General features: G+C 34.9%; 51 protein-coding genes, 2 long non-coding RNA genes, 4 other non-coding genes and 2 pseudogenes across 82 annotated transcripts in view; 26 read left to right on the top strand and 33 right to left on the bottom strand.

Annotated features, from left to right (window-relative positions):
• The first annotated feature begins 2403 nt into the window (after positions 1-2403).
• LOC108827344 (uncharacterized) lies at positions 2404-7786 on the top strand. Of its 4 annotated transcripts, none has more exons than XR_008938894.1 (4): positions 2404-3849; positions 3947-4431; positions 4517-4628; positions 7079-7786. XR_008938894.1 is itself a non-coding variant. In XM_056995138.1 (4 exons), exons 2-4 carry the CDS (start codon positions 3239-3241, stop codon positions 4576-4578), a joined length of 1158 nt encoding a protein of 385 aa, XP_056851118.1. In that variant the 5' UTR covers positions 2849-2980; positions 3078-3238; the 3' UTR covers positions 4579-4822. The 4 variants fall into 4 exon arrangements, 3 of the variants coding, with proteins under 3 accessions (XP_018456222.1, XP_018456224.1, XP_056851118.1); XM_056995138.1 differs by lacking the exon at positions 7079-7786 and having other exon boundaries at positions 2849-2980; positions 3078-3849; positions 4517-4822; XM_018600720.2 differs by lacking the exon at positions 7079-7786 and having other exon boundaries at positions 4517-4822.
• A 154-nt stretch (positions 7787-7940) lies between these two features.
• Positions 7941-9910, bottom strand: LOC108824095 (proteasome subunit beta type-4). Its single transcript, XM_018597443.2, has 7 exons — positions 9762-9910; positions 9610-9674; positions 9441-9517; positions 8806-8935; positions 8555-8714; positions 8281-8466; positions 7941-8190 (listed from the first exon to the last, which is right to left on the bottom strand). The coding sequence occupies exons 1-7, from the start codon at positions 9765-9767 to the stop codon at positions 8077-8079; spliced, it is 738 nt and encodes a 245-aa protein (XP_018452945.1). The 5' UTR covers positions 9768-9910; the 3' UTR covers positions 7941-8076.
• A 962-nt stretch (positions 9911-10872) lies between these two features.
• On the bottom strand, positions 10873-12407 carry LOC108824286 (uncharacterized). The gene is made up of 2 exons (XM_018597680.2): positions 12215-12407; positions 10873-11767 (listed from the first exon to the last, which is right to left on the bottom strand). Exons 1-2 carry the CDS (start codon positions 12282-12284, stop codon positions 11025-11027), a joined length of 813 nt encoding a protein of 270 aa, XP_018453182.1. The 5' UTR covers positions 12285-12407; the 3' UTR covers positions 10873-11024.
• Positions 12408-15086: 2679 nt separating this feature from the next.
• LOC108828147 (calreticulin-1) lies at positions 15087-17995 on the top strand. 2 transcript variants are annotated; one of them, XM_018601737.2, is made up of 12 exons: positions 15088-15246; positions 15643-15750; positions 15833-16284; positions 16363-16467; positions 16556-16642; positions 16734-16791; positions 16967-17031; positions 17128-17223; positions 17324-17371; positions 17465-17497; positions 17582-17692; positions 17787-17995. In XM_018601737.2, exons 1-12 carry the CDS (start codon positions 15153-15155, stop codon positions 17796-17798), a joined length of 1269 nt encoding a protein of 422 aa, XP_018457239.1. In that variant the 5' UTR covers positions 15088-15152; the 3' UTR covers positions 17799-17995. The 2 variants fall into 2 exon arrangements, with proteins under 2 accessions (XP_056850482.1, XP_018457239.1); XM_056994502.1 differs by lacking the exon at positions 17465-17497 and having other exon boundaries at positions 15087-15246; positions 17598-17692.
• A 727-nt stretch (positions 17996-18722) lies between these two features.
• LOC108828149 (RNA pseudouridine synthase 1) lies at positions 18723-19968 on the bottom strand. Its single transcript, XM_018601738.2, has 2 exons — positions 19580-19968; positions 18723-19497 (listed from the first exon to the last, which is right to left on the bottom strand). Exons 1-2 carry the CDS (start codon positions 19911-19913, stop codon positions 18851-18853), a joined length of 981 nt encoding a protein of 326 aa, XP_018457240.1. The 5' UTR covers positions 19914-19968; the 3' UTR covers positions 18723-18850.
• Positions 19969-20862: 894 nt separating this feature from the next.
• On the bottom strand, positions 20863-21550 carry LOC108826514 (uncharacterized). Its single transcript, XR_001945468.2, has 3 exons — positions 21326-21550; positions 21185-21240; positions 20863-21064 (listed from the first exon to the last, which is right to left on the bottom strand). It is a non-coding gene; the product is annotated as an uncharacterized LOC108826514 (long non-coding RNA).
• A 375-nt stretch (positions 21551-21925) lies between these two features.
• On the top strand, positions 21926-23117 carry LOC108824232 (GTP-binding protein SAR1B). The gene is made up of 3 exons (XM_018597607.2): positions 21926-22139; positions 22230-22361; positions 22614-23117. Exons 1-3 carry the CDS (start codon positions 22011-22013, stop codon positions 22938-22940), a joined length of 588 nt encoding a protein of 195 aa, XP_018453109.1. The 5' UTR covers positions 21926-22010; the 3' UTR covers positions 22941-23117.
• A 479-nt stretch (positions 23118-23596) lies between these two features.
• Positions 23597-25727, bottom strand: LOC108824322 (serine decarboxylase). The gene is made up of 5 exons (XM_018597733.2): positions 25216-25727; positions 24895-25126; positions 24616-24809; positions 24334-24470; positions 23597-24265 (listed from the first exon to the last, which is right to left on the bottom strand). Exons 1-5 carry the CDS (start codon positions 25526-25528, stop codon positions 23702-23704), a joined length of 1440 nt encoding a protein of 479 aa, XP_018453235.1. The 5' UTR covers positions 25529-25727; the 3' UTR covers positions 23597-23701.
• A 2221-nt stretch (positions 25728-27948) lies between these two features.
• Positions 27949-35951, bottom strand: LOC108827729 (uncharacterized). The gene is made up of 11 exons (XM_018601204.2): positions 35839-35951; positions 30583-30725; positions 29813-30500; positions 29646-29730; positions 29477-29564; positions 29220-29404; positions 29007-29139; positions 28788-28924; positions 28580-28654; positions 28388-28498; positions 27949-28280 (listed from the first exon to the last, which is right to left on the bottom strand). The coding sequence occupies exons 2-11, from the start codon at positions 30701-30703 to the stop codon at positions 28182-28184; spliced, it is 1722 nt and encodes a 573-aa protein (XP_018456706.1). The 5' UTR covers positions 30704-30725; positions 35839-35951; the 3' UTR covers positions 27949-28181.
• A 494-nt stretch (positions 35952-36445) lies between these two features.
• Positions 36446-39716, bottom strand: LOC108827727 (uncharacterized). 2 transcript variants are annotated; one of them, XM_018601200.2, is made up of 8 exons: positions 39569-39716; positions 39052-39140; positions 38702-38956; positions 38415-38618; positions 38175-38336; positions 37625-38079; positions 37177-37534; positions 36446-37088 (listed from the first exon to the last, which is right to left on the bottom strand). In XM_018601200.2, exons 2-8 carry the CDS (start codon positions 39085-39087, stop codon positions 36546-36548), a joined length of 2013 nt encoding a protein of 670 aa, XP_018456702.1. In that variant the 5' UTR covers positions 39088-39140; positions 39569-39716; the 3' UTR covers positions 36446-36545. The 2 variants fall into 2 exon arrangements, with proteins under 2 accessions (XP_018456702.1, XP_056850627.1); XM_056994647.1 differs by having other exon boundaries at positions 39052-39139; positions 39556-39715.
• A 370-nt stretch (positions 39717-40086) lies between these two features.
• LOC130500550 (small nucleolar RNA snoR69Y) lies at positions 40087-40180 on the top strand. Its single transcript, XR_008939171.1, has one exon. It is a non-coding gene; the product is annotated as a small nucleolar RNA snoR69Y (small nucleolar RNA).
• A 59-nt stretch (positions 40181-40239) lies between these two features.
• On the top strand, positions 40240-40338 carry LOC130500551 (small nucleolar RNA snoR69Y). Its single transcript, XR_008939172.1, has one exon. It is a non-coding gene; the product is annotated as a small nucleolar RNA snoR69Y (small nucleolar RNA).
• A 194-nt stretch (positions 40339-40532) lies between these two features.
• Positions 40533-40606, top strand: LOC130500555 (small nucleolar RNA snoR53Y). The gene has a single exon (XR_008939176.1). It is a non-coding gene; the product is annotated as a small nucleolar RNA snoR53Y (small nucleolar RNA).
• Positions 40607-40685: 79 nt separating this feature from the next.
• Positions 40686-40785, top strand: LOC130500552 (small nucleolar RNA snoR69Y). The gene has a single exon (XR_008939173.1). It is a non-coding gene; the product is annotated as a small nucleolar RNA snoR69Y (small nucleolar RNA).
• Positions 40786-47140: 6355 nt separating this feature from the next.
• On the bottom strand, positions 47141-48920 carry LOC108824264 (heavy metal-associated isoprenylated plant protein 35). Its single transcript, XM_018597654.2, has 3 exons — positions 48715-48920; positions 48381-48456; positions 47141-48244 (listed from the first exon to the last, which is right to left on the bottom strand). Exons 1-3 carry the CDS (start codon positions 48814-48816, stop codon positions 47355-47357), a joined length of 1068 nt encoding a protein of 355 aa, XP_018453156.2. The 5' UTR covers positions 48817-48920; the 3' UTR covers positions 47141-47354.
• Positions 48921-51648: 2728 nt separating this feature from the next.
• On the bottom strand, positions 51649-53069 carry LOC108826837 (GDSL esterase/lipase At1g59030-like). 2 transcript variants are annotated; one of them, XM_018600183.1, is made up of 5 exons: positions 52826-53069; positions 52599-52729; positions 52288-52512; positions 51946-52198; positions 51649-51842 (listed from the first exon to the last, which is right to left on the bottom strand). In XM_018600183.1, exons 1-5 carry the CDS (start codon positions 53067-53069, stop codon positions 51649-51651), a joined length of 1047 nt encoding a protein of 348 aa, XP_018455685.1. The 2 variants fall into 2 exon arrangements, with proteins under 2 accessions (XP_018455685.1, XP_018455686.1); XM_018600184.1 differs by having other exon boundaries at positions 51649-51821.
• Positions 53070-54653: 1584 nt separating this feature from the next.
• LOC108827000 (uncharacterized) lies at positions 54654-58292 on the top strand. Of its 3 annotated transcripts, XM_018600340.2 has the most exons (4): positions 54657-54779; positions 55294-55372; positions 55614-56292; positions 56380-58292. In XM_018600340.2, the coding sequence occupies exons 3-4, from the start codon at positions 55639-55641 to the stop codon at positions 58132-58134; spliced, it is 2409 nt and encodes an 802-aa protein (XP_018455842.1). In that variant the 5' UTR covers positions 54657-54779; positions 55294-55372; positions 55614-55638; the 3' UTR covers positions 58135-58292. The 3 variants fall into 3 exon arrangements, with proteins under 3 accessions (XP_018455844.1, XP_018455842.1, XP_018455840.1); XM_018600342.2 differs by lacking the exon at positions 55294-55372 and having other exon boundaries at positions 54654-54779; XM_018600338.2 differs by lacking the exon at positions 54657-54779 and having other exon boundaries at positions 54859-55372.
• Positions 58293-61531: 3239 nt separating this feature from the next.
• On the bottom strand, positions 61532-65245 carry LOC108824134 (uncharacterized). 3 transcript variants are annotated; one of them, XM_018597502.2, is made up of 3 exons: positions 64989-65245; positions 63533-64212; positions 61532-63456 (listed from the first exon to the last, which is right to left on the bottom strand). In XM_018597502.2, the coding sequence occupies exons 2-3, from the start codon at positions 64193-64195 to the stop codon at positions 61714-61716; spliced, it is 2406 nt and encodes an 801-aa protein (XP_018453004.1). In that variant the 5' UTR covers positions 64196-64212; positions 64989-65245; the 3' UTR covers positions 61532-61713. The 3 variants fall into 3 exon arrangements, with proteins under 3 accessions (XP_018453004.1, XP_018453002.1, XP_018453003.1); XM_018597500.2 differs by having other exon boundaries at positions 65027-65244; XM_018597501.2 differs by lacking the exon at positions 64989-65245 and adding an exon at positions 64690-64921.
• Positions 65246-67092: 1847 nt separating this feature from the next.
• Positions 67093-68777, top strand: LOC108825370 (GDSL esterase/lipase At1g58525-like). 2 transcript variants are annotated; one of them, XM_056995086.1, is made up of 5 exons: positions 67093-67336; positions 67437-67567; positions 67885-68109; positions 68204-68459; positions 68570-68777. In XM_056995086.1, exons 1-5 carry the CDS (start codon positions 67093-67095, stop codon positions 68740-68742), a joined length of 1029 nt encoding a protein of 342 aa, XP_056851066.1. In that variant the 3' UTR covers positions 68743-68777. The 2 variants fall into 2 exon arrangements, with proteins under 2 accessions (XP_056851066.1, XP_018454169.1); XM_018598667.2 differs by having other exon boundaries at positions 68549-68777.
• Positions 68778-68820: 43 nt separating this feature from the next.
• On the bottom strand, positions 68821-72221 carry LOC108828724 (uncharacterized). Its single transcript, XM_018602488.2, has 5 exons — positions 71418-72221; positions 71093-71210; positions 70462-70814; positions 70279-70377; positions 68821-70190 (listed from the first exon to the last, which is right to left on the bottom strand). Exons 1-5 carry the CDS (start codon positions 72098-72100, stop codon positions 68915-68917), a joined length of 2529 nt encoding a protein of 842 aa, XP_018457990.1. The 5' UTR covers positions 72101-72221; the 3' UTR covers positions 68821-68914.
• A 2708-nt stretch (positions 72222-74929) lies between these two features.
• LOC108826807 (putative UDP-glucuronate:xylan alpha-glucuronosyltransferase 4) lies at positions 74930-77819 on the bottom strand. The gene is made up of 3 exons (XM_018600157.2): positions 76879-77819; positions 75858-76306; positions 74930-75564 (listed from the first exon to the last, which is right to left on the bottom strand). Exons 1-3 carry the CDS (start codon positions 77675-77677, stop codon positions 75088-75090), a joined length of 1725 nt encoding a protein of 574 aa, XP_018455659.2. The 5' UTR covers positions 77678-77819; the 3' UTR covers positions 74930-75087.
• A 6784-nt stretch (positions 77820-84603) lies between these two features.
• On the top strand, positions 84604-86324 carry LOC108823478 (uncharacterized). The gene is made up of 4 exons (XM_018596695.2): positions 84604-84926; positions 84993-85157; positions 85226-85391; positions 85534-86324. Exons 1-4 carry the CDS (start codon positions 84726-84728, stop codon positions 86106-86108), a joined length of 1107 nt encoding a protein of 368 aa, XP_018452197.1. The 5' UTR covers positions 84604-84725; the 3' UTR covers positions 86109-86324.
• A 154-nt stretch (positions 86325-86478) lies between these two features.
• Positions 86479-90670, bottom strand: LOC108827917 (uncharacterized). The gene is made up of 9 exons (XM_018601429.2): positions 89855-90670; positions 89607-89789; positions 89328-89519; positions 88302-88958; positions 88145-88213; positions 87882-88043; positions 87566-87782; positions 87128-87475; positions 86479-86848 (listed from the first exon to the last, which is right to left on the bottom strand). Exons 1-9 carry the CDS (start codon positions 90494-90496, stop codon positions 86727-86729), a joined length of 2592 nt encoding a protein of 863 aa, XP_018456931.1. The 5' UTR covers positions 90497-90670; the 3' UTR covers positions 86479-86726.
• A 759-nt stretch (positions 90671-91429) lies between these two features.
• On the bottom strand, positions 91430-92683 carry LOC108836515 (uncharacterized). The gene is made up of 2 exons (XM_018609666.2): positions 92410-92683; positions 91430-92266 (listed from the first exon to the last, which is right to left on the bottom strand). The coding sequence occupies exons 1-2, from the start codon at positions 92654-92656 to the stop codon at positions 91464-91466; spliced, it is 1050 nt and encodes a 349-aa protein (XP_018465168.2). The 5' UTR covers positions 92657-92683; the 3' UTR covers positions 91430-91463.
• Positions 92684-97092: 4409 nt separating this feature from the next.
• LOC108825369 (transcription factor bHLH96-like) lies at positions 97093-101023 on the bottom strand. Its single transcript, XM_056994108.1, has 3 exons — positions 100494-101023; positions 99204-99596; positions 97093-97383 (listed from the first exon to the last, which is right to left on the bottom strand). The coding sequence occupies exons 1-3, from the start codon at positions 100923-100925 to the stop codon at positions 97300-97302; spliced, it is 909 nt and encodes a 302-aa protein (XP_056850088.1). The 5' UTR covers positions 100926-101023; the 3' UTR covers positions 97093-97299.
• Positions 101024-103508: 2485 nt separating this feature from the next.
• LOC108826027 (sugar transporter ERD6-like) lies at positions 103509-110443 on the bottom strand. The gene is made up of 18 exons (XM_018599397.2): positions 109482-110443; positions 109217-109279; positions 108768-108857; positions 108363-108422; positions 108210-108275; positions 108044-108109; positions 107886-107961; positions 107727-107791; positions 106352-106444; positions 106182-106262; positions 105347-105431; positions 105175-105218; positions 104940-105002; positions 104776-104835; positions 104241-104294; positions 104080-104139; positions 103849-103963; positions 103509-103682 (listed from the first exon to the last, which is right to left on the bottom strand). The coding sequence occupies exons 1-18, from the start codon at positions 109725-109727 to the stop codon at positions 103558-103560; spliced, it is 1512 nt and encodes a 503-aa protein (XP_018454899.1). The 5' UTR covers positions 109728-110443; the 3' UTR covers positions 103509-103557.
• A 5010-nt stretch (positions 110444-115453) lies between these two features.
• Positions 115454-119740, top strand: LOC108828252 (autophagy-related protein 18h). 4 transcript variants are annotated; one of them, XM_056994381.1, is made up of 9 exons: positions 115454-115914; positions 116022-116459; positions 116804-117241; positions 117373-117612; positions 117699-118409; positions 118522-118685; positions 118766-118818; positions 118894-119313; positions 119416-119740. In XM_056994381.1, the coding sequence occupies exons 1-9, from the start codon at positions 115717-115719 to the stop codon at positions 119418-119420; spliced, it is 2667 nt and encodes an 888-aa protein (XP_056850361.1). In that variant the 5' UTR covers positions 115454-115716; the 3' UTR covers positions 119421-119740. The 4 variants fall into 4 exon arrangements, with proteins under 4 accessions (XP_056850361.1, XP_018457383.1, XP_018457381.1 ...); XM_018601881.2 differs by having other exon boundaries at positions 118891-119313; XM_018601879.2 differs by having other exon boundaries at positions 118888-119313.
• A 393-nt stretch (positions 119741-120133) lies between these two features.
• LOC108825826 (tropinone reductase homolog At1g07440) lies at positions 120134-122180 on the bottom strand. Its single transcript, XM_018599177.2, has 5 exons — positions 121979-122180; positions 121677-121884; positions 121365-121581; positions 120499-120602; positions 120134-120407 (listed from the first exon to the last, which is right to left on the bottom strand). Exons 1-5 carry the CDS (start codon positions 122056-122058, stop codon positions 120219-120221), a joined length of 798 nt encoding a protein of 265 aa, XP_018454679.1. The 5' UTR covers positions 122059-122180; the 3' UTR covers positions 120134-120218.
• A 2035-nt stretch (positions 122181-124215) lies between these two features.
• On the bottom strand, positions 124216-127225 carry LOC108828014 (uncharacterized). 2 transcript variants are annotated; one of them, XM_018601556.2, is made up of 4 exons: positions 127072-127225; positions 125516-126703; positions 125243-125359; positions 124216-125160 (listed from the first exon to the last, which is right to left on the bottom strand). In XM_018601556.2, exons 2-4 carry the CDS (start codon positions 126695-126697, stop codon positions 124411-124413), a joined length of 2049 nt encoding a protein of 682 aa, XP_018457058.1. In that variant the 5' UTR covers positions 126698-126703; positions 127072-127225; the 3' UTR covers positions 124216-124410. The 2 variants fall into 2 exon arrangements, with proteins under 2 accessions (XP_018457058.1, XP_018457059.1); XM_018601557.2 differs by having other exon boundaries at positions 125516-126733; positions 127072-127215.
• Positions 127226-129316: 2091 nt separating this feature from the next.
• Positions 129317-130628, top strand: LOC108823820 (acyl carrier protein 3, chloroplastic). The gene is made up of 4 exons (XM_018597103.1): positions 129317-129537; positions 129894-129986; positions 130105-130227; positions 130308-130628. Exons 1-4 carry the CDS (start codon positions 129484-129486, stop codon positions 130431-130433), a joined length of 396 nt encoding a protein of 131 aa, XP_018452605.1. The 5' UTR covers positions 129317-129483; the 3' UTR covers positions 130434-130628.
• A 1418-nt stretch (positions 130629-132046) lies between these two features.
• On the bottom strand, positions 132047-135202 carry LOC108828195 (probable serine/threonine-protein kinase At1g54610). 2 transcript variants are annotated; one of them, XM_018601800.2, is made up of 8 exons: positions 134971-135202; positions 134512-134894; positions 134152-134436; positions 133755-134072; positions 133452-133679; positions 133255-133355; positions 132740-132857; positions 132047-132557 (listed from the first exon to the last, which is right to left on the bottom strand). In XM_018601800.2, exons 2-8 carry the CDS (start codon positions 134851-134853, stop codon positions 132258-132260), a joined length of 1692 nt encoding a protein of 563 aa, XP_018457302.1. In that variant the 5' UTR covers positions 134854-134894; positions 134971-135202; the 3' UTR covers positions 132047-132257. The 2 variants fall into 2 exon arrangements, with proteins under 2 accessions (XP_018457302.1, XP_018457301.1); XM_018601799.2 differs by having other exon boundaries at positions 134512-134887.
• A 1322-nt stretch (positions 135203-136524) lies between these two features.
• On the bottom strand, positions 136525-137289 carry LOC130500422 (uncharacterized). Its single transcript, XR_008939053.1, has 3 exons — positions 137027-137289; positions 136908-136947; positions 136525-136831 (listed from the first exon to the last, which is right to left on the bottom strand). It is a non-coding gene; the product is annotated as an uncharacterized LOC130500422 (long non-coding RNA).
• A 3770-nt stretch (positions 137290-141059) lies between these two features.
• On the top strand, positions 141060-145005 carry LOC108823331 (phytyl ester synthase 1, chloroplastic). Its single transcript, XM_018596509.2, has 13 exons — positions 141060-141530; positions 141982-142033; positions 142175-142230; positions 142394-142552; positions 142665-142769; positions 142860-142969; positions 143070-143191; positions 143275-143383; positions 143463-143596; positions 143718-144081; positions 144162-144275; positions 144365-144456; positions 144538-145005. The coding sequence occupies exons 1-13, from the start codon at positions 141149-141151 to the stop codon at positions 144836-144838; spliced, it is 2100 nt and encodes a 699-aa protein (XP_018452011.2). The 5' UTR covers positions 141060-141148; the 3' UTR covers positions 144839-145005.
• Positions 145006-146318: 1313 nt separating this feature from the next.
• Positions 146319-154225, top strand: LOC108825562 (myosin-11). Its single transcript, XM_018598874.2, has 36 exons — positions 146319-146458; positions 146543-146688; positions 146778-146934; positions 147017-147075; positions 147156-147315; positions 147445-147594; positions 147674-147810; positions 147893-148039; positions 148124-148225; positions 148314-148371; positions 148453-148554; positions 148627-148664; positions 148756-148882; positions 148972-149139; positions 149237-149368; positions 149459-149568; positions 149646-149706; positions 149796-149973; positions 150100-150305; positions 150479-150598; positions 150671-150769; positions 150852-151073; positions 151154-151293; positions 151382-151493; positions 151570-151617; positions 151709-151963; positions 152060-152215; positions 152337-152531; positions 152721-152864; positions 152948-153018; positions 153101-153200; positions 153286-153342; positions 153429-153485; positions 153564-153644; positions 153738-153820; positions 153902-154225. The coding sequence occupies exons 1-36, from the start codon at positions 146351-146353 to the stop codon at positions 154023-154025; spliced, it is 4410 nt and encodes a 1469-aa protein (XP_018454376.2). The 5' UTR covers positions 146319-146350; the 3' UTR covers positions 154026-154225.
• Positions 154226-155067: 842 nt separating this feature from the next.
• On the top strand, positions 155068-155989 carry LOC108826026 (NDR1/HIN1-like protein 6). The gene has a single exon (XM_018599396.2). The coding sequence runs from the start codon at positions 155153-155155 to the stop codon at positions 155924-155926; it is 774 nt and encodes a 257-aa protein (XP_018454898.1). The 5' UTR covers positions 155068-155152; the 3' UTR covers positions 155927-155989.
• Positions 155990-156438: 449 nt separating this feature from the next.
• On the bottom strand, positions 156439-158626 carry LOC108827615 (uncharacterized; annotated as a pseudogene).
• Positions 158627-160688: 2062 nt separating this feature from the next.
• On the bottom strand, positions 160689-161535 carry LOC108827614 (uncharacterized). Its single transcript, XM_018601055.2, has one exon. It carries the CDS (start codon positions 161425-161427, stop codon positions 160891-160893), a length of 537 nt encoding a protein of 178 aa, XP_018456557.1. The 5' UTR covers positions 161428-161535; the 3' UTR covers positions 160689-160890.
• A 1415-nt stretch (positions 161536-162950) lies between these two features.
• Positions 162951-169307, bottom strand: LOC108827613 (5'-3' exoribonuclease 4). Its single transcript, XM_018601054.2, has 22 exons — positions 168953-169307; positions 168613-168715; positions 168457-168533; positions 168175-168366; positions 167973-168092; positions 167797-167859; positions 167579-167713; positions 167300-167464; positions 167030-167107; positions 166720-166806; positions 166224-166304; positions 166039-166134; positions 165662-165732; positions 165345-165473; positions 165180-165256; positions 165047-165087; positions 164861-164935; positions 164472-164623; positions 164291-164395; positions 164133-164208; positions 163822-163904; positions 162951-163733 (listed from the first exon to the last, which is right to left on the bottom strand). Exons 1-22 carry the CDS (start codon positions 169139-169141, stop codon positions 163130-163132), a joined length of 2799 nt encoding a protein of 932 aa, XP_018456556.1. The 5' UTR covers positions 169142-169307; the 3' UTR covers positions 162951-163129.
• A 577-nt stretch (positions 169308-169884) lies between these two features.
• LOC108824376 (uncharacterized) lies at positions 169885-171867 on the bottom strand. The gene is made up of 7 exons (XM_018597793.2): positions 171415-171867; positions 171040-171094; positions 170868-170942; positions 170678-170769; positions 170513-170594; positions 170354-170437; positions 169885-170264 (listed from the first exon to the last, which is right to left on the bottom strand). Exons 1-7 carry the CDS (start codon positions 171840-171842, stop codon positions 170139-170141), a joined length of 942 nt encoding a protein of 313 aa, XP_018453295.1. The 5' UTR covers positions 171843-171867; the 3' UTR covers positions 169885-170138.
• A 1194-nt stretch (positions 171868-173061) lies between these two features.
• On the top strand, positions 173062-177724 carry LOC108828124 (ubiquitin-like domain-containing protein CIP73). Of its 2 annotated transcripts, none has more exons than XM_018601696.2 (17): positions 173062-173265; positions 173405-173532; positions 173644-173761; positions 174074-174172; positions 174284-174399; positions 174515-174601; positions 174744-174938; positions 175011-175080; positions 175151-175305; positions 175428-175592; positions 175669-175740; positions 175805-175922; positions 176001-176281; positions 176366-176503; positions 176617-177114; positions 177264-177401; positions 177486-177724. In XM_018601696.2, exons 2-17 carry the CDS (start codon positions 173410-173412, stop codon positions 177546-177548), a joined length of 2436 nt encoding a protein of 811 aa, XP_018457198.1. In that variant the 5' UTR covers positions 173062-173265; positions 173405-173409; the 3' UTR covers positions 177549-177724. The 2 variants fall into 2 exon arrangements, with proteins under 2 accessions (XP_018457198.1, XP_056850477.1); XM_056994497.1 differs by having other exon boundaries at positions 173066-173198.
• Positions 177725-178536: 812 nt separating this feature from the next.
• On the bottom strand, positions 178537-181546 carry LOC108826322 (G-type lectin S-receptor-like serine/threonine-protein kinase At5g35370). Its single transcript, XM_018599706.2, has one exon. It carries the CDS (start codon positions 181308-181310, stop codon positions 178677-178679), a length of 2634 nt encoding a protein of 877 aa, XP_018455208.2. The 5' UTR covers positions 181311-181546; the 3' UTR covers positions 178537-178676.
• An 860-nt stretch (positions 181547-182406) lies between these two features.
• Positions 182407-185423, top strand: LOC108823729 (inactive metallocarboxypeptidase ecm14). 3 transcript variants are annotated; one of them, XM_056995467.1, is made up of 12 exons: positions 182407-182736; positions 183108-183165; positions 183254-183367; positions 183501-183647; positions 183733-183802; positions 183873-183928; positions 184015-184140; positions 184220-184359; positions 184455-184527; positions 184606-184680; positions 184787-185137; positions 185208-185423. In XM_056995467.1, the coding sequence occupies exons 1-11, from the start codon at positions 182603-182605 to the stop codon at positions 185090-185092; spliced, it is 1299 nt and encodes a 432-aa protein (XP_056851447.1). In that variant the 5' UTR covers positions 182407-182602; the 3' UTR covers positions 185093-185137; positions 185208-185423. The 3 variants fall into 3 exon arrangements, with proteins under 3 accessions (XP_056851447.1, XP_056851446.1, XP_018452503.2); XM_056995466.1 differs by having other exon boundaries at positions 185201-185423; XM_018597001.2 differs by having other exon boundaries at positions 184787-185423.
• Positions 185424-186271: 848 nt separating this feature from the next.
• Positions 186272-188780, top strand: LOC108828737 (U-box domain-containing protein 15). The gene is made up of 4 exons (XM_018602506.2): positions 186272-186698; positions 186800-186916; positions 186991-187404; positions 187580-188780. Exons 1-4 carry the CDS (start codon positions 186348-186350, stop codon positions 188621-188623), a joined length of 1926 nt encoding a protein of 641 aa, XP_018458008.2. The 5' UTR covers positions 186272-186347; the 3' UTR covers positions 188624-188780.
• A 467-nt stretch (positions 188781-189247) lies between these two features.
• LOC108828735 (F-box/kelch-repeat protein At5g42350) lies at positions 189248-191484 on the bottom strand. 4 transcript variants are annotated; one of them, XM_018602505.2, is made up of 3 exons: positions 191330-191467; positions 191205-191230; positions 189248-191098 (listed from the first exon to the last, which is right to left on the bottom strand). In XM_018602505.2, the coding sequence occupies exon 3, from the start codon at positions 191070-191072 to the stop codon at positions 189396-189398; it is 1677 nt and encodes a 558-aa protein (XP_018458007.1). In that variant the 5' UTR covers positions 191073-191098; positions 191205-191230; positions 191330-191467; the 3' UTR covers positions 189248-189395. The 4 variants fall into 4 exon arrangements, with proteins under 4 accessions (XP_018458007.1, XP_018458005.1, XP_056851110.1 ...); XM_018602503.2 differs by lacking the exon at positions 191205-191230 and having other exon boundaries at positions 191330-191484; XM_056995130.1 differs by lacking the exon at positions 191205-191230 and having other exon boundaries at positions 191326-191470.
• A 1201-nt stretch (positions 191485-192685) lies between these two features.
• Positions 192686-193605, bottom strand: LOC108826455 (germin-like protein subfamily 1 member 11). Its single transcript, XM_018599838.2, has 2 exons — positions 193417-193605; positions 192686-193325 (listed from the first exon to the last, which is right to left on the bottom strand). Exons 1-2 carry the CDS (start codon positions 193544-193546, stop codon positions 192787-192789), a joined length of 669 nt encoding a protein of 222 aa, XP_018455340.1. The 5' UTR covers positions 193547-193605; the 3' UTR covers positions 192686-192786.
• A 2968-nt stretch (positions 193606-196573) lies between these two features.
• On the bottom strand, positions 196574-198933 carry LOC108824124 (uncharacterized). Its single transcript, XM_018597489.2, has 6 exons — positions 198612-198933; positions 198115-198525; positions 197621-197761; positions 197212-197548; positions 196866-197111; positions 196574-196761 (listed from the first exon to the last, which is right to left on the bottom strand). The coding sequence occupies exons 1-6, from the start codon at positions 198759-198761 to the stop codon at positions 196679-196681; spliced, it is 1368 nt and encodes a 455-aa protein (XP_018452991.1). The 5' UTR covers positions 198762-198933; the 3' UTR covers positions 196574-196678.
• A 2354-nt stretch (positions 198934-201287) lies between these two features.
• Positions 201288-202230, bottom strand: LOC108824361 (calcium-binding protein CML37). Its single transcript, XM_018597773.2, is given in 1 exon segment — positions 201288-202230. A coding segment is annotated over 1 exon segment (555 nt). The 5' UTR covers positions 202087-202230; the 3' UTR covers positions 201288-201531.
• A 1597-nt stretch (positions 202231-203827) lies between these two features.
• LOC108827678 (stromal processing peptidase, chloroplastic) lies at positions 203828-211736 on the top strand. The gene is made up of 24 exons (XM_018601137.2): positions 203828-204155; positions 204298-204496; positions 204576-204820; positions 204973-205171; positions 205657-205704; positions 205820-205927; positions 206034-206222; positions 206340-206639; positions 206728-206829; positions 207192-207326; positions 207526-207750; positions 207964-208167; positions 208268-208435; positions 208730-208879; positions 208972-209109; positions 209260-209487; positions 209573-209725; positions 209838-209961; positions 210122-210248; positions 210593-210713; positions 210802-210882; positions 210975-211076; positions 211170-211320; positions 211402-211736. Exons 1-24 carry the CDS (start codon positions 203959-203961, stop codon positions 211491-211493), a joined length of 3786 nt encoding a protein of 1261 aa, XP_018456639.1. The 5' UTR covers positions 203828-203958; the 3' UTR covers positions 211494-211736.
• A 5046-nt stretch (positions 211737-216782) lies between these two features.
• Positions 216783-224017, bottom strand: LOC108827803 (histone-lysine N-methyltransferase ATXR7). 2 transcript variants are annotated; one of them, XM_056993473.1, is made up of 21 exons: positions 223866-224017; positions 223459-223599; positions 222823-223390; positions 222606-222722; positions 222038-222337; positions 221558-221911; positions 221175-221450; positions 220422-221058; positions 220206-220343; positions 219950-220108; positions 219665-219838; positions 219517-219588; positions 219276-219398; positions 218757-219172; positions 218540-218662; positions 218282-218362; positions 218140-218193; positions 217910-218061; positions 217683-217739; positions 217080-217588; positions 216783-216973 (listed from the first exon to the last, which is right to left on the bottom strand). In XM_056993473.1, the coding sequence occupies exons 2-19, from the start codon at positions 223572-223574 to the stop codon at positions 217718-217720; spliced, it is 3882 nt and encodes a 1293-aa protein (XP_056849453.1). In that variant the 5' UTR covers positions 223575-223599; positions 223866-224017; the 3' UTR covers positions 216783-216973; positions 217080-217588; positions 217683-217717. The 2 variants fall into 2 exon arrangements, with proteins under 2 accessions (XP_056849453.1, XP_018456797.1); XM_018601295.2 differs by having other exon boundaries at positions 217080-217585; positions 218140-218189.
• A 4956-nt stretch (positions 224018-228973) lies between these two features.
• On the top strand, positions 228974-229599 carry LOC108826995 (auxin-responsive protein SAUR26). The gene has a single exon (XM_018600335.2). The coding sequence runs from the start codon at positions 229067-229069 to the stop codon at positions 229376-229378; it is 312 nt and encodes a 103-aa protein (XP_018455837.1). The 5' UTR covers positions 228974-229066; the 3' UTR covers positions 229379-229599.
• A 996-nt stretch (positions 229600-230595) lies between these two features.
• LOC108828571 (60S ribosomal protein L3-1-like) lies at positions 230596-232855 on the bottom strand (annotated as a pseudogene). Its single transcript, XR_001945803.2, has 5 exons — positions 232727-232855; positions 232434-232534; positions 231884-231994; positions 231085-231799; positions 230596-230996 (listed from the first exon to the last, which is right to left on the bottom strand). The product of XR_001945803.2 is annotated as a 60S ribosomal protein L3-1-like (transcript).
• A 229-nt stretch (positions 232856-233084) lies between these two features.
• Positions 233085-234806, bottom strand: LOC108828716 (UDP-rhamnose/UDP-galactose transporter 3). The gene is made up of 4 exons (XM_018602477.2): positions 234440-234806; positions 233975-234360; positions 233740-233901; positions 233085-233650 (listed from the first exon to the last, which is right to left on the bottom strand). Exons 1-4 carry the CDS (start codon positions 234576-234578, stop codon positions 233279-233281), a joined length of 1059 nt encoding a protein of 352 aa, XP_018457979.1. The 5' UTR covers positions 234579-234806; the 3' UTR covers positions 233085-233278.
• A 1530-nt stretch (positions 234807-236336) lies between these two features.
• On the top strand, positions 236337-238381 carry LOC108828507 (60S ribosomal protein L3-1). Of its 2 annotated transcripts, none has more exons than XM_018602224.2 (5): positions 236337-236421; positions 236525-236622; positions 236986-237096; positions 237181-237895; positions 237988-238381. In XM_018602224.2, the coding sequence occupies exons 2-5, from the start codon at positions 236538-236540 to the stop codon at positions 238250-238252; spliced, it is 1176 nt and encodes a 391-aa protein (XP_018457726.1). In that variant the 5' UTR covers positions 236337-236421; positions 236525-236537; the 3' UTR covers positions 238253-238381. The 2 variants fall into 2 exon arrangements, with proteins under 2 accessions (XP_018457726.1, XP_018457727.1); XM_018602225.2 differs by having other exon boundaries at positions 236372-236421; positions 236522-236622.
• A 929-nt stretch (positions 238382-239310) lies between these two features.
• Positions 239311-241698, bottom strand: LOC108826065 (GDSL esterase/lipase At5g03610-like). The gene is made up of 5 exons (XM_018599439.2): positions 241568-241698; positions 241251-241454; positions 240352-240632; positions 239800-240118; positions 239311-239668 (listed from the first exon to the last, which is right to left on the bottom strand). Exons 1-5 carry the CDS (start codon positions 241629-241631, stop codon positions 239496-239498), a joined length of 1041 nt encoding a protein of 346 aa, XP_018454941.1. The 5' UTR covers positions 241632-241698; the 3' UTR covers positions 239311-239495.
• A 5215-nt stretch (positions 241699-246913) lies between these two features.
• Positions 246914-248533, top strand: LOC108824153 (AP-2 complex subunit sigma). Its single transcript, XM_018597523.2, has 6 exons — positions 246914-247069; positions 247144-247242; positions 247332-247382; positions 247558-247731; positions 248132-248191; positions 248302-248533. Exons 1-6 carry the CDS (start codon positions 247067-247069, stop codon positions 248341-248343), a joined length of 429 nt encoding a protein of 142 aa, XP_018453025.1. The 5' UTR covers positions 246914-247066; the 3' UTR covers positions 248344-248533.
• A 583-nt stretch (positions 248534-249116) lies between these two features.
• Positions 249117-251006, top strand: LOC108825941 (uncharacterized). Its single transcript, XM_018599308.2, has 4 exons — positions 249117-249516; positions 249703-249780; positions 250356-250452; positions 250553-251006. The coding sequence occupies exons 1-4, from the start codon at positions 249166-249168 to the stop codon at positions 250852-250854; spliced, it is 828 nt and encodes a 275-aa protein (XP_018454810.1). The 5' UTR covers positions 249117-249165; the 3' UTR covers positions 250855-251006.
• A 690-nt stretch (positions 251007-251696) lies between these two features.
• Positions 251697-253478, top strand: LOC108824193 (uncharacterized). The gene is made up of 7 exons (XM_018597566.2): positions 251697-251911; positions 251999-252068; positions 252155-252390; positions 252470-252586; positions 252650-252698; positions 252785-253013; positions 253149-253478. The coding sequence occupies exons 1-7, from the start codon at positions 251819-251821 to the stop codon at positions 253150-253152; spliced, it is 798 nt and encodes a 265-aa protein (XP_018453068.1). The 5' UTR covers positions 251697-251818; the 3' UTR covers positions 253153-253478.
• A 1719-nt stretch (positions 253479-255197) lies between these two features.
• Positions 255198-257320, top strand: LOC108826252 (GDSL esterase/lipase At5g03610-like). Its single transcript, XM_018599641.2, has 5 exons — positions 255198-255282; positions 255429-255632; positions 256017-256303; positions 256576-256882; positions 257010-257320. Exons 1-5 carry the CDS (start codon positions 255219-255221, stop codon positions 257201-257203), a joined length of 1056 nt encoding a protein of 351 aa, XP_018455143.1. The 5' UTR covers positions 255198-255218; the 3' UTR covers positions 257204-257320.
• A 5272-nt stretch (positions 257321-262592) lies between these two features.
• LOC108825366 (GDSL esterase/lipase At5g03610-like) overlaps positions 262593-264013 on the top strand; it is a 2033-nt gene continuing 612 nt past the window's right edge. Inside the window, exons 1-3 of the mRNA XM_018598662.2 lie at positions 262593-262721; positions 263380-263666; positions 263969-264013. The exon at positions 263969-264013 is cut by the window's right edge and continues 256 nt beyond it. Coding sequence (XP_018454164.2) covers positions 263430-263666; positions 263969-264013 — 282 coding nt within the window. The 5' untranslated portion in view covers positions 262593-262721; positions 263380-263429. The remainder of the gene's footprint in view (positions 262722-263379; positions 263667-263968) is intronic.

The following is a 264013-nucleotide window of genomic DNA, read 5'->3' as shown; positions in this document are numbered from 1 at the left end:
TATCACCATAGCCTGATATTCGGCTTCAGCTGATGAACAAGAGACAGCATCATGTATTTGTTTTCTATGGGAGTGGAAAACCTCCAAGTTGTATGAACCAACCTGTTAATGATCGACTTGTGGTCGGACATTCTACACAGTCTGAATCACACCAAGCCATAATAGTCAAATCGTTAGCAGCAGTGAGTAAATATCCTGGCCTGTATTTTGCTTTAAATACCGCACGACACGCAAGCGTAAAGAGTGAGTAATCGGAGTAGTTTTGATCGGACCCATACTCTTTTAATGTCTTTGCAACTTTTCAAACCAATATGGTAGAGATTGTTTAAGACCATAAAGTGATTTATGAAGTCATACATTTACACCAACCATTTTTTCTAATGTGGGATGTTGAGTGGTTTGAATAATTTAGAATCATTTTAAAAAAATGAAAATTTCAAAATTAAAATATTAACTTTTCAATATATGTTCAGTGTAAATATTAAAATATAAGTATGTATTTTTATGTGATGTATAGTTTAATTTAAACGATATGAAATATATATAAATATTAACATAAACACCTATTAAAATTAAACTATTATCCATATGTTTTATAATCATTGTATTTTATTACAGAAAAATTAAAACATTGATCACAAAAGTTTATGTCAGACTTTTAACAGTTTTAGTAATTTATATTTGTTTTGAAATATTCAAAATACAACATATACAAAAAATCTAAATTTTTATTATATGATTAATATAATTGGGTAATTTATTTTAATAATAAATAATGAAACAAAATGATAGAAAGTATACAGATTGTTAACAAATCTTTATTATTTAAAATCATTAATTGTCATATATATATTTTAATCACATTAAGTAATTATGTAGGTTTTTTGAAGAAAAAATAGATAATAAATTTCAATTTGATAAATGAATGGTATATAATGAACATACTATATAATCTAACATTTCCTAGCTATTTTATTTTACACTAACAAAATTCTCAACTGATTTTCAAACCGCCACGTAAATAAACTTAGCATTTTAATTACATGATAATTTAGAAATAAACTTTTGAATTAGTACAAACTACATTTTATAACTTTTTAAATGTTTAATATATTAATATATAGGGTACTAAACAAATAATTAAAAACATTCATCACAAGATTATTAACTAGTAAATGACTCCAGAGATCTGTACCCCTTATTTAAAAACAAAAAAAAACTTGCATGAACTTCTTAGCTGTTCACATGAAAATTCCTGCGATAAATAATTATAGACCCATTTTTTTTTAGCAATGATGATTCAAATCTCAATGACAGCAAATTATAAACTTATACTAGATTTTGACCCGCACGTCCGTGCGAGTGTATTTTTTTAATAAAATGTGTTGTTATTTATTTTTCATGTCAATATTAGAATTGGGCAAAAAACCTGAATCCAAAAAATCGAAACGATCCCGATCAAAAAAAAAGTACGAACCGAAATTGATTAAATATCCAAATTTTTCAAAATTTTGGTATTTAGATTACTCAAACTGAATCTGATCCGAACCGGAGTATTTCGGATACCTGAATGTATTTGAAAAAAATTTATATACTTATTTATATATATATATATATATATATATATATATATTATTTTTTAGATTTAATGTATATAAAAACATCCAGAATATATATGATACTTTTAAGTTGGTTTAAAATAAAACAGTTGGATAAAAACAACATTATAATTTTTTTCATAAATTTGGGTTAAGCTGCGTTTAAAAGAGTAGGTTAAATTGAAAAATTAAGAAAACATTTGGTTAGTTGCGATTTACACGCAAAATCAAACCAAATTATATTGATTTCCTAATTTAATATTCATTCCTTTTTTGTTATATCATATTAAAAAAATATACGTTTTTAAAGATAAGCATTATGTGTGTTTGGAAGTTTTTATTGATTGTGTTAGTTAATTGAAATGGTCGATGTAAGAACTAAGAATACATTATCTCATCTAAAAAAAATTTACGATCAATTGTCTTGTCTGTAGTGGGTTAGGTAATTTTTAAGCCTATTGGTCATAGGTTTCTTTGGTTTTGAATAATATAAATTGTGTTACGATCTGGGCCATCTATGTATAAGCCCAAAAGATATTATATTATTCTTAACCAAATTCGGGAATAATTGGGAAAGCAAACGGTTGGTCTCAATAGCAAAATTATTAGACGCAAAATTATGGGTTAATTATTGCATTAAACGTTGTGTTTTAGTATGAGTGGCATATGGATGTAAATATTGAAGAAAATTCAGGGTTAAATCATATTTGTACTTCAGTTTTAATAGATTAGATATATATACAGTGCCAGCTGACCACACTTCCCCACACATATGTATATTATATATACGTATATAGTGCCAATGAAAAGATAAAAACCAAAAAAAAAATCCCCTTTGATTCAAACCAAACGATCCAACCATGGAGGTGACAGCACTAAAATTACCAACTCACGAACATCCTTTGTACCCTTCAACTCGATTTCTTATTGTTAGTTGCGAAGGTTGTTGTGTAAGAGGTCGGATCTACGGAGGCTACCGTTGCAATGAATCTGATTGTTACAATAAGGGCGACGATGGTGTTTGGTTCCATAAGGAGTGTGGCGAGTCACCATCAGAAATCAACCATCCTTCTCACCCTGAACATCCTCTTACTTTCTCCACGGAGATAGATTTGGAAGACTGTCGTTTGTGTGGAGGTTTAACCACCAGTGGTTATTGCTGTGCGATATGCGACTTTGTCATAGATCTGGCTTGTGTACAAAAACCACTGCCGCCTCTAGCGATTGAGCATCCGATGTTCCATGAGCATTCACTTGTCCGCACAAATAAGTATGCCTTTTGTAAAATATGCAAGAATAATATTGAAGAAGGATATGCCTATGAATGTCTTACTTGCGGACATGTTAATTTTCATTTGGACTGCGTCAATCAGTCAAGAGAGGTAAACCATTCGTCTCATTCTAATCATATTCTTGAGTTCTTCAAATCTAAATCACTCCCAGAAAACGCTGAGAAGACATGTATTCTGTGTGGAATAGAATCGCAACATGTGCTTTATCATTGTTCCAAATGCAACTTTAGCATATGTATTTACTGCAAGAGGAATCCTCCACCACTCACTGTCCAACATACCAAGACCCACAAGCATACGCTCTCCCTCTTGGCAAGACGAGTCTCGTTTACTTGTAATGTCTGTGGGATGCAAGGAGATCGAAGTCCTTATTCATGTATTCAGTGCAGTTTCTTAGTTCATCGCGACTGCATCGACTTGCCTCGCGTCATAAACATTAATCGCCACGATCACCGCATCTCTCTCACTGATCATATTGGGCGCCGGGGGAATCTGAAATGTGGAGTCTGTCACCAAAGTGTTAATCAGTACTGCGGAGGTTATACTTGCTCTATCTGCCCCAATTTTGTTGTTCATTCGTCATGCCCAACAACAAAAAGAGTGTGGGATGGAGTCGAGCTCGAAGGGATCCCCGCAGAAGTTGTTATTCCTCCGTTCGAGGTGGTGGGTGTTAACTTGATAAAACATTTCAGCCACAAAAAGCATATTCTTCGACTAGAGAGTGATGGTACAACTCGTGATGAAAAAACAAGATGTGAAGCATGCGTCTCTCCCGTCTATTCTGATCCGATATACCGCTGTGAGCAGTGTGATTTCATCCTCCACGAGACGTGCGCGAATCTTCCAATGAAAAAACGACTTCCGTTTCACAACATGCAGTTTAAACTATATGCTCCCGACATGGATTCCTACAAAGCTTTTAAGTGTTACGCCTGTAAAACAATGTTTAGCGGTTTCAGGTACGTGGCAGATGAAATCACTATAGATGTACGTTGCGGTACGTTTTCAGAACTGGGATCATATGATTTCCATGACCACCCTGCTGTATATTTTTAGTTCTACAGAACTGTTTCGGAGCTGTGGTGCATGCCAAAGGGGAAGGATGCTACCAACGAAGCTCGCTTGTGGTGATTGTGATGACTTCGCGTTAGATTTCCGATGCTTTAATTTGCCAAGGGTGGTGAAGCATAAAGAGGATGAGCCTCCTCTTTCCTTATGTTATGGCGAAGATCCAAATGGTAAATACTGGTGTGATATTTGTGAGGGTGAAACAAATCCGAAAGACTGGTTCTATACTTGCCCTGATTCTGGGTTCACATTGCATGTCCAGTGTGTTCTTGGAGATTTCTCTTTTCTCATGCCAAGACGCATAACAGAATACCCTAAGTACCGCTGCAAATTTGAAGTGGTTCCTAACAACCACTGTTCTCGACCGTTCTGTGCCGGTTGTCAGTCTCGATGTATAGGCCCTTTCTTTCTGAAGATTTATAATCCGAAAATCATATACATCTGTTCTAAAGGGTGTTTTCGAACTTTTACAGGTCAGATCTACGAATTTGGTTATATTATGCTGTTTTGTTATTATACTAAACCGATCTAATTCCTGACATGATATTCATGTTGCAGAATTTTGGGAAAAAGGGTTGTCTGAGACCGTTTTTAGCGGTGGCAGGACCCTTCACGTGTGAGAGAGCAAAATTCACGTTATGAACACTACGTCTACTATTTATATGATATGGTTTGCTCATTTTAAACTCATATTATTTGCAAATAATTAAGTGGTGATCCTCTTCCTGTCCCTGATTTGTAGGACAGTGTAGTGTAATGCACGTTCTATCTCCATCAGGATAACAGAACATATCTATATATTTTGCGTATAACTATTTCACATATTGTTGCATTTTCAACTCATATCTATATTTGCCTCTATAATTGTGTTTAGAACATCTCTAACTTATTATTGTTTTCACCCTTAGAGCATCTCCAATGTATTACTCCAAATTTTACTCCAAAATATTGCAACTCCAAAATGGAGTGATGGTTTACTCCAATGTATTACTCCATTTTTACTCCAAAAATAGTTAGTAACTGTTAATAATATCTATACTTATAAAAGTTTACTAATTAACCCCAACTATTTTATGTTTGCAAAAATACTTTAAATTATAATTTATTTAAATTAAACATTTATTATTAAAAAGTACAAAAATCATAAAAATAGAATAAAACATAATGTATAAGTTGGTTCAATAATAAGCATTAAAATATTTTCCCATAAACGATCGATTAATGCATTTCGTAATGAAAAATGAGTTTCTTTATCTTTGATATTCCTAAATCGAATAATTTTTTTTTGAAATCGGACATTTAAATCACTTATTTTATGTTATTTTATTTTATATTATTTTTGTTATTTAATTATGTTATACATTTTATGTCAAATTATTAAATAATGGAATAACTTATTTTTCACATTGTTGTATCATTTTAAAATATTATTTAAGTAAGAAATAAGAACATTAAAGATTTAAAGGACCATTTCATAAATAAAAAAAATTTAACTCCAAAATGGAGTAATGTGTAAGATTACTCCATAAATGGAGTAACCCTAGCCATTACTCCATTTTGGAGTTGGAAATGAAGTGGGGTTGGAGAGGATTCTACTCTAAAATGATGTTTGGAGTAGAAAATTGAGTAGGGTTGGAGATGCCCTTATAACAGGAAAAAAAAATCCAATCCAACTAATTTCTTATTTAGATAAAACAGATATTGCTATTTCTTCTCTATTTTTTTTTTTTTTTTTTGAACACAGATTACTTTTCATTACTTCTCAACTTGATCGATTACAATAACTAGAGGGAATTTGCCATCCTCTTTGATTGAAAACATAAACTACAACAATGTAAAATAAAAGAGATAATTCTTCATGAGAAGATGACAGCGGATTCGAGACTAAGCTTGAATGCGTCGATGTAGCTTTTCCGACGGAGTCAGACAGCAGAGAAATAGTCACATATAGTGACGTTGAAAACCAGTCCTCACGAATGAGGAAGCTGAAGCCGAAACTTGATACCAAGTCCGGGAAATCATCTCCTTTCAAAGAAAGGAGGCATGGTGGCGAAATCCATTCCTCGGTTGAGGAAGATGATACAAACATGAATTGAGACAGGGAAGCACTCGGTGAACCCACCAATAAATTCTTCACAAAAGCAAGATATAACAGTAAGCTCGAACTATAGATCCCGGTGAACTCATCGGAAATCTTTAAACTAGCCAAGACCACATGTGATTGTAACAAGAATTTCAGTTCATTGAGCCTTGGAATCTTAGTTGATATGCTACCTTGAGAGAAGGTGTGTGTCGTTGAGGTACTAGTTCCACCGGAGTAGCAGTGGTGGATGGTGAGACAGATCGGAAAAGTGGCCGCGAGATCTGTCGGGGTGGCGACGGTGGGAAAGAGACGATGTGCTCTCGACTTCAACACACTTCGAACTGCCGGATCTGTTCGTCGAGTCATACGTGGAGCCCCACCGACAAGTGACGTAAGAATTCCGGGATCAGAGAGGAAGTGGTACTGCAGTGGAGGGGTACGGAGAAGATGGACCAGATCTGTACGTAGTGCCTTCTTGACGGCATAGCTTGATTTTGAAGAGTACAAGTTCATAGATCTGGGATGCACGGGAGAGGAGATGATGGTACGACGATAACAGCGAGTCAAGTTAAACCGGGACCTGACTTTCCGGGAACCCCCGGAGAAGAGGACTGTTCCGGACGAGAGTGACGACCACGAGTGCACGCAGAACTTCAACGGTGGTGGCGACATCAAGTCCGAAACAGAAGCAACACGAAAGAGAGAGTAACAAAAGTTGAAGAGAGTGATAGAGAGAGACAAATAAAATGAAAAAAAGTGGTGACGCCGGCGAGCTCCTCCACTGCCGGCGTCGGAAATTAGATTCAAATTTAAATTCTCGATAACTGTGCTTGGGAGAGAAAACCAGTTCAAAGTTTTAGTTCGCTATTTCTTCTCTATACAAAAGGAAAATAGCATTTTTTCTATTATAAAGCCATATTTTTATTAATAAAAATGTTTATAAATTTTAAAATTATAGTTATGACTGAAATATAATGTGTTTTAGAGAAAAGAAAGATGGAATTACACTTTTTATTTACATCTTTCTCTTTTGTCAGGTGAAATGTGTTCGTCTTAAAGGCTATGTTTAACGCAGTCACATGATCAGTGGGATCTGCATCACCGGAGTAGGATGGGATACAGAGCTTGTCCATTGAGCTGATGTTAATGTCAATAATCCTCTTCAAAAAGGATATCCTTAGCGTCGCGACAAGGACGCGCCTCATCTGCGGGGCTGAACTCCTCACGTGTTGAATTTTGGAGTTTACGTCTTGCATTAAGAGCTGGAGGTTGGCGATTTGGCAGCTTGGCGTCGAACCGTCGGAGGTGGTGAAAAGTTGTCTCTAAGTTGTTGCTGTACCGAGATCATCACCAGCTGGTGGCGTGAAGACAATCACGGCAAAACGCTTGTTCTGTCGCCTTGCGAGCTTCCTCCCACTGAGCGAGGCGTTCCATGATTATTTGCATCACCTATGTCATGGCCGGGACGGAGTCCTTGTATTGTATTCAATGAAGGGTTCTCCAACAATGCCAATGAAAAATAAAAGCATTTTCGAGTATTTCCGGTGACAGTTGAGAAGTTTGTATGCATATCACCATAAAGATCGTTGGAGCTCTTTCATTCTTGCATTCAGATTTTGATTTTTTTAAGATCATACTCAACTGACAACCCAAATTTTAGGTTCTAGGTGCTCTGCAACATATTTAGAAGCAGAATATTTCAAGAAGTCATTTTACCTATGAAAACGATGTTGTTGGGACTTAAAATAAATATCCGATCGAAATCTGTCGCTTTGATAATAGTAACGATCATTTTTTAATCACTAGTTATGGTTTATTCTGTACTGAATCAAGTCACAGTAATGACAAGGCAACTGATATATAAAGCTTATAGAATACGTAGAATTTAAGAGATGCAACTGTCCAAATATCTTCAGAAAACTTTCATTGAGATATAACCCAACAGGAAATCCACTCCAGTACATAGTATGTTAACAACATCACATGAAATAAAAATAAAGAGGCAGCTTGATCTCAAGATTGATAAATAGGCTTCTTACCAGGAGCCTTGAGCACCAGCAGTTGGGTTGTGGAAAGCCTGGAACTCCCAAAACGTCTTCAACGAGTAGGGCTGAGAGACCGTCACGCCTTCCTCCGTGATCTTTGCAATCTGCGCAAAGATTCAAACACGCATTTTCAAATTATTACGTTTGCAAACGAAGAGCTTTATATCATTCTTCCTCGTAAGAAGTTGACAAACCTGAAGTTTGTTAATAGCAGATCTGTCACGGTAAAGAAGCACGCGCATACATTTCTCAAGGAGCTTGACACCTTCTTCGAAGCTCAGATCCGCACGCCACTCATCACGAAGAATTGGCCTAGCTAGGTGGTTCCCAAATCCAGTGGCAACATGATTGTCCTCGAAACTAACACCAATCATTGACACCTATTCAGAGAGAAAGAGAATCAGACAGATCCAAAATCAATAAGAAAGACTTGGCATAAAGCGAATGTATAGAGTCTTGAGAGGTTACCATGCCGAGGTAGCTTTCACCATTCTTGACGCCTCCAAGGACGAGAGTGTTCCAGAGAGGGTTGAACTTGTTGCGGCGGTTGTACATGACACGAGTCAGATAGTTGTGAACCTCTTTTGGTCCAAACGAGTTACCATCATCCCACATGTTATCATTCAAGCTATATTGTAAAAAGAAAGTAAGAGCTTCGTTAGATATTATGAAAAGTTGACAAAAAAAAAGTAAAGAATATGTTGGGATTCTCTTCTTACACGAGCTCATCAAGATAACGAAGAATCTCCTGAAAGTCGCTGATTTCTCCACTGGCACCGAGAAGAGAATGCTTGCCAATAGCCTTCACTCTCTCAATGTTCTTGTATCTTAAGGTCGATCCATATGAACCTGCCCATTCATAATTCACCATAAAACTATTAAAACTAACAAAGAGAAGAAGCCATTAGAACTGTAGCCAAACAAACACACAAGGAATCTTTTATGCATAATCTTGTTACAACCCAAACTCACTTACTCAAATCGAAAGATGCACAAAACTAACTGGACCATAAATATCCGATCGTGGTGTTCGCAAGGAGACTAGAAAAACACAGTAACAGCTAACAAATATTACAAAGCGTATAGAACAAAAATGCAACTACAGAAAAAGAATTTACAAGAAATCATATGCAAAAAAAGCTACACATCCTGAATCATAATCATGCAAAATAGAATGAACACAAGTTTATTGCGAATTAAAGTTTCTAACTTTCATTCACAATTTAAACTTATCAAGAATACATGATCTCTCGCCGGAAAGAGACACCTTTAAAACTAAATAAAAAGAAACCCAACAGAGAGACAAGAGAAATATTAAATTGCTTATAGCTGAAACTAAGGAAGAGAAACAGACCTCCCATGTCGGAAGCCATTAGAACCCCATCTTTGTACTTGATTGCGACAATCGATGTCCCAGTGACATATGGGTACCTAACAAAACATTCCAAACATAAGACACCTAAAACTGAATCACAATAGATAGAGAAAGACACATAGAGAGACGACAAGAGAGAGGTTTATACAGTGTTCTTTGTGAATCAGCTTCTGCGTTCTTCACGGCATCTCCGTTATCAATCGGAATAGTAAACTGCACCCAAAAAAAAACAACTCCCAGAATCAGAAGCATATACATACAGTGAGGAATATTGAAGATTTTGAGATTGGTCGGACTTACAGTCATCTTTTTCGTAGTAACCGAGAGAGAGAGAGAGAGATTAGATTCTTGTTCAAGATCTGAAGCTTTGATTTTGTTATTTTACCTCACTAAAATAGCTTCCGTGATTTCCTTTCCCTCAAGAAACAAATTGAATCGGATCTGACCCGCTAATTGACCGGTTTAACCTGACTCGTCTTGAACTCAGCCCAATTTAATTGAGGCCCAAGTCCAATTTGTTGTCTTCCATAAAATTTCAAATTGAAGAAGTCTCCAGTCAGTTCTTTGATAACCCTTGGATTTACATGATTAACAGAAACTGGAAGAGAATAATCCTTTTGACTTCAATTTCAGATCCCTAAAGAGTCCCATTTGTGCTATAGCAAACAAATAATTAAGGGTTAGAGAAAATAACAATCTATCTTGTTAAAACAGAAACATTCTGTTGGACCTAACATTTATTTTGTAAGTTTTTAAATTAAATACACCTTTATACTTTATAGTTAAACCTACATTAAATCACTAATGTTCTTTTTTTTATACTACTATCCATGTTTCCAAACAATATACTTATTTCTTTATACTACTATCAATGTTTCCAAACAATATATTTTATATACTACTATCAATGTTTCCAAACAATACAATAATTAATCTTAGTTATTTTATATCCATCATTTTCTCTTTAAAATTTTGTAGAAACGTCGTAATTTCATAAATTACAAAATAATGAACTTTAAAATTTGGATTATAAGATTACAAATTATGAAACTATTACAATTTCAATCAAATTATATTACATATCGGTCATCCATCAGTTCAATCGGTTAGTCTCGGGTTTTAGTGACTTTTTAATATGAATGTTTTAAAAAACTAAATTGAATTGTTAGATCTCCGGATTAACCGGTATAATCACAATCGGGTTGAATTTAAAAACACTGATTTAAATACAAAAATATTTTAAATACACACTCTTTAAAAGTTAACAAAATATTTGTTAAGTTATTAGTGAAATTTTTCATCGTAAAATATTCCGCGCTTCCAAAACGCGGATCAAGATCTAGTTACAGTATAAACTATAAACACAATTAACTTTGAAACCAGTTCCATATAAAATATACTGAACGGAAAATCGAGACAAACAGGAACAAATTGTAACTTTAAATCATTCATACATCAGTAATGTTGAAACTCTTTGAGTCTATACAGCTATGTCAAACGTATCACAAACAAACATTCCAGAATAATCTAGAGCTTTCCAATTCTATTCATCCTCAAAAGCTTCTAGAGCTCGTAATTTGGAGTTTCATATGCAGACTGATCCTCGGAAGTTTCATACGTAGACTGTTCATCAGAAGGCTCATATGTAGACTGTTCATCAGAAGTCTCATATGTAGACTGATCCTCCTGAGAAGTTTCATATGTAGACTCAGCCTCCTCAGTTTTATAAGTAGACTGCTCCTCAAAACTCTCTCCAGATTGATAAGTCTCATAGAAGAAATTCACCCCATTCACAACATCATAAACCATCAGTCCAACCCTCGCACCGATCCAATTCCCCAAGTGACTTCCCACAAGATACCCAAACCTCCCAAACCTCTGCTCTCCCACATACCCTCCCGCATAAGCACCGACCAAAGTCCCTGACCCACGCAAGAACCCTTCCGTCAACGTCCCTCCGAAGTAGAGCGCCTCGAAGAAATCCCACCCGGCTGCCACGATCGGTCCAATGATCCGTTTCGCCTGCCTGGTCGCCACCTTAGCCGCTTTAGCGCCCGCGCTCTGAGCGTCTTTGGCCGCTTCGTTCGCGGCCATGCCTTTTACCAACGCCTCGTGCAAGGCTCTCTCGATGGCCACGTTCCGCGCTTTCTCCACGTGGATGGATCTTATGCTGTAGAAATAGAGTTTCACGCCTTCTTTGACCGCACAGGCTACGGTTCCTGAACTCATGTCAAAGCAGTTCAGGAATGTGAACTGTCCGCTCTTTGATGCGGCTTCTACTCCAACTAGTTCCCGACATTTTTCCGCTGTTTCATATATAAAAAAAATAGATTTGTTCAGGGAAAAAAAAATGAAAAACAAAGATAACACAACAGATATTTCAGACATCACAAGAACTCATATAACTAATTTTAAACCATAGTATATATGAAAAAACTACATGGTTCCCGAGAATTAAGCAGACGGGTGACGATTCAAACAATAATTACACAACACACTGAGCTATCAAGTTCATACGCCAAAACTATTTCTTTTTTTTTCAAATCTAATCTATTAGACTAAGAAATAAACTTCTTTTTTTCTAAAACCCAGATCTTCAAAAAACATCAAACTTCAGTACAAATTTATAGAGCCCAGATCGAGATTTAGCACTTACAGGAACAAATTGATGCAAAAGGCGATACATTTACAGTACAATGACATTGAATATCTAAAAGAATAAACAGAAAGTATGAGGGTGAAGAAGAAAGCACCTGTGATACTGAGAGCGACGATTCCGATGGCGAATAGAAGAAATTGAACCTTTCTACTGCGGAAGTCCATGAAGTGTTCTCGATTCCAGAGTTCTTACCCCTGACGCACAGATTTCCCCAATTTTTTTCTGCTTAAAGAAAAAAAAAACGTTTGTGTGTGGCAGAGGGAAAGACTATTCGAAGCAATGTGGACGTGAGATGACGGTTAGCTAATGAGATCCAATCACGGTTTCATGAAATTGATTTTGTTTATTTCGGTTTAGGGATATTACTGATGGTTAATAAATCAATATTATTAATATAAATTTTTTTTTGGATTTAGCATTGATTTGTTTTAGATAATAAATATTATGCCACTTGACAAAAAAAAATATTATGCCACTACTATTCATTTTCTAAAAGAAACAGATCAGTAACAAATCTAATAGAGTATAATTTTATACAAAATATAGTTTATATTATACTTAACAAAATATTGCAATAAAAACATGAGTTCTACTTTAACAAGAATTCATTTGACAAAATGAGATTAAATTTTTATATATAATTATATTATAATAAATTATATATAAAATCATATTGAAATAAATCTTAACATATTGAAATAAATCATATATTAACTGATATAAATGATTAAGAGATTGTATAAAGAATATTATAAACTTTTAGAAACACTTATTATCTATCTTGAACACTTATAGCTAATGAATTGAAAAGTGGTAACTACGTACTATATAGAAGACTAGCGAGTAGGCGGATTATTCGGAGTTACGAAATGTAGGCTTTTAACATTAATTTATTTTATATAGATTTAATATTTATATAAGATATTTTAGTTTTTAATTTAATTATAAAATTATTGTGATGACTTGTATATTCAAACAAAATCAATAAAACAATTTTGTAGATTTATACTAACATTATTGCTTATTTAAACATATTTAGACTAGTTTAGATCAGTTTAAATAGATTTTGACTTATTTAGAATATCTTAAACCAATTTAAATAGTATAAATCAAATTTTAAAAAAAATCGTTACGGATAGAAGCGAGTTGCCGTCTAAACCGATTTTTAGAACCTATAGATGATTATATCATATTTTATAAGTGATTAACAAGGTTTTATAAATGATTTTATATGCTTTTATAATCTCTTAGAGCATCTCCAAGAACAACCTTAAAACCTCAAATATAAGGTTTTGTGTGTTCCAAGAGAAACCTCAAAACCTCAAATTATATAACCTTGTATTTGAGGTTTCATATTTTTTTAGTCTTTGTACTTATATATCTTTTAAAATAATTTGATAACTTTCTTGTTTATCATTTTAGTCCATACAGTTTTGTATCTTTTATATATTTTTTATATGTTCTTATAAATTTAGTTAATACATATAAATTTAAATATATATACAAATTTTTAAATAAAAAACAAAGCATAATATACAAATGCTTAGAAATGCGCTAATTGACCATATATGGAACAATATGGAAATAATAACAATAATGAATAATAATGTATTTTAAGTATTTTATTTATATGTAATTTGCTGTTAGAATGTAATATTTACTAATAATTATTGTTTATAATATTTTTGTTGTATGATTTTAGTTGTTATAAACGTTTTATGCTTTTTTATTCTTATCTACAATAAGGACTATACTGTAAAAATATAAAACTTTTAAGGTTTTTTTTTAAGTTCACCATTGGAGAAAGTCACCCACAAACTTCAAATATAAGGTTGAGTAAACCTCAAATACAAGGTTATTCTTGGAGATGCTCTTATATATTATTTATGAAAACTTTTAACTAACTTTACAATTTTATAAATAATTTATAAAACATATTTTAGTGATTTTATAAAAACAATTCCAAGTGGTTTAATAAACTTGAAAACATTGATGTAGGCATAAAATTATATACATAAAATATAAATATGCATTTATCTTTATTTTTAAAAAATAATCTTTTTTGATAACACAATATAAAATATTTTTAAATAATAACTACCAAATAAATGATTTTTAAATTTATTACTATTTATACATTTACAAATCTAATAACTATAATCGTTCTACAATAAATTTTATTTTGTATTTCTTTTTCTTTTTTGATTAATCAAGAGACGATCCGGTGATTATGACCAACCGATTAATCTTCTAAGTCCGGACCCAGCATGCATATACATTTACGTCTGCGTCTGTATTTCGAGGATTATTTTGTATTTCTTGTTCTTACACCAAAAATTATTTTAAAAATCTAAGCAATTGGTTTAGTGTATGTTTGACAAATATCACAGTGACACTGTAAAGAATACTCAACTAAATTAATAAAATTTTAATCGATCAAACTTATAAAATAAGACTTATGAATGAAAATTATTTTATATTAATACTATAATTTTACTCATCAAAATTTTACTGTATGTTGTATCTTAATATCTTTTTGGGTAATTATTAATTTATTGTACATCTATTAGTAATCATTTAATTTTGTATGTACATGACAGATAATAAAAATTACAAAAACTACTTTTACGAAAAGATTATGGGGATAAAATTAGGTGGAATCTGACGGTTACAATAGCATCCACCAAAATCCAACGGAATACACTATTATGGAAACCTCCTTTAGATCTAACAGTATTTACTAGATCACGCGAGATGCACCATGCACTTACATTTCTCCACGTGTAAACTCTGTACGATTAATCGACTCCAAATTCGTGGTTTAATCCAATGAGCTGAGGCCACGTCGTATCAATGACAACTAGATATGACGTGTAAATAACTCATTCGTGAACGTGTGCGAAAGTTGCAACGTCAGCAAGCCACGAGAGCGCTACTTCACTCGCAGTTCTCTGGGGTATATAGAGCATCTTCTTATAGGCTTTTGTAGCATCTTACTGTTTTCGAGGAAGGTGCGATCTGAGTTTCTAGCGATGGCGAAACTAAACCCTAACTTCATCTCTCTGATCCTTATCGGCCTCGTCGCGATCGCATCTGCTAGCGTTATCTTCGAGGAGAAATTCGACGGTAGCTACATTTCTCTCTCTGTTATTTTTAAGTTTCGATCAATGTTTTGCGATCGCTACAGTCGTCTATTCGTTTCGATCAGATGATTTTACGTTGATTCAGTTTAGCTCATTATGTGTTGAATCGATCGAACTTTTTCGAAATGTTTGTGGTAGATCTATGAATTTTTGTGGAATCTGGTTTTACTTTGATCCTTTTGATTTCGAGATTGTGATCATTGATCAAGGAAGGCGTGTGGGAAAAGCGTTTTTGATTGCTTACGTTCTTGAAACTATTATGAATGTATTCGTAGTGATCAGCAAATCGTATGTGTGAGAACTTTTGGATTTAGTATCTAGACTGATGATGATTACATGAAGCTCCTCTTTAAATCTTTTGTTATCTCTGATTCTATAGATGGATGGGAGAACAGATGGGTGAAATCTGACTGGAAGAAAGATGACAACACTGCTGGAGAATGGAGCCACACAGCTGGCAACTGGTCTGGTGACGCTAACGACAAAGGTATTATGATCGTGATTCATTGGTTCTCGTCCTCTTCACAACCTCGTGTTAATCGTTGTTTGCAATGATCACTCTCTTGCAGGTATCCAGACTAGCGAGGACTACAGATTCTACGCCATTTCAGCTGAGTTCCCTGAGTTCACCAACAAGGACAAGACCCTTGTGTTCCAGTTCTCTGTCAAGCACGAGCAGAAGCTTGACTGTGGTGGTGGATACATGAAGCTTCTCAGTGGTGATGTTGACCAGAAGAAATTCGGTGGAGACACTCCTTACAGCATCATGTTCGGTCCTGATATCTGTGGCTACGACACTAAGAAAGTGCATGCTATCCTTACCTACAATGGAAAAAACCATCTGATCAAGAAGGAGGTTCCATGTGAGACTGATCAGCTCACGCATGTCTACACGTTTATCCTCCGCCCAGATGCTACTTACAGCATTCTTATCGATAACGTTGAGAAGCAAACTGGTAGCCTCTACTCCGACTGGGATCTACTCCCAGCCAAGAAGATTAAGGATCCAAGCGCCAAGAAGGTAACTAGTATCTTGAGCTTAATATCTCTTCTACGTGTGTGATACAATTTCTCATTAAACTGAGTCTCTGTTTTGCAGCCTGAGGACTGGGATGACAAAGAGTACATTCCTGATCCTGAAGACACAAAGCCAGCTGGATACGATGACATCCCAAAGGAGATCCCAGACGCTGATGCAAAGAAGGTTTGAATCTTTTTCTAGTATTTGAAGTGTATAACTAGTCTAAATCATTTTCTCGTTTTGATTCTGGATCCTTTGTTTGTTTTTTTAGCCCGAGGACTGGGATGATGAAGAAGATGGTGAGTGGACTGCCCCTACCATTCCCAACCCCGAGTACAACGGTGAATGGAAGCCCAAGGTGTGTCGGTTTTGCAATCGAATAGCTAGCGTATATAAGATTGCATATAAACTATGCTTTCTCTTCTCACTGTTGTGATATTGTTCTGTAGAAAATCAAGAACCCTAACTACAAGGGCAAATGGAAGGCTCCAATGATTGACAACCCTGGTAATATTCTCTTGCAACCGTTAATAATCACAATGAAATGCATTTGTAATCCCATGGCTTTGAGATCGTTATTCAGTTCTTTTAATGAATTACAATCTTACATAATTCTGAGTCAATTTTGTATTCAACTGAAGATGCATATATATATAAGTCTAAGCATCTCAATTTCATGCAGACTTCAAGGATGACCCAGAACTCTATGTCTTCAAATTTAAGTATGTTGGAGTAGAGTTGTGGCAGGTAATAGCAAATATCTTATCACGACGAAAACATTTTTTTCTGTTTTCCGTGATCGTATATGTTAGTGACTAAACACATCCTTGATTTTTTTAATAGGTGAAATCTGGATCATTGTTCGACAATGTCTTAGTCTGCGATGACCCTGACTACGCTAAGAAGTTGGCTGAGGAAACCTGGGGAAAGCTCAAGGATGTATGTTAATCCTTAAAACTCTTGTGTTTCTTTCCGTAAAAGGAAAGTTTTGTTTGTGTGGTTGATGATCTCTCAGCGCTAATCCAATATGGTGTTGCAGGCTGAGAAAGCAGCATTCGACGAAGCTGAGAAGAAGAGAGAGGAAGAGGTAAAACTTCTCCACCCAAATTGTCTTCTCTAGTTCCAAATAAGTTTCTCATGAGAGTAATCAACAACTTTTATGTTTATTTGTTTTTACCAGGAATCAAAGGATGCTCCCGCTGCTGATTCTGATGTAAGAACCTCTCTCGGGTTTCTCATTGATATCTCTTTATTATTTTCACATTAAGTGATGATATAAATTCTGTTATTTGTACAGGCTGAGGATGAACAAGATGACGATGACCATGAAGGAGATGAATCCGACACTGAATCAAAAACTGAGGAAACCAAGGAAGAAGCCTCCTCGGACAAGGATGATGCCGCCCATGTATGTGTCCACAACCAAGAATATATATAAATAAGTGTTTATTTAGCTGAAGCTGTGTGACTGACTAACTTTGTGATTATGATTTTACTTACAGGACGAGCTCTAAGCCGAAGAAGGTGGAGATTATGAAGGATTCAACAAGTTTTCAGAGTCGTATTTGTTTTTCTTTCTTTTAAAGAATTATTTCAGCGCTAGTTTGTTGGGGATGTTAGAACTTTTTTAGCTACCAAAAAAAAAGAATATGGTGAAATGATGGGCGTGGCAGCTTCTTTTAGACTTTGATAAATTCCTGACTTTCTGATACTCTCTCATCTGTACGTTCTTTCTATGGACCAACAATAGATCAACTCTTGAGCAACCCATTGAGACTCAATTTATCGGGATTGGTGACTTTCCCAAAACAAAGGGAACCTCCCCAAGTGTGTTCGCAGTTTGCTTGAAAATAATCTCTTGCGAGGTCCAATCTCTGATTATTAGTAGTTGTTCCCAATGGAAGAAGGGAACTTGACTGAGTCACATCTGCCGAGACTCAAAGCTTAAGCTCAGAGTAGTTAACAAAATCCAATTCCAGACCCCTTAAATCTACTACATTTGCATATAACCAATGAAGCACGATCATAATAGGAACTCCACTATACTTAGACTCTATTGGATATAAGGTGGTCAAGTTCATGCTTAGACTCTATTGGATATAAGGTGGTCAAGTTTATTTGATAACTAATGAATCACGATCATAATACCTTTGTCGTTAGCGTCACCAGATCAGTTGCCAGCAGTGTCGTCATCTTTCTTCTAGTCAGATTTTACCCATGGTAGTTTTCTGGGTCTATTTACTTCATGTACTTCCAACATTAAAGCACATTGTTTGGCTCGAAGTGGTAGAATTATTGTTTAATTACGTTTTGTGTAGTTTGGCTCGAAGTGGTAGAATTATCGTTTAGTTACGTTTTGTGTAGTTTGGCTCATCATACCTTTTAATTTAAATTCATGAAGTTGACAGAAAAAATAAGAATAGAAATTATCAAACATAGGAACATAAGTGTACTTCAGGATTTTGGAAGAGGATTATGTGTTCATCATGCTCATGGAGCAATCATTGCCAGAAAAATAAACTATCAAAAAATCTTGGCAGCAACCATTCAAATTTAAACTGTTAGATTAAACATCTCCGGTGTTGGCCCAATTGGGAAGAGCAGCCTGGATAACAAGAGGATCACCTGTAACAGGATGCTCCAAAGACAAACTCTCAGCATGAAGCTCATGACCCTCGTATATTCTCCCTCTCCACTCATACATCCCATGATACTTAACATCTCCTCTGATCGGAATCCCAAGATACTGACAATGTAACCTAATCTGATGCGTCCTACCACTTTGTGGGAACGCCCTTACCACAACAACATCGTCTCCGTCTCCGACACAAGTCAATTCTGGTTCATCTCCCTCGACAACAATTATACTTTCTGATTCAGAAGGTGGTTGTGGGTTTTCGCCGTTTATGGATACAAGTTCAAATGTCGTCTCCATATCTCTAACGAATGATCCTCCCGGTAAGACTCTACCAACGTCCGAGGCAGCGTAAACGCGCCAAGCTCCGTGTTTGGAGCGTCCATGACCTGACTTAACCGTGATCTTGCTCCAGTTTGGTGATGGTCCGATGGAGAGAGCAATGTAGGATTTGCGAATCTTGTGTTCCGTGAAGGCTTTAACGAGCTTAGCAGCGACTTTATGGGATTTAGTTATGAGCATAACGCCGCTAGTGTCACGGTCTAATCTATTTGCGAGATGAAACTCATTCGATGAATCTGAAAAAAATTAAAAATTATGGAAGAATGATTGATTTTAGATACTTTCCCAACACAAGTAATTTGTGATGTAATCACTCACCGAGGATGATCTTAGGAGCGGAGGAAAGAACATATTCGCAGTAGACACCTTTTGGCTTATTTACGGCCATGAGCCATTCGTCTTCGTATAATATATGGTCTCTTGTAAGATTAAAGAGACTCGATTTTGAAGAAGCTTCAATGGCTCTTTTGAGTTCAATGTCTTTCGAGATCGGTGGGGGCGGAGCAGAAACGGGTTTAGGGTAATCCAGATTGCTTATGGGGAGATCGTGTCGAGCTTCCATGGCTTTAATGGAGTTGGCGAAATAGGGTTTTATAAGTATTTTGTCAGCTGAAAGGAGGAGGTTTCGAAGGGAAAGAGGAGACGCAGACATTGAAACGTGTATTATTTAGTTCTATGGGATCTTGGTTTCTTCGGGTATTTTTTTTGCCGTATTCTGTTTCCAATTTTGGTTAAAACTCGGTTTTTTTTTTTTTTTTTTTGGTCAAACCTTTCATTACTTGCATAGAAATTAAAGAGTTTACAACTACATAGGATTAAGGAGAGCAACAAGAGCTGCTTTAGCTAAAGTATCAGCAGCTTCATTATTAAAGCGAGGGATAAAGGAGTAGGAGATAGAGTTCAAGGATCGGTTTTCTTTAGTAAACTTTTTTTTTTATCAACACATTGTTTCCATGTTCCCTAACTCCAAACCATCTCTCCTTCTACATAGACATATATATATTCATGAGTCAGAAAGTTCATGCCAAATCTGAGCTCAGTCCGACCTCATTTTCTCAACCGAACAATACACTTCATCAAACATACTACACTGTTTTACGCTGCTTCAAACAGGTTCGGAAAGACACGAATAACTACTAACCCGACCGTTCATCTCACAATCCCACCGTTGATTATGAACCCTGACAAACAATGAGTATGTATATCAAATTTCAGGTCGATCTGAATTCGTTTACCTTGTCAAATGAACGACCTGAAAATACTGTGACTTTCTGACTTTCAAAGAGCAGCGAGCTGAGTTTGGAGACAAGTTAGAGACTTCTTCAACTGCAGGTTCTTTCCTGTTTGATTATTCTTTTCTTCTGAACATCTTCAAAATTTCAGGTCGATCGGAATTTGTTTACCTTGTCAAACGACCTTCGTTCATTCCATAGTTGTAACTTGTGTCTGGATTTGGGATAAAACCGCAGACAGGACACAAGTGTCTTATTTGGGAGGAATTTTAGAAAATTGTTTTCAAATGCTCTCTATGTGAAATACTTTAATGCTTCCCCTGAAAACAGTTTACCAATTCAATTCAAGTTTGTTGGCAAATATATATATATTTATCGCAAAATTAAGAAATAAAAATTGCTAATGATTCTCCACACAAAAGAAGAGAATGTCGCTGGTAACAACAACTTAGACCTTTATTTCAAGTCATGATAATGCGATTACAAAACATTAGAAAAGGACTTAATGAGTGAGATTAAGCTTTGTGGTTGATCATAGCGAGCTTCTTATTCTTCTTCTTGCTTAGCTATGCTATGGTCAGGCACAAACAAAAAAAAAACATTCCAAACAAATATGAGCAACCAACAGTTCACCATCCGAATAGCTTCTTGATATTATATACACAGACATTCTGAGAGAGGGAGAGAGTACCTTGATGATGGCGACGGAGTCGTGGTGGTAATAGCAAGACTTTCCAGAAACTTTTCCTGTAAATTTGAGAATTAAATCAATAAAGAGGGTATATACTACTATTACTATGTGTAAATATCTATATATATAAAGCAAATTAACCACTGTCAAAGGTTGAGTATTAAAACAGGGCTGCTTCGGAATCGGCATCTTAGGAAAGCGCCTGCGTTTACGGTGAAGTTGACCGGGACGCCGTCTTCTTTTCGTTACTGACTCTCCTCCTCCCATAACACTTTTTGACGCTACTGCTTAAACTCCCGAAGCCCTAGCTTCGTATATATACAAGTAACTTGGGCCTAAAGCAATGTTTTTAATCTTCAACTCCTGATCCGGCTCATTCTGTTATTTTATCAATGAGAGCTAAACTTTGGAACTCTTATTTATTTTTTTCCTTCAAATAAATTATTTGTTCAACATTGTGTTAAAACAACTGCTTGTATGTTGCGCAAAAAATTAATAAATTATTTGTTTATGGCTTTGGAAAAATGTACTTCTTCTTTAGTTTGTTGGGATGATATTTTTGGAAGGGTTATGTATAATTTAATAGATGACAAAAAAAAAATGCTAAGTCCTTGTTAGATCTAATGTACAGGCTGGCTTCTATGATAAAGTGTTCCAATCACAAGAAACCACGTGGACAAGCCACCTCAATCATCGGCCACGTCTGCTTTAATGTTCTGGGGCATACTTTCACATTTGTCTATCGAATCTTAAGACGAAGATCTGACTTTTTTTTGTTTTATCAGTTTCTTCTGTGAGGAAGAAAAAAAGGGAGGAGAATAGAATCATGTTCTTGTTCGATTGGTTCTACGGAATCTTGGCGTCGTTAGGTCTATGGCAGAAAGAAGCGAAGATCTTGTTTCTCGGACTCGACAATGCAGGCAAAACCACGCTACTTCACATGCTCAAAGACGAGGTTTTTGTCCCCTCTTTCTCTCTCCATCCTTCTTTTTTGTTTCTGGTAGATTCATTGAGATATGTTCCCTGTGTGATTTTGTAATGACAGAGATTGGTTCAGCACCAGCCGACACAACATCCAACGTCCGAGGAACTTAGCATTGGCAAAATCAAGTTCAAGGCTTTTGATTTGGGTGGCCATCAGATTGCTCGTCGAGTTTGGAAAGATTACTACGCCAAGGTTAGCATTTAATCTTTTCTTCAGATTCAGAATTGTAGCTAAGCCTAGTAGAAAGAAACCTTAGATGGATATTTATTTTATTTCATTACAATCCAAATAACACAGTTGCCACGAGTTATGTAGACCAAACTAAAAGTATGTTTGCGTGTATTAGCATGTTAGTATTTAAAATTGTTTTTATTGCCTATAAATTGAAACATGGTATTATTATTCTCTTTGCTGATAGAAACTCGTTCTTGTTCTGTCTGAAAGGTTGATGCAGTTGTCTACCTCGTGGATGCTTATGATAAGGAGAGGTTCTCGGAGTCGAAGAAAGAGCTAGACGCTCTTTTGTCGGATGAAGCCCTTGCGACCGTACCGTTTCTGATTCTCGGAAACAAGATTGATATCCCTTACGCGGCCTCGGAGGACGAGCTTAGGTATCACTTGGGTCTCACCAACTTCACCACCGGTAAGGGGAAAGTGACGACGGCTGGTGGAGATTCTGGCGTTCGCCCGCTCGAGGTCTTCATGTGCAGCATCGTCCGGAAAATGGGCTATGGCGAGGGGTTCAAATGGCTCTCTCAGTACATCAACTGAAGACATCATTTTCATCGTCTTTCTGTCTTTTTCTTATAAACCAAACCCATGAACATGTCCGTACAATTTGGTTTTTTTTGAGCTAAAAGCATTTTATGAATTGAACATGTCACACTTCCTTTGGTGGCTTGATGTTCATTGTTTGGGTAAATCTAATATAATGGGACATTTTGAGAAGTTGGTCACTTTTGGGTGTGGTCTTGCTGTCTTATGGACGAAACTGCATATGCTTAGTGTGTGCTTAGTTGATTTTTTATCCGAGAACTAAACTAGAGGTAGCTAAGTTTGTGGTAGAAGTTGGCAATTGGAAGTATATTCTTAACATATACTGGTCTTAGGCTCAAGCAAGAGGTGGAGGGTCTTGTGTCCTTAAGGATACTGCATGAAAAGTTCTTATGCACAGTTGACGAGCATTTAAGGGCAAAGGGGTGGAACTTAATGAAACATTTATCTGAAATTGAATGGTTTTTGCTCAGTGAAATGGGTTTTTCACGTTTGGGGGCTGTTTCAGAAGTCTATATCTTTGACTTGTTGATTCTGTTTTTTTTTTTTTTGAATGAATTTTAAATTTTGTTGATTCTGTTTTTAACCTTATGCTTATGTGTGGTATTGCTTGATGTGAGCATTACAAAAAAAAAAAATATTATTCGTAGGAGAAGCTAACAAAATTTGACTCTGAAATTTGTGACTACAACTGAGATAGAAAATAAAACCAAACAACACAGAAAATGCCAAAATATATGGAGGAAAAAACAGCTCCATCACTTGTGAGCTGGACAGATGCAGTTCTTGATTCCTACGTCCTTAACAAGGCACGGTGGTTTAGATCCATCCTCATACCAAACCGACCGGTGTTCAACCAGGTCTTTCAGAAAATGATCGAGCTTCTCGATCGTAACACTTGGCATAACCACAACATGAGCTATATCGCCTTGGCAAGCGAGCTGCCACCTCCTGACAAACTCTTCATCTTTAGGACGTTCAAAGACAACAGTGCTGCTAAGCTCGTTGAGCATAGAACTGATCCCGTTTTCTCGTAGTCGGTCTTTGAGGTAATGCGCGTTTCTCAGGCATTTCTGAACTTCTTTCTGGAACCCTTTGTACCCTTTCCGGTTTAAGGTGTACCATAGGAACAAAGGAGCGTGCCCGTTTCGGCTCCCCATGATCGTTGCATCCCTTGAGGCGAGGTACTCGACGTTGTTAGAGAGGACTTTGATGTGTTTCATTCTTGTTATCTGTACACCACATGGCATTGGACACCCGACAAACTTGTGGCCCGACACGCTCACACTCCCTATCGGTTTATTGAACGTGACTTTTGGTGCCTGTGAAGAGGCGTATTTGCTTAGAAGACAATAAAGGTGATTTGATTGAAAAAGAACTGTACACTTACACGTTTGACAAAAGGCATCATAAGTCCAAACAAAGCTCCATCGCAGTGAATATAGAACCTGTCATGTGAGAAGCCACACTCTTCAAGAGTTTTGATCACGAGGTCGAGATCATCAACAGCTCCTTTAACAGTTGTTCCTGCAAGAGGAAAAAGTAAACAACCTTCCAATTTTTTTTTTAAATATAGATACTTAAATTATTTTTCAAAAATTATTGAAATCTTTACTAGATCATATACTCTCCCTAAAATCTTGGGACCTGCTTTATAAAGAGAGACACGAACCTATGTTAACATTAAGAATGGCCGGCTTATCTTTGTTGGCCAACAGCTTTTGTCTTAAATCATTACAGTCAATCTCCCCGGTGATAAGCGTATCAACTTTCTCACACTCCATTCGATACAGACGAGCTGCTTTAAACACAGAGTAATGAGATTCACTCGACGCATACAAAATCCCATCAGGAAACACCTCTCGCCTGAAAAAAAAAATATGTTTAAAAACAACATTAAAATACACTGCAATAAAAAAAAGATAGAAACTAAAATAAAAACAAAGCTTACCCAACTAAAATGCCGTGAAGGTTTCCTTCAGTTCCACAGTTAGTGATGTAACCCCAATAGTCATCTCTCTCAATCTCCCAGAGACGAGCAAACCAATCCAAGACGCCAACTTCGAAAGGCCTAGAGTGTACACCATAGTTGCTTTCGATAAATGGATCTCCAAGATTGTTAATGGAGAAATGCTGCAACTGCCCAAGCGCACCGTAGTCGAAATCCAAGTTATATGGATAACCTACGCACGTCATATCATCTTAAAACTTAAAAAAACAAATATGGATAGATATTTGGTTCGTTCCTTGTTGTTGTTGTTGTTGTTGTTACCTAGATGATATTTGGTTCGCTCGACTAATGTTTTCCGGTAACGAGCGAGGACGCTAGCCATGTACGCCTCTTTATCTCCGGTGAATTCGTCGTTAGACTCAGGCTCCGTTACGGCCAGAGACGTCGTGTGGACATTCCTGCCGAGAACCATTTCTCTTTCTCCTCTTCCACCGTTTATCACCTTTTTGTTTTTAAGATTCTCTTCCTCGTGATCTGCTTTGGTCCCGTTTGTTACCGGCCAAGGTAACGGTTCGTTGACCACAGCCGTTGGAACGTAGTCTTCGGACAAGATATCGAGTTTATTTTCAGCCATTGCAAGGATTGGTTTGATCAAGATTCCAAAAAGGAGGAGAATCTCTGGTAAGTGCGGATCTGAGAGGAGAAGGAAGTGATTGGTGGAAATGGTGGGACGGAGACAAGTGTGATCGAGAAAGGCGCGGCTTCGTTAATTTATAAGCAGCAGAAAATGATTCTTGGCTCTTTTTTATTGACCTTTCGGGGGCACTTGTGCTTCTCGTGAGATTCGAATTATGATTATTAACACGACTATCTTTTTATTGACCTTTCGTGGGCACTTGTGCTGCTCGCAAGATTCAAATTATGATTATTAAAATAACTTAAACGTGTAGTTGTTTCTTTTTAGTTAACTTATAGCAATTAAAAGGTTATCTCAACTTGTTAAGATTCATAATGATTTATTTTTGTAACCCAAAAGAAGAAACACACAATTAGGCCTGTGACAAAAACACAATTTGATTTGACTGTATTGAAAGGAAAAACATTTTAAAATTGATGTCGACTTAAATATAGCAATTATCGTTTTTGGTTTGAATAAAATTAAAGCAGGCTAGCAGGAGTATGTTACCAAAAAAATATCTCAAAATTTAAAGAAGTTTTAAAATTTTACAATCTTATTTTACTAAATAGATATCTTGAATACTGAGAATTTTATTCAAATTATATCTTTCAAATAAGATATTTTAGAATATTTTTAATAGAGTTCTTACTATTTGAAATGCATATTTAATAAAATTGTTAGCTTTTATTTTTTATATATGAAATATTTTTGGTGAAATACTTCCAGTAGTCATAAATAGGTCTTACCGTTTTCATAAATAGGTCTTACCGTTTTGATCATATGACTTAACATGTCAAAAGCAAACATAAACTTTTTTACTAAGTATAGTTAGTATAAAATAACTTTTTGATCAAAAGTTAGTCTAAAATATTATTTAACAAAAATATGATTAGTTCAAGTAATAAAACATGTATAATGAGTATCTTTGAAACTAAAAAAAAACACATAATGAATAGAAGAAAATGTATGTAATCATATAATGTTTTTTATAAATATAACTACGTCAGCCGAGAAAATTAATTTGAAGGGTTTCTTTTTAAAAAAAATCTGACTTTACAATTAGAAAACGAGTAAAAATTTCTGACTGTCAAAACTTTGAGACTTTCTAAAAACATTTCTGGCATACGTGTGCTTTATGCCACATAAAAAACATTATATGGAGGGAGGAGACAGCTTTTAAACACGTGTTTAAATTTGGTTAGAAGGTATTGTTAAAAGGAAAAATAAAGAGCATATAGTATTAGAAATTGTAATGTTAGTTTTTGTATAAAGATGAAATTATTCCATCTTCGGGAAAAGGTATCTTAACCAAAATATCATTCTATTATAAGTAGGTGTGTGGAGAAGTAGCTTTTAATTTTTAAACACACGTGTTTAATTTGTTTGGGATAAGGTCGATTAGTAAAGGTTTTGGATGTGACTAGACTACACATGGGTGTATGATTGTGTGCTAATGACTAAATGTATAATTATTCTAAAAATCTATCTTTTTTTTTTTTTTTTTTTTTTTTTTTTTTTTTTTTTTTTGGTAAAATTCTAAAAATCTATCTATCCTACAAATAAGCCCTTGAAAGAAGTAGACTTGCCTATAATTGGTTCATTTCTGAGAATAGTTGAAAGATATTCTAGATTCGGATCAGTTAGTGTGATTCATTTTTGGATTAGTTCATTTTATGACACTAAATATGTTTTTTTCAATAGATCAACTGATAAGGTTTATCAGAAAAAAAGAAAAAGAAAATTAGATAAAATGTTTAAATTTGTTACCTATTTTTTATTTTTGACAAAGTTACAAAAGATGATTCTTAATGTTCCGACCATCCTTGTTCGAAAAAAAAACCTTCTGCCTACAAAAATCTCTCTATGTTCGCCATGAATGTTTCCAAAAGCGTTAAACTTTGGCTAATATATACATTGTTGCTCTTTCTTTCCAACAGACATTCAAGGTCCATTTTTTTTGAAGTCTCAAGATTCTTTTTGTTCACTCAAGAAGTTTAATTTGGTAAACAAAAAAAGAAATTTAATTTCGTTTACATTCTTTTGAGATTGTCGATGCAGTCTATGCGCAGGGATTTTGGTTCAGAGAGTTGCGTTCTGTTTCACCAACAACCTCTTGACACTAGTTGCAAGTTTTTCTCCACATCGGCAGCTCTAACGACGAGAGTGCAATGAGGCGTTCAGCCTAAAACATGGGAGGTGATTACAAGGTGCCTTGTGCTGCTGAGTAAGAACTCCTGCTTGAATGCATTAACACCGAAATCTATCAGAAACGCCCTACGTGATGGCTGCAGCAACTCCTTCAACACGAGGTTCTAACTTCACATCCTTACATTATATCCTTAAACACAGAAACATGAACTTGTACTCTGCTTAGATATGCTCAAAGACTTTATTGGCAAGGCGAGAAAAAGCTCTGTTTATTTTTTTCTTTGGGGATTACTTATCCGTGCAGGCATGTAAATGAAAACAGATTCACCACTCATTTCCAGTTAGGTGAGTGAGGCCATCAAACCTAACTGGCTCCTACTTGAATCATCCAACATTTATATAACCAAATCCTAGATACATAGGAAAAAAAACTAAAGTTAAATTGCCCTCCTTTGTTTTTTCAACTGCTTGATAGCTTGTTAAATGTCGAATCTGATGTTTGGGTTGAATGGCACTTAGGCTTCTTCTTCGACTTCTTGGGGTTATCCATGTGGGAGACCTACACATCATATCCCATTTACAATGCCAACAAACCCCACTCTTTTAAGTTGTCTACAAACTCTTTGTGATTCAGTGCTTAAATTACTATTTGAAGAGAGAACTTACAATGTGAGACTTCCATTGGACTGTTTCTAAAGTAGTGTCATGTGGAGGATGATCGCGAACATGTCGGAAAATGTGAACCAGCACCGCAGCATCCAGAGCAGCATACTCTAGCTGCACCAGTTCACTTTTATTATCAAGATTCAATATTGTTTCAGGACATACAGCCTATGATTATATAATATGATTATGAACCTGATTCTGTGTCAAAGGCCTTTGTTCCCAGTCGCTATTGCGTCTTGTTTTGTTCAAACCCACTCCCAATATTTTCTGATACACACAACAAAGAGATCAAAATGATATCAACAAACGACTTAAAATTTGTAAACTCTATATCTACCTTTCCAAATAAACGTAACATTAAATGATTGTGTGAACTATGTATGATCTAAGAAAAGCTAACCTTGGTTAGTCCTGATAAACCACCACATGGTTCTTTGAAAACGTTTTGAATGTCTAGCAACATGTCATAGCTCTTGAAACACTTGAGATCCCCATATGAGAGCGCCAATTGTTTGATGTCACACTGAAAATTGTAACCTGAGATGATGATGCTCAGACTCAGTCAGAGAGAATCTTTCTAATAAGGCAAGCAAAAGTTTTATAAAAAAAGAGAATATACCGAGCTTTAATGTACTATACGACTGCAAAATCTGACTAAGGCAGGTGTCAAGAATCTCAGAGGCGTCATCGTAGAGCTTTATCAAGTCCAGTATGAAGATTTTGCTATCAGATCCAATTTGCATGATTGAAACCTGAAAGACAAGACATGCAATTAAGTATATATTTACAACATGAATGGGAAGAGACTACTCCAGAGTAGTTAATATTTTACCTTGTTTGGTTTACTGCCTTTCATATAATTGGGTTTCCATTCACAGTCAAGACCCACAACTTTACAACCTTCAAGAAAAGAAGTTGCTTCTCTTAACCCATTTACTTCATCAACCCATACTACTTCTTCCACAGCGAGATCGTTGAGTTGCAGACAGCATTTGTTAACAAAATCAACCTCAGCCTCTGAGCAGCAACATAGAAATATACCACTGTAAGAGTCTTGTCATTTTAAGAGAAGTTCCATACAATTCATACCTAGTGCTTTTGGCAGACCTTCAAGTGAATATCGTTCGCAAAGTTCATCAACTTTCTCATAGTACCCAGCTTCCATTGCCAAGTAAACCTTTAACACATAAAAAACAAAAAAAACTTAAACACTTATGGAACAATGATACAGAACAAACGGACAACTTGAAGTTCTTACCAGATACTCTAGTAGCTGTCTGTCACCTTTTGCCTTTGTTTCAGCAACATCCCAGCATGCTTTTTCAGCTAGATCCTTCAGTGCACTGCGCAATGATTGGATAAAAATGTCATCTTATACTGTTAATTCTGTATATATATAGAAAGAAAGGAGAAAGCAAAAGAGACCTTTCTTTACACTTGTAACACAACTCAGGGAAATCATGCTGGAGATAGTGCTTCTTCATGACATTATAAGCCTGCTTGAGCATATTCCTTGACCCATACTCTTGCACAAGAAGGCACAAACTGGGCCGTCCCAAGAAAGTGGCCCATCTCTCAGCAGCTTGGAAGTCTTTATCCTCAACCATCTGCTGGAGGAAAGTCTCTCCAGGGAAACTGAAAGAGAAATGCTCCAACAGAGACACAGCCGTCATGAAAGACTTTGACTTGATCAACTCAGAGATGTACTCTTCAAGAAAGGAACTAGCAGAAGAAGCAGACCCTTCCTCCTCCCTAGCAGACAAGGCTTCATCGATGCTTGTTAACCCGACATCAAACACTTTGAGAGTACTCACCATAACTTTCTCATCATAAGGCACAGATCCACCAACGATACCGAGGAAGAGCCGAGCAGCTAGCCTTCTCGCGGAACCGGCGTCTTGTTGAGTAGTAGCAGGAGCAGAGGATGACTTGAAGTAGCGGCGGAGAGCTGATATGATCAAGTGGGTAAAGCCTTCACCGTAGACTCCAAAGACGGGAAGCAGGTTCAGACATTGGACGATGAAAGTAGAGGGACCTGGTTGTGGATTGTTAGCAAGAACTCGGTGGACACGGTGCTGCAACGCTTGGAACTTCTTTGTAGCCTTGAGGCTTCCTGAAATTTTACTCAAGTCATAAACACAAACTGGGTGGGGAATTTTGGAAAGGTAAAAGCAGTAAAGGTTGGGACTTTTTACCGTGAAGATAGCATTGTTTGAGAAGGTATAAGAAGACAAGCGGAGAAACATGTGTTAAATCTGAAAATGCATGTAAACACAGAGTTCCTGGTGATTCAGCTTCTTCAGGATCCAAACCCATCCCAAAGATTAAATTTTTAAACCTACAAAAGAAACCATGACAAAGTAAGAGTGGAAGAAAAATCAATCAAAGCAGTTCCATGTTCAATATGTAATATGATAACTACTATGTATATTAGATAAGTCCTAATATTATTGGGATAATGATGTAATTACTTAGACTTCGTAGAAGATTAGGATTATCTCGGATGTATATATACAGGCTATTTGGCCATACTCAATGATAACAGAATACAATTACAAACTATCATATGGTATCAGAGCCTAAGATTCTTTGACCTAGTTTTTTTTTCTTCTTCTCTCTCTATCGTGCTTCTTCATAGAAAGCATGGCAGAAACTACTTCTGCAATAACTTCTACTACTACTCCGGCTGTTACTAGCGTCGACTTATCTCCGTACTACCTCCATCCGTCAGATAATCCTGGCGCTCTCATCACCTCCGTTCTGCTTCGTGGTGATAACTACTCCGAGTGGGCTACAGAGCTGTCCAACTCTATCCAAGCCAAACGGAAGCTCGGGTTTCTTAATGGTTCTTTACCAAAGCCAGAAACAGAACCTGATCTTTCTAGATGGCTTGCTACGAACTCCATGCTTGTGGGTTGGATAAGGACATCTATTGATCCTAAGATACGTTCTACTGTCACCTTTGTACCCGATGCTCATAAGCTTTGGGAAACTCTTCAGCGACGCTTCTCTGTTCGTAATGGTGTTAGGATCCATCAACTACGCGATGCTATTGGATCTTGTCAACAAAACGGACAAAGTGTCATTGATTATTATGGAAGGCTTACAAAACTATGGGAAGAACTTGACAATCTCAAAACTACTCCTTCCTGCACATGTGAAGCTTCGACCGAGATAGAGAAAGAACGAGAGGAGATTCGTGTGCACAAGTTTCTCTTTGGACTAGACGAGTCTCGCTTCCGCACCATACGTTCTCAGATCATTGACGAAGATCCCCTTCCAGACTTGAATAATGTATACTCACGTGTGGTTCGAGAGGAACAACACAACAATACAGCTCGGACTGCAGAGCTTAAAACAGAGGCCGTGGGGTTCTCTGCTCAAGCTGAAACATCTACCCATGAAACGAGTCAGGCTGCTGCAACAATTTCTACACGTTCTCGTGATCCAAATAGATTTTGTACTCATTGTTCTAGAAAAGGACATGACAAATCAGAATGTTTCTTGCTACATGGGTATCCGGAGTGGTGGTATGAGCAACAAAGATCAACCAACTCTTCTGGATCAGGACATCGAGGACGTGGTGGTCGTCTCTCTGCTGGAAGTCGGGGTCGTGGTCGCAGTAATTCTACACGAGCTACTACAAACAATACAACATCCTCGGCGCCTATAAGCAACGACCAGATTGCTCAGATTATTCAACTGCTTCAATCTACTCAACAACAGTCTAACATCTCGACTGAAAAGTTGGCTGGTAAAACTATATTTAATGATGTGATTATTGATACAGGCGCCTCACATCATATGACAGGAAACCTGTCTCTACTAACCAATGTCGTTGACATTCTCCCTTCGTCAATCAAGTTCCCTGATGGACGTTACTCGAAAGCACAGAAAAAGGGCACTATTATTCTTAGTCAAAACTATTACTTGACTGATGTGCTTTATGTCCCTGATTTTAACTGCACTTTGATCTCAGTTTCTTGCCTACTTAAACAAACAGGGTGCATAGCCATCTTTACTGATACTTTGTGTGTGTTGCAGGACCGTTTTACGAAGACCCTGATTGGAACGGGTGAAGAACGAGAGGGGGTTTATTATTTCACGGGAGTCAGAGCTGCTAGTGTTCATCGTGCTGCGTCTAGGAATGCTTCTACCTCAGAACTATGGCATCGGCGACTAGGACATCCCTCCTTTAGAGTTTTATCTTCTTTACCGCTTTTAGATAACCTTAGTTTTGATCCTGAGCAAGCAGCATCTTGTGAGATTTGTTTTCGGGCCAAACAAACCCGTTGTGTTTTTAACAATAGTTCTAATAAAGCTTCTTCACCTTTCTCTTTGATACATTGCGATGTATGGGGTCCTTACCGTACTTCTTCTTCCTGTGGAGCTAAATATTTTCTAACAATTGTTGATGACTACTCTAGAGCCGTATGGATATATTTGATGTTGGAAAAGTCGGAGGTTGCAGAACTCTTGAAACAATTCTTTTCACTCTGTGAACGACAATTTGGTAAAAAGGTGCAAAAGGTACGATCCGATAATGGCACAGAGTTCTTGGTTCTTCGGAAATACTTCAAGGAACATGGCATTGAGCATCAGACTTCCTGCGTGGACACACCACAACAGAATGGACGTGTTGAACGGAAGCATCGTCACATACTTAACATTGCTCGTGCGTGCCTGTTTCAAGCTCGTCTTCCTCCCTCGTTTTGGGGTGAAAGTATACTCACTGCTGCACACTTGATCAATCACACACCGTCTCAACTACTAGATGGCAAATCGCCATATGAGCTTCTCTTCAATAAAAAGCCCGACTATGATCAACTAAGAGTCTTCGGTTGCCTCTGCTATGCGCATCATCGGCCCAGAGATAAAGACAAGTTCAGTGATCGGAGTCGTAAATGCATTTTTGTTGGTTACCCCTACGGCAAGAAAGCTTGGAAACTTTATGATCTCACTACAAAGGAATTTTTCTCTAGCAGGGATGTTGTGTTTTCAGAATCAAAGTTCCCTGGTGTTGACTCAGATGAGTCTGTTCTTCCTCCTACTAACTACTATGATGCTTCTATCGAGGATTGGTTGTTACCGGCTCCTTCATCAAGGGGGAGTTCCTCACTCAACCAACCTGTTTCTTCTACTGATCAGACTGCCTTGCCGTCCTCTGTATCAATACCTACTCCTATTCCACCTCCTTCTGGATCACCTGAGCAGCCTGCTATCTCTCCTATTCCGTCGTCCTTACCTGAAAGTACAGCTCCTACTAGTTCTGAGGAGCCTCCATCTTCTGAACCAACTTCGCCTCCATCTTCGTCTTCTGTACCTTTGGAACTTACTGATCCATCGTCTCCTGTTACTCCGGGTTTACCTGAGATTCTTGGTCGCGGGTTGCGTCATAAGACGCCTTCTGTACTTCTCAAGGACTATGTGACTCACTCTGTTCTCATGAATAATAAATCCTCTCACGATCTCTCCTTACCTGATCATGGTCCTCTACAAACGGTCTCAGGTAACACTCCTTACCCCATCTCCAGTTATGTATCTAACCACGTGTTTTCAGAATCCCACAGAGCATATCTCGCAGCTATCATCAATGATGAGGTTCCTCGATCTTTCAAAGAAGCTGTTAAACTTAAAGTCTGGAATGATGCGATGGGTAAGGAAGTTGATGCTTTTGAAGAAACTAATACATGGGATATCACAACTCTGCCTCCAGGAAGAAAAGCACTCGGGAACATGTGGCTTTACTCCAACAAGTATCTCGCTAATGGCAAAATTGAGCGACGTAAGGCGCGTCTTGTTGTTCTGGGCAATAACCAGAAAGAAGGTGAAGACTTCACCGAAACATTTGCGCCTGTCGCTAAGCTATCTACGGTCCGTATTATTCTCAAACTTGCTGCTGCGAAAGGTTGGCTTGTTCATCAGATGGATGTACAAAATGCATTCTTACACGGAGACCTTGAAGAAGAAATTTATATGAAGCTTCCTCAAGGGTACACTTGCTCCGATCCTACTAAAGTATGTCGCTTAAAGAAGTCCTTGTACGGCTTGCGTCAAGCTCCGCGGTGCTGGTACGCTAAGCTTACTTCTGCTCTCACACAGTTTGGATTCTCTCATGATTATGCCGATCACTCGCTCTTCTCCAAAATCCGAGGCTCCATCTGTCTCCACATCTTAGTCTACGTTGATGACTTCATTATAGCCTGCAATGATGCAACAGTGCTACAGGAGTTTAAGGACTACCTCAGCAGGTGTTTTCGGATGAAGGACCTTGGCAAGTTAAAATATTTTTTGGGAATAGAGGTGGCCAGGAATGACACTGGTTTTTATTTGTCTCAGCGCAAGTATGCTTTGGACATTATTGCTGAAACAGGTTTGTTAGGAGCCAAACCGTGTTATGTTCCGTTGGAACTTAATCATAAACTACTTGAAGCTGATGGACCACCTGCTAATGCACAGCAGTATCGACGGCTTGTGGGACGTCTGATCTACTTGACCACTACACGACCTGATCTTGGATATGTTGTACACATTCTTTCTACTTTCATGCAAGCGCCGCTCCTACCTCATTGGGAGGCTGCTTTACGAGTAGTTCGGTATCTCAAAGGATCACCGGGGCAAGGAATTTTTCTCAAGGCAAATGACTCTCTGCAGATAAGTGCTTATTGTGACTCTGATTGGTCTTCTTGTCCACTCTCTCGACGCTCGCTCAGTGCGTATATAATCTTTATTGGTGACTCTCCGGTCATTTGGCGAGCTAAGAAGCAAGATACTGTGTCTTTGTCGTCTGCTGAGGCTGAGTATCGCGCAATGTCAGTCACACTTAAGGAACTCAAATGGCTGAAGGAGCTCTATGACTCATTTACTCTCTCACATCCTTTGCCCATGCATCTCTACTGTGACAGCAAGTCTGCTATCTATATTGCAACTAATCCTGTCTTCCATGAGCGCACTAAGCATATCGAAAGAGATTGTCATCATGTTCGCGATGCAGTTAAGGCAAAGCTCATCACTCTTGAACATGTTACTTCTACGAATCAGCTTGCGGACATGTTAACTAAGTCACTTCCTCGTCCTCTCTTTGAAGATCTTTTGTCCAAGTTGGGTGTGCGCAACCTTACACTTCCAACTTGAGGGGGAGTAATATGATAACTACTATGTATATTAGATAAGTCCTAATATTATTGGGATAATGATGTAATTACTTAGACTTCGTAGAAGATTAGGATTATCTCGGATGTATATATACAGGCTATTTGGCCATACTCAATGATAACAGAATACAATTACAAACTATCATAATATGTCTGAAGAATAAAAAAAAAACGAAATGATGGTGGTTCCAGTGAGCTAATGAAAATCTAATTTTTTTTTAGCAAACTAACAGCTTGAATAGTAGAATCCAAATATATCCGTATAAACTTTCCGGGAAATTCCAATCGGTTTCTTACCGGAAAGGGTTGATAACCGGAGAGACTAAACCGGTGAGGGAAGGGCGGAGAAGTGTTGTAGAGAAGAAGAAAAGGAAGAGTCAGTCGGAGTTTATAAATAAAAGAGACGTGACTCTTTGCTGTCCCCACCACTTAACAGCAAATCTCCGTGTGTTGACTCCGTCCAGTTCATTTGAGGGTGCTTTGGTCTTTTCCTATTTTCAGCCATGCTTTAAGGAGTCAACTAGATTGATAATTTTTTTTTGAATTTAAATATTTTATTTACTCGAGTTACAAATTTAAATAAATTAAACATATGAGCTTTGACGTATATAATTGAGTGTTATTGAATTTAACATCTTATATTAATTTCTTATCCTCATTTTTCTTCATTTATAAAAATGAGCTCTATATTTTGTTTTCTAATAATTATTGTTTTTTTTATCAATCTAATAATTATTGTTAAATGTGTGTATATCAATGAATATAATGAATAGTAAAATGAAGTTCATTGTACACCATTTGATCACACAGGTCACAAATTATTATGCTAGTAACATGTAATATTCAGAAAAACAATGCAAGTTTAGTTACACGTGCGTAGGATTTCAGGATGATATCAAAGCAATTTGTCTTCAAGAAATTTTTTTTTTGTGCGAAGTCTTTAAGAAATCTTTCTGTTTACAAAAAGAGAATACATATGATGAGTTCCCAAACCATTAGATCGTCTAGTCGAGCTGTTTCGTCCAATCAAAGTGTTCCCATTGGCGTGCAAAGCTCACAACCGCCTTCTTCTGGCTCTCCACCGACTCATACCTTCTCCTTCTATACATGTCTTCTTCCGGCAACTCGAGCATCCCTCTGATCACATTCAGTCCAAGATTGCTGTTGAACTCCTGCTCATCATCAATCACGTGAGCAAACCCTTTTCCCAGACCAAACTCCACGTGGAAGTAAGGGAAGTTCTTGGGTATCGAGTTCCTGAGGCCCTTCACGCTAGTGTCTATGAGCCTCTTCGCGTTGTGCTGACTCCACTCGCTCTCTGCTTCGTCGATCGCCTTCTTGAAGTAGAGAGGTCCTTCTTTCGCTATCTCCTGAGGGATCGGGATGCAGTCGATCATACAGTGGCGTCGCTGCTGAGACAAACCGATCACCGTCTCCAGAAACACAGCGTCTTTGCCTTCTTTCGCAAACATCATAATAAGACACTTCTTGAAATTCCGGATCTCGTCCCAAACATTGTCGTCGACGCTTCTGCTGGCTGCCTCGTGCTGCTCAGTTACAACAAAGAACACACTCATCAATACAAGAAGCAGTTAAAAAGTTCAAATACAGAGTTATCTTTTATATTGTATTTACCTGCATTGGTAAGATACAGCAATGGCCTGGGACAAGGGGCTGTTGTTGCGGTAACATGAGATAGGTGAAGTTTGCGATTGACACAACCAAGTGTTTCGGCCGCTTTGGGTTCTCGAAACAGAAGAGACAGCGTTCTTGCTGTGTCATGATGCGTTTCACACGGTTGTCTTTTTCAGGAACGTTGCTGCTTTCCCGCTTCCGGGACTTTTTGCTTGGAGCGTCTCCGTAGTCATACTCATCATCAGCAGCTTGGTTAGATGTTTTGTACAGTTTGTTATGCATTATGCTTTTGGCTAGATGCATATCCGTGTCATCTTCTTCGTTCTTCCTCTTACCTGACATGTCTTTGATAGGATACCTAACGAGTAAGAAAAAAGAGTCAGAACACACGATATATGATATCAAAAGAAAAACCCTAAACAGCTCAGAGATGAAAGTAAAAACTCACCTCGCTGCTCTGACGTAGTGTTGTTCTTTGGATGAATCGTCTCCAACGGCTTGCTTTGCTTTCAGCCTCTCTGCTTCTTCCGTAAGTTTCTGGGCTTCTTCAAGTTTCCCTTTCAGACGGAGCTGTAAGGCCTTAGCAGCTAGTTGGTTCACACTTAAAGATTCTATATTGGGAATAGTCCCTTCACCACCATCTTTTTTGGTCTCCGAGTCGCTTCTGTGATCTTCACGAGGCTCTACTGGTTCATTCTTCTGCTTAGAAAGCATTTGCTTCATGAAGCTTCCATCATTGGTGAACTTATTCAAGTGAGATGCAGCTTCAGATATCAGCTTCGAGTCTTCATGTCTATGAGTCTGACCCTTTCTTTTCCCCCAGGATAACGAAGGATCAGTTTTAGGGGCTCTCAATGTACGATGACGAATTGAGTCATCCTTCAAGTAGTCCCGACCATTTCCCTTCAAACAAAACACGTCACAGTGTCAGAATATTACTGTCGTTAATGAGAATTCAAAGATTGAACTAAGCTTCCCTTAAACGGTTGTTCAAGTACCTTCTCAGACACTCTTTCTGACTTTTTCTCTTTATCATTGTCTCCATTGTTCTCTCTTCTTCTATTATTAATAGCATTCAAATGGGCACGAGAAGGAGCTGCTCTTTGAGATGCCACAGACTCAACAAGGTTACCAAGTGAACCCCATCGTTCTCCAGCAACCTGCCACAACTCTCAAATAATAAGGAAATAATACTCAAAAAGAAACTATGCTAATGAGTCATCATAACAAGAACTTACCTCCTCAAGTTTTTGTCCTTCTCTCGCAGCCTGTTCCTTTGCACGCTTGAGTGCTTTCATTCTCCAACTCGCACCTCCATCTCCAACAACAGAAGTTGGTAAGAGCTTATCTATACCGCTTCTTTTCTCAGGTTCTTCCTCTGGATAACCGGTCCCATTTCCTTTCAAATAAGGATTCAGTTCTCTTGGGTTTACTTTAATCACCTGGTCCAAACAAGGAAAAGGCATTAACTAACCATCTAATCTGAACCAGTTTAGATAGAAACTCGGAATCAAACTTCTCTCACCTCTTCATGTGTGCTCTCTTCCAGTTTTTCCTCTACATCTAAAGCAGGATCTAGATCATCAGCCTTTCGTGTAGGCTGCAGCATAAAATCTAGACCATTCCTCCTTCTAGCAATATCCCCGTTGTCGTTGTCGTCGTCATCATCTCCACTATTGGCAATCTTCTTGCCATGTCGTTTACTTTCCTTTCTATCAACGTCCTTGCTCTTTCTTCTTCTATCCTTCTTGTCTTCTCTATCCGAAGTATCATCAAGCACCTAGTAGTAGTAGATAGAAACATCATCAAACTCAAGCCAGACTTTTAACTCATTAAAGAAGAAGAAGAAGAGTGAAAGGAAAGGAGTAAGCTTACCTCATCACGAGGTATGATCTTTATGCCAGAAAACATTATAAGGTTGGATAACACGTTTGTTCCTCTGAAAGAATCAAACTTGGGGGTACTACATAAACAAGGAAACATAGGGCATGAATGAAACTGAGAAATAAAACACTAAAGCCAAGCTAGCTTATAACTCTACAAACGGACAGGTATCGTTTTGCTACTTAGAAATTCACTAGAAACTGAGCTAAGCTCACAGGTTGTCGAATATTGAAGTAAGTTTTACAAACTTCGATTTCGCCCAAATAAAAAAAGCTTCTGTATCATTCCATCAACAACACCAAAATCTCAATTACTCGACTTTATCATCGTATTCAATTGTCCTTGCGGTTCAATTTACGGAAAATTAAAAAGAAAAATCTTCAATTGGAGAGTTGAAGAGATTCTAAGCAGAAACAATCTCCTATTTATCAAAAAATATCCCCTTTTTTAATTTTAGTTTATGAAAAAACTGAAGAGCTAATTCAGAAAACATACCGGAAGAGGAAGAGGAAGAGGAAGAGGAAGTCAGATTCGCCGGGAATGATACTGCGGCTCGCTGATTTAGGGCACGACAAGAAAAGCTATGAACGACGGACGAAACGGGACTAATAACCGACAGTTATGACAACCCGAATTTATCAAACTGTAAAACCGGAAAAGAAAAACAACTAATAACCGAAAATGACGAACCGGGACTTAACATGACATTAACAAACACGATTTGTGGGCCAGATAAAGTTCAACGAACGTCTAATTTTTCAAAGCCCAAAATAAAAGGCTTAGGTTTATTTAGGGCTTGTGATAAGAAACCCTAGTTTCTCTTGTGATATAAATATCTTTCCGACAACTCCCAACATCAGCGTCTCACATGTTTTGATCTCTTTGCATCTCGTTCCATTGTATCTTTTTCCGACAACGCATTCGATTTTGATTCATAGTTAGATAGTTACACTCGAATTCTTGTTTCGATTGCGAGCGTTGGTTCTGTCTTAGAGTAATTATGTACTATTATTGTTATTCGTGTTATGATGGCGATGATGATAACATATAATCCCAGCTCTATGAGACCTTTTGTGGTCAAGGAGTACAACTATGTTCATACATATATCTGAGCCCTTTAATTCTTGATATTCTTATTATCTTTTATTTCTTACCGTGTTTTTGATATTGAATTGGGGTTTAAGCGGCGGTGATGATAACACATTATCCCAGCTCATTATGAGACCTTTTGTGGTCAAGGAAAATAACTGTTTTCTAACAATCTTTCTGAGCCCTTAAACCCTGAAAATCCTTTGTTTTTCTTTATTTGAAAATTAATAGATTTCAAAACTCGATTGTCTTCCCTGTGATGATTTAAATTGCTAATGTATACCTGATAAAGTCTTAAATGATTTGTAATTTACTTTCTGAGGGAGCAATCTTGTTTTTCATTAAAAAGTTGTTTTAGAATTAGACAATTTGAGATTCCAATAAATCCCCATGATGGTTTAACCATGCTAATACTGATTTCTAATGACTGAATCAAAGTTTACTTACTGAGGGATTATCTATTGGAAGTTATTTTGTGATTTGTGTCTTTTGAAATTAAAATTCTGTTTCTGTCCTGTTTTGATATTCCTAAGGGTTTAGGCGTCTATGATGATATAACATATTATCCCAGCTCATTATGAGGCCTTTTGTGGTCAAGGAAAATAACTGTTTTCTAACATTCTTCTGAGCCCTTAAACCCTGCAAATCATTTTATTTTAAATATTCACTTATTTGCTTGACACTGAACTTTCAAACACAGCCTATATTTATTAATTATGTTTTTGGGTCAAGTGATGCTTTAGTTAAGTTAACGTAAAAGTAGTGATGATGTCCTTGCGAATGTAAGAACATGTATGATAACAATATTTCATAATGAGAATTTGCAACAATATTTCAGAAAATCAAATTATTCAAACAAATTTAGAACATTTTAACTAACCAAGACATCAGAGCAGGTAATGTGTAAAATAGAAGCAAAAAAGTGACAGATAGAAATTGTAGAAATGCATAAAGAGATTTTCAAAGAATCTAAGTATTCAAACAAATTCAAAACATGTTAATTATTCAAAACATGAACAAGACATCAGAGTAGCAAATGTGTGCAAGAGAAGCAAATGGAGTTGAGAGTTAACTGAAACAACCTCTCTCCTCTGGTTTGTAACGAGTAATTACAAAAAAAGTGTTCAGGTATAAGAAAGTGACTATATCTGATATTAATAAGACAATAAGTGATTCAGTATGTAAAATTTTCATACACCGACAATAAGTGACTCAGTATGTAAAATAAGAGATTGCATACACTGACAAAACCAACCAGACATGCAAGCATAAGGCAATAGAAAGGATACCAAGAAAGACTATTAACAGTCATTATGGACAACAAGCAAGTGGTAAGGATGTCTGGCTGAATGATAGTGTAACTGTTGATCATATTGCTCGAGATGAGAGTTGATTTGTAATCAAACTTTTGGATCAGAATTGGCAACTGTAAATTGTAATCAAAAGGGATGTAAATATTTTTATGTGATGAAAGAATATGAGAAACAAACACAGGAGATGATAATTTTGTTTAGAGCATGCCACTAAATTTGGTGTTGAAGTAAATTAAATTTGATGTTTTGGTGTCAAATTGTTTTTGTCATCTCCAACCATAATACCAAATACTACAACAAAAATAATATTTTATATTATTTAATGTTTTATGTATTAATAATTTTATATTTTATTATTTAAAATTAATAAATAGTTATTTATCACACTTTGATATTATGTTTATGAAATTTTTGTAATTATATGTTTATAAAATTTATTTACATTTATATTTTTTAGTTTAACAATATAATACATGTATTTATTTTATATAGAATATTATATTAAAAAGTACAAAACATTAATTATGAAAAACACGTAATAAATAATATATTTATTTTAATAAAGTTTGTATTAGTTAGTAATACAAAATTAATATATTATAAAAAGTTATTTTAAATTTTGGTGAATTTAATAATATTAAATATAACTTAAACAAAAATTATAATCAATATTGTTAAAAAAATGATTATTATCATTCAGTGATTTCTTATTTCAAAATAAAATAAAACATAAAATTCTATAATATTTTATTTGTTACAACATAAACATGACAATAATAACTTAGTGATTTTTTACTTGAAAATAAATAAAAAATATTTTAACTATGTAAAAATAATCTAAAAATATAAATAATACATTATATTTATATTTAGTTACAAATTTAAACTGATTAACAATAATTGAGACAAATTTGAACTAATTAATAATAATAATAATAATAATTAAATTATACTATTCAAAGAAACATAATAAAATATGTATATATAATATTTGATGTAAAATTATTCACTTTACATCAAATTTGGTGGGATAGTGACATTTTTGGTGTCGTAAGGGCATCTCCAACCCCACTCCATAATTTACTCCAAATTATGAAATAGAGTTGAAAATGGAGTGGAAAATAGAGTGATGACCAAAAAATAAAAGCATTATTCCTAGAGTAATGTTTTTATTTTTTTGGTCATCACTCCATTTTCCACTCCATTTTCAACTCTATTTTCAATTGGGAGTAAATTATGGAGTGGGGTTGGAGATGCTCTTATGGAGATGAAATTACACCAAATTTGGTGTTTGGGTGTTTCATTGTAATTTTCTTTAGCTTTGAGCATAATTACAGAAGTGTACTCCATATCAGGAAGAATAAATGTAGGTTGATGTTTGAAGGATCAAGTAGCATAGTCTCATGAATTCATGAGCCACATGTGAAAAAGACAGCAGAAGCAGCTTTAAAGAACAAGAGATAAACAACTTAAAATGCAATCAGAAGAAGAATAAGACAAATCATACACGATGTTGTTAAAAGGGTGAGGAAGTTTATAATGGTTCAACAAAAATGGATGCAATATCACAGTGACCACGAAGCAAGAAGTTAAGAATGACTTACCAAAGTCATATACGATCTTTGATTTATAAACTATCACAGAAGTATAAACTGAAAAGACACAGCTGGATAGTCAGAGAGACGATCCATTCTCACATATACTTCCGCAACCAGCTATTATTGTTTTCTATCCATCATTCTAGTGTTAGAATTTCAAGTATATGTAAAGTTCTGGAATCATTCCTCCACGTCATAATAGTATTAATACTATTTTTGGCCCAAACAAAGAAAATAGAAGTTTAACTGAAAATTTAGCCCATATAAATAATTCAGGCTTTACACTTTATATTTTGATAAAGAATTAATGGGCTCTAGTACTAAGCCCAAGTTAGGTGAGAAAAAAATAAGAAATTAACCAACTGTATCATCAGATTTGATATCATTATTTGAAGAAATATTTGAAAGAAGAAAACCACCCGCAAGTACAATTTCATTTCTATTTCCAAACTCAGAAGTCAGTTCTCAATTTTGTTTATTTACATATATCAGTTTCTCAAGTTAAATCACATTTTGGGAATTCAAAATTGATATTTTATGCCACAAGCAAACAATATGAGCAAGCCGGTCTTTATGCATGGGTTAGAGGTGTAATTACATAGGGTTCAGTTCCAATATTTTGTTTTGAAAATAAAACTTAGTAGGTAAAAGGGTCCAATTTTTTTTATATAGTTTTCTTAGTCAAAAGAGCCTAAAAATATTTTATACTATGTGATTCTCATGTATTAATGTACGGAAAAACATTTACAAAATAAATAACTTATAATACTTATGAATATTTGTATTTGTTTCTTAATTTAAAGTAATTTTATAATTTGTATATGTATGATATATAAAAACTTATTAAGTACCTAAATGTTCTCATCTTGATTATATATATGATTTCAAATATAACATTTTGTATTAGTTTAAGTATTTATATGCTGAGTTGCATTTATTCTTTTAAATTGACGATTTTTTTATTAGTGTGAAGTTTGCTTATTAGTACATAGCTAAGTTTATCCTCTCATATTTGTAAATATTTTACATAATTGTTCATATTTTGATTGATTTTGTTATTTATATTTGGTATATTGGGTTATAATTCTTCTTGAAATGAATGATAACTTTTGTTATAGTTAAAAATAAAATAAGAAAAATCTTGTTAATTAGATTTTTTAAATTTTCCCTTACGTTGATAATATATTTTGTTTTTTTGTCGACGATATAAATTGACTCAAACTGACTCTACAAACCAAACTGGTAGTTCCGCATCCATGTGGACGATAAAAAATGTTTGCTTCCTTGTATTGTGTGCGAGACTGTGTGCCTTAGAATTTTTAGCTTGTGGTATATGGTTAAGTTCTGAGTTGTGAAAACTTCTTTTCAAGATCTTGATAAATATATTTTGTATAATTTGATATATGTTGTTTTCAATAATACAGAGTATAATTTTTAGCAAAAAATAATAATAATATGGAGTATAAGTCTATATTTTAAAAACTATATTTCTTTCTGTTAATGTTTGTTGGATAAATAAAAAGAATACATATTTTCATTTATATATAATGTATCTTTTTATATTTTATAATTATTTACTTGTATTATTATGTGCTACAGTAAAAACAAATTTAAGTTAAAAGTTAATTAAAGTTAATGGAAATAAAATAATTATCACTAACGGTATTTAGGTGTAATTTTTAGTTCATTAAGATTATCTATGTAATTAATTTTTGTGAAAATATGATATTAGATGATGAGTTTATGTTTTATAGATCATTTTTATTATTCATTTGATAAAATATTATTATTAATAAAAATAGTGTCTAAGTTATTTTACCTTTTCTATTTTTCTATTTTTTTGTGAATTTTTGTTTTATATATATAAGTAAATATATTTCAAAAATTTCTAGATATTTTTATTATGTTTTTGGGCAAAGATAAAAGGTAGTATTAAACTTTAAACTCTTTTGAATATATAAAAATCTATAATTTTATTTTTATAAATATTCATTTTTATTATTTCTATGCTTTTGAAAAAAGGAAATTTAATTAAAATTATTATTTAATTTTTACTAAGAAAAAATGAAATTAAAAGTAGTTTTATTAATGGCTATTTTTAACATTTTTAGTTCATTAAGCTTGTTAATATAATTAAGCATCATAAAAAATAGCGTGAACTCAAAACATAAGAAAATAAATTCTCAAATAATATTATAGAAATACTAAACTTATAATAAAAATATTTTATTTAACGTTTTACCAAAAAAAAGTTTTTTATAAACTCAAACCAGTAACTAGGATCCTATTTTTTCTATATATGGGTTCTATGACTATCTAAAACTAAAACAGACTTAAATACAAAATGGAGCCAGGAGAAGATTGTTATTTGTAAACTAGATTATAACTACAGTGGATCAAGGTATCATTGTATCCAGAGCCGTGCCTATGATATAAGTTTGAGGTATTGTCCTCGGTTCCTCTCATATTTGTAGATTTTTTTTTTTAACTTTTTTATTAACTCGAAAAAACTTATTACAAAGGGAAAACCAAGCAACTAAACTTAGCTCCTATAACGGGGAGAACAAACTAAAGAAAAACAAACCAAAAAAACTCACTAAGCAGCGCTATACATCAAAAACGCCCATCCAAGTAGCCAGAACCGACACTTCTTCTCCTCTCAGACTTTGGGACCTAACTAAAGGGTCCAATCTCAATCTCAGAGTGTTGTTAATCTCAGAAATAATAGCTGGAGGCTGTTTAACTGAAATGCTTCTTAGTCTCAGAGTGTTCTTTGTAGATTTTATGGTCTCTTATTGGCTAGTATTCATAAACAAAAAGCTAGTATAGTTGTCGAAAAACAATGTATTTTTTTAATAATTCAATTTCAAACATTCATCTCTAATTTTTATTTGTCATTGTGGACATTAACCATCTTTTAATGTTGAAAACTTCTTCTGTATAGAATTTATATACATACATATATATAATGTCTGCGTTCAGAAAAAATATATAATGTCTAACGAAACAAATATAACCTTTGCCGTTAAAAGTTTGTATAGTTTTTCTTTCATATAATAATTTTGAAATTCAAAATAACTGAATAGCAATTATTCAATTCTGATTTACCTTTTTCAAGTTATTGTTACACTAGTATTACTATTTATGTTATTTTTACCTTTAAATATTAAAAAGTTATTATTACACTAATATTACTATTTATGTTATTTAAATAGAATAAACTAATTTTTGTTTTATGCCCCTGATACTCTAGGCACGACACTGATTGTATCTTATTTTTTTGCTCTGTGTATTTGTTCCTAGGGAATATTGTAACGGAGGTAGTATGTTTTATGTGATTTGCTCGCTTGTCTTTGTTCATTTTTCTAGTGGAGTTATAGACAAAGTTTAATACTACTAGTTAAAAAAAGAGTTTAGTACTATGTTATGTTTGTGTCAGTCTAGTTAATATAATCGTGAAAGCATGTTTAGTAAGATCAAACAAAAGTGTCGAGTTACTGTTTTCACGGAACTTATTTCTGACATCTTTGATTGTAGACAAATGAGAGATGAATATGTAATTTTGTAGATTACCCTCTCCTAAAACCTTCCTACTTTTTCTCGAGAAGTTCACTATTTCAGCTTTCATTTTTAAAAAAGTATTACATTTATCGAAGCTATGCCTATGATTAACTTATTTGGTATAAAGAAAAGCAAGATACAGCTTTTAATTTGTTTTCTTTTTCTTATCAGCTACTGTATGCACCATTATTATAGGACAATAAATGTTACAATGAAATTTGGATTTGAAAGGTCAAAATCACTTAAAATTGCATGTCCCCATGCACAAGTGATTAATACAACGTCATGGTGAGAACAGAAAACAAAAGAAATTGCCAAAAAGTTGTCCAGTCAGCTTTCTATACTTTACGCATCACAATCTCCCCTTACAACTAAGCATTGCAGTATTGCATATTCACATTTCTTGCTTTCCCTCCATCTTCTCTACAATTCAACAATATAACTGAGTCACAAACTATTCTTTTTAGCTACTTTCGATATTAAAGATCTTGTGAATAACAAAAGGGAAAACAAATGATAAAGCAAAAAGGATCTAAATCATTAAATTAAAACAAAAGCTACAAAAAAAGGGGAGGGCCTTAACTTTATCCAAACATAATCATAGTTTCAAAACCTAACTACGAAGGTTTCACTAGACCATTAACTCACTTTCACGTGTACAACTTTAAAATACGAGAGGCGTATAAGGGTAAGTTCAAGGTCATTATAGTAATTGACATCTTTCCGGATCGAATCACATCACCGAACAACCATTTGGGTTCTCCTCGCTGAATAGCTCAAACGAATCGGACGGTCGAGATGGATACGGGTTTGGGTCGGACGGTAGATAGCCTGGGTGCATATACGCATACGAATGAGGTGGCGCAGGAGAGTAATACGATGCAGCGTCTACGCTCACCGGAGGTTGAGCAACGTTATAGCGCACGCCGTACATAATATGCGGCGCATAGTAATTAGGTGGATAGTGATACATATCCTGACGTGGCGCAAAGTTATTGGTTGGCATTTGATGGCCATCGTGTTGATTAGTTGAACGGTCATGATCTTCTGCTGCAGGAGTAGTAGTAGTAGTGGGCGGAGGTAGTGATCTAGTACGGCCTGGTCCACCGGTAGTATTGTTAACACTGCTCATGCTTTGCCCCTTCTTTTTCTTCTTTTTACCAACACTGCCACTGCTTTCTTCAGCTTTCTTCTCCGTCGTCGGTGCCGGAGATTCTGTCGATGCCGGTGACGGTGACGAAGAATCTGCCGGAGCAGAGTCTTTCTTTTTGAGAATTTTGCATTTATCCTCTTTCACCGGAGCACAAGCTTCACTGCTGTCTCCGGAACTACATTCGCCGGCGCCGTCAGGTTTTTCAGATTCCGGTTTATCAGAACCGGAAGATGTAACTTTTTCGGTTATTTCCGGTTTTTCTTCTTTCTTCTTTTTATTTTTCTTTTTCTGGTCGACTGGTTTGTTCTCTTTAGGGTCGACGGGTTTGTTCTCTACCGGGTCGGGTATCACCGGCAATAGATCGGCGTTTTTGCCTGACTTGTGGAGCTTCTTTAACAGAATCTCTGGTGAGACAATTCCCATCACCGTTACATTGTTCTGCTTCACATCAATGTCCACTCTATAAACGCCTACAACCAAATTACATTTTATATGGCTCAATAATAAATTACCAATCCTGTAATCATAAAATATATATTCCCCACAAGAAGAGATTTATTTTTTCAGTTTAAAACCAACAACAACGTCGAAAGTGATTATGTATACCTTCAATGCTGGTAAGGATTTTTTTCACTTTTCTTTTACAGCCTTCGCAGTGAATGGAAACCTTCAGGTTGCATGTCTGCGAGCCCAAAAAAGTAGATATAAAACAAATAAAGAACAAATTATTGGAAAGAGATATACGAAAGACAAAAAAAAACAGTTAAACTTGTAGACAAAAAAAAACAGTTAAACTTGTATCAATGGGGTTTGTCAAGAAGATTCATCTTGGAATAGTGAAGCTTACAAACATAAAGTTATATGCATGATTCAGTGACAAAAAAAAAAAAGTTATATGCATGATTTAACTTTTGCACCAAAAAAAGTGTAACTAATATACCTTGTATGGAAGTGCCGGAGGTGGAGGAGTAAGATCTTTCACTTGTGGGGATTGCTTCTGCTCTGTTTTCTTAGTTTCCGGTTTCATTTCTTCTGTTGCCATTTCAGAAAACAAAAAGTGGTTAGCTCTTTGAATCGGGAGAGAGAGAGGAGAGAGACGAATGTGTCTTGGGGAAGGCAAAAGATTATGGGGAATACAGTAAGACTCGGATTTAAAGGATGGGGGAATGTGTGCTTTTTAGTCTTTTTTAATATGAAAATTATTCAATCTCTCTTTAAACTATAGCATGTCCAACAAAGATTTTCAAAAGAGTTTAATTGCGTATCTACAAAGAAAAATTTATGATTAAGAGAAAGATGTAAATGCCGGTCAATTTGTCAAGAGAATTCATAATGCCCACGAGACAGTAGAAAACTCTTGCGTAAAAATTAAAATGGGCTTATTGGATTCATTTTTTCTTTATTATTTTCTTATTTTTCTTTATTTTTTTCTAATTGTGCTTGGTATTTGTACGAATTCCATTAATTTTTAAATCTTAGCTTGCTGGATTTAATCATTTGTATAAATATCTAAAATCTACATTTTTATAAATTCTTTAAAATTTTGGCTTATTGGAAATTAGAAATTTTATCAAATAAGTTTTGAAGGGATTGAGATATAATATATAGTTAAATTTAGAGAATAGGACTACCACCTCTAATAATGGTATATAAGTGTTTTAAAGTTTATTTACTATGCTTTAGAGTTTTTTGAGTATTTACCTACTGAGATATGTTTTGAAGCAAGTATATAGTGATTTTAGAGATAAAAATAGAAAAAAATTATTAAGTTATCTATTGGACCATCTGACAGTTGATATAAGAGTCAAATTTCGATCGACAAACATCACTTGTCATCGATCGACAGCGAGCGCGAGAAGCGGACAACATGTCATAATCGACCTATATCCCAAATCTCACACAATTACATAATTATCCATAACAGACTTTAACCTAATATTTATGTGTTCTACCATTGTATTGGGCAACACACGTTTTTTCATAATTTCATATTCTCACAGCAAACATTTTATGGTTTTTAATAGTCTGAAAAGAAGACCCAAAATTCCTTCGAAACTTGGTGTTGGAACTCTAACTACCTTATTCTATTTATGTAGTTTATTCAGATTACTATTATGTCTTACTTGATTATGTTTAAGTAATTCACTTGTTAGATTTAGAGTTTAATTAGGGTTATGAAGGATTAACCAAAACTATAGAATTTCTAAGGTGATAGATATATTTCAAGAAGTTTTTTGTAATGCTTGTGTTCTAGAGTAGCTAACTAGAACCCTGATTTTAGGATTGTGGACAACTACGACGGTAGGTTCTGCACAAAAATAGAGATAGGATTACTAGAAACAAGCGACATATGATTTAGTTAATACTAATGAACCTATCGATCAATTCGCTAGCGCTTTCCTAAGAAAACATCGATCGACGCTAACTCAATAGCATCGATCAACGTTCGATCCATATCAATAAGCGACAGCTGAGATATTGGATTTAGTCAATAGGATTGATTCACAACGGAAGTTGTAATACTTTCTCGTAAGAATTCAAGTTCTAAAATTGACAACCTAATCATTCTATATCACTATAATCCTGATTAACTGAAATCCTAAATTTAACGCTTTTTCATTATTATCTACAATCTCAATCAATCATCTGAACAACTATTTTGTTCGCGCTACTTTATTTACTGCTTTAATATATTTATCTAGCTTAATCACAATTGATTATGATCTATTATGCGTTCTTACTCCTTGTGGATCCGATTCCTAAATACTATAAATGAATTTATTATTTGAGAGAGTAAAAATTACTCCTTATGATAATTTGCGTGATATCATATATTTAGTCAAAATAAATTATGAAAATTACTAACTAGTTTTGAGTTTGGAAAATTATATGACTTTTATTTTTTTATTATTAAACTAATGCATTATTTATTAAAAATGAAAATTTTGGTGAGAATTTTTATTTTTTTCAACATATTATTTAATAATTATTTACAGTTAAAATTGATTTATTATATGTATCTTTAATGAATTATCAAAATTTAAAAATTATCAAATAGCATATTTTGTAAATAACACTTAAGCTAAAGATTAGTTATATACTATTATATTTTATATAATTATTTTAGATAATTTATTGTTGTTAGATCCGAACCGAAATCGAATGGGTACCCCAACGCTCATCCCTAGCAATTTCAATAACCAAACTCATGTGAAACATATCTGAGAATCCATGTATAACACAAAAAATTACATGTCAAACTCCAATGAAATATACCACACAATAAACTTTACCAAAACTCTCTTTACTCCTTTTAGGTATTCAACGTTCGTGTTCGTAACTGTTGGTTTCATTATCCGTATTACAGCCATTCAGGTTCAAGTGTGTGATCTTTAATGTAGCTTTAAGCTATGTTTTCAAAACCTTTGGTGAGTGAAGAGTGTGTTGGATCTCTAGTTGTCTATCTTTCCGAGCAATCGGCTTAGTGTTCTTAGCTTTTTGCTTTAAAATGTTTTCCATGTACCCTTCTTGAAGGTTTCCTTTTAACATCAATTGAGTGAAGCAACTGTGTGATCTTCCCTTATATGCAGTTTTTTTTTAATTCCCCTTTATAAAACAAATGAAGAAAACAACATTGGTATGGAAGATGATGCTTGTGGCGAAGAAGAATATATGCGTGGAGATCTAAAAATTGATCCAAAACACAATGTAATAAACTCATTTCAATTCGTTGTAGTGCATTTTACTACATTCACAAATTTTTGAAACAATTGAAAATTTGAAGAATGAATAACATAAAGAGAGACAAAAATGAGATGGGGAAGAAACACAATCAGACCAAAAGATCAACAAGTTTTAGTTAAATGATTAAACATCAATGGAGTTTGCTTAAATATTTGTCAAGCAAGTTGTCAACAATGACTTGATAAGCTCTTTCAGTTGGGTGGTAGCTATCCCAAAATATATAGGCCGAGGAATTAGAACATGTGAATGGATTCAGTGAGTTACACATGTAAGATATTGCAAGAGAGCCTCTACCGCAACATCCTCTATCAGCTACCTCAAAACCTGAACACATGATGAGATATTCACTTATACTTCAATAGTTTCGTTCAGGTTTTATAATATAAATGAAATATTTTATAAAAATATATTTATAAGATGAGCTTACCGTATTTAGAAGGATGTTGGATCATGTTGAAAAGAGTATCATAAACATCAATTAGGATAACACCATCTAACTCTTTATCTAAAGATTCTAGTGCTGGTGAAAGCCTTGCATTGAATTGTTTAGCCATGTTGTTTAAAGATTCAACACATCCTCTTGTAAACAAACCTCCAAACACTGTTCTTTGAAGTGGTACACATCCAACCGGCACTGCGCTAAACACTCCAATCTTTTTAGCTCCAAGCTTATGTAATTCCTATTGTACCCAATATATACAATTAATGTTTGATATCAGTTTATTGTTTTTTGATTTAGGTTTGTAGATAATCACTTTAAAATACTTACTCTTACGAATTTGACGGCTGAGTCAGCCAAAAAGTTAGCATATGAGGTAGGGTCATATTTATGAGATTGAGCCATGAAAGTGTGAGCAAGGTCGTTGCTACTAGAACACACAACAAAGAAACTATGGTCCAAAATATATCGAGCTCTTTTCTCTCCAAAATGTTGTTTGATCGTGGATATATATTGCTTGAAGTATGTTAGTTGATCCCAGACTGATATCACGGACTGCAAAGAAACAAAATAATAGAAAATGTATCAATTAGTTATAATATGTAATGTAGCTAACGTTGACGACAAATATTATAACATACCATAATCTTAGCTGTTAATGGATCATAACCAGTTCCTCCAGATGCAAATGTTACACCCTTAAGAAGATCTCGGGGTTTCAAATTTGGGTTCATAAATGCTGGTAGTGACTTGGTCAATCCCAACTTTTCAGGTGAAAGAAAATTGGTGAAAAAAATTATCATGAGATAAAAATAGCTATAAGATTTTCTATAAACAAATATAAGTAAAAACAACTTCAAATTGTTACCAATGAGATCAGAGGGAACTCTTCCATCAGAAAATCTTCCGGTGGCCAAGCCGCCGGGAAAGTCCTTGCCATAGGGAGGAAAATTGCACTTCAAAAGAGTTGGGAGTCTATTGTTATTACCAGTATCCATAATCGAATCTCCAAAAACTATTAGTGCAGGGATTGTTGCATTCTTTCCATGCTTTGCTGCATTAGTTTCAGCGGCAATGAATACCAAAGCAAGCCATAACAACTGAAGCTTCATTGTCTTAGTTGATTTGTTTATTTTTCTGCTCCAGATGTGCTTGCCTTCTACAAATTTGAAAACATGCGTGTATCTATATATATTCTTTAAATTTGTTGGAACTTCTAAAAATATCTCTTTTGACAATAGTTGTGCTTTGTTAGTTAGTTATTACATTCCTTATGTAAAGACAATAAAGTTTAATTGTTATTTCTTACCAATAATTTCTTACATGAGTTGGTTGTCCCAACTTAAATATACTATTTTTGGGAATTGGGATTTATTCCAATTACATTAACGAATCGCAAGGCATAAAATGTTAAGCCACACTTGGTTTATAAACTACTATCATATATATATATATAGATAAATAAAATATCTCCTCTCTATATATATATATATGATAATAGGAAACAAACCATTTGCCAAATTCCAAAATTCAAAAGAAAAACATGTACTCATCTCGTTTGAAATTTTATCCCCTTCTCTGGGGGAGAACTAGCTAGTGAGTGATTATGCAACTCTGGAAATTTAAGTTTTTTTTTGCTATGAATTCATCGGCATTTTTTATTTCCATCAAAGAAATATTTTCTTGTGTAACTATTTAAGACATTGGATTATTATAGAGTTCTCCAACCTACAATAGTTACAGTCGAAAGTCGTGTAAAAACATGTATTGAATGTTGTTATATTGACAAAAATATCAAAAATATATTTATTTTATTTGAAATAATATGCATACTTAATAATTAATCTATAGGAATAAGTTTTATTAAATGTTTCTTGCTTCCAAAAATTATATATATTGCATATATACGAGTTAAATCAGTCCATAATTTTGCACAAAAGGTTGATACTATTTATAAATACATTTTGATTATTGAAAATATATTTTTGTTCAAACTATAATTGCATTGCCATCATTTATATTCAAACTTGCATAAGGCATGTTTTTGAATACTGTATTATTGACTAATTTATTAAGTATGCAATTCATTCTCATTCCAAAAGTATATTCTTCCAATGTGAATAAAGAAATTCTATAAATTAATATTCGATAAACTAATAAATATGATAATTTAATAATTTTTTTCTATCTCAAATTGAGTCGATGTAAAATATAACATAATTCAATAAAATTAAAATAATAATATTTAAATAAATTTTACATATATATATGAGCCTATTAAAATTATAAATAAATAATTACTGTATATAAAATTTTATATAAATATACACAAAACATTTTGCTGTTTAGTTTCTTTAAAATAAAATTTCTCTAATTTCAAATTTTGTTTTATTGAACCATTTCTAAAAATGAATTGCATGCTGTAATATTTTTCAACATATATAAAATATATCAAAAATTGAAATTTATAAAATTTAACCAATATATATTATCATGAATGATTTTTTTTTATTTTTTTCAGAATAAAAATATATATTAAAACAAAATTCTAAATAAGAAAATTTGCTTTAAATTAATAAATTATTGTACTCTCAACATTATTATTTATCGTGTATGTAAATGTATACAATTTAATAAATCATTATAAAAAAATATTGCTTGTAAAACTATATCTCTTTTATTTTTATTCTTCTCCAAGTGAAAGTTTTGTGTTCTCTCTCGAAGACTTGTGTTGAAAGAAGAGGCAGAGTGATCTCCATATCTCTGCACAACCAAAGTCGAAGGAGTCTCACTGTAATGCAAAGCTGAAACCATCTCTTCAGGTTACCAAATCTCTATCTCTCTCTTGCTCCTTAATACCGTTTTAGGTAATCCACGTTCGTGTTCGTGCTATAGATTTTGCGGTTTGCCCAAAAAACGTCACTGTTAATGCATAGAGAGATCGAGCAAAAAAAAAAAAAACAAGATCCTTTTTACATGAAAGTGTCCTTCTTTCTCTTCACGTTTTCTGCTAAGGCGTTGTTGAAGATTTCAACTTTATGCTTCAACTTGGTTTCCAATGTGATGTTATCCCCTTACGTGTGGTTTGTTATCGTTCAGAAATTACTTTGTCTTTGTTTGAGATCGATGCCGGTCTCGGGATTGACCCTTTTGTCGTCTTTCTAAGATAAGAAGAAGCATGTTCTTGATTATTCTGGGCTTCCTCTTTTTTCTCACGCACTGCAAAAACAGTCGATTCTATACTTTTTGTCTAAGCGTTGTGGGTTTATTCTATTGTGGGTTTCTTGGATGTGGTTTTGTTTGACTGATCATCTCTCTCTATGATTTTGTTTTCAGTCTGAAACAGTAGATTTATCCTCTCATCTCTGTAACTGTTGGTTTCATTGTTCTTTATCAAAGCCATTCAGATTCAAGTGTAAGTTCTTTTATTGTATCTTTGCTTCTCTGTTCTATTATGTGATTTTATGAGTAGCCTTAAGCTATGTTTGGGGCAATGAGTGAAGAATGCCTAGTGTTCTCATTTTATCTCAGCTGAATCTTTTCTCTTTTAGCCTTTTTGTATGTTCTCTGCTTGTTATAGTTTGCCATCTACACTTGGAGTGTGTTCTTGAAGGTTAAATGAGTGTAACAACTGTGTGATCTTCTCTTGTATGCAGTTTTTTCTTTAAATTCCCATTTAAAATGGATGAAGAAAACAACACTCGTATGGAAGATGCTTATGCTTGTGGGGAAGAAGAAGAATATGCGTGTGGAGATCCAAAAGTTGATGTTCGTGTTGGAGACGAATATCAGGCTGAGATACCTTCTTTGATGATATCTGAATCCCAACGTGCAGCATATCTTTCCAATCCTCTAGCTTCGGGTCTCGAAACTAATGCCATAGCTGTGGGACTACCCGTTGACATCATGTGGATAGACACCACCAAACTTAAAGACGAGGATGATAATGTAGACATGAGCGAGTCTCTCAAATCTCTGAAAACTAAAAGAAACAAGCAAAAGATGATGATGAATCTTGAAGCTGTCCCTGAGAGATCATCATCCAGCGCTTGGGAAGATTTGGAGGTAGATGCCTTTGTTCTTGCTCTATATACATTCGGGAAGAACTTTACTCAGATAAAGCAGTTCCTGGAGAGCCAAGAAACAGGACAACTCCTTTCTTTTTACTACGGAAAGTTCTACAATTCTACTAAGCACAAGATTTGGTCAAACTCCCTTAAGAAACGGAAATGCATTCAAGGGAAGAAGCTCTACTCAGGCTGGAGACTACATCAGTTGCTGTCCCGTTTGCTTCCCAGCATTGCTGATGAATCTCTGAAAACAAAGCTTGCGAATGTGAGTTTCTCTCTTTTGCACACTGAACACATATCCTTGAATGAATGAGTGTTTTTGTATTAACAAAAGGTTTAATCCATTAAACAGTTCTCCAAGTCATTTGCTGAAGGGAATACTACATCTCTGGAGAAATACATCAGCGCTGTGAAGGAGCTAGTGGGTCTCCGGTCTCTTGTAGAGGCTGTAGCCATCGGTACTAAAGAAGATCTGACTGTCCTAACAACAGAACCTGTAAATTCAAAGCAATGGTTCACAGTTTCCTCCTCCTCTGCTGCGGTGGTTCCTGCTGGTTTAGGGGTTTACAGTTCACTCACATCTGCTGAAATCATCGAAAAACTGAGTGGTGGTTCCCGTCTAAGCAAGGCACGTTGCAATGATATCTTCTGGGAAGCTGTGTGGCCACGTTTGCTAGCCAGAGGGTGGCACTCTGAGCAGCCAAAAGACCGTGGTAAAGACAACATTGTCTACCTCATCCCTGGGGTAAAGAAGTTCTCGAGACGAAAACTTGTTAAACAGAATCATTACTTTGATTCTATCAGTGACATCATCAAAAAGGTTGTTTCCGATCCAGAGCTTCTTGAGTTTGATGATGAGGCAGCAGCAGAGATCAGACCTCCTCCCAATGGAGGTGGAATCGTAGAAGAGAATCAATCAAAGCAAGAAAAACGCCGTTACCTAAAGTCTCCAGACTCTTGTTTGAAGTTCACTGTTGTGGACACTACTAGTTTGGCTTCAGGAGGCAAGCTGTGTGCATTTAGAGAGCTGAGGAATCCAGAATCTCAATCAAAGGCTTGTCAAGGAGATAACAAGTCTTCTTGTGTGGGTGTAGAGAAGAAGGATGGTAAAGAATGTAAGTGGGAAAAGAGACGAATGAAGAAACTGGTGGAAGAGCCTGTGAGGTTCATGATTGTGGATACAAGTGTGCAGTCATCAGGGATAATAAGGAGACGGAGACGTTTGCCTGCTAATGAGAATCTCTGCAATCCATCATCATCGGAGAATGTGACTTGGGAGGAGAATGTTCGGTCAAAGAAGAGGTCTGTCCGAAGATCAGAATCTGTTAACAATCATTCTCTTAGTTCATTTCCTTTGCCAAAACGAAGGCGGCTCAGTGCGTGTGTGAGGAAAGATATAGAACGTTTTGGTGAAAGTTGTGTGTCCAACTTACCAGAAGAAATCAAGACTGACAAATCAGAAGAAGCTGGAAACAGGATAGAGATTCTGAGGCTAAAGACTGAACCAAGTGAGTTATGTTCTATACACGAAGTCGGTTCATCAGAAAAGCAACAAGAAGAGGAAGCAAAGCAGTTGTTGTGTTCTTCAAAGGATAAGTTTGAAGAGAAACTGATCCAACTTCCTTCCATGTCAGGCTCAGAAAAGATGAATTCTCCTTCCACTGACCATGGAACTACTCAAGAAACTGCTTCAATAAAACAAGAAGAAGAAGGAGAGGAAAACCAACAGATAAAGTCAGATCCTCCAAGAAGACAGAGCACAAGAAAGAGGCCACTGACCACTCGTGCTCTTGAAGCTCTTGAATCAGGTTGTTATACGGCAAAGACCTTGAAAAGTACTCCCAAACCTATAAAACGTGAAAGGTCTGCAAGGATCAAGCACTCACGTAACAGAGCTCAAGGCGAGTCGGACAATGGTTTTCTTGTACAGGAAACCACATCAAGTAAACCGCTGGACCAAATAGAGTGTTCGGAACCGAGCTTTCTTGCAGATAAAGCAACAGCAGCGAGTAAGCCTGTGGATCAAACAGAGGATTCGAACAATGTGATAACCGAGTTCCCTAAACGTCCTCCCATTCTCTTGAAACTTCCCTTCAAGCGAAGCTGAAGATGGCATTTAACTTTCCCAAGAAATGTGTATAGAAAAAAAAAACTCTTGTTTTTCCTTTTTTTTCTCTTTTAAAATTTTGTTTTTTATAAACTCTTTTTTCTATTTAAAATGTTTGTTGATCTAATAGTTTGCTCTCCTTTTGTTTTGTTCACAAATTTTAAATATCACTCTCTCAGTTTCTTTATGTAAATATCTTAGACTAATTTTGATTTTAAAGGTATTTTTACAAATACCGTGTATATTTTATATCCAATTTCAATATTATTAAACAATATTTCATAATAATTTTGAAATACGTTATTTACTTGGATTAGTAGCATTATACAGCAAATGACTAATACTTACATCTAAAATATCTGAAGATATTTACATAGTATACAACCTACAAAATCACAATCAATACCTATCTAAACCACAACCTAGCAACAGAATAGTAGATCTAATTCATAAAACTCATCATCCTAACAAAAATCTAACATTCAAAACCTAAAACCTAAAACCTAAAACCCAAAAAATCTAATATCATAAAACTAATATAACGTAATTAAGAAAAGAAAAGAAATGACTTACATGATTTTGTGGAAGAGTTTGAGGGGTTTTGTGTGTTGGATCCTCGGATTAGAGAGAGAATTAGAGAAAAATTTTGAGATTTTAGAGAAAGAAAAGAAATGAGGAAGAAGAAGAGACTGATGTTTTTAAATTAAAAAATTCTGATGGAATATATTCATCAGAATTCCGTCGAAATATTTTAGGTTTTGGCGGTCCACGAAAATTTTGGCGGTTTACGAAAATTTTGATGGTTCATTTTTCTGGGAAATGTAAAATTTCGACGACTAAATGAATTTCGTCGGAATTTCGTCAGAATATTTGTTTATTAGGCTTTTCATCGAAATTTTGTCACAATATTCTGACGAATTTCCTACGAAAATAATATATTCTCTGTTTTATATTCGTCAGAAATCCGTCAGAAATTTTCGATGAAATTAGATTTAGGGTTGCAAAACATGAAAAATTTGACATACAATAATGTTTAACATATTTTAGATAATGTAGACAAAGTTATCTACATGTTTTAGTTTATAAGTGTTTATATGAGATGATATTACACATAATTGATATTGTAAGTTAGATTTCCGATATAAGGTTGTTTAATTACATAGTTCTTTTATGCAAAATATTATGTTTCGTTGATATACTCTAAGCGGATTTTATAAGTTGAAAAAATTGAAAAATTGTTAACTCATATCCTATTAGAAACTTAATATATGTTTGTGCAACTCACATCCAATTTTACATTTATATTAATTGTTTCATACGGAAACCAAATATCCGTCGGAATTCTATCAGAAAATTCTGACGAAATTCTGATAAAGAATCCAATTTCTTCGAAATGTCGTCAGAATTTTCCGACGAAATTCTGAGGAATTAAAACCCCAAACTGAAACTTTGGTATAAAAGTAATTTCGTCAGAATAAAAACTATTTTAACATATGACTATAAGCTATCAAGGAGCCACTTTTATGGAGATTAATTTCAAAGTGAATTTGAACTTTTGAATCGATTTTCAAATATCTTGACAAAAATGATAAAGTTATAATTTTTTTCCTTTCAAAATGGATACAATTAAAAAGTTTTCTACAATTAGAAAATCCCAGTTAAAGTAAAAATACATATAACAAATTTTAATTATTCCTGGGAACATAATTCTGGATAAGGTATACAAATTTTTAGAAAGCTAATAACAACATGTTTAGCAAAACATATATTTTTAAAAAAAATTCAATAAGTTTGTTCTATCAATACTATTAAAATTGGATTGTGACCAGCTGCTGGTAAAAAGTTATGTCTAACTTATTTTATAAATTTATCTAAATAATTATCTAAATATATTATGTAATTAACTATTTTTAATTATATACAAATATGATTACAAAAAATATAAATATAATTACAAAAAAATACAAATATAAAATTTATTTTTTTTTGAAAAAAATAAACAAAAAAAATAAACATGAAGGACGGATCAAGAATCTAGTAATCTGTTTAAATTACAACTCTTTTTGTGCAGGCATCAATTAATGCCACAATCACAAACTAAAGTTCCAAGGATAATTAATATGTGCTCGGCTTAGTAGATTTTCATATAATAACAACATATGTAATCCAAAGTTAGCTGTTCTTTGTTCTGGTTTTGGAATTATATGTATAAAATTTACATGCTCTTGTGCTTCTTCCACCTTCTTGAAAAGGCAAACGTACAGAATTGAACAGTCTGTGACTGTGTTCCACACCTTGTTCAAATGCTCAATTTTTTTTGAAAAGGCAAGATTCAGATAATGTTGTTAATTGTCGTTTCTCCAGAGATTTCTCTGCTGATTCTATTGTATTTTTATATTTTATGTGTATACTCACAAGCTTTCCAACTGCAATTGCTGACATTAGAGATAACTGTCAGGCCAAAACTGCTCATGCCACTAACGTCGTTACTCGTTACCCTCCTTGAATTCATCCCGAGCGTGCTCGTTCCTTTAATGCCTAGCAGGTTTAATTACGCTAATGAATCGCAAGATGTGTTCCTCCTCCCACTTTCCCAACCTGAAAATGTAAACCATGACACATAAATATATCAAATCAAAGTAACTTATGGGAGAGGTTTGATCAATTACCTCAAATAGATGGCGTAGTGATGCATTGAGCGCTTTCCACGTTTTAAGTTGGATCTTGGCAAGTAGCTATGTATACATCAAAGACTATGTTGTTGGGGTCAGCGTTAAATCCACTAAAACAGCCACACTCGTTTTCAACACGTTTTCTTCTCTGGTTACTACCTCACAAAAGAATTTATAACTGATTTCCATGTCCCTCGATCTAGTTCAGAGCTTCAGATTTTTGTTTAAGAAGAAATTACCTGACCAATAAATCTAGAATTTTTAAGTCTCAAGAGGGCTCTAAGCTAAAAGGAAATGTTTTTGAATAAAACCAATAACATAAAAAAAGAACTTACCAGAGATTCCGATCACACATTAATGCACAGGGAAACCATACAGTCACTGAGAAGTTGGATGATACAGTGAAGCGGCCGCAATAGGTCAGCTGCCAGTAATCAAACCGGCCTTGTATGGTGAATTAACTACACTCCGTTAGAAGTTATATCTAACATGTATATTCATTCCTATGTGAATCATCCCATCCCACTGGATCTTTACACAAGATATAACCAAAAAAATGAAATCTAAATCTAGTTCTGGTTAATGTACTAAAACCATATCTTTATTTATGTATGTCTTGCAAATTTAGCAAGTGTGAAGTCATTATTAAATCGAGTTAATGATGACTCTTGGGTATAAGCACTTGTATGGCATATCCTCCTGATTCAGATAGTATTTAAGAGAAACGATTTCAAAAGAATAAAATATCAGGCCATGAATATGTCTTAAAGAGTTTTACCAAGCAAAAACAAAAGAAAAAAGGAAAAAGCAGAAAGAGTTTTTTTTTTTGTTTTTCTGTACACATTTCTTCAGAAAGTTGAAAGGTCTAAGATGAGGTATAATCCCAAAAATGATGAATGCCTCTACTTCAGCTTCGCTTGAAGGGAAGCTTCAAGAGAATAGGAGGACGTTTAGGAAACTCTGTTGTCACATTGTCAGAATCCTCTGTTTGATCCACAGGCTTACTCGCTGTTGTTGCTTTATCCGCAAGAAATCTCGGTTCCGTACACTCTGCTCGTTCCAGCGGTTTACTTGATGTACTTTCCTTCACAAGAAAACCATTGTCTGACTCGCCTTGAGCTCTGTTACTCGCATTGGCTGAGTGCTTGATCCTTGCAGACCTTTCACGTTTTATCGGTTTAGGTCTACTTTTCAAGGTCTTTGCTGTATAAAAACCTGATTCAAGAGCTTCCAGAGCACGAGTCGTCAATGGCCTCTTTCTTGTGCTTTGTCTTCTCGGAGGATCTGACTTTATCTGTTGGTTTTGCTCTTCTTCTTCTTCTTCTTGTTTTATTGAAGCAGTTTCTTGAGTCGCTCCATGATCAGTGGAAGGAGATTTCATCTTGTCTGAGCCTGACATGGAAGGAAGTTGAATCCGTTTCTCTTCCAGATCCTTTGAAGAACACAACAACTGCTTTGCTTCCTCTTCTTGTTCTTTTTCTGATGAACCGACTTCGTGTATAGAACATAACTCACTTGGTTCAGTCTTTAGCCTCAGAATCTCTATCCTGTTTCCAGCTTCTTCTGATTTGTCAGTCTTGATTTCTTCTGGTAAGTTGGACACACAACTTTCACCAAAACGTTCTATATCTTTCCTCACACACGCACTGAGCCGCCTTCGTTTTGGCAAGGGAAATGAACTAAGAAGCGAATGATTGTTAACAGATTCTGATTTTCGGACAGACCTCTTCTTTGACCGAACATTCTCCTCCCAAGTCACATTCTCCGATGATGATGGATTGCAGAGACTCTCATTAGCAGGCAAACGTCTTCGTCTCCTTATCCCTGATGAATCCACAATCATGAACCTCACAGGCTCTTCCACCATTTTCTTCATTCGTCTCTTTTCCCACTTACATTCTTTACCATCCTTCTTCTCTACACCCACATAAGAAGACTTGTTATCTCCTTGACAAGCCTTTGATTGAGATTCTGGATTCCTCAACTCTCTAAATGCACATAACTTGCCTCCTGAAGCCAAACTAGTAGTGTCCACAACAGTGAACTTCAAAGAAGACTCTGGAGACCTTAGGTAACGGCGTTTTGATTGATTCTCTTCCATGATTCCACCACCATTGGGAGGAGGTCTGATCTCTGCTGCAGCCTCATCATCAAACTCAAGAAGCTCAGGATCGGAAACAACCTTTTTGATAATGTCACTGATAGAATCAAAGTAATGATTCTGTTTAACAAGTTTTCTTCTAGAAAACTTCTTTACCCCAGGGATGAGGTAGACTATGTTGTTGTCTTTACCACGGTCTTTGGGCTGCTCAGAGTGCCACCCTCTGGCTAGCAAACGTGGCCACACAGCTTCCCAGAAGATATCATTGCAACGTGCCTTGCTTAGACGGGGACCACCACTCAGTTTTTCGATGATTTCAGCAGATGTGAGTGAGCTGTATACTCCTAAACCAGCAGGAACCACCGCAGCAGAGGAGGAAACTGTGAACCATTGCTTTGAATTTACAGGTTCTGTTGTTAGGACAGTCAGATCTTCTTTAGTACCGATGGCTACAGCCTCTACAAGACACCGGAGACCCACTATTTCCTTCACAGCGCTGATGTATTTTTCCAGAGATGTATTATTCCCTTCAGCAAGTGACTTGGAGACCTGTGTTAATGGATCATTAAACATTCATTCATTCAAGGATATGTGTTCGGTGTGCAAAAGAGAGAGAGAGACTCACATTCACAAGCTTTGTTTTCAGAGATTCATCAGCAACGCTGGGAATCAAACGGGACAACAACTGATGTAGTCTCCAACCTGAGTAGAGCTTCTTCCCTTGTATGCATTTCCGCTTCTTAAGGGAGTTTGACCAAATCTTGTGCTTTGTAGATTTGTAGAACTTTCCGTAGTAAAAAGAAAGTAGTGGTCCTGTTCCTTTGCTCTCCAGGAACTGCTTTACCTGAGTAAAGTTCTTCCCGAATGTATACAGACCAAGAACAAAGGCATCTACCTCCAAATCGTCCCAAGAGCTGGATGAAGATCTCTCAGGGACAGCTTCAAGATTCATCATCATCATCTTTTGCTTGTTTCTTTTAGTTTTCAGAGATTTGAGAGACTCACTCATGTCTACATTATCATCCTCGTCTTTAAGTTTGGTGGTGTCTATCCACATGATGTCAACAGGTAGTAGTAGTAGTCCGCCACCAACTATGGCATCATCAGAAGAAGCTAGAGGATTCAAAAGATACGTTGCACGTTCGGATTCAGATAACATATGAGGTATCTCGGCCTGATACTCGTCTCCAACACGAATATCAACTTTTGGATCTCCACACACATATTCTTCTTCTTCTTCCACACAAGCATAAGCATCTTCCACACGAGTGTTGTTTTCTTCATCCATGGGGATTGAAAAAAGAACTGCATATAAGAGAAGATCACACGGTTGCTTCACTCAATTCAGTGTTAAACGGAAACCTTCAAGAACGTACTCGAAGTGTACATGGAAAACTATAACATACGAAAAAAGGCTAAGACAGTGTCCTTACAAAGAGAAAAGATTCAGGTGAGATAAAATGAGAACACACTAGACAAACATAGCTTAAAGCAACTGATAAAATCACATAGAACAGAGAGGCAAAGATGATACACTTGAATCTGAATGGCTTTAATAAAGGACAATGAAACCAACAGTTACAGAGATAAGATATATTAAATCTAAATGTTTCAGATCGAAAACAAAATCACAGAGAGAGAGAGATGATCAGTAAAACAAAACCGCATCCAAAAAACCCACAAGACTTGGACAAAAAAAAAAGATTAGATTTTGCAGAGCGTGAAGAGAAAAAAGGAGGGCAAAACCCAGAATAAATCAAGAACAATGCTTCTTCTTCTTACCTTAGAAAGACGACAAGGGTCAATCCCGAGACCACCTCTTTGGATCACAAACAAAGTCAAGTAATTTCTAAACGATCTTGTTTGTTTGGGGATGACAAAACCCCACGTAAAGCAAAGCAAAACAGCATAAAGTTGAAATCTTTAACGCCTAACACAAAACGTTAAAACACGAATTCTACCCGAAAAAAAAAAAGAAGATGAGAACACTTCGATCTCTCTATGCATTAACATCAACGTTTTTTTTTCTTGGCAAACCGCTAAAAGCTATCGCACGAACCACGAACACGAACGTGGGTTACCTAATACGGAGGAAGGAGCAAGAGAGAGATTTGGAAACCTGAAGAAGAAGAAGAAAAGGTTTTCGTGGTAGTTTCAGCTTTGCATTGCAGTGGGACTCCTCGACTAGGCAACGACGACCGAACACAAGTTTTGGTTTCTTTTGTTTGGGGGTGGGAGAGATAGAGATCACTCTGGCCGCTCTTTCAACGCAAGGTCTCCCAGAGAGAACACCACAACAAGGACGAAAAGTTTCTCTTTGAGACCCAAAAGAAAAAAAAAAAAGAAGAAAGAAAATATATAGCTTACAACCAATATTCTTATAATAATTTTTATCAAACTATATGCATTTTACATATTGTATTTTTTTTTTGTTTATTTATTCACATTGGAAGAATATTTTTTTTTTTGAAATAAAAATGAATCAATAAGACTTATTTAATAAGTTAGCAACTATATACTTATTTACGTATAGTAAAATAAACATATCATCTACTCATAAGAATTGATATATGGTTTGATTTATATATGCAAATAGTAGAGGAAGAACTCTTGAACTGATAAGATATGCAAGCATGGTTCACAACGGACTAACTAATGTTTTAGAAATTCCAATAGCATATATTTGAAAAGTATATGTTTGGTAGATGGCTCTTGAACTTCTACATCAATATTTAGTAGATGTGGATTGATATGGAAAAGAAATAATATATAAGGGATACAGATTATGATTAAGATCTAACATTTTTTAACTGGTTAAAATGGTTTGAAAGCAAACAAAAGTACAATATTTACATAACATGTATCATCTTTAAGTTATGATTTTAAGTTAGATAAAAGCACTGAAAGAGAAAGAAAAGGGTAACAAAAATCTTGACAATCACAACCTCTTCCAAATGAATCGAGAAACACATACTATCGACCAATTTAGACACTATCTTCACCAGTTTAGACATAAATATTGTTCTCCCATAAAAAATCATGTATATCATTGTTTAAATAGGAATTTCTTGTTCTGAATGCAGAGCTATTGGGGGAGAAAATTCGATATATAATTTATAACTCCATGATGTATATCCACATCATCTTAAAGTTGAATATATTTTTTTTATCTTCATGACACAACTATGTAACAGCAATAACCTGAAAATGTTGACATAGGGTAACTTATGGAAGAATGTTTTCCAATTTTTTTTTTGTATGACGCTGCTTCACAAGTTCTAGTCCACAAGTTAAACTATGTTTAGTAAACACAAACACCTTATCACTTAGTGCTTTCAGTATGTATTAAATATCCATTTGAGCTTTGATTGGCGTCGGTGATCTCCAAAATAAGTTTAAGCGGCTCGACTATAGTGAGAACTAGGATGTTTGAGCAACTCTTACATCAAGAATGGCCAAAAAGCAAATTCATACCCAAATTGTAATTGATATACTAAAACATACTTCAAAACTATATTTTGTCTAATTTATACCCATAGTAAGAAAATGGTTTATTTATACTATTAATTGATGTTCTTTATGGTCAAGAAAATGAGGAGCACAAATAAAGGTCTTAAGATTTTTTTAGGAACTTTGCTTGCTATATTAAATTTTTGTGAACAGCAACTAAGACGATTGATGCTTCATTGTTCTAATTATATTTATTTCAAATGTATATATATATATATATTCATTGAGATAATGATGATTATATATAATTTATTATAACATATATATGTGAATATAATTAATAAATGTATTATTAGTTATAAATTGGTAAAAGGAACCGAATAAAATGTGAGTTCTAGTTTAGAATATGGTAATATTTTATAAACCAAATTTGGCTAAACATTTTATGTCTGTGGTTACATTAATTAATTGGTCTAAATCCTAAACATAGTATGTTTAAGTTGTGACAACCAACTCATAAGGAAGTTATTGGTAAGAAATAACAATTAAACTTTGTTATCTTTAAAACCACAAGGAATGTAATAACTAACTAGAGTCAACAAACACAACTACTGTCAAAAGAGATATCTTTAGAAATTTCAACAAATTTAAAGAATATATATATACACGCATGTTTTCAAATTTATAGAAGGCAAGCACATCTGGAGCAGAAAAATAAACAAATCAACTAAGACAATGAAGTTTCAATTGTTATACCTTGCTTTGTTATTCATTGCCGCTGAAACTAATGCAGTTAAGCAAGGAAAGAATGCAACAATCCCTGCACTAATAGTTTTTGGAGATTCGATTATGGATACTGGTAATAACAATAGACTCCCAACTCTTTTGAAGTGCAATTTTCCTCCTTATGGCAAGGACTTTCCTGGTGGCCAAGCCACTGGAAGGTTTTCTGATGGAAGAGTTCCCTCTGATCTCATTGGTAACGATTCCAAATTTTTTTTAATATTTGTTTTACAGAAAATTTTATAGGTATTTATATAAAATCATGATACATTTGGTTTTCACCAATTTTCTTTCAGCCGAAAAGTTGGGAATAGCTAAGTCACTGCCAGCATTTATGAACCCAAATTTGAAACCCCAAGATCTTCTTAAGGGTGTTACATTTGCATCTGGGGGAACTGGTTATGATCCTTTAACGGCTAAGATTATGGTATGTTAATATATTTTGTTATCAACGTTTGTTACATTTTATAATTATTGATATGTTTTCTATTATTTCCTATTACATTTCATAATTAATAGATAGGAAAATTCTAATTTTATCTCAAATGTGATATCATTTTTCAAATTTACTTTTAACTGATAATCATTCTTATAAATATTCTAAGTTTATTATGAAAAAGACAAAATTAATCCTCTTAAATTATTTATAAATATTTAATAATTATTTATAGAAGTTGATAAATATGTTCATGAAAATTAACCCTTCTAAGTTGGTACATTTTCTATTATTATGTTCTTTTGCAGTCCGTAATATCAGTCTGGGATCAATTAACATATTTCAAGCAATATATATCAACGATCAAACAACATTTTGGAGAGAAAAAAGCTCAAGATATCTTGGACCATAGTTTTTTTGTTGTGTGTTCTAGTAGCAACGACCTTGCTCACACTTTCATGGCTCAATCTCATAAATATGACCGTACCTCATATGCCAATTTCTTGGCTGACTCAGCAGTCAAATTCGTAAGAGTAAGTATTTTAAACTGATTTATTCACAAATATAAATCAAACAATAATAAACTTATATCTAATACTAATTATATATCTTGTGTATAATACTTAGGAATTACATAAGCTTGGAGCTAAGAAAATCGGAGTGTTCAGCGCAGTGCCGGTTGGATGTGTACCACTTCAAAGAACAGTGTTCGGAGGATTGTTTACAAGAGGATGTGTTAAACCTTTAAACAACATGGCTAAACAATTCAATGCAAGGCTTGCACCAGCACTAGAATCTTTAGATAAAGAGTTGGATGGGGTTATCCTCTACATTGATGTTTATGATACTCTTTTTGACATGATCCAACATCCTGCAAGATACGGTAAGATCACCTTATAAATTTTCCATTTGTATCATAAAACCTGAACCAAACTACTGAAGTCTAAGTAAAATTATCTCATCATGCTTCAGGTTTTGAGGTAGCTGATAGAGGATGTTGCGGTAGAGGATCTCTGGCAATATCCTACATGTGTAACTCAATGAATCCTTTCACATGTTCTAATTCCTCAGCCTATATATTTTGGGATAGCTACCACCCAACTGAAAGAGCTTATCAAGTCATGGTTGACAACTTGCTTGACAAATATCTAAGCAAACTCGATTGATGTTGTTTAATCCTTATTTATCTCTTGGTGTGATTGTGTTTTCCATCTTATTTTTCTCTCGTGTATTCATTCTTCAAATATTCAATGTATCAAAATTTATGAATGTTATAAAGTTGCACTACAACCAATTGAATACTGGAACAAAAGCAAACCAGTTTATTACATTCTCTTTCTATCTTTCGATAACTCTTCGACTGTTTCTGAAATCAACAGAGTCTGTGTCTTTACCATCACTATTCCCATGGCGGTTTCCTCCTCCTCTTCCTCCTCTGTTAGATCCCCTGAAACTCCCTGCACCGCGTCCTCCTCTACTGCTCTTTCTATCAAACCCATCTTCAAAACCGCCACTTCTGCTTCCCATTCTTCCCCCAAACCCGCCTCTATCTTCTCTGTTACCTCTTGATCTACCTGAACCTCTGTAATCTTCTCCGTCACTATCAAAACCACCACCCCTTCTGCCTCCTCCTGTTCTTCCTCCCCTCCCTCTTGATCTATTATCCGAGAAACCACTTGCGCCATTATAATCACCACGTCCACCACCTCTCATTCTTCCTCTGTTCCCTCTTGATCTATTACCAGAGAAACTTGACCCTCTGTACTCTTCTATATCATCCATGTCATCATCAGATTCTGATTCTGAATAGGATCTTCTTTTCCCCTTAAACCCTCCTCTTGCACCGTTACTTCTTTGGCCACCACCACCCCTTAAACCAGATCTGGGACCATCGTCCTCCATATCAGAGTCGAGCCCAAACTCATCGTCCGACCCAAAAGTCACTTTTCTCGAAGGCGGGCCTCTGTTTGTTGAAGCAACGTGACTTGATTTCCACCTGGGAGTGACTGAAGCTTCATCATCTGAACTGAAACCGAGCTCACTATCCCTAGAGAAACCTCCCCTACTGTTTCCATTCCTGTTTCTACTATTGTGAAACGGTGAGGTTCCTCCTCTGTGCGCATTGTAACCAGCCTTCGACTCTGGAAACTGTTCATCCTCTGAGAACTCTTCAGGAGCGAAAGAAGATACCTCTCTGTTTCCAGTTTCGTCTATCTCATAGCTATCAATGTCATCTTCATCGTCAAAATCATCAAACCCAACACCAGGTCTTCTGCTCTTTCCAGGCTCAGAACTCTCTCGTGCTCCTGGTGGAAGATTACCAAACTCTTCTTCTTCAGGATCTCTCAAACCATCCACTGGAAGGTTTTGATTCTTTCTACTAGAATCCGCGTACTCAAACGCAGCAACTTCTGCACCGTCTGATTCATCGTCATCAAAATCAAAGTTCCAGGCATTGGAAACATCATCTCGCTTCACAACCTTCTCTGTTTGTGCTTCAGTGAAGCGATGATGATGTGTTTCTTGTGTGTTGTTCTCTAAGAAAGCATCTGGTGGACGCTTGCAATCACAGTGAAAACATGCCATGTTTCTCCTATAGTTTAAGAAGTTGCATCTGCCATAACAACAAGCAATATCATCAGTTCCGTGACATGAAGTTTAAACACATTATATTTTTTTCGAAGACTCGAATAGCAACTTACTCAGGGCACTCCCATTCTCCTGGAAGGAGCTGTCTCTTTGGCCTCTTTGCATCACACTGTAAGCAAATGGTGTTCTTTGCAAAGTTCATGAAATCGCACCTAAGAACAAAAATTACCATCTCAGGACAAAAATCAAAAAGTAGAACATAAAATATGTGAGGTGGCTGCTATGGTGTGACTTACTTTGGGCAGAGCCAATCACCTTTCTTCATCTCAACATCATCACGGCCAACACGTCTTTTAGGAGGAGGAGGTGGCTGCTTGACTTTAGGTGGAGCTTTCTTGATAACCGGTGGAGTAAGGTTAGGATCTATCGGTACTCTGCTTAGCTTGACAACCTCATGCAGCAGCTTGCGCACCACAGTCTTAACAGATTTTTTCTTCAGGAGGCTTTTGTTGGCTACCGTATCACTCAAGGGGTCAAAACCATAGGTGAACAAAATCTTCATGAGGTCAAGGGTTCGAGCCTCGTCCTCTTTGTTTGTTAACAGAAACGCCTTCTCGCACGAGTTTCTCAAGCTGCAGGAACTGCAGACCTGATATATATGAATGTATGTTATCATCTGAAGGATCTTTTGATAGTAAACCAATCAGGAAGAAAAGAGCAAGACTAAGAAAGGAGACTTAATGAACCTAAAACCACACAACCAATGAGCTAAAGACTCCAAACCTAAAACCACACAAATCAAATACACCTCACATTCAAAAGTCTATAATTCAAGATTTATGACAAGCAAAAAAAATGGTGGAATTACCGAACCACACAAGTTCATATACAAAAGAAGTAAAGTAAGTAATCAAATGAAGCTCTTACATCTCCTTCATCAAGATGGACACGCTTCCTGAGTAGTTTCCCAGAGAAGACAACTTTTCTATCAGTCGCTGGACACCCATGGCCGACTAGTATTTGAATGTCGTTCCTCGACAATGACCTGAAGCCAAAAAAAAATAAAAATAAAAATCATATAAAAACACATAGCAGTTGATAATGTTCCATTTCGAATCTGAAAACAACAAACTTTTGTTATATACCACAGACTCAGAGTATAAACATTAGGAAATGACTTAGAGGAACAGTTGCAAAACATCATAAAGGTATAAGCTTTGTTTCGATGATTATTCATAAGCTTGAAACAAACCTTAGAATATCGAAACGGTCTTTTCCGAAATTGACACAAGCGTTTTGAACCGCTCTGAAATCTTGAAACAGAGCAGCTCCAACATTTGACGACGACGATGATGATGGTGATGATGGTACATCGATTCCCAAACTCTTCACCATCATCTCGTCTTCTTCTCCGTCGTCGTCGTCACGCTGCCTCCTGTGATCAAAGTAATTCTGCTTCACAAGTACCTCCATAAGCTCCATCCACTCTGGCCACGGATGCACCAACTCCACCACACCATTCTCTTTACTCAAGACTGACTGAGTCAAGTCAGTATCCCCTGCGGATTTGGATTCGGATTCGGATCTTTCTTCTCGGGGATCCGGATCTCGTCGAGGAGGAGCAGTAGGAGGAGGAGGAGGAGGTGGTTGTTTGGATTGGCGCCAGGCGCGGATACGCTCGAGGGTCTCGTCCTGCTCGGAGTGGCGTTTCTCGATGGCGTCGATCTGGTCGAAGACGAAGCTGAGGCGGGAAGATAGAGAGGAGGAAGGTTTCCGGTTTTCTTCAGGGGAAGAGTTAGGGCTAGGGTTGGTCTGGGCGGAGGAAGTGGAGAGTGGTTTTACGAGGAATGGCTGGAAAAGGCGGCGGCTTTTAGGGTTTATGTTGGAGAGGGAGATGCGTTTTATGATGAGGAGGAGAGAGATCGAAGTAGCCATTTGCAGAGAAAATGAGATTTCAAAGGGTAGTTGCCATGGAGGGGGAATAAGGGTTTATGCTTCTTCTTCTGTGTCTGTCTCTCTGGTTAAAGTTAAACCCATCGAGGACTCGCTATGCTTCAGATAAATCTTTTGTTCCGGTTCGTTTCCGGTCTAAAGACATTTTGGTTCGATTCGGTTTATAGACACTCTTTAACTATCAAAATGATGATATAAATACTGGATTTTATCCCGTTTTTTCAAAACATTAACTTACTAGATGATAACCCGCGCCATGCGCGGAATGAGTTTTTTAAAATATGTTGTATTGAAATATTACAATTAGAATGCATCTTGTTATCAAGATTTTTTTTTTACATTTGATTTGGGGTGGACATTCGGATACCATTTGGTTCAGTTTAGTTTGGTTTGGTTCAGTTATATTTCGACTTTTTGTGAGTTCGATCCGGTTCGGATCTGCGGGTTCGGTTTGGATTTGGACTCAGATAACTCATTTTATTTTTTAAAAAAATAAAATTTGTATATACTTTAAATTTCTCAAAATATAAAAATAAAAAAATTATTTATAACATATAAATGTGTATAATGCAAGCTAAAATACTTAAACTTAACATAAAATTTGGTTAGCTTCAATATTCGGATAAGAAATCAATAGATATTTGAAGTATTGGTATTTTGAATATCATTTAACTATTTTAATCATGTATTTTTAACTATTTGTAAATATTTTCAAGTATTTTGGACAACTTAATAACATTTTATATATTTTTAATATTCTTTTAGATATTAAATTCTAAAAAAAAAATATATATTTAAGTATATAAATCTGGTTTCGATATATTCGATATCCGAAATATTTCGTTTCGGATCATGTTCTGTTCTAAAAAATATCATCTTAACAACATCTTACAATTTTTGGTAATTTATAGACGTTTTAAAAAATTTAAAATATAACATATATGAAAAATCTATTTTTTTAAATATGTTTAAGTGATTTTTTTTTAAAATATTAATTAAAATAAAATGTAGAGGATACAAATTTTTTTATCAAATATTTTTGATTTGTAATCATTAATTATCATATATACGTTAATCATATTAGGTAATTTCATAGCTTTTATTTAAGGAAATAAACTTACGTAGCTTTTATTTAAGGAAAGAATTTAAGACTATTAATTAATATGATAATTAGTTTAATAAAAAGTATAATATATATTTATATGGACCAACATATTTTTCTAATGATTTCTGAGAATCATCCTAGTAATGACACGTGGCTACAAAACATGTTGTAATGTTCCAGGATTAATATACAGGGGATGCCCTCTGTCTCGGGTTAAACCCATCAAAATCTCTCAGCTTCACAGAATACTTTCATTTTTGGTTCGATTTGGTTTAAACACATTTTGGTTCGATTCGGTTTACTACTTACTGGATTCGCCTAGTGATCGGCCCAGTAAAGAGGCTAAAGACTCGTGTATATGGTTTCGTGCACTCCATTCTTACAGGCTACAGCACGTTATATGTTTTGTTCGTACGTGCAATTGTAAAAATACATCAGCATATTAAATGTTACAGTCTAATTTTATTCTCACGCCCTTTCGATTTACATACATGTGAACATACGCTCATTTATAAAGGCATCAACGTGACATGTATAACAGGTGCTCTATATAGTTCCAGATCTTGGAAGTAAAGAAGCATCGTTATTCTTATAATCACTTTCGTATACTGATCAGCTTACGGAGAAGGCGATGAAATTGAATCACTTGATGAGAATACATCTCGTTGGTGCACCTTCCGCTCCAACCAATCTCAACGGTAAGCAATGAAGCGAGTACACTCCTACCTCCACATCATCCAGCTTCAGTGCCTCCACAGGGATTATATCCTGATAAATCATGTGTATAATTTATGCCTCGTCTCACTTTTGACAAGGCTACTTAGAAGGTAGTGGGAATCGACGGAAAAGCTTCATCAGCGGCGATGACAGAGGAGAGGAAGAGTGTACTAGCGATGATGAGGAAAGGAAAATTGAAGGAGCGAGTCATTATCTCGGTTCGTAGGTTAACGTGGATTCATGAACCTTAGTTGGTCTTCGTATAATGGCTCTGTTCGTAATCTTTCACATCAGATCAATCGAACTGATATTAACTTCAAACCATAGAAGATGTTCCTTTAATGGATACTAGATGAATGATCTGATGTATACACGTAAACGTGAGTCTTTCTTTTATAAAAAAACTATTGTATCTGCGAGGGAAAATATATATACAAGTATTAGATAATTTTGTAACAAGTGACATGATGATTTATGAACCGAAGTTGAAAAAAAAAAAGAATGTAAATATCGATAATTTCACTAATAAAGAATGAAGCTAGTGCCTATGATTTGATGGAACTGACTTTGTCCTAATTAGTGACCGACCAAAACGTGAAGGACTCTTTTTTCTTTTGTCGAAAGGACTCTGCATTAGACAAAACTCACCAGACAACTAGACAAAGTGCTTGAAGATATTATTGCATATTTGCATGGGTTGGTTATTTTGTCGACTAAATTTCTATTAAAATTGAAATAGAGTTTGAAGATATTCAGGTGCAAATGATAGACTAATTACAACATATGCGATACTATGCATCCAATAATCTGAAAGAAATTGCATTTTGGGAATCGAACTCCAAATTCGTTTGTGTTTTTTAGAAAGACTGGAATCTCTCTCCAACAATATTTGTAGAATACATATATTACAACACGAATGATGATTATATAAGCAAAATTAACAATGTGAAGTTCAGAGTGAGATTCTTCTACGCTTTGTCGTATAAAAATTCTCCGTTATACTTTGAAAATTACAGAAATTAAAATAAAACCCTGTGTGACAGAAAAAAAAAAACAGAAGCGAGAACCCTTTCTCGAATCAGAAGGTTCTTCAGTCTTACTTCACAAGTTTCTGTAAGACTTCAATAAAATCAAAGACAAAACACTCTCACTGAACAAGGTTATTCTTCCTAGGATCTCTCACTTCTATCTCCCAATGCCTATCAGGCAAACTATCTTTCTCAGCGATTTTCCTCCACTTCTCAATCCTATACTTCATTTTCTTATTCAAACCACAATAACCTTTCAACTGCTCTGGCATCTTGTCATAAACTTTCCACCATTTTTCATGCACTGAATCGCTGGCAAACTCGTGCCTTAACTTCATGTCCCAATTGCAATCATAGTCTCTATAACATACCCATGGCTTCAGTCCCAAGTAGTGCAGACCCTCTAGATCATCTGGAAGATCGCGTGTTCCTTTAAAATTTTCGGCGAAGAACTTCATTGTGTTCACGCGTTTCGATAACCTGTGCCACCATACAAAATTCTCATTGAGGAATCCCTGGTCTCCTCCATTGTATGACTCGATCTTGGAGGATTTCTCCATTAGATCTTTAAAAAGACATGCTGATGGCTCGACAATCTGATGCAAAAAAATAATAATAATAATAATACTTTATAACTGATTTATGAATGCCCAAACACACACACAAAATAATAATCTGTTGTCTCACGTTTCTTAACAGGAAACAGAGAAAAAAAGCAATAGATCAGAAACTAAAGTTTAATGTTAAGAAAATAAGTCATCTTCTACTGTGAAAAAAGGAATCAGAAGAAAATAATACAAAATAGATTACGATATCAACATTTATTTTCTCGAACATTTCATCAATTAATTTTGTAAGGATGTATAGTAATTAATTTATTTGGGATTACCATGACTCCGGAGTTGAATAACACTTTGTCGTTGCCTGCAGCTGAGAGTTGCGGATAATAGAAGAGATGATCAAGCTTCTTGACAACGATAATATCTGCATCTATGAACAAAAGTTTATCGTAGTCAGTTACTTGCCACACACGCAATTTGCTGTAGTTCCATTCATTGTAAGAGTCCTTCTCCGCGAAAGGGCTACGGATTCTGTCAATCAGCCGAAGATTCCAACCAGCGGAGCTGAGACCGATAAGGGACCTGTTTGTTATGGACCGATCGTGGAGGAGAATCATGTCCTTGTTCGATCCTGATTGTCTTATGCTTTGTGCTAAAGCTATTGCCCCACAGACATAGGCCTCGGACGAGTGTAGTACCGTCACGTAGGCCACTCGATGCTTACGAATTGCATCGGACGTAAGCTTATCTTTATCTTTTGGTCTCCATGCTTCTTGGCCTGTAAATGATAATAGTTCAAAACTCAAGACTGAGACGAATGGAGAGAGGAAAACCTGGTGAATGAGTTTTGTGGTAAGCATGTTTTACGCTTCATTAAAATAATTAAATTGAGGAAATGTATACTCTGCCGCACGACCGAATCACACCAACTATTAACCTCATATTACTTTATTCTCCACTAAAATAATGATCCACCAATATATAAACCTATTCAACGGAACTTAACTAACAAAACAAAAGTGCAAATGCATGATGAAGTTGTCTCTACCTTTTAACATATTTATATAGATTTCAATACTAATCAATCATATTTGCCTCTTACATATGATGGTTACATTTTTTTTTTGAACTTTACATATGATGGTTACATGATAATAAGTCTACAGAAAAAGGTTAAAATGTAGAAGTTTTTTTGGTAAAATTAAAATGTAGAAGTTACTTAAAGGTTTGTTGTGTATATATATTTTATAAATGATGAGATATAAATGAATAAAAATATTGAATACACATGAAATTAATATATATATATCTACAGAAAATAAATAATAGAGGGAAAGAATCAAAAATTACCAAGTTGAGCAAATGGAGAAGCAACGTGACATGAACCAACAGGCATGAGAAGCTTCTGCTTCAACCTTGGGAGATTAGGCTTATACACCCAATAATCATCCACTCGCCTCACGCGCTCATCGCACTTGAAGATCTCATGCATGGGCCCACATGACCCGACGAACACAACGTACACAACCTTGGTCAACCCACTCTCGACCGCTAGATTCGCCGCAGCCAAATTAACCTGAAGCCTGAAAACATCCCTTAGTCCTTTATTCTCCGACCAACCATCGCACGGGACCTTTGCAACTATGACATCCACGTCAGCATTAGAACCTTCACGCTTAGGGAGAGGGATCTCCGGGCATTGAGACTTTTCCTCGTCGATCCACTCCGGGAAGAGACTATTCCAAGTAAGATTCTCCGGAAGAGGATCGAGCGACACGTGGACGTTCTCCGAGATCGACGGGCCATCAGCCTCGAAGCTCTCGCGCTCTTGCTCTTCGATGTTAAGGAAGCCTATCCGGAGTTTCTTTGCCGGTAGATAGTCACGGACAAGTCGGAGCCATCTTGGGTTTTTGCTGACGACTACGGGGGAAGGAAGATCAATCCGTATATCGTCGGACGATGGAGATGTGATGATTTGGTTTGGAACAGAAAAGGGTTTAAAGGATATTATCAAACCTACAAGTGATAATGAGATTAGTATTAGATAGACCATGAAGATTCTCCCTCTAGAATTTTGTGTTTTTGCCCCCATCTTTAAATCTCTCTGCGTTACGTTTCTGTACCTAGAAATCTTTGAACGCATCTTCATTCTCTAATACGTGAAGCTATATATGTATGTGAGTGTTAGTTCATGCGTGTTGGTAACATGACTGATTTGCATGGACGCACGTTGGTGTGAAAGTCAATTTGTTCCTCTCTCTCTTTATACGATTGTTTCGTTCGTATGATTATGTAAACCCCACGCGTGTAGTGGTCGCGTGTGTCGTACTTATAGTTTTATAGAAATCTTAAATCTTATTATTGGAGGTTATATTTTCTTTTGTCGACATTGGAGGTTATATATATTAGGCGAATAATGGCTCTAACGCGCTTTTGATGATTAATAAAATTCTTGGTTCACTTCACACCAAATCAGAAAAGCCTAGCCAAAAGATAGAAAAAGAAAAATATGTATAGTAATTGGTTTATTGGGACATATATATATATAGAAAAATATCAAACATAAGCTGTTTATGCATGTTTTTATTTTATTTTTAAACATTAGAAGCTGATTGTGTTCCATCTTAAAAATTTACTGATTTGTTCCCGCATTGGTCTGATGTAAATGTTCTCACACAAGTCAAAACCACTGACACAAATTCATATTTTTAACGTTTTAGGATGATCATTAGTCTTTTAATCCCCAAAGATGAAATATTAAGTGGAAATTGAGCGGGAAAGTCGCATAAATATAAACATATATCTAATTAATTGTCTAAAGACTTTGTTTAAATAAAATATCATGTAATGTAAAATACTAAATTTTAGAAGTTAGTAATAAATTAAGTAAATATCAAGAATATAAATTTGAAAATATATGTAGATATTATGTACTAAAACAATATATATATAGATATTACTAACATATTTGAGGATTAAAAGCTAAAACAATATAATATGGATATTACTAACATATTTGAAAATTAAAAGCTAAAACATTATATAGAAATATATAACATAAATTTGGAGCATATAGAAAAGATAAAATCATAATATCTAAGAAATTATACTACATATATTTGCTGATTTTTTTCTTTGGATTAACTGGATCTTTTATCTCCTTATATGATACATCTCAATTTGTAATCTAGGTTCCAAAACTTAACATTTTCTCTTTATTATACCCTCCTCCAAAAACGTATTTTCTTAACTGAATCTCTAATCTCCAAGTGGCCAGGTGCTGGATTCTCTTGCCTCATCAGTTAACTAGGCTGAGAGTGTCACACAACCATCAATTCCTATCTTTTAGTTGTTCTTTTCTTATCATTTTTAGCATTTCATTCCATTCTTTTTGTATTTGTTTCAAGTTTACACTCGGATTCCATTCTTATCGTCCACTTTGAAGATCCAATTTGAGCTTCTTCGACCATCTGATCAAGTTAGCTTCTGTACTCGTAACACTTCATAAACTCATTTTCTGGTTTAAATTGTGGATCAAATTTTTGGTCGATTTCAACTTGTCTGATCTTCACTATTTATCTGATTTCTCAATATATCGTTTTATCTTTAAAAATTGATTCGGTGTTAAGATCAATCGTTTTGGCTAGTCATTTGATGGTTGGTGGCTGAGTCATTTTGGCTTAGAGTTTGATAAGAAATTCTTTGGCTGAGTTATTTTGACACAACATCAGAATGACGTCGTCATCAATGACGGGACGAACAGCTGGCTCAGCATTAGAAAGTATGCACATTTGATGGTGAGGCGTTGGTCAGGCAGGTGTGTTTAGGAGCATTTAGGAGGTGACAGCCGATCAAGTTGGTGTTAGGAGATTTGTGCTTGGCTGGGTTGGTGTTAGACAGTTATAGGTAAGCCGAGTAGGTGTTAAGGAAACCATGACGTGGCGAACCAATTCGACTCGATATTAAAAATTGAAAGTTTTGGACTACTAAGATTAGTGTTAGGTTACCTGACCGACGATTTGGGCCGTTGCTAAATTGACAGAGAGTTTTTCTTTTTAATTTTGTTTTGCTTTTAGTTATATGAAAATCATTTCATATATAACTTTGTCATAGTCATACGAAAGTTGTTTGTATAGTGTTTTTAATTATACTAGATCCGGTCTCCGCGCTACGCGCGGATAAGTTGGTGTATCGTGAATTTTTATAATAAACGGAATAGAAGGTGGTTGAAGTTTGGAATTTTTTTTATTCTGCGTACCTGAGAATTTTTTTTAACAAAAATATGTATTTCATTATAAATGGACCATTTTTAAAAAAAAATATGTATTTCATTATAATAATAACTATATATTATGGCAATAGTAATTTACATCCATATGGAATACGAAATAAGTGCAATAAGACATTTGATTGTTTTAATCAGACTTGTATTCTAATCCAAATATTCGTTCATCAATATTCATTCATCCTTCAGGGACATTCGATAAAATTGTTCTTAAGCTGGGTTACATGAAAATAAATCTTTATTAACAACTGGTTCAAACTTTATTTGTGGTTTTAGAATTTTAGAATTCTTTTAACTAACTTTTATTTATAGAGAATCTTAAATCTATATAAACTTTTATTTATAGAGAATCTTAAATCTATATAAATTGGTGCCACTTATAAGGTTGGTCGATGACTGATGTACGTCAGTCTCATGCCATGAAAATTGGCATCTACAGTTTTTCTTTTTTTCACCAGCTATTTGCGGCAAACTCCCAAACCTAAAATCAAAAGTTATCCAAAACCAAATAACAGGACTGCACATTTCCATAGTATTTCTTCACTTATTTTGAAATGTTTTTGAACATAATATCTCATGATTTTCTTTAAAGATATAACAATACCCATAACACAGTAAATCCTTCAAATATTTACATGAATTTGATATAAAAGATGACAATGTCTCTCTAATAATGTTTCAGCAACCAATGAAGAAAGAAGTTTTTATAATATTTTCACCATGAAACTGCTTAAAGCTTTGATAAACCCGAGCGTATTTTGCATGAAATTCTAGAATTTGAAACCCAAATCACACTAATGCTCCAGAATCTAACACAAACCCGACAGTTTAATAAAACGTAGACAGCAACATGCCAAGAGAAGTTTTGGTCATGTCTTTCTTCATGAATTGTTGCGTTTTCTACAACAGCAGAAAGGCATTGAAGCTTCTGACTCAATTTTCTCCTTCAGCAGCAAGCGATAATAGCACTTTTTCCAGTCTGAGATTGAGGGGAGTTAAACATACTGTCAAAAGACATCCGGACATGGCATCAGGCTACAGTCCAAAGAACCAAGAGATCAGAAAAGCTTACATGAATGAACTCCTTAGCCTCATATCGAGACGCTGTGCCACTCACCACATAAACTCTCCGAGGATGATCTGAGCAATGCTGATGACACACTGGCTGATCTGATTGATGTTGGTTTTAAGTTGGGTTGGCTGAAGATAAAGCTGAATGAGGTTTCTAAGAAGAAGCAGAAGGAAAAGGATAGTGAGGCTCGGCTAAGAAGACATCAGTGCCTTGGCACACTGGCTGACCTGAAAAGGGTAGTATAAGAATGTTTTCATATACCAGTCATTTAATATATATATATATATATATATATATATATATAATGATGATTACAAATCGTAAGCTTTAAGTATGTGTGCCTTGAAGACATCAGTGCCACGCCGAAAACCACCAACATAAATTTGTCCATAGATGGATCCTAGCTAAATATGAAAACTTTATAACCTAAACCAGTATGAGCTCTGTAGCTAAACTACTTTATGACACTTGAATGTTTTTATTTAGGAAGCTTAAAGCTTGAAACTTGATATTGATGTGGAACAAATCATGAAATCATGTTCATATACTGGTCATACAATTCTATTTCTGCAACAAACTAAAACGGGTCATCCCATGCTAAGTGTCTAAGACACACATAAACAGAGGACTCATTGCATAGCACAGTCTCAGCAAATGGAACACCATTTAAATTGAGAAAACTTACATCGAGCTGGTTGATGTAACCAGTGACATCATTATCTCAAGCTGCTTACGGATACTTTTGTGAACTTCCATTTGTAGCCTTAGAACTTGTGTGATCTCAATGGTCCTCGTAAAGAAAGAAAGAAAAACTTAAAACATATTTTAAGTGACCATATAACAATCAAATATCTTAAAATATATGAAGAAAATATTTCAGTTTTGTTATGCGGTCATAAAATAAATATTGCTTACATTTAGATTTCAAGAGATTTGATGTTTAGGATAGATGTCAGTATCTTCTTGAGGTTCTCCTGTGAATAAAAGTAGCACAATTATACAGAGAATGTTGCTGTGCATTAACAGAGAAACATGAACGATTAATGACCCAAAAAAAGACTAATGACACATCCCCTTGTAATCACTTATAATTTGCAACATCTTTTTCATTTTTTAGTCAAATAGGGAATATGAACGACAATTAACAAATAAGATAGAATAGTTGTGTAGTTTTCAAATTAGTTTTTTTTGTAAATCTTAAAAAGGACATCTAAACATATCAAGAAAGCTAGATTAACCCAAAAAAACTCACTTTAATGGTTGGAGCTGGTGCTGACCAGACAGGTTTGGTGCCTTACTTAGTTCATCTGTATTCTCTACTCCGGCAAGACTGATCTAACATGATCAAGATCGTAAAACTTCTGCAGCAGTGCAGTTACATTCGATTTCCTTATCTCTCTTTCTAACCATTAGCCTTGCACCTGCATATAAATTGTCAGTGTAAAAAGAAAGAGGATATAATTTAAAGGAGCTTAAAAAGCTCTCTTTTTCTTACTTCTTGCTCTTTGATTATGTCTTTGCCAAATTCTCTGAAGGCACAACAACACACACACTTCAACCCCAACGAAGAGGAAACAATAAAAAGAGAGAAAGAGAGATGCGGACCTCGAGCCACTCGTCCAGTGATGCGTCCGTAGACCTTGTTCCTACTTCCACTTTTGACACCTTTTTGGTTCTCTGGTAATAGAAGGCGATTGTCAGATAAAATTACACCATATAAGACTGTATACACACAAGTTGAAAATGCTCAAAACAGGACGGAAATACCTTGGAGAGCCGCTGTACTTTGCTGTATGCCCATAGACCGAGAAGGAGGTGGATAGCAATCCCAAGTGTTAAAAGAAAGACATACTCACGGCTGAGAAGACCTCCAGATTCAACTACCTCAACGGTTCTGTTGTAGAAGACTCTTCTCTGGTATGGCTTCCCTTCCACTGTCGTAGATGACATAACCCACCAGATCAAATGCTTCAGGCTGTGCAACATGTAGGAGTATGATCAACTGCTCTGGTATGGCAACACGTTCCATTTTTCTTTTTCTGTATATCACTTTCTCTTGCTGTGAGCCACAAAACATATCACTCAACCTGAAGAACATTAAAAAGCTGAAATTTTAAAACACATCGGAGGATCACTGCTTCTCTACACAGCTAAAGTCATAAACTTTTTTTTTGAATTAAGAAAAGTCAGAAACAAAACCAGCAAAATTTACAATTTAAAACCAAATTTGTATCCTTTAAAAAAAGCTACTAAGTAAACAGAAAAGGATTCAAACTTTCATTGCAAATCCTTTCCATCAACTTCCTTTACAGAAACAGAGATAAAATTAGAATCAAATGACAAATCGTTACCATCATCTTTGCCAGCCTATATAAACCCATCATACTCAAATCACAAGCCTGGAAGAAATAAAAATATATTCATTAGTAGTTGATGAATAAGAACAAAACATCAACTAAGAACAAAAACCCAGATCTAATAAAACAAACAAAACCCAGATTCGATGAGGACTGAGGAGGAGCGGAGAGGAGTGAGGAGGAAGAGAGAGAGAAGACTGTACGGATGATTACCTAACTCACCGCCGAGTAGACATCTGTGTCAACTGACCCACGTCCACCATTAGATACCGAATCTCCTCCTTCTATGCCATCACCGCATCGGTTCTCTGATTCGTCTTCACCCTTAGATTCTTCAACCTGTACCAAAATCAAAGCCACACAAAAGAGAGATGATGAGAAAATACATAATTGTAGAGCTAAAAAGGAGGAGGAGATTCATTACCATTAACAGAGCAGGTAATGGAGACGGAGAAACATGAGCAGAGATCTCGCAAAGGTGGATAGACATGGAGCCATAATATCCTCTTCAGTTTCAGAACTGATTTCAATTGTGCATGGACATTAAGTAAAGGTGAGATATGTTACTGTTTGTGGGAGAAGGTGAATCGATAGAATTTGTTCTTCGAGCAGAGGCGAATAGGGGTTGACCAAAAAAAAAATCAGAGGCGAATAGGAACTCAGTCACGCAATGGGCTTCACGGGCTTACCTAATCTCAGCAACCCGGGCCGATGAATCGAAGCTCACTTCGTCGCTGAAGCATCCGACGTGGCAAAAAAAAAGTACCTGATTGGTCGATTATTTTAAGTGACGTGGCATAGCTTAGAGTTGAGATTATTCTCCTTTTAGTATAGGTATGATGAAGAATATTTCGAATTATATTCTCTTGTTTATACGAAAGATATTTGGTTTTTATTCTGATTAATCATAAGTAAGTCTAACACCGTATATGTGGACTGACGTCTCAAAATGTTAGGTTCGATTCGATGAAGTAGATTCTAACCCCAACAGGTAACAAGTCTTCAATTAAATGGTTTTAGTTTGACTTGAGCACTTTATAATTCTTGGTATATAATATTCCATCCATTTTACTTTATTTGTCTTTTTAAGTTCGTGTACTGAAATAATTAATTTTGTATATTTTTGAAAAAAAAATTTATTATCCATATGTCTAATCATATTTTAATTAATAAAAAATAAATAGAATAATTTTATTAATAAATTTTGCATTAAAATTATAAAACAATATTTTTTTTAAAACATATTTTTTTCTGACGAGTAGTCTCAAACGGAGTATATATATTAATATTTTTGGAAAATAACAAGAAAGAATTGTCACCTCACTTGTCTGTACACTTGAAAAAAAGACGCATATTTTCCACATTATTTTAGTTGAGAGAAGACAGTAAAGTCATTATCTCGCAGACAGAGAGACACTATTGTCTGAAGAAGAAAAAACGACAACGGGCAATTTCCATCCTCCGATCACTTCCTTCGGAAGACATGCCAACTGGCGATTGCTTTCACTGCCACAAGCCAGGTCACTGGGCGAACCGTTGCCCTCTCAAATCCGCAACGAAGATCACCACCATCGACCCCGCAGCTTCTCCTCCGGTCATTCACTGCCACTGCGACCGAGCTTGCCTTGTTTTGACTTCTAAAACTCTGAAAAACCCTAACAGGAGATTCTACAAGTGCTCAGCAGTTAAGTCCCCTTCTCTCTTTCTCTCTCTCTCTTTAACTCTCTACTGATCCCTGCCGACATTTTAGGTCCCAAACTGCGAATTTTTCAAATGGTGCGACGAAGTGAGTATCAATTCGCAACCTGTCTCCCTCAACCCTCCTTGCCCTTGTGGCTCTGGTCCCTGTAGAAGAGTAACAGTCCCCGATGGACCAAACGCTAACCGTTCTTCCTTTGTTTGTTGCATTAAGAAGGTGACAAAACCAATAGTTCCGAATTTGAATTGAAGGGGTCTTATTAATTTTAAGCATGGTCTTGGCAGGGTTTCGGAGCTTGTGGATTCTCTCAATGGGAGGATGATGCTCAAATTCAATCTGAACAAGTAGGACTTGGTGGTCCTCCTTGTACTTCTACATTGTCTGATTTTTCGGAGTTTAAAAATTCACTTCCTAATATTGATTTGAGTTCGGATGCTAGTGTAAACCAAGGTATTATTATTATTTATTTATTTATCTCTGTTTTTGTTTTTATTTACATAACATTTTGCTAGTTTTATTATTCTTTTTGGGTTGATATTTGCTTAGTTGGTTAGGTTTGTTAAACCTTGATTCTTTTGGATTTTGATTACAGAACCTAAAGATGTGGGTAGTTTTGAGACAGAAGAGAAAGTGCTCTCTTCACTTGCACCGGAACATAATGAAAATCAACTAAAGGATTTGTGTTATTATTACACAACAAATAGTGATGATACGGGGTTTCGTGGTAAAGAGAGTTATGCACCTGAGGTAGCTGAAGCAACGAGTCTTTCTGAGAACATCATCAATCAAGTTTCTAATAGACCAACCTGTCAATCTACTACGTCTATTGAAACCGAAGCCTCTTGCTCCTCTTTGATGGACCTCATTGAGCAATATAACTCGGAGAAGCTCTATTTCGAGAGTGTTTCTATGAAACATGTTGATGTGTTGTCCGCTTTTACGGGTTCGTACAAGATATTAGAGTCTCTTCGTGATACAGCGCATAATCTGAGCACACAGCTTACTGAAGTAAAGAAACAAGTGAAGCTTTACGAAGCCAAGACCTCGGAATTTGCAGCGAGTCTTGAAGAAGTCTGCGGTGAAATGACGAAATCGCAGAATAAAATGGTGGAGACGGCAAGGAGAGTACTGAAAGAACTGAGTGGAAGGAAAGTTGCTGCTCTGTAGTAGTAGACTACAAGAAGCTGAAAGGTGCAAGGAAGTGAGGAATGGACCACCTATATATATCTTCCCCTTGAATGTTTATATAATATATACATCTAAATTAGAAAATAAAAGACTGAAGATAAGATGTATAATCCTCTAATGGATGTTCTATAAACTAAGCATTTTAGAACTTGTAAAAGCTGGAATCACTGGAAAACAGAGGAAGGTTCATCTCTCTCTCTCAAAACTTCAAAAGTTAGCGGTGATCATGCTCTATATCAGTCATGGGCTCATTCAAATAGACAGATACAATATCTCGAACTTCTTTTAAATTCAGTAAATTCTTTAATTTTCAAGTTAAAGACCTTGAATACTTACAACAATAACAGAGTAAAGAACAACGAATTGATTATATTAATTTATTGCTTTGTTCGGACAAAACAAATCTTCTGTAAAGCTTAGGAAATGCTCAAGTAATGAAACTACCAAAACCCATTCGATATATGGCATACAATAAAATGACCCAAACCATCTTCAAATATTATAAACAAATAAGTGTATATATATGGACGGATCTATATTTTAGTAGAAAATGGATTTGTATGCCTGGCGAGTAATGAATCGTTGTGTACGTTTTTTCTAAGACCGGGCAAAAAGACTGGGGCTGGCAAGGTCAGGTGAGTCGCGGCTGATCAGATTAGCCCATAGATTAGCAAGAGACACCAAGTAATGCTCTCCGTTCCACTCCACCATCTTAATTCCTGGTTCAAAAATCCGAGTGAAATCTAGTAATTATATATATCTAAAACATAGGCTTGGGTATTTGGGTTTCCCTTGAGTTTTATAAAATTATCCCACACTTCAACCAGATTTTATTTTGGTTTGAAAACTTTGGTATGGTTTGGGATTATTCCAGTTTTGGATAAAACATTTAGAGGAAATTTAATTAGAAAAATTGTTCTTAGTTGTACAAAATTCTGGTTCGGGTCAAAATTAAATTCCGTTCGATTTCTAAATGCAATTGCTAGAATAGCGTGTACCTGGTACTATTTCATTATTTAGGGCAGAAATGCAGCAGGTAGGTGATGTATCTGAGGTGATGCAGGCGTGAAGTGTGAAGGCGTCAACTTCGTCTATACATCTGATTGATTCTAGAAGCTGACCAGCAGAATAGTCACTGTCAAGTCCTTGGAGACGGGTGATATTATTATTCCGAAGAGCTTCTTCTAATCCAGAGCTTAGCCACAACTCCACACACTCGTCCAAAACAGCCAACACAGTAGATGATGTCGGGTGTAATAAAATCCACGGTTTATATAGTCTCGTCGAAGCTCTTAGGATTTTCACTACTCTGTAAATTTCTCCCACTGACTGAACAAAGCTCTTCCCTGTTTAACACATAATTAGAATAAGTCAAGAGGTTGATAAAAATGGGCGTACTACAAATATATTAATAATGTGATAAGAATGGTTGGTACCTTGAGGTTTAGATAGGATTTCTTCTTGAACATCATTTTGAATCGCCTGTTTCCAAATAGATGCAGCATGCCGCAGTTCTTGAGCGCAGGTCCTAGCAATGACTAACCAAGTTGAAGCGTATTTCGACTGCTGCTCATGTGAACCCAAGTTTAGAACCTTCAGGGTCAACGTGGCGTGTTTGAGAAGTTCAATCGTTGATTTCCAGTCCTTCTCTGCCTATGGAAAAAAAAACATGTTTTAATTATTTCTTCCGTGTAAATATTATTTCACTTTAGAATGAAAGGTAAGTACAGAGAAGGTCGAACAGAGCTTAACTAATAACAATCTCTCTGACAGGAGATCTTCTGAATCAACTGTACGAAACTTTGGCTCTTGGAGAACTTTGTAAAGTTCAGTAGTGCCAGATGATCTAACTTGGAGACTCTCTGCGTTGACCTCACCGATCAAAACATCATTTTTCAGCATGTTTTGCAGATCCTAGAAGAGAAAACACCAAGGAATTAGCGACACTTATCTGCAAGGAGTAATAACTACATATAACTTAAACATGCTTTGTAGCATTTCCATGATTCGCCTACCTGTATTTCATCTTCATATTTTTGAGCCTCAGCGACTTCATCAGAATTAGCAGCCAAGTCACGAGCTTCCTTTATTATCCAAAAAGTTCAAATGATGTCACGAAAAAAAAAAACGGGATGTTAAAAGAAAAAGTGTTACCAAAAAAAGTCTGCTAACCTTTAAAGTCTCAAGATGGGTTAGAGCAAGGTAGGATAGTTCAGTCTTCAGCTTATGAAAGACATCTAGGTAATCATTAGGCTCTATGGTGATTACTGTTTCTTCATGAGATTTTCCAAAACCATTTGGAACAGAGAACCCAGTCCCACCTTCAATTTCCACTGAACTCTGTTTAGATTCCCACAAGTCATTATCTCCTTCCCTCGATGTATTATCTTTCACAGGCTGTGTTGGACCTTGAAATTCCCAGGAATCATCGTCAACCTCATCCGCAGCATCAGAGTTTTTCAAGGGCAGAGAAGGACCTTGAAACTCCCAAGTAGTGTCAAAATCATCACCACCTTCTGCTGCGCTCGAATCTGTTATGGTCTTTGTGGGGCCCTGGAACTCCCATGAATCATCCTCGCCATTTACAGTGGCAGACTTTTCCGACAGATTAGCAGCATTCTTCTCCTCCACCTGACTGTATAAACTTGATATAAGGTCATTGATTGACACAGTTTGACTTGGAGCCTTAGTTTTCTCTCTCACGGAGAAATCACAGGCTGAAACAAGATTATCCTCATGAACCAAATCATCAGAAGTTTCCAATGCTTCGTCCTCAAAGAACGACAGTGGCAAGACTCCCTTTGGCTTCTCTGGCTGCACTTCTTTTTCCTGAGTACAAAATAAAGAGTACTTTCATTAAGCTAAACAAATGTAGTGTATGTTTAGGCTTTAAATTTGCATAACATAAAAGCAAAGATATATCAATGAAAGTCAAAAAAAATCTTATTACCGGTTTTGAATGTTCGTATCAATGATTTTGGTAAAGATATAATAAAGAAACCAGCAGCAGGTCAAGCAAAGTTTTACTATGTCAAACAAAGTACATGTAGTAATACTAAATTAACCAAAGCTTAATGTCTACCACCAAAAGTCAGAACTCTTCATTTCAAAGCCAGCAGAAAAAGAAAAGAAACATTTGTGGAACCCATATATTATCGACATTCTGAAACATTGACTGTGGATTGTAAGATACAATACCTCTTTCTCTTTACCAGTATCCAAAGAAGGCTGATTAAAAGCCCAAGAAGATCCTCCGGCACTCACATTCGTACTACTTGGAAATGAAATCGAGCCATTTTCCTCCTTATGCAAAACTTTCTCAAAGTTTGAATCATAAGAAGTGGTTGTTTCATTCTCAGAACCAAACCCGAACCCCCAACCGTTAGATTCCTGTAACCAACCACACAGCAAATAAAGAGTTTGTACCTTTTAGCCAATTGCAAGGACTGTGTTTTATGAAAATGAATTTTGTAGTACCTTGTTTGCTAAATCCTTCTTCGTCTCACTCGTTTCAGCAATCTTAAACTCCCATCCACCATTACCCCAAGGGTCATCATCATCTCTATTTTCTCGTTTACCATTTGTTGGTGAACTCCACATGCTTGAATCAAAATCTGTTGTGCTCTCAACCACCACAACAGATCCATTTCTAGCATTCTCCTGTTAAGCAAAACCGTATTAAAACTAATACAACATTAACGATATATATATATTGCAGAGCTTACCTTAGAGCTTGGATCCAAAACAGACTCGGCCGTTTTAAACTCCCAACCGTCATCGAAATCGTCGTCATCATCATCATTTCTCAAATCCGAACAAGTCGGATCCGAATCCGAAACCACCGTCTTCTTCTTCTCGGATCTCTGTGCATCATCAAGATTCAATGGATTCCAGCTAAAACTCTCGAAACTGACACCTGGATCTTTCTCGTTCACATTGATCTCGTCGTTAGGTTCGTTCTCTCTGTACAGATTTGCGATCACGCCGCTGATCTCCACGGTTGGATTCGTATTCGCAGATCCGTTGCGGTGTTTCTCAGAGAAGGAATCGAATGAGAAGTTAAACGGCGCACCTGATTCATCTTCCTCCTCCTCCTCGGCCTCTCCGAACACAGAAAGTGGCACCGGACCACGAGGGGTAACCCACTGCGTCTGGCTATTCTTCTTATTCTCAGATTCGATCCGAGCTGGCGTCGAATTGGTGGCACCGCCTCGATCTGCGGAGAAGCCATTTGGTTTAGGGGAAGAGTCGACGAAGTCTCCCCAATCATCATCTTCTTCTTCTCCAGCGACGACGGGGGGAGAAGGGGAGGAGGAGAAGAAGAAATCGAGGCCGTTCATTCGATCGGATGGATTTGATGCGAGCATGAAGGTTTCTTTCTTCGCGTTTTTGGTCGGAGCTCGGTAGTGGGATGGATGGGTGGGGGGTGCGCAGGATAGCTTACCCTGCGCACTTGAATCCTTTGTGGGAATTTCGAATTGATTTCAATTCTTCTTGTCCTCTTAAAATATCTCCATTGTTGTTTGTTATAGGTGTCATAATTAACATCACGTACTCCTTTCGAACCAAAATTATGCTAATGCTAATAGATCATTTTTATTACAGGTTTACTTTGAGTAGATACTACTACTAGATAAGAGTACTATTCTTCTTCTTTTTGAGCAAAAGGAGCACTATTCTTTTATTTCAGGTTTTATGTCATACAAATTTGATTTGGACTTATTTTCGAAAGTGGTATAAAATTATCCAATTCTTGTCCTCATAAAATAGTTTTAGACCACTCGAGAAAATATTATCAATACTTCAAAATTGGAATATATATATATATATATATATTTTTGGAATATTATTTTTAGAATACGTTCTAAAATTCCTGAAAAACAATTCTAGTGCATACAAAACCCAGTAGCACAACCAGATTTATTACTCTTCTATTACAATTTTTTTAAAATATTATTCATTTCCAACCAAATGCACAACATCAACGTTCATAGCTAATTCAATATTTGGCCAACCAAAAAATAAACTATGATAAACACCACCGACATGACGCTCCGATTAATCTATCAAATAAAATACTACTCCCTCTGTTTTTAAAAGATGCATATTCTGAAAAAAATATTTGTTTCAAAAAGATGTATTTTTTATGTTTTCTATATAAAAATTGCAAATTTCAATAAAATTAATTGAATTTATTGAAAGATTATTGGTTAAAATACATTGAAATTTGGTAATTTCTAAAAACAATGCATGATTAATGTGTTTTCTTAATATGTGTGAAAATTGTAAAACATACATCTTAAAAAAAAACAGAGGGAGTATTAAACATAATATTTATTTTCTGCAGAAGATTCCAATACCACTGCTCGATCCTCCAGTGCAATCAACAGTGTTTTGATTCAGCGACAAGGGCTCGATCTTGTCGGAACTTCTAGAGCCACGTGAGTAAACACAAGCATTACAACTCGTTTCAAGAAGCGAAGATGTTCTGTATTTATCTTCCCCACCGACGACCGGCATAGCCACCCCTGGCTTCGCAGGATTCTGGAAATCCTCTCTGTATGTTCTTCCCAAAACACCCTCCACGTTCGGGGACAACCTCAAGAATCGGAACTGGACTTCGAGATGGGCAAAACAGTCATTTTCAGGTCTCTCGTATTTATGTATCGTGTCGTCTTCCTTTGTGACCGGAACAACGTTGACCCAAATCTCGGCAATGTCTGGTAACGTGACCAACACGGAGTTCATGTCTGAAGTCCTCTCGATCTTTATATAGCCAGTCCCCGGAGGGCTCCAGATAGCCGAATCCCCTTTTGGTAAAAGAATCTCTTTTCCCTCGAAGGAAAGACGGAGATGGTCCACTTGGTGGTCCCATTTCGCAGCCTTTTGGGCCTCGAGTGTGAAGGTTTTGCTATTGGGGCCGAAGATCAGACCCAAAGATTGGATCCATGTGAAGTCTCTGCTTCGGCCAGAGGGTCTGAGACCAATGAAGCGTGCGTTGACTTGGAGGTCAGTGTCAGAGACGAGTGCGAAATGCTCATCGCGTTTGCCGTGAAAGTAGAATACGACGCCGTCGCCACCTATGAATCGTGGGTCTAAGCATGCTGATCCTCTGCCGTTGCAGTTAGGCTTTCTATCTGTTATAAAGAGAATTGGTAGTGTTTAGTTGAAGTTTTGAGTTTATATCCTTTGTTATTCATAAACCAATTAATTCACAATGACCAAACCGAAATAGACTAAACATCATCCATTAAAAAGCATTGGGATATTTTTTACTTACTTCGGCAAGTGGCTTTGCATATAGGGTTAAAACAATCTACGACGCATGCCTTGGAGCTACCGTAGGGAGGGGAAAACGAAGGGCACTGCTTTGGGCAAGTCTGCTTCATAAGGAAGCATGGGCTCTTCTTTTGGAAACATGTCTTTGTTTCCGACGCTGCTTCGAGTTGTACAATGATAGCACACGCATAGAGCGCTAGTAACAATGTAACGTACAACCCATTGATGCGCTTTAGATGTTCCTTCATTTCTTTGACTTGTCTTGGGAAATTAGTTTGTATATCTATCCTCTCATGTGACCTCTTTTTATAGAAGCATGCTTGCTTGGCAAGTTGGAATAGTTATAAAATAATCATATTTAATGATTCTTGTGTATATACACCGACACAAACACATGTTACTTTCTTGTAAACGAAATCTTAATAGGTTTATGTAAAGTTAAATTTCTAGAAAATATTTTTCTAGTCTTCCCTCTCTCAAAAATTCTCTCTCTTCCTACTGAAATTGCCTTCTCCAATTCGGTGCTATACCAGTATTGGAGGCCATCTTCTTCTGCTTTCCTCTTTTCATTTTTCTTTTCCTTTTTATTCCAAAAACTGATAATCGAGTTATAATCTTAATATACCATTTTTGTTGAGAAAAACAATAAATTAATCTTACAAGTTATAAAATGCACAAAAAGTCATGCACAAGTCTTATTAGTTGCAACATTTCACAATTTTGTAAGGAGAATTTCAATTTTACCACAGATTTGATCACTTTTCAAATTTAGCATTAAATGATAACCATTTTCATAAATACTTTAAATTTGCAATGAAAAATTACTAATTCTTAAATATTTTAGATTAATTTATAAAACATTTATAAAAGTTTATAAACACAACTGTACCCTTTAAATACTAAATCCTAAACAATCATCAATAAATTCTAAACTCAAATGTTATGAAACTTTTTATTGTCACCAACTTATTTCAAACAAATTATCACTTTTTATTCGTTACCATTTTTTAGCAGCTATATTCTTTAAAAAATGTTAATACGTGTTAATGACTCGATGTCAGTGAGGAAGGTACTTCGCCACTATGAACAATTGAACATGTTCGTGTATGTGAACCGTGGATGTCGGGTCAAAGCATACTAGCATAGTGGAATTTCACCTGATAAAGTTTTAACCAAAACCATGTGTCCAGTATGTATGAACGTGTTCTTGTATGTGAACCGTTGATCTCGGATCAGAGCATAGTGGAAATTTGCCTAATAGAGTTTTAACCAAAACCATGTGGCCCGTGATTTGTTCGAGTGTGTAAGAGATTCTCGTGTTATGCCTAGTCTTTTGTTAGAGGTTCTAGAGTATAGAACCGACCGGTTTGGTTATCTATGATAAGTATGAGTTAGTTGGTTAGAGATAAAGCCTATGGTTGTTAAAATAAGGCTTAGTAGATATTGTACGAGTATATATGTGTTGTACATAACTTCTGATAATGATAAGTATTATTCACGTAACTCTCTTGTCTTTCATCTTTTTTTATCAACTGGATATATTATTTAAACTATAAAAGGGGAGTTCAAATAGTCAACTATCAAACGGGCGGAACACCAATGATAAACATGAGTATTCTTAATATTTCTTCGATAAAATATCCTCTCCCTGATTTTTCTCTCGATTGACATGTCCAAAGAAGCATTCAGAGAGCAGAAAGTCCAGTGTTTTATATCAAACAGAAGGTTCCCAAGCTAGATATTCTGTTCCGAGTTGTTTATGATTCTTGTGATCTCACTATTCTCACTTTCAAACCAAACATGGCACCATCCCATCGTCCAACTCTGTTGGAGAACATATAAGAAATCTATCGCTTCTGCTACTAAAAGCAATGTAGTCCTTTAAACCTAACCCATACCTGAAGCAATATAAATGTCATATTAATGATACAAACTTGATTAACAACATAGTTTCTGATAATAAGTTATTCAGTCCATCAAAATTGTTTGTTTAAATGCATGAAATAACATATACGAGCAAAATGTCCGTATCCAAAGAAAGTTGATTCGAAGGCCTTTCGTGAGCATATATAAACACGAATTTAATGCATGCCAACTTCTTGAATTCAAACACAATTTAGAGTTTAAGTTATTTGACATAGTGATTGATATTATAAAATTATGTTCATTGCACTTCTATGTTTTAAGTTGTAGAACACACTTAATCATTTCCATCTTAGATTTATGATCTGCGATTCTGAATTTCTGCGCATTTTCCTAAAGTTTTGACATAGTAATCAAAACTGTTAAAATGTTATTCTAAAATGTTAAAATAACACACGCAAGAGTTTAAGTTATTTGACATAGTGATTGATATTATAAAATTATGTTTATTGTACTTCTATGTTTTAAGTTGTAGGACACACTTAATCATTTCCATCTTAGATTTATGATCTGTAATTCTGAATTCCTGCACATTTTCCTAAAGTTTTGACGTTTTCTCTGTTTGATCTTATTTAGTTGTTTTCTTTCAATAGTTACAACAAAAAATTTATATTTTTATTATAAATTTATAATGATCGATATTATAGTTATATGTTTATTGTAATTTTATGTTTTAAATTGTAGCACACACTTATTTCCATGTTAGATTTATGATTTGTGATTCTAGATTTCTGTGCATTTTCCTAAAGTTTGACGTTTTCTCAGTTTGATCTTATTTAGTTATTTTTGTTTAATAGATAGAGCAAAAATCTCATATTTTTATTTCTATTTTATTTTGATAGAATCTTAATGTTAAATTAGTTTATGGGGGTTGATGCTCAACCGATCTCTATTGATCAATACTATAACACTGATGTGCTGACAATTGACAACAGATTTATGGGATTTAAAACTATGCCATTAAAATCTCCCACAAATGAATTGATTGGCAACAGTATGTGTAGTGTTACAATGATTTTAATACTATCAGTGCTTTCTCCCATTCTCGTTTTCGTATATTTATGAAATTGTAATGATTTTTTTTTTTGAAATTTGTTGCTTTTTGATTATCACACAATAAATTTAACAAATGTGCTTTTGGCGGATTCGTGGCCCATTGAAAAACATAGTTCGATACCTTGTCTTGTTGGTACAAACTATTTTATTGAATATCAAGATGGAATAATTGGTAAACAGATAAGATGGGTCGATGACCGGACGATTTTATTTTATCGGCCTCCAAATAGATATTTTCTTTTAGGGTTTGTTTTCTAAGAATTAAGGGGAAAATCGCCTAAAAACCCTTAAAGTGTCACTTAGTAGCACTTTAAATCTTGAAGTTTTTTCACTAACACTTTTAACCTTCAAAGTGACATTTGTATCATAAAAAATCTCCAAAGAAAAAAGTTGACATGTTCAGTTGGTAATTTTTCAAAAATAATTATTTGATTAATAAAATAAATAAATAAATAAATTCAAATAATAAATAAAAATCGAAAATTTTAATAAAATTCACAAAAATGAAAACATAATAAAATTAAATTAAAATTTTATAAAATTAAATAATTTTCTAAAATTTTATCAAAATAAAAATAACTAAAATTTTAATAATAAATAATATTAAATTTAAATAGAGAGAATTAAAAAAAAGTTCAATTTTTTTAAAAAAATAGAAAATTCGAAATAATTTTTTTAATTATAATATTTTTTCAAAAATATATCATATCATCATGGACAATAATAATTTCAAATATATCACTAGCGACAATGATGGTTTCTGATTTTTATTTAAGTTATGAGTTTTTATTAAATTTTACGATTTTTGTTTAATTTTCTGATTTTTTATTTTAATTATTAAATAATATTTTTAAAAATATTATTTAATTAGTAAAATAATAAAAATTAAATAAAAATCAGAAAATTAAACAAAAATCGTAAAATTTAATAAATCTCATAAATTAAATAAAAATCAGAAAATAGAAAAAAATCAGAAAATTAATTGATATTTAGAAAATTAAAATTCAAAAATAAATGAGATCAAATTATAAACGGAAAATAAAAAAAATCATATATTTCAAAAAATGAAAAATTCAAAGTTTGGAAAAAAATTTCTGTCATTTTCAACGATGATGTTGGAAACTATCATTGGAGATATGGCAATTATCGTCATTATTAATGGTTATGTGAGAAACCATCATCGTCACTAGTGAATTTTGAATTTTCTATTTTCCATTTTTTTAAAAAAATTGTGAACTTTTTATTTAGTTTTTCTCTATTTAAATTTAATCTTATTTATTATTAAATTATTAATTATTTTTATTTTATTAATATTTTAGAAATTATTTAATTTAAAAAAATTTAATTTTCTAAAATTTTAATGTAATTTTTTGATTTTTTCATTTTTGTAACGTTTATTAAAAGTTTCGATTTTTATTTACTTTTGTTTTTTTTATTATTTATTTTGTTTATTTTATTAATTAAATAATTATTTTGAAAATTTACCTACTGAACCGGTCAACTTTTTGCTTTGGAGGTTTTTTATGATACAAATGTCACTTTGAAGGTTAAAAGTGTTAGTGAAAAAACTTCAATGTTTAAAGTAGTAAGTGACACTTTGAGGATTTTTTATGCGATTTTCCCAAGAATTAAGTAATTAACCAAAGCCAACTACCATTAATCGCCAGCTGTTACCATTCACTACCTTTTGTCAAGAGATTAAAGGAAAAAATGGACCGTCCATATCTTTACTAGAAATTTTATTAAGTTCAGTTGACAGCATTTATAAATGTAACAAAATACTACAGTAACTTGACAGGCCAAGCATACATATTCAATTATATAAACTCGTATCAATTGATTCCAAATCGGCTAGTCGTTACTAGCATTTACACTGCAAATAGATCTACTTTAGGGGTAATCTTGAGCATCATCATGAATCGTTATGCATATTGAGCATTTCATACACTGCAGTAGCTATATCAGCGACGGAGGAAAGCTTACAACAATCTTCCATCTGCAATGTTATTTTAGCGATATGAAAATTTTAGATTAAAGCTGATAAAAAATGTTAGATTAAAGCAAATTTAACTATTTATACATTATAACTAGCCCTTTTATGTTTTATGTTACAAAAAGTCATTTAAAAGCAAGGATCATAAACTTTTTGTTCGGTAACTTAAACTTTCAAAAAGAAGAAAAAATGAAGTAAAACTTTTTAAATAAATTTTGGGTCTATAAGTTTATGGTAGTTGTAGTAACAAATATAAAATGGTACTTTTTATAAATAGGCCTACATCTTTATCGAAATGACTAGTAAATAAATTTGGCTACTTGTGTTTGCATACATTACTGATTTTTCTTTCACTTTGATGTGCTATCATATTAATAATACATTTGAATTAATCGTCTTTGGTTAGGTCTTGTAGTAATGATAAATAAGTACATTGTGTTATATACTCTCCGTATCTAAATAAGTGTTATCTTAACATTTTTCACACAGAGTTTAAAAATAGCTGAAATATATGTAAATTGTTATTAATTATACATTTCTAAATAATAGTATATGAGATAAATAAATTTATTTATAAAATTAATTGAGTTTGCAATTAATTTTCAGTTTAAAATAAATATATTTTGCATTAATATTATAAAGTAACAATTTTTGTGTAACAAGAAAAATGTTAAAATAACACTTATTATAAAACAAGTAACTTATAGATGCAAACATAATAATAGGATCAACTGTTTATAAACCCATGGTAACGTCTAACGATAAATAAAAATTCTATATAATTCAATAATGTAATGATATAAATTATATCATGGAAAGGTGTAACAATGCAAACGATTAATCTAAATAATATTTTAATAAAATTATAAGCAATTAAAAGTATTTTTAACTAGATGAGCTAGATTCTGGTTTATTTATATGCACTGTAATTATTATAAACAAACATCAAACATGAGAGCATAATATATATGTGATAATGTGAAATAGTTAGAAACGATAGAGTAACATCCTATAAACATTTTTCAAAAAAAAAAACATCCTATAAACATAAATAAGTTACGGTAGATCATTTATTGGTAAAACAAGAAAGTAGTTTTAATATTTTGTAAGTGAAGACATCACTATTATATTAGGTTTGATTTTGCTACACTTAGAGATTAAATATCAAATTTTATTCGACTACTAGAATTGCATGTGAATGATATGTATCTAAGTGACTACTCTCTTTCTGCCAGCGGGGTCTAGTATTCACAGATTAAGTAGGTTTATAATGAAGTCTATCTCTAAAACCTAATATTATAATAAGTATTCCCTCCATTTTAGATTAATTGTCTTGCAGATTAAAACTTTTATTTTAAAATAAGTATTGTTTTAGAATTTTAATATAAAATTTACTGATAATATTATCTAACTTTTTTTTCTATTAGTTTTTCTGTTATTTTATTTTTCTATTGATTAAAATATGATGTGCGTATTAATGATGTTTTGTTTTGAAAATATACAAAATTAAATATTTTAATGTATATATAAACATAAAACAAAAATAAAAATGAAAGAATAAGTATTAGTGACATTATATTTAACAACTAATAACACGGTAAGCGTTTTACCAAAAGATAAAAAAACGATAGGTCACAAGATCCAAAACAATTAGGTTGCAGCTAGGCCTAGCATTTGATTTACGATTAATTCAGAAAGAGCTCCCTAATTCTTTCCTAATCAATGTTTTTTGTTACAGCTAATATATTTTAGAATGTTTATTTACTGCAACGTTAACAAACAGAGGTAAATAAATAGTGATTTAGGATTAAGCAGAAACATACCTTAGTGGAGAAACAGTAGAGGACAAAGTCAGAAACAGTGGAGATATTCAAGTGTAGAATGATAAAACCTAAGCTCTGTAAGCCAGAGACCAGGTGGAAAAGAACCTTTGGTCTTCTTCTTGACCTTATCTTAAGAGTTGCGTGGCTCTCGACGAGGCTTACTTCGATATCAGCCAATGCGTTAACCTCGACAACCATGTTATCACTGACAGAAGAGGAACCCATTGAGAACTGGGGAAGCTTGAAGGTGTCGGAGAAAGGTGTCGCCGATGACATACAGCTTCCTGATAGAGATATTTCATTTGGATCACAACTGAGGTTTTGAAGGTGAAGACGGTGTTCGAGTTCTCTGATGAAGTTTATTGCACCCCCTACTGTTGATGCTTGGTCACACTGAAATGATAAAAATAAGAAACACTAATTAAACTCATAACTATAAAAGAATTATATGCATGTACGATTTACAATCAGGGTTAATTCACTACGATTACTTCAACCGAGAAAAACACAACACGTAACTTATGTGACGCATACACTAATATAGTAGTTTTACTGTACGAGACCGAGCATGTTGGGATATTCAAAGAGAACACACAATGGTAAATGTAAATAGTTCCAAAAAAAATTAAGCTTGTTTCATTTTTTTCAATTGTTGAGACGCTAATACCCATAATTCCACATTAGAACTAGAAAATTGTTTTAAGAACGTAAAATTTGTTGTAAACTTTTTTTGTAACTTGGCAAAATTTGTTGTATTTTAAGGGGTGATTTTTAGTAGATATGGGGGTGATCATTTGAAAAAAATAAATTCATGTTGGCAATTTCTAAACAAGTACAGTACTGCGTCCTATTGTGTGGGTGTTCTTTTGGGAATAGAATGCTTTTGGATAATAGCATGATATATTTAGAAGTCACAAGCGAATTCAACAATATTTCAACGACAGGTATTTAAATGTAAATGAGACACAATGTTTTTGCAAAAGTTTTTCTTTTTAACATTGGGTATCACATATTACATCATCATATAGTCTCTAACTTATCAAGCTTTGGCAAAAAGTTATAGACCAATTTTGCAAATACAGAAATAAACCATGATCATTTAGTTATATAAATATATTTTAAAAATCGTTTATAAAAACTGTTAACTTCAAATTTTCCAAAGATAAATTTAAAACTGAACGTGGGAAAACATGGTTTTCTCTATTTGGATTTCTGCTAGATAGTCTATATAAAAATGTGTAGATGCTGTATAGAGTTAAAAATGCAGATATAGAAGTTAATAAGGGATACCCTTTGAACATATGACTCAGGCATGAGAGAGCGGAGAACAGAGAGGTACTCATTCATCTGTCTTCTCCTGTTGCGCTCCACTGCAATGTGAGTCATACGTTGATTACTAATTTCTTCTTTGTTTTTCTTGGCCCTTGTTCTGCGTCGCGTTACTTGATTATTCCCCATATCTCCGTGGAAACTGATACCGCAGTTCGCCGTAGGTTTCTGCTCATTAACTACAATTTCATTAGGTGGTTGATGAAGGAATGTAGTAGTATTCCCATAGTAACCTTCTTGGAGAAAAGTAGAGTCGTAGTTATCGGTTTGGTAGTCGAGAAAACAAAGAGCGGCTTGGAGATCAGAAAACGGTGGTTCATTATCTGCGTAAATGTTGGAATAGGCTTCTTTCCCATTATAGCTGTGTTGGGAAATCGCCCCCTCGAGAGCCATTGGCTTTGCTAATTATAAAAATGAAGCCTTTTCAAATAATATATGATACGAATAGATAAACAAGGAAAGTGCTAAAAGTGTAGTATATATGTAAAATATGAGATACCTGGCGGGTCCTTATAAAGGTGGTGAATGGTGATGATGGGAGTATGATCTACAGGTTGTTGCACGTGAAAAGCATAGTTTGGGAGTTTGCTCCAAGGGAGATGTATTATTCTCTTTCAAGGTTGTTGGAATAATAAAAGGGTAAACAGCTAATAATGGGAGACAGTTGGGGAACTTCGTGAACCAAATACAAAATATTGAAACTTATATTACCCTTAGCTCTTGTATCTATCTTATTAAAACAGAAACATTCTGTTGGACCTAACATTTATTTTTGTAAGTTTTTAAATTAAATACACATTTATACTTTATAGTTAAACATACACTAAATCACTAATGTTCCTTTCTTTATACTACTATCCATGTTTCCAAACAATATACTTATTTTTTTATAATACTATTAATATTTCTAAACAATATAATTATTTCTTTATACTACTATCAATGTTTCCAAACAATATATTTTTTATACTACTATCAATGTTTCCAAATAATACAATAATTAATCTTAATTATTTTATATCTATCATTTTCTCTTTAAAATTTTGTAGAAACGTCATAATTTCATAAATTGCAAAATAGTGAACTTTAAAATTTCGATTATAAGATTAAAAATTATGAAACTTTTACAATTTAAATCCAATTAGATTACATATCGGTCATCCATCAGTTCAATCGGTTAGTCTCGGGTTTTAGTGATTTTTTAATTGAATATTTTAAAAACATAAATTGAATTGTTAGATCTCCGGATTAACCGGTATAATCACAATCGGGTTGAATTTAAAAATACTGATTTAAATACAAAAATATTTTAAATACACACTCTTTAAAAATTACCAAAATATTTGTTAAATTATTAGTAAAAATTTTCATCGTTAAATATCCCGCGCTTCAAAAGCGCGGGTCAAAATCTAGTTTTATATTATAAGGTTTGACTTGACCGTCAGCCATCTCGGCCGCAAGACCATCTAATAGCACGTGCAAGTGGTGCGATCGAACATGGTTCAAATATAAAAGTAAAAAAAAATAAGAATTTTTCAACAGTATATACATAAATTATTGTCTGAAACTTTAGAATTTAGAATTTATAAAAAGCATTAGATATATATAAATAGAAATATTAATTGCTAAAATGAATTTATTATATTTTATATATATCGTTAATATTTTTTGAACATGGTCCAAGAAAAATTTGAGACGGCCAGAGCCGGACCTGAGATTTTTGGGGTCCTATTCGAAATAAAGATGAACTTATCATAGTTTTGATAATAAAAAGCAGCATCGAAAATCTATAGAACAAAAAAAAAAATCTGGTTTTCTTATGAACTTGCTTTCTTTTACAGAGTAAAGAGAAGAGGAGAAGTTGAAAAGACTATCTCTCGTAAGTTTTCTCTAGTGGGTTAAAAATGATGTTTTTTACTTATTTAAATTTATTATAATATTTACCATTATTTAAATAAAAATAAAATACAGACAGTCGAATAACTTACCGTAAGTTACTTGCGCTATTGTTAAAAACTTATATATTTTATTTTGTACAGTACAAACCAAAACTTTGTTTTTTAGTTTGACTTTGCACATAAAATTAATATATTAACATTACATATATTTTTTTTTGATAAATGAATAAAAACATTACATATTTACATTGGGAAAAATTGGAAATGGGGGCCCATTAGGTGGGGGCCCTACACTGATGTTTCGTGAAACTCTGCCCAAGTCCGGCTCTGGAGACGGCCCTGCTCGGCCGGTTTAGTGGACGCCGGGTGGCATTTGATGAATATAGCTGAGGAGTCTGGTCTTATTAATGGTATCCAGTTCTATCCATCCGGTCCTGCTATTCACAGATGATATTTATTCATGTTCAAAGCTGAAGCGTGGAGCACTGTGACGTTGTTACAAGTATCTTGGCAAAGTATGGAAGTTTCACAGGTCCAGTTATCAAATTTCAAAATCATATCTATTTTAGTGACATGGTTGATTCTGATGTCAAAGTTTGTCTTCAGAGAAAGCTTGTTATTTTTACGAGGGAGGAGTTTGTAATTACTTGCACATGACCTTGTAGCAGTATATGCCTCCCAATTTCATCAAATATGTTTTATCCTGGCTGTTTCGGTGCATGAGTATTTGATTGTACTCGAAAAATAAAGAATGCATTTATAGAACTCATGAGCTGGTATCTTTTTTTTTTCTGTAAAATCTATGCAAACTTGTCATTTTCATTCTTTTTGTGTACTACTACGATATTTGCAAAATCAATCAATTCCAATATGATTTATAACTTTTTAATGATATTAATAGTTAATTATTTTAACATCAACAATAACATATTGTTTTAGGCACCAAAGAAAAATTCGATATAATCATCCAACACAAGTCAAACTCACATGAACGATAATAAATTTTTAACTCTTTTTCTTATTTATAAATTTATAACTCTTTTCTTTTACTTTCTTTTTTTTACATTTTTTCAAACTATCCTTTTTTTTTACTTTTCTTGCAACAAGAAATAAAACGATACTTTGTATTAATGAACAGAATTCGAAAGCAATTTTTGTATTTCTTCGAGTGACCTTCCTTTCGTCTCAGGCACTATTAAATAGATAAACACGATCGACGCGGCTGAGACGGACGAGAAAATTAAAAATGTTCCTGAAAAAAAGTTGTTCACAAGATAATCAGGAATATGAATATATTGTAGTGTCCCTTGCAAAATAAGTGTTACAAGAACATATAAACAATTTTTCAAAAAAAAAAAAGAACATACAGTATAAACATAGTTGTCAAAAAGACATATATACATCAAATGAGCATTTACCTGATGCATTCCATTGCATTAATAAATTGAAGGTGAAAGTAATAATCCAACCACATGCCCAGTTGGTAACAGTAACTAAAGTTCCAGCTGAAACTTTTACGTTCATAGGAAATATCTGTAAAAATGTAGGAGTTAGGGAAGTTTGATTTCTTATATTTTAAAATTTGAGTTACATAGACATATGTATTATTATTAACACTATATATTGACTTATTGAGCTTTATGTATTACCTCAGACATTATAATCCATGGTAGCCCTCCCATTCCCAAAGCATATGATATAACATAACCCTATGATAGAAATAAAATCGTATTTATCCAACCATCGAAATAGTTAGATACGTTCACAAAATTATACTTAAAGCAAAAAGAGGTAATATAGATGTGTTTACCAGTATGCTGATGAAGGTAAAAAGTGGAGTGAGTTCTGGTAGAATGCCGAATGACTATATAAACATTAGGGAAGGAAATTTAGTAACTAAGAATCGTAAGTTTTCTCAAAGAAAAAAACTAAGAATTGTAAGATTAAATATATATATATATATATGTATTAAATCTACTAATACAGATCGATTAATAAATTTTAACATGTAATATTATAAATTTGTTTCTAAATAGTGTTATAATTTATCACATCTGTGAATAGATTTTACAGTTTGAAATAAATATAACCATCACAAAACACAACTTTTATTAAAAGTAATAATTTATTATATAAACATATAATTTCTCATAGAAATTTTGAATATTTAAATAAAGAATAAATTTTACGCTTAGCGCATATAAAATTCTAGTATAATTTCAAAATTCAGAACTGTAGGTGGTTTTTTTTAATATATATTATATTTAAAAGTATTTGTTGATAAGAAGTAAAGAAAGGTGAAAATACTTTGTCAAAAAGAAAAAAGGGTATATAGAAAAGATCACCTTGAGACTGTAGGAAACACTTAAGAGCAAAGCAAACAGGCCCATTCCAGCACAAGAAGCCTGCACAACAATTAAGTAACAACAAATAATACATTAAATATAGACTAAATCTATTAGATATTGCTTCAGCAAAACAGTGATATTTAATTGCGTAAATATCCAACCATAAGTAGAGTTCTTCTTCCCATTTTATCGACAATGATTGTTCCAATCATCGCTTTTGGTATCTGTAAAGAAATATTTATAGTTTATAACAAAGCATTGTGGAGATCTAATGAGCAAAAGCAAAACATTTCTCTGACCGACTAATTTAGAGTCAGTCTTTAACATGAGAATTTAATTCTCAAAAGAAATCATGAGAATATTTTAGTACAAACTAATTTCATTATTGGTTTTTACCATTATTGTCGCCATTACAGATGTGCCAATAGCGCTAGGGAAACCTGAAATAAAAAATTACCATTAGTTAATTTATCCGCAAATTAAAACAAAGTGGATGACAAAAAAATTTAAAGCAAAGTATAAAGTTCGGAAAATATATTGAAATCTGCTCGATGTATATATTTAATACCTCCTCTTTCATACAGGCTACTAGCATAATAGATAACACCTGCGCTACCGGACAGTTGTTGCAAGAGCATCAAACCAACTCCGATCTGTAGAAGTGAATTTATTAACAAAGTTCAGGAGATATCTCAATGGCAAAAATGGAGAATAATTAGACATATACAAATGGAAGATACATGCCGATAACACAAGTTCAGTGTTTTATTATCTTTTTTGTCTAACTCTTATATGAATCATTAAAATAATTTGTAATATGTTCATTTTTATTTAACATTCCAAATCTTACTCTTTACCTTCATTTACCTCTACATACAAAATAACAAAATATCATTATACATAACATTTAAATCAGTAAAAAAACAAAGAATTTCTAGAATAAAATTCTACATTTACCTCTACATACAAAATAACAAAATATCATTATACATAACATTTAAATCAGTAAAAAAATAAAGAATTTCTAGAATAAAATTCTATTTTTTCTCTAAAATAGACTAATTATATAATAAAGTATATTTTCTCCAATTTTACTGTATTTTAGAATGAAAAATGGAATAATGAACAAAAATATTTCATTTATAGAATATATTTATTTGTACTCCATTATGTAATGGAAAATAGAATAGGATTAAAATATTTTAGCTTTACGGCATCCACGATTCCCAGTAGTAAATCGTCGGTATATCGCGCGTAACAAATCTTATTTAAAGTTTAAACTCTTTTTTACAGCACTATTTTTGTAAAAAGAAAACTCTATTTTTTGTGAAAAATAAAGTGAAATTAGAAATGCTCTAAGTGGAAATACTCAAAATAATTATGTGAGTCCTAAATATACTTACAATTAACGGAAATACATATCTCCTCTGAAACAGTTCCACAAATCCAGTTTCACCGCTTTGTTGTGAAAATTCCATTGTATCCTAAAACAAATAAGAAGTTGCCAAAGCTTAGAAAACCAAGATTATGACGACACTAATTTTCAAATTAACTAATTAAATTGTTATAGTACTATAATTGCGTTAGCTTCTTGTGAGATGTCCACGTCATGGCCTCTTAGGTGTTGTAGAGAAGCTCTGCATTCTTTGTCACGACCAACTTTTGCCTGTCGAAATTTCAATAACATAAAAAAAAAATGAAAATGTCATAACCAATGCAAGGTATACTGTGCTACATATTCCATATTGGTAATTCTCAGCGTTTTCAGTTTATAAGATAATCTATGTGCAATATATTTCAAATTAATATAAGAAAATATCTATATTGTTTTTAAAAAAAATATAATATCTATATTTGTAACTAAAATATAGATTACCACCAGTACTAAATGTGACATAAAAGTGAATAAAAATTCCTTTGAAAACAATTTTTACTGAGAACTTAGTCAAGTTGGTGTAAAAATAATTAACATTATCTTTAGAACTAAATTAAGAGGGAAAATCAATAAATAATTAATTTATAAAAATAAAAATAAAATATATGTAAAATGTTAAATGACACATGATAGTCTCTCAAAAATATGTTTACTACTATAACTTGGAAACATTATGTGTATTTAATTTAGAGTATAAGTGGCATATAAATATATCATCAAATTAAGTTCTTTTTGACATCTCAATTAAACTAGTTAAGCACAAGATGTTAAGACGTCGACATATTTTTTTGGGGGAATTTTCAAAAATACCACTTTGAAGGTACCATTATTCATCTTTACCACCACTAAATACACATTTTCAAAAATACCTTATTTATTAAAATGTTAAAGACCCTTATATCTTTGTTTTTATATGTTTTTCAAAATTTTAATCCAAAATTCTAAATCCTAAACCCCCAATTCTAAACCCTAAACCCTAAATCTTCAACTCTAAACCCTAAACCCTAAACTATATACCCTAAATTCAATATCCTAAACCCTAAACCCTGAAACCTCAACTATAAACCCTAAATCCTCAACTCTAAACCCTAAACTTTATACCCTAAACCCTAAAACATCAAATCTAAACCCTAAAACATAAAATCTAAACCCTAAATCCTAAAAGTTCAAATCTAAACCCTTCATTAAAAGTAGTGGTAAAAGTGGTTAGTATAAACATGAAAAGTGGTACTATGAAAATGGTATTTTTGGCAATTTCTCATTTTTTTGTTTGTTTGACAAAAGGCTAAGACGTCGACATATTTGAACTCAATATTATGTAATATATAATGTTTATAGAGTTAATTTCTTTAGGTGTAAATTATGTAAAAAGTAAAAAAAAGAATTATTTCCCATGCTAATTAACCATTATTTTGGTATTATATTTGAAACACACAATTTTGGCTGGAGGCACCAATTTGCTGGCACATAAATTTCTTAACGATAGTTAAAGCGACCGTTAGAGTTGTCTTACCAGCCATCTTGGAGACTCAGGAATGAAGAATAGACAAACGACGTGTAGAACACATGGAACCATACCTTAAGGACAACAAAAGATTGATTTAATCGGTATTGAACTAATCCAGTAATGTAATTATTAGTCTATTCATGAAAGAAATTTATCGGATCTTACCAATGATTGATAGAAATCTCCAGGAAATAAAATTTCCAATGATGAAAAATAGTGAAAGTCCAAAATTTTGCATTAGCTAAAACAATTCCAACAAAATAAATAAGAATTCTACATTATATTAATTGTAAATAGAATTCATGTTAGTATGAGCTTTGAACCTGATTAGCAAACACGAACGATCCTCGAACATGTTTTGGTGCTATTTCCGCAATATACACGGGAATCTATATAAGAAAAATATATATATATATATATATATATATATATTTATGAATTAGAGACTGCAACATAAATTAGACAAACGAATGAATTACAATATGTTACCACGTAGCTAAAGATGCCAACCCCTATTCCAAGTAGGAATCTTCCGCAGTCCAGCCAAAGTGCATCCTTTAATTATAGACAGAACAGTCATATAACAAGAAATGTACTAAACTAAAGAAAACAGGAACAACACAAAAATAGTAATTAATAAACCTTAGCCAATGCGATACATAGCCAGCCTGTTGCGCAGAAAGCTTCACAGAAAAACATTGCCTGTTTTCCAGTTGTTATGGGATAAACAATTATTGTTAGTATGTATAGATCGATTTCGTATTAGTTAACCGGTCGACCAAATATTTGGATGAGTTTATAACTACTCCACATATTTCATTTTAATCAGTCTAGATGTATGCACACATATTAATAAACATAAGATTTTGTATATTTTTAAAACAAAACACAATTTATTTATATATTTAATCATATTTCAACCAATAAAAATAAATTAAAAAAATTTATTAATAAATTTTCATTGACATTTTAAAACATTTATTTTAAAACAAAAATTTTACTCTACAACAACAATTAAATTGAAATGGATGGAACAAAATTACTTACTCGTTTTCTTCCCAAAACATCAGAGATTTTACCGCTAAATACTGCACCAATGAGTCCTCCTAATGTCAAGATTGACCCGAACACTGAGTACTGTAAAATTATTAGAGTTAATCGCAAAAAAATAGAAAATATATTCTTAGAATGACAATATATAGATGGCTTCCTCATTAGTAAATAGAACTCTAATGAATTAAATATTCCATCATAACATGGTTTTATCTTCTATTTAAGTTTATAGCACAAATGATATTTTCCTTGTCATATATCAAATGGACTTCTAACAAACATAAACCCTAAATATAAGTGATATAGACTTAATTTTTTTGCGCAGTGTAAATATTTACAAATATTTAAGCTACTTTTCAACATAAAATTGTAATAAACTTATAGAATCCAAATAAAAACAATATTTAGTATATATATACATATCCATACTATATTAGACTTACTTCGGCAACTGAGAGAGATAAATCACTGACAATTCCATGTTGGGCAACTGAAGAATAACCGGTCTGCCAAATCGATACATCAACCTCAATTAGAATAAAATCTATATAATTTTGGATCGTAATACTAATAACAGAGAAAGAAGATATGAAGCGTTATCCTTCGGAAATTTCGTGACAGTTAGTCTAACTGTTAATTGTATTTATTGCGTAAACTAATATTATAGAACCAATCTTGAAACAAAACCAAGAGAGTAAAGCAACTCACACCACAACCAACGCAGAAAGAGCCAGTAACGACGATAAAGGTGATAAGACACACAGAGGATGTGACAGAACATTCACCATCTTCGTTTTGATGTTTCTTTGCTTCTTTATGCCGCTTTGATGATAAACCGGTATCAAGATAGCTATCGTCGTTTGGGTGTTTCCTTTCTCTTATGCTGAGACTCTTCCTGAGTAAACCACTTTCCATGCTTTTCTGTCTCTCCATAATACTCTTTTGTCTCTCCATAATTACTCTTTCTTTTTTCTTTCTCTTTTTCCTAGTGAGAAAGTTAAAATGCGAAAGTAAGAGTATCTATCGAAGTTTATTTTCTGGTGAGTACTTCAAGTTCCCTAAACATTTTTATAGGAGTCGAGAACTGGACAACGAACGAATATTTTACACTTTTTTGTTTGTTTATATTACATTGGCTTGAGCATCTCATGGGTAATAACTAATTAAAAGGGGACGGGAATCAAATCAAGTGAGACAAAAACAGTAGGTGGCTTGCTTTTGTCTTACAGAATATATAGTAATTTAGTTCGAACATAGATCGAAAAACGTGGAACTCTGATCAAAGATTAATAGATTAGAATCGGGTAGACGCTAGATGTAGAACGAGAAAAGTCGCATGGACAATACAATTATGTTTATTTTTCTTTTTGTGGTAAACATATAATACAATTATGTTTCTCCAAGTACATGATTGTCACATACTTTATATGAGTTAAAACATATAATATAATCATGTCTCTTTCACTCTGTTTTGTCTACTCTCGTTTGTGTAAAGAAAAGACATGAACAGAAAATGTAAAAGACCAAGGATTCAGTCCTGGCGTTCTAGAGATGAAAGACGATACAACGCTTCAAACAAGAGCACAAGCGACCAACAGGGCAACAAGAAAACTGTTTCTCAAAACAGTGTTTTCTGCACCTTATAGATTCTTAGGTTAAAGACTTAAAGGGATGAAGGAGAGTATTTATACTCAGTCTAGTGTGAAATAAAACCTCTATCGCAATCAGTCTCGTAAACTAATCTTCCATCTCCAAAACGCAGAGCTTTAGTAAGGCATTCAGCAGACTTCAACTGCTTTGGCAAACCACCAACAAACTTGTCTGAAGTGTCATCAGGTTATTCAACCTCCATTCAAACTGAAATTGAATCATCTACCAATAGTACAACAACATATATGATTTTTTTTCTTTGTTCAAACATCTATACTATTAAAGCATGATCCTATTGTGCTTTTTACCTAAACCTATCATTTCTTTAACTAACATTACTTATTTCATTAAGGGCAATTAAGTAATATTAATAACACATTTTTATTGGGTCATTTTTTGGATCCAGCCCACTGCCCACATCATCTCTTTTGGACCATTTGGGCCGATTAAGAAATCAGATCCAATTCTTATTTTTTTTCCAAATTCAAATAATTTATTTTCAACCATTATTAATATTTTGTGTAGTGAACAAAAATTAATAACTTAATTATTATGTTTTTTCTTTTTAATATAATTTAAGCATTCATAAAAATTTTTGAATTTTTTCATTGAAAAGTATAAATCTTTATTAAAAGTATATAATTTTTTATTAAAAAATTAACCACATAATAAAATTAATATATCAGAGTTATACCAACTTAATTCATTAAAAAATAAAGTTTAATTTTCTAAATATAAATACTCATTAGACCTGGAAATTCGGATACCCATTCAGATACGGATCGGTTCTTTCGGATATCGAGTTTTTCGGGTTTTGAAATTAAACCCCATTCGGGTTTTGAAATTAAACCACATTCGGGTATTATAAAATTTCGGGTCGGATTCGAGTCGGGTCTTTCCGGATCCGAGTGGGTTCGGTTCTCATGCATAAGAACCTGCAAAATAACCAAATAACCAAAGTATCTAACGGGTTCGGTTATTTGTACTCAAAATAACCAAAGTATCTGATTCGGTTCAAATTTTTGTATCCAAATTATTCAAAAGTAACCAAAAATATATATTTTATACAGTTTTTTGGGTAAACTTTTATCCAAACTATCATATTTTATCCAAAAATACTCAAAAGTATCGAAAATAACAACTATAGTTAACTTATAATATCAATTTAAAAATTAAAATAATTATAAATATAATTATAACATATATTTTTAGATATATTTCGGATATCTTCGGGTACTCATTTGGTTCTCGGTTCGGGTCAGATTCGAGACCGGTTCTTCGGATATAGCAATTTAGAACTCATTCGGATATTTACCCCGGGTCTGATCGGGTTCGGGATCCTGATTTTTCGGTCGGTTTCGGGTTGGTTCTTCGGGTCCGGATATTGTGCTCTGGCCTATATTCTTTTAAAATAAAACACGATAAAGAAAAATAAAAAAGCTTAAGTCTTTTATAAAAAACAAAAATACAAAATACGATATTTACTAAATATTTGTCAAGTTAAAAAAAAATAAAGGAAAATAAACCCGCGCTTTGAAAGCGCGGATCAAAATCTAGTATATGATTAAATTTGAATTATTGTATAAATGGACACATAATTTCATCTTATTCATTTCAAAAGCCTTCCCAAATATGCATGAGAATCTCCTAAAAAATAATATATTCATTATTTTTCTGTAATATGTTTTATGAAAGAGCAAATCATATCTAAACTGAAAACACAACAAAAAAAACTCGTATAAATTTTGAAAATGTTGATTTAAAAAAAATGTTTTGATATTAATTTATTAGTACATTTAATTAATCATTAGGCTGGTAATGATACACTTGTCGTTATATAATTTAATAAATACTATGTTTGTAATAATTTATTACTAATGCAACTTATTAACAAAGACTATAAAGGAGACTGCTTTAGAGTATTTTTTTATTTTGTTCTTACATTTCCTTTAAATTTATCCAAGTTAGTCATGTTTTTTAAGATATAAAATAATTGGTAAAATTCGATTCAATCCAATGGTTTAATTAAGAATTCATAAAATCTTATATATTGAGATTTGAGTTTTGAATCTAAGCGAATGTGAATTATACAGATTAATAATTTTTTTTTGCGTGAAATCAGTATAGTGCAAGTAAAACCATCAAATATGGATATCTTATATAAGATGGTGAAGTCAAATGTGCATCCTCATATGACATATAAAATTTTATATGTAGAATCATCTAATTTTTTTTTATAGTTTATCATAATATATTTGACTAGCGTTTTAGAAAATAATACAAAATAAACAAAAATAAAATTAATTTCTTGCGCATATAAATAGAGATAGTCTTATTGCTAAATAGATTTTGGTAATAGACATATGGTCAATCTTATCGGATAAATATATAAAGTTATTTTTGGGTTCATTCCTAGAGTGAACTTGTAACCAAAAGGAATCATCTATTTCATAATCGATATATTTTGTAAAAAAAAAGAAAATATTATCAGACTATATTATACTTTTAAAATTAGAAAATAAAAATAAATCTATCTTATTAAAACAGAAACATTCTGTTAGACTTAACATTTATTTTGTAAGTTTTTAAATTAAATACACTTTTATACTTTATAGTTAAACCTACATTAAATTATTAATGTTCCTTTCTTTATATTATTATCCATGTTTTCAAACAATATACTTATTTCTTTATAATACTATCAATGTTTCCAAACAATATATTTTTTATACTACTATCAATGTTTCCAAACAATACAATAATTAATCTTAGTTATTTTATATCTATCATTTTCTCTTTAAAATTTTGTAAAAACGTCATAATTTCATAAATTGCAAAATAATAAAGTTTAAAATTTGGATTATAAGATTACAAATTATGAAACTATTATAATTTAAATCAAATTAGATTACATATCGGTCATCCAACAGTTCAATCGGTTAGTCTCGGATTTTAATGATTTTTTTTAAACATGAATATTTTAAAAACCTAAAATTGAATTGTCAGATCTCCGGATTAACCGGTATAATCACAATCGGGTTGAATTAAAAAACACTGATTTAAATGCAAAAATATTCTAAATGCACTCTTTAAAATTACCAAAATATTTGTTATATTATTAGTGAAATTTTTTATCGTAAAATATTCCGCGCTTCCAAGCGCGGATCAAAATCTAGTTAAGGATTAATTCAAGAACCTAGAGGTTCACATTATATGAACCCAAAAATAAGTCATATATTAATGATAAAAACACATGCAATAATGTCCAGTCGGAAAGTGGTCATCTCTACAATCACAACGAGGATATTCTTTCATGTCAGCTACGCATTTTTTGCTTCCATCAGGACCGCAAACTCCAGCAAACCATCTAACAATCCCACCCTTTTGATCTTCCGCCGCAACTAGTTTATGACAAATGGAAAAAGTAAAAATTCCATTTAACAGTTTCACCTTTTTGAAAAATGGTTAAGAGTAAAAATTTGTCAGCGCAAAAAATTACAATTACTTTTCTTATCTAAGTATAATAGGAACAATCAAATTTTATATCGTTCTAGAAACAAATCTGGATAAAAATATAATTGAATAGTAGCAAAAAGTTGAATAGTACCTTTAGCATGACTTATAAGTTATAACAAAGAGTACACAAGAAACCACAAAGAAAGTAGAAACCCTCATACTTAAAAGTTGTTGAAAGATTGTCAATAGAGCTTGCTTAGACTTTATTTTCTTAATCTCATAGTAGAATATGTTTCTATCAGCTTGCTAATATATATAATCAACAAACATAAATAATATAAATTTATGATGAGTTAAGAAAAATGAAATAAAAGTAAAGTGGGTGTCAAATTTAAAGATAACAAGATAGATATGCAAGAATAGGTGCTCATTTTAAGAAAACATTATTACAACCTGTTTAATATTTGTTTACTATTAGATTTGTTTATTGTCAACAAATCAATATTTGTTGATTTTAAGAATTAAAGACAACAAGTTAGATAGGAAAGCATAGTGCTCATTTAATATATTTTTTTAATTATAAGAAAACAAATCTAATAGTTGTTGATATTAGATTAAAAAAAACAATTCTACTATATACTAATTGAGAAGTCACATAATTGATTTTTGTTTATCTATCGCTCATATATGAAATTTTTAAAAAACTATAATAATTTGATTGCTTAATGACTTTTGTTAATTCTTTATTTAAACAATTAATACAAATTACCAAACAACACAATAAGTATTACATATAATGATTTAAGTTAACAATTTGCAGATTTATAAAAGAATATTTCATCAGTTTGTTTATTTTATAAATAAATGATTTAAGTTATATAAAATACTTTAATATATTTTTATTAGAGTTTCTGAATTATTTATAAGAATTCTATTAAATTATTTATAAAGGATTATATTTCATTTATAGGACTTGTAAAACTTTATAGAATCATTTGTAAATGCTTCTAAATCTACTTATAATTGAATAAATATATACTTAGAATGATTTATAAATCATATAGAATTATTTCATATTTCTTATTATATATTAAAACAGAAATCATTTAATGACTTTTGTTTATTGGCTAGCTTTATAGGTGAAATATTAAAGATTATTATAATTTTGATGGGATTTCAGATTTTATTTATTTTCATAATTGAAAAAAAAACTGTCTTCAACTTTTAGATTGGAGTACCTTAATAAGTTCTGGTGAAAATCTCTTTTCAGTGATGTATTGTGTTATTAAGTAATGTAATCAAAGAATTGTAAATAAGGTGAAACAACAAAATACTAAAAGAAGTTGGATATTATAAATACTCTAATAAAATTGAGTTAATTTGCTCAAAATACTAAAAGATATTGGATACTAAAAATTTGCCAAACACAGTGAAATTTTGAGGCAAATTAGCTCATTATTTGCTTCTTCTTCTTTTTTTTCCTGAAAACCCATTGTTTGCTTTTCTAGCAATTCAACAACACACGCACACTGTAGCCAGTAATTCTTTTTTTCTTAATAAACAAAATCGAAGTGAAAAAAAAAGACCAAAAGCAAAGAACCGTTTCTAACTTTTTCATCTCTCACAAGGTCAACAAGCAAACCCAAATCCAAACTCCACCGCTAATTCAATTAACAACAAAAATGGCCAAGCTTCTCTGTATCACGAATTGAAAAGATCTCCTCCATACTCCCCCCTCGTCGTAACCGCCGACGGCTTATGCTGTTTTCTCAATCGCTTTTTTCGCCCCCTCCGGTGACCGGGAAATCTCTTCCAAAAACAAGTTTGAACCATTACTATGAAGAGCAGCACCACCAAGGTCAACAACAACAACAACAACGGAGTTGTTAATCACCAAACGACGACCAACCGCTTTTTACCTAATTCCCTAAAATTCATCTCCTCCTGCATCAAAACCGCTTCCTCCGGCGTACGCTCAGCTAGCGCCTCCGTCGCCGCCTCTCTCTCGTCCGATTCCCAGGAGCTCAAGGATCAGGTTTTTGATTTTGAAATCTGATCAGTTCTTATGGATTTAGATTTTAGACTATCGGTTTGACTTCGATGAATCAATGGCATTTTTTTGAATGTGATGATGATCAAAAGCAGGTGTTGTGGTCATCCTTCGATAGATTACAAACAAGCGAATCTTCTTTCAAAAACGTCCTTCTTCTCGGTTACGCCAACGGCTTTCAAGTCGTTGATATCGACGACGCGAGCCACGTCAGCGAGCTTGTGTCGAGGCGGGATGATCCCGTTACGTTTCTGCAGATGCAGCCTTTGCCTGCTAGATGCGAAGGAGTCGAAGGGTTTAGATCGTCGCATCCGATGCTTTTAGCTGTTGCTGATGAATCATCATCCAATGGTTCAGCAGCTTCTGTTGTAACTGGCGGCAGAGATGATGGTCCTCTCGCACTCTCTCCCACGGTTGTGCGGTTCTATTCACTTCGATCTCACAACTACGTTCACGTTTTGAGATTCCGTTCTACTGTTTATATGGTTAGATGCAGTCCCCGGATTGTAGCTGTTGGCCTTCGTTCACAGGTCAGCTACAACAGTTAATTACTTTTAGATTTGACTAGTCCGTGAATGTGGTCATAATAGTAACAAAAACATATAGATATATTTAGAGATTTTTGTTACTGTTAACTGCATCGTGGTATTGGTCCTAATAGTAACAAAAACATATATAGATAAAAACATATATAGATATATTGGTATATTTAGAGATTTTTGTTAGTGTTAACTGCATCATGGTATTGGTCCTAATAGTAACAAAAACATATATAGATATATTGGTATATTTAGAGATTTTTGTTATGGTTAACTGTGCGGTGCGGTTTGTTACCACTCGAAGTCTTAATTGATGTTGTGGCATTTGGATGCAGATTTACTGTTTTGATGCGCTAACACTTGAAAACAAATTCAGTGTGCTCTCGTATCCTGTTCCTCAGCTTGGGTCAAACCAAGGGATATCTGAGGTCAATGTAGGATACGGTCCGATGTCTGTCGGACCGAGATGGTTGGCTTATGCTTCCAACGGTCCTTTATCGTCTAGTTTAGGTCGACTGAGCCCTCAGAATGTTACTCCTGGCGTCAGTCCATCTACGTCGCCGAGTGGTGGTAATCTGGTGGCGAGGTACGCCATGGAATCTAGTAAGCATCTGGCGGCGGGTTTACTCAATTTGGGTGATAAGGGTTACAAGACTATATCTAAATACTGTCAAGATCTCAAGCATGACGGTCCTGGTTCTTCTCTTTCCTCCAGTCCTGGTTGGAAAGTTGGTCGGGCTGCATCTTCAGCTGAGTCTGATGTTGCTGGAATGGTTAGTCTCCTAGCGGCAGCATTTTTCTTTGAAAATATGTTTCAACGTTTTGTTCTTTTATTTTGTGCTGCATCTTGATCGACTTGGGTTATATTAAGAATGGAGTATGACATTTTCTTAATGATGACCAGGTTATTGTCAAGGATTTTGAATCTCGAGCGACTATAGCACACTTCAGGGCTCACACTAGTCCAATATCGGCTCTTTGTTTTGACCCAAGTGGCACTCTATTAGTAACGGCCTCAATCCACGGTAACAATATTAACGTTTTCCGGATTATGCCTTCAAAGAATGGATCAGGTGCTCAAAGCTATGATTGGAGCTCCTCACATGTGCCTCTTTATAAATTGCATCGTGGCATGACATCAGCTGTATGTTTACTCATTCCATCTTCTGTTGTAGCAATTTTTTCCATTTCTGTGTACAAACGCTGATGTGCTACTATCCATCCCCACAGGTAATACAAGATATTTGCTTTAGCAGCTACAGTCAATGGATTGCTATTGTGTCATCTAAGGGAACCTGTCATATTTATGTTTTATCCCCTTTCGGTGGAGAAAATGTTCTTGAGGTAAGGAATTCTTATGTCGATGGACCAACGCTTGCTCCAACGTTGTCTCTACCATGGTGGTCGAGTCCATCTTTTATGACCACCCAGTATTCGTTTCCACCGCCAGCATCGGTAACTCTCTCTGTTGTTACCCGAATCAAATGCAACAGTTTCTTCCATGCTGCAAGTTCCGTTGTAGGAAAACCATCTTCCTTCCCTTCCGGTTGTCTCGCTGCTGTTTTCCACCAATCCGTGCAGTCGTCAGCTCATGCATTGGACTATCTACTGGTTTACACTCCGTCCGGTCATGTAGTTCAGTACAAACTTGTTCCATCTCTCGGAGGAGACCAGCCTGAGAGCAATTCTCGAATTGGTTCCGCCGCTGAAGAGGAACTGAGAGTGAAAGTCGAACCTCTTCAGTGTTGGGATGTCTGCCGGAAAACAAATTGGCCAGAGAGAGAGGAGAACATATGTGGACTTACTTTTGACGGACGGAAAGTTGTTGAGACTTCTGATAGTGAAGATCTAGCGAAGCCACTTGAGAAACACCACGTTTATCTTGCCAATGCAGAGGTGCTGATAAACTCGGGAAGAAAACCAATCTGGCAAAACTCAGAGGTTATATATATATATATATATATATATATCTACTTCTCTGTCTCCTTACGATCCTCTGGATGATCTGTTGCTGAGTGACATTCCCTTAAATTATATATACACAATATTGCAGATATCTTTCTATCCGATGTTCAATGATGTGAATTTGAATCATCATGGAGGCGGCGGGGAGATGAAAATCGAGAAAGTATCTGCAAATGAGGTTGATATCAGAAGGAAGGATTTGCTTCCGGTGTTTGATAATTTTCACAGTGTTTATTCCAGTATGCGCAACAGGTACGTTAGAGACTAAACTAACTGCATCACGTCTTTTCAGATTGCATCTGTCAATGAGTTTCCTTTCTTTTACTTTGCAGAGGATTCCCCGTGGAAAGAGATTCTTCTTCTTCTGAGCCTGGAAAAATTAAAGGTAGTCCAATTAACTTCCTATAATCGATGCATTTTCAACGTTTCTCAAAAATCTTTAAACTAAATGTAGCAGCAGGCATGGCTTACACCGAGAATGAGGAGGAAAGAAGTGGAACTGTAACATTCAAACAACCCGTGGTTTCGATTTCTTCTGCTGTCAAAGACAGCGATTATACTATAGACGAGGCTCATATGTTGCTAAAGAACGCCTCCCTGCCCGCTGAAACAACTATTGAAAACAACAGCGGGACAAGTGGAGCTTCTTCAAATGTAAGTTCTAACCGTTCTGATTTGAGCATGAATGCAGGAGCGGAAAGTGAGGAGGGTTGTGCCATTGATGGCTCCCCAGATTTTCAGCAGTTTTTCAAGGAAACTGCTGAAGAAGCAGAGGTAAAGGATGATCCATCTGATCAAAGAAAAGTAAATGATGATGCTGACGAGGATAACGACGACGATGACGACATGCTTGGTGGTGTTTTCGCTTTCTCTGAAGAAGGTAAGAATAATTCTTCCCCATAGGCCGCCTAATATGTTTGGCTATTCTATTTTCTTAGCTGAAATGAATCAACTTTTTTATGATTGATGTATTTGTTTGCAGGTTGAGCTTGCTTTATGTTATGGCCAAGCTCCAGTGGTGGAGTCACTTACCAATCCCGTTTGCTGCGAACTTACTCACTGATGGATCTTAATACCCTGGAAAGCATTCAAAATAATCTATTCACATTTTATCTTCGGTTTCTGTAAATGGTTGTAAATAGATTATTCGTAATCAAACAGTCTTTCTATTTGCATGGACTGCTTTTCTTTGTTTCTTTTGTAATTTTCTTTCACGTGTAACTCTATTCATTCATCGGACAAAAAAAAGGGAAAAAAAAGGAAAAAAATCAGGAAAAATAAAATAAAAGATTTATTTCGTTTGGGTTTTTACTACTTCAGACATCAATCAAGAGACGTGTATTACTTTCTTCATTGTGCTCTCGCTATCTCATGTTTCTCTGCAGGCTAGGAATGCTAATGACTTACAACACATTCACAATTCATTTACGTTTTTTTTTCAACTATTCATCTAGGCTTTTATTGCCGGCTATAGTGTTAACATTTCAGCAAAATAAGCATTTCGAGTCAGTTTAAAGTCATAATGCTCGTGTATTTTGAGGCTTCAAAAAGAAAAAAAAATGGTCTTGGTTATCTAGCAAAACTACCTACGAATTCTTTCCATTTATGATTTATTTTCAAGGGATAGAGAAAAATAGTAAGCACTCTGTCTTAGTTTCTGATTTTATTTTGTACTATGAAAAGTAAAGTAAACCTCGATCTTTTTGAAAAAAATAACCTCCAGTAAAATAGATTATTCATATGAAGTAGAAACTTGAAATTGTGATTTGTTTTGGCAATTTGTTTTTAAGCATGTGGCTGATACGAGAAGCCATTTACAGAAAGACCTCCATCGACACAGATGGTCTGACCCGTTATATAAGAAGCTGCAGGCATACAAAGAAATGCCACAAGCGATGCTACCTCCTCCGGCTTCCCTAAGCGCCCCAAGGGATTTGTTGATTCCACTGCTTTCTTCAATTCATCATCAAACGCCTAAATACATCATCATGAGAAATAAGTCAAAATATCATTTAAATATTAAAGTCGAAATATCATCAAAACAAAGAGGGAACTTTAATCTCACATCAACGAGAGGAGTGGCAATGACTGTAGGAGCTACAGCATTAGCCCTAATGCCGTCGCTAGCCCATTCGCATGCCAAACTCCTTGCTAGCTGATTCATTGCCCCTATATATGTATACACATACTAACATGTGTTATATAATAAGACTTTGCCTTTTGTTTACCTCAGTGGTGATATACATAATATTTAGTGTAATTGGAAATTCACAATATTAAGCTTTTTTGTTTCTTCAGCAGTGAATTTTACATTTTCATAAATGAAATGAGTGATGCACTTTTCAAGAATATTTTATGAAGAAACTTACAATTTTTTGATAATAACAAAACTTTTAATTTGTTTTCTAATGTGAACATATGAACGAAAACAAAGTTTCAAACAATCTAGGTCTAAGTCAGATCTTATGTTCCTAGTGGAGCAAATCTCATAGATTGGCATAGTATTATCCTTATATTGTCTTTTTTTTTAATTATTCTTATATTGTCGCCTGCTTATAAATATAACTGAAAAGATTCACCCAATGAGAACTTGAGAAGTACAGAAAATTCAACAGTAGGATAAGATAACATCATATCGAATGGAATTTTGCTTATATAGATAGCGCATTAGATATATATAGATGAATATGGGTAAAAACACATATATGCATACAAATTATTTTTGGTCGAATATATACATATACCCTTATACCGATCATTTCTAATTTTAATAATTAAGCGAAGTATATAGTTGCAAGGCATACTGCTAATATTTTTTAGCCATAGTAATATTATTGTTGTTTACTACTATACGTCTATACTCTACTATGAACTGTAACAACCAGACTCACAAAGAGGTGGTTTTGGTTTCTTTCTTAAGTGAGTACGTACCTTTTGTTGCACAGTAGATGGAGCTGACGCCAAACGACACGACCCCAGCGACAGAGGATATGAACACGATATTACCACACCCTGAAGACTTGAGCAGAGGATGTGCAAGCTGGCTAAAATGGTACGCAGATTCCAAGTTGGTGGAAATGTGGAACGAGAAATCCTCGGCCGTGTTTTCAATTGTTGGCTTTGACCGGATTGCGCCAACATTGTTGATCTAATCTCAAGAATTTAAGTGTTAATTCTTGGTCTGTCTTTGCACAACACAAAAGAAAATACAATCAAATGATATTTAGGATGGAGATAAATTACGAGGATACTGAGTTTGGCATCAAACAAAGTGGACACAGTCTGCATCAGCTTCTCTCTTTCGGTCCAGGACGATGCGTCACAGACTGAACCAGTGACTTGAAACCCTTTATTTTTCCAGTCACTCAAACACTCGTTGAGATGTGCTTCATCGCGAGCACACGTATGTATTATTGCTCCAAATCCTGCAAGTTCCTCTACTATAGCATGCCTAAATTTTCAAGAAATCAACAATTTATAGATTAAGAAGAGTCTAGTAACTAGTGCTTTTAGGATGTATGGAGGAGAGCAGAGGGTTTACGAACCCAATGCCTTTGGTTCCACCGGTGACAAGTGCGGTTTTGCCTTTAAGGCTCCATCTTCGTCTTTGCTCTTCTCCAGCCATTCCCCTCAGATTGAAGTGGATGGATGCTTATGAGAATATTAAATATATCATATATGGAGGATCCAAGTCCGTGTCTGTGAGGTCTCAATCGAAGGCACCAATATTTAATGTCTTGGATGTGGGAACGAAACTGAGCCAGAAGATAACTAGGACCGGCTTGTTCTTGTCAGTGACTTCAAGAAAGCATACATAACTACAATGAGATGTCTAGCAAATTATTAGAGGAATTAAATGAAATTTAATACGAATAAAAACTTGACCAAAATACATGAACAATGAAATCTCTATGGAGTATGTTCAATATAAAGTTTGAGATGATTTAAAATTTTAACGAGTTTTAGATCATTTTATATAAATTGGAAAGTTTAAAATGAGTTTTGTTAAACCATTCTAGAATATCATGTAAGACTATAAATTTTAGTTTTTATTTTTAACTAAGAAACTCCATCAAAACAATATAAAATTACAAAAAACAATATAAAATTATACGAAAACATTAAAACTTTCAACTTAATTTTTTTCTAAAATAGTGAATTTTAAAGTAGTTTATGAAATGTCAAATTCAATAGCAATAAATTTTTAAAACTCATTTTTGAATAAATTTAATACAAATCAACTCAAACTATATACAGTGAATCTCTATAAATTAATAATGTTGGGAATACACCAAAACTATATTTTTTATTAATTTATAGAGATTATTAATTTATCGAGATACTAATTGAACTAAAACTCAATTTAGGACTATAAAATTATATTAATTTATAGAGATATTAATCTATCGATTATTAATTTAAAGAAGTTATAATGTATGTTAATGTTGGTTTAGGTTTTGTATTTTTAAACATACTTGTGTACACCTTGTAGATCAAGTTATGATTTTTTATAAAACTTAATCGAAATTCTTAGTGATGGTTATTTTTAATGGCATAATATGCGATCAAATAGCAACTACAAGGTTTTTTTGTTTGGAAATGCTTCTTGATGAATAATATTACTCTGAAATTCGATTAAATACAGAAATGTGATTACAGCCTATTTCTTTACAGTTTACACAATAAATAAACAAACCAAAGAGAAGAAATAAAATACAAACATTCCTTTAAAATAAAAGGAATACAAACATATAAAATAGGGTCTTGACTAGTTTTTCTGCCGCCACTTGCAAACACAGTTTTTGCGATTGATAGCGGTTCACAGCATTACTATTAGGGGTGAATATTTTATCCGATATCCGAACCTGTATCCGAATCCGACCGAAAAAACCCGAACCGAAAACCGAACCGAAGTAGCAGAATACCCGAACGAGTATTGAATTAGAAGAGATTGGATATACGAACCCGAACGAGTAATACCCGAACCCGAATGGATATCTGAAGATAACCGAACATATGTATACTTAGTTCTATATTCCTAGTTTACTTCTTTAATTTTATTCAAAATATTTATTTTTATTATGCACATAGTTCAAAATTAGATAATTTACATATAATTGGAAAAAGTGAATTTTTACTCACTTAAAATGCATGTCAAGATTTTTATTTTATGCATTAACAAAAGTTACATCCAAAATTTAAAAATAATAATCAATTTATTATCTTTTATTTGCAAAATGTTATCTTCAAATTTATTAATCATTTGATTATTAGAAAATAAAAAATCAGTTAAGTAAAATTTATATTTTTTAAATACAAAAAAACTTGAGAAATGAAAAATTTAATATTTTTTTCAAAATCTAAATATCCGAAAACCCGACCTGAAATACCCGAACCCGAACTAAAAATATCCGAACCCGACCCGAAGTAAAGAAATACCTGAACGGGTATTACACTCCTATACCGAAATACTCAAAAATCCGAAATACCCAATCCCAACCTGAACGGGTAAACGCCCACCCCTAGTTACTATTACTCGTAAATACAGTTTTTGCGGTTGATAACGGCTCATATCATTTCAAAATAATCATATAAACCACTATAAATCGCTCCAAACCGCTATAAATCAAAAGCTAGTTTTGCAATAAGATCTAAATTTGGCTTATGTAGACAAGTTTTTGTAAAAAAAAAAGAAATAAATGGTAATCTCATAAAGAGAAGAGCAATTCGGTAAGATAGCCTTTTTAAGTTTTTATTATAAAATAGCAAAAGCAATTCAAAATGAAGAGAATATATATAAAACATTTATTTAAGAGAATATAAAAAAAAAAGTCTGCCCGAGGCCAATTGGTACAACGACGAATAAATAAAACCACAGTACAATCCAAGTTCGGGTGGAACCAACGAAAGCATGTCCAAATCCAAACATACATTAAACAGCAAATACATTTCAAAGGAAAGAGCTATAAAGTAGAAATCAGCGGTGAGAATAAGGTAAAGACCCTGAGTACGCATACCGGGACGTTAATGATGAAGGCGGAAACTCAGATTCAGCAATGCTTGGAGGGTATCTGCGAGATGATGACGATGATCGGTAGTACTCAGCCAATGAGTCCGGTGTAACATATCGGGAGTACAAGTCATCGTCTTCTCTTCCTGAAGAAGGCAGGTACGTCCTATGTAGTCTTTCAGGGCTACGGTACTCGACTCTGTGATACGGGTCTCTCCTGTAAGACTCCACAGGTGGCTCTGGCGCCAGGCGCCTAGAGCTTAGGTGATCATACGACGGGTGGTAGCTTCTCTCAGGCAAAAGAACTTCTCTACTACGCTCATGATGCCTCTCAATCTCTGCTTGTCTCAAAAGCCGCTCATGGTCCACCACAGATGGACGGTAAGAGTCCACCAGACGGTAAGAAGACTCAGGTGGCGGAACTGGATAATGCTGAGCTGGCTCTGCTCTTCTCAAGCCGTATGTTCTATACTCGCTTTCAGTGAGATATAGATCACGGGGTGGGTCTTCTCTGCGGGGCGGCTCTTCTCTGCGTCGTGGAGGAGGTGCAGCAGCATTGCGTGAGCTCCTTCCATGAGTTCTGCTGCTGCCGCCAGCAGCATAACGGTCATTGTCAGATCTTTTCCTTTCAGCAGGTCGAGGAACAGGGACTGGCAGAGTGTGAGTCAATTGTGCAGGGAGAGCAGCTGGTCGGAAAAGCTTTGTAAGCTTGAATACCTTCAAGAACACCATAACAGAGAGATGAATGAATATCTTCTTATATATGAACTTGAGAAGAAGAAAACTGATGGTTTTATACCTGTTTACGAGTTAGTTCTGTTTTGAACTTGTTTCTGTTGTTGTAATTCTCCTTGATTGCTTTCTTGAATTCGCTCTCAGGCAATGGTATACAATCACTAACCACCTTGAAGCGCACCTGAGATAAAAAAAATACAGAATATCATAAAAACTTATCCATAAAACAATTAAAATTCCGACAAGAAAAGAGAGGTCATATCATCCGCAAAGACTTAAGTTGTATAAATGAAGTTTCATAGATATAGCAAACATGTGTGAGAAACACAAAAGTTACCTGAGCGGGAAAGGATCCACCAAAAGCATTGCGCTCAAGTTTCATCCCACCCGCAGAGGAAGCTTGAAAAACTCCGTATAGGAGTTTGAGATCATAGTCATAAAGAAAAAGCTTAATCCCTGGCTTGATACTCATCACGTAATCCTTCCTTTTCTCTTGCACCCCCATCACACTGAACCGGAAACAATCGGGCCTAGTTTTGGCGTTGCACATGAAGATCAAACCAGCATGCTTCACATTCCCAGAACCATCCAGTTCCTTTTTCTCAAGGTCATCATCAGGCTTCTTTTTCCCCTCCTCTTCTATACTTTTCTGCTTTGCATCAGCAGCAGAAGCCACTACGACCTCTTCTTTCATTTGTTTCTTGTTTGAGCCTGAGACCTGTTTCCCACCTCTTCTCCTTTTGCGTTTCCTCCCACCAGCCATGCCAGTTTGGTCCTCGTTCTTTTGTTCGCTAGCATTAACATCCAGCGAGTTAGGTTTCTCAACGCCATTGGTTTGCTCGTTCACAGCTAACGAGTTGTTATTCTCTTGGTCATTCTGAGGAGTTCTTTTATCAGCTTCCTGCAATGTAATTGCAGTTTTAAGGGCGGCTCCTTGGACTTTCTTCCCCTTTAGTAATCTCTTCCCAACGCTCTTCAGAGCGCCAGCATCAGCATCTGCAGGAGACTCTGCGAGTTCTTCATCAGTAGATTCTATATCATCTTCTTCTTCTTCTTCTCCAAGAGAAGTTTCAGAATCTGCAACCTTCTTTGTTCCCTCCTCACCAAGAGAAGGATCTACAGTGGCATTCTCCTCACAAGCCACCACAGCAGCAGCAGCAGAAGAAGCAGAAGTGCCTCCTACTTTCAAAACTTTCTTTTTCACAACCTGCTTCACTCTCTTAACAATTTTCTTCTTTCCCGACAACCCCTTTGGATTTTCAACTCCGGAAGGACTTGCGCCTTCAACAGAGGTCTCATCACCCTCTGTTTTCTTCTCCTCCTCCTCAACAGAAGCAAGAACAGAGGCCTCCTCTGGTTTCTCATCATCCATGGAAGCTTCTACAACCTTGTCATCTCCAGCAGAGGTTTCTCCAACATCAGCCTCAGACTCAACCACATCCTTACCGGCCTCAAGGTCTTTCTCATTCACAACAACGACCGAGGCCTCCTCGATGGTTTTCTCATTCTCAGCGTCCATTTATCTCTAGAAAAAACAATTGGAGATTCTCAATCGCTGCAAATAAGCCTCACAGGTTAATTAAAATATGATTTCTAAAGCTTTGAAGAAGCCTCAACGGTAAACCGGAAGCTTCGACATAAGTAGATCGGACACATCCTGAGCTCACCAGACTACAATTACTTAATAAGGGAAACAGATTAACCAATCAATTCAATTCAATTCAATTCAATTCAATTCTTCATATGACATCAAAGATGGAATCGAATTTCGAAAAAAAAAAGAATAAAATCCCAAAAGAGAAGGTAACGATCACGAAAAAACCAAATTCATATCTCACAGCTTCCGATCAGATCTGATATGATCGAATTAATACAAAGATTTGAGAAGAATACCTAAAATCAGAGAGGCGATTTGAGAGCGAAACTCTCAGACTTTGTTCTACTGATTGAGATTCGGGTGCTAGGTTTTTTTTTTTTTACCCTTCTTTCGACGGCAGAGGAAGAAGGGATAATAACTGATTGATAGATATAAGTTATAACAAAGGACAAATCGGTTGTTAAAAAAAAAAATAAAAAAAAACAAAGGACAAATCGAAAAATTTTAAGTCTCTTTTAATGGATTATTGATTATAATGTAAAACAATTCTGGTTTTTTTTGTTTGTGCACCTGTAAAATAATTCCGCTAAATATTAATTTTTTATATTGTAACTATATTTTACTTTTAACAATTTTCAACTAAACTATATATTTAGTAAATATTTTCTGTTTTAGTTAACTTGAAATTGTATAATCTAAAAGTTTAAAATGATATACAATAAAATTAAAAATATTTAAATAAATTAAGTTAATACTTATAACAATTTCGAAATTTAAAATAAAACTAGCTAACGAAAATAATAATCAATTCAATAATGCAAGACTTTCAAATAGTTATAACAGTATATTAACAAAATTTAGTCTATAAGTCACTTAAAATATTAATAACATATATTGTACATAAGTTGAGAATATAAATTATTGAGAATGTCCATATATTATTTTATAGTACAATATATCAAATCATTATTTTATTATTAATTTTAAACTCTGAGCTTTTAAAAAAATATTTATTTTAAAACAAAATGGTAAAAACTATTAATTTAAAATCCATATATTTTAAACTATTAATTTTAAATTTTGAGATTTTAAACAAATGTTTCTTTGTAAGAATGGCACAAAATTAAGTAAAATAAACAAATCTTAAAGAATATAAAATTTTAAATAAAAATAAAATATTAATTTAAAATCCATATAACTCCCAATGTTGAAACTAAATATTATTTAAAATGTTCACATATAATTTCTAATTTACTAAATTTGCATATTAATTTGATATTTTAAGTAATTACAATTTCAAAATTTCGTTTTATCGAAATAAAATAAAATTGAATAGATTAACAAAGAAAAGATTTTTCACTAAAAATTATTAACTTGATATAAAGACTAAATATTTGAAAGTAAAAACAAATAATTTAATTAACCAGAAATATTTTGCTTTTAAAGAAATCATGTTTTTAAAAAGAAACAAAACTTTCAAAAAATCATATAAATGATAATTAACAAGTGTAAAAATAGTCTTGTTATTAACTTGATATTTATATTACCTTATTGAAAACTTAGCATAAGAAGTGTTTAACAAGAAAAGCAAATTTATGTTTTTCATTAATTTTTGTAAAAACAAAATTATGTCCACAGATGTTCTTTACAATAATATATATATATATATATATATATATTGTTATATCCAAAAAGGCAAAAACTGATACCAAACCCGATCCACACCAAGAATCGCATGAGTATCCAAACTTATCAACATATATATATTCATATTTATTATAATATTACTACATAAAATTAAAATTATAAATTTAAATATATTAGTTTGGGTATTTATGGATACAAACGGATACTTTGAATACAAAATGCTCAAATGAAATTGTTTCTATAGTACTTTCAGATAAAATAATCCATTCAAACTATTTTGTGAGTATTTTTTTGTTACTGTTGAATAAGTTTGGTTAAGTTGGTATAAAACACTGAAACTTAGTAAAAGAGTTTGGTTAGTTCGGTTACAAATATCTAAATTTGCATAAAATACAATGAATAATCAGTTATTTTATGTTTTCTATACATCAATACCGAACCAGTCTGGATCCAAAAAAAATGAATCTAACTTTTTTTATATCTAAAAAAACTGATATAAAAAAAAACAACTCGAATATTATTCAAATGAATAATTAAATGTGAAGAATCTTTTTTTTTTTGAACAACTCGATTTTTGGTTTGATTTTGAATCTGTTTTCTCGAGGTTAAAGTTCATAAGATCTAAGTGTCACAACTATATTTAACAATAATAAAAATGTATATTTATATATTTTGTTATTATTATTAAAAGCATAGCATAATTGTTTTGCAGTTGTTCCACATTATCATTCAGACCTATGGTTGGTGAATTATTTTTGATCAGAAAAGTAAAGTCTATGAATTATATTTTTAAAAAAACATTTTTAATTCAATTTGAGGCTTTTTCATATGAGTTTCTTTATTTCTTTTTTTTTTCTCCTCTAATTGACCAAATTGTATTTTTTTTCCTACCTGGATCTGCCAAGAACCTACTCCCCCTGACTTTGTTGGCATTCTCATTGGAATCTCAGAAAGACAGTCCTATAAAAAAGCTCTGTATCATTTCTGCTTCACCCTCTTCACTTTGCCTTCCCCGCCTCCTCCGTCTCACTCCGATATCTCTCTCTCCCTCCTTTGTATTCATGGCTTCCATGGCTACTGCCTCTACTTCCCTGCAGGCTCGTCCTCGCCAAATGGTCTCTCTCTCGCTACTTCACTAGAAAATCTCGAATCTCCACCTTTTTTACATTTAAACTGGTTCTTGTCGCGTGTAGTCAGATCTGATTATTTTCTCACCGATCTCGATCTAGTATTTTTATCCTTTTCAACGGTAGATCTTATTGTTGAAACGTCTCTATGACTCAATCATTTGTTTTTCTCGGATCTTAGGTATTTGATTATTCAGGAGCTTTGAATCTTGGTAGATCTGATTAATTGATTATTTCTCTTACATCATAAGTTATTACATAGACTTAGCTGCTTCTGTATATGTTCTGTGGGGTATTCAAGAAGCTAACCTCTGTTCTGTTTTTTTGTTTGAATATGATGGCAGGCAACTGCGGTTAGATGTTTTAGCCAGGGAAGCAGAAACAATCTTTCTTTTACGCTTCGCCAGCTTCCTACCCGCTTGAGCGTTTCTTGCGCTGTAAGCCTTTTTTTTTTTTTTTGTCTTTTTCCAGACACAAAATATAGTTACCGGATATGTTTATTGTCTTTTGCAAATATTGATCTTCTCCTTTTTTTGGTTAATTGTTGGTTTACAGGCAAAACCTGAGACAGTGGACAAAGTGTGTGAAGTCGTCAAAAAGCAACTCTCACTTAAAGCCGGCGACGAAGTTACGGCTGCCACCAAATTTGCTGCACTTGGTGCTGATTCTCTTGATACGGTACACTCACTATCTTCTGTTACCCAGCTTTTTTGGTTATTATGAAGGGAACAACAATTGGAAACAAGTTGTGTGTTCAGGTGGAGATTGTGATGGGCCTGGAGGAAGCGTTTGATATTGAAATGGCGGAGGATAAAGCACAGAATATTGCGACAGTCGAGGAAGCAGCTGAGCTCATTGAGGAGATCTTGAAGGAAAAAGCTTAAGTCCAATATCATTTATTACAGAACCAACAATGGAAACACTAAGCCCAAAACCACTTATCTTGTTATTGTTTGGTTAGGTAGAGACCACATCTGTCTGTTGAGATTTATGTTCGTTTGGGCAAAAATTATTACAAGGCTTGTATTTGACTTTTTTCATCTTTTTTTTTTTTTTAAACTTGGCTTCTTTTTTTTTCATCTTAAAACCTTTTACTTCCATTCTCCAGAAGTCACCTTACGATTTACGAATCGTTTTAATATATGTTGTTGAAAAGGAAAAGGTTTCATCTTAAAAGTTTTAATCGTGTGGAAATATTTAATACTAAATAAATTTCTCTTTCTAATTAATACATTAAAAATAATAGTAATAAGTTTGACAAAAAAAAAATAATAGGAATAAAATTGAACTTTTATTTAAAAAATTGCACTGAAAATATAAAACAATTTTTTTTATGAAACAAAAACAAAAATTTAAAACGATATTCTTTGGAGTATGAAAAGAAAAAAGTGAAAAAAATTGCACCTCCCTATAAATCCGTGTCCTCTGTTTTTCTCTTCTATTCATTAATTAATCGGTTCTTCGGTTTTTCTTGTTTGTTCACAGTTTGTTATCTTCAGTTAATTATTTCGTGGTATGTGTCTTTTTGATAAACATGCAAATTTTCTAGTGTATTATGTTCTCGACATGGAGGAAGAGTAGCAATTTAAGCATTCGATTTATAACCTTTCTGTTTCTCGTTGTACCCCGAAGGAAACACACTGTAAAAATTGTAGTTCTTAGTTTATTGGACAGGGTCATTAAGAGGGGTAAAATGTAGATCCAAACATACGAGGAGCAGAGTATTCTGGCTTTCTGCCGAAGAGAACTTCATATGGACTCAATTTGTTTGGAAGTGTTGATGATAGGAGTAAGTTACTCAGAAAACTTGCGGTAAAAAATGCATCAACCCCCATTTTTGTGATGTTTTGCTATCAAACAGCATTGACTACCCAAGTTCAGTGATATGTTTGTGCATCCTCCCACCAATCATATTTTTGATGTGCGTGATTGGTAATAAATTGCAATCAACAATCATTACATAATCATTACTGTTGTATTGCTGAGATGCCTGAAGGTGTGGTGGTGAGTTTTGTGATGAGTGCAGAAGCACCAATGGCAGAGTATGGAGAGTTAAGTTATCACATATATTATTGATTTCTCTCAAGTAAAACCACTGTAGTCTTACCTTGTTTTGAAACAGTTTGCAAGCGGCTTTGTAAGTCAAATCTGGAGACTGAGACACGGAACTTACACCGTCTAAAGTGTGAGCTGAATCATTGGATCCTAAGGTTTCAAATCTGTTGTGAAGAGTGACAGCTTTATCTAGCATGTACGGGATGAAGATGTCACTCTTTGTCCTAATACTCTGCTATCCCACTTGGAGTAGCCTTGGCCAAAGTTTCAAGCAAACTCGAACTTCACTCCTTTCTCAAGTGGGTTTTGCTTAACCTGATCACACAATCCCACTTGTTGCTTTGCTCCTTGAGCTTGTAGTGTTGACAGAAAATACATTCAAAACTTTTTCATACTTGAATCTCAAATCTAAATGAATTGTATTTATACAATAGCAACAAAAGGTAAGTCGAACAGATATATTTGAAATAATAGCAACAAAAAGGTAGTGTATATTACATAATATAACGTCATTATAATTATAAACACATTACAAGTCTACGCATATTTGAAAAGAATAAAACACTTTCTTCCCAAAGAATAATAAAGTTAACACTTACATTGTTATAAATTGAAGAAAAGAGCATTTGAAAGCAATTATATTTTTTTCTGGCTCAAGCCATCACTGCTCTCTTTCCTTTGCTGCTTTTGGTACTATCTTTCTTCCTTCTTGAAATGCCTGTGATGGGATGACCCAGAGGACCTGACCAGGTCTGAACTTGCGTTGGCGGTTCATCTTTTGAAAAATTGAAAGAAGTGGAAGTGAAGGACGAAGCCATGTCTGGTGGGACGAATGTCGGGTCTATGTGCTGCGAGGCCCCCAATGGTACCCCCATTGCTCCACCGTCCTGGTGTGGTGGAGGAAACTTCTCGCTCTTGCTTTTTGCGGTTGCGTGTGTGATTAATCTCCTCCTCTGTTTTTTTTTTGCGTGTCAAAGATAATGATAACGATATATTTACACTATTATTCAGCCATATCCTAATTCCGCAAACCCAATTAGTAACAACAACTATATGCATTATTATACCTAGAAGCAAACCTAATTCGAATCGCAGTAGAACAAAAGGAGAAGATATTGAGTTGAGAGGTGCTTACATCGACATTTGACTGAAGTTCTGCATTAGCTTCTGGAGCTGGAAGTGCTCTATTCGAACGCTCTCTGTGCCTATTCTTCCTTGCACCATCTCCTTGGGCTTTACTAGCAGCTCTTTGTCTGCACAGGAGATAAGTGTATGTCTATGCATGCCAACAGATGTAGTATAATATAGCTACAAGTAACAGTGGAATCAATAATCATATCTGAATTTCCAACTTATACCAAAGTCGGAACCTAAACTGAGTGGAACACAAGTGGTTTTCTTTTATGGTTCATTCTTGACAGAAAGAACAAGAAAAGTATACATACTACATTATTTTTTCAGTATGCAGACAACGAGATGAGTGGAGTACACAAATGTATACAAACCACCTCAGCAATCTGTACTCTCAGCATCAAGATTCAAGACTCGTGTCATGATTAATAACAGCTTTCATGAGCCCGTGGGAAGAATTGTAAAGTTATTTCCAGGATCATGAGAAACAATACAAAAAGCAATGATTACAACACTAACCTTCGAGTTTCTTCATCTCGTCGCTTTGCATCCATTTCTTTGCTGGGTGGATACTTTGGGAGATCAGCAGGTTCACAGGCATATGGGTCGCTTGTAAAGAACTGTACAGAAGAGTAAACTAATTCAATCCTGCCAGCAACATCATCAAACCAGTACATGTAAAAAAACAGTAACAGAACCAAAAGTAAGAAACATACTTCACTATGTAAAGCAGCAGTTGCAGTTTGGCGGTTCTCAGGTTCAATAGAAAGAAGGGAGTCAATGAGAGGAAGAGACGAAGGTGGAAAATCTTTAAACGTCTCTCTAATGCATCTTGGGTATGGTTCACGTGGTTTGTATATCGCTCCGTGTGTAAATTTTCCTTTTTTCCAGTAGTCCTCTGATGGTGAACCACATAGCTTGTAAATCTTATGGAGCTGCTCCACCTAATTCCATCAGAAAAAAGCGCCACACTAAGTATGAATATTACAAATGATGATTCGACCAGATAGATAGATTACCTCTGTTCGACCAGGCATAATAGGTCTTCCGGCCAAAAGCTCAGCTAAAATACAGCCGGCGCTCCAAAGATCAATACCAACACCATAGTCAGTGGCCCCAAGAAGAAGCTCGGGAGCTCGGTACCATAGCGTGACCACTCGGCTAGTCATGGCCCGCTTGTGATTAGGATCAAAAATAGTGGCCAGTCCAAAATCAGCAATCTTGAGGACCCCACCGTCGTCAATAAGAAGATTCGATCCTTTGATGTCACGATGAAGCACACCACGGCTATGACAATGCTCCATACCAGATAACAACTGACGCATTAAACATTTCACCTGAGAGAGTAAAAACAGCTCTTAGCAAAGAGACACGAAATGGCATTATATTTTAGTTTATCAAATCTTAAAGACTAACCTCAGGTTGAGAGAAGTTGACAAGAGGGCTAGAAGCAAGACCAGCCAAATCATGATCCATATACTGAAACACAAGGTACAAGCTACAAGACATCCTGGAGGTAACCAAACCTTCCAACTTAACCACATTGGGATGATCAAGCCTGCGCAGTACAAGAATCTCTCTAGCCATAAACTTGACGCTCTCAGGCTCCAAGTTATCAAACCGAACCTTCTTAAGCGCCACGATTTTACCAGTCAGCATATCCTTAGCTTTGTATACATTACTGTACGTTCCTTGTCCAATCTATAAAAATAAAATAAAAAAAGGTATTCAATTTATACCCAAAAAAGAAGCTTTAGTAAAAGCCGAACTAAAAACCTTATCGATCTTCTCGAAAGTGTCGGCCTTTCGAGGAACCCAGCCGTTAAGAGCTTCACCACAAGCATCAGAGAGCCAAGAAGGCCAGCCAGCAGCGACCTGTTCGCCTCGCCAATGCTTAGAGGGATTACTAAGGCGTGGGTTAGGCTTTGTTGACCTTCTCCGATCTCCTTTCGGTTTCTTATCTTCCTTGGGAGGAGAAGCCTCCTCCTCGTCATGCTTCTTCTTCTTCTCTACATCACTCACTTGCACTGTTTCTCCTGTTTTGGAGGTCTTTGTTAGCTTAATTTCAGATGTCGTCGTCGTCGCCGCCGCCTTAGAGGACGAGAAGACACACCCCATTGTTATCAAACGCTATGCTTTCAGCTTCCGAAACCTACGAACTGGAATGTGTGAAGGTATTAAAAAACGAAGTTGATCTGAGATTTAATTAGGTCAAAATCGAGGAGAATCCCTAACCCTAATCAAATGATTCCGACTTCCTCTCCATGGAAGCTCGAGCTTTGCGGTGAGGAGAAGAAAAGAGAAGAACAGTGAGTTGAGGAATCTGACGGAGGAGTTGAGGAGCAGAGATCGAATCTTTGGAGGTTGAAACTGTTGCTTGAGAGAGAGAGAGAGAGAGAGAGAGACTGGCAGCTAGCGGATGAGCGAGAAGTGCGAGTAGTAGGCGAGCGTTTTTTTTTCTTCTTTGGCACAACTTTGTATTTAATTTCCTGATTTTTTTTTTCTTTTCTTGTAAAATCAACTGAAACCTACCCGGATTAATTAACATTTAATAGTTGTTGGTAAAAACTAAAAACAATGTTGGTTACTTTATTTTTTCCTTAAATGTTAGACAGTAAAAAATGGTGCATACAATTTTTTTGAAACAGGAGGCTAGTTCATCTTTGTTTAAGATTTTAACAATTATTTCCTTTTTGATATGACAAAAATGTCTTAGAAATAAAAGAAAATTGAATTATTCTCGTGGATAAAAGTTTTCTGAAGAAAAAGTGACTTTTTGAGTAAATCGAAATTGTTTTAAAAGACAATTGTTTTAAGTTTTAAAATAAAAGATAAATTATCCTTGGGATTTTCCAAAGAGAAAGTGATTTTTAAGTAAACTGAATTTCTTTTAAACAAAATCTTAAAACTTAAAATGAAAATAAATTAGTACAGCTAAGATTTTTTCTCAAGAATGAGTGATTCCGAATAGATAAAAATTCTTTTTAGTTTAGGTATAGATATTATATATTTTTGTAATGTAAATTTAGCAACACTATTCTCATAAGATCTCTTGTTAGTTGTTGGTAGTGGGTAAACCAAAATGGCAAATCTATAAAATTATATCGAATAAGTTTGGGCATTTAGGATATCGTTTGGTTTGGTTATTTCAGAGATGATTTATTTTCAGTTCGATTTGAGTGATTTTGGATTCGGTTCGAGTTATTTTGGACTCGGTTTGATTCAGATAAAATTAGAAACCAAAAAATACTAGGAAAATACAATTTCAAGTTTCTATATTACCGAGTGTGAATTTGGTATTTGAATATTTTTATACTAATTATTTATACTAATCATAAATAATTGGATGCAACTATAAAAAATATGAACAAACAAAAAAACATTACTTTGTTTTTTATCCATTTGGAAACCATTTTTTACCAGGGATATATCATGTGATATCAGAACAATCTCTAGACCGGTAATCACTACAAGAAAACATGTCTGTTGCAAGAGAAAATAGCATCGCAATTCCGTTGCAAATCGCGATTTGCAACGGAATTGCAAGAAAAGTCAGTTCCTCGCAAATCCTTGCTTGCAAATCAAAAACGCTCGCAATTCTCTCGCAAATTTGCAACGGAATGATTTTCCTCGCAAATTTGCAACGGAACTATTTTTCTCGCAAATTTGAAACGGAAAAACATTCCTCGCAAATTTGCAACGGAAAAACATTCCTCGCAAAATTGCAATAGATTTGCAAAAAAAAATTCCCTCGCAAATTTGTCTCAGGATATTAAAAAAAATACAAAATAAAAAATATAAATAAATATATATAACGAAACTGGTATTTATATATACATACAGATACATATTTAAATACATGAATATATTAAAAACCTAAAAAACTTATAACAAACTGGTTTAGTTAATTGAACCGGTTTAACAAAACCTAATTAAGTGTAATCTAACTAAACTTAACCAAACCTAATTCTAAAAAAAAATTTAACCCTACAAAATAAATCAGCCGACTCCTTCCCTCCTCCGCCGCACCACCACCACAGTGACCACCGCTGGTTGTCTCCTTACACATCAAGCTTCTTCTCAATCCTTCACCTCCCTTTACCAAAACAAAAAAAAATCAGATATAAACAGGGGGAGAGACAAAGAGATAGAGAAAGAGAGAGAGGACGAACCATGGCGGGTTCCGTCCTATTTTGCCTTGCTTCCTCCAGCCTGAAAACAAACATATTCAGTTCAAAACAGAGAGACAGAGACAGAGACGGGTGGACAGAGAGAGAGAGAGAGGTCGAACCATGGTGGTGAGGCGTGCGATAAAGTAGATCTGGCGGTGTGTGTGAGAGAGAGAGAGAGGAGAGCTGGCGGCGAGGATAGCTTGAGAGAACTGGATTCGGCGAGGAGAGAGACGAGAAAGTGAGATCCAGCGAGGAGATAGATTTGAGAGTGGGAGAAGACACAAGGTCAGCGAGAAAGAGAATCCGAGAGATGGTGGATAAAAAAATCTCTTGTTTCTTTTTTTTTTCTGACGGCACGAACAAAAGATTGAATTAGGTTTATGTCATTATATACGGTCCCCATTATATACTAACCCTAGTCTGGAAACTCTTTTTTTTTTTTTTTTTTTTTGGGAAAATAGTTTTGCAACGGAATTGCAACGGAGTCCTCGCAAGTTCCTCGCAAATTGCAACGGAAATTAATCCCTTGCAAATTTGCAATAGATTTGCGAGGGAGCCATTGCAATTTCCTTGCAAATTTATAGTTAAAGTGTTTTAGGGTTTTGTTATGTTTTCTATACACTAATATTTTTCTTTATATTTACTTTTTGAAATTTACTATATAGAAGTTAAATAATAAAAAAATATTAGTTTTAAGACTGTAGTTAGAGTTTATGGTATTGGTTAATTTGGAGTATAATATATATAGGGTTTAAGGGTTAAAAGTTTGGGGTATTGATTTAAGATTTTAAGCTAAAGTTTGAAAATAAATTTGAATTTATTTTAAGAATTATAATTACGTTTGAAAAGCTTTTATTTAGAGTTTTGATTTAAAGTTATCTATTTAGAATAGAGGTTGAGTATAAGGTTAAAGGTTTAGAGTATTGAGATTTGAGATTGATTTTTGAAGAAGAAATAATTTTGAGTTTAAATTAAATATTTTAAGTTAAATTTAAGATTTGGTGTTAGAATATTAAAGTTTGAAGTTTGTGTTTGGATTTTAGGGTTTAAAAATCATTTAGGGTTTAGGGATTTAAAAAGACAAACTAAAGATTGAAAACATGGATTTGCAAGGAAATTGCAACGAGTCTCTCGCAAAACCATTGCAAATATGCAAGGGAAATTAGATTCTCTCGCAAATTAGCAAGGGAATTGCGAGGGGATCTTTGCAAATTCCTTGCAAACTCCTTGCAAATCAAATAACTTTAGAGTTTCATTTGGGGGTTTGGTATATTTTTGATGGATTACTATGTATTTGTATTTGTTTAAAAATTAATTAATGTGATTTTTTTTTGGAAATTTACTTGATGTGTATTTATTGTATAAATTATAAAATTTTGATATTTAGTACTTACTAATATTAGTTCAAGTTTCGAATTGTGAGAAAACAAGATAAACATATAAAATTTTTATTTAGAGTTTAGATTTAAAGTTATGAACTTAGAATAGAGGTTGAGTATAAGGTTAAAGATTTAGAGTATTGAGATTTGAGATTGATTTTTGAAAAAGAAATAATTTTTGAATTTATATTTAATATTTTAAGTTAAATTTAAGATTTGGTGTTAGAATATTAAAGTTTGAAGTTTGTGTTTGGATGTTAGGGTTTAAAAAATCATTTAGGGTTTAGGGATTTAAAAAGACAAACTAAAGCTTGAAAACATAGATTTGCAAGGAAATTGCAACGAGTCTCTCGCAAAACCCTTGCAAATTTGCAAGGGAAATTAGATTCTCTCGCAAATTAGCAAGGGAATTGCGAGGGAATCTCTACAAATTCTTTGCCAATTCATTGCAAACTCCTTGCAAATCAAATAACTTTAGGGTTTTATTTGGGGGTTTGGTATATTTTTGGTGGATTACTATGTATTTGTATTTGTTGTTTAAAAAATTAATTAATGTGATTTTTTTTTTTGAAATTTACTTGATGTGTATTTATTGTAAGTTATAAAATTTTGATATTTAGTACTTACTAATATTAGTTCAAGTTTCGAATTGTGAGAAAACAAGATAAACATATAAAGTTCTTGCAAATCCTTTGCAAATTTGCAAGAGAATTTTTTTCCTTGCAAATTTGCAAAGGATTTGCAAAAAAGATGTAACTACCATCGCAAATCTCTTGCAAATTTGTGAGAGAAACGTTTTCCTCGCAAATTTCTTGCAAATTTGCAAGCGAAACGTTTCTCTCGCAAATTTGCAAGAGACTTGCGAGGATTATATATTTTCTTGCAATTTCGTTGCAAATACGTTGCAAATTTGGGAGGAAAATTTTCCCTTGCAAATTTCCATTGCAATAGGCTTGTTTTCTTGTAGTGAATATTTTTTCATCTTCTATTTTTTTCCATCATCATCTTCTTCTTTTCAAGTTGTAAAACAAGTACAGGAAAAAGAGATTGAAAAGAAAAAGTCAATAAAAAAGTATATTGGAAAAAGAGAAAAAAAGAGACAACAACAAAGAAGTTTGTTTCAGTTTCTAAAGTTTTATCATTTTTCCTTTTTATCTCTTGTTTTCTTCTTGGATCATTTGTATTTTGGGTGGTCAATGATTAACATCGTACTGGTCGGATAGTTCTATAAGACCTTTTGAGAATCGCTACGTGAGGTCAATAAGAGAGTTGAGCTTTGAGCGATCAAACACGTGAGAGAAACCCTTTGTGTGCTTTCTCTACTAAATGTTTGATTGTTTTTGCAGGAACAATGTCCGAACTTGATGGTGAGAATATGACTCCAAATAGTACACAACAACCTAATGCAATCATCCTATTGATGAGTGTTTTGATGGCTGAGATGCAGCGCATGATGACTTAGGAGATGGAGGTTGTCCATCAAAGACTTTACCAAGTGCAAGAGGAGTCACAACAAAGTCATTAGTAAAACTCTGGTGTCAAAAACGTAGCAACTTGCCACGTAATCGTTCGTAGCAAATCGTAGCATTTTGAACGGTTGTATGTATCAAAATTATAGCAATTTGCCAGGCTTGATGGCCGGATTACGTTTTTCCAGCGATCGCACGGGCCCTTGCAGGGATTAGAACCAAAGCATGGACACGTCCTCCTTTCGGTGTTGTCAAATGTAATTTTGATGCAGCATTTAATCTTATGAAAACCAAGTAAGGGCGTGCTGGATTATAAATTTATACGTGACCACTTGGGAAGTGTGAAGTATTGGGGTTTGGAAGATTTGGGCCTTAAAAAGTGGGATTTCATTGAATATGCTTTTGCATGCTGGACCAAACTACGTTTTCACTTCCATTTCAATATTCTGTATTCGGCCCAAAAAATGGTTTTGTTTCTCAAACATGAAAGCATGTAAAGGAGAAGTGTGGTACGGTACGTGAGATCAATGTGAATATCTGTGGTCATAGATGTTGAAACGGAGACGGAAGGAAGTGAATACATCCAAATTCTACGCGCGTTGAATCTATGCTTACTTTGTGTCTTCTATATTTACCGTTAAAAACCTTACGGAACCCAATTGAACACGTCTTGCGTGTGAACTAACTCCTCAAAGGACAATACACCAACCTTACATTTTGTTTTTATTGCTATTTTCTTCCAATGTACAAAGAAATGATTACATAATAAAAGGAAGATATTTGAAAAAAAAAAACTGAAAGGAACATAGGAAAACGACGATGAAAAGTACGATTGCTTGTTTTTGTTTCTTGTTACATATTTGCCTAACTGAGTAATCTTGATTAGGACTCTAAGAGAGAATAAAACCTCAAGCAAATTTTACCAAAATATAAAGACTAAGATGAAAACCCTTAAATTTTGAAGATTAGAAGGTTTAATGGAGATGCTCCAAGTTTTTTTTTTTGAATTCCCAATTTAAAATTAATTGACTTGAACCAAGTTTTTTTATATATTAGATAAGTTTATTCATAGTGTGATTTTTTTTCTTTGACATGGAAAACTATGTAAAATATTTAAATTATTTTCTGATTAATTTTGTATAAATTGATTTGGTACTAGGTTATACTTCTGCCCAACCTTGCGTGTTATTAGATCTATCTCAAACCCGAACACTGAAAATAAAATATCTTTATTTATTTGTTGGCTGGCCTGGCACAAACAGTGAAAAAGTTTGTAAAACGTCTGTATCATCATTTCCCTATTTTTTTCTCTTTAAACAAAGCTCTATTTTCTCTTTTGTAAATTTTAAGAGGAATCGCTTCTCATTGCTTGCCAGACTAAAAAAAGGGCAAAATGGCAACAACAAGAACAAGTTCAAGTCTTTTGGCGTTGCCAAGTTTCAGATCGAATTGTAACCAAAGACCCAGTTTAAAGGTAAGAGCTCAGGTTTCGGGTGATAAGGCGGCTTCCGTGGAGCAGCCAGTGAACGGTTATGTCTCTGTGTCTAATGTCCAAAACCCAAAAGGAAGCGAAGTTAATGGGAAATTAAAATTTCAAAGGAAAGACGAAATTGAGCTGTTATGGGATGATGGGTATGGCTCCAAATCTGTCAAGGATTACTTTGCTGCTGCTAGAGAGATTTTGAAGAAGCCTGACGGTGGACCTCCACGGTGGTTTAGTCCCGTCGATTGTGGCCAACCAATCAAAGATGCTCCTACCTTATTCTTCTTACCTGGTAAAAAATTAGACACACATATATATATATATATATATATATATATATCAAAGTTTGGGTTTTTTTCTTTTTGAACTTGATTGCAGAAACTGATTTTGCTTCTTTCTCCACACAAGTAATTGGGTTTTGTGTGTAAAGTCTCTTGTTTCCACCTTCATTTTTGTGTTTTCATAGAGCAAAAGCTTGATTCTTTACTCTGTTTTTAACTGTTTTTATCTCAAAGTTCTAAGCTTTCCCAATAATTAATGACTAGTGGTTAATATTCTTACAAAGTTTTGATGGGAGTTACTAAAGGTGTTATAGAACTTGATTGTTGGGGCTGTTTTTGTTAAAAATGTAAAGACTGAGCCTCTAATGAGTAATGGGTTTCTACTGTTCTTTTATCTGATACGTAGACAATCTAGTCAAAGTTCGAAGCTTTTTCGATAATTTTGACTATCTGGTAATGCAGGGATGGATGGCACTGGGATGGGTATTGTTCCACATCAAATAGCTCTTGGGAAGTATGTTCACTCTCTTTGTTAATTATTATTACCTTCCCTGAAACGACATTTGACTAAGAAATATACAAATGGAGACATATACTTTGACACCCAAAGTTGCAGAAGCAGTAGTATCTAATGCACTAGAACTAATCTTAACAGGGCTTTTCATGTCTGGTGCTTGCATATTCCAGTACATGATCGAACTCCATTCCAAGGTAATCTATGCTGATTGTTATTAGTTATCAAATGGTAACCTAGTACATGATCGAACTCCATTACAATTATATTACAGACACACACATTTGGCTATGCTGATTGTTATTAGTTATCCACTCATATTTCTCTGTGTATTCTCTACTATTGGCTTTACCATAAAAGGGCTGGTGAAAATAGTCGAAGATGTATTGAGGCAAGAGCATGCTACACGTCCAAATAAACCTATATATCTTGTGGGTGATTCCTTTGGAGGATGTATGGCTCTTGCTGTTGCTGCCAGAAACCCTTCATTAGATTTGGTGTTGGTACTAGTCAACCCAGGTCAGTAATTTTTTTTTTTTAATTTTATTGTGTAGCTTCTCTGTATGCATACATTACACATAACACTTTTTTTTTATATGTGTGACCAAATATATTTTTTCCTTTGCTTTAGCTACATCGTTTGAGAGGTCACCGCTACAGCCGATGCTGCCTATACTAGAGATGGTGCCAGAAGAGCTTCATTTTACTATTCCATATGCTCTAAGCTTTATTATGGGTAACATTAATTGTAACAAATAAGATCCTTTTTTTCTTTTTCTTGTTAAAATAATCTTTTACTTAGAGGCTTTCTTGATAAAATAATTAGGTGATCCGATAAAGATGGCTTCAATTGGTATCGACAACCAGCTTCCAGCAGGAGTAAAACTGAATAAGTTGAGAGAGAAGCTTACTAACTCCATGCTTCCTCTTCTCTCTGTGAGTGTCTTTTTTAACACATTTATTTGTGTTCTGTTTCTACACAAAGATGACATCTTCTTCTTCTTCTTCTTGTTCTTTTTTACCATGCGCTTTTTAGGAGCTCGGTGGAATTATTCCTAGAGAAACTTTACTTTGGAAGCTAAAGTTGCTGAGATCTGGTGCTGCTTATGCAAATTCTCGCATCCATGCTGTTCAAGCTGAAGTCTTACTCCTTGCTAGGTTAATATCTTCTTCCTTATTGTATTGCATTTCTTGTTCAGTTAAAGAAATAAATTTTGAATTTTTGTTACGGGCTTTTACAGTGGAAAGGACAGGATGCTTCCTAGCCAAGAAGAATCGAAAAGGCTATATGGGTTACTAAAAAACTGTACCGTTCGATGCTTCAAGGAAAATGGGCATACCCTTTTACTTGTAAGTATTTTCATCAGAGGAATGTTAGTTACTATATTATTCGTTCAATTCACTATAACTACTACTCATATTGTTCCAGGAAGATAGCATCAGTTTGCTCACGGTTATAAAAGGTACATGCAAGTACAGACGCTCACGTAGATATGATTTTGCTTCTGATTTCTTACCTCCCAGTAAGGGAGAACTTGATTTTGCCCTTCAGGAACTACTCAGGTTACTTCTCTAAGCCTTGCTTTGAGACCCAAATGTGTGTTCTCATGTCATAGTAGTAGGGATGTTAATATTTTAGTAGTAGTATCTGTTCTGAATTTTTCTTTTCTTTTGTGACAAGCAGGGTCTTAAGAAATGCTGTTAGTTCTGTGTTTTTGTCAACTATGGAAGATGGTAGGATAGTGAAGGGACTCGCTGGTGTTCCAGACGAAGGTCCGGTGTTACTTGTTGGTTACCACATGCTGATGGGGTTGGAACTCGGTCCAATGTCCGAGGCATTTATCAAAGAGAAAAACATTCTCTTCCGTGGGATGGCGCATCCGATTCTTTACGCAGAAAACGAGTCAGGTAAGGGTTTTGATTACGTGGACTGGATTAAAGTATTTGGTGCCTACCCTGTCACCGCAACCAATCTTTTCAAGCTCTTGTCTTCTAAGTCTCATGTTCTTCTCTATCCCGGCGGTGCCCGAGAGGCTCTCCATAACCGGGTTAGCCCCCCATCTTCATACCCTCTTTGATGGAAACTTCCATATGGCTTTTTGAAGTCTTTTAACTGTTTTGTTTGCAGGGTGAACAATACAAACTGATTTGGCCAGAGCAGCAAGAGTTTGTAAGAATGGCAGCACGGTTTGGCGCAACTATAGTTCCATTTGGAACGGTTGGTGAAGACGACATAGCTGAAGTAAGCAGCTCTCTGCCTTTTTAACGTTTTGCATTTGTGCAGTTCTTGAAAACGAGGCAAATCTTTACTTTACTTTTTGGCCATTGCAGTTGGTTCTTGATTACAATGACCTGATGAAGATTCCGTTTCTCAGTAACTATATCTCGGAAGTAACTCGCGATACCAAAGACTTTAAGTTGAGGTAAATATTGCTTTTTACTTGAAAACAATCAAAGCCTTTTAATGAGTGTTGTGATATTTATATATATATATATATATATAGGGAAGAATCAAGTGGGGAGGTAGCAAACCAGCAACTCTACTTGCCAGGGCTCTTACCGAAAATCCCTGGTCGGTTCTATTACCTGTTTGGGAAACCGATACACACTAAAGGAAGACCAGAACTTGTGAAAGACAAAGAAGCAGCAAAACGGGTTTACTTGGAAGCGAAAGAGGAAGTGGAGAAAAGCATAGCCTACTTGTTGAAGAAACGTGAGGAAGATCCGTACAGAAGTGTTGTGGATAGATTAAGTTACAGTTTGACTCACCTTCCTGAGAATGATGTCCCTTCTTTCGAACCATGATTTGAACATAAGCTGGTAAGCTTTTAGTAAATCTCATTAAACAAAACAAGCTGTCATGTCAATGATTATGTTGTCTTTTATAGAAAAATTCAGTATATATCCCAAATTTTATATAAATGTAACTGTTTAATGCACAGGAGAAGTGTTATTGATGTTCATTGCTCGTAGAACCTCTTTTTGGTTACATGCAGCAAGATAGTAGTATCTACATTAAATATAGGATCATCTTCTTAACTTGATTTCTCAACTCCATTCTTTAGTATCTGTCAGAATTATAATTAGACCAATTCAATTTCCTATTAGTTTTAAATTTTGGGTATAATATATATATATCAAAGAAAAGTGTTATGAATATTATGGTACATTATTGAAAGTCCTATATATATGTAGTTAGCTACAAAATAAGAATGCTGAAGGCAGTGAAACGGAAGAGACGGTAGGAGGAGAGAGAGAGAGTGTGTGTGTGTGTGTGCGCTTGTTTATGTAAGACTCGAATAAGGGCCACGAATTAGCCGAAATCATAGGGCAGAAGAATTAAAATGCACTCTCTGAATCATTCAACATTGACGTTTTCCCTCTTTATCTCCTTCTCTCTTTCCGTTTTTTCCTCTTTCGATCAATCTGATCCCCACTTCATCAGGCCATCTCAAGGATCCCTTTTCATCTTTTTAATTTGTCTCCCTATTCTTGTGAAAATTATGAGGAGTTTGGTTTCTATTTTTGTCACACGGAGTGGTTCTCATTAGTAATTTTGTGGCGGGGAGTGAGTGCTGAAATCTCCATGTGTTGTTTGTCTAGGTATTCACAAATTTCATAGGTTCCTTGTGTCCCAAGTCACCCTCTCGATCTACTACTTACGAGTTACGATACTTTCTCCCCATGGATAAGGGTTTTGTTTACTGAGGAATTAATTAGCTGCTGAGATTTGGATATCAAGCCTCTACAAATGGTATTTTATTAATTTCCTTAATAATCGTTTACTCAATTAATCTGTAAGATAATTAGAAGGAACAATGAGATGAGAAACCAAAACAAGACATGATTTATATACTACATTGTTAGCAATCATCTGATACAAGAGCTTGAAAGATTTTATCATTCCAGCAGATACTAGATTTAGTAGCAATTAAAGCCTATATAGTATACCTTTTTGTCGCTCTTGCTATTCACAATTAGTTTGTGCTATAAGCATTTTTACTATTTAAAGTTTGTGCGATTGTCTTTCAAAAACTGTTTTTTTTCCCCTTCTTGGTAAACTGCAGGGGACTCCAGTTAACATCATTGTAGGCTCTCATGTCTGGGTTGAAGACACAGATGTGGCTTGGATTGATGGGCAAGTTGAAAAAATCAATGGACAAGACGTTGACGTTCAGGCCACAAATGGAAAAAAGGCTAGTAGTACTATATACTCTACCAAACTTAGTCAAAGCATATTCAAGTTTCAACACCAATACTGATTTTTGCTAATATGTATAGATCACTGCAAAGTTGTCAAAGATATACCCAAAAGATATGGAAGCACCTGCAGGTGGTGTCGATGACATGACAAAGCTATCATACTTACATGAGCCTGGTGTTCTTCAGAACTTAAAGATCAGATATGAACTTAATGAGATTTATGTCAGTAACCTAAATTCTATTTTGCTTCTTTTCCTTTTTCAAGACTATTTTTCTTATTAACGGTAAATTTTGTTTTCATGACAGACATATACCGGAAACATCCTTATAGCAATCAATCCATTTCAACGACTGCCACACATATATGATGCACATATGATGCAACAATACAAAGGTGCACCATTTGGAGAACTAAGTCCTCATGTTTTTGCAGTTGCTGATGTTGCATACAGGTGTGCTCTTTAATATTCAACCTTTCTTTTTAGAATCTAAGTTTTCTTTTTTTTATAAATAACACCTGATTTATGTGAATATATATCAGGGCAATGATCAATGAGGGAAGAAGCAATTCTATTCTTGTAAGTGGTGAGAGTGGAGCAGGAAAAACTGAAACCACAAAGATGCTTATGAGATACCTTGCTTACCTGGGAGGTCGTGCTGTTACAGAAGGCCGAACCGTTGAGCAACAAGTTCTTGAAGTATATATATGATCTTCTTATAAATCTTACTTATCGATTGTCGTGATAAAAGATATTCATGTAACTTTTTTTTTCCTTGCAGTCAAATCCTGTCCTTGAGGCCTTTGGTAACGCCAAAACTGTCAGGAATAACAATTCAAGGTGAAGCAAACTTTTAACGTTGCTAGCTTACTGTTAGAACTTGGAGCTGACGCTGGTTAAAATGTTGTACCTTGTCACAGTCGGTTTGGTAAGTTTGTTGAAATCCAATTTGATAAGCAAGGGAGAATATCAGGAGCTGCTGTAAGAACATATCTTCTAGAGAGGTCTCGTGTCTGTCAGATATCTGATCCCGAGCGCAACTACCACTGTTTTTATCTTCTATGTGCTGCACCACAAGAGGTATTTATCTTTTTTTCTTTCTTCATTTCTAATTTTTATCACATTCCAAAAATAATTGTTATTCGGACATTTCAACATTTATATATTTCCATGCAACAACAAGCTTTAACATTAAATATAACTAAACAGGAAATTGAAAAGTACAAGTTGGGTCATCCAAAGACGTTTCATTATCTGAATCAGTCGAAATGTTTCGAACTGGTTGGTATAAGTGATGCTCATGATTATATCGCGACAAGAAGAGCTATGGACATAGTTGGAATAAGCGAAAAGGAACAGGTGTGTATATAGGATTTGCGTATGATGAAAGTAACTCTTATTTGATGCAGTAGTTTCTGACTGTCTCCCACCACAACAGGAAGCAATTTTCAGAGTGGTTGCTGCGATTCTTCACATCGGTAACATCGACTTCGCCAAGGGAAAGGATGTGGATTCATCGGTTCCTAAGGACGATAAGGCGAAATTTCATCTTAACACAGTTGCAGAACTTCTCATGTAAGCGGAGAAAATTTTTACGAGTGTGTGTATCTAGTTTCAGTACAAAGAACTAATTACAGTATATATATATTTTATTTAGGTGTGATGTAAAGGAACTTGAAGATGCACTGTGTAAACGTGTAATGGTCACACCTGAGGAAGTTATCAAGAGAAGTTTAGATCCACAGAGTGCTGCAATCAGCAGAGACGGTCTAGCTAAGACGATTTATCAGCGGCTGTTTGATTGGTTAGTGGCATGCAGGCCTTTCTGTCATTAATTTACAGATTTGATTCTGACATATATTATTTGAATATCTTTTGTTGTTTTCAGGTTGGTACAAAAGATAAACGTCTCAATTGGACAAGATCCCAATTCTAGATCACTCATTGGAGTCCTTGATATTTACGGATTCGAAAGCTTTAAAACAAATAGGTAAAATAAAAATGTCTGCGCCAACATTTTTGTGTGTTTGTGTGTTTATGTGCGTTTTCTCTGCATTTTCGATTCGCTTTTGTCGCAGTTTTGAACAGTTTTGTATTAATTTCACGAATGAGAAGTTGCAGCAACATTTCAATCAGGTACTTTCTTGATTGTAGTGGTGGAAACAATTGTAATTATAGGCCACTCTGGTTAACGAGTTTCTCTTGTTGCTTTTGCAGCACGTTTTCAAGATGGAACAGGAGGAATACACAAAAGAAGCGATAGATTGGAGCTACATCGAATTTGTGGACAATAAAGATGTTCTTGATCTTATTGAAAAGGTTAATAATATCTAATTTTTTTGGACTCCTAATGAGAGTATGCGGTCTAATATGTTTTTATTTCCATCTCAGAAACCTGGTGGAATTGTGGCACTTCTTGATGAAGCTTGGTAATATTATTAACTTTTCAATCAACATGGACATTATGTATGTAATGTAGTTTTTTTTTTAAATGTCTTCTATCTTTTTGGGTTTCTTCAGTATGTTTCCGAAGTCAACCCATGAAACATTTGCGAACAAGCTTTATCAGACCTTTAAGACCAACAAGAGGTTCATCAAGCCAAAACTATCTCGAACAGATTTCACTGTTTCCCATTATGCTGGAGAAGTATGTTACTTGTTAACAAGTGTACAACACAACAAGGCTTGTATCTTCTATATACGTTTCTTATTAGTTGTGGAATTTGCCCTTTTCAGGTCCAGTATCAGTCTGATCAATTTCTAGACAAAAACAAAGATTATGTGATTGCTGAACATCAAGATTTGTTGGGTGCTTCCAAGTGTCCTTTTGTTGTTGGACTCTTTCCTAAGCTCGAAGAAACATCTAAATCTTCAAAGTTTTCTTCCATTGGCTCTCGCGTTAAGGTGAAAAAAAAAACATTAAAATATTCCGTGAAAGTTTTCAAATGTTACCGTTTATTTTCTAAAGAAATAAAAAAATGTGTTTTCCTGATTGATGCAGTTGCAACTCCAGCAACTTATGGAAACATTAAACTCTACTGAGCCTCACTACATCAGATGTGTGAAGCCTAATAACCTTCTGAAGCCTGCTATATTTGAGAATATCAACATTATGCAGCAACTTCGGTGTGGTGTAAGTATATAATATTTTTCCAACTGTGACATGTTGAGTGTTACAAATGTTTCATTTACCAAAGCACACATTTTTCTTTCTTTCTTGTAGGGTGTTTTGGAAGCGATCAGAATCAGTTGCGCAGGGTTTCCCACTCGTAAACCTTTCTTTGAGTTCGTTAACCGTTTTGGACTTCTGTCTCCTGAAGCTCTAGAAGGGAAGTAAGTAAAAAAACATTTAACTGTAACAGTTTAATCTTGGAGTTCAAATTAAGTGTATAATACTTGTCCCTGAACAGCTATGAGGAGAAGGCTGCATCTAAAAAGATTTTGGACAATATTGGACTCAAAGGATACCAGGTACTGATTTTTTCGAGGTTTATTTGCCATATATAATATGGTTCAACTATAGAAGAGTGCAGCTCATATATATATGTTGGATAATACAGATTGGTAAAACAAAGATATTCTTAAGGGCGGGGCAGATGGCTGAACTTGACGCAAGAAGAGCTCTGGTTCTTAGTGATGCTGCAAAAAGGATTCAGAGACGAGTAAGGACTCATCAAGCCCGAAGACGGTTCATTTTACTAAGAGAAGCCACCATATCTCTCCAAGCTTTATGCAGAGGTAAGTAGTAAACCCATCTTAATTAAATCCCTATCTTGCCTGGTTTCTTCTCTTTTTGTTATAATTGTAGAAAAGGAAACAGTTTCCTCATATACTTGATGAATGACGTTTTGCAAAATATTATAGGAAGACTTTCTTCGAAACTGTTCGAAAACTTGAGAAGACAAGCTGCTGCTGTGAAGATTCAGAAGAATGGTCGGAGATATCATTCTAGAAAAGCATATAAAAGTATGCATGTAGCGGCACTTGTTATACAGACTGGTTTAAGAGCAATGGCTGCTCATAAAGAGTTCAGATTCAAGAAGCAAACAAAGGCTGCTACAACTATTCAGGTTTGTAACATTGAGGCTATTTTTATTTTAATACCAGCAGGTTGCCGAAATGTAATATTAGTTTCGTCCTAGCGGTTATTCGAATTATACAACTTCTTCTTCTCTTAAAAGTGTCAAGTTAGCTTTGTGTTTTTTTTTTCTTACAGTGATTGGTGTTTATTATTATATTGCAGGCTCAGTGGCGTTGTCATAGGGCAACATCTTACTACAAGAAGCTTAAGAAAGGAGTGATCCTGTCGCAGTCACGATGGAGAGGCAGGCTTGCAAAGAAAGAACTTCGAAAGCTTAAAATGGTACATGAGTCTACTTTCTTTTGATATCTTTGGCTAATAGATAAAGATGTCTTTTCCATGTTTTGTCTTCAGGCTTCGAGGGAAACAGGCGCACTGAAAGAGGCAAAGGATATACTTGAAAAGAAAGTAGAAGAACTCACATACCGTGTGCAGTTGGAGAAACGTTTAAGAGTAAATATTTTTAGTAGGATTGATATTAAAGAGAAGATATAATGGGAATTTTTCAAAAATTGTTTTTATTTTTATTTTGCAGACCGACCTGGAAGAAGAAAAGACTCAAGAGATAACGAAACTGCAGAGTTCGATGGAGGAAATGAGGAAGAAAGTGGAGGAAACAAATGTGTTGCTTGTTAAAGAACGTGAAGCTGCAAAGAAAGCCATCGAAGAAGCGCCTCCCGTTGTAACAGAAACGCAAGTAGTTGTTGAAGATACACAAAAGATCGAGTCATTGACAGAACAAGTTGAAGGTCTAAAGGTATTTATATACTTGGGATCGGAGTTGCTTGTGCCTCACTTATTTAAAAGATAAATAGTAACCGTTTTGTGTTTCAACAGACTGATCTCGAACAAGAGAAACAAAGGGCCGATGATGCAGCAAGAAAGTTTGATGAAGCTCAAGAATTTAGTGAAGAAAGAAAGAATAAGTTGGAAGAAACAGAGAAAAAAGTTCAGGTTCTACAAGAAAACGTCACAAGGTAAAGACCATATCATTTGTCTTTTTCCCTTACTAATTAAATAGTAAGAACTGAAAGTTGTAATAATAAAATAAATAAATATGATCAGGCTGGAGGAAAAATGCAACAATTTGGAATCAGAGAATAAAGTGTTACGACAACAAGCTGTGTCCATTGCACCAAATAAGCTTCTCTCTGGCCGGTCCAGGTCTATTTTACAGGTAAGACTATTAAACTACATGACTCCATTCTTCTGCTTTATTTTTTGTCTGTCTTAAGTTAGTAATGTCCACACAGAGAGGTTCAGCCAGCGGTCATTTATCAGTTGATGCAAGGCCAAGTTTGGTAAGTAGATTTCTTAAAAAGTAATATATATCTGTTAACTTTGCCTTAGTATTCTTCAATTTCTTTTTGTTGGATTTAACTTTTGAAACAGGATCTGCATAGCCATTCAATAAACCATAGAGATATAGCTGAAGTGGAGGATAAGCCACAGAAATCATTAAACGAGAAGCAACAAGAAAACCAGGAGCTGCTTATCCGCTGCATCGTTCAACACTTGGGTTTCCAAGGGAACCGACCGATCACAGCATGTATCATTTACAAATGCTTATTGCAATGGCGGTCATTTGAAGTTGAAAGAACCAGTGTCTTTGATCGGATTATTCAGACTATAGGACATGCTATTGAGGTTTGTTTCGAACTACCTTACTATTTTTTTATTGCATCAAGTGTCTTGTTGGAATAAGATTGCATTTTTCTTTTTTTTTCTTTAATATATCTTCAGACGCAAGATAACAATGATATATTAGCATATTGGTTGTCCAATGCATCAACGTTGCTTTTACTCCTCCAACGCACGCTTAAAGCTAGCGGTGCAGCAGGGATGGCTCCACAACGCCGTCGATCATCTTCTGCCACTCTCTTTGGGAGGATGACTCAGGTGTGTGTTGTTGCTGCCTACTTAAACATTTTTACTAGTAACATAGACTGCACCACAATTTGACCCCAAAAAAAAAAAAAGACTGCACCACAAGTTTTTCAATGTTTTAATCATTCTGTAGAGCTTCCGTGGCGCACCCCAAGGTGTGAATCTTAGCTTGATTAACGGTGGAGCTGATACCTTAAGGCAAGTCGAGGCTAAATACCCGGCTCTGCTCTTCAAGCAGCAGCTAACAGCTTATGTTGAAAAGATATATGGAATGATTCGTGATAACTTGAAGAAAGAGATTTCTCCTCTCCTTGGACTGTGCATTCAGGTATGTATATAGACATCGACACGGCCGGATCAGGCCTGACCTCCAAAATTTTTGAAGAATTTTTATATAGGGATAAGCTTCTAAATTAAAAAAAAAATGTTTGTAACCCTCAAAATCTTAGATCCGGTCCTACACATCATGTATATACAAGAAAAAAAAACGCATTAGAGCTTTCTTTTTGTTGCTTAGGCACCAAGAACATCAAGAGCAAGTTTAGTGAAAGGAGCATCTCGTTCTGTTGGCAATTCTGAAGCACAACAAGCATTGATCGCGCATTGGCAAGGAATAGTAAAGAGCCTTACAAACTTCCTCAATACTCTCAAATCAAACCATGTAAGTGTCTTAGATATTCTAGTCATGCTGATGAGAGAGATCACAAGACTTTCATTAACTTAATTATTTAATCATACATATAGGTTCCTCCGTTCTTGGTCCGAAAGGTGTTCACGCAGATATTCTCATTCATTAATGTTCAACTGTTTAACAGGTTCTTACCGTATTACTCTTATATTACATTTTGTTCTCAAAAATTTTGTATTAATATTGCATTCTCATATCGATCATGACAGCCTTTTGTTAAGACGGGAATGTTGTTCATTTAGTAATGGGGAGTACGTAAAAGCAGGTTTGGCTGAATTAGAGCACTGGTGTTACAAAGCAACTGATGAGGTAACACAACTGATATCATATGATAGGTTTCACTCTTTAACTTCAAATACTTACACGTAAGACAAAAAAAAAACCGGCATTGCAGTACGCAGGTTCTTCTTGGGATGAGCTTAAGCATATCAGACAGGCCATCGGGTTTCTGGTACATTTCATGATAAATGTCGTAAAACCTGAGACAAGTCAAAACATCACTCACATTGTTTTATAAATTTTTTTAAAAAAATGCAGGTGATACACCAAAAACCTCAAAAAACATTGGATGAGATAAGTCATGATCTGTGCCCGGTACGTGGATTTGAATTTTTTTTATATTAGAAAGTAAAAGTGTTGAACTAGTCTGATCGAATCTGGTTGAAAATGCAGGTACTCAGCATACAGCAGCTATACCGAATAAGTACCATGTACTGGGACGATAAGTACGGAACTCATAGCGTATCGCCAGACGTAAGCATTGGGGGTTTTTGTATAATAATCTACTCTCATGATATATGATTCAGGATAACTAATCTAGTAATTATTTTGTGTGTATAAATATAGGTGATAGCAAATATGAGGGTGCTAATGACAGAAGATTCAAACAATGCTGTTAGCAACTCCTTTTTATTGGATGATGATTCCAGGTTCTCACTCTCTTGAACTCATTGATCCATTTGACTTCATTTCAATTTCTTTTTTCTTATACATATTGTGTTTCTTGGCAGCATTCCATTCTCGGTTGATGATCTGTCAAAATCAATGGAAAGGATTGAGATTGGAGATGTAGAACCACCACCTCTTATCCGAGAGAATTCTGGGTTTAGCTTTCTTTTGCCATGTGCTGGCTAAGTAAGGCTTGATGGTTTACTAGAGAGAGAGAGGGAGATAAAATAAGATGAGACTGTATTCCATTTCCTATTATACCCAAGCCCAACTACAAAGCTAGAATAGTTCAATAAGTTCGCACCACCATTTCTTAATAATTTGTGATATTTCTTCTCTTTTGTTTTGAAACTTTTGAATAGAGGTGTCGATGAGTTAACTTTTGATGATCCGAGGAGCATAATTTTTTTTGAAGCACGTATAATCCAATCTTAAGCTATACCAGTCCGATCAGAAATCAGATTTTAGTAAAAGAGAATTTTTTTGTTACTTTTTCTTATTTTATGTTTCGCAATGACTATATACACTTGCTAAATAGTTGTATCTTTTCTTAATTATTTAGGGATGATTAAAGAAAAAAAATCAGAGTTGAAAAATATTGGGATATACTGCCGAAAGGTATAGTATTTCCAACTCACTTTTATATTTTGCTCTAAACTACTAAGAAAAACTTTTTCAACTAACATCTATATATTATTCTAAAATAGTTTTTTTCTGGTATATTTACAAGAATAGTATTTATTACTATATAACAGAGACAATTTTTTAGTTTTTAAAACAAAATATGAAACAAATAAAAGCAATTAATAATTACATTTGAAACAAAATAAAAATATTGTTTTCTATTTCAAAGTCAACACTTTTATTTGAAAATGATCTTTAAGAAAGTAGAAGTAATAATATTTTTAATTAGCTATAAATTATTTTTTATAGTTTCATATTTTTATAAATATTACTAGATCAATTGATATCTATCATATTTTTATCATATCGAACTAGTAGAAGAATATATTAAAGAAACACACATAATTTAGAGGAAAAGTAAAGAAAGGGGACTGTTTAACTAAACCAATATAGTACACCAAATACTTTGTTTCTATAGAATTACATATTCGGAGATTACCTTAATTGTTGAACAACCTCTACTCTAGTCCTCCTAATTAAGTCAACGTTGTATAGGTGAGGAAGGTAAGATGTTGGTAAAATCATGCACGAAAACAAACTTCACAACCCACAAATAACTGAATATAAAATAGAGAATATACATACTGTTGGTGCACAATAATTTACTAAATAAACCAAGTAGTAGAGCAATGGGAGATCTTCAACAGAGAGTTCATCCAGTTCTTCAAATGGAAGCCAACAACAAGAAAACATCACCAGCACCCGCAAAGACACAACATCTTCCAACACAAAGGCCAGCTCGCGAAAAGACACAACAACAGCAGCTTCCTATACAACGACCACTTCCACCTCCTCCTTTGATGGTGCGTAATAATAAGAAGCGAAATCTTTGCTGCAGAATCTTCTGTTGGGGTTTAAGCCTTCTAATCATTGCCTTAATCGCATTAGCGGTTGCAGTTGCGGTTATATATTTTGTTTTCCATCCTAAACTCCCACAATACGAGGTCAACAGTTTACGAGTTAGCAACCTTGGCATCAACCTAGACCTCTCTCTTTCCGCCTTGTTCGAAGTCGAGATCACAGCTCGTAATCCAAACAAAAAAATTGGGATTTATTACGAGAAAGGAGGGCGTCTCCAAGTGTGGTATACCAAGACGAAGCTCTGTGAAGGCCCTATACCCAAGTTTTACCAAGGGCATAGAAACGTAACTAGACTGGATGTGGATCTAACGGGAAGAGTACAGTTCGGGAACACTGTTCTGTCGGCATTGCAGCAGCAGCAACAGACAGGACGTGTCCCGTTAGATCTCAAAGTGGATGCTCCGGTTTCCGTCAAACTGGGGAAATTGAAGATGAAGAAGGTTCGAATATTGGGGAACTGCAAGATTGTTGTTGATAGTTTATCAAAAAACAATAGAATTAATATCAAAGCCAGTGATTGCAAGTTTAGGCTTAAACTTTAAGTTGTTCCTCTCTTGGGTGTATGTATCTATCATTTTCTATTGCATTGGTTAAGTTTTTCTGAATTTCTTGTTTTTAAGGCTATAAAAACATCTCCACCTAAACGTCGTTTCCATAGGTAAAATGACTTCTTGAAATATTTTGCTTCTAAGTATCTTGTAGCACCTAGAACCTAAAATTAGGATTTTCAGTTGAGAATGATCTTAAAAAAATAAAAATCAGACATCTTATCTCGATAAATCTGGACTGAAACACCTGAATGCAAGTATGAAAGAGCTCTAACGATCTTTATGATGCTATGCATACAAACTTTTTAACTATCACCGGAAATACTCGAAAATGCTTTTATTTTTCTTTGGGATTGTTGGAAAAGGATTGCAATTCTCCATTGAATACAAGTACTCCGTCTGCCACTCGGCTTAGCGGCACGCCCAGATTATTAGGTTAAACCGATTTAAGGTAAAGAGAGAAGAGGGTTTATGTATAAAAGAGAGGCAAAGGATATATATATAAATTCATAGACAAACCAACTGAGTTCTCTTTATTCATCAACCGATTAGATAAAAAACATGGACGCAAAAAGATAGATATGTTCTCTTTTAATCTAATGGAGATAGAACGCGCATTACACTGTCCAACAAATCAGGAACAGGCAGATCACCATATTTATAATTTGCAGATAACATGAGATTAAAATGAGAATACCATAACATGGAGAAATAGAAGCCGTAAGTGTTCATAACGTGGATTTTGCTCTTTCACACGTGAAGGGTCTTGCCACCGCTAAAACCGGTACCTTTTCCAACTAAATTCTGCAACATGAATATCATGTCAGGAATTAGATCGGTTTGGTATAATAACAAAACAGCATAGTATAAACAAATCGTAGATCTGACCTCTAAAGGCACCCTTCAGAACAGATGTATATGATTTTTGGATCAGAAATCTTCAGAAAGAAAGGGCCTTTACATCGAGATTGACAACCGGCACAGAATGGTCGAGAACAGTGGTGGTTACGAACCACTTCGAATTTGCGGCCCCGCACGTACTGCATTATGCGTCCTGGCATGAGAAAAGAGAAATCTCCAAGAACACACTGGACATGCAATGTGGCCCCAGAATCAGAGCTAGTGTAGAACCAATCTTTCGGATTTGTTTCACGCTCACAAATATCACACCAGTATTTACCATTTGGATCTTCTTCGCCATAACATAAGGAAAGAGGAGGCTCATCATCTTTATGCTTCACCACCCTTGGCAAATTAAAGCATCCGAAATCCAACGCAAAGTCACAATCATCATCACAAGAGAGCGGATGTTGTGACAACGCTCTGAGACTTTGTCTTCTTACCATAATATACAGAAGGGTGGTCATGGAAATCATATGATCCCAGTTCTGAAAACGTACCGCAACGTACATCTATAGTGACTCTATTTTCTGTCTCATACCTGAAACCGCTAAACATTGTAAAACAAGCGAAACAATGAAAAGCTTGGTAGTTTGAACTGTGTGTTGCTGAACGGAAGTCGTTTTTTCATTGGAAGATTGGCGCATGTCTGGTGGAGGATGAAATCACATTGCTCACAGCTGTATATCGGATCAGAATAGACGGGAGAGACGCATGCTTCACATCTCGTTTTGCCATCAAGAGTTGTACCATCCCTCTCTAGTCGAAGAATATGATTTTCATGGCTGAAATGTTTTATCAAGTTATCACCCACCACCTCGAACGGTGGAATAACTTCTTCGAGTTCTATTCCATCCCACACTTTTTTGTTTTGTTGCGCATGATGAATGAACAACAAAATCAGGGCAAAAGGAGCAAGTATAACCACCGCAGTACTGATTAACACTTTGGTGACACACTCCACACTTCAGATTCCCACGGCCCCCTATATGATCAGTGAGAGAGATGCGGTGATCGTGGCGGTTGATGTTAATGACGCGAGGCAAGTCGATGCATTCTCTTGATGAACTAAGAAACTGCACTGAATACATGTATAAGGACTTCGATCTCCTTCCATCCCACAAACATTACAAGTAAACGAGACTCGTCTTGCCAAGAGGGAGAGCTTATGCTTGTGGGTCTTAGTATGTTCAACAGTGAGTGGTGGAGGATTCCTCTCACAATAAATACATATGCTGAAGTTGCATTTGGAACAACGACAAAGCACACGTTGTGATTCTTCTCCACACAGAATACATGTCTTCTCAGCGTTTTCTGGAAGTGATTGGGGTGTGAAGTACTCAAGAATATGACTTGATTTCTTTTCGACTGAACGCTCATGGAACGTCGGATGCTGTGGCGGTGGTCTTAGTGCACAATCCATATCTATGAAAACATGGCATGTCGCACAGCAATAACCCTTGATGGTTAAACCCCCGCACAAAGGACAAAGGACAGTATTCGAAACTTATCTCCGGGGTGAAAGTTAGAGGATGTTGAGGGTGAGAAGGATGGTCGATCTCCGGTGGTGACTCGCCACACTCCTTATGGAACCAACCACCGGGGTAATCACTATTGTAACAATCAGATTCATTGCAACGGTAGCCTCCGTAGATCTGACCTCCTACACCACAACCTTCGCAACGAGCATAAAGAAATCGAGCTGAAGGGTACAAAGGATGTTTTTTTTTTTCTTTCGGCTTTCTATGTTTTCATCGGACAACCTCTCGATTACCCTAACTGGTCTCTTGCTCTATTCACTATCGTGTATTTGATGTGGGCTTGGGTCTGGAATTTTCATTGGTGGGCCTTGGAATATTAAGCAACCCTGGTTCAGTACCCATATTTGTTGTTCATGTGCTTTGTATACCAATGATTCTCTCTGTGTATGTGCATCTTCTTTTAAATGTGATACTTTTTTTTTTATCGACATATTTCATGTTTCATGTTCTGGTATTAGTTCACTGGTTTATGTTGAAAGTTAAAACTCTAACTGTAATCAAACCCGCCTTCAAAACCTAGTATTACACTTAGGAGGGTGTATTGAACTAAGTGTTTGAAGAGATTTTGGAGTGTTTTAATTTTGGTAGGATTTTGGTGAGTTTCAAAATTGTTTGAGTGATTTTAATAAAAGTTTAAAAATAAAAATAAAGTTAATAGGTGATTTGGTAAGATAGTGTCTAAAGTTTTTAGAATTGTTTAGGTGATTTAATTGAAATGATAATATTTAACACGATAAACTCTAGGCATTAAGCCCAATGTCTGTGCAAGTTCCACAATACACTTCACCTAAGAAACCATTCGAAATTGAACAGTGTGAATTGAGCAACTAAAACTGGAATAAAAAATACTTGGAGAAGAAAAGTATGTGGCCACCAATATCAGAATCTTGACCAAGCCCCATGTTTTCACCACGTATCAAACCATGAAGAGTATAAGACAATTTCAGAACAGCTACAACTTAAAACTCACACCTACAGAACACCATTACTTCCATTAAAAGTAGCATCATATACGTTATGACAGTCATCTATACTTTTTTGATCGGTGGGATTTGTTGTGTTCGTTTTGGCTCTAGTCTCATAGATTTTGTTTATATACAATTCTGCAGGCTTTTAACAGTCAGGTTTGTGCTATGACTGTTGGCAATGACATGCTTTTTGCTGGTACAAGTGTAAGTATTTTAGTTTCTCTCCCTTTCTACTTGTGCTAGTTATCTACTTTTTTGTTGGCGGTGAAGTCACAGCATACCGACACGGTCACCTCCCTCTCCTATGTTGGGATCAGTATCTCATATAGGTGGATCGCATTGTTAGATGAAACCATCAAAGTCTGGGCTTATTCTGAACATGGCAGCATTGTTATTGAACTGAATATCCCACAATCGACGGCGAGGCTACATTGAGTCCGTGAGAGGATGGAACCAGGCTGGCGACTATCCTCATAGAGGTGCACGAGGGATTGAGTATTAGCGAGGTAGTGATAAGAAAAGCTGAAATCTTCTGATACGGTTCGTCGGTGCAGCGCGTTGAACGGAAGGGATAGAGAGTGGTGGCTCGGTGTGGAGGGGAGAGGAAGAAGTGGGGTTGATGAGGAGAAGAGAGTGCTGGCTAGGTGAGGAGGAGAGAGGAGGAGGTGATGTGGAGGAAAGAGTGGTTGCTGGGTGAGGAAGAACGGCAAAATCAGAGCACATATGAAAGTCAGACTTTTATGTGTTCATACATATTTTCAGAATGTATTGATTTATTTATTTTGAAGTTTCTTCAAATACCATCGATAGAGATGTTATTTTAAAAGAAGGATTTCTAACCAAAAATGAATGTCAACTCTTCTAAAATCTTCATCAAAAGTCTTTTTTACTAAATATTGTTTACAGTTGAATAACATGTGATTTGATATAGTTTTTACAAATGATTAATTGAATAACATGGGATTACAAGTGATTTTAAGTGATTTTGCACAAATCTCATATTGAATAACACTTGAGTTGAAAATAAATTTTAAAATCACTGATTCAATAACAGGAGATTTTAACAAAATCCCAAAATCTTCTAAAATCTTTAATTCAATACATCCCCCTTAATCTCTCTCTAGATATTTCGGAGAATTTGGACATCTTTAACAAGTTCAAAGATATTTTACATAAAAGTCTTTTATGTTTTAATCACAGGAACGGTTAACCACGACTGGTGAACTGTTTTACGACTTAACTAAGAAAATAATGTTTCATATTTTTGAGATGGATCCAATAACATGGGGGGGGGATACAACATAAAACAAAAAAAGAGATACCATGATTGTTTTGAAGACATAAAAAAACCAGCAACACATTCTACTTGAACAATAACCCGTTCCATCTCCAGATTGTAATAATGTGAGAGGACATTACAATGTAATAATCAAACAAACATTAATATCGAATTTAAATTATAAAAAAAAAAACTGAACCAGAAGAAAATCAAGCATAAACAAATTCAAGTTCATGATTATTATAATAATTAATAAAATCAAAAACCCTCTCACATGGCATTTTCCGATTCGTGACGAACAGCATTCATAATCAACCCATCGCTATGCACCACCATTATCACCGGCGTGTTCCCGAACGCCCTCGCCATCGCCGTCAGTATCTCCGAAATCAAATCCCTGAACGTCCCCGGAACCAGATTCTCCCCGAACCTCTCGAGAATCGCCTCGTACACGCTGTCGGTCTCCTCTCCCGACGCCACTTCCGATTCCACCGCCACCACGCGGTTCAGACCTTTCCGGAGCTCCGACGGCGATAGCCTTCCGTCTCCGTCTAGATCCAGGATCTTGAAGTAGCCGTCGGTGATGGATTCGAAGGATTTCGTGTCGGAGATGAGTCCCATGAGAGTCTGGCTCGTGAACACCGTTTCGATCATGATCGGATTTTTCGGAATCTGAGGATTTGTTCTTTCCTTGTTTGCGAGTTTCTTTTTCTTTCCTCTTCTTCGTTTCGTCGGTGGTTGTGGTTGTTTATCGTTGTTCGCCGCACACATACATAGAGATTCAAAAGCGTTATAAATTGCTTGCATGTTTTCTCTTGCTCAAGAGAATATTAAAAGGTATCTCATTTAGCACATTTCGGGTTTTTCTAAAAACTTTTACCTGTAATTTTGTCCCTCTGCTGTTTTATCTAGGGATGGAACGTATTGGGTATCTAGAAAATTTTAAAGTATCCGCATCCGAATCTTTATCCGGTATGTTTATGATTTTACTATTTTTATCTTGATTCAGGGTTTTCGGATATTTGAATATCAAATATATTTTTCTAAAAATTATAATATCTATCGGATATTCAGATTCAGATTAGGATTCTTGAAATAAATATAAATAATATTAATATATATGTCTATATATAAAATAATAACAACAATTAAAAATTTAAAACATATATAATGTTTTTAATTATTTATGTGTATACTATATACATACTATTACAAAAATGAAATAAATAAAATTAGTTTTATATATAAATATTATTATTTTAAAATAATTATCAATAAAAATTACGGATCTGTATATCTAAACAAGAAATTAAGATATTATTATTTTATGTGTAAAACTAATATTTATGAAAATAAATATGAAATATTATAAAATATGATTTTTTGAAATTAAATTGGTAAACAACAAAATATCTAAGAATCATAAAATATAATATTCCCTACGTTCCTAAATATAAGATGTTTAGGTAAAAGCACACATATTAAGACAAAATCACTTTTTGTCTAGAAAATAGAATTAAAACTACAGATTAATGAAAATTAATGGTACTCAACCAGTTATAAAATAGATTGTTAAATATAATTGGTTACACAGTTTTTAATAAAGTAAAAGTTACCTAGAAAAATAAAAACAACTTATATATTGGAACATCAAAATTCTTTAAAACATCCTATATTTAGGAACAGAAGGAATATGTAATTGTAAGGAATAAAATGCAAATAAAAATGTAAAACTTCAAATTTGAAGTTTTTAGCAGTGACAATTCTAAATTTGAAGTTTCATTAATAAAAACTTCAAATTTAAAGTTTTGAAAATTTTTTTGAAGAACAAAAAAAATTTCAAATAAAGTTATAAAGTGTTTTTTGGAGATACTCTTATTTTGTTCACTAAACGCAAAGTCCAATGAGCACTGAGGCAGTTTACTCATCCACTATCTTGTTGATAACATCAATAAGTCCTCTGCAATCATTCTCAAACCGTACTTGACCCATCCTTTGATCCATGTGAGTTGAAGAACGAATAGAAAACCTGCTGCTTCTGCTTGAAAAGCGCTGTGTTATGTGTATATTGGTCACCATGGCTGTACTTGATTCAATATGGTTTTCGTTACTCGTTAGTCTCTGAGAATCCATCCAATCAAAGGTACGGGGAGAGAGTACATGTCAAAGATATTTGAATCAAGAGATAGAAACATAAGGCCTTTCCAACAAAACATGCCAAAAGCCAGAGAATAATTGATTTCATGTTGTGAAGAGTGATTAGAGTGAGCAAACTTTCAGTTCGCCATCCATCAACCTAAATTCTAGGCAATTGACTTTTTCACAAGAAATAACAACATATTTTTTTTTGTAATCCATATGAAAAATGTCGAAATAACACTTAATTTAAAAAAGTATAAGAAAACTCTGTCAAAACGTACATTATACACTTGCCTTCAACAAGAAATATGGGAGAAGATTGCGGCAAAGGAAAGAAACTTGATTATCGACAGACGGAAGAAATCTAATCTCATTCATTTGAGCCTCGATGACTTGGTTGTGTCTTAGGCTGATAAATCACTTTCTTTCCATTCATCTCACCATACCCAACTCCTTCCCTATAGTATCCACCGCCGAGATTCCCACCTTGCGTCGCTGTACCAGTCCATTGTGTTGGCGGTGATGGCAATGGGTTGATATTCGCATTAGCAGCTTCTGTATAGCTTGAATACGATTGCTGTTTGCTTCTGCCGTTGTTATCTTCTGTTGATAAACCAGCTCTGATTCCACCACGGTTCTGTTGTTTGTTGTAGTTCCGGTTATAGTCTGGTGATCCATTTAATGGACCAGGATATCTCGGACCGTTGCTGTACATTCCTTGAGAACTACTGTTATAGTTTCCTTGATAGTAGTAGCTCGAGTCATCGCCATATGATTTCCTGTAAGAAGAGGAACCCGCTGCTCTTGGTCCACCGTACTGATAATTACCAGGTATATTTCGGTTGTATGAGTTTGGGTCAATTAATCCTGAAGCCGAAAAACCAGTGGAAGATTTCATATTAAGGGTGTTTTTGATCAGACGATGAGCAGCTTCTCCCAGTGTATTTCCGGCTATAGCACCAGCCACTTGTGGTCTGCACCATAAGATATTCTTATATGTCTTTTTTTTTAATAATAGCTCACACTATGATTCAAAATAGCAGTCACTAAAACTCCTCTTACCTATCTCGAGCTTGTCGGCGTCGGTTGCTATTGTCTTCGTGCCATAAAGCAGGAAATGGCTTTATATCTAACGGCGTCAAGATCTGCAATTTTTAACTCTACAATGAATATATATCCACTTGTTTCGCAATGAATATTCAGTAGAAAGATAAATAGATTGGTGAGAGTGACGGAAAAAACAAAGACTGTTAAGATAACATTGACATTCGAGATAACAAATCTAACAAAACACTAATCATTATTTCCCATTTTTTTTAAATGCAGTAATGAACTAAACTGTTCATGGACTATACTCCTTAGGTACAACGTACCTTGTCCGGAATGATAGCTCCTCTTGGTGGTTCTGGGATATGAGAGTGTTTGGCAGGATTCAAGTATGTAACATTTCTGAAAAGATTTATAAGAAAAAGAAAAAAGAGTAAATCATAGTTGGTACTTAACCGTAACTTGCCACGTACAAGAAACATACAAGGCTCGGTTCTGCTCAATGCATGGCAAGCCATTGACAGGAGAAACAACTCTAGTTTGGAAACCGTTCCTTTCACTAAACCACAGGAAACCGTTCATCCCTTGGCTGCAATAAACAAAAGACAAATCGAGGATAAGAACACATAGCTTCTCGGTTATCAAATTAGCCAATCGAAGCTAACCTAGCATTCGGGTCTATCATCCATGGAAGACATTCATTTGGTGGCAACTGGTTGTAGAACTGGTAGTACTGCATAACCCGCTGGCCCAGTGGATGATTGGGGTGTACGTATAACAAATCAAGCATCACGCTGTTGCGTTGCCGTTCTTCCACCTACGAGATTGGTTCCCACATTGAATACTTAAATATAAGTAATCATTTTCAATTCTAGTTACCACAAGAGACTGACACTAAAACTGATGGCTAGAGAAATCTTAAGCTGTAAAACTACAATAGCTAACAATAACCATCCTGAAAGTCCAAGAATTTGTCTTTCATAAAAATTATAGTTTCATTGGAGCGTATGTAGAATATGCATATATGTATTTCGAGCGAAGAATCAGTTCGTACCGTTAGCGTTTGTTCAAGCTTCCTTGTAGATGCTAACAATAACTTCTCCTCAATGAAAGGAAGTTTCGCAATACCCTGGATCACAATAAGTGTGAAACGCACAGCATCAAAATCTAAGAACACAATAAACAGCCTCATCATGATAACAGTATCACTGTAATCCAAAGAATACAGACAACCACGGACCTGCCAAGAGAAGCGCTTTCCATTCATGTCAATCTCAAAATCTGTAAATAAAATGATCGCTAATGAGTATCCACTATTGAGCAAAAATATATTGCACAACAACCATGGAAATAGATTCAGTATCAACAAGTACCAGAAGGGTAAAATTTCAGGATCGGAGATGAGGGATCAGTCATCAACTTCCGGTATTCTCCAGGTAGAGCATTTGAGCTGCATAAACCAAGAAACACATTTTACATTCACTGCCGGCGCCAAAAATAATAACAGTTAAGGTTCCGCAAAAAAAAAAGGAAAGAACCTTGCAGCCGGCAGGGTTCCCATTAATTGATCAAAAGGTTTAAAGGGCTCTCCAATGAAAAATGTGATTTCCAAATCAGATAGATTCTTAAGATCTGAAGCAAATGGGGCATAGTGGTATGGGTAAAACCTGAAACAATTAGAAGAAAGGGTCAGACTTGAATTGAAATTTCTAACTTAGTATTAACATCAAGGTCTTTCTTGAGAAGACACCATCAGTCTACAATAAATAGATATTGCAGTATTTGTTAGAATGTATGGCTCTCATGGGAATAACATGGTATTCTCAATCTACACTTATTGTAAAGTTAGACTGACCATTGCCAAGAGCATACACCTTGGTAGTAGTACCGGCAAACCCAGCACAAACCTTCAACATATTTTAGTACCTACAAGGGAAAAGTACGTCAGTAGTCTTGATGACAGTTTCATGTTCGTCTAAAACGTTCACATGAGTCATTTCAAGAAAGCAGTTCAAATCTCGCTATAAACCTCTTTAAAAGATAAAAGAGCTGTGTAGTGCTAAATTTGAGGGTCAAAATTCGTCAGGATGAGAGACTTAATGGGATGTCAAGAGTTCTAAATGCGTACAAAAACACACTTAGCAATGACTGACGAAACCTTTATTCCATTTTAGACATATAATAACAGAACATCAGAAGAGTGACAGAGGAATCGATTGACATAAAACTCACCAAGTCTTGTTTGATTTGCTCAGTTTCCTCTGGATTGGTCGTACTAAATTTCTCAGCATAATACCTCTCCTTGTAACCCGGCTCTCCCAGCTTAATCTACACAGAAGAAAGAGCAATTTGGGGTGTACCTCCTAAATTATTCCACCTCTAAATAGAGAGAAAAAAAATATCTCCAACAATCTTACCTTATCCTCTATCGGTTCCGGTGGTATTTCAGATGGGCCTCTTCTTGATCTTTGTTTCATTTCTTCATTGTTTTCCATTGACTGATAATGACATTAGCACACCATTAGCCAGAACTTATGCAAACTGAACATATCGGAAGAAGACAATACAAACCCATTGATTACAAAGGGAGCTAGTTATTGGCTAATAGAGAGAACCATTCACTCAAAAGCTAGCTTATAGGGGTGACTTCTATCCACTACCCGTACGAGGATTGGATTAGCCATATTATAGAGACCCAATCAAATCGCAACAGAGGATACCACACAGAAACAGCGTAACAATGTATAATGTTGAAACAGCGCAACGTGGCGGTCCGTGCCAAAGGCATATTGGTTCCGACATTGATTAGGCATGTGACCAGTTATCAGGGCCTTCTAGAGGGTATGAGCACCCTAGTTTTCTAAACCTTTCAACGGGTTGCATAACAGGAAATATGGAATTGGTTAAGAATACCTGTTTTATCCGCGTCCTTTTCTGAAATATTTTATCTTCATTTGCCGCGACAGCTTGAATGAAATGCTCTACCCTATCTAATAAAACCTATAAAAGAGAAGACTGTCAATAACGGATTATAAAAAGGACACAGTTTATAGAAATGATGCAGTTCGAGTTTTCATTAGTAATCATCTAGGCAGACAAAGCAATTCAAAATAGTTACACAAAAGATAACCGACCGTTCTCTATAGTTCATACAAAATACGGCATTGGAGAACGAGAAGCGAGAATGATGTGTGGGGAAAGGTAAAGAAACCCAATAGCGTACCTCACCAGAATCAGTTAGATAGCCTCCCATAGCTGTAAATTCATTTCTGTAAACATGCATAAGCAAGTTTATAGCCCCCTGAAGTAACAAAGAAACATAAAGACCAAAAAACATTAAGCTAAAGACTAGTTTGTAAAATGCCTCGACGCATTTAAATGCATGAAACATGATACGATCCTCCGTCCGGCCAATATTACAATCAGAAGAACAATCATGTGATGTATAACAGGCAATGCATCAAGGAATTAAAAGATTCCATAACATGCATACCTCTCGAATTTCTAATGTAGGCATATGAGGCAGGAAATCATTGCCAACAAAGAAGCAAAGGAATACAAAGTCATCTATAATTCTCTCGAAGTTGATGGTGAAAGGAGGATCGGGGATGGCCAATTCATATTGCAGATATTCTCGTAGCACCCAGATGTTCAGGAACTATAAACACATTACAACACACATATATTAGAAAACTCCAAAAGTTAAAAAAAAATGGCGTGATGTTTAAATGCAGTAAGATATTTTGAGCAAAACAAAGCAAACTACTTAAACCTGATATTTTTTCTTGTGGATTGGAATATCAGCTGCTGCGTTTGCGCCACCTGATTTTCCAGGGCAATCTGCAGCAAAATGACCAGTTTGTCCACACACAAAACATTTCTCTTGTTGGCCAGGGTAAGTGATAACCTGGAGTGAGAAAGAGGATCCCTCATTTAATTGACAGAGTATCATTAAAAAAATACAGAGCACAAGGGGTGGAGAACAGCTACCTCTCTAAAGATTGAAAAGTGAACTTCATGTGTGGCTAAAGACAGCATTATCAAATCTGCATCCTGCACAATAACACAGAGCTCTTGGCAATAAGCAATTTGTTGTTGGAAGAAGCACCAATCTCTTACCAAACAAAATGGAAACAAAGACAACTACGCTGTGGGTTGATACTAACCAGACCGTACAGACAATGCCGCGTATTTGGATCGAAACCAGGAAGATTACGTTGAAGACGAATGTATGACATTATCTTGTGTTCTCCTTCCCCCGGAACATTTGAATCAGAGAGAATTACCTACAAATAACAATCCATCAAAACTAACTTGAAAAAAGAAGTGCGATTGCTCAATGGCAAAGTTAGAAGAACGGTACCAGACCTTAACAAATCTCCAACCAGGGCTACGATTTAACCTAGACTGTATGTAATACTGAAGAGCTACCGAGAGTACAGCCATAAACGGGGTCCCAGGAGTAATGACATTTGAATCAGAGGTCTCTGCTTTCGCTTTAGCAGACAAGGTTTGCCCCCCAAGCTCAAAATCTTGTCTCAGCATCTCTTCCTCAGCTTCCTATATCAACACCAGACACAGCATCAAACCCACGCAAAAGCCAGGAGTAAAAAAAAAATGTAAAAAGAGAAAGAGCAAAAGAGACGATACAGCTTCTGCTGCGTCCTTTGCAGCTCTGAATCGTCGAGAACGCTGCTGATTCATCTTTGCTCTTGGCGCAACTCCATCTACAGCCACATCATAGTTAAAATCAGGAACCAGTGAAAGAGAGAGAGAAAGAGGAGAAGAAGGAAAGCAAAGTCTCACCTATAGCCAAATAAAGAAGCTTCCTGGGACGCACTAAAGTAAATAGATGGTCAATGTACTCGAACATTGATTTGAATACATCATCATATGTGGCAGGTGCAGGCTGCATTTAGTTAAAAAAAATGTGATTTAACTAGAAAAATCTTCATGGTAAATGAAATAACAGCATAACTCATATTTGCCTACAGCATCACTGCATCTAATTACCAAACTAATATATATCCAATTCAATTATACTTCACTTTTGGTTGAATACAGTAAAAATAAAATAACTGTGATTTTTCATTTCTCAATACAACAAATCTATGATAAGCTGAAAACCCTAAGACTTTTTTTTTACCTTTCCTTCAGGATGGAAACAAGGATGGATGATACCGTTCATGTCGAGGTACAGATTATCAAATTCGTATCCGTTAGGGTTAGGTCTGGTGATATCTAGGCCACCGAGACCCGGTTCTTCCTCAACGACGTCGCTGATTGACTTGGGGTATCGGTCGGCGAGCCATCTGTAAAACGCTGGAACTCCCATGGCGATGAGATTGAGAGTGAGAGAGAGATCCGAGTGATGCTTGCTTGCTCGCGATCAGCTTATGGAGGAGGCTTAAGGATACTTAACTATGATTTCATTCTACGAACTTTTTTTTTTTTTAACTTTTAGCTACTAAGTTGAATCTGATTTGCAAGAAGAAGTTCGTGGGGGAGACTTCAACAGACAGAGGGCTTATTTAGTTTAACTATTATGATTTGGTTTGGGCTTGTTGGTTGCGGCTAGGGCTTATTTAATTCTTCAACAGGCCGGCTTTAGCCTGAAACGGGTTTAACTGTTCAACTTCTTTTTCTTTTGTATCAAAAATCTATTTATCCTTAGATTCTTTTCTTTTTCTAAGTCTTCTTGTTTTTTTTCCCAAAAATACAAAGTAATCTCAAATCTTCTAACACTAACAGATCAGGTGGTGTTGATTCCAAGTTTGGTGTTCTTTTGTAATCCATCATTGCATATACACAGGCCCGGCTCAAACCTTTTAAAGGCCCGGTGCTAAAAGAAAAAAAATCAGTAATTTATCAATTTTATAAATTTGGACCCTTTTAAAACATTTAGTTTCTGAAATTAGGACCCTAAAATTCTCTGAATTTTTTGAAAAAAATTGTTAGACCCAGTGCTCTTGCTCCATCAGCACTATCCTAGAGCCGGGCCTGATATACATGAAAACTATCATTGCATTAAGAAGATGCAGAATAACATGCTGAAAACCTCATTAAGAATTGTTAAAATGGGATAAAATAAAATTATCTTTCAATTTGTGGATGAATATATAGTTGAATTATGAACTATTAGTTTGTGCTTGAATATGATGTCATTATTTACGTATCATATACATCTGAAGGCATACTCAACCACAAGTCCGACACAACCACCTGAACTTTTGAAGCTACATTAGATGAATCTACAAATGCAATCGAGCCCACTGCTTTCTGTATTTACTGAGATTGGACCGCTTTACACAATTGATTCCTGAGAGAAACTGCTAAGGCTCGTGTGAGGGCTTTGCCAGATACTCACGCCATTCTTCTGGCATTCCCTTACTCGATCTCAGCATCCTTATAGCTGCATTTGTTAATGGTATGGCAACAATGTCGTACTCTTTTGGTTCCTGCGGTTAACAAACAAAAATATTTTGTTTCGAGATTTTGAAGCAAACTGGTTTTTAAGTTAAGCCATTGCACACTGAGAAATAATTACCTTTGGAGACTTGAGTAACTTCATGTGTGCTTCCTCTACTGTCCTGTGACCTTTCTTTGAGTTGCATCTTGAACATGCAGCTACCTATGTTAAATATATATATCGTTTTAATATCATCTTCCAATAATTTTCTGGCAAATTCAAATATCAACCACATACCAGATTTTGCCAAGTCCATTCACCACCTCGGGAAATGGGGATAACATGATCAATGGTCAAGTTTTCACGGGAAGAACAATATCTAATATTATCCCAAATAAACAAAAAGTTGTGTCAATAAAAGAATACACTCTCTGTTTCAGCTCAAAACAGGAAACTACTTACTGACAAGTGTAGTCGTCTCGCAGTAAAATGTTTTTACGACTCAGTGAATTTTTCACTCTTCTTCTTTTAACAACCTGAAGCAGATGTGGAACCTGAAGCAAAACAAAAACAAAAAAGTAAACTTCAGAATGGTCAAAAGAAAAAAAGGAGACTAAACTAGTTAACTCTAAATTCATGTTATATATATTACCCTTAATACAGCAGGTATGTAGAATGAACCAGTAGGAGAATCAACAGTCTGATCATAATACTCCAGAACATCGGCCTAGAGAAGGAAAGTATATAAAAAAAAATCTTAATGAAGGTTTCCAACACAATATTCATATATCAAAATGGGTTTAGTTTACAGCTTTGTGCCTGACCTTATCCATGTATTCCAGACAGATTGCGCGCTTCCAGCAAACAACATTCACCGGCCTATACTACCACCAAATCCAAGACACACAATAAGAGCAGTTATTGCAAAAGGATGACCAAATTAGCCAAATCAAAACCTGAATAATTATTGTTAACACAAACGATGAATTGCCATAAGTTAGTACATCAAACGCAAACCATTGAACAATACTATTCAATGTATCAGCCAATCAAACTAATCATATTAGCCAAAATCACAAAACCTCCCTTTCTATTATTATATACGAAGTTTCTTTAACACAACCTTATGTTCTTTGGAAGATCAGTAAAGAAAAAATAAAGGGGGGGTTAAAATCGAGAAGAATCCAAAGGAGAGAGACCTGTATGAAATATCAAGAACCAAGCCTCTGAAGCAAGATAAATCATCCGTCTCAAACTCACTATCATCATCTCCGTACAAGTTCCAATCATCTGCGGCGTCGTCTTCTCGATTCTTCTCGGCGTTATCATCGAGATCCCCCCTAGTTTTCTTTCTGTTCGAAGAAAACGAGTAAGACGAAGAAACTCTCGCTCGAAACTCGCGGAGCTTTAATCGGCTCCTGCGCACGGGAATCAACGGCGATCCAACCGTCGTCGTGTAGAGACCCTGACGAAATTGGTCTCTCGAATACTCGCCGAACGATAATCCATCGTTGCTACAGACAAGCTTCAATCTCACCGAGGCGTGTGCCATTGCTCTGTGATATCGAAGAAGCAGAGTTGCACAAGTTAGAGCTGATCGAAGTATGATTAAAGAAGTGAAAATCATTTACAATTTGGACCGGAGGAGAGCCGTTAACCACAAACTGATTTCTATAGAAAAATATCCAACTTTCTAAAGGACGATTTCGCCCTCCTATGTCGTATCTCTCTCGATATCCGGGAATTCTCTTTTATCCACCACTTCAAAATCCAATCCCGACTAAACCGGCAGTTAAACCAAATTAAACCATGAACTGCAAACATATCTGGTTTAAATGGATAAAACCAATTTTTTTGTTATCAAAAAATAATTTTTTGATTTATTTTGATCATATAAAATAAATAATTTTTATTTTTATTTTACATTTAAAAAGAAAAATTTCATTACCCCAAAATGATAAATAGTTAATATAAAAATATTAATTTTATATTTAAAGTCAAAATATTAATCTTATGTTCAGTTCATTTAGTTGTCTTTATTATAGTGAAATAAGGTTTCTACAGGTTTTTTACTCTCTTTTTTTAGCTTGGTATAGCAGTTTTTTAGATTTCGATTTTGCAAATCTCTCTTTCATTAACAGTTTTGATGTCGTGGAGTAAGGAAACCTTATGAATAAACTCATCTTTCATGGAATATGTATGTTTTTTTTAAATTATCACCATAAATGTTATAATCCTGTCTTTGTTTGTTTAAATTGTGGAAATTATGTATATGGCGATCATGTGAAAATTTGGGATTTAAACTTGGTTCAGTATTAATAAGGGAATTTATATAGAGTAAGTTTTCTAAGAGATTCTAATTTTTTTTTTTTACTAAAAAAATACACAACGAAGAAAATGATCAAAAAATGTTTTATTAAAAAAGTAAAAGACCATTCTACAATTATTTTATTAAATATAAATAAATAAGTTAATAAATGGTAAAAAAAAATATCTTTTTGTTTTTGAGTTTTCTTTAATTCGATATTTTGATTTTTTTCTTAAAAATTTTGTTTTGAAATCCAAGAAAAAAGTTTTGAAACTATTATTTTAAATTTAAATATTATTTTTAAAAATATAAACCCTACCTCCAAAACGTCACATTTTAAATATAAATCTTAATTTTAGATTCATTAATCCTAAAAATATAAATGTTCCTTTTACCCTATAAATAAATCACTTCTGGTCATTTTAATCTTTGCTATATTTATCAGAATCCTTATAAATAAATGTTAAATACAATTATAGAGGGCCGGCCCAACTTAAAAATTATTAATAGGAAGAGTCCACATTAAGGCCGAAGACTGGCCCCCTATATTCGCGAATGCGCGTCGCCATTTTAGATTTCTAAACATCTCTCTCTAGATTCTTCTCAGACTCTCAAAATCGGCCAAGGATCCTCTTCCGTTTCCAGTTTCCTTCTCCGCAAAAAAATTGTCGTGAGGTTGCTTTAATCGTGTCCTACTTCTTCTTCTTCCTTCCTTGCTCTGACTTGCAGATTTCATTTTAAGGTTCTTCTCTTGACTTGGATTTTAGGTCTTCGTTGTTTTATTTTTTAAGTTCTAGATCTTTCCTTTTTGTGTTGCTTAGCTTCCTTTTCGGGTTTAATTTGATGAAAGTTGGGAACTTTGTGTGTGATTTCGTATTTAGGGTTCATGGCCACTAATCAGTGCTCCAGTAGCAACAATGCGTCGGTGGAGACGCCGGAATCATCCACCCTTGAGCTCAACGTCAAGACGCTAGAGTCACAGACGTATGCTTTCAAAGTTAACAAGAATGTGAGAATCATGTTTTGTTTTTGTTTTTTTTGTTTTTTCAAATTATAATTTCTTAAGAATAGTGTGGTTATTATATCTATCTAATACTGTTTGAGCTTGCGCTTGTTTCAGGAAACAGTTTCTGTTTTTAAAGAGAAAATAGCTGGTGAGACAGGGGTTCCTGTTGCTCAGCAGAGGCTCATTTTCCGGGGTCGTGTTTTAAAAGATGATCACCCTCTCTCCGAGTATCGTATCCTACTTGTTGAATATTTTTTTTTTATTATGAGTTCAGATCCATATTTGCAACATCTGTTACAAGTCTTTGCATACCTGTTCTTTAGCATGCGAAAGAAAGGCGCTTCTTTTATCGATACGTGTTGGAAGTATTACCTAATACATTTTGCACTTGCATTCAGACGGTTGATTTTGTATTGTTAGGGATCATTTCTACGAAGCTGTAACCTGGAAACTGATTTGTACCCCTTTGCTTACCTTAGATTTAGTTTATGTTCGGTCAATCACTTGATTACTTCAGTATAGTTGAACTTGACATCATCTTTAGATTTGGAAAATGGGCATACTTTGCACTTGGTTGTGAGGCAGCCAGCAGGATCAACGCCATCATCTGGTACGCCTTCAGAAGGAGCTACTGCAAATGATGGTAATTATATTCATATCCCCCTTTTTGGTATGTGTGTGTTGAAAGCGCCTGTCAACACAACCTATATTTGGCGCTCTTAAAAGTAATTTCAACTTATTGTTTCATTAACAGGTAATGGTACTAATGGTGGACCATCTCGAGGTCGTGGACACATCTCTCACAGCGTAGTCCTCGGGAGTTTTAATTCTGCAGATCAGACTGAAGGCTTTGTTCCAGATATCAACCGGGTAATCCTTAAGCATTTATAATATTACGTGTCTCTTGTCGATGGTTTTATAAATTTGGGAAAGAAGTGGCTGATCCTTTTTTACTTTTACCCGCTTTTCTTTCTGTGTTACTTAGGTTATTGGAGCAGTTCTAAATTCTTTTGGAGTTGGTGGGCAGAACCCTCCAGTTAACAGTATGAATGTCACGCAGCCGTCTATGGCAGTAAGTTGCTTCCTATTTACTCTACTTAAAATGTAGTTTTAATCAGTGCCTTGTTAATATCCGGTGTTATGTTTCACTGATGTTGTTAATATTGTCATCCACAATTTTATGTTTCTAAACGCAATGTTTCTTTCCCCCCTAGTCCAATTTGCCTGGCAACTCCCCGCCTGGAAATGCATCTGCTGGAACACCTGCCACCGATGGTCAAAGCCAAACGGCGGGACAGGCACTACCTAGGCCAGCGTTTACTAGTGCAACATTTCGAACATCTATGCCTCATGTCGTTCAGATTCCTATTACAGCAGCTACACCAATTCCTATTCCTACATTTCTGACGGTACTTACAGTCATGTAGTAGTTTGATCTCGAGTCTCTTGTTATTTGACGATCCAGCTCTCTAATTATGCAGCCTATCCCGGATTCGCTAGACACTATTTTGGAGTTTATTAATCGGATGGAACAGGCATTATCACGAAACGGTATTGATCTGATTTTTACTGCTATGTTGAATGGAAACACATCAACAAGTTAATTGGATTTTTACTCCAGGCGATCAGCCAGATACTTCCTCTGCTACATCAGAAGGTCGTCCCAGGGAAGAGTTGCCAAGAAATAGACACGGTCCATCAACGCCTGAAGCACTGGCTATTGTCCTGAGGAATTCACAGCGTCTACTAAGTGGTCCAGCCGTCTCTTCGTTATCGGTAAACACCTTCTTTAGACAGCTTATTAATTGGTTCCAGTCTTTCTCCGTAGATTAAATGCCATTGTTCTGGCTTTCGTTATCGGGCATGTAACAATATTATTTGCAACGATATTGTTGTAGCATATTGCAGGACGTCTAGAGCAGGATGGATCCTCTTCAGATCCTGCTCTCAGGTCACAAATCCAGTCAGAAGCAATACATGCAGGTCTTGCTATGCAACATTTAGGGGCCCTCCTACTGGAGCTTGGGCGCACACTTCTGACATTGAGAATGGCACAGTCTCAGGTACGTTTTGGGTCATTTCCTTTCACGACTGTTCCTCTTTTCTCGTCTTTCGGCTCACAAACAGTGTGATCCACAGGAATTATCCTATGTGAACGCTGGCCCTGCTGTATACATATCTCCGTCAGGACCGAATCCTATTATGGTTCAGGTAAGTGTCTTATTTTCTAAACCTGTTTTATACTTTTAAGTACATTTTTTCCTGTTTGTTGCAGCCTTTTCCGAATCAAATCAGCCCACTCTTTACTGGTGCGGCTGGCTCATCAAATCCAGTAACCGGACCAGGTGGTTTAGGAACTCCCCCTAGGCACATTAACATTCACATACATGCTGGTGGGTGAAGTTCGCATTTTTTTTTCCATTGGACCTAGTTCACAATTCTCCTCCAACAACTATCATTCTTAATTACAGGTTCATCAGCTTCACCTACGATGTCGTCAGCTGGAAACCATCAAAGCAGTGGACAGCAAGGAGAACCTAACAGCAATACAAGTTCAGTTAGGGTACTTCCAACGAGAAACATCAGTGCTGCTTCTGCTCCAGCACATTCTACCGGCGAGAATGTGTCTGCTGGGATTCAGTCTGGCGTTTCTAGTGCTATGACTGAGCAGGGTACCAACACTGTGGCTACTTCCGCACCGGAGGAAAGGAGCTCGTTACCTGACTTACCATCTGAGAGGAGTAACTCAATTGTATGTCTTTTCTGCAATCTTATTATTTCATGTTGTTGTTCACTACATCTCTGCCCTATCACTAATCTACAGTTTCTCAACCAGGGTGAACGCGGTAAAGAACATTGTGAAGATTTAGGGCATCCAGAGGTAGATACTACCGGTGATACCAAATTAAATAAGAAGGCTACTCCAGAAGTTGTGACGCCACTTGGATTGGGGCTCGGGGGTCTGGACCGTAAGGTAATGAACGAGTTTTGTTGTCAATGCATCTCGCCTATAGACAAGAAATGTTGGTGGTATTTGGTTCCAAATGCTTAAAGTCGTTCTATGTTTTATTTTTTTTTGGTTAAAAGAAACGAAGCAAGCAGCCTAAGACATCAGGTAAGAATGAAGATGGTGGGACTTCTTCTGCTTCGGTTGAAGGTGTGCAACAGAGCAGTGGGAACAGTAGTCAACAGCTTTTGCAATCTCTCCTTTCTGGTAGTTCACGTGGGCGAGGTTCTGATGACGGTGTAGATGTCTCAAGTGCAATGTCTCAGGTGTTGGAGAGCCCTGTTTTGGATGGTTTGCTATCAGGGGTATCTCAACAAGCTGGTGTTGATTCACCAAACATGCTGAGAAATATGTTGCAGCAGTTTACCCAGAACCCACAGATCATGAACACAGTCCAGCAAATTGCTCAACAGGTGGATGGTCAAGAGATAGAGAATATGATGTCAGGCGGAGCTCATGGCGAAGGAGGAGGTGGCTTTGATCTCTCAAGAATGGTCCAGCAAATGATGCCTCTAGTCTCACGTGCTTTTACCCAAGGAGGACCATCATTTGGACCGCCATTACAACAGGCTGTACAGGTAATACATCTCTATTTAATCCGGTTAACTGTTTGAAGAATGTCAAGTTTCGGTTCAGTTCGGCTTAGCCGGATTGAAAAGTCTAGACAGATTAACCTCGAGAAACAGCAATTATCCCTTCTTAATTGATTTTGTTTTTGTTCACTTAGGCAAATGTTCAACCCATGATGCAAATGATTGAGCACTCTGATCCACCAGAAGATGTATTCCGTGCGATGGTTGAAAATGCTGCGATGAGTCAAGAAGACCTTGCAGACGTGCTCTGCAGTGATGAAGCTCTTGCTCATGTAAGCATATTAAAGAGACTAGTTTACTTGTTATATAAGATTGATCCCCACTTAACTAACTTGTTATTGGGGTGGATTTTGCAGGAATACGCGGAGTTGCTAAGGCGTGATCTGGAAGGCCGGCTACAAGATAATCATGGTCCATAAGCTACACTTGGCAACATTTGGTTCCATATTTTTCAGTTGTTAAAAGATTCTCTGTTTGAAGATTCTCTGTATGAAAAATTAGTGGTTGGGGATAGTTTTCTAAGCTGGAGATAATCAACACTAATTTATATGGTCTCTGAAGGACCTATTCAATTTGATATTTTCATCGTTGAACACTTTAATTGCTCCATTAACTACGAATTTTGATTCTGGTCAAGAGTTGTCTAATTTTCTACACTGTCCATTAATCGAGATTTGATTATCTGCAAGGGTGCAAAAAGGGTAAATCAACCCAAATGGTTTGAGGCTTCTCTGGATTATGGTTAAAACTTAAAACACAAAACTGATGTTCCATTTTTTTTTTTTGATCAAATCTGATGTTCCATTTATAAATGGAGATTTCTTACGAAATTTGACTAAAAACTGGAGTTTGTTACAGTTCAAAAGTATTTTGAAAATTAAAATATAATTTTATTTAATTGGATTTTGGCGAAGTTTTGCTTATTGTTGACACATGGTTAACGGTTAACGTTCTGTTAACACATGTTTTAGATTAGTGGATACAGCGTTATTTTCATGTCATTTTTCAACTTTTATACTCAACACTTCAACAGTATAAAAAATCAATTGAATTATTTTGATGACTTTTTAAAGGTTGTTGAGCCATATGACTCATCAATATGTTATCAATATGACTCATCAGAAGGTTTAGAACCTGTCTGGGTCTTGAATCTTGATAACATATTGGATTAAGGAAAATGATAATATTATTGATGAGTGTATCTCTGGTTTTTTATACAGAGCATGATGAATACAAAAAAGCAAGTATATTATATAATTTATACACATGAAGAGAAGATATACGGTACTGAAGACAAAATAATTAGTGGGATACTAACGTCTAGTTAAGATTACTTTCTATAAGCCAATAGTTCTATTCACAAATCTTGGTATTTTTATACCAAAATATTAGGATGCAACGGTTAAAGAAAAAAAAACACTTGTCTATGTCAACACTTATCGAATTATCATATATGAACAAGGCCTATCAACAAAGTATAACCAACAAATAAATAAAACAAAATGGTAAAAAAAAAAAAGAAGTGATTAACGTTTTAGACAATTCCCTCACCGTGGACCCGACACCTCCTGTGATGCCACGTAAGATGCTGAGTGCCTATAGCCGCCACCGCTATTAGAGCTCTCTCTCCGGTGAAAACCAATATTATCACTCTCCCCAATTTGCCCTTCAACCATAGACGACTCAGCAAACCTCAGCCCATAAAACCTCAAGAAGTTGAGCGACTCCATCCTCGGGTTCCCCACCGGTATGCTCCCCTCGAACATACCAACAACCGCCGCCATCGTGGGCCTCAGAGCCGGCTCCTCGTGAACACAACACAAAGCTATCCGAACCAGTTTCGCTACCTCTTGGCTCGTCACCCGACCCTCTAGCCTCGGGTCCGCTAGCTCCATGTAACTCCCTTGTTCGTGCATATCCAATGCGTACAACGGAAAATAAACCAAACCAGAACTCGTACTAGTCGTCATCGTCCTGGAAGAGTTGTTGTTGTTGTTGTTTTGATGATTCTCCTCCGCAGCGCTGTTGCTCCGAGACCGGAACAAGCAGTTTTTCCGACCGCTCACCAGCTCTAACAACACCATCCCGTAGCTGTAAACGTCAGCCTTCTCCGAGATAGCCGTGTTCGTGATCCACTCGGGAGCTAAATAGCCTCGCGTGCCTCTCATCGTGGTGAACAAACTCGACTCTTCTTGGCTTAAAAGCTTCGATAACCCGAAATCGGATATCTTCGGCTGGAAATGATCGTGTAATAAAATGTTTTCGGGTTTGACGTCGCAGTGAATGATCTTCTGCTCGCATCCGCTGTGTAGATACGCGAGCCCACGCGCCGTTCCAAGCGCTATATCAAACCTTTCTTGCCACTCAAGGACAGGACCATTATTCCCTCCGAACAAAGTCTTTTCTAACGACCCGTGGTTCATGTACTCGTAGACCAACAGTAACTGGCTACCCCGAGCGCAGAAGCCTCGGAGTTTCACTAGATTCGCGTGCCGGATATTTCCGATCACAGCTATCTCCGTGCAAAACTCTTGTCTTCCGTGAAGCCCGTGGTTCGTGATTTTCTTGACCGCCACTAGGGTTTCGTCCGGGAGGATTCCTTTGTAAACCGAACCGAACCCGCCTGATCCTATCTGCATCTTGAAATTCTCCGTGGCTCGTTCGAGCTCTTCGAATTCGAATTTCTTAGGTAGACCCGGGATGTGGAAAGACCCTAGATCTCCCGATCCGAACGAGCCGAACCTCATTGCTTGCTTCTCACGGATGCTGCTGTATCTCATCACCGCGCACCTTCTCCACCAGAGGAACCCCAACGCGATCACGAGGAAGAAACCGGAGCACGGCAAGAGCACGAGCGCGATCAAAGGAAGACTAGTTTTATTACCTCCACGATGCTGTTGTTGAGCATTCGTTTTCTTTACCGACAACTTCACGTATCCGATAAGGTCACTATTGTCTTTCGAATCCCACAGAGACCCAAACGAATCCTTCACCAGATAGCAAGACCGAGACGTGTTCTCGAAGAAAACACCGAGGCACGAGCAATTCTTGCTGCATAGATCATGACACGTCGATAACTGGATACCGTGCTCCGCGGGATCAGTGAACCTAGTCGAGAAGTAAGACAGACCTTGACCGAGTTCGAAATACGAAACATTGCTTCCTTCGCAAGAAACAGGTAAACTCAGCGACTGGCTAACCGGAACACACGTATTCTTCCCCGCATCTAACCGCATCCCATCCACACACGAACAGCTCTGTTTCTCCGAATCGTTATCGAGATGGCAAACCCCTAGCTTGCCGCACACGAAGGGAACTTGACATGGATCCATAGGACCAGAGATCTCCGTGACCATGTTCTTACCACCAGAGAATCTAACAACGACGAGTCTACCAGACGGGTCCATCTTCGCGACTCGGAAGTCAGATGACGGCGTTAACGGCACGCGGATCACGGCCGTCGTCCCGTTCCGTCCCATCAGAGCCAATCCAGAAGTAGTCACCGTTAGAAACTCGACGGGGAAATTCGAATCGACGTTAGCTTGTGTATGCATCCTCAGCTTCCAGTAGTTCTGTCCTCTCCACTTCATAAACCCACCTGTTTCGACTACGACGAATCTATAATCTCCCGTGGAGAGATTGTACCGCGAGACGGATCCGGACAAAAACATCCCGACGTGGAGCCTTTGTCCGAGAACGATCGTGTCCGTCGGGAACCTAAAGCTCTCCCAGAGAGAAGCGTTGGAGTGATCGAGCAGAAGGAGGTTTCCAGAGTCGGTTAACCGAAGGGAGTAAACCGGGGAGGATAAAACCGGCGTTGACCAAACCGGTGTTTGGTTTACGCCGTCTTCGATCACGGAGATTCCCTGAGGGGAGAGGTTCATCTTCCCTGAGCTCGAAACGGGAGAGTCGCGATTCGACGTCCAGATTGTGGAATCGGAATCGACGTGGATGATGGAGAAGTAGAAGTGGGAAGAGGAGTCGTCACCGCCGGGACTGAATAAACCGGCTTTGAAGATGGAGTTGCGGGAGAAGAGGAAAGCTCCATCGGAGCTGTCGATGAATCTGAGGTTAGAAGCGGTGAAATTTGGATAGACGAATTCTGTGGAAGAGGCACATGAGACCGAGACAAGGTGAAGATAGAGACGGAAGAACAACAACAAGAGAAACACCGATCTCATTATTGTTGGGTTTTTATTATTTTTATTACATGAGAAGTGGGATCATCGGAGATGAGTTCTTGTTTGTTTTTAGTTCGGATGAATCTCTCTTGTTGTGTTTCAAGAAATGGTGAGTTTGACCAGAAAGTTGTCTCTCTCAACAAAATTATTGGTGTTGCTGCACCTTTAGCTGACTAAATTCATTTGTTATTATGTAGACTTTAGTACTAGTTTATAACAAAAACAATCTCATCATTTGACCTTTTCTATCCGGTGAGTTACTTTCAGTTCTGTTGCTGTTTTGTATGTATTCACCATTTTCAGAATAAAACAAAAAAAAAGGAAAAACTCGAATATGTTTTTTTATTAATTTTTTTGTTTAAATCGAATATTTGTATATATGTTCACCAAACACAAATCCATATTTGATTACTGGAAACCATAGTATTTTAAGAAGCTGAGGTGTTAAAATAACGTGTTAGGCATAACCCTTGTAATAATTTATTTACATTCATATGTATTGCTAACTAGTGATTGGTTGAAGCAGACATTTTTTTTATTAAATATTTGTTTTGAAATTTAGTTATTTTCGTAATTACTATTTTTTGTTTAGCTGAAGTCTTATTGCGGCTAAATGATTTTTCTAATATGATTGTTGAGATTGTTTTAAGTGAGCTATATTCTGTTTTTATTTTAACGGAGCTATATTCTGTTTTATGTTATGTATGTAGTACAATTTCTTTTTCTTATTATTAAATACCAAGTGGTGTTTAGGGTTTTAATTTTGTTTCGCGATAAGTAATATTTTCACAATTCTAAATAAAATTTAATGTCATTTGAAATTTGTGACCAATTACAAAATATTATATTTTTTTTATTGGTTGAATTAGTTGTATTTTATATTATCAAGTTAAATTGCATAAAAAATATATTTTCTTAATATTTGGACAAAAACTTTAAATATCTCTTAAAAAAATACAGGGTAGGGAAGCGAGTAAAAAAAAAGAGAATTTAGTGATTATATATGTGTAATTTTTTTTAAGCACCATGTAATATTTTATTATTTAAAAATGATGTTGTAAACGGATTGTGTCATTTCCACATAGAGAAGTAAGTTTTTTTTATGATCGTTTGATTGGCGAAGAAAAGTAAAGATTAAAGAAGAAAAAAAGGCAAAGAGATGAGAGAAACAGATCTCTGACATCTCCGACTGATTTTAGATCCATGTTCACACAATGAGATGATGATTACATGAACGAAGCAAAACTGGTTCGTTTTTCTTCCCCACCGATTCTATCTGTCGAACCGCGGCCATGCGTCTGCGTCTGCAACCTCCTCCTCTAATATGTTACGCCATCTTCTCTTTCCTCCAACCCTTGTTTTTGCTCGTTCTCGCCGAAACTAACCCTTCCGTCACTCCAATCAACTGGGATCTCTATCACTCCAGGTTAATTTTAATTCCCTTTTTTTTTTTCCTTCTCTAGTTACGTTTGGTTTGTTCAACTGTTTCGGTTTCTACTCCGTTAGAATAGATTTTAGTTTTTAGGTCATATGATGATAAGGAATCAAGCCCCTTTTATTACTCACTCACTCATCATAACAAGACACAGTTCAGGATTTGTCCCTAAACACCATTTTAGTTTTTTTTTTTTTGGTCGCCTGCCAATAGGTTAGACCTCTGTCCGACCAGACCATGTCTGGTCTAGTTTTGATCCCATTATACTAAGTAAATATGCTTTTAGTTTTTTTTTTTTTCAAGGTTAACTTCTTCAAGTGTTTTGTTTGATCACATTCTCTTGTTCTGTATGTACACTGCAGTGATGATTTAATTGAACAAATACATTCTTTGGTACATCGACATCCGGATAAGCTTTCGGTTAGTCCCATTTTGGAACCTCTTTTCTCTGTGTTATGATGGCACACAAATGCCCTAAAAAAACAAAACAATTTTGTTTCACACACAGATTGAGACGATTAAATCTGGAAACAAGGGCTACAATGCCGAGGTCAACGTGGTTACTTATTCCCGTGGTGGAAGACAGAGTGATGATGATCTATCAAACTTTAGAATCCTTCTTGTAAGTTGTTCCCTTTTTTACATCTTTGTCAAAAAAATAGTTAATCTTTTTTGAGGTTTCTTTACTTTCAGTAGGTAAAAAGTTTTCTTCATTACCTGTTTTGGTGGTGACAGATGATAAATTTTTCTTCCAGACTTTTGGGCAGCATGGGAGAGAGCTTATCACCTCTGAACTTGCCTTTCGGATTTTGTCCATTCTCAGCGAAGAACAGTTCTTACCTAACCATAACCGAGCTGCCCTCAACAACAACACCCTCCTCCTTGACAAGCTTGTCATTAAGGTAAAAAAAGCAACACTTTTTATATCTCTTTGATAGATCATTCAGTAACTGACGATATATCTTTTTTTTTTTGGTGGAAAAAAAGCTGGTTCCTATAGAAAACTATAACGGGCGTAAACGTGTTGAAGCTGGAGATCTTTGTGAACGCAGAAATGGTAACCATTTTTTTTTTGTCTCTTCGATAATATGTTTGTTTAGAATTTTCATCTTTTATGTAAACCACAGGAAGAGGAGTTGACTTGAACCGAAACTGGGGCGTTGACTGGGGCAAGAAAGAAAAAGTACTTTCTTCTCTTCATTCATTTTCCTTCCAAGATCGCCTTATTAATGCGTTATATGCAACAACTTTGGTCCCTTTTTTTTCCAGGACTATGATCCATATGAAGAGAATCCTGGAACTGCTCCGTTTAGTGAGCCCGAAGCTCAAATAATGCGGAAGCTAGCTATCTCATTTGATCCTCACATATGGATAAACGTTCATTCTGGAATGGAGGTTGTGCTGTTTTCTCCTCTTTTGATAGAAAGGCTCTTCTTAGTCTGAGTCTGATTTTCTCATGTTTTTGTTTTTTCAGGCTCTGTTTATGCCATATGACCACAAAAACACAACCCCAGAAGGATTGCCTTCGCAGAAGATGAGGTCCTTACTTGAAAAAGTGAATAAACTTCATTGCCAGAACCGTTGCATGATTGGATCTGGCGGAGGCTCTGTTGGGTTTGTCTCTCTTCTCATGAATATTGAGACTATTTTAGAAAGTTATGGTATGTTATTTACTGGTTTTGATCTTTTTTTTATGTATTTTACTTCAGGTACCTGGCACATGGTACAGCTACAGATTATATCTATGATGTTGTAAGGACACCAATGGCTTTCACCTTTGAGGTTTGTATTCCAGAATATATATATCTCTCTCCTCTCTATACACTTCCATGGAATTATAACTGTTACTATTGCTATTAGATATATGGGGACAACCAGACTTCTTCACGAGATTGCTTTAAAATGTTCAACCCTGTTGATCTACCCACTTTCAAGGTACTATGGTTTTTCAACTGTAACATGATTTGTTAATTCCCAATAATTGATATAATTTATATACCACAAAAAGAAAAGAAGGAAAACTAACAAATTTATTACTCAGACACTTCTCAACGACTGGTCTGCTGCCTTCTTCACAATTTTCAAATTGGGACCGTTTCATTTAGAACAGAACAGTACCAAGGCTGCAGAGAAATGGGTGTCCATAGATGAGTATTTGGACGGTTATCTGGTGGAAAGGAAGAACAGATATGGGAAGAATATGGAAGTGATCGATGTCGGAATGCAGGAGATTAAGACTTACTTCAGGCTCTTCTTGTTGTCCTCTGTACTTCTGATGTTCATGTTCTGTTCCAGAATCGCCAAGAGCAAGTATAGTAGAAACTCCATACCTGTTGTCATGCAATGAGAAAACTATTGGAGGAAAGTCTCTCTCACCCAGTTTAACCCCCTTGTAAGTTAGTAATTTTTTTTTGGTTTGCAAAAACTTGTATTCCTCCTAATTTATTTGCTGCAGTTTTTAGGAATGGTGTGTGTCACATGATAATTCTTTGGATTTGAGATTTGATTAAAAGGAGATTCGGTATCGAATGTTCAGCGTATGCCTAATTAATTTGATCTGCAAAACATATATTTGTACAGTTTGAATGTGAGGAAACCCTTTCCTCATGTGATGTGGTCTGTAATATTACATCTATGACCTAAGCTTGTGAAACAAAAACCTTGGCGTTGTTCTTCTATGTGGCTCTTAATGGCTGCTTCATGTATCTTAGAGAGAATGGATCTAGCTTTTCTATCTGGTTTGCAGCCTGCCATGATCATCTCCTCGTTAACAACCCGTACCTGTTAAAACCATAATATCCAGAAACGTCAATGCGTTACTTTCATGTATTCCTTATCAACCAAGAAATAAGATTCATACCTTTTGGAACTTATCAACACGAATGAGAGCTTTCTTGAGGGAACTGAGAGCCAATAAACTTAGCTTTAGTCCATCTTATGTCATCGCTCTAGACGCATTCACAGCTTCAATGAGAGCCAATGATTCTTTTCATATCATTTCATCTTTCCTGATCTCCTTAACTATTGATCATGATGCTATAAGTTGTAGCGCAAAGGCAAGCACCCTCGCTTCTCAATTGCCTCAAACATATCTTCTGCTACTATGTGCCTGCCTTCCTTACAACGGCAGTGTTCAATGTCACTACTATCTGGTTCGATTCCCTCGTTTAAAAAGTCACCCAATCTGTAATTATCTTTACTTCCTTTCCATTTCGAAAATTTACTGTTTTTCTCAAGTGTAATATCGATATAAGTCACTTTATGGACTTGTGTTTTTAGGGATATTTTCATTTTCTGCCAGCATATATATTTCAATTTACTTAGAGCTTCAATCAATATATATGTAAAAAAAGTATCATCCTCTAATAGTGACTTATATCGAGAGGAGAAGCACCTTTTTAGGATAATAATCCTGTTTTGGAAAATCAGAAGCCAATTTTCAAAAAAGACAATTAAAATTTTGGGTGAGAAAACGAAAAAAAAAAAACAATATTTTTTCTCTCTAATGAAACAAGCGAAAATTAAGCTTACACTTTCCATTCCTCTTGGCTTTTCTCCTTCAACATCTTTGAAAACAATTTGAAGGCAATAGAGAACCTCTGATGGTCGTGATGGACGTAGATGAAGAGAACATTGAAGAGGTCGCCGCTACTGCAGAAGAATCTATCAATGATGGGGAAGAAGTCGGCGACGTGAAGGATGATTTGATGAGCGAGATTATTACCACCATTGAGTTTCTTGATCAGATCAGCGATTACCGACGAACACAGCAGAAAGAATGCTTCAACCTCGTTAGGCGACTCAAGATTCTTATTCCTTTTATGGATGAGATTCGAGGCTTTGAGTTCCCCTCGCCAGAAAGCTGCATGCATTTTTTGCATCGTTTGAGGAAAGTTATTTTGGCTGCAAGAAAATTGTTGGAGACTTGCAACAATGGTAGCAAAATATATCTGGTACGTAAACTTTTTTCTTTTTTTTTTCAAAATTACAGAAATGATTATTTAATTCTCTCTTCTAGGGCTTCTCTTAATTTATTTATGAGTTATGATAACAGGCATTGGATAGTGAATCGGTCATGACGAGATTTCATTCAGTTTATGAAAAGCTGAATCGTGTTCTTGTTAAGACTCCTTTTGAGGAATTGCGGATTTCTGATGAAGTGAAAGATGAGGTACTCTTCTTGTCAAAATTATAAACCATTAATAATAATTAATAACTTGACACTCAAGGCAACGATTGGTGTAGGTTTGTTCATTGTGTAAACAATTGAAAAAAGCAAGGAGAAGAACAGACACACAGGACATAGAGCTAGCGGTAGACATGATGGTTATGTTTTCAAAAACAGATCCTCGGAACGCAGATAGCGCTATTATAGAAAGGCTTGCCAACAAGCTTGAGCTGCAAACAATGGAGGATTTGAAGACGGAAACAATAGCCATAAAAACCCTAATCCAAGAAAAGGGAGGATTGAGCATAGAGACTAAACAACATATCGTTGAGCTTCTTAACAAGTTCAAGAAGCTTCAAGGTGTTGAAGCTACCGACATCCTCCACGAACCCGGTATCAATAAATCCACATCCGCAATACTACCACACGAGTTTCTATGTCCAATCACACTTGAAATAATGCAAGACCCGGTTATCATCGCCACTGGACAGGTAATATATTACATGTTGTGGTTTCGGACCTGAGGGATAAAGGGTTTCGGCCCGGATCTCATGTTACGCAATAATAATAATAATAATAATAATAATAATAATAATAATGTGTATTGGATGGTAAAAAATTACTTGTCATATGTTGAAACTAATGTAAACTAACATGTTTTTGTAGACATATGAAAAGGAGAGTATACAGAAGTGGTTTGATGCAGGACACAAGACTTGTCCAAAAACCAGACAAACGCTTGATCATCTCGCCCTTGCTCCCAACTATGCATTGAAGAATATAATTCTGCAGTGGTGCGAGAAGAACAATTTCAAGATTCCAGAGAAGGAAACGTCTTTAAACGTCTCCGAGGAGCAGAAAGATGAGGTATCTTTGCTGGTGGAAGCACTATCGTCAAGCCAGTTAGAAGAACAAAGAGAATCAGTGAAGCAGATGCGTTTGCTCGCCAGAGAAAATCCAGAGAACAGAGTTTTGATAGCTAACGCAGGAGCGATCCCTTTGCTAGTTCAACTCCTTTCTTACCCTGATTCGGGTATACAAGAGAACACGGTGACGACTCTTTTGAATCTATCTATCGATGAGACCAACAAGAAACTCATCTCAGACGAAGGAGCCATCCCAGACATAATTGAGATTCTTCAAAACGGGAACAGGGAGGCAAGGGAGAACTCTGCTGCAGCTTTGTTTAGTCTGTCAATGCTAGACGAGAACAAAGTAACCATCGGGTTATCTAACGGGATCCCACCGTTGGTTGATTTACTTCAGCATGGGACGTCAAGAGGGAAGAAAGATGCTCTCACTGCGCTCTTTAACTTATCACTTAACTCAGCTAATAAAGGGAGAGCAATCGATGCTGGCATCGTTCAACCGTTGCTACAGCTTCTGAAGGACAGAAACTTGGGGATGATCGATGAAGCGCTTTCGATTCTGTTGCTTCTTGTCTCGCATCCCGAGGGACGTCAAGCCATTGGTCAACTCTCCTTCATCGAGACTCTTGTGGATTTCATTAGACAAGGCACACCGAAGAATAAAGAATGCGCGGCCTCGGTGCTACTTGAGCTAGGCTCCAACAATTCATCTTTCATCCTGGCTGCACTTCAGTTCGGCGTCTATGAATATCTTGTAGAAATAACCAGTTCCGGAACAAACAGAGCTCAAAGAAAAGCAAATGCACTTATACAACTCATAAGCAAATCTGAACAAATTTAAAGATGTTCTGATGAACAAGCAAATGCACTTTCTACTGCAATTTCAGTTTCTTCCTCATTAGGTTCCGGAATTGATTTGATTTATCTGTAATTATGTATTGTATATTTGTACATGCTCTTGAGTTTAGTCATATACTATTTGTTTTTTTTTCCTTGTATTAAATATTATCTTCTATGTAAATTCTAAGTCTTATGTAAAGGAAGTACATATATAACTCCATAATTTTTTCATGTCAAAACTAAACTTATATCGTTGATTACTGCCCAAAACTCGATGTTCATTTTCAGCTCTTGGAAATTATGATAAGCTCTTTTGTGAAAACAACTACGAGCTACCTGATCTTCCACTATAAAAGTGTAGCTCAAGAGTAGGGCCTCAGATGTTTTTGTTTTTTAGATTGGTCTTTAGTTTATGTTCTTTACCTATTAGGATTTCACAAAGGTTCCAGAAACTAGCTCTTTTGTTTTGTAAATTTTCATCAACTTTATTGCCCATATCAAACCTTTTATTTTACAGAAATGAAATGAGAAAATACTCCAAAAGTGAGATGAGTCCATGAAATTTTGTAATAATGACCATATCAAACCTTCTATTTTACAGAAATCCCTGTTTTATACCACCAACTAGCAGAAAATCAGTAAAAATACGAACATTACATTTCAGTCACAAGGGGAGGGTCACAAATTACCTTTTCTTTCAATACAATCATTTAACAAATCCTGAAAGATAATAATATTACAGTGAATTTAAAAATTAAAAAAAAAAAAAAAGATCAGAGATGAAGCAAGGCAATGGTCTTGTTCATACAAGATCGATTAAGTTTCTGACTCCTTTGGTTCCTCGAAACATGTCTCCAAGAGACTTCTTCCCTCGACACATCGCAGACAGTGAAGAAACCCAACACCTGCCCGAAAATCTTGAACATCTCAACTCCCATCAGTATGTTCTGGTCCGAGACATACGTGGCGTTCCAATCCATCGGTGCGTCTGGGTGTACCGAAACCTCGGCCCACGTGAGGTACACAAGATCCAACTCCCACAGCTTCCTCACCGCTTTGTTCCTCCTCCCAATCTGCCCATCTCCTTCGTCGCACCACGAGACCGAGAGCATGAACAACCGGTTGTTGCAGGAGATGAGCTTAGGGTAGAACTCGTGAACCCGAGGAGGGATCGGAGATGTTTGGATCCCAATCCAGAAGCCTCTCTCTATGTCATACCCTGATAGCTTATCGTTCTCGGAGTAAGCGTAGAAGATCCCATTGCATATGATCCCGCAAGACACGACTCCAAAATCCACGGGAAGTCTCTGTATCTCTGACCACGTGTTCGTTGCTGAGTCGTATATCTCACCTGAATCAAGCGGCTCGTCAAACAGTCCAGCCCCTCCGATTGCAATGAGCACGAATCTCTTGGAGGTGTTGAGCTTTAGTCTTGCTGACGATGATCTGTGGGATGATGTAACAGTTCCTCCGGTTTGATCACCCTGGCTGCGTCTGACGGAGAATCTGTGAGGGTCTTCATAAACAGCTGATTCTCTAGACGACCGGTGAAAGCGTTGACTCTGCTGTTGAACGGAGGACAGCTCTGAAGAAACATGAGTGGCACCAACAACGGGAAGCGTTCTAGCATGTCTCATAGACTTGACTTTACGCCACGACTTGGTCAAAGGGCTGAACACGAGAACGCCTCTGTGCGTCTTGAAAGAGTTTCTATCCTCGGAACGGCCTCCGATCACGTAAACATCCTCGTGAACGCTCGTCACCGAGTACATGAACCTCCCTTTAAGCACATCGGATTCAACCCTATGCCACCTGTCCTGAGACACATCGTACCCGTGGATCTCCCCAGAAGCGAAGAGAAACAGCCACGGGGACTGAAAGGAGCCTTGGCGCCTCAGGTGGAGGAACCGCTGCGTGGTGGCCATGTGGCGCCATTTCTTGCAGACGAGGTGGGCGTTCATTAGGCTGGTCAAAGGAAGCCTCATCAAACACATTTCGAGAATATCGTCAGGGAGGAATATGTTGTGGTGGTGGTTGTGCTTTGATTCTATGTATTTTCTGTTGTTGTTGTTATGCTTCTTAGAGAACATCTCTTTGACTCCATGAGAAAAGCAATCCAACCTAGTGGTGGTTTCTTCAGTTCCGCAAATGGTAGTGGTTAAGCTTTCACTAGCGCTGGACCATCTCTTATCCTCAAAATCATCACCGGTGTCGGCGACTTTGCAACCAACACCTCTACCACTAATGTTAAGACAATTCAAGGCTCCTCCTCCTCCTCCTCCTCCTCCTCCTCTGGCATCTACTACTTCATCCTCAACCACCACCTCAGTTTTGGAGATCTTTTTCTTTAACTTCTGGCTAACACTTTTAACAAGGCGTTTTGACGACACTGTTAAACCTTCCAGATCCTTCCGGATTGACTCCTCTCCCAATGGTTTCTCAGAGATCATCTTGCACCACTAATTTTATAAGCAACCTAATCAAGAAAAGGAGCTATATGAACACATCAACATACCTAACCATAATCAAAAAAAAGAAAGAAGCAATCGAGTCACATTGTAGCAAGATCTAATTTCACGAACCAGTTAAATCGAAGATTAAGCAAAACCTTAGCTCCAAAATTCAGAATCAATACACCATTACCAGCTTCTGAGATTCACAGCCGCAAAATCGAAGAAGAAAAAAATCAGGAAACTCACTCACTTACATTGAGCAAAAACACAGAACGAGAGGAGATTTCGAGGCTTGTCCAGAAATCGAACGAAGGAGAGCGATTGAATCGAATCCCCTTTCCCTTTTGCGCAGCTTAGAGAGGAAATAGACTGGGGGAATGAATGAGAAAGCTTAGTGAATTATTGCGTTTTTCTTTAATTGAATATTTTTAAAGTTAGCTTTCTTTTTCTTTTTGGTAAAAAAAAAAAAAAGAAAAGTTTTCTCGAATGAAATTTTGATTAATTAGTAGAGTAGTTTGCTAATCTGATATCATCAACTAACAGCAACAATGCTCATCAATTTTTTGACGCATTACTTTATTCTATGTTTTTCATATATAATTATTCAATTGATATGACTGATACGTCAAGTTGTGGAAGCCCCCTTAGGGTTCATTAATGTTTCTACACCAGGAGATCTGGGTTTCGAGTTCCAGTGAAGACGAAATTATGCGAATTAAGGGAGATAAAACTTACAAGAGGTTCTGCAGTATGGCGCAAGGAGTATCGTCAGTCATGGATACGATAGGGTGGTTCATGTAAGATGATGCATTGAAGAATAGGTAGGGAATAAAAAACTAAGCTGGAAAAAACATGCTAGTTTTAGTAAATTAATAATGTTTTTTTTTGACAAAAAAATAATATTTTCTTTTTGCTTTTAGTTGTAGTTTTAATAGTTCCAAAAAAAAATTAATGAGTTTTTCTTTAACTTTGGTTAAGTATGCTATTATATAGTGTGATCAACATAAATAGATGAATCTATAACCAATAATTATGTAATAAGTCGCTTTATATAAAATTTGAAACTCAGATTTTTTAGTGTCTAAGTATCAATGAATTTTTAATTAAACTACGAGACTAAGAAGGTTTTCAAAAATTATGATGAATATTATGAATGATAAAATTTGAAACTCAGATTTTTTAATGTTTAAGTATCAATGAATTTTTAATTAAACTACGGGACTAAGAAGGTTTTCAAAAATTATGATGAATATTATGAATGATAAAGAATAGAAAAATTAAGTGTTGCAAACATGATGAATAATTGACATCTATCAATATTCTTGTAACTTTGAAAATCAAACTTTTGTGTAGCACTGTAGTTCGTTAGCTCACAAATGCTAACCAAAGACGGTTTCGTTCAAAAAGTCTCCGTACCATCGAAAATGGTGTGATCCAGTCATGTTTCGTTTTTTTTTGTTTGTTTACTGAAAATCATAGGCGTTTCTATTTTAAAATTGGAGTAATGGTCTCAGCTATGCTCATGGCAAACAATAATAAAGACTCGAGTTCTTAGGAACATTGACAGAAACAAAAAAAAAGTCTTGAAGGTAAAAGCAACAAACAACATAGCGTTACATTACAATGGACAGGCAAATACAGGATCCTTATTTAGACGAAAACATGAAATGAAAAGAATTCAAAAACACGCAATGTTATATCATGATGATATTCAGAACTTGTTCTGTAGATCCATGATAACCTTAGCATCCAACTGGAAAGCCCTAGCAAGAACATTCGGGTTTATAGGTGGGTTAGACCCAAACACGGTGTTGGCAATAGTGACAACACCTGGGTTTTGGCTGCTCAGAGCTGCGAATGCAACCGCTGGAGACCGCCCCACGTTAAACTGAAAATGGATGAGCCCTTCTGGAAACACAAATGCATCACCTTGCTTCAGTGTTTTGGTGAAGAGGCGATTTCCGTCTCCATTTGATGAGACAAAACCTACAAAAAGTGTTCCTTCTTGGAGAACCAGGATCTCGGTGGCACGTGGGTGAGTATGAGGTGGATTCTGCCCTTGCACTCCATAGTCTATACGGACAAGAGAGATCCCAAGGGTGTTTAATCCTGGAAGGTTGTTAACATTGACGGCTGTCACATTTGAACCGACTGCGTTAGCTACTGGTCTTGCATTTTGAAGCCCTGAGAAAAAGAAGTCATCCGCCGTCGCGAGCTTTGGGTCCTTGCAAAACTTTCCATTCACAAAAACTGATAAAAGTAACAAAAAAAGAGAGTAAGAAATGATAAATGAAAGAGAAAAATGAAAGGAAAAGCTACTAGGAAATCGTCATGTACATACCGCCATTTGCTGGGGTGTTAACGCCAATACAAAAGTCTTGAAGGGGACTTGGGTCAGAGGAAATGGCTAATGGAAGTGCTAAGGCCAGCAGAGATAGAACAGCAAGAAAGGAGAGACTCTTCATTGTCATATATTAAGTGAAATGGTTCCCGGTATTAGAGATGTGTTATTTTTATTATGGTGTTAGTTGAGAGGTAAGAAAGATATAAGACAATGAGACAAATTTATAGGTGCATTTAGGTGCTGAAGTAGTCCTGTCAATCTAGGAAATTTCAAAATGTAGTTTGAAATGGTTAAAGTTTTTCTTTAGAAGAAACAAATCGTGCTCCCACAACCATGTTTATGGTACCTAATACTTCAATTATAAAAAGTACACTATGTTTTGATTTCTATAGAAATGGCAAGTGTCGTCAAGTTGTACATAAATTGTTTGGTTTATGATTATCTTCCCGCAATTTGTCATTACATTCCCTCAGATGTGAGTGCGAAACTGGTTTTGGTTTGATTGTTTCTTAAGTGAGTACGCACGACTGTATCAATATATATATATATATATATATATATATATATATATATATATATATATATGTAAGTGGATGTTAAAATTCGAATTGTATTTATATCTTTGGTTTTTGCGGAATATTTGAATATAAATTTGAACGGTATTTTTGTTTATTCTTAACCTTTGTTTTGAATCTCTTATTGATTGAAAGTGTCTCTTTTAGATTGTTTTTGAGGCATTTGGTTGATTTAAAGCGGAAACGTGTTGAATTGAGTGCCCAATGTCAATTAAAAAGGTAGAACCGTGCACATTATCAGAAGTTAGCAACGTATCTCAAAGTTTGACATAGGATATAATTTTGAGTTATTTTTCCAAGGGTATCAAGACGATCCAACAATAAAAATGAAAAGTATGTTCATGTTATTGAAGATTGGTCTGTCTTCATTGCCATATCCTCTTAGTATTAAAATGGAAGCAAAAATAGAGAGTAACCTTTAAAAAGTACTATATTTTCGAATTTGCCATTTTGACGACATGTCGGCACGAGGTTCCTTCTCAGACCCTTTATGAAAAAAAGCTTAATCACCTTAGGATATTACGGCTATTGCCATTGGACAGACATGCATATTCGTATGTCCCTTATACATAGTTTCATGTCCGCATATATATAAAAGGGAAGAAGTTAATTTTGGGACCATATTTATTTCGAAATCGAATTTTGTTTATTCTCTTCCTTTCCACTTTCCATATTTCTAATCGATCTTTACGAAGATTTTCCAAATTTGTTTCTCATATGGAAATTGAATTTTGACAAATATTAAATAGTGAGTGAGTTAGGAACTAATTAGATTCGTTTTTCCATGATTTGCATACGAAATTTACTGCATTATTTTCACTTTCTATATATTTTGTTATAAGATCAGTCATTAGGGATTACGAGTATATATTTTTTCAAATAGTTGTCCAAATATCTTAAACATTTATTATGATGTTCACTTTTTTTTATCATGATCAGGTGGGCTCAGCCAAGTGAGAACGATTGATGGATTTTCGAGAATTTTATTCGAGCCTGACGATGTTCGAGAGATCCAATCTTTCAGAAAGAGGTAATACCATTTGATAGTGAGATAGACATTACATAATATACTAACTTAAATTATATTGTTTTAATAGGATTTCCTTATATAACTACTAAGGAATTTGGTATGGATGTGCTGCTTACGATCTTGGATTTTATTCTATGGTTTAAATTTGTTTTGTTGTTTTCCATTATGAGTTCAGACTTTCTTATTTTGGTGTTTTTCATTCTGTTATCTTTTAATTTTAAACTTTAATTTATAATATATTTTTCCCATAATTACTTTTTAATTCAAATAAACCTGAAATTATATATATATATATATATATATATATATATATAAATAAATAACATTTATAATTGACTGAACAAGTATTAACATTAAACATAAAAACAGTGGAAGTATACATATATATATATATATTAGAGGCCATTATCCAATTAAGTGTAACATGATTTTTTTTTTACATTTAAAAAAAATATTTATTCATAATTTTAGACAATTGTGAATTAAGGCACAACAAAACATAATTATTATATAGACCAAATTCTTCAAGAATGATAATAATGGCAATAACGCCAAATATATCATGTATATAGAATATATTTCATTTTATAAAAATATGTATTTCTAAATTCTAGATAATTTCCTATAATCTATTCAGAATAGGAAAACAACATTTCATATTTCCAAAAAAAAAATTCAATATCTTATGTACCATACCCGATTTTATTACATTTATTAGAATTTAATACTTCTACATTATATTCTTTTAATTTTATAAATACATAATGTTGGAAAATAACATTTCAAACTTTAATTTTTTTTAAAAGGTTTATCTCATCCCGTGCAAGGCGCGGGTCTCACCCTAGTATTAAGTGAAATGGTTCCCGGCATTAGAGAAGTATGTTCATGTTATTTTTCAATTTTTGACTATACGTTTCTTCATCTAGTTTTTTTTTAATATTTGAATTGGATTGATAATCTAGTTTGTTTGAAAATCAAAAATCTCTATATTTTAACTTCATAAACTTAATTTACTTTTAAATGATATAAAGCATATATAACTAATTTACTATAATTATCAATACACAAATTTATAAAATATTTAAATAAATCAGATTTATTGTTTTCAGCAACAATACGATAATTAATATATAAAATATGTTTATTAAACTATATTAAAAAGATAAATTAACTATTTAATTTAATAATAAAAATTATTTTTAATTTGATAAGATATATTATATATTTTATTTATATCCGTGCATGTATATCTTTTTAGTGTTTTTAAACGTCTTATATCCATTTTGCTTCACATATACTTTAATTTTACACATGCCATTTTATTTGAACTTCAGCTGTTTCATTGCCATGTTAGTTTTTTAGTTAAGAAATTTCACATTTGCTATTATCTTTAAATTTCAGCTTTTTATTGTCATGTTAGTTCAAGTACCATTTTACTTTTAAACGCAAAAAGCACACGTACAAAAGCAGCCTCAAGCTTTGAATTCCCATCGCAATATCAAAAGCTATGTGTTCATCCCATCCCACTACTCTTTAAGTAATAACGAAATAGGCTAAATCTAATATCAATTGAAGTAATAAGAATGTAAACATTTTGTTGTTAATGACAAGGTTATGAAAAACGCAAAGGCATTTACCGTAACGAAATAAAAAATCAGTCGACCTTGCATTTATAAACGCATGCTGTTATGGTCAGCACAACTCCAATTATCAGTCCAACTAACGCCATTACCAACACTGTCCCCCAACATTAAAAACAAACAAACATCAGTACTCTGCAACATTCTATGATTCGGTCCGAACCAACCGACTAATATTAGTAATAGGGAAGAGTAACATACCAGCAATGATGAAGTAGACTAGAACTGCCAATCTGTATCTGGTTATTCCTGGCAACTCAGCTTCAAGGGTGCAATGTCGTTGGGACTTTCCCTTCGTCGTTTGATCTGTCACGGACTTCGGTTGGAGTTCGGATAGTGGGACATTTGTGCTTAGTGCTGTGAGTCCATTAACATCTCTGATCTCCAGCCTTACGCTTGCCGGATTTGCATCCCAATCTATCGATATTGCTCCAAAATTTTGTTGCCCTGCCAGTAATTCGTCACCAAAAGAGCATCATTAATGCTCTGATAGATTATAGAACTGAGAGAATACCAAATCTATGAGACCGCTAGTAGTGAGTAATACCATATGTGCATGATTTATATCTGCAGTTATCATTGGTAACTCTCATCGTGTTTGGTGTATACCAAAAGAGAAGCCTAACGAGGAAACGCAAGGGACGAGGGAAAACTTTTTCAACAGATTGTACAAGACCACTGGAGGTGACATCATACAAAGGGTAACCAACAGCACAATCGTATCTCGTGATCTCTCCGAAATGAACATCTCCACTGATGAACATAACTCCATTTCTCTTGGTATCATCTATAAGTTGGAAAAGACGTTTCCTTTCCTTTGGGAAACGCCCCCACGATTCCATATAAAAGAGTGGTCCAGTAGTAGCCGAAAGATTTGATATTACCTAACACAAGTCGAGAATACCATTTTAGATTGTAGAGACACTCAGCTTTCATTAAAGCTTTTTTAAGTTTACCTGAACAGAGGAGGCTATGATAGTAATCTCGCTGTGAGGACCTCTTAACTCATCTTCGAGCCATCTCCACTGAGTATCACCCAAGATACTCCCGTCACTTCTCAAAGGGTCTCTATGATATCTAGTATCTAAAACTATAACCTGAAGATACATAACCAATCACACTCCATTCAAAAACACACAAGACAAAGAACCATATTGTAACAACACGTCCCATGGACCCCGGCTCTGTAAAGCATACCTTAACCCCTCACATGGGCGTCCCTTCATGGTCATACAAGTAGGTTATCGGTGCGCTTGGCGTCCCTCGAACTCAAGACCTCACCATTTTAACAACTCTGGACAAGTTGTCACCAATTGAGGTCTTGAGTTCGAGAAACGTCAAACGCATCAATAACCTACATGTATGGCCGTGAGGGGCGCACATGTAAGAGGTTAGGGTCGATGTTCTGCAGGGCCAGCCGAGTCCACGGGACGTGTTGTTACACATATACCTTGACTCGGCGGTTAGATGGACCAAACGTATAAGAAGCATAAACTCCAGCTTGCTTTCTCCTGGGACTATCAAGAGGCTCATCCAAGAAATCAAGCATGAGTCTCTGGTTAACGACTTTACGATCAAACTCTTTGCCAGCGTCGTTCAAACCGTAATCATGGTCATCCCAAGTGCCGATCACTCTAGCTTTCTTATGGAGACGAGAGTAGCCAGGGTTAGCCTTGGCTTTGGCGTATCTTAGCTTCATTTCGGACTCTGAGGAAGGCACAAACCTGGGAGAGTTACTCCACGGCCCGATGGTTCTCTCTTTCCCGATCAATCTGTTAGGTTTTCTGATGTCTCCGTAGATGTTATCGCCCAGCCAGATGAACACTTGTGGATCATACTTGTTAATAGCTTCCCAAATCGGCTGTATATATACACACATCGAAATTAAAAACAGATTCAGGAAGGAGCGACGAATCGAACACGGGTGGATTGGATTGGATTGGATACCTGTGGAGCGCTTTGATTAGCGCATGATCCGAAAGCGATGCGAGTGATCGGAGAATCTTCTTCTGCCGCCGTCGATGTAAAGAGCGACGATAAGCACCACAAGGAGAGAAGGTTCATGAGATTGGAAGGAACCCTAGAAGCAGAAGTCATGGTAGAAGCTCTCTCAACGGTCTCTTTCGCCTTTCAAGTTTACCGTTGGGATTGTGAGAGCCTGTCACTGTTGCGTTCCTTCACAGCGCGCTCTAGTTTCTTCTCGCGGCTTTTTGTCTGATGAACTTTGTTTTTTTTTTACCGTCTTTTGATTCTGAAATGTTCTTTTGTTCCCAGTGACTGCGAATCTTATACTACTTTTCCAAGTTGTTTTTAAGAAGAAAATATTACCTTTCCAAAAGTGAAAATTAGATGACTCGTGCTCGAACTAATTATTTTTGAGATCGGACTGCTTACCTAATCCTTTTGTTATTAATTTTTTAAATTATGTTAATATCTCTATACAATTCAGATTTATTTTACAGATTATAGTAAATTGACGTATTTACTTCACAAAATGGTTGTCTACCTTATATGATGTTATCTGTGTGAATTTTTTACCATCAATTTAGATTTAAGAAGTTTGTATCTATAAAAGGTTGACAAAATAATAATGCTATTTAATTTCTTTTACTGTCAATAACGTTTCTAACAAATATGTTTATGTTATTTCTCCATTATCAATACATATTGCTATCATTAATACGATAAATATCAATATATAGTTACAAGATAATATTTAGTCAAAAATAATTAAAAAGCATACCCTCTATAATATATTTGAGAAGTGATTTTGCTACATGTCTTCTGTACAATCATTTTCACAAAAATAATATGATATGGCTGTTCAAATTGATGATATATCTTATAAATTAATATGACATAGACAATTATATTTAATATTAATTTATATTTTTGGTAAAAATTTTAAAATATGGTAATAACTCGTATATTACATTTATTATCGATTTACATTTTTAGATTTTTTATAATATGGTAATAACTCATAAATCTTCATTAAAATAAATATATTCAACTATGGCATTTCAAATTTCGATCATTTAAATTATAAAATTTTCAAAAATGCATACATTTTCATAAAATTATAAAAATTAAATGAGAAGTGATTTTTGCCACATATCTCTCTACAATCATTCTCACAAAAATAATATGACATGACTACTAAAATTGATGACATGTCTTATAGATTAATATGACACAGACAATTATATTTAATGTTAATTTATATTTTTGGTAAACATTTTAAAATATGGTAATAACTCATATATTACATTTATTGTCGATTTACATTTTTAGATTTTTTAGAATATAGTAATAACTCATAAATCATCATTAAAATAAATATATTCAACTATGGCATTTCAAATTCGAAATATCATTTAAATTATAAATTTTTTTAAAATGTATACATTTTCATAAAATTATAAAAATTAAATTGTAAAATCAAATTAAATCGTAAAATCATTATTTCCTTATATATATTTACAATTTTATAAATATTGTTTAATTTTACTTATTGGCAGTTATGAAAATTTTACTTATTTATTTAATATACTTAATTAAAATAAATAGATAGAAAAATCTTCCTAAAATTAGAATTTTAAATATATACATGCACATTCTTAAATATAATTTAAAATAAACAAAATTATTTTATCTTAACTTTAAAGTTTATTTAAGTCAAATTTATATTAAAAATTGATAAGAAAACAAATTATAATATTAGTTAAAAATTAAATATAATTTATATCTATCTATTAAAAATATTTTAAATTTTTTTTACTGCACATGGTGCAGAAAAACACCTAGTACAATATATATACAGAGTGATTAATTTGGCTGTGACAATTGATTTTAGTTTATAGTTTCATTGAAGATCATATAAATTATCGATTATGCTTTACCTAGTTTTTTAAGATAAAGCTAAAAAATAAAAATGGATGTATAAACCTTGTTTTCTAAAATAAAAAAATACTATTATAAAAGTATATTTCATTTTTATTCATTTTCATATAATCTTCACAGTTATATATCAGAGCAACTTCAATTGTTGGAGTCCAAAGTGAAGCTGCAATCAAAACAAAACAAATAATTTAATAAAATTTAGTTATTTAAATAAATCAAAATGTTAAATTTAATTAATGTAAACTGACATGTGTGTATAAAATTTATAAAGAGTATATAAACTCCTATGTTTTTAGAATTTTTTTAGTGTCTATCTCCTCTTTTTCTTATTTTTCTTTAATTTCTAAGATACTCTAACTATATTATTGGATAAGCTTTTATATATAACTACCGTACAAACTAAATTTTAAAGTAAAATCTTTTAAGTTACACCCTAACCAATCACCTAGCAAATATAAATTATGATTGTAGTAAAAGTTTAGAATCAAATTCTATAGGTCTTTGGATTATTTTTGTTAGCTCTAATTGCATATGCACCAAATATCATGTATCCTTTAATATACAGTATTCTCATTTATAAAATTTTGGCTCTAGCCATTGGTTCATCTTTTATATATGTGTATATATATATGATCAACCAAAAACGGAAATGATTTAATGTTACAAGCCGACTCGAATAAATCTCTATAACAAAAGAACAGCAGAAAAATAACCAAACTATATCACAAAATAGGTTTTATTAATAAGCATGTGAAATTACATATAGAGCAAATGAGGTTTTGATTTTTGAACGAAGACTGTGCAGAGCAATGCGGGAAAGGTATGGTGGCAGCAGAATAATAACAAAAAATATATATACACCCTACTGTTCCCGCATGGCCCTGCGCGATACAAAAGAATAACAGAATTTGAATAAAAGGAATTAATAAAATGGAGAAACATGTCGGAATATACTTTTATGATCTCATCGCATCATCATCAGAAGAAACTCGTCGAAGCTGAGAACTCCATCACCGTCCTGATCAAATCCCCGTATCATCACCTTACATGCATCAACCGTACACGACTCCCCGAGTCGACTCAGCGTCCTCCGTAAACTCGCCGCCGTAATAAACTCTTCCCCCTCCGTCACATACATCCGGAAAGCCTCTCTCAGCTCCTTCCTCCTCTCTTCGTCGCTACCGTCGTCTCCTTCCATCAGCTTCGTAAACTCCTCGAAATCCATCAGCCCGTCGCCGTCGACGTCCGAGATCCTCACGACCTCCTCCGCCTCGCGCGAGGACAACGCGCCGCCCAAGAGGCTAACGCAGCTCTGCAGCTCGGTACCGGAGATCCTCCCGTCCGAGTTTGCGTCTATGTAGTCGAACACGGCTCTTAGCTCGTCCACGTTTAACGAGCTGCTGCTGCTAGTGCTGTTTCTCGCTTCCTCTTACTTCACAGACGATTTTTCTGATTTTCTTGAGGATAACTTGCTGCGTAGTCTGGCCAGGGGAGATTTCTTGATATTCGCGAGAGTCATTCTCTGGAAATGAAAATTAAATCTGGAAAAATTGAAATGGATTCTTGATGAAAATTCCTACAAAGAAGTTTAAGGTTATATATAATGGATAATATGTGAATGCGTGTACGGAGGGGGGATTCTTGATTGTTCACCGGTTAAAACACGGGTTTGAAAGAAATGGGGAATTATTTAAAGAAGGGCGGTTGCGCAGCGGTGGCCGGGAAGTTTCCTCTGTAATGATTAGACTGCCACAAAGGTCAAGTTCATAACGACTAGGGGTAAATTTGTAATTCCTCTGATGGTCCTGATGGAGCTTTTACCACGTTTTGTGATGTCATACTATTTGACGACAGGTTTAAGTAACCTTCTATATTCTCCTTGACTTTGATAAGTCTATATGTACGATTTCATACGATGTGTACAAGGGAACCTACGAGGTTTTTTTCCATTATAGGTCTGTTCTTTTGGTCAACGCAAAAACCAGCGGCAGCGTCAGAAGACAACACAACGCGGGAAGCAAATTTAACGGTTCGGAAAACTAAATTTGACGCAAGTAAACCGGCGTCAATCACCAAAGAACGATCGGAGACAAGAAATAGAGTTGCCGTTTCTGCTGTTAATTCCAGCGTCAGTCGCGTTACGTTCCGATCATTCTTGCGGCATACTTTTGAAGTTCACACCATCCGCATGTTGTTGTATTTCTTTTTTTTTTGTTTATTAATTGCTGGTCGCAGCCGCTGTGCTTGCATCAGGGAAACGAACAGCCCTTATATCTTTGAATCGAGGGCATTATTATGTGCAAGCAAGAAAAAGAAAGATATGGGGTGCGCACCACACTGTATGTCTGTAATTGCGTGGACACGTAGCTTCAAAGTCCTTCTTTGGCATTAGATCACGAGGCTTAATAAATACATTAAGCGTCTACTTGTAAAAAAATGTGCAAACCTGGATATTTAGTAAAAATTCGTTAAAAAGATTTGAAACTTATGAATATGTCAAATGTATTCACATTGCCATATATTTTAGAGTACTATGACCCTTAATCCTGACTAACTCGAACTATTGATATCTGCAGAAAATGTAAATGATGATAAAGAAGAGAGACTATCATCGTTTGAATCCATTGTTAGCGATGAAGTCAGAAGAAGATGAAGCTTGATTTGTTATCTTGATTTGATGTTTTGCTTTGATTTAAATTTGAAATTGATTACTTGGATGTGGTTTTGGTTTTTATTTACGTTTGAGATTTTTTGTTAATTGGATTTGGTTTTTGATTTTAATTACATTTGGTTTTATCAGTGCTATATTTTAATCTTCTCACCTACACAAACGATACTAAACATTTCTATCACTGTAACTTCAATCTTCTTACACGCACAAGTGACTCTAATGATCAATGAGCCAAAAAACATGATTTTTATGCTTATACAATTGGTCTTCTGTTTGATCTGGTTTTCATTATGGATAGAGGCTAACTAAAACATTTTTTGCTTGTAACTAAAGCTTAGAGCCTCCCAATGACAAGAACGTTTTGCTATAACTTTGTAACCAGCTAAAGGTGGAATGACCTTTCCATTTGGATAGGGAAAAAGCCCAATTGCCATCTTTATTTATATTCATAAAGCCCAATTCTCTTATAACTAAACAGGTTAGGGTTTTAGCTGGACTAGGCCATACATAATTCGGAATTCACTCAAGATTTTTTTTTTCTAATAACAATTTTTTTTGGTGCGAATAAATATCTGAAAGGTGAAGCCAGAAATTTTTGGCACCAACCAAAAAGAAGAAGCCCAAAATAAAATTAGAAAAGAGAAGAAACGTAGTAAACCTCATCTCTCCCCCCCTCTCTGCTTCCTTTTGGGTCTTCCATCCACCTATAGACACGCGAAGATGGCCTCATCGTCCTCCTCCATTTTCACCGGCGTTAAGTTTTCTCCGATCCTAGCTCCTCTTCACTCCCGAGATAATAGCCGCCGCCACCGCTCTGGATTTGTCAAAGATAACAAAGTTAGGTTTAATCCCCCCGCCGCCGCGGCGCACCGTGTTCGCGTCGAAGCTCAGTCTCTAATCCCTTACAACGGTCTTTGGTAGGAGGTCCTCTTTAATCTATTATTATTCATAGAGATTTGATTTTTGATTAGAGAATTAAATTAAACATCTTTGCTTTGCTTAGTTTAGTTTAATATTTGGCTCTCTTCTCCTGAAAATTTTTGATTTGTGAAAAAAAAGGGCGAAACAAACTACGAACAAGGGACGTTGGAGTTGGAAGAGGAACGTTGGTCTGGGACAGGTGTCACTTTCTCAGGGACGCAGTTTCTGTCTTACCTGTAAAAAGACTCAACCAGGTATCAGAAGAAGATCATTGTTACCAGGAGCTTTTGTGGACACAACTTCATTTCCTTTGTCCAGGAAGTCTTCTTCTTCTCTGGTTAGTAACCTCATTTGCATTCTACTGTTTGCTTCTTGTGTTTTAACTGACTTCAATTTTTTTTTTTAATTTTTTTAAGGGGAAGCCTTCTCAGATTGTAAACGCAACCGTTGGACCAGATGAGCCACATGCTGCTGGTACAGCCTGGCCAGATGGTATTGTTGAGGAGAGACAAGATGTGGAGCTATTGCCCCCTGAGATTGATACGGCAGAGCTAGAGGCGTTTCTTGGTTGTGAGCTTCCTTCTCATCCCAAGTTGCACCGTGGACAGTTGAAAAATGGGCTTCGTTATCTTATTTTGCCCAACAAAGTTCCTCCAAACAGGTAGGCTGCTTGAAAGTTATAATTAACATGGTTCCTCGTACATAATATCACTTTATCTTCTATGAATAAAAACAAAGGATAAAATGGCTAGATGAAGTTTATTTATACTCCCTTCCCGTCATTGCTTAAGGTCTTTCCTCTTTTTTTGCTAGATTTGAGGCGCACATGGAAGTTCATGTGGGATCGGTTGACGAGGAAGATGATGAGCAAGGCATTGCTCATATGATAGAGCATGTTGCATTTCTTGGGAGCAAGAAACGTGAGAAACTTCTTGGTACAGGTGCCCGCTCTAATGCCTACACCGATTTCCACCATACAGTTTTTCATATTCATTCTCCAACGCACACAAAGGTTTGTTTTCTTGTTCACGGGTTGTCATATTTATTGATTTTTAGCTTCTTTTGGTTAGTTCAGTTTTACAGGGGTTTTTTCCCTCTGTATTTGCTTTAACAGCCATGTTGCTTACAGTAGTATGCCTGATCTATGTTGCTTGGAGTAATAACATTGATTTTACCAATTATTGCATTCTTTCTCTCTTTTTCTTCTTCTCAGTATCACTCTTTCTTTTCTCTCCACATCCTTCCGAAGACTTCACTATATATGTGTGTTATCTATATGTTGCATTGGAAATAATAAATCTTTGCGAGCAAAAGTAGTGCGTTTGGCATTTATCTGTATTTGTTGATTGACCTTGAAGCCAGTTTCTTTGTTCGAGTCGTCTGTAGATGTCATTGTGATAATTTGGAGTGCGTGTCCTTATTTGCTAGTCAATGATGCTGATAGTTGAACAGGGAGAATACTAGTTTCATTTTGATTGAAGTGCTAAAACTTTTCAGGACTCTGACGACGACCTCTTTCCATCCGTGCTTGACGCCTTGAATGAGGTATGCTTCGTTGATTTTGCTATCTGATGATGTCTTCCCATGGGATACAGAATCCCTAAATTTTATAGATATGACTCATTTGGTGGACAAGATCTTATTTCTCTAATGATTACAGATAGCTTTTCACCCAAAATTCCTCTCTTCTCGAGTTGAGAAAGAAAGGCGGGCCATACTTTCAGAACTTCAGATGATGAATACCATTGAGTATCGTGTTGACTGCCAGGTATCCATGAGTAATGGTTTTCTATATGTCAACACAAATGTTCTTTTTCTCTCCCAGTGTTTGGTGATTTGTCAATGACACATTGTGTTTTGTTTCCTGACACAAGTTGTTGCAACATCTACATTCTGAGAACAAGTTGGGTCAAAGGTTCCCTATTGGATTGGAAGAGCAGATTAAGAAGTGGGATGTTGACAAAATCAGGAAATTCCACGAGCGATGGTACTTCCCAGCGAATGCCACATTATATATTGTGGGAGACATTGACAACATACCTCGGATTGTCCACAATATTGAAGTATGAGATTGTCTTTACATTTCTGTTGCATGTCCTTTTTTGTTTATTAGATATGTATTGATTTATGCTATGTAGTCTATCTTACCCTATCTTGATTGGACTATCGCTCTTGCACAGGCTGTGTTTGGAAAAACTAGTTTGGATAATGAGGCAGCACCCACTTCGTCTACCCCTGGTGCCTTCGGTGCCATGGCTAATTTTCTTGTCCCGAAGCTGCCAGCTGGTCTTGGTGGAACCTTTTCCCAAGAGAGAACAAATACTGCTGATCAATCCAAGATCATTAAAAGAGAAAGACATGCAATTCGTCCTCCGGTGGAGCATAATTGGTCGCTTCCTGGAACCAGTGTTGATCTTAAGCCTCCGCAGATATTTAAGCATGAGCTTCTTCAAAATTTTGCAATCAACATGTTCTGCAAGGTTTTGTTTATAATCTTCTGACTACGACACAGCCCACGTTAGGGTGGTAGTTCGATGAATTCTTACAATTTTTTTGTTCTGCCTGTAGATACCTGTAAGCAAGGTTCAAACATTTGGAGACCTGCGAAATGTTCTGATGAAAAGAATATTTCTCTCTGCTCTACATTTTCGAATTAACACGAGATACAAGGTATGGCTTATGATGATTTAGGATGTTTCCTTGCTTAAAGACGTTTGGTCTCAGCTTTTTCTCGAGAAGAAAAAAACTGTTCTCATTTTCTTGTACTGTGCATTCAGCTTAAGCTTTTTCTAAAGTAAATGGGTAGCCCTCCAAATTTCACTAGAAGTTTTTTATGGTGGTCAATCTAATGGGTTGTTTCGTAATATATTAATTTATTACCCGTTATCTTAATTTGCAATATCAAGAGTAAGTAATCTGTATCAGTTCATGGACGTAACTACATTATTTACGGAAGTTTTAGTGATCACGTGCATTGTTAGTAGACTTAGTACTATTTGTAAATTTGGTGATGTTTCTTGTGTACCTTCCAGAGTTCAAATCCGCCATTTACCTCAGTCGAACTGGACCATAGTGATTCAGGAAGGGAAGGATGCACTGTTACGACTCTTACTGTCACCGCAGAGCCCAAAAATTGGCAAAATGCTGTAAAAGTTGCTGTTCAAGAGGTTTGCTTATTCTTTGCTCTCGCTTTTCTCCATAGTGATTACTCTTGCTGTCTGTTTGATCGAACCGATCATTTGGACTTGGTGTCAAATATATTGGTTGAATTCATAAGCTTAAGAGTTGTTCGAAGCAAATTTGTCACTTTGTATTTTCTTACGAGAACTCGTTCGGTTATGTTTAACATGTACTTCTACTTCCTAGGTTCGAAGGCTCAAAGAATTTGGTGTTACCAGGGGTGAACTTACACGTTACATGGATGCGCTTTTAAAAGATAGCGAACATCTTGCAGCTATGATTGATAATGTGTCGTCTGTTGATAACCTGGACTTTATAATGGAAAGTGATGCACTAGGTCACACGGTTATGGATCAGACGCAAGGACACGAGACCTTGGTTGCTGTCGCTGGGACTGTTACGCTTGAAGAGGTAGGCTTCACAGTTCCACCTATTCTTATTAGCTTTTCGTGTAGAATGTGACACGAAAGGTGAATGTTTATTTCGAAATTCCTGGTGTTTATTAACAAAATGATCTTCAATAACTAGTGAATTTTCTACACTTCCTCCATATCATCCTATTAATTTTATTTTATAATATCTTAATCAGTTTTTTCTTCTTCTTTTTGATGGTTTCCTGTCCAGGTAAACACTGTTGGCGCCAAGGTTTTAGAATTTATCTCTGATTTTGGAAAGCCCACTGCACCTATTCCGGCAGCAATAGTTGCTTGTGTTCCCACAAAGATGCATGGCGATGAGGTTGGTGAGAGTGATTTCAATATAGCTCCCAGCGAAATACTGGATTCTATCAAATTAGGATTATTAGCACCCATTGAAGCTGAGCCTGAGGTAATCTTTCGTTTGTAACTTCACATAATACAACTTCACATAATACAAGTTTAGGACCAAGTCTAGTTCTGAACCAGGTTTTTTCCATTCATCTTTGCAGTTAGAGGTGCCAAAGGAATTGATCTCTCAATCACAATTACAAGAGTTAACCTTGCAGCGAAACCCATGTTTTGTCCCTATTCCTGGGTCAGGCGTGACCAAATTGCATGACAAAGAGACTGGCATCACTCAGCTTCGCCTATCCAATGGAATACCTGTTAATTTCAAGGTACAGTTTACATTTTTTTCCCATTGCAAACAATTCTAAGCAACTCCTTGGTAACATGGGTTTCTTTCCACATTATAAGCTGTTTTCTTCAGATTTGTATTTTCTTATGCTCCCTGCATACAAATTGCAGCTTTAAACAATCTTTTAAAAATATGTTTTATTTTAGCAGAAAATAATTATGTACTCGGAAAAAGAAACTATATAGAAATGTTACAAAATAGGGTGTTGATTAATACTACAATTTGTAAATAGAAATATAAACCATCCTCTTGATATTTTCCTTCTTGAATACAGATATCAAAGACCGAGTCTCGGGCCGGTGTCATGCGGCTTATTGTTGGTGGTGGCCGAGCTGCTGAAACATCAGATTCCAAAGGAGCTGTGGTTGTTGGTGTTCGTACACTGAGCGAGGGTGGTCGAGTTGGAGACTTTTCAAGGGAGCAGGCAAGTGAAGCTGTTGACAACTGCATTTTTATTTCTTACTTAGTACTGAAAATGATATGAGCTGATCTGAAAACCATGTAATTTCCGTTTAGGTGGAGCTTTTCTGTGTAAATCATTTAATAAACTGCTCGTTGGAGTCAACCGAGGAATTCATTGCCATGGAGTTCCGATTTACTCTCAGGGACAATGGAATGCAAGCAGCTTTTCAGCTGCTTCACATGGTGCTTGAGGTAGTAGCTTATAAAATAAGCTGTAAAATGCTGTGTATCGTTTCTGACTCTTGTTTTCTTATTAAATCGCTAAGTGTTTTTTTTTTCCGCTTGTTCTTTTTTTTTTCTTTCTTTTAATCTTTGCTGATTGGTGATTCTCTTGCACTGCAGCATAGTGTCTGGTTGGAAGATGCATTTGATCGAGCACGGCAGCTATATCTTTCGTATTATAGATCAATTCCTAAAAGCTTGGAGCGTGCGACTGCTCATAAACTCATGACCGCAATGCTGAACGGTGATGAGCGCTTTATTGAGCCGACACCTAAGTCATTACAGAACTTGAATCTAGAATCTGTGAAAGACGCGGTCATGAGTCATTTTGTTGGGGAAAATATGGAGGTAATTCTCAAACTTGAATGCTTATATTTGCTGGAGTTATATTCATTTATATGGATTTCATTAAAAAGTATATGGTGTACTTCAGGTAAGCATTGTGGGGGACTTCTCAGAGGAGGAAATTGAGCGTTGCGTCCTTGATTACCTTGGTACAGTCAAAGCTAGCCATGATTCTGCAAAACCACTAGGATCGGAGCCTATTGAGTTTCGCCAACCAACAGATGGCTTGCAATTTCAACAGGTCAGGAACAAAGCAGTAGTGCAAGGGATTTTCGTGTTCTTCTCTTTGGTCTTCCCATATCCTTGATATGTGATCCAAGCAGGATGTATTGACACATATTTAACCTGGACAGATATTCGTGAAGGATACTGATGAGAGAGCATGCGCATACATTGCGGGACCAGCGCCAAATCGTTGGGGCTTTACAGTTGACGGGGATGACCTTTTTCAGTCTGTCAGCAAGCATTCTGCTCATGGTAACTTACACACATAATCTAGGAATCGTATAATGTAGCAGTTTTGTGTATAGGTCTAGTTTTCCGCTCGTCTCTCATCCAACCGGGAATGTATCACTTTAGCAGTTAGCTCTGAGATAAGTAGCTTTCAGTATTTCACTTAAACTCAACGAAATTGCAGATGGACTTCTGAAATCGGAGGACCAGTTGCTAGATGGAAGCAACACGGAGTTGCAAAGAAAGCTTCGTGCCCACCCTCTTTTCTTTGGAATTTCAATGGGTCTGCTGGCAGAAATTATAAACTCAAGGTAACTGAGTTTATTCAACGGTGCCATATTATTCAAAAGCTGAGTTTCTATGCTGCTATTGTAGTGCCTGATTTGGGCCATGTCCATTATTAATTAGTGTCTAGGAGATGAACGCTTTTATCATGTGTCAAAAAATGATGGTGAAGAGAATATATGTTTATACATCTGATTGTTTTTTTGTACTTTAGACCTAAGCTTTCTCTGCTTCTATGTACCTATTACTTTTCGATCCAAAAAAAAATGTACCTATTACTTTTTGATCAAAAAAAAAATGTACCTATAACTTTAGATAAATCTTATCTTCAACCCATTACTGAAAAAGAAGAAAAATTACGTCATTGCAGGCTATTCACGACAGTAAGAGACTCTCTTGGACTGACATATGATGTATCATTTGAGCTAAACCTATTTGATAGGTTGAATCTTGGGTGGTATGTGATATCTGTGACTTCCACTCCCGGCAAGGTCTGCATTCTTTGTCTTTTGCTTACCATAGATGTGCTGCACCTTTGTCAACACTTTTCTTTACGAAGTCTCTCAATGCCCTTTTCAGGTATACAAAGCAGTTGATGCCTGCAAGAGCGTTCTTAGAGGTTTGCATAGCAATCAAATTGCTCCTAGGGAGTTGGACCGGGTTAGTTGTCTCTTCTGCCTTCTCAGCTCAAGCTATTGTTAGTTTGTTTTCTTCTTTCTTAATGGAAAGTAGTGTTGTTTGTCAATCTATAGGCAAAGCGAACTCTTCTTATGAGACATGAAGCTGAACTCAAGTCCAACGCCTATTGGCTTAATCTATTAGCTCACTTGCAGGCGTCCTCTGTTCCGAGGAAGGTGAGACTGACTTGCTTGCATGCTCTTAAAACAATGAAAAGTAAAAAAAATTTGACCTGGACTTGTTCTGATGGGGGTTGTTGTGACTATTAGGAACTGTCATGCATTAAAGAACTTACTTCCTTGTACGAAGCTGCTTCAATCGAGGACATATACGTCGCTTATAATCAATTGAAAGTGGACGAGGACTCTTTGTACTCCTGCATCGGAATTGCTGGAGCTCAAGCTGGCGAAGACGTTACCGGTAAGTATGACATCTCTTGAGCAAAAAAACAGTTTGTGATGATTAGTTGTGGATGAAAACTCTAAAATCTATGATGTGCAGCTCTTTCAGAAGAGGAAGAACCAGAAGATTCATTCTCAGGAGTTCTTCCTGTGGGACGAGGCTCGTCTATGACCACAAGACCAACAACCTGATCCACAGGTTTGGCTTGTAATGTAATGTGTAGTTGAAGACATGTGCCATAGATACGATACTACAGAGACATCATAAGGCTCGGAAGGAAGAAGCTTCATCAGAGGTTATCCTTAGAGCTGTGATACAAGAGTACTGTATACTTCTTTGTGATCATCTTAACATCAGTATCTATAGTATTCATCTCTTGTTCTACTTCGTATTTTTAGAATAACAAAACAGAGCACCAAATTAGTTTACCTTTATTTAACTGGATCATGCAAAAATTTATGCAGCTGTAACTGCTTATTTAAATCGATCACTCATCAGTGAACATTGGAGATGATCATTGGACTAGTAGGATAAAACATTGGGGTCACTAGAAAATGATCAACTCATGGGGAAAGTTTTGTCTTTTGTGTTTATCCAGTGTGCATTGCTTATATTTGTGTACAGATTATAACAGACTGGTTCACCAAAAATACGTAAATGTTCCACCAGATGGTTTACTAAAATACTCTGTCACTGATTTAATCATGAACTAGATTCTGATCCGCCCTTAAAAGGGCGGGTATATTTTTTGTTTTAATTTTAATTTCCATATTTGTGTGTGTGTTTTATGGTTATATTTGTGAATAAGTCGTAATCAAAATACATTTTATTAAATAATTGCAATTTAAAATTGATCTGGTATACGTTCGGTTAGGATTGGATTGTGGGTTAAACCTGGTTCGCTGACCCGTCAACCTGCGGATTTCAATTTCTTTTGGTCAAAAAGTCTGACCCGCATAATCCGCAAAAAATAATTTTGTATTTGCTCCGCTTAATTTTGCGGTTATCGGGAGATTATATTTTTTTGACCCGCCTTAAAAGGGCGGATATATTTTTTGTTTTATATATTTTTAGAAATTTAATTTTTATATTTTTGTTCTTAAGTCATATTTGTGATTTTAGTCATATTTGTGATTTTCTTGGTATAATATTTCTCCTAAATGGTTAATAAGAGGTTTTAATCTATTTTATTAAAATAATTGAACCACACATATATCTATAAAAAATTATAATTATAAAATGACTATAAAAAATTGAAACATAAAATTAAAATTTTCAGAAAATTTTTAAACAAAAAACATATCTGCCCTTTGAAAGGGCATGTCATAATCTAGTAATAATATTAAATAGGAATACTAATTTACTTTTTATTAGTAACTTATAATATTTTTATATTTTTTAAGATTTAAAACTTAATTTTATAATAATTTTAAAATATTTTTGAACACGCAAAATTCTTACATTTGCACTGAACAGGTAAGCTATTATATGTTGATAAAATAATCATTTAAAATAACCGAATTTATATGTACATATTAGTCGACCATGTAGATATTTATTATCAGATGCTGAATACATTTTATAATTGTCGAGTACTATATGTGTATAATACGAAAGTGGTTGCGAGAATATTGGCACTAAAGGGGAAGTTACAAAATTCAATATTATTAATCTATTCAATATTATTTCTGTAACTAAAATAAATAAATAATTGGACATAACCTTGCATCAATTGGTCATGTTGAAGAATTAATAGAATAGATTCATCAACTAAAAATTTGATAAAACCCACAAAAACCGTTAAAACCAGAGGGTGCATGTTGAACCTATAGGTGATTGATATAATTCAATTTTATTTAAATTGTTATTTTTTTATAAATTTAAAATTTAATTTCAATGTTTTAGTTAGATATTTAGATAATTATTAATTGATAAAAGTCATGTCCAACATAAGTATTTTTATCTCCTATTGGTATAGGTGAACATATGAACATGACCTATTGACCTATACTAAATATAACAAAACTTATATCCGCAGATCTTAAAACATGAACATGACCTATTGATATAGGTGTGATCCAACTATTTAATAAAATAGATTAAAACTATTAACTATTTAGAAGAAATATTATACAAAAAAACACAGATACGATTAAAACACACAAATATAATTTTTTTTAAAAATATAAAACAAAAAATATACCCGCCTTTTTAAGAGCGGATCAGAATCTAGTTGTATTTGAATTATATAGCGTAACTCTAATTTGTTGTAGAAAATGTTTAAATTATATTTTATGTGAAATGAAATATAAATAATTTAAATTTTAAAAAAAATTTAAATTTTTAAAAATTACTTTTTAATACTGATATATTTATAAACTATATTATTAAATTAGAAAAATGACCTATTAATAGTCCAGCTATTTTATAAAATTATTAAAACTTTTTACTAATCAGTTAAGAAAAATATTCTACACAAATATGATTAAAAAGATACAAATATATTGAATTTCTAGAAAATGTAAAACCAAAAATATACTCACTCTTTGAAATGTTGATCAGAATCTAAATTGTATTATATTATCTTAATTAAACCACAGTTCATTTCCATTAATTTTTATAGTGGACATAATATTTATTAATGTAAAGTATCAATATTATTGTTTCCAAATGATATAATTTTTATTTATTGAACTACGTAAGGTTGTCCACAGTTTGTAATAAGTAGTGAACCACTAATATTTTGGAATTAAAGGGTGACTTTACAAAATATGCATACATCTTAGAAGCATTACAAAATTATTTTATGAATAATAATAATTACTGGAACTGAATTTATTCTGATGGATTCCAAAAGAAAAAAATAACCGCATATTACGTAACATATAGGTGGAAGTTACAGATTTAGGAAACCAACGTGGAAGTTACAATTTTTTTAATAAAGGTAATTACATAATATATCTAGATAATTATTTAGATTCATTATATTTTATATTGGACACAACCTTTAATCAATTGGACATGTTGAAGAATTAATAGAATAGATAGTAGTATATTGATAAAAATTTATAGTTTTTTCAAAAAAGTTGTATAAAATTTTGAAAATATAGTAATAAATTGTATAATTATAAAAATAAAATTAAATAATATTTAAAAATTATAAAATATTGTTATATTTATATAACTATTAGATTTAATATATATTTGAATATATATTTATTTTAATAATAACATATGAATTATTATCAATTTTAAAAAATTTATCAAAAATATAAATCAACATTAAATGTCATTGTCCATGTTACATTTAAACATAAGGTATGTTATCATTTCTAATATGTTCTGTCTTTTTAATGAAATTAATTGTATATATGACATGTATAAAATCATTTTACAAATAACATATAGGAGATAAAATCATTTTTTTTTAAATATTAACACGCATTTACACTGCCTTTCAAAATTATTAGGTAAATGCTATCAAATGCATATTGATTTTCACTGCTTCGCCCTATCTCCTTGTCTTAACCGTTGATGTCTCTTTTTTTTTTTTTGTCACTGAACCGTTGATGTCTCTTTCTTAAAAATCGTCGGTTTTGCAGATCCACGTCAGTCTCCTTTTATTAATCTGGAGTATTTCAAGGCTCATATTTTTGTGGTTGTCAAAGGACAATGTAACTTACTTTATGCACCAAATGACGTAAAACATGTTAGTGTCCAAAATCCATTTCCTTACCACTTAATCGCAAAGTCGTAACGATCCCTCTCAATCTTGATTGTTATGTTAGCCATGGTCAGACTATCTGGTTCAAAGCATGTACATAAATGGTGGAGCTTTGCTTCTCTTTCAAGTCATCGTAATCTCTGTTGCTGATGTCCAAATCACACTCACCGTCTTCGTCTCTGTATAAACCGTTTGGAGAAAACCTCTGATCCATCTTACTAACAAATTGTAGAAAATCCCTCGCTGACGCATTTTTCTTAACATTAGTTACCAGAGCTATAATCCAAATGATCAAATACACTCGGAAAAAAATATTTCGCATTGTAATTCATGAAATCACCAACAGAATCTACCCACTGTAAACTGGAATTAGTACCCAATTCTTCCATTTTTATCTCTTGTCCAAAAAAATATATTTTAAAGTAATTTTAAGATGTAGCTCTATATTCTCTCTCTAATTGATCACTGCATTAACTCTGATTTGATCGTCAATCCAGTCTTTAAGTTTTTAGCCATGTCTCATCTGGATCATTTCACCCGCATACTCGTTATTATCACATTATGTTAGTGCTTGCTGCCGAACTTGTAAAAGATTCAAGATGTCCACCTGATCTTTGCATCTTCAGTTTCATGGATTAACTGAATGATCACTTAATTGTCATTGTTAACTTATCATGTGAAATCCAAAAGAGCATGGCTACGAGAATCTACCAAAATTCATCTACAATTTAATGTCAGTATTAACTCTCATCATGTAAAAATCCAAAAGAGCAAGACCAGACACTCAGCCACCTATTTTCATAGTTCACATAGACTACGTCCACATTGGTTAAATCCTATTATTAACTCATCATGTAAAATTTTATAAGGATGACTTTGAGCACCACGTGCAAAATTGTCTACCTTTGTCGGGTATAGTTGATTCTATGTCAATGTAAACAAAAACAATTTAACAAATTTTTTTTCACTACTGGATGATTATGATATTACAAACCGAGAAAGACTATACAATTCTACATGCCTTATGAAGATTATTTCTCCGACAAAAAAAAGGAACACTAAAGGTGAGTCTTCTTACATATTATAGAATATTGAAACATGTGAGGATTCTCAAAATTATTCGAATGCTATATGGTAAACTGCAAAACAAGAAATGTAGTCACCAAATTTAGAAGATGAAAACACATGTTTCAAAAGGAGAACAAGAGACATGCTATATCATTAGTTAAGACAAACTTGACAACAAGAGATTGTTGTTCGGTTGTTCCTACATAAAGTTACAAGACTATTGTTAAGCATAAAACTAAGATGAATTACCAAAAAGACTATTCAATACATGCATGCAGTACCAACAATCAACACACGCATCACTCGTTCAAAACTACTTTAAACACGCCAAAAATACTTATGTAGTTTCTACGTAATTAATAATCTTTTATGTATGATGATATATATGTAACCAAAATAAAAAAAGGCAAATGCAATTCTCACACACTAACTGGCACCATCTCTATTGTATGTGTGTTTTAATGATACAAATATTTTAATTTATATAATACATAGTTTCAAACTACAGACAGAGAAAATCTGGTACCCCAACGACAAGAAACGAAGTCGATGAACAAATTATTCTTTGGCAAAACCCAAACAGTGAGGGGGAAAGAAAGGGAACACTACTCCAATTTTTTCCCCAAAAAAATTTTTTTTGCCTTTTAACTAGATAGAGCAAAAGTAAGCCTGTCCATTTCGCGTCTGATGAAGCAATTTTGCTTTTCTCAATTTAGTTAAAATTAAAATCACCAAATGTCAGTGTCCAATAAATTGCAATCGTAAGAAATTAAAAAAAAGGGAAGGATACATATATAACATTATACATACCATATCAAGCACAATGGGGTTGTGGAAATGGAATTATCACATTGCTAATCTTTTTTTTTCTTACAATTCCTGCAAACCAAAACAAAATATTAAAATATGAAATAAAACAATACATGTTATATTAACGCAACCCAAAAATATATATAAATAAGATGATTTAACGCTTAGAAACAACCTTTTAGCTTTCATTAAGCTGAGTTTCAAAAAAAAAAAAGCTTTCATTAAGCCACAACAGTGGTAGTCTCTTTTCTCCTTTTTCTGCTCAAATGAAACCAATCAACAAAGATCTAATTTCTATAAGTTGGCCCGTTTTTCACAATGGACAGCTAAAAATGCTTAACAATAATAAATTTCTGTTTTGTTGCACGAAACACAATAAAGGTTAGTCTTGTTTCTTTAAATTCATAACGAATTAAGTTTATTATAATAATAAAATAAATTTATTATCAACTTGGCATTAAATTTTTTTCGTTGTAGATGACCACAACAACAAAAGAAAACTAGTAAAGTATCAAAAAGAAAATAACAGAAAAAATTGCAGTTATTTATAAGTGTTAGTATGTGGGATGAAATGGTTACAGTTTGTGTTCAAAGAGAGGAGACTCATCTGCTGCTGCCTGCTGGAGATTTATACTGCAAAAGGTAGATTCGTCCAGCTTCTTCACTTCAACCCAAAAAAACCTTCTAAACAAGTCAAGTTTAGCTTATCAGTAAACTGATTCCAATTTATTGCCTTCTAAATTCAAATCTACAAGATATGTTTAAATTGTGCACACACCTGATTCAGTTTCTTCTACCAACCTCATCCCCCTCCTAGTTCAGCGATCCACGGCACCTACTCACGAAAGCAACACATACTTAAATACAAGCACAGCATATCAACAATAATATAAACAAGAAAATAAACAAATCATCACCACACTGTGGATGATTGATTAGAGAAGGAGGCATCAAAATATGAACGGATGATTGATTAGAGAAGGAGGCATCAAAATATGAACTTACTTTGGCGCTTTACAGTTACAGGGGATTTTGTTGTCCTCAAGCGGGAATTTGTAGTTGTAACATATTTCTTCACCAGCGTCAATATGCCGTTTCGCATAAATAAATATCTTCTTCTTACCGTCCACGCTTATAATCTTGGTGTAACAATTAGGCTGCATAAACCAAATGTCTTCTATAAGAGACCACCCGGAATCCACAAAACAAATTACCCATTCATACTATGCAATTACCTCACATGAATGGTTTATAAACCTTGCTATGCCACCTCGCTTTGTGGCATCTATCTAAGATTCACAGTAAGCAACAATTAATTCAGAAGCGACACTAAAAAATGAAAACATAAATAAGATAAGAATTACACAGGTGACTAACCACATAGCCATCGTCAAGCCTGAATAGATAACTGCTTCCTATTCCCATCTTTTCATATTGGCGTTCACGAATCTCAGATATCTAGGAGATTTAACATATTGAACCACAATCATGATCAAACTGAAATAGAGCGCACATAATAGTCTGTCCTTAAGTAGAACATCAAAAGGTTCATCAAAGAAGCTAAGATACTGTACATATTTACTACCTACAATAAATCAATTCAATGGAACACATGATAAGGTAAGCCATACTTACAGAAGAACGTATCAACTCTCCAACATATTCGATCACAAAGTCCTCTGCATCAATTGGTTCAAGTGCGACAAGACCCCAATCATGAATTTTGCTTTGTTGAAACCGCAAACGCTTTTTCCTAGCCTGTCACCGTCATGACAAAAAATAAAAATAAAAGAAAAAATATATCAACACCACACGGATATGTGACTCAAAAAAGAAATCTCTTTTTTTTCACCTTCAACTGAGAAATTTTTAAGAGGTCAGCCCCATCGGCAGCAGCTAGAAGATTACGCATTTTTGCCCTATTAGTTCTTGCAGAAAGAACGTTTTGAGAGGAACTAATTTTGGAACCAAAATGTTGCGTGTGTACGCCACAAGAACTTCCCCTAACACTGGCTCTCTCTTTAGGACTAGCCTTTAATGACCATTCACGCCAATGCCAGCCATTAATAGATGTGCGTGCACATCCATCAGACTTTGGCAGTGGCACTAACACCTTTTTAGTGCTTGCTTTCGGTCCCAATTTTACCAATGGTTTTAGTGCAATCGACGTAGGTCTGTCACTATCCACTGCTAATTCCTCAATGGGAGAAAGCTCGGCTGAATGTTTTGGTAAGAGCTTCTTTTTAAGCATCAATTTCTTCGGACCTACTATACAAACCAACAAATAAATGTAGTTTAGGGTAAGTGATACATATTAGAGAGCAATAGAACCATGAAACCTGAAAAGTGAAAACTTTTAAGAAATAATTGCCTTTTTGCAGTTTATTTGAAGTATTGCCGGGAAGCTTTCCTTCATTTCCAACAGCACTCTCCGAATCCTTGGGGACTTTTTCATCTAATGAATGCTTTCTCTTTAGAGTTGATGGTTCCGATGCTTCATGAAACAAAATACTGAATTGTTAAAATCTGGGGCCCATGCATTCAAGTAGCCAGATATCTCATAAAGAAACTGAAGTATCTAACAATAACAAAGTACGAAGTTAGAAACTTACACTTAAGGGACTTCTTTGATACGCTGCACGCAGACTTCTCCACAATCTTTTTTCCTTTGGCAGCAGCATCTTCTGGAGATAGTAAATTAGTAAATTAATTGCACGATGCATCCCCAAAACCTGAGAAAAAAAATCAAAGAGATCTTACTTTTCCGTCTCTTGCTGAGGCGTTCAGGGGAAACATTATCCCTGGTTTCAAATCCAAGTCTTTCTGCATCAGTGTCTTTTCCAGAAATCTCAGTAAATCTTCCGACTGTTCCACTGCAAGATTGTGCTATTTCGACTTCTGATGCATTCTTTCTCTTTAGCTTTGATACATGAGCTGCTTTTCGGAAGGATGAAATTAGTAGGCTCGGAGTGCATAGTAAAGAAGGTCAAGAGCCCCGACGATATGAGGTTAAGTGTACAGGAAACAAATAAAAGAGTCTTTTACCTTTTTGCACTTTCTGAGAAGATTTATTTGAAAGATTTTCCTCATGGTCTCTGCAGCCAACGGTTTCCACAGATTCTTCAGCAGACAATGAAATCTCCTCACAGGATTTTGCAGCGTCTGTACCTTCTCTTAACTCTTTTGTTTTACTCTTTGATATCCCTAATAGATACACCGAAAATAACATGAAACGGAAAAAAAAAAAAGACAACCCCTGATATGAAAACATAGTCACACATATAGTACAAAGAAAACTTACTTCTTAGTCTTGTTATAAGAAGTTCATCATCAAATTCATCTGCCATTCCAACATCTTGGTTTTTCTCACATATCACCTTGATATGAGTATCTTTACCAACCTTTTCTTTCCGAACCTTCGTCATATTCTTAATGATAACTGCATAATAATAATAGAACAGTATATAAGGTAAAAGCAGTTTCTCTAGTCTGGATGATAAAGGCTGAGAATACATACTTTGATCCTGCTCGACAGCATTCCTTATCTTCTGCTGACTAGGTTTCCTAACTGACAAATCTATACTGGGTGTATCTTTAGAAGGTTTCTTAGATCGTTTAAGCAGACTTTTTTCAGAAGATCTAACACATGGTTTCTTTGGCTTCTCTGCTGTATGACTTGATGTATTAGACTTTACTGGCTTTTTGATCTGAGTAATCGCTTTGAGCTTCCTCGGGGTCATTGTTTCTTTGCGAGAAACCTGATGGCTTCCTTTCTGTGAAGCAAGGAATTCCTTAAGAGAACACTTCATGAACAGTGATTTCCAATCTTTCATAACAACATTATGCAACTTCTGTCTACATAGAGCCGTTGCAACATATTCTTCAATCTCAGGAACGGATTCTTTGCACCTAACAGGCCGAAAGTTACAGCGCAGAGATGGCATTGTATTGCCGCTTTCACTTCCAGGTGGTGGTGGCTCATGAATATCCAGAGTATCAACTTCATCACTGACCGGAATGTCTGATGATGTCTGCAATGCTGTCATAAAAATATTAGCAACAATATCCTCAGATGTGATTTGCTCAGACGATTCTCCCTTTTCACCAGACTTTTCCCGACTACAATGGGAATCATGGAAACATGACGAGTTTTCCTGCAGCAATTTACAACAGTTTGAATTCAGTATCCACACGCTAGCATGTCACAATAAAGAACCGAACTAGAGAGGAGATAATTTTCTTGGAAATTTTCAAAAATGTTTCTCCTTACCTCGTGCATTTTGCCATCTTGGACAGTGGTAGCAGCATTGTTCGCACCATCTTCAATGAGAATGCCAATATAATCAGTCAGATGAGTTTCCAGAGACAAAAAGAGCTCACGTTCTACGTGTTCCGAGATGCTTGCTACAACGCTTTCCGTTCCATCAATGTCTGGTAAGGTTACTTTCCTAGATGACGGTTCATGAAAACTTGCTGCTTTGGTAGCTAAGTCAAATTCATTAGAGTAAGCAGTTTTGCGGGAAGAGGACTCCGCCCTACAAGTAAACTGCAAAACATTATGCATAAATGCCATTCATCACATCAATGAGCAAAACTAATAAGTGAAAACGACAATCATTGAGTAGAAATTGTAGAAAAAAGAAATAAACTGACACTCTCAGCTGCTTCTGGTTTTTCTGAGTAGTTGGTATGGGAACCCTTGCAGAAGCTAGAAACGGTTGGGATATCAGGAGATCGAAACCAAAGTTTGTTCTTTCGCCAAGATGTTGTATATGTTGCCACAGTATCATAAAAGACAGCATTCCACATAATTTGCATGCAGTTGTTGTGAAGGGTTCCACATACAGCTGAGCAAGATGTCTGAAAGTTCTCGGTGCTTCCAACAGATTTAGTGTATTTGAGCGACTCTGAAGTTATTCGACTACGATCCCCCTCATTATTTATGTTCTCACAGCCTGTTGCTTCAGTGGTTGAGACAGCAGTTTTCTCCGGACTGATAACTTGTGACTGCTCACATGAAGCGTTACTAAATTAGTTTACGATTCAGTGATAGCCCCATAAGTTTTATATTTGCATGTATGTGCATAAATGTTGTGCATGTGCATATAAATGCGCAAAAACAAACTGAATTACCGATATGCATTTAACAACATTGGCAGCGGAACTGGGTGGATCAGACTTGAGATGCTCGTCCCTTTTCTTCGTTATAAAAAATTCTGAAATTGCGCTACTAATGATTTCATCGAGTAGAGCTCTTCTAGCTATTTTAATTATTCCACTCTGAAGCTGAGAAGAGAGTTCTTCAGATACTTCAGATATGAAGTTCACACCAGAAACTGACTCGTCACAATTCTCACTACCGCATTTCTCCCTCCATACACCAATTAACGACGCTAATGTGATTGGTCTTAGCTTATTTTCAACATCCCGTATCTGCAAAACAAAACAAAACTTATAAGCAACGTGAGAGATAAGAAAGGAGGAGAAAATATATCCCTGCGAAGTAAATGCAAAACAGTAGAGAAGAGGCAGGGAACTTCGGAGAGAGCAATGAAACAAGACAAAAATCACACAGATTTCCTACTCATAAGATGATGCATAAATAAGCAAAAGCTAGGCAGCCACACGGCTTCAATGAGGTATCACGATCAACTTCACTGTAATTGCATATTCTTCAACTAATCAATTCTTTACAGCTTACCAGGGCTGCATCTGAAACATGTCCACGCTGCTGCCAGTTATAAAGCTCCGATAAAGAATGTGGACCATGATTTCTACCCTCAGCATCCACAAGAAACCAGCAAGCATGTTCGCTTCCCTAGCAAAAAAAAAACAATTCAACAAGTTTCTTTCACGTGTACTCGAGCATCATGTCTGATGAATTTATGAAATGAGTTATCACCGTGAAAGGAAGTTACCAATGAGATGAACGAAGCTAACAAATTCACTTCCTCCTGGTTTAACATACGCTGATCCAAGCCGGAACCGTTAGAACAGGGCTGTGGAGGATCGGAAGAAACCAAACAAGCAGCAGAAGTTGTATGCTCCGTTTGAGTCTCATGTTGATGGATTACATTCATCACTCCATTCTGTAGATACGCAAAGCCAGTGGCGACGTGTTCAGGAAACTGCTTGAAGTACTTAAGCGGCACGGAGTTTTGCATATAACCGTTGATAATCGGATACACGAGAAGATCCTCAGGTAGAAAGCCAGTGGATAAGCCATCGAATAGCTGCTGCTGCGTATAAGGGCCACACATCCGGCCTTGCTGATTACCGTACATCCAACCGCTCGCATACATGGTAGTGTATCCTGAAGCTGAAGAAGCAGTGCCACTACCACCACCACCACCACCACCAGCTTCTTGAACCTCACGGCCTTCTCCGTTAGACCTGCAGCTCATCTCCGAGGTTGAATCCAGACCACCACACAGTTCATCGAAATCGCAGCGAGCGGAAGATACAGTTGCCACCAAATCATCGCAGCTGAGAAAGCACAAATTTTACAGTTAGAAAAATAAAATTAAAAAATTAGTAACTAGAAAGTGGCACACCTGTCACAAGAGTAATCTTGTGAGATGGAAACATCGGAGGTGTAGACTCCCATACAAGTCGAACTGTAGACTTTCTTCTTCCTTGTAGTGGGGAAATAGGAATCAAGTGCAACCATGGCCCCCACTTGGAGAAATCTTTCTCTGCATAAGAGATACCAAAACTATGATCAACAAGCTTCATCCAATCAGTAATGTAAATAGAATTGAAATCGCGTAGCCAATTAGTACAAGTTTCATCCAAAACTATGATCAAAAACGAATCGATCGCTACAGACCACAAAATTCGAGTCGAATGTAAACCTAATTGGTTAAGGGAACGAACGCAAGCGAAATCAATTTGCATGAACCTCGTAAGGTGCGACATTCAATCGAACGAGAGAGAGAGAGAAACAGAGAGGTGAAGGTACCTCTCAGGAGAAAGAAGGTCTAGTCAAAGACGATCAAGGCAGCGACGAGACTGTTCACCAAATTGGAGTGAAATTGTTTATCGAGTCCTTGGAGAAGATGATTTATCGAAGATAGAATTAAAAGAAAAAAAAAAAAAAGCAAACCGAGAGGGAGAGTTTCGGAAGATACAATTAGGGCCGGTTTAACGCGGAGTTCTCACTTCTCATGTCGAAGCCACCACCTCGTCAAATATTACTACTCTTTTTTTTAGTAACTTAGTACTTATCAACTTTGCATATTTAGTTTTACTCAGCAGTCACCTGAAGGAAATCAGTCAAAGTGGGCAATTTACAATTACATCGTGTCAAAAAAAAGTTGCAAAGTGTTTTTTCATATTCAGATCGTAATACATTAAAATTGCTCTTGAAAGTGGACACAGATTTATTTCTACCTACAGCAATCAAACTTTAGTTTACGTTCCCGAACTCACAGCCATAACTAGTGTTTATTTCTTTTTATAGCTGGTTGTGGCTGTATATGCTTTAACTAGAGTTATGTATGTCAACCAATCGATTTTTTTTTCTTTTAAAAAATTATAATAAAAATATTTCTACAAAATCAAAATAAGGTTATAGAAAATTTTATTTCCAAAGCAAAAAATAGTGCTTTAGGGCATCTTCAACCCAACTTCATTTTTTACTCCAAATAGAATAAAAATGAATATGGAGTAATAAATGCTCCAACCCAAATCTATATTTCACTCTATTTTGAAATTTACTCCATATATGGAGTAATCTATTTTTTGTTTGTTTATGACTTCATTATGGAGTGAAAAATGAAGTAGAGTTAGAGCATTTTTGCTCCATATTTATTTTTACTCATTTTTAGAGGAAAAATAGAGTTTTACATTGGATATGCTCTTAGAAAGCTACAACAAAAAAGTTAAAACAAATAATTCTAAAGACTAAATTCTACGGCCAAAAATATAAAGCTACAACACTTACCAATCATCCTCAAATCTTCCAAGTGATTTGGGTGATGATAATTTTATTTCCTATAAAAATGTATATTTTCTTTCTAAAATATAAGTATGATGATAATATATATTTATAGTACATGTCTACATTTATATTTCTCTAGATTTGAAATATATGGATCTTTAATTATAAATTTCATAGGCATATAAATAAAAAAATTCATAGTTGTTGATTATATATGATACTTACTAAGTTACTAATTGTATTCATTATCTAAAATAGTTATTTCATTATATTATAATAGGTATTTCCTACTAATATAATAATTATCAAGTTCATAAAATTTGATTACTAATTATCAATTTGAATTTTTATTTAAAAAATTATAGTTGAATTGTTAATCTAAAATACATAAATTATATTCGTTAATTATGTTTTCTTTTTAAAGTTCACAGCTAAAAATCATACCGCTACGACACAAAACTCTACGGCCTAAATACTACATCAAATAATTTAAAGATAAATTTGTACCCAAAATCACATCTTATATTTCACATCCGAATTTACCAGTGTCACATAAAAACATATTTTTAATATGTAGGTAGCCCGAGCCTATGAAAATAATCAGATTAATTTCCAAAGAAAGGTATAACTTACGGATAAACTTTTTTTCCAGATATATGTAAATAGGCTCCATGATGGGCTCATATTTGTGTATGTGTTCAGGGACAATGTGATTTAATTTCACTTAGAAAGTGAATCGACTCTGAAACGTGTTAACGTCTCATCCACGTCATTTACCACTTGACCACATTGTCACGGACCATAAAAACCTACATTGATAACCAAACATTAGTCAAACCTTATTTCTTAGTGAATCGGCTTTCACTTTGACAAATATATGTCATACATTGTAATAAAACCAAAACAAAAAATATGATAAAAAGATATAATATCCTTGGGTTAATTAATTTAGACTTAAGGTTTATATTTGAAAAATGGAGTTTAAGGTTTTAAAATAATAATAATAAAGATTCAAAAGTTAAATAATATTTTAAAAAGAGTTTCAAAAAAAAAATGAATTTCAAATAAAATTTCACCAAAACAAATTAAAAAAAAAATGATTCGAAACTTTATTGGAAATAAAAAATAGTAATTTCTTATCATTCAGTTAAATATTTATTTATATTTATATATCTATAAAGTACGAATATAAGAGACTTTTATCTATTTAATGAAACATACTTAGATCATTTTTTTCTTTGTATGTTTTTATGGTAAAAAAACTTATTTAGGATCTTTTCGAAGGTAAGAAAACATATTAAATTTAAATGGTTTGTTAGTTTCACTTGGTAAATATTACAAACATAATTAAGTTTAGTTATTAAACTATTCAAAATATGAAATAAAGTATAAGTACAAACCAAATGAAAATTAAATACAAAATTAACATTTTATTTTAAATATTTTTTAGTTTAAATATTTATCACCGTGAATTATGAAAATTTTAAAAGTTGGATATAATAATTAAAAATAAATATTTATAATAATATAACTATTTAAAAATTAAAAATAAGAATTTATTTTGGTAAGTTACAAATAAATCAAAATTTTATTTACTCAACTCGGAAATGTTTCCAGTTTTAATCAGGGCTGGTCGCCGGTTGGGTCCGAATTTAAAACCAACACTTCGTTAGATCCAAATATGCGAAACAGAGCAAAAGAATTAAACACTTTAAAAATAGTAAACTGGCAGAAATATTTGTAGAATCCACATGGAAGCGGTGATTGGCTCTGACACTTGATTGATTCATCCAATAAAACAATTGTCCGCGTAGGACGCGGCTCCACGTTGACGTACGTATCAAGCATCTCAAACACTTCCATTACTTTTCGTGATGCTATAGACACGAGAAGGGAAGATGCATCTGAGCCTCTTCCAGCTTGTTTCATTTTACTATTACCTTCTTCAAATATTTATTATAATAGAGGATTGTTTAGAATTTTTATATTAATTTGGGGTATTTCAAATCTACGAGAAGACTCAAACTAATTTTCAAATAGAGATACAATACAGAAATAGATTCTTGTTTTAGATATGTTAATGTACGAAAGCATGAATCCTATAGATATACATGAACAATTGATTTACTTTCACGCAAAAAGTTGGATCTATGGGCATTCCTGAAATGTTGGAGACCATAAATATTTCAATAAGGTTTTAGTAAAAACATTTTACAAATTCGGAAGCTTTTTTTTAATGTAATTTTTTTTCAAAAAAATTGGGGACCATAATCTAATGTTTCATTTTGCTAAGCTCAGAAACACTCTGGTTTGGATCGACCTAAAATGTGTTGATGTCTCTGTCATGTCCTTTTACCATCGGGACTACATTGTCCCGAGTATCAGTGAGATATTTTCCAACCCCCGCATTATAACTCCCTTCTTTTGGATCCACACAACTTTAACAACGATCATTTCTATTTACATTTTTCTTCTATTAAACTCAAAACTTTTTATACATCAACTTAATTTGTAAAAAGAAAAATCCGAAAACAAAGGTTTTCAAAAAACAGTTTGGGAGAAAAATAGCTCCTGGAAAATTTGTTACCACCTTAGCCTTTTGTCCATCTATCTCCTCGGATGTATCCTACAAAGAGGAAAGATGAGAGTGGGTCTCTTTATTTTGATAAAAAGAAGAGGAAATCCTATGTTTCACCTTAATGCTCCATGGACTTTGTGATCTTTCCCTTTAATTAAAAAATTGGACCCAATTAAAAAATGATGGAATAATTATAGTATATTATCAAATATCTCTCAAGCTATGAGTATATATCACACACTAAATCAAAATCAAAATATATCTTCAAGTTCAAAAGCTCCATTCTATATTGAGTATTATTGTATAGAGACAAGAAGGGGAGAAGCACCCGATGTTAAGACCCATACTTGTGATGCTGGAAAATATTAGAAAGTTATGTGATTAATTTACTCGCCAAAATGGATCGAACTGTATAATACTTACTAAAAATATATAGAATTATGAAGTAACCAAGTACTATAAAGTTGTATACTTTTGATAAAAACTTAAGAGTTTCTGCGTTTTTTTGAGAATTTTCATAAAAAACAGATCTTTATGGTTCGAAAAAATGTTATTTTATAAGATAATACTAGATTATTATCTGATTTTTTAAAAGGTTGATTAATTTTTTGTTTAATTTTCTTCTGAAAATTTTAATTTTTATATTTAGATTTTTTATAATCATATTTGAGTTCAAGTATCAATTTAATTTGATTTAATAATTTCTTAAATAAATAAAATACATTATTAGATTAAACACTTATCAATTAAACATAATCTTATATATTTTAATAGAATAAATTATTTAGATTAGATAACAGCTTTTTCTCAACAAACTAAATATAGAAATTACTTGTTTCTCCAATGACGAGAAGACATGATTAAATAGAATTCACTTGCAAACTAAACGAATTCATGGTAAATCAGAGTGCAATCATTTAGATACAATACAATACAAATAATATAACAATAAATCAATATAATAAATAATCCAGTTGGTTGATATTACAATATATTTTAAATTTTGTACGAACAAGTTGGCATAACAGTATAATACAACAACTGTGAACCCATTCCCGAGACTGTATTAAAAATGATAATAATATGATCAAAAAGAAGCACGTCGAGTCACCTCCATTCCTACCTGCCAAACCGCTGGATTCTTCTTTTAATTCTCAACTCCGGTCGGACCAGCAGAGATCAATTAGTCTGGTTCGAACCGTTGAACCTAAATTCACAATTGAACGAGTTCAGACATTAATATTTTGTTCTTGGAATTTCTTGATTTGACTATAAATTGAGTGAAGAAGTAATTCTTATCATTTGTATTTTTATCTAATGATTCGAGGTTGAAATTGTGGAAGCGGGTCTATGCCACTACGTACAAAACCAATGGTTCGGTTTAGTCTATTAAAAGCGGTGCGACATACATTTCCATTCTCCGCAGCTTCTCCGTTAAAACGTTCGACCATTCTCCCCTTCTTCTTATTCTTGTTCACTACGTAAACCCAACAACACTTGTCAACATATATATATATATATATATATATATTATATACATCCATTATATTATCTTACGAAACACAACACACAAATTAACATCATCTTAGAGAGGAAAACCCAAAGTCTGAATTTTAGTGAATACCATTTTCATCAGAAGAGAATGAGAGGCATGGTGAAGAAGCTACTATGTGGCGGATCCAAGAACTTTGCGTCTTCAAGAACATCGGCATTACCAGAAGAAGGAAAAGTTCGGGTTTATGTCGGTAAGGATAAAGAGAGTCAGTGCAAGCTCGAGGTTGAGGCTAACTTGTTAAACCATCCAATGTTTGAAGATCTACTGAGGTTGTCAGAAGAAGAATTCGGACACTCATACGAAGGGGCTTTGAGGATTGCTTGTGACATTGATGTCTTCGTCAATTTGATCAATCTAATAAAAACCACGCATCATCATAACCCATCCCCTTTGAAGTAACAATAATTCTACAAAACTAACGTAGATTTTATACCATTTTTCATCATTCTTTACATCGACAAAACATGGACGAAGTTCAATCATTTTTATTTTGTTCTTGAGTATTTATTTATGGTTGGAGTCGGGAAGCCAATGGACATTTTTGTTAGTGGCCTAATTCCTATTATTAATTCCTTTATATATTAATATCATACATAATTCAACTATGAATTGTGAAAGTTTCTGGCGGTGTCATAAGGGTTCTCATTAATGTTTTTATAATAAGAGATATATTGTGAAAGTCTCAATGCTCTTAATAAGCATGTCTGATTTTCTTCCCTGTTCACAAGGAGAGATCGTAAGTCCACCGAACTGGTCGAATCTGGATTTGACATGTTCCAGATGAAAGCATAAATTTGTGGTTAGTTATTTGAAAGATGTTTATTGGTGGATCATTGATCGATTATAAGAAAATGATAATGAAATCGTTTAAGAACAACTAAACTCTAATAGCGTGTTTCCTTTGTCTATTAAGGATCAAGAATGAGTAATTCTGTCTTTTGTATTAGTCAGTCCCTTGAGTTTCTCTTCAACTATGGAACCGATTGTTTTTGTCAAAAAATAACTGACAATAACTAAGTAAATCTTTAGAAATTCTACTTCTTGTGCCGATTTTGGTACGTTTGTGAATGCCCTTTGTGAGTTCTTCGGAGTAACGGTTGGGCTGAAACAAGGCATGAACCATTTGGTTAGCGCCTTAAGTGCTCGTCTCTTCTTAAGTACTGTATAGATGGTAGAAAACTTAATCAAGAGTTTATGGACAAGGTTCTGCCTTGTGGTTAAAAAACACATTCTGGTTACCGCAGTCCCAAAGAGTATAAAGCTGGGAATTAGAGCCGTGTGATGGTCCGTTTATTGACGAACAATATTATGGCTCCTAACTCTAAGCTTAGTTTTTTTTTTTCAAGAAAGAGCTTATTCAGATGGCAGTTGTTGACGATCCAGCCAAAGCTAGAAAAATTGCTTGGTATCAACGTTTTCTTTTCTACATAAAAAAAAAAGAATCCTACCAAAACCCAATCAAAAGCATTTAAATTAAGCATAGGCTGTGTTAAAAAAAATTATTTAGGCTTAGGCTTGGTCAGTATTTTTTAGTTCTATGATTTAGATTGGTTCATTCATATGATTCTCAGTTTGCAGAAGCAAACTTATCAAAACAATAAGATGAGAATAAAAAATAGGGAAAGAAGCATATGATGTTTAAAACTCTCCAAACAACTAAAACACAAAATTGCAGCGAATAGTTCAAAAGAGTATTATCAAAGACTTTTCTGAAGAAAGAGCGAATACAAACTGAAAAAAGAACAAACTGTTTTAAGCCTTGGCAGGGGCACGGCCGTAAAACTTGTTCTTCTCCTGGGTAGTCTGGAATTTGCCATGTCCCATCTTTGAGGAAGTGTCGATAAACTTGAGGTTGATCTGCTCCATGGCAAGACGGGAAGTCTGAGTGAGCAACGACTGTCTAAGAGTCACAACCCTCTTCTTTGGACCCATGCAGCATCCCTTAATCATCAAGTAGTCATCCTTCACCACACCATAGTGTGCAAATCCACCCATTGGTGTCACATCCTTCTCGGTCCTATCATAAGCCAGAACAACAAAGTCATCAGTTACATAATAAACCTAAACAGGCGAGAGAGAGAGAGACAAAGATTCTAACTAGAGACCTGTCGTATTCAGTCATGGCAGTGTGGGTCTCCTGACCAACTTTCCCCAACCTGTAAATCTTCTTGTTCAATTCAGTACGGTGATGGTAACCGTTCTGACCAGCTCTGGCAACAGTGTAGGAGACTCTAGCTGGATGCCAGGCACCGATACAAGCAACCTTACGCAGACCCCTGTGGGTCTTACGTGGAAGCCTCGTCACACCCCAACGGGTAACAACACCTTCGTAACCTTTACCCTTGGTCACACCAATCACATCAATCATCTCATCCTTCTGGAAAACAGCATCGATGGGGATCTGCTTCTCGAAGAAGCTGTAGGCAAAGTCGACCTTCTGAGCAATGGTACCACCGTTGATCTGGACCTCCATCATGTGAGCTTTCTTCTGCTTCAGTCCCTTCATCTTCCTGATCTGAGTGTGTGCCAAAACACGGATGACAGTTCCGTACTTCTTCATCTTCTCGAGCTGGGACTGGATGCTCTTCTTGCCTTCCTCGCTCTCGTACTGCTTGGCGTATCCGGTGAAGGCCTTCTTCTTGGACTTGGCCCAGTTCTTGTAGAACCTTCTCCTCACCTCCTCGCTCAAGTGCTGTGCCCAGACGGTGTTTAAGGACCTCAGGCCGCGGGGAGTCTTGACGTAGGCAACAACACCAACGACAACCATAGCAGGTGTCTCGATGATGGTAACAGCCTCACAGGTCTCCTTCTTGTGAAGCTCTATACAAAGATTAGAACCATTAGTATAAAATATTGGAAATGAAGAATAACAACAAATAAGAAATGAATGAGAGAGGAACTTACTGGATCCGGGCTTCTCGACATCTCTAACAATGTGGGTCATGCCAGCCTTGTATCCCATGAAGGCTGTGAACTTGCAAGGCTTGGTTTGATCATCCTTAGGGAAGGCCTTCACTGTTTTTTCAAATACAACATTGGTTTTATATTAGAAACATCACTGGTTCATTCCTATAACACAAGGATCTCGAACAGTATACAAATGTGAAAAAAAAAAGAATTGAAGAAATCTCAGTAGTAGAGCTTAAAAGAAAGATTAAATTTTCAATGTTCAAGATAACCAAGTAAAGTTTCAATGATACTCTGTCTTAACTAGAAGAAACACACAATCGCAACTCAAAAAGACATCTTAAGTTCAACATTACAGATATCCAAGTATGCATGTCAATTAATGCTCAATCTAAACTGAGCAGGTGCTCCACTAAATTATACATTTTAACTACACGACCCAAGTTGTTAAAAAAAAACACACAATCGTAAATCTACAAAACAAATGATATGTTTCGTTTGAAAGAAACCAAAGTAAAGCATTTTGAATAAAAAAAAATGAAAATACCTTTTCCTCTGTGACGGTTAGCTCTCTTCCTGGGAAGGAAACCAAGGGAACCGTGCCTTGGGTGTTCAAACTTCCTGTGAGACATTCTCTTCCTCCTCCTCCTACTTTGTTCAAATGTACAATAAAATTAGATGACAAAACGAATAGTAAACTCTTTATGAAGACAAATCGTAAATGACGAAAAAGGGGAAGCCCGACAAAACGAATAGTAAACTCTTTGTGAAGACAAATCGTAAATGACGAAAAAGTGGAAGCAATAGAGAGGACGTGAAGGAAGAAGAAGAGAGAAGAACCTGAAGCTGCGATGAGTCCTGCGGCTGTAGCTCACTGCAACGAGAAGTGTTGTAAAGAAGCCCTAATATCCTTTTTATATGTCTTGATATATAAACCCTAATAGTTTTGGACATTTGAAAATATGAAACCAGTTTTTCTTATTGGGCCTCAAAAGCCCATCTCTGGCAAAGTCATTGTTCTCAAGTACTGTATATCAACCATCATCTTCATGTATTTAGGACTTAGGAGGTTAGATGAGACTTTATTTGATATCATAGAAAGATCACACGAATAGCTATTGTGTAATCATGAAATGATGAAGTAAATGATTTTGTGACGACTGAAGGTAATTTCCATGGGAATTGGCTAGTAAATATATAAATAAAACACAAAACATCTTTTTATAACAAAGGGACATATAGTTCGAAGCGTAGACTAATCTCCTAGAATCCTTTATGGGGAGGATTTGATCTTTGCTTTATTTCGACCACCACCCTTTTGGTTTAAATAACACAAAACATAACAACTTTAACACAGAAAAGAACTATGTTTACTATCCATCATCTCTCTTACTAAGCTTTTGTGTAGCCGCCGCCAAGCTCAACATCTTTGGACTGTGTAGTTTCCACACCTTCCTTTAAAAGCTGAAACTCCTCTTCAGTCAAGCTGTGTTTCACACTGTTCAAAGCCTTTGCCGCAAGATTAGACTGTTTCTCCAGTTCCATGGCCCAGCTATAGATCACCATCCCAACGATGGCAACAAACATGCCGGACACGTTTTTGAAAGTCATAGCGGAATCAAAGAGGAGCCATCCCAGTGTCAAGATACACACAGTTTTCATGTGGCCTATAACCTGGAACGATACTGCTGAAAACCGCCCGATGCAAAGGTACTGGCTTATGTTGCAGAACACAGCTAAGGCACATGAGAGAAGGATGAATACCTGCCAAAATGGTAGAGAAAAAGATTAGCATAAATAAGAGAGAGAGAGAGAGAGAGAGAGAGAGAGAGAGAGAGAGAGAGAGAGCTTACAAAGCAACCAGAAGACATGTTGTAGCTCAAGATGAACTTGCCACTGAGGAGATAATCAACAAAAGGACCAACAACGAGAAGCGAAACAGCTTGAATCGGCGCTGTTTTACTCAGCAACTCGAAAGATCCAATCGAATATTTCTTCTGCAAGGAACCTATTAACTGGCACACAAACAATAGATCAGATTCCGGATCTTCATAACCACCAAATTCAAGAAGAAGCTAATGAACTTACAATCTGCTGCAAAGAGGAGGAGAAAATAGCAACACACGCGCATATAAACCCTTTGGCGTTAACTTTGACGTCGGTGACGGTGCAGATACCAACGCCGACGACAACAACCACAACAGACACTTTAACTTCCCTGGAGTAGCGTTTGCTGTGGAGGATCCACTCCATGACGCAGACGACGGGGATCATGCTCAGCTTCGAGATCTGGTAGAATCCGACGGAGTTGAGCATGAGGCTGAAATTCATGGCGGCTATGGAGACGTTGGCGACGATTGAGAACCAGATCAGCTCCCAGGTAGGGACGTGTCTGGACGCGGAGAGCCCCGTCGCGTTCGAGACGAATCCGACCAATGCGGTTAGAGCGAAGTGGAAGCCGGTGAGAGTCGTTGCTGATGGATGATAACAATAATAATAATCAGATCGGAAATGAGATGATAAGAGAGAGAGAGAGAGGGAGAGAGATCGAACCGAAGCTGAAGGAGAAACCAGAGGAAGACATGAGCTGTTTATTGGCCATGATGATCCCAACGGAGCTGATCACGTTCATTGCCCAAGCTCCCATGTCGGAGACCGCTGATGACTTTCGCTGCTCGTTCTCCGCCGCCATCTCTCTCTCTCTCTCTCTCTCTCTTAATCAATTCTGATTCAGATCTCTAAGATGGATCAAATGCAGGTTTAGATCCTCCTCCGAGAAAGATGTGGTTAGAGCGGATTTGATTCACGCTTTATAGGACACTCAACTTCTTCCTCTCTCTCTCTCTCTCTCTCTCTCTCTCCCTCTTTCTACGATTCTTCACGTTCCTTGAAACATCTGACTTCCCACAAAAAAAGAAAAAACTCTTTAAAAGGAAATGCTCAAGTAAAAAACTTAATATCTACGCCTTTACGGGGATCAACATTACAATATGTACAGGCGAAATCATTTTTATAAAGGCAAAAATAAAATGTAATTGTGTAAATTTATTTCGCAAATGTTGTTATAGCTAACTTTCTGTTTATTAGTTTTCTTTTTACATAAAATTATTATTTTATTACTCAAGCTATAGATAGAATCGGAATTGGTCCAATTGGAATGATACATTGCAACATGAAAATGTTAAAGATGTTAGAAAAATTAGCAAATAAATAAAAATATAAATATAGTTTCAAAATATTTAGTAAAAATTGTATTATGAGAAAAAAATTATGCTTCTTCATCTTCAAAATAGTTTAGATTAAGCTTTTACATAATAAAAAATAGAAAAATATTTAATTTTTAAATTAAAAATTATAGGAAACTTAAAATTTTGAATATAGACCAAAATTCTTAGGATTTATTCTGGCTATAGGTGATCTAATTAACTAAAATATGATAAAACAACCAACAGAAAATAGATTGCTATAAAACATTTCAACATTCTTGGCTAAAGAAAATGCAATTGTATTTCCAGCTCGAGGAAGTTATCCAAATGAGAAATCTTAAAAACTTTACTTCCATTTGTTTAGTTGAAAATGACACAATAAAAATGAAGGGGAGATGACACAAACAGTAGTGCTTGTTGACCGGCAACTTATTAGGCGCTCACAAGCGAAGGAGCCACATTTCTTTGCTACCGTTAATTTGGCATTACGGAAAGTAGAAGTCAAACATTTTATTTAAGCAGCCAATAAGTCACTACTCTTGATTTGTCTTCTCTCTAAGAGGAGAATAGGCGACGATCACACAAATAGTTTTGATCGAGTAAAAGTATCCTTTAATTAAGCAACTTGAGATTACATAGTCTGTTTTTCTTTTTGAGATTACATAGTCGCTACTCGCTATAAACATATTATATTAAGTACGATTTTATATTTCAAAGAAGATAGTATGGACTCTTATGTAGGCAAAACAGAAAATTTTGAGATTTTAAGGAGTGATTTACATTATATTTATAGTAGAGATAAATATTAAGATTAGACTAATGGTTTATTGTTTCTATAGTTTTGTATATTTGATTAGAAAATGATTAAGCATATTGTTTATAGTTTGTTGTTTTATATTGTGTAAATTTGTTATATTTTTGCTCTTTGTACATTTTTATCATCTTACAATACTAAAAGGTTAATATCTTTGATGGAGAGAGTGTTCACGTAAGATCAAGAAAATCAGCATATCATATGGACCAAAACTTTTCTGCAAAAAGCCACGAGGTAATAATAATTGGAATTGGACTACTAAAAGCAAGCCCATCTCTTCCTCAGACTAAACTGGCTGACAAACAAGGACTCCTCCTTCACCTTCTTAGTTCCAATCCTGAAAATCAGATTTATGTAAATCCGGAGATGGGCTTTTGAGGCCCAATAAGAAAAACTGGTTTCTTTGTTCTCAAATGTCCAAGACAATTAGGGTTTATATCAGACATATAAAACGACTTCTTTACTCCACTTCTCGTCGCAGTTAGCTATAGCCGCAGGACTCATCGCAGCTTCAGGTTATTCTCTCTTCTTCTTCCTTCACGTCCTCTCTATTGCTTCCTCTTTCTCGTTCCGTGAGTTTTTGATTTCTAATGTTATTGTACATTTGAACGGAAGTAGGAGGAGGAAGAGAATGTCTCACAGGAAGTTTGAGCACCCAAGGCACGGTTCTCTTGGTTTCCTTCCCAGGAAAAGAGCTAACCGTCACAGAGGAAAAGGTATTTTCATTTCAATATCATTTGTTTTTATAGATTTGCGATTGTGTTTTCTTTACAACTTGGATCGTGTAATTAAAATGTATACTTTGGTTATTTTACTGGAACACCTGCTCAGTTTTTTTGGAGTTGCGTCTGAGTGTCTTCAAATTTATATTGAGCATTAATTGAAATATGCATACTTTGGTTTAGACACTATCATTGAAACTTATCTAGAAGATTGAAAATTTACTCTTTCTTTTAGGCTTTACTACTGAGATTTCTTCAAATTTTTTTTCACATTTGTATACTGTCCGAGATCCTTGTGTTATATGAATGAACCAGTGATGTTTATAATATAAAATCAATGTTGTATTTGAATAACAGTGAAGGCCTTCCCAAAGGATGACCAAACCAAGCCTTGCAAGTTCACAGCCTTCATGGGATACAAGGCCGGTATGACCCACATTGTTAGAGATGTCGAGAAGCCCGGATCCAGTAAGTGCCTCTCTCATTCATTTCTTATTTGTTGTTATTCTTCATTTCCAATATTTTATACTAATGGTTCTAATCTTTGTATAGAGCTTCACAAGAAGGAGACCTGTGAGGCTGTTACAATCATCGAGACACCTGCTATGGTTGTCGTTGGTGTTGTTGCCTACGTCAAGACTCCCCGTGGCCTTAGGTCTTTGAACACCGTCTGGGCACAGCACTTGAGTGAGGAGGTCAGGAGAAGGTTCTACAAGAACTGGGCCAAGTCCAAGAAGAAGGCCTTCACCGGGTACGCCAAGCAGTACGAGAGCGAGGAAGGCAAGAAGAGCATCCAGTCCCAGCTCGAGAAGATGAAGAAGTACGGAACTGTCATCCGTGTTTTGGCACACACTCAGATCAGGAAGATGAAGGGACTGAAGCAGAAGAAAGCTCACATGATGGAGGTCCAGATCAACGGTGGTACCATTGCCCAGAAGGTCGACTTTGCCTACAGCTTCTTCGAGAAGCAGATCCCCATCGATGCTGTTTTCCAGAAGGATGAGATGATTGATGTGATTGGTGTGACAAAGGGTAAAGGTTACGAAGGTGTTGTTACCCGTTGGGGTGTGACGAGGCTGCCACGTAAGACTCACAGGGGTCTGCGTAAGGTTGCTTGTATCGGTGCTTGGCATCCAGCTAGAGTCTCCTACACTGTTGCCAGAGCTGGTCAGAACGGTTACCATCACCGTACTGAATTGAACAAGAAGATTTACAGGTTGGGCAAGGTTGGTCAGGAGACCCACACTGCCATGACTGAATACGACAGGTCTCTAGTTAGAATCTTTGTCTCTCTCTCTCTCTCTCGCCTGTTTAGGTTTATTATGTAACTGATGACTTTGTTGTTGTGGCTTATGATAGGACCGAGAAGGATGTGACACCAATGGGTGGATTTGCACACTATGGTGTGGTGAAGGATGACTACTTGATGATCAAGGGATGCTGCATGGGTCCAAAGAAGAGGGTTGTGACTCTTAGACAGTCGTTGCTCACTCAGACATCCCGTCTTGCCATGGAGCAGATCAACCTCAAGTTTATCGACACTTCCTCAAAGATGGGACATGGCAAATTCCAGACTACCCAGGAGAAGAACAAGTTTTACGGCCGTGCCTCTGCCAAGGCTTAAGACAGTTTGTCCTCTTTTTTTTCAGTTTGTAATCGCTATTTCTTCAGAAAAGTCTTTGATAATACTCTTTTGAACTGTTGGCTGCAATTTTGTGTTTTAGTTTAAAACATTTATATGTTTCTTCCCTTATTTTTTATCCTCTTTTTATAGTTTTCATAGTGGGTTTAAATTGAGAATCATATGAACCAACCAATCCAAATCATAGAACTAAGAATTACTGACCAAGACTAAATAAATACTTTTCATAACCGTCAACTTTGGCTTGTTTTGTTTAAAAAGATCGTTTTGTATAACTTTACTTTGTTTATACATAAGCTGTTTCGTATAAATGGTAGGAGGATGAAGGCTACTCAGCCTTATGATGGCTATTGGTAGTCGTTGGATTGTTTCATACAAAAAAAAATTCGTATAAATTTGTTTTTTATTTGTTAGAGCAAAGTTTTTTTTTTTGAAAAATAAAGGGTTAAACCCGGGTCAATAATGACACAAGCCTAACTCCTGGGTGGAGGTACAGCCCACGGATAGACCCTCTCCTGGACATTCAAATGAGTCGAAAGCAATAACTCATATCCGTGTGGCCGGTAGGATTTGTACCCGGGATCGTCTTATTGGGTTTCTCAATTCCCTCAAGCGCCACTAGGCCACCACCACCGATTAAAAAGTTATGCGAAGATTTTTTTATAACATTTCTTTGTTTAGTTATATGAAACCTGTTTCGTGTAGTTATTGACCTTTAGTTATAATTTTTTTTGTCTCGTATAACTTTATATTTAGTTCTCTGGTTGTTTTGCACAACATTTTTTAATGAAATTGTCTTGTCGGTGTGTTTGGCAGGACTTGTGTAGATTATCTTCGTTCTGTTCTTTTAACGATCCCTTTTATCGGTCTGACAAATTTAGCCATTGTCTCGATAGGGATTTTAATCTCAGCAAGAGTCAAAAGTTATTATCCATTATATTTTGTCAATGTTTTGGTAGTGTAATGGTTGGATAGTTCGCTTTAAGTGAAGAACACTCATCAAGATTTATGATCCCATTCAGAATTATAAAACCAGTAAAGAAGCTTTAAATATTTTATTAGACAAAGGCTTTTTATTCGTTCACACAAGAGACAGAGATATACCACAACAATACAATTCAAATACGTTTTATTAGCCAAAGGTCTTTATTCGTTCATACAATGCACCTCTAGAGCTGCCACACAATACATACGTTTTATTAATTTTCGATCCCGATAAGTGGTTTTACGCTTTAGGCATCAAAGCTGCGATGATATCTTTTCTTAAAACCTTGTAAACCGATTTCCATCCTTCTTGGGTAAGGTGAATTCCATCCCAGAAGAAAGCAGACCTAGGATCATCACATAATTTACCATCCCTTAAACATTCTATGTACGGGGTTGGAAACGGCAGAATCCCTGCATTTCCATAGTACAAAAAGCCTTAGTAGTATATATATTAAAGATAAAAATGTTAAACTTTGGGGGACTATGACATGACCCATGCTCCTTGGATTAACAAAATAATTGTTTTTGTTAACTTTTGTTACCTGGGATTTCTCCTGTGTTGTTGAAGATAGCCAAGAAGGTATTGTAGTAATCTATGATGGTAAAAGGCGAATCAATATCATTGCTCTCATTGTTAAGCTTGGCGACTGATTTCTGCAACAAGTCGTTGTGGTATTTTACTAGATCCTTAATAGGGCCTTGGAAGTAATGTATTGGGTTGGAGCTGTTTGCAAATAAGGGGATGTACTGGAGCGGTGACAATGATGGTATAGCTATCTTCTTTACTCCCAAGCTGCGGATTCGCCTCAAATTCACCTCGGTTTGATTCACAACTTTCTCGATGAGTGGTCTGATCCCCAACTGAGAAATGCAATAGAGTTAAAGCATACCACCCAGACTGATCATGATGCACTGCTTGATTAAGCTATTAGCTAAGGACGAATGTAAGTGTTTTTTTTTTTGTTCAGAGCCATTCTGTTATTAAAAATATTCTTTAACCAAAAGTGAACAAGAACCATATAGAATTATAGTTTCTATTTTTAATACTGTTTACTAATCATACTAGATAACTTTTTTGTTCAAGTTAATCTTACTAGTTTTTCGAAAATGGTGTGATTCCCGGCAAGGAAAGTAATGTAGTCATTGCCAGCCACACTAAAGAGAGCGACGGACGAAGAAAGGTCGGACGGAGAGTAGACATTGCCGAGGAGTTGCTCAAAGAGATTGATCTGAGCGGTCATGTCAGAATAATTAGCATAAGTCTTGAACACTCCTGTTCCTCCGTACGCAAAACTCATTCCGTATTGTAACCGTGCCATATCCACGTCATCTTTCTTGGCGTAGTTCACAGGTAATTTTATCCTTAGCAATTGGGCTGTATAGAGGAAACATGTGTCTCATTACAAATATGGAATATCGATGATTAGACCAATTCAGATATTAATGGATTTTAAAAGAAAAATACGACATCGTGTTCTCAAACAAAGTCAACATATATCCACCTCATTAAAAATATAAATATACATGGGAAGACCGTAAAAGGCCATGATAGAAATTTGTTACTTACTCTGTTTCATTTTTAATTGGTGTTTTAAGATTTTATTTTAATTTAAATTTAAGTGATGTTTCAGACTTCTATGCAAACCTTTAATACTGTTTGGTGTTTTAGACCAATTATATTTTATTAAATGACTTTTATTGGTTGGATTATGTTTAACTAATACAAAATGAAAGTTAACAGTTTCTCAATGGTTGTGCAAGAACTTTAAACATCAGCTCATACTGTATGAAACATAAGGGAAACCTCCAAAAGATATTAAATTTGAAACAGAAGAAGTATGTGTTTTCCATTAAAAAGTTTTTCATACTACGCTGAAGTGGATTTCTAAGACTAGAGTTTTCAACTGTCAATAACTTTTTCATCTGAAGTTAATGAAGACAATGTTTCAGCGTTATGCTCCAAAAGATAAAAGCTTAAATAGTAGAGAGGTACCTAGAAAATCGGTGGAGATGTGGCCGTCCGAGAACCTGCCAGAGGGTTTACCTGGGTAAGTGATACCGTAAGGGTATTCCCATGCCCCCTTATCACTAGTATTTGTGTTTCCAATATCGACGTAAGAATCTCCGAACACAAACAATTTATTTCGACCGGAAAACGGATGATTCTGACTTGAACTCTCAGCTACATCGATCTCTCCTGCCAAAAAGAGTGATATATAAGAAACTGTAATTGTATATAAAAGTTACAATTTCATATGGATTTTAAAGAGTCCGTTGCTATGTCAACTAAATAGGAGTATAAATCTTTACCAAAGATGAGAAAAGAAAAAATAAACAGTAACAGCGAGGCCAAGAGTTTCATTAAGGAATTCATTTTATTGTTTAGAGAGACTGTGGATGAGATGGGATAAAGGTGAGAAACTTGGATGACTGAAACTGAAGTGTGATCTTTCTTATTTATAGACCTGCAAACCCGATAATACTGAAAATAATCAAATTTAGAGTATTTATATCTTTATATATATTTATATATATATATATATACCATATCCCCAGTTCCCTAATAGCTATTAAAATGAAGGGTGAATTGAAGAAAGGACCATAATTTTTTTTTTTGGGCAACTTAGAAAGGACCATAATTTGATATAAAAAAATTAGTGATTTTAATTGGATTTAAAAAACAGTACGAATTGTTAATTGACATATAATTTTAATCTTATGGTATATTACTAAAAAACGTTACTAATAATTTACATCAGCTTTTTCTCTCTCTCTAAATCTGATAAATGGACTGACATTAGTATTATCATAAATATTTGAATAAGACAAAAAGTTATAAATTTATTAATTAAATTAATCAAGGATTTATTCGATCAAATGGTGGTCCAGATTAAAGTTGATGATGTATAAATTGCATTATTACGGATTGTTCTGTGAAACATTTAAAACGTGTGAGACTAGTGAGAATATGGTCAAAATCTATATTAGTAAAACTGAATTATAAATATAATTAATCTTTTTAATAAATCACTACATTAATTATCATTCCATATTCTTTCAATTAAACAATTTCATTAATTATATTACTTTGACAATACATCACATCATAAACTATATTACCATAATAATAGTGCATATTTTTATTTTTATTTACTAGTTAATCAATATTAGTTTTGTACCAATTATTAAAAAAAGTTACAAGATTTCGCATATGGTTAAAAGTTCAAAAGTTCGAGTTAGTCTGTTTTACTAAACCCAACTATATAGCCAAACAAATTATTCAAAGATAAAATTTATGTGAATAAAATAATAATTTAAATTAAATAACAAAAAAATGTGTTATATTTAATGTCACTTGATTTTTCACTCTATATAACTATTATACTAAATAAAAACTTTTCTATTTCACTTAATTTGGCTAAACACATAAAAAGAGTTTTTTTACAGAATTAGTTAGGTATGAACACTCGGGTACTCATTCAGATAATGGTTGTTTCTTTTGGGTCTCGAATTTTTTTCTGTATTATTTTTTTGCCCCGTTAGATATTATAAGTTTATGTGTGAGTTCAAATTGGATCATTTTAAATCTGGATAAATTTGGTTCTGATATAATATAAATATAAACATATCCAAATAATTAATATATCTGAAATATGTTCTGATATTAATGGAGCGTGTTATGATTGATATTTTACACTTAAGTTTTTACGGATTATTTCATTAATCATACAATATATTAATCAAATGCATTAACTTATTTATATTAAAAAAATTATAAAAAATATTTAGACTAATGTGAGACATGTTAAAAGTTGTATTACTCATTTTTAGTTTAAATTCTTAATATTACAATAAAGAAAATGCGAGACATACCAAATAAATGAACTATTCTACATTGATAATTTGACTATATTATAATAAAAATAAAATTTATATGAACATATGTTATTTCGTACAACAAAATTACTATAAGTCAACACAATACATGTTAAACTTACAATGATTGCTCTATTAAAATAAAAATATCACTTTAAAAATTATGATATTACATTATAGTACATGTTACTCAGTGGAATAATTATAATTTATTTTTCATTTTTATTTAATTTATTTTAAAAAATTACTCTTCACAAAACTAATATATGAAATCTATCAACATCTCTAGTTAACCCTTCACTTTATTTCTCAATTTTAGGACTAGAAACTTATACACATGTAATAAAGCTAAGAAAACAATATTCCTGATAAATTATTTTCATATAATATTTAAACTAAGAAAATCTATAGATAATAGTTATTATAATTTTTTATTTCAAAACTTATTAAAAAACTAAAATATTATATATACATAGTATGTGGTCTAGATAAATTTTTTATTTATTTATCAAGTAATTTGGTATATTATTACAATTTTTTTCTATGGTTTGGTAAAATCATGAGTTTCAATCTCTTTTTAAAGAGGTTGTAAAAGGGAAATTACTGTCCAGGACCTTGTGATCGAGTGATAAAAAGACAGATTTGGAATATCAACATATTTTGAGTCCGATTCATCTGTTGCATGAAACTACAATATAGTCATGCACCCGTACACATATTTATTTGAATCCTTAGAACTCATTTTCAAACTCGGATAGATAATCTATCTATAAGTTTTAAACTTATAGTGAGTTCTAGAAAAAAGTTAATTCAACATAAAAGAAGATGATACTATGACAAATTGTGCATGTCACACAGATACAATCTTTTTTCTACTTTTCCATTTATATATAATAGCCAAATAATTGACCTGTCATATTGTTTTGTTTTTTATCAGTTTGTATTCATTTGATATTTTCTCAAAAATAAACAATACTAAATTTGAAAACACATATTCCCCAACATATCTATCTATGATTAATAAAACAATAATTTTTGTTCTTATATGGCTTCAACTACCAAATTAAAAACGTGGCTACGTGGATTAAAAAGACAAGGACGTGTTTTGTCAAGTTCTTTGACAAATTTCATTTCATTAATTAATACATAGTAAAAGAAAAACTAATATAATAAATTAATTTTAATGGATTCAAAATATATATTAATAGAATTCTATAATAATATATTATTTTACATTTTGATTAATAGAGAATTATCAAAGAAACGTTTTTTTTTCTTTTAAATTTCCATTAATAATAAAAACTGATACAATCCCGAAGGATGCCAAAATGGGACTTACAACACAAGTTTGCCACAATTAGACCTAGAAAAAAAACGTTAAGATCAGCCATAAGACGATAATGAATCCTCAGGAAAGTAAACCTACCCAAGATACAGCTACAAATCAAAGCTTCCTGACTCACCAAGAAGGATACCCATCTCTAGTTTTTTCGGAAGGCTTAACGTCTCCCTCACCAACCTTTCTCCTTCAAATGATACTGTGCATAAAACAATTATGATCACAGAAAACAAATTCATCAGGAACACAAAAGGAAATGGCCCAACGGCCCATCTCGGGAAACTCACCTATACAATAGCCAAAAAAGGAAGCCGAAAGCACCACCAATCTTCATGAACATATACCTTTTGTTCCAGAGTCTACGAAGAGCATACTACCCATAACCCTTTCAACGTCACCTCAACAATAGGCTGGCCTTCGCAGGAGCCAATATGTCAAAGGAGTGAAATAACATGCATATAATATCTCGTGTATGCCTAGAGGTATGCTATGAAACTCGCCGAACACCTGGATGTCAATATATTTCTCCAAGTCAATGGATTGAGCTGCAAGGGAAAATACATAAATACGAGAGGGAACCTCGACTCGACTACCAAAGAATGTATCTCTCCTCAGAATCATGCCTCGTCTAAAAAAATCCTCAAAAGGAAAGATGAAAAAAATCAAAATCAAGAATTCTATTCCAAGAATTTGAATTTTCTTTGACATTCAAAAAATGGTATTCGCTAATCAAAACAGTAACATCATACAAGAAAGGAAAACTAAAAGGTAAGAGAAACCCCTAAAGGTTCGACAACAAGCAAGGGTAAAAACATATACACCATGGAGAATTCCCTCCACAACATCTTTCTCCTACCCCTCACCCCTGGGTCAAACATTTCTTCCTCTACTAAATGAAAACAAACTTTAATATTATATTCCAATACTATTTTGTTTAGGTATATATTAATATCCCAATAATGTACATTCGCTGTTTTCCGCATGGGCCATTCTTTTGTGGAGAATGGAGATCATAACAGGATGTTGAAAACTCGATACGAGTTATTTCTAAACTTTTGTATCTGTAGAGTTCGCCCTATTTCTTATTCTCTCCTAACCAGCCGCCGACTAAAAGTTTCGAACTTTTAAAGATTTGCTTCTTCGGTGGTTGGCCTCTGTGCCTCCGTCCGGAGAGGCCTCCTCTCCTTTCTCTTTTTTTTTACTTCATCGGCTTTCTTCTCTGCTTATTCAGTTTTAGTAGAGAATACGAGAGGTCACGGGTTTGAAGCAGACTTTCCGGTGATAGTTGCGGCAGATCTATCTGGTGTGGACGTGTGACATCTTTTGCGTCTCTCCGGCGGGTTTTGCTGCTCCTATTAGTCTCATCTTTTTCCTTGTCCAAGATGAGATGGTGACATCCATAGCCCCTCTGCTCTTTCATGGTGGTTGAGAGTTTGAGGACTGCTCTCTGATCCAGTCAGATGCGGTGGATAAAGCTTTCGGTTTCACCTCGGTTAGGTGGCATCTGCCTCTGATGCGTGTTGCTTCTCCTTCGCGGGTGCGGCTAGGACGGAAGTGTTGGGTTTGGGTTCTTCCAGCGAGAGGTCTCCCTGGCGACGGCTGGTGGTGGTGCTTCAACAGGGTTGGATTTCAGAGATCCGTCTTTGGTGTTTACTCTCTGGATTTCTCAGATCTGTAGGTTCCGGTGTGGCTCCTCCGTTTCTTGCGTTGTATGTGTTTTGTTAGCTTGGTTTCACAGGTCCTGAAGTGGTTCATCTTCAGCTTTGATTTGTTCCATTGAAGCGCTGGTGGGGACAGTGTAGAATAGAGGCGGCGATTAGGCTTTGGCGACTTTGTTGCATCTGTGGGAGATGATTCTCGAGGCTACTTTAGCTTGAGGATGTGGTCGGAGGCGGCTGCTCTGACTGCCCGTAGAAACTCATGTGCCGCTAGCTGTAACTTGTTGTTTGAAGTTGTTTCGTTTTTGTGTTAGTCTTTAGAGAAGCTGTAGGCTCTACCCGCGTTCGAGGTTTTGAGGGCGGCCTCGAGTGGTGGTGCTCGTGGCAACAAGGATGAAAACTCAAGATCTTAGGATCTGTGGCAACAACACAAATGTCCAAGCTTTTAGTTTGGAATCGGTGTTTCTACATGTTGGATCTTCCAGATTGCTTAGATGTGTTCTTGTTGATTGTGACCATTTTGTTTCCTGTTGTTACTTTGTTTTAGGTTTTGGTTACTCTGCTTTCTTTGTTTTCTCTGTAATTGCTGTCAAAAAACTAAAATTGGTATAAAATTTAACATTTTACAAAAAAAAAAAAAAAGAGTCATCGGCAAAGCTGAAAAATAAAAAAAAAACATGTGGTGCTGCTCCCTTGACCCCTTGTTTACTTTTATGTAAACCTTATTGTTCAAATGGGCTTTAAAGTATCCAGCGTGTAATGGGTTATTGAGTTAGAGTTGAATAGTAATATCTTTAACGGGCTTCTTCATTTTCAGAAAATGACCCGAGAAAGAATAATTAAACTGACCCCATTCCAATAAGTGTTAAATTGGGCGAACCCGCAAAGCTGCCGAGAAGATCTTACGTTTTCTTGTGTCTTGTGATTCCGGGAATAATGGTAATAATATGGTTTTCAAGATTCTTCGAAATCGATTATCTGAAATCTCATTTTTGGTCGAATTCGTGTTGCAGATCCGATTCATATTATTGCAGAACAGACAAGGAAAGACTCGTCTTGCAAAGTACTATGTTCCTCTCGAGGAGTCTGAGAAACACAAGGTTGAATACGAGGTACGTACAATTTCAATTCAATTCAATTCAATTATCCCTTTTCTCTCTCTTCTTTGTGCTTCTCATCTGATTCTTGATTTTGCTCTCAGGTCCATAGAATGGTGGTCAATCGCGACTCAAAGTTCACCAATTTCGTTGAGGTTTGTTAGATTTTGCTTAACGAGATTAGAGTTAAAGTGTAGCTTTAAGAAGATTCTTGTTACAAATTTTTGGATAAAATGGTTGTTGAAAAAGTCAACTAGGGTTCTATTTTTTTTTTTTATCTGTTTTCATGTATAAGTGACATTTTGTATAATTTTTTTTTTTTTTTGGCAGTTTCGAACGCATAAGGTTATATACAGGAGATATGCTGGGTTGTTTTTCTCCTTGTGCGTTGACATAACAGACAATGAGTTGGCTTACCTTGAATGCATCCACTTGTTCGTTGAGATTTTGGACCATTTCTTCAGCAATGTCTGTGAGCTTGATTTGGTTTTCAACTTCCACAAGGTACCCCCCCCCCCCCCCCCCCCCAAAACATCCTTCTTTATTTTGCTTAATAGTTAACGTAATATCTGAAACTGTTTCAATCTTCTGATTCCCTTGTAGACATATGATTAGAGGGAATGATTGTGTCATTGATTCTTCTCTACCTATGATTAGCAAACTCGTCCTTTGATATCTTACTAGTGGCTTTCTGGAAACACTTAGTGAGGATTATGAGTAATGGATAAAGTGTGTTACTCTGAAATTTTACATATTAGTTTTTAGTTGATATTATTTTACTTGCTAATTTACAATTGATTAGTGATGATTATGAGTGATGTATAAATTATGTTGCTTGCTTCGAAGTTTCTGTATTTGTTTTTAGTTTTTACTAATTCACAAATGTTGTTTCATTTCATTTAAGGTGTACTTAATACTGGATGAATTCATTCTTGCTGGAGAGCTTCAAGAAACAAGCAAGCGGGTGCGCCCATAAAACCTTTTTCTTGTTGTCTTGTTTTCTCGGAGCATTTTTTTTCTCGTTTATTATTGGCAGTAAACTGAATAGTTATCCATCAACCCTCTTTGTTGCAGGCGATCATTGAGAGGATGTCAGAACTGGAGAAGCTTGACTGATGAGATTATATGATATTCAAGAATGAAAATGAGAGCAGTAGGAGTCTTCCGACTTCCGTTTAGCTCCTTTCTGTTATGCTCTGTCTACGTTAAACACACACCTTTTTCATTTTTACTCATTAAGACCTCTAATGGTAAACAGAGAACATATATTTGGGCAACTCAAAGAAAGAATATGATTGGTCTGAGACATTGTGTTCATACTTCATACTTCAGATCCAGTTTGTCTTCTTTCGCACTGATTAAACAGAATAAAAATAAATAAAAAATCATGTTTTGTACTGTAATTCATGATGGTTTATGGTATTGAATAAGATCATCCAAAACTTCTCACAGTTCAAAGCTATTCTATTGCAACCGACTCATACGCATATTTTGCTGGCGTGTTATCAAAATCACATGTGTGAAATGGGGTCTGCGAAATTTTGCTCAGACAATTCTTATAAACTTTTCGACGATGGAGAAGAAACATAAAAGTTTTAATGTACAAACAAAACAGAGGAAGAAAAAGTTGAAGCGTTCACTAGTTTTGACACGTGTTTTATAATATCCAGCTGGACAAAAAGTCCGAGTTAACGTCCGGCTTAGAATTGTGTTGAATACACGCATTAGCATAGTGACGGTCCAGAAAAAATAGAGTTGAACCTTCCCTCAGAAAGTGCACAACAAAACAAGAAAACTAGAAATATACCACGAATCTTCTCTTCCCTTCGCAGACACACTAAGACTCGTTTTACACTTTATTACACAAGAATGTGTCTGTGTATATATATGTGGTCTATAGACCTACGAAAGCTTCGAAACTAAAGCAAATATAGAGCAATGAGCACCACTAGATTACTCTTGCGTCGTAATTCAAAACAGTCGGATCTCATTTTTCCATCATTTTCTTCTCCGACGTGTTCCCTGTCACGCACAAGAATCCTGAAATGCTCGTTGGGGCGAGGATCGGATGGTCAGAATCAGAAACCATCCGAGAGAAAATCGTCGGTGGAGGTGAAAGCTTATGTGCCTACTTCAGAGATCGTGATCACAAGTAAGACAGAAGTAAGACGAGGATTGATGGATTCTGTGTTTCTTGTCTCCCAAGTAACTGATATTTTTATCACGGAGTTAAGGCAAGCTATCAGAAGAAGGGCATGGAGACTGCAGTTGCAGAGGAATATAGAGAGGGTATATCTCCTTTTTTTTTTCCCTCCATATATATAATTTATATTTATTTGTTTCTACTTATTTGGTTTTATTTGGATATATTTCCTCATTTTATAGAGAAACATTTTGTGAAACCATGTTAAATACGCGACTTAAAGGTCTAAACCAATTGAATACAGAGTTAAGTTTTTGTTTAATTGAATGCAGGTAATACTTGACTGCAGATTCTACACCCTATTTGCAGTTGCTGGAACTTTATTAGGTTCTGTACTCTGTTTCTTTGAGGTAGTTTTCTTCTTCAGCTTTAATTAGATCAAAAATATAGTTTTAAAATACTTTCGTATAATAAAACATTCATGAATCCAATCAAATTTATCTTCACTGGAAACTATTTTGTTGAGCTACACTGTAGCTATGCATATGATCCAATATTTCATCGGGGGCATGTTCAGCTAAAAATGATTATTATAGTAAAAACATGTAGAAATGAAAAAACATAATTGAAACCAAATTCTTTTCCGAGTCTTATATATCTCACATATCTCTAACTATTCAAATCCACACAAACATTTACAGATATTATTCCAGTTAACTACTTTCTATTTATAAAATTTTGTGGATTTTAATAACATCTCAAAATGAATAGAATAAACTTTGTCGGTTTAACAAAAAAGGGATTAATTTTCGTCCATTTTATAAGAAGGGGCATTTTAATGATTTCATTTTTTCCCATAATCTTCGGTGGAAAAAGAATAGATTTTTTAAAATTTCGTTAGTAAAAAATAGGATAGAAGTTTACGTAACCTTTATCATTCGATACCACAGACCAGTTGAAATCTAATGTTACGTGCGATTTACAGGGCTGCTCTCGTGTCTTAGAATGCTATTCACATTATCTTAAGGGATTGACGCATGGAGTAAAGAGTAACACAATTCACATTTTAATCGAAGCCATAGGTATTGCTCTAATCCTGACTCATTGGTGGTGTGCATGCATGACTTTCTAGAGTGAAAGAACCTTGATCCCATCTTTGTTATGATCTCTTAAACTTCGCAGATATGTTCTTGTTCGGCACATCCATGCTAGTTCTGGGAAACGCTATATATAACATGTTTGTGAGCTGCAAATCAAACCAAAGCAATCAATCGATTGGTGAAGTAAAGGCGAGAATAGGGTATGCAGTGGTAATGATACTTCACGTTGGGATGATGGAGAAGTTCAAGACTACGCCACTGGTGACATGTATGGACCTCGCTTGTTTTGCTGCATCACTCTTCATTTTATCGGCTTCTATGTTCCTTTTGTCTAGATTGTCTTCTTCACTACGAACCAGTAAAACCGGTGAAAGAGTTAATTGATAGATGATCAAAAGTGGATTTGCATCAGTTAGAAAAAAAGAAAACAGGCTTGTCGTATAAAACTATTTTTTTAGTATCACAAAGATTTGTTATAGACTTATAATTGTACTGACAATTCTTTTTCATTAAATTTATTTTCATATGTATAAAAACTTTCAGATGGTTCAGAAAAAAATATTCTTCTCAATTTTTCTTTTGATAAAAAAATGTGAATTTTCATTAACCAAGTAATGACATAAGAGATAGAATCAGTTTTGAAGAAATCAAATCATATCTGAGTACATAATCAAAGCATAGATGTCTGAGAAAGCCCTCAAAAAAGCTAAAAAGGACTCTAAAATAATTTTTAAAAAAAGTTTACTCGCAATTCTAATTTCTAAAGACATGATTAAAGTTAAACTAATGTAAAATTTCAAAAATAACCATTCAGTTATTACAGTAGATCACAGCTTGAGTTTGTTACCGGAACCTGAAACAAAAGCATAAATCATTAGAGAAACAATCGAAGAACAGTCTGAGGAACCACAAACCATCTCGAAGGAAACTCGGACAAGAAAATTGGTATTCAAGTCCACTCCAAGCAGGCTAGCACTACACACTCCATGTTAAACTAATAAATTATTTTGATGCAGCGGTCTTTATAATGTTAAAAAGAGATAAATTAGCCCAAAACCAATAATAAAATCATTATTTTTGTTTAAAAATAAATTATATTTTTTTATAGGACTTAAATTTGTAGAAAGATGGTAGAGAGAAATAGGAAGAGAAAGTATGAGGTGGAGGTGATTTTGATTTTTGTGAACTTTTATATTTTCTTTTTGTTTATTTGGCCTCATTACCATTTTTTTTTAAATTCCCCGTCACCACAGTCGGTGACTCAACGGTGACTTCTTCTCTAATCGCTAGACCTATTTCTAGGCCCCTCCTTTGTAGCTGAGTGTGCAGTTAACAAATTTGAGCAGAAATGACTCAAATCAATCTACCGTTCGAAGTGGGTCACACCATCGAAGCAAGATCTTTCGAATTGGGTTTCCGTGGAGCATGGTTTCGGTGCAAGGTACACTCCTCCTCCTCCTCCTTCTCCTCAGTTACTTATACTTTATCTGATGTCAAAAATACTCGTATGTTCTTTTTTTTTAATCAGATTACGAAGATATTCAACAAAGGGAGAGCTTTATTCTACGATTTGGAATATCTTGATTTCACAGAAGAAGGTTTAGTTCCAATCCTCTTTGTGTTTTTTTCTCAAGTGTTTGTTTTAAGATGGTTACAACATTTTTTTATTATCATCATCCCTCAGGAATACACACAACAAAAGTATTCCAAAAACGCCAAGGCGAGGACGAGACTACCCTAATGGTTCGACCCATACGTCCACGTCACCAAAGTGAAGTCCTTGACGAGGAAGAAGAAGAAGAAGAAGTTGTTGTTGTTAACGGTGTTTGGAAGGTGGGAGACTTGGTGGATTGGTGGAAAGACGATTGCTATTGGTCTGGGACGGTTCAAGAAGTGAGAGAAGAAGATGAATCGGCTAAGGTATATTGTGAAAGTTTTCAACTTTTGTTAAGAGGCTCTTGTTGAGCTTTAGATTTTTACATCTTTTTTTTTTTGGTAGATTGAGTTGTTGCCTGAACCGTATGGAGAAGGAAAAAGCTACGATGCTGTGTTTAAGGATTTGCGTCCTTCGTTGGAATGGTCACTCGAAGATGGATGGATTGTCCCTTTCTCTAAGGTTGTTCCTAAAGTAATCCCTGATTGAGTGTTAATTGTTTTTAACATCAATCTTTCTTAATAGGATGGGGAAAAGAGGCAGTGTGCTAAGCTAATGAAACTTCCAAATGAAGGTTAGCTTCAACGACATTATTTTTTTTTAATAAGTGATTGAGATGTTAACTCATTTCTAGATAATCTGGTGGTTTTTTGGATATAGGAGCTGAAGAAACTAGAGAAGAAGAAAAGGTGAAACCTACAAAGAAGTTAGTAGGAGATGAGGAGGATCTAGCGTTGAATATCATGGAATCAGAGTCTATTGAAGCTGCTGTGATGGACTTGGAAGAGATAGTTGTTCGAATAGAGTGGATTAAAGGAATGTTGTCGCTAAATTCAGAAAATTCAACCTGGATATATCAGGATTATCATCCGTCCTCACAATGTGACAGGTTATAATCATCTTTTCTTTGAACCTAACCATATCGTCTATCGAGTTGCCTTTTAGTCTTCTCAAGTTGTTTGTTTCATTTTGTTCCGGCTTTGAAATAGTTCTCTTTTCTGGATCACAATTTTTCTTTTTACAGGTAAGATAGATTTTTAACTTTTGCCATGATCACCATTTCTGATGGATTCTAAAGAAAGGCAGTCCTTGGGTGGAGGAGGAGTAGAGTAAAAGATGTAAATGTGGATCATACCTGACACGTTTAGTGAAATTGAAAACGGAACATGACTCTGTTTCTTAGTTGTCTTTAATTTAAGTATTTTGGTTTCCCCTGTTTTTTTTTTTGTTTGTTGATATACTTCGCAGCTATTTCCTTGTATTTTACCTCGAACCTACTTTTGGTTGTCTGGGAATTAATCAAACGAAAGCCTCTTAGATGGATCCTTGGATCCTCTGCAGACGAGTTTTTAAATGTGCTTGACACTACTGATTTTGGCTTTTAAATTCTTGTTAATCTCCAAGGCTTCCCTTCTTCAAATACAATAGTGAGACTTTATTTACTCTTCAAACTTCTAAAGTGTACTACTCAAAAAGCCAACGTCATATACACCAACCAAAGCTATGAAGCTTGGTGAATGGTGAAGAAATCATTTTATGTAATCATTGTTTAGGGGACAATTTATCTGCTAATAAACACGAATTAGACTCTTACCGTGCTTTCCACAAAAGTTATCAAAAATATATTCGGAGTTTGGTTGTATTAAAAATAAATATTTAATTCAGAATGGAAAAATGATTAATAATAATTTAAGTTTAAGAAAATAATTTTGGTATGCTACCTAATGTAAGTTTAATCTGTATTGCGTTTATTCCTAATATTATATTTTTCTTGGAAACAGTATATGTTAATATATAAATTATTTGAGTTATAAATTATAATGTTTATAATTAAGATGTAAATAGTTATCCAAAAGATGTATATCCAAAACTCTCTGAAACATTCAGAGTACATAGTTATTCGCCTTATACCTGTACATAGATACATAACCATCTGTACATTTTTCTTAATTCAATAAATATTCATTTCAAGTTCTTTTCTCTCTCAATAAAACATATAGAAATAAATATTTATTTTAGAATAATTTTTTTATTTGATATAAAATTTAAGCTCTATAATATGCATATATTTATCGTCAGAGAATAATAGGTATAAGTTTTCACACAATAAATATATTTTGTTCATTACAAAAATTAATTCACACATAAAGATCCAAAATTTTGAAACTGTTCTTAGTGTTAAATATAAAACTTATAATCAAACTCCATCCAATAAAGTTATAACTATTGAGGTATTTAGTAGATAAAGGTAAAAATAAATTTATCATCTTAGGAATCTTGTCATTTATGCATCTCCCTCATGAGATTTCTTTTCACGTATCAGGCATTGGTTACTATTTGTCGAATTAGTTAACAAAAATACACTGTTATATATTAGTTACTTGTCGGCAAAAGGATAGAAGTATAGAAAAACACTATTATTTGTTGAGTTAGTTATATTTTTGAGAATTGTTAATCATTTCTTAAAAAAAAAAGAATTGTTAATCGCTTATTTGTCGATAAAAACAAAATTAAAGAAAAACAGATGTGCTTACTCTCTCTAGTCTCACACGTTTTAAATGTTTGATAGAACAATCCATATGCAGTTGATAAATCATCATCTTTAATCTGTAACACCATGCACCATTTGGTCGAATAAATTAATTATTGATTAGTTTTAAAACTCAGAACTTTTTTCTAATGAAAACATTTATGATAATACTTACGTCAGTCTAGTTATCAGAGTTAGCAAAAAAAGAAACTTGTGTGAATTATTAGTAATACATCATATGATTAAAATTTACATCTATCAAAAATTGTACTGTTTTGTAATTCCCGTAATAGTCATTAGTTTTGAATCAAATTATGATTATTTCCTTGATTCAACCCTAATTTTAATAGATATTAGGGAACAAGGGATGCATGTTTGGATATGGTAATACTGTACAATGAATTTTTATAAATAATAATGAATTAAAATTACATATTTACTCTAAAACTGATTATTTTGATATTTTCAATATTTTCGTGTTTGCAGGCTTATAAATAAGAAAGATTACACTTCAGTTTCAGTCATCCCATCTCATCCACACTGTCTGTCTCTCTAAACAATAAAATGAACTCCTTAATGAAACTCTTGGCCTCGCTGTTACTGATTATTTTTTCTTCCCTCCTCTTTGGTAACTCAATTATATGCAGTTGTCACTGCAACATATTCTTTAAAATCCATATGAATCAATTTTTATATACAAATACAATTTCTTTTTCTTTTTTTTGAAAAGTACAAATACAATTTCTTATATATACATATAACTCTTTTTGGCAGGAGATATCGATGTAGTTGAGAGTTCAAATCAGAATCATCGCTTTTCCGGTCGAAATAAATTGTTTGTGTTTGGAGATTCTTATGTCGATACTGGAAACACAAAGACTACTGATAAGGGGGCATGGGAATTCCCTTACGGTATCACTTACCCGGGTAAACCCTCTGGCAGGTTCTCGGACGGCCACATCTCCACCGATTTTCTAGGTACTTCTCTATTTCTAATCTTTTTTCTTTTGAAGCATAACGCCAGAGCATTGTCTTCATTAACTTCAAATGAAAAAAAAAATTATTGACAGTTGAAGACTCTAGTTTAAATCCACTACAGCGTCGTATGGAAAAACTTGTGAAAGGAAAACACATACTTCCTCTGTTTAAAATTAGATGTATTCTGGAGGATAACAAATTTCTGTTATAGTCTCTTACTGTCTTCCCATGCATATTTATATTTTTAATAAGTTAGGTTGTATATGTTGAATTTGTTTGAGAACACGATGTCATATTTCTCTTTTAAAATTCATTTTAATGTGTTAATTTGTCTAATCATCGATATTCCATATTTGTAATGAGACACATGTTTCCTCCATACAGCCCAATTGCTAAGGATAAAGTTACCTGTGACCTACAAAGAGAAAGATGACGTGGATAAGACACGGTTACAGTACGGAATGAGTTTTGCATACGGAGGAACAGGAGTGTTCGACACTAAGGTTAAATATCCTAACATGACCGGTCAGATCAATCTCTTCGAGAAACTCCTCGGCAATGTCTACTCTCCATCCGACCTTTCTTCGTCCGTCGCTCTCGTCAGTGTTGCTGGCAACGACTACATTACTTTCGTTCTCGCGCATCTTGATGACCCTCTCGGATTATTATTTGTAAGATTAGTAAACAGTATTTAAAATACAGCTATAATCTATATGGTTAAATCTTGTTCGATTTTTACTTGTAGAATTGTTTTTATAACCGAATGGCTTTGAACAAAAAAGAACTAGGTATGCAGTCGATATATCAGTTACTTACTGGTTTAGTATATGAATTAAATTGAAAACTGGTCTTCGTCCTAGGCTAATAGCTTTAACCAGTGCACCATGATCAGTCTGGGTATAGACTTATAGTTATTTAAATTTTAACTATATTGCATTCTCAGGGGTTGAAATCATTCATCGAGAAAGTTGTGAATCAAATCGAGGTGGATTTGAGGCGTATCCGTACCTTGGGAGTAAAGAAGATAGCAATACCATCACTGACACCGCTCGCGTACACCCCGGTGCTTGCAAACCTCCCTGAATCTATCAAAGGCATTGTACAGGATAATGTAAAATACCACAACGACTTGTTGCAGAAATCAGTCGCCAAGCTTAACAATGAGAGCAATGATATTGATTCGGCTTTTACCATCATAGATTACTACAATACCTTCTTGACTGTCTTCAACAACACAGGGGGAATCCCAGGTAATAAAAGTTAATAAAAACAATTTTTTTTGTCAACATTTTCATACTCCCCCCAAAGTTTAATATTTTCATCTGTAATATGTATAATATAACCATATTATTAAGGCTTTGTACCATGGAAATGCAGGGATTCTGACGTTTAAAACCCCATTCATAGCATGTTATAAAATCGACTTGAATGATATCAAGAATTCTACGTTATGTGATGATCCTAAGTCTGCTTTCTTCTGGGATCCAATTCACCCTACCCAAGAAGGATGGAAATCAGTTTACAAGGTTTTAAGAAATAATATCACCACAGCTTTGCTGCCTAAAGCGTAAAACCACTTATCAGGATCGAAAATAATAAAACGTATTTGAAATGTATTGTGTGGCATCTCTCGGTCTCTTGTGTGAACGAATAAAGACCTTTGGCTAATAAAACGTATTTGAAAAGTATTGTGTGGCATCTCTCGGTCTCTTGTGTGAACGAATAAAGTAGGGGTGAGTGTTCGGATACCCGTTCGGGTTCGGATCGGGTATTTCGGATTTTCGGGTATTTCGGTATAGGAGTATAAAACCCGTTCGGGTATTTCTGTACTTCGGATCGGGTTCGGATATTTTTAGTTCGGGTTCGGTTATTTTGGGTCGGGTTTTCGGATATTTAGATTTTGCAAAAAAAAATTAACTTCTTCATTTCTCAAGTTTTTTTCTTTTAAAAAATATAAATTTTACTTAACTGATATTTTATTTTTAATACATTGAATGATTTGAAGATAAAATCTTAAAAATAAAATACACTAATTTGATTATTGTTTTAAATTTTTAGTTGTAGCTTTTGTTAATGCATGAAACTAAAATTTGGACATGCATTTTAAGCATTTTAAGTGAGCAAAAGATCACTTTTCTTGCAATTATATGTATATTATCTAATTTTAAACCATGTATATAATTAATATAAGTATTTTGAATAAAATTAGAGAAGTAAACTATGAATATATGGTTAATAGTACATAAGTTCGGTTATTTTCGAATATCCATTCGGGTTTGGGTATTACCCGTTCGGGTTCGGATATCCAATCTCTCATAATTCAATACCCGTTTGGGTATTTTGCTACTTCGGTTTGGATTTTGGTTCGGATTTTTCGGGTCGGGTTCGGGTGCCACTTTGGGTATCGGGTAAAGTGCCCACCCCTAGAATAAAGACCTTTGGCTAGTAAAATATTTAAAGCTTCTTTACTCGTCTTATAATTCTGAATGAGATCATAAATCTTGATGAATGTTCATTTACAGCTAATTAACCAACTGCATTAATTTTATCAATAATTTTATTTATCTATTAACCAACTGCATTAATTTTATAAATAAGTTTATTTATCTCAAATAATATTAGTCAGAGAGAAGTGTGATGAATAAAAATTTACATATATTTCCAACATTTTCTTAATTTATATGAAAAATGTTAAAGTGACACTTATTCGAATAACTTTTGACTCTTGTTGGGGTTAACCGAGATCAAATGTTAAAACTGTCAGAGTAAAATAAAATGGATCATCAAAGAAATATAGCCAAAAACGCCAAGGCGAGAACGAGAGTACTCTAAGAGCATTCCCATTGGGGGGTGTAATATAAGGTTCACACCCATCCCGAAAAAGAAAAACAATAAATTAACATTATTTTTTGAACCTGTCTCGCAAAAGTTCACGGGAGTGAACCTGTCTCTTAGCTATTCTGCGGGCTCCACGACACGTGGCGGCCCGCGATTGGTTTGATTATTATTATTTTTTTTTTTTTTTTGAAAAAAAGTCAAAATGTAAAAAAAAAAAAAAAAATTTGTGAACCTCACCATGAGATTCACCAATGGAGATGCTCTAATGGTTCGACCCATACGTCCACGCCAATGTCTTTTCTTTTTTTTTGCTAAAATTTGGTATCCACGCCAATGTCATGAAAATGAAGGTGGTGGTGGTGGAGAAGAAGAAGTTGTTGTTGTATGACTGCAAAAGCCAACGTCCTATACACCAATCAAAGTTGCGAAGTGAAGATGTGTGGCATATAGAAAGAAGCAACGGTTGGAGAACTTGGTGAATAGTGAAGAAACATGTAATCATTGTTTAGGGGACTTTTTTTAACACAATGTTTAGGGGCCTATTTATCTACTAGTAAACAAGAATTAGACTCTTACCGTGCTATCCTCAAAAGTTATCAAAAATATATCCGGAGTTTGGTTGCATTAAAAATAAATATTTAATTCAAAATGTAAAAATAATTAATAATATTTTTAAATAATTAATAATAAAAATAAAAGATAATAACTAATAATAATTTCATTCAAAATTAATAACAATATAATTTAAGAAAATAATTTCAGTATTCTACCTAACGTAAGTTTAATTTGTATTGTGTTTATTTCCAATATTATATTTTTCTTGGAAACAAAATATGTTAATATAAATTATTTGAGTTATAATTTTTGTAATTACGATGAAAATATGCATAGTTAGATAAATATTCAAATTATAGAATTCATCTATTTTGTATTATTTTGATTCTCTTTTTAAAAAATAATTTAATCCTTTATCAAAATGTATTTTAATGTTTTATAATAGAAATAAACTAATATGTTCTTTTATCTAATTTATATGTATATATAAATAAACTATAATTTAAATAGTCATATAATCAAATCAAATATTTTGTACTATTACATTTTTATTGAATTCAAATAAATTCATCTTATTTTTAACACATTAAATTTTAAATTAAATGATTTAATGTTAATTTAATATTTACGAACATATTATAAATATTTTAAACATGGATTTACGTTTTGTGAATATAATAACTTAAATTTGATTGTATAAAGGGTTTCTTTCATTTTTCAACAAAAAAAAGAGTTTCTTTCAAAAAAGAGTTTCAATCATTTACCATTTTGTTTGATTTTATATTATCAAAATAAAATAAAAATCACATTAATCATATAGAATTTTTTAGATTTTGTATATGTTATACTTTTAATTTTACAAAACGGCTATAAATTATTAAAACAATAAAATATCACATTTAAATTTTTGTGGTCAATAGTTTTTTTTTTGTTATACCAAAATACAAATGATCATAAATCAATATGAGTAGGAAGTTTCATTTAATATACATTCAAAAAAAAAAAAATATATATATATATATATATATATATATATATATATATTTTTTTTTTTAATATCCTTGTCATCTATATATTGATAAAATTAAACTTTTTTACCATTTTATTTGATCAGATCATTAAAATATATTTTGCATATATTTGCTATTATCAAAAAAATCTAAAACACATTTTTATTTAATAATATTTTATAAAATCTCATTATGTGCAAGCCGTATATTATTAAAAAACGTTAATATTTTAAGAATGACCTATCTTCGCGCAAGACACAAATCTTTACTTAATATATTCATATTTGTAGTACATTATAAATATGTTATTTATCATTTTCTAATCATATATTAAAAATATGAATAAAATATATTTTACACAAATTATATTTCAACATTTATTCTAAAGTTAGTTATAATATGTAAAATATATTCTAACCAAACTAACCGAATATGTAATTTTTAATCTAATCTTTTTATAACTTACCAAACGCTATAATACTATTTAGATATAATTAGATATATTAAAATATAGGAAAACCGAGTATTGATGACACAATTGCCTAAAATATGTATTTGTTAAAGCCATTTTGTTAATTATGATTTGTTTAGCTATTGATATAAGATTATTTTTGATTTAGTTTTTTGGAACTGAATTAAACAAATCAAAAATAAAAAAACTTTCAACAATCAATTAAAAAGATTAATTAGACAGCTCTATTATGAATAACACATAAGCAAAATCATTAATTGATTTCTCAACTAATATCTAGGAGGATGACATTTGTTTCTTAGATAAGGATAGATTGTGATACAACCGAAGCAGACTAAAAAGATCTTACAACATATCCTTTTTTTAAGAAACAAATGTCAATGGTTCTTTTACTTACTGTATTTGTGCCAAATTATATATGATTCCAAATATATATATTTATAACTATATATTAACATATAGGAAAAATAGATATATTTATGGAAAATATGAAAATATATATTCCAAAGATTTTAATTCTTTGAGTAATCTATATCAAACTTTATATATTACATTTGGGAGTTTGAAAGATGAATCTAACTTTTAAAAATTATTTTAGGTTTAATTAAAAAATAAAAAACCTTTTGATTATATTATGTACAATTTAGTACAAGAAACAGGTTTTCAAACTATCTACGATTTAGAAACTTGAATTAAAGGTGTTCAATCTGATAAAAATCGTAACAACAAAAACCAAACTAACCGATTTTTTTTTTAAAATGTGGTATATGAATATGGTTCAGTATATAAACCAATCAAACCATATAAACCGAATAAACTGATTAATTAAAATATATTGTTTAATGTAAATTACATAATATAATTATATATATATGTAGTTTATTTTATTGATATGATCTTAAGGCTTTAATTTAAATAATTGGTTATTTCTAAGTACAGGCTTTCATTGACATATATTTGTGTTAAAATTTAGTATATTATTAATCTTTTTAATTTTCATCCCATGAATTTTTAATAATTATAATTTATTTAAAAATTAATTTTGATAGTTAAATAAAATAGAAAGAACATTCTATTTAAAAGTTAGAGTACTGTTTAATAAACTTTATTTTTAATTGTACAAAATTAAATTGACAAAATATTATAAAGATAAATATAGTTTAAGTTTTCTTGGTATAAAATTGAATAAACCAAAAATCGACAGTATATAAACCGAACCAAACCAAACCAAAATAGTTATGTTTTTGATATGATATCTATTTATAAATCAAAATAATGAAAAACCGAGCCGAGACCAGACTAAAATTGAATAAACCAAAAATCGATAGTATATATAAACTGAACCAAAGCAAAATATATATGATTTTAATATGGTATCTACTTTTTACAAACTAAAATATCAAAAAACCAGACCGAGACCTGATCGAAATCCGGATTGAATAACCCTATTTTGAATATATGTTTTTTTTACCTTTCTCACTCCACACAAAGCGTGGATCTCAACCTAATATCCTAGTAAAAAGAAGGTTTTTAATAAAAACTCTCAGAAAAGCTGTACATCTAAAACGTAAATAATGAGTTTTTTGTTAATTATACATTAATCCGAAGTTTTTTTCTTAAAATATTTCTCGATTAATATATAGAGGATTAGGGAACAAGGGGTAGTATTGGATATCGTAAGACTGCACGCTGAATTTTTATTAAAAATAATGAATTAAAATTATATATATACTTTAAGATTGATTATTTTGATATTTTCGGGTTTGTAGGCTTATAAAAAAGAAAGATTGCACTTCAGTTTCAGTCATCCCATCTCGTTGTCCGTCTCTCTAAACAATAAAATGAATTCCTTAAAGAAATTCTTGGCCTCGCTGTTACTGTTTATTTTTTCGTCCTTCCTCTTTGGTAACTCAATTATATGTACTTGTCACTGCAACAGATTCTTTAAAATCCATAAGACTAAATCTTTATATACAAATACAATTTCTTATATATCACTCTTTTTGGCAGGAGATATCGATGTAGTTGAGAGTGCAAGTCAGAATCATCGCTTTTCCGGTCGAAATAAATTGTTTGTGTTCGGAGATTCTTACGTCGATACTGGAAACACAAAACCTGATGGTAGGGGGGCATGGGCATTTCCTTACGGTATCACTTACCCGGGTAAACCCTCTGGCAGGTTCTCGGACGGCCACATCTCCACAGATTTTCTAGGTACTCCTCTATTATTTATCTTTATTTTTTTTTCTTTTGAAGCATAACGCTATAGCATTGTCTTCATTAACTTCAATTGAAAAAACTATTGACAGTTGAAGACTCTAGTTTAGCGAGGAAATTCACTACAGTCGTATGAAAAACTTGTGAAAGGAAAACACATACGTCATCTGTTTTAAATTAAATGTATTTGGAGGATAAGAAATTCCTGTTATAACCTCTTACTGTCTTCCCAGGTATATATATTTTTTTTTGAAATTCATATTTATATTTTTAATAAGTTAGATTGTATATGTTGAATTTGTTTGAGAACACGATGTCGTATTTCTTCTTTTTTTTTTAAACACTAACTGGTAAAAAAAAGAACGAAGAGGAATAATGCATTTTTAATGTTTTTAAAACAATTTACAATTTATAAGGAATTTTTTTTTTCATTCCTTCACATTTCTTTGACCCAAAAAAAAGAGGAATATAGAACAATATTATTCCTTACTAAATGTGATAAGGAATAATAATTTTTTGTCATTCCTATAATTTTATTTTTACAAGTTTTTTTCCTATTCGTTCCAGAAGTTCTTGTGAACATTACCGTGTTAATTTGTCTAATCATCGATATCCCTTATTTATTTGTAATGAGACGCATGTTTCCTCCCTACAGCCCAATTGCTAAGGATAAAGTTACCAGTGACCTACTCCAAGAAAGATGACATGGATACGACACGGTTACAATACGGAATGAGTTTTGCGTACGGAGGAACTGGAGTATTCGACACTAGGGCTAATTATCCTAACATGACAGTTCAGATCAATCTCTTCGAGCAACTCCTCGGCAATGTCTACTCTCCATCCGAACTTTCTTCGTCCGTCGCTCTCGTTAGTGTTGCTGGCAACGACTACATTACTTTCGTTCTCGCCCATCTTAATTCGCCTGCCGAATTATTATCAGTAAGATTAACTTGAACAAAAAAGTTATCTAGTAAGATTAGTAAACAGTATTGATAGCTATAATTCTATATGGTTAATTCTTGTTCGATTTTTTAGTCATAGAATTGTTTTATAACCGAATTTCTTTGAACAAAAAAGAACTAGATATGCAGTCGATATATCAGTTACTTACTGGTTTAGTATGTGAATTAAATTGAAAACTGGTCTTCGTCCTAGGCTAATAGCTTTAACCAGTGCACCATGATCACTTTGAGTGGTATAGACTTATAGTTATTTAAATTTTAACTATATTGCATTCTCAGGGGTTGAAATCATTCATCGAGAAAGTTGTGAATCAAATTGAGGTG

This window comes from Raphanus sativus, chromosome 9 (assembly GCF_000801105.2).
Source record: "Raphanus sativus cultivar WK10039 chromosome 9, ASM80110v3, whole genome shotgun sequence".
NCBI classification, from domain to species: Eukaryota; Viridiplantae; Streptophyta; class Magnoliopsida; order Brassicales; family Brassicaceae; genus Raphanus; species Raphanus sativus.
The sequence above is the reverse complement of the archived record's forward strand: the minus strand, read 5'-3'. Positions and strand labels throughout refer to the sequence as shown.

Bases quoted from the DNA above. Each gene is read 5' to 3' on its own strand.
- LOC108827344 (XM_018600720.2), top strand. From the start codon at position 2,459: ATGGAGGTGACAGCACTAAAATTACCAACTCACGAACATCCTTTGTAC. The intron at 3,850-3,946 runs GTACGTGGCAGA...GTATATTTTTAG, and splicing joins ACAATGTTTAGCGGTTTCAG to TTCTACAGAACTGTTTCGGA. The intron at 4,432-4,516 runs GTCAGATCTACG...TTCATGTTGCAG, and splicing joins GTGTTTTCGAACTTTTACAG to AATTTTGGGAAAAAGGGTTG.
- LOC108824095 (XM_018597443.2), bottom strand. The intron at 8,715-8,805 runs GTAAGAAGAGAA...TTTACAATATAG, and splicing joins CGTTATCTTGATGAGCTCGT to CTTGAATGATAACATGTGGG. The intron at 8,191-8,280 runs GTTTGTCAACTT...ATCTTTGCGCAG, and splicing joins CTGCTATTAACAAACTTCAG to ATTGCAAAGATCACGGAGGA.
- LOC108824286 (XM_018597680.2), bottom strand. From the start codon at position 12,284: ATGGACTTCCGCAGTAGAAAGGTTCAATTTCTTCTATTCGCCATCGGA. The intron at 11,768-12,214 runs GTGCTTTCTTCT...TATATGAAACAG, and splicing joins CGTCGCTCTCAGTATCACAG to CGGAAAAATGTCGGGAACTA.
- LOC108828147 (XM_056994502.1), top strand. From the start codon at position 15,153: ATGGCGAAACTAAACCCTAACTTCATCTCTCTGATCCTTATCGGCCTC. The intron at 15,751-15,832 runs GTATTATGATCG...ACTCTCTTGCAG, and splicing joins TGGTGACGCTAACGACAAAG to GTATCCAGACTAGCGAGGAC. The intron at 17,032-17,127 runs GTAATAGCAAAT...TTTTTTTAATAG, and splicing joins TTGGAGTAGAGTTGTGGCAG to GTGAAATCTGGATCATTGTT.
- LOC108828149 (XM_018601738.2), bottom strand. From the start codon at position 19,913: ATGTCTGCGTCTCCTCTTTCCCTTCGAAACCTCCTCCTTTCAGCTGAC. The intron at 19,498-19,579 runs GTGAGTGATTAC...AATTTTTTTCAG, and splicing joins CGCTCCTAAGATCATCCTCG to ATTCATCGAATGAGTTTCAT.
- LOC108824232 (XM_018597607.2), top strand. From the start codon at position 22,011: ATGTTCTTGTTCGATTGGTTCTACGGAATCTTGGCGTCGTTAGGTCTA. The intron at 22,140-22,229 runs GTTTTTGTCCCC...TTGTAATGACAG, and splicing joins TTCACATGCTCAAAGACGAG to AGATTGGTTCAGCACCAGCC. The intron at 22,362-22,613 runs GTTAGCATTTAA...TCTGTCTGAAAG, and splicing joins GGAAAGATTACTACGCCAAG to GTTGATGCAGTTGTCTACCT.
- LOC108824322 (XM_018597733.2), bottom strand. From the start codon at position 25,528: ATGGCTGAAAATAAACTCGATATCTTGTCCGAAGACTACGTTCCAACG. The intron at 24,810-24,894 runs GTAAGCTTTGTT...TTTTTTTTTCAG, and splicing joins CTTCACGGCATTTTAGTTGG to GCGAGAGGTGTTTCCTGATG. The intron at 24,266-24,333 runs GTAAGTGTACAG...GCCTCTTCACAG, and splicing joins TGATGCCTTTTGTCAAACGT to GCACCAAAAGTCACGTTCAA.
- LOC108827729 (XM_018601204.2), bottom strand. From the start codon at position 30,703: ATGGGTTTGGATCCTGAAGAAGCTGAATCACCAGGAACTCTGTGTTTA. The intron at 29,405-29,476 runs GTATGAATTGTA...GTTGCTGCTCAG, and splicing joins AGGTCTGCCAAAAGCACTAG to AGGCTGAGGTTGATTTTGTT. The intron at 28,925-29,006 runs GTATATTCTCTT...TCATCATCTCAG, and splicing joins GTATAGTACATTAAAGCTCG to GTTACAATTTTCAGTGTGAC.
- LOC108827727 (XM_018601200.2), bottom strand. From the start codon at position 39,087: ATGTTTTCTGGCATAAAGATCATACCTCGTGATGAG. The intron at 38,337-38,414 runs GTAAGTTCTTGT...GAGTTGTGGCAG, and splicing joins AAGGACAAAAACTTGAGGAG to GTTGCTGGAGAACGATGGGG. The intron at 37,535-37,624 runs GTGAGTTTTTAC...CTTACTCGTTAG, and splicing joins CACTACGTCAGAGCAGCGAG to GTATCCTATCAAAGACATGT.
- LOC108824264 (XM_018597654.2), bottom strand. From the start codon at position 48,816: ATGGCAACAGAAGAAATGAAACCGGAAACTAAGAAAACAGAGCAGAAG. The intron at 48,457-48,714 runs GTATATTAGTTA...TTGGGCTCGCAG, and splicing joins CTCCGGCACTTCCATACAAG to ACATGCAACCTGAAGGTTTC. The intron at 48,245-48,380 runs GTATACATAATC...ATTTGGTTGTAG, and splicing joins AATCCTTACCAGCATTGAAG to GCGTTTATAGAGTGGACATT.
- LOC108826837 (XM_018600183.1), bottom strand. From the start codon at position 53,069: ATGAAGCTTCAGTTGTTATGGCTTGCTTTGGTATTCATTGCCGCTGAA. The intron at 52,199-52,287 runs GTAAGTATTTTA...TGGGTACAATAG, and splicing joins CAGCCGTCAAATTCGTAAGA to GAATTACATAAGCTTGGAGC. The intron at 51,843-51,945 runs GTAAGCTCATCT...TCATGTGTTCAG, and splicing joins CCAACATCCTTCTAAATACG to GTTTTGAGGTAGCTGATAGA.
- LOC108827000 (XM_018600342.2), top strand. From the start codon at position 55,639: ATGGATGAAGAAAACAACACTCGTATGGAAGATGCTTATGCTTGTGGG. The intron at 56,293-56,379 runs GTGAGTTTCTCT...TCCATTAAACAG, and splicing joins TGAAAACAAAGCTTGCGAAT to TTCTCCAAGTCATTTGCTGA.
- LOC108824134 (XM_018597502.2), bottom strand. From the start codon at position 64,195: ATGGATGAAGAAAACAACACTCGTGTGGAAGATGCTTATGCTTGTGTG. The intron at 63,457-63,532 runs GTGAGTCTCTCT...CCATTAACACAG, and splicing joins TGAAAACAAAGCTTGTGAAT to GTCTCCAAGTCACTTGCTGA.
- LOC108825370 (XM_018598667.2), top strand. From the start codon at position 67,093: ATGAAGTTTCAATTGTTATACCTTGCTTTGTTATTCATTGCCGCTGAA. The intron at 68,110-68,203 runs GTAAGTATTTTA...TATAATACTTAG, and splicing joins CAGCAGTCAAATTCGTAAGA to GAATTACATAAGCTTGGAGC. The intron at 68,460-68,548 runs GTAAGATCACCT...ATCATGCTTCAG, and splicing joins CCAACATCCTGCAAGATACG to GTTTTGAGGTAGCTGATAGA.
- LOC108828724 (XM_018602488.2), bottom strand. From the start codon at position 72,100: ATGGCTACTTCGATCTCTCTCCTCCTCATCATAAAACGCATCTCCCTC. The intron at 71,211-71,417 runs GTTTGTTTCAAG...TTTTGGCTTCAG, and splicing joins GACCGTTTCGATATTCTAAG to GTCATTGTCGAGGAACGACA. The intron at 70,815-71,092 runs GTAAGAGCTTCA...CATATATATCAG, and splicing joins TCCATCTTGATGAAGGAGAT to GTCTGCAGTTCCTGCAGCTT.
- LOC108826807 (XM_018600157.2), bottom strand. From the start codon at position 77,677: ATGAAGATGCGTTCAAAGATTTCTAGGTACAGAAACGTAACGCAGAGA. The intron at 76,307-76,878 runs GTAATTTTTGAT...TATCATTTACAG, and splicing joins TTCTCCATTTGCTCAACTTG to GCCAAGAAGCATGGAGACCA. The intron at 75,565-75,857 runs GTAATCCCAAAT...TTTTTGCATCAG, and splicing joins TATTCAACTCCGGAGTCATG to ATTGTCGAGCCATCAGCATG.
- LOC108823478 (XM_018596695.2), top strand. From the start codon at position 84,726: ATGCCAACTGGCGATTGCTTTCACTGCCACAAGCCAGGTCACTGGGCG. The intron at 85,158-85,225 runs GTGACAAAACCA...TGGTCTTGGCAG, and splicing joins TTGTTTGTTGCATTAAGAAG to GGTTTCGGAGCTTGTGGATT. The intron at 85,392-85,533 runs GTATTATTATTA...TTTTGATTACAG, and splicing joins GGATGCTAGTGTAAACCAAG to AACCTAAAGATGTGGGTAGT.
- LOC108827917 (XM_018601429.2), bottom strand. From the start codon at position 90,496: ATGCTCGCATCAAATCCATCCGATCGAATGAACGGCCTCGATTTCTTC. The intron at 89,520-89,606 runs GTACTACAAAAT...GGTTGGTTACAG, and splicing joins AGAAGGATTTAGCAAACAAG to GAATCTAACGGTTGGGGGTT. The intron at 88,044-88,144 runs GTAGGCGAATCA...TTTCTCTTCTAG, and splicing joins AATATGAAGATGAAATACAG to GATCTGCAAAACATGCTGAA.
- LOC108836515 (XM_018609666.2), bottom strand. From the start codon at position 92,656: ATGAAGGAACATCTAAAGCGCATCAATGGGTTGTACGTTACATTGTTA. The intron at 92,267-92,409 runs GTAAGTAAAAAA...TCTTTATAACAG, and splicing joins ATGCAAAGCCACTTGCCGAA to ATAGAAAGCCTAACTGCAAC.
- LOC108825369 (XM_056994108.1), bottom strand. From the start codon at position 100,925: ATGGCTCTCGAGGGGGCGATTTCCCAACACAGCTATAATGGGAAAGAA. The intron at 99,597-100,493 runs GTATCCCTTATT...TTATCATTTCAG, and splicing joins CTGAGTCATATGTTCAAAGG to TGTGACCAAGCATCAACAGT. The intron at 97,384-99,203 runs GTATGTTTCTGC...ATAACATTGCAG, and splicing joins TCTACTGTTTCTCCACTAAG to ATGGAAGATTGTTGTAAGCT.
- LOC108826027 (XM_018599397.2), bottom strand. From the start codon at position 109,727: ATGGAGAGACAAAAGAGTATTATGGAGAGACAGAAAAGCATGGAAAGT. The intron at 105,219-105,346 runs GTATTAAATATA...TTTTTATTTCAG, and splicing joins TAGCCTGTATGAAAGAGGAG to GTTTCCCTAGCGCTATTGGC. The intron at 103,683-103,848 runs GTAAATGCTCAT...ACTTTTTTTCAG, and splicing joins AATGCAATGGAATGCATCAG to GAACATTTTTAATTTTCTCG.
- LOC108828252 (XM_018601879.2), top strand. From the start codon at position 115,717: ATGAAGAGCAGCACCACCAAGGTCAACAACAACAACAACAACGGAGTT. The intron at 115,915-116,021 runs GTTTTTGATTTT...GATGATCAAAAG, and splicing joins CCCAGGAGCTCAAGGATCAG to CAGGTGTTGTGGTCATCCTT. The intron at 118,819-118,887 runs GTAGTCCAATTA...AACTAAATGTAG, and splicing joins TGAGCCTGGAAAAATTAAAG to CAGCAGGCATGGCTTACACC.
- LOC108825826 (XM_018599177.2), bottom strand. From the start codon at position 122,058: ATGGCTGGAGAAGAGCAAAGACGAAGATGGAGCCTTAAAGGCAAAACC. The intron at 121,582-121,676 runs GTAATTTATCTC...TCTTGAGATTAG, and splicing joins ATGCCAAACTCAGTATCCTC to ATCAACAATGTTGGCGCAAT. The intron at 120,603-121,364 runs GTACGTACTCAC...ATACATATATAG, and splicing joins CATCTACTGTGCAACAAAAG to GGGCAATGAATCAGCTAGCA.
- LOC108828014 (XM_018601556.2), bottom strand. From the start codon at position 126,697: ATGGACGCTGAGAATGAGAAAACCATCGAGGAGGCCTCGGTCGTTGTT. The intron at 125,360-125,515 runs GTAACTTTTGTG...TTTTTATCTCAG, and splicing joins GTGGATCCTTTCCCGCTCAG to GTGCGCTTCAAGGTGGTTAG. The intron at 125,161-125,242 runs GTATAAAACCAT...GTGTTCTTGAAG, and splicing joins CAGAACTAACTCGTAAACAG to GTATTCAAGCTTACAAAGCT.
- LOC108823820 (XM_018597103.1), top strand. From the start codon at position 129,484: ATGGCTTCCATGGCTACTGCCTCTACTTCCCTGCAGGCTCGTCCTCGC. The intron at 129,538-129,893 runs GTCTCTCTCTCG...ATATGATGGCAG, and splicing joins AGGCTCGTCCTCGCCAAATG to GCAACTGCGGTTAGATGTTT. The intron at 129,987-130,104 runs GTAAGCCTTTTT...GTTGGTTTACAG, and splicing joins GCTTGAGCGTTTCTTGCGCT to GCAAAACCTGAGACAGTGGA.
- LOC108828195 (XM_018601800.2), bottom strand. From the start codon at position 134,853: ATGGGGTGTGTCTTCTCGTCCTCTAAGGCGGCGGCGACGACGACGACA. The intron at 134,437-134,511 runs GTTTTTAGTTCG...TTATTTTTATAG, and splicing joins CTTTCGAGAAGATCGATAAG to ATTGGACAAGGAACGTACAG. The intron at 132,858-133,254 runs GTTAGTGTTGTA...TCTCCTGTGCAG, and splicing joins CGAGATGAAGAAACTCGAAG to ACAAAGAGCTGCTAGTAAAG.
- LOC108823331 (XM_018596509.2), top strand. From the start codon at position 141,149: ATGGCAACAACAAGAACAAGTTCAAGTCTTTTGGCGTTGCCAAGTTTC. The intron at 142,970-143,069 runs GTGAGTGTCTTT...TGCGCTTTTTAG, and splicing joins CCATGCTTCCTCTTCTCTCT to GAGCTCGGTGGAATTATTCC. The intron at 144,276-144,364 runs GTAAGCAGCTCT...TGGCCATTGCAG, and splicing joins GTGAAGACGACATAGCTGAA to TTGGTTCTTGATTACAATGA.
- LOC108825562 (XM_018598874.2), top strand. From the start codon at position 146,351: ATGGAAGCACCTGCAGGTGGTGTCGATGACATGACAAAGCTATCATAC. The intron at 147,076-147,155 runs GTGAAGCAAACT...ACCTTGTCACAG, and splicing joins GTCAGGAATAACAATTCAAG to TCGGTTTGGTAAGTTTGTTG. The intron at 148,883-148,971 runs GTATGTTACTTG...TGCCCTTTTCAG, and splicing joins TTTCCCATTATGCTGGAGAA to GTCCAGTATCAGTCTGATCA.
- LOC108826026 (XM_018599396.2), top strand. From the start codon at position 155,153: ATGGGAGATCTTCAACAGAGAGTTCATCCAGTTCTTCAAATGGAAGCC.
- LOC108827614 (XM_018601055.2), bottom strand. From the start codon at position 161,427: ATGCAAGCAATTTATAACGCTTTTGAATCTCTATGTATGTGTGCGGCG.
- LOC108827613 (XM_018601054.2), bottom strand. From the start codon at position 169,141: ATGGGAGTTCCAGCGTTTTACAGATGGCTCGCCGACCGATACCCCAAG. The intron at 167,714-167,796 runs GTAGCTGTTCTC...TTCTCACTCCAG, and splicing joins ACTTTTCAATCTTTAGAGAG to GTTATCACTTACCCTGGCCA. The intron at 164,624-164,860 runs GTACGAACTGAT...CCAATCTCGTAG, and splicing joins AGCTTGAACAAACGCTAACG to GTGGAAGAACGGCAACGCAA.
- LOC108824376 (XM_018597793.2), bottom strand. From the start codon at position 171,842: ATGATTTTCACTTCTTTAATCATACTTCGATCAGCTCTAACTTGTGCA. The intron at 170,943-171,039 runs GTCAGGCACAAA...TTCCTTCTCTAG, and splicing joins GTCTGGAATACATGGATAAG to GCCGATGTTCTGGAGTATTA. The intron at 170,438-170,512 runs GTATGTGGTTGA...TATTTAACATAG, and splicing joins AATGGACTTGGCAAAATCTG to GTAGCTGCATGTTCAAGATG.
- LOC108828124 (XM_018601696.2), top strand. From the start codon at position 173,410: ATGGCCACTAATCAGTGCTCCAGTAGCAACAATGCGTCGGTGGAGACG. The intron at 174,400-174,514 runs GTAATCCTTAAG...TGTGTTACTTAG, and splicing joins TTGTTCCAGATATCAACCGG to GTTATTGGAGCAGTTCTAAA. The intron at 177,402-177,485 runs GTAAGCATATTA...TGGATTTTGCAG, and splicing joins GTGATGAAGCTCTTGCTCAT to GAATACGCGGAGTTGCTAAG.
- LOC108826322 (XM_018599706.2), bottom strand. From the start codon at position 181,310: ATGAGATCGGTGTTTCTCTTGTTGTTGTTCTTCCGTCTCTATCTTCAC.
- LOC108823729 (XM_056995467.1), top strand. From the start codon at position 182,603: ATGCGTCTGCGTCTGCAACCTCCTCCTCTAATATGTTACGCCATCTTC. The intron at 184,141-184,219 runs GTTGTGCTGTTT...TTGTTTTTTCAG, and splicing joins ACGTTCATTCTGGAATGGAG to GCTCTGTTTATGCCATATGA. The intron at 184,681-184,786 runs GTACTATGGTTT...TTTATTACTCAG, and splicing joins TTGATCTACCCACTTTCAAG to ACACTTCTCAACGACTGGTC.
- LOC108828737 (XM_018602506.2), top strand. From the start codon at position 186,348: ATGGTCGTGATGGACGTAGATGAAGAGAACATTGAAGAGGTCGCCGCT. The intron at 186,699-186,799 runs GTACGTAAACTT...TTATGATAACAG, and splicing joins ATGGTAGCAAAATATATCTG to GCATTGGATAGTGAATCGGT. The intron at 186,917-186,990 runs GTACTCTTCTTG...CGATTGGTGTAG, and splicing joins CTGATGAAGTGAAAGATGAG to GTTTGTTCATTGTGTAAACA.
- LOC108828735 (XM_018602503.2), bottom strand. From the start codon at position 191,072: ATGATCTCTGAGAAACCATTGGGAGAGGAGTCAATCCGGAAGGATCTG.
- LOC108826455 (XM_018599838.2), bottom strand. From the start codon at position 193,546: ATGACAATGAAGAGTCTCTCCTTTCTTGCTGTTCTATCTCTGCTGGCC. The intron at 193,326-193,416 runs GTATGTACATGA...TACTTTTATCAG, and splicing joins TAACACCCCAGCAAATGGCG to TTTTTGTGAATGGAAAGTTT.
- LOC108824124 (XM_018597489.2), bottom strand. From the start codon at position 198,761: ATGACTTCTGCTTCTAGGGTTCCTTCCAATCTCATGAACCTTCTCTCC. The intron at 198,526-198,611 runs GTATCCAATCCA...GTATATATACAG, and splicing joins CTAATCAAAGCGCTCCACAG to CCGATTTGGGAAGCTATTAA. The intron at 196,762-196,865 runs GTATGTTACTCT...GTTGGGGGACAG, and splicing joins AGTCTACTTCATCATTGCTG to TGTTGGTAATGGCGTTAGTT.
- LOC108827678 (XM_018601137.2), top strand. From the start codon at position 203,959: ATGGCCTCATCGTCCTCCTCCATTTTCACCGGCGTTAAGTTTTCTCCG. The intron at 206,830-207,191 runs GTATGGCTTATG...TGTACCTTCCAG, and splicing joins GAATTAACACGAGATACAAG to AGTTCAAATCCGCCATTTAC. The intron at 210,249-210,592 runs GTAACTGAGTTT...ACGTCATTGCAG, and splicing joins GCAGAAATTATAAACTCAAG to GCTATTCACGACAGTAAGAG.
- LOC108827803 (XM_056993473.1), bottom strand. From the start codon at position 223,574: ATGGTTGCACTTGATTCCTATTTCCCCACTACAAGGAAGAAGAAAGTC. The intron at 222,723-222,822 runs GTAACTTCCTTT...TTTTTTTGCTAG, and splicing joins TAGCTTCGTTCATCTCATTG to GGAAGCGAACATGCTTGCTG. The intron at 218,194-218,281 runs GTTAGTCACCTG...TGTGAATCTTAG, and splicing joins GGCTTGACGATGGCTATGTG to ATAGATGCCACAAAGCGAGG.
- LOC108826995 (XM_018600335.2), top strand. From the start codon at position 229,067: ATGAGAGGCATGGTGAAGAAGCTACTATGTGGCGGATCCAAGAACTTT.
- LOC108828716 (XM_018602477.2), bottom strand. From the start codon at position 234,578: ATGGCGGCGGAGAACGAGCAGCGAAAGTCATCAGCGGTCTCCGACATG. The intron at 233,902-233,974 runs GTAAGTTCATTA...TTTGTGTGCCAG, and splicing joins CCTCCTCTTTGCAGCAGATT to TTAATAGGTTCCTTGCAGAA. The intron at 233,651-233,739 runs GTAAGCTCTCTC...CCATTTTGGCAG, and splicing joins ACATGTCTTCTGGTTGCTTT to GTATTCATCCTTCTCTCATG.
- LOC108828507 (XM_018602224.2), top strand. From the start codon at position 236,538: ATGTCTCACAGGAAGTTTGAGCACCCAAGGCACGGTTCTCTTGGTTTC. The intron at 237,097-237,180 runs GTAAGTGCCTCT...ATCTTTGTATAG, and splicing joins TGTCGAGAAGCCCGGATCCA to AGCTTCACAAGAAGGAGACC. The intron at 237,896-237,987 runs GTCTCTAGTTAG...GGCTTATGATAG, and splicing joins GCCATGACTGAATACGACAG to GACCGAGAAGGATGTGACAC.
- LOC108826065 (XM_018599439.2), bottom strand. From the start codon at position 241,631: ATGAATTCCTTAATGAAACTCTTGGCCTCGCTGTTACTGTTTATTTTT. The intron at 240,633-241,250 runs GTACCTCTCTAC...TCCTCTATACAG, and splicing joins CATCTCCACCGATTTTCTAG to CCCAATTGCTAAGGATAAAA. The intron at 240,119-240,351 runs GTAAGATTAACT...TGCATTTCTCAG, and splicing joins ACACCATTTTCGAAAAACTA to TTGGGGATCAGACCACTCAT.
- LOC108824153 (XM_018597523.2), top strand. The intron at 247,243-247,331 runs GTACGTACAATT...TTTTGCTCTCAG, and splicing joins AACACAAGGTTGAATACGAG to GTCCATAGAATGGTGGTCAA. The intron at 248,192-248,301 runs GTGCGCCCATAA...TCTTTGTTGCAG, and splicing joins TTCAAGAAACAAGCAAGCGG to GCGATCATTGAGAGGATGTC.
- LOC108825941 (XM_018599308.2), top strand. From the start codon at position 249,166: ATGAGCACCACTAGATTACTCTTGCGTCGTAATTCAAAACAGTCGGAT. The intron at 249,517-249,702 runs GTATATCTCCTT...AATTGAATGCAG, and splicing joins TGCAGAGGAATATAGAGAGG to GTAATACTTGACTGCAGATT. The intron at 249,781-250,355 runs GTAGTTTTCTTC...TGCGATTTACAG, and splicing joins CTGTACTCTGTTTCTTTGAG to GGCTGCTCTCGTGTCTTAGA.
- LOC108824193 (XM_018597566.2), top strand. From the start codon at position 251,819: ATGACTCAAATCAATCTACCGTTCGAAGTGGGTCACACCATCGAAGCA. The intron at 252,069-252,154 runs GTTTAGTTCCAA...ATCATCCCTCAG, and splicing joins TCTTGATTTCACAGAAGAAG to GAATACACACAACAAAAGTA. The intron at 252,587-252,649 runs GTTGTTCCTAAA...CTTTCTTAATAG, and splicing joins GGATTGTCCCTTTCTCTAAG to GATGGGGAAAAGAGGCAGTG.
- LOC108826252 (XM_018599641.2), top strand. From the start codon at position 255,219: ATGAACTCCTTAATGAAACTCTTGGCCTCGCTGTTACTGATTATTTTT. The intron at 255,633-256,016 runs GTACTTCTCTAT...TCCTCCATACAG, and splicing joins CATCTCCACCGATTTTCTAG to CCCAATTGCTAAGGATAAAG. The intron at 256,883-257,009 runs GTAATAAAAGTT...ATGGAAATGCAG, and splicing joins CAACACAGGGGGAATCCCAG to GGATTCTGACGTTTAAAACC.